The 243,793-nt window shown below is 49.5% G+C and overlaps 2 protein-coding genes across 4 annotated transcripts; both read left to right on the top strand.

Moving 5' to 3' along the window:
• Positions 1 to 10,526: 10,526 nt before the first annotated feature.
• LOC142312523 (ABC-type organic anion transporter ABCA8-like) lies at positions 10,527 to 160,940 on the top strand. 3 transcript variants are annotated; one of them, XM_075351491.1, is made up of 40 exons: positions 10,527 to 10,550; positions 47,079 to 47,165; positions 47,884 to 48,091; positions 51,726 to 51,878; positions 59,279 to 59,379; positions 60,068 to 60,291; positions 98,266 to 98,404; positions 98,886 to 99,071; positions 100,129 to 100,276; positions 100,481 to 100,646; positions 103,193 to 103,251; positions 103,483 to 103,593; positions 103,763 to 103,920; positions 104,017 to 104,136; positions 105,480 to 105,618; positions 109,367 to 109,457; positions 109,593 to 109,732; positions 110,226 to 110,345; positions 110,980 to 111,178; positions 119,899 to 120,059; positions 123,155 to 123,282; positions 123,463 to 123,600; positions 125,089 to 125,199; positions 125,441 to 125,611; positions 125,702 to 125,821; positions 127,786 to 127,899; positions 147,994 to 148,056; positions 148,945 to 149,036; positions 149,197 to 149,314; positions 149,622 to 149,742; positions 151,798 to 151,889; positions 151,976 to 152,133; positions 152,449 to 152,524; positions 155,375 to 155,469; positions 155,587 to 155,706; positions 156,901 to 157,041; positions 157,116 to 157,195; positions 157,282 to 157,337; positions 159,786 to 159,883; positions 160,479 to 160,940. In XM_075351491.1, the coding sequence occupies exons 1-39, from the start codon at positions 10,542 to 10,544 to the stop codon at positions 159,873 to 159,875; spliced, it is 4,803 nt and encodes a 1,600-aa protein (XP_075207606.1). In that variant the 5' UTR covers positions 10,527 to 10,541; the 3' UTR covers positions 159,876 to 159,883; positions 160,479 to 160,940. The 3 variants fall into 3 exon arrangements, with proteins under 3 accessions (XP_075207606.1, XP_075207607.1, XP_075207608.1); XM_075351492.1 differs by lacking the exon at positions 10,527 to 10,550 and adding an exon at positions 14,469 to 14,651; XM_075351493.1 differs by lacking the exon at positions 10,527 to 10,550 and adding an exon at positions 31,422 to 31,553.
• A 41,184-nt stretch (positions 160,941 to 202,124) lies between these two features.
• Positions 202,125 to 223,250, top strand: SCO1 (synthesis of cytochrome C oxidase 1). Its single transcript, XM_075348015.1, has 7 exons — positions 202,125 to 202,369; positions 220,454 to 220,561; positions 222,032 to 222,122; positions 222,216 to 222,413; positions 222,578 to 222,670; positions 222,752 to 222,867; positions 222,955 to 223,250. The coding sequence occupies exons 1-7, from the start codon at positions 202,292 to 202,294 to the stop codon at positions 223,087 to 223,089; spliced, it is 819 nt and encodes a 272-aa protein (XP_075204130.1). The 5' UTR covers positions 202,125 to 202,291; the 3' UTR covers positions 223,090 to 223,250.
• The last annotated feature ends 20,543 nt before the right edge of the window (positions 223,251 to 243,793 follow it).

Below are 243,793 nucleotides of genomic sequence, written 5' to 3'. Positions count from 1 at the left end.
AAATAGTCGCATGCACCTAAAGCAACACAAAGTAAAATAATCCTGCAGAAAAAAATATAAAAACAATAAAAAGTGTTTGTTTTTTTTATTGTGTAAAAGTTCTAAAACATAAAGAAATCCCAAAAATCATCAAGTGATGACCCAGTTGCATTTTTTCCCCATTTCACTGCCCAATTATTTTTTCAGTACTAAATGTGTTAATTGAAGAAATTCCGATAAATACTAGAGATTGAGTAAAACTCCTTACGAGTTATTAGTGGAACAATAGCCTTTATTCAGGGTCGGGCGCTGACCACCCCCCCCACCCCCCGGTCGCTCTACGCAGCACAGACGTCGCCTTGTCCTCTGCAGGAATTTGGTTGGATTTGGACATTGTTTCCTCAAGGACGACAAGATTAAGACATAAGTTTTTGAGGTTTTTTTTCCACCGATACAAACATATGAGGACTGTAACGTTACATAATTCATCATATAATGTCCTGCAAAATGCGAACAAATTACAAGTGCGGTGGAAATAGTAAAAAAAAAAAAGAGAACTGAAAAAAACGAATAAAGATCTGGTCTACAAAGAATGAAAACCAAAAAATCTCTGTCGTCAGCAGATTGGAACAATCATTTCTTATTGTTTTTTATTTTATTACAATTGAAATTGCCGTTACATCGCTAATCTCCGCCAACCCGCAGACAAGTGCAGATTTGCCTTTCTTTCATATGGATGCCTGAGATGCCCCAAATTCAGAGCCATTCTCTATTACTACATTACACCCATCACTGCTCTGACTGGCTCACTGCTCTGACTAGCTTGATATTAGGTTTGCCATATAGAATTTATTACATAACCGGAGATAAAATGTTCCAGAACATTATAATTTGCAGAGAAAGAGGTGTGCAGGGGAAGGTGGAGGACAATGGCGTTGAGGGGTGCAGGACAGAGGTGGGGAGGGATGCAGAAGAAAGGCGGGGAGGGGTGCAGGACAAAGGTGGGGAGGGGGCAGGACAGAAGTGGGGAGGGATGCAGGACAGAGGTGGGGGAGGTGCAGTATAGAGACAGGGAGGGTGCAGCACAGAAACAGGGAGGGGTGCAGGACAGAGTCGAGGAGGGGTGCAGGACAGAGGTTGGGAGGGTGCAGAACAGAGATGGGGAGGGTGCAGAACAGAGTTAGGGAGGGTGCAGAACAGAGGTAGGGAGGGTGCAGAACAGAGGTGGGGAAGGTGTAGAACAGAGGTAGGGAGGGTGCAGAACAGAGATGGGGAAGGTGTAGAACAGAGGTGGGGAAGGTGCAGAACAGAGGTAGGGAGGGTGCAGAACAGAGGTGGGGAAGATGTAGAACAGAGGTGGGGAAGACAGAGGTGGGGAGGGTGCAGAACAGAGGTGGGGAGGGTGCAGAACAGAGGTGGGGAGGGTGCAGGACAGAGGTGGGGAGGGTGCAGGACAGAGGTGGGGAGGGTGCAGAATAGAGGTGGGGAAGATGTAGAACAGAGGTGGGGAAGGTGCAGAACAGAGGTAGGGAGGGTGCAGAACAGAGGTGGGGAAGGTGTAGAACAGAGGTGGGGAAGGTGCAGAACAGAGGTAGGGAGGGTGCAGAACAGAGGTAAGGAAGGTGTAGAACAGAGGTAGGGAGGGTGCAGAACAGAGTTAGGGAGGGTGCAGAACAGAGGTGGGGAAGATATAGAACAGAGGTGGGGAAGACAGAGGTGGGGAGGGTGCAGAACAGAGGTGGGGAGGGTGCAGAACAGAGGTGGGGAAGATGTAGAACAGAGGTGGGGAAGACAGAGGTGGGGAGGGTGCAGAACAGAGGTGGGGAGGGTGCAGAACAGAGGTGGGGAAGATGTAGAACAGAGGTGGGGAAGACAGAGGTGGGGAGGGTGCAGAACAGAGGTGGGGAGGGTGCAGGACAGAGGTGGGGAGGGTGCAGGACAGAGGTAGGGAGGGTGCAGAATAGAGGTGGGGAAGATGTAGAACAGAGGTGGGGAAGACAGAGGTGGGGAAGACAGAGGTGGGGAGGATGCAGAACAGAGGTGGGGAGGGTGCAGGAAAGACACATGGAGGGAGTAGGACAGAGGTAGGGAGAGTGAAGAACAGAGGTGGGGAAGGTGCAGAACAGAGGTGGGGAGGGTGCAGAACAGAAGTGGAGAGGGTGCAGAACAGAGTTAGGGAGGGTGCAGGACAGAGGAAGGAAGGGTGCAGGAAAGACACATGGAATGAGCAGGACAGAGGTAGGGAGAGTGAACAGCAGGGCAGGTAACCTGGTGCCTCACAGCGCTCATGCTGCAAGGCAAAGCCCCCATGGCTCCAGGCCGCACTGCCCCACTGACACGAAGCCACCACAACAGCGGCCACCACACAGTACCAGCACGCTGTGAGAGGAGCTGCGCACTCACCTGCCACAGGCTCCTATATGTGAACTAGGAGCAACAAAGGCTGACCCCTCTTGCAGTCTCCTGCTGATTAAAATAACCTGTGCCGAATGGGGGGAGTGCAGACCCAAGCAAAAAGCAGAGGGGTATAGAATGTTAAATAACAGTAAAAAGAAAAAAGGGGGGGGAGCAGGAAAGAGGCAGGGAGGGTGCAGGACAGAGGCAGGGAGGAGTGCAGAACAGAAGCGGGGAGGGTGCAGAACAGAGGTGGGAGGGTGCAGAACAGAGGTGGGGAGGGTGCAGAAAAGAGGTGGGAGGGTGCAGAACAGAGGTGGGGAGGGTGCAGAAAAGAGGTGGGAGGGTGCAGAACAGAGGTGGGGAGGGTGCAGAAAAGAGGTGGGAGGGTGCAGAACAGAGGTGGGGAGGGTGCAGAACAGAGGTGGGGAAGGGTGCAGGACAGAGGTGGGGAGGGTGCAGAACAGAGGTAGGGAGGGTGCAGTACAGAGGTAGGGAGGGTGCAGTACAGAGGTGGGGAGACGTGCAGAACAGAGGTAGGGAGGGTGCAGAACAGAGGTACGGAGGGTGCAGGACAGAGGTGGGAGGGTGCAGAAAAGAGGTGGGAGGGTGCAGAACAGAGGTAGGGAGGGTGCAGAAAAGAGGTACGGAGGGTGCAGGACAGAGAAAGGAAGAGTCCAGAACAGAGGTGGGGAGGGTGCAGAACAGAGGTGGGGAGGGTGCAGAAAAGAGGTGTGAGGGTGCAGAACAGAGGTGGGGAGGGTGCAGAACAGAGGTGGGGAAGGGTGCAGGACAGAGGTAGGGAGGGTGCAGAAAAGAGGTACGGAGGGTGCAGGACAGAGAAAGGAAGAGTCCAGAACAGAGGTAGGGAGGGTACAGGACAGACAGAGGCTGGGAGCAGGAGAAAGGTAGGGAGGGAGCAGGACAAAGGTAAGGAGGGAGCAGGACAGAGGTAGGGAGAGTGAAGGACAGAGGTGGGGAGGGAGGAGCAGGGCAGAGGAACAGGACAGATGTGGAGAGGGAAAGGACAGATGCAGGGAGGTGAGTCCAGTGGGTCTACACCCACATGTCGGACGTGCCACTCCGGTCATTAGAAAACCCCCGATTTGGACTTGCAGCCGAGTGAGTAGCATCTCCGACCCCTCGGGCCTGTTTACTGTTTAGTATTGTTTAGAAAAGTAGACTACAGTAACGAATAAAGTGACCTGACGTTTTCCTGCTAGAGGGATCCAGAGTAAGGATTACGCTGCAGGGATTGTTACTGATAAGAATAAGTGTCGGTAATATCAACTGTGTTTGTGAGTCGCTGACTTCTCACTGTCAACTAATTGTTATTACGACTAAACCCTAACACTCTCACGGGGATGGACAAACCAGGGGAGGTGTAACACCAGAAATCTACAGGTCCCAAAAGAGATGGTCTGGGGTGAGCTGGACCGCAGAGTGAAGGCAAAAGGGCCAACAAGTGCTAAGCATCTCTGGGAACTCCTTCACGACTGTTGGAAGACCATTTCCGGTGACTACCTCCTGAAGCTCATCAAGAGAATTCCAAGCGTAAGGTGGCTACTGTGAAGAACCTAGAATATAAGACAGATTTTCAGTTGTGTATTTCATTCCACATGTGATAATTCATAGTTTTGATGCCTTCAATGTGAATCTACAATTTTCAGAGTCATGAAAATAAAGAAAACTCTTTGAATGAGAAGGTGTGTCCAAACTTTTGGTCTGAGCTGTACTTATGAACCAAAATGACCTCCAAGTGGCAGACAAACCCGGATGCCCTGCCAAAATGGAATCATGCCTCTCCTGAAGAAGATCAGTCCATAAAGGTGGTGGAACATACAGTTCATTTACAGGCAAACCCTCAGGCACACTGTCCTGCTCATCCAGAACGCGGTGTCTAGTATCAAGCACCAGCGCACCCACCACCACCCCCTTTTATGATTGGGAATGAAAGAGGTAGCTAATACTTCTCGATATTTTAGGCTATTGATATTGCCTTCCACCTTGCAAATGTTTCGCACCCCCCAAACCATGATCTTTCCACCACCAAACTTAACTGTTTTCTGGATCCATACGTGCTCCAGTAGGTCTCCTGTAGCATTTGCTGCGGCTGTGGTGTAGTTCAACTGAAGATTCATCAGAGAAATCCACCTTCTGCCACTTTTCCAGCGTCCATCTGTTTAGTAGGCTGTGGGACTTGGCAAATGCCACATGGTTTTTTTAATTACCTTTTGTTTAGTGCTGGCTTCTGGGCACTGAGTCAACCATGGAGGCCATTTCGAGACAGAATCCTACAAACTGTTCTAGATGACACAGGGACTTGAGGTGACCAGGCCTGTTGGAGCTCTGCTGCAATGGAAGAGGGGCTGGCTTTGGATTTTCTAACCAACAAATGTTCCTCCTGAGCAGTTGTCTTGCGGGGTCTGCCGGACCTGGGCTTGTCAAAAACATCTCCAGTCTCTTCAAACCTTTTTTTAATTCTTTGGACTTGACGCTGAGACACATTAAAGGGGCAGCCACCTCTGCAGTGGATCTGGTCTTCAGCCTCTTAATAATCAAGGCTTTGGTCGCAGGGTGGATTTTTGGCACTTTTTGGCATTTTTGGTGGATGTTGTCAGAGGTCAAGTTGCAGTTCAAGTGAAGGTCTGTGGTGCTGGGCTTCTTTTTATACACACCCACTAATTAACCGATCATTCAGTGAGCACAGCTGAGGATGTAAACGAGGTTTGGGTGCATTATATGACAAGGCGATAAAACAGACAAAATCTGACCTTTCTGTGTTCATTAAATGGTCAATGTTAACTTTATTTTCATAACCTAAACCAAATTTGGGAGGGTTTCAGCTTTCAAAAGAGTAATTTATAAAACCAATGGATGAATTTAAAGTCAGGTTATAAGCTTTTATTTACATAACATGGAGAAGCGACAGAACTTCTGTCAGGGACTGTAGTAACGGCCAAAAGTGCATGCTGTTGTTGGTCCCTAATTTCAGTGACCTCTAGTGACAAGGCCTGTAGTTGTGTGGCCAAGGAGCAAACTGGATCCATAAGGAAGCCCCCAGAATGCACCAAATGGGCTCGCTATAATGTTACGACTAAACCCTAACAATCTTATGGGGATGGACAAACCAAAAGAGATATAAAACCAGAAATACACAAGTTCGGATCCAGGCAAGTACTTGCCCTAAACCTGACCCTGATTTGTCCCTGCCTGACAACGGAGGTTGGCACCCTGAGATCATGTAATGGCGCTCCCACTTGTCAATGGCTGACCCTGAGTGTCCTTAACTGCACCAAGTGTAACACAAAAACAACAAACATAAATGAAGTGCACAGGCAAGAGGGCGAGACACAGGGCTAGGAACGTGCAAACACAGTCATACAGGAATAATGGAATACAAGAAACCAAAAAGACTAACATAATACGTCGAAATCTGCCCAAACCTAAATTATACAAAACAGGAGATAACTGAGAGAATAGCAATGCATGGAGCTGGGACTCCAGACAACCACCCATCCAGAAATATAGCCAGCACTGAGGCATGTGAGTATATAGACCCTCCCAAAATATGATTGGGCAAACCAAATGAGAAAGTGCACACAGCTGAATAGAAGTGAAATAGGAACGCAAAGCATGAGAAAGACAAGAAATCCTTCAGCAGTTGGACCAAGACAAACAAGCTGTGGTCCAACCAAGATGGAACCTGACCAACAATCGGAGATCACCGTTTCGAACCCTGGAGTGGAGCCATGACAAATACGTTCAATGTGAAAGCGCCCAGTAATTGGCATAGATGTGAAAGCCACCATCGCCTTATCCATTCAATTGCATATTGTCCAGACGATTGGAGGAGTGCTGTTCGTGATAAATTGGTGGGATAGCTGTGTCATCTCTCCATGACAGAGAGAACAAGAGTCTTTATCCACAGGGTCGGGTCACTGACCTCCCGTTTGCTGTACACAGCACAGACGCCATCTTGTCTTCTTCAGGAATGTGGCTGGAATGGGAAAAAGTTAAAAAATAGCAGATTTACTAAAAATACACTTTTTTCTGGTTTTGAGATGCGCCCATTCTTCCTTTTAGGGTCCCATTCCCCTTCATTTTGTAAGCTTGCACCCTTTAGTGCCTCTCACGTGGCACTAAAAAGGGTGTTTAGCCTTGTTTTTAGCCCCAAATTCATTAATTTCCTTCAAAAAACGACATGGGGTCCCCCCTATTATTTGTAGCCAGCTAGGGTGAAGCAGACGGCTGTAGCCTCCAGACCTTGGCTGGTAATCCAAAGCAGAGTACACCCTACGCTGTTATTTTAAATAATTAAAAACAAAAAAAGTGGGGTCTTAAAAAATTGGATCACTAGCCAAGGTAAAGCGGACAGCTGTAGTCTGGTATTTTCAGGCTGGGGAGGCCCATGTTATTGGACCCTCCCCAGCCTAAAAGTAGCATTCTACAGTTGCCCCAGAAGTGGTGCATCCATTAGATGTACCAATCCTGGCGCTTCGGCCAGCTCTTCTGATTGCCCTGGCGCGGTGTCAAAATGGGGTTGATGCCAGCTGTGAACTGCTAGCTGGCATCAAGCCCTGGTATTAGTCATGGGTGGACATCTATCAGATACCCCCATTACTAATCCAGCTGCTGAACCAAGAAAAATAAATTTTATTTGGACACCCCCCCCCCAACTACAGCCCTCGGCCACCAATTTATTCCAATTTAAAAAAAAAAAAAAGTCTGACATGATCCATAAAGATGCTCACGAAGATTCCCAAACTTGAAACTGAAAGACATGAAAAGAGAAAATTATTAAATAAGTAAAGACAGGAGACACCCTTATTCACCAATTTATTCCCCTGGAAAATCCCTAATCCGTGTCCGGCGTAATCCAATAAGGGGGTCCCACGACGATCCTCACTGTCCCAGTCTATGAAGAACAGAATATTCCCCATTGGCTGGGAGAGCAGCGCCTGCACTCACAACCTGCTCTGAGAAACACTGCAGTGACCTGAGATAACCTCATGAGGTTAGCTCAGGTCACCGCAAGGGCTCATGCAGTAGTATGTGAGAAGCTGTGGGCCTGACGAGCGCTGACGTCATGAGGTTATCTCAGTTGATTACCTGTGGCAATGAACTTCACTGAACTCGTGACGTCACCGCTCGTCACTGAGTTCCATGACCGCAGTGTTCTCACGCCAAGTATCGTGGGAGCCTGCAATGTCATCACTCATCACAGTCACGGGCCGCCCATGATACTTGATGTGAGAATGCAGCAGTCATTGAACTCACTGACGAGGGAGGAGGAGAGAGGTAGGGAGGGAGCAGGATAGAGGGGAGGGTACAGGACAGAGGTGGGGAGGGTGCAGGACAGAGGTGGGGACGGTGCAGGACAGAGGTGGGGAGGGTGCAGGATGGAGGAAGGAATAGTGCAGGACATAGGCAGGGAGGGAGGAGGACAGAGGTGAGTAGGGTTCAGGACAGAGGTTGGAAGGGAACAGGGAACAGGACAGACATGGAGAGGGAGCAGGACAGATGTACAAAGGAAGAAGGACAGAGGCGGGGAGGGAGAAGACAGATGAGGGGAGGGAGGGAACAGGACACACGCTGGGATGGAGTAGGACAGAGGTGGGGTGGGATCAGGAGAGAGGCCTTGATGATGCAGGACAGATGTGGGGTGGGTGCAGGACAGATGTGGGGAAAAAGCAAGACAGATGTGGGAAGGGAGCAGGATGGAGGTAGGGAGGAAACAGGAAAGAGGCAGGAAGGGAACAGGAAAGAGGCAGGAAGGGAACAGGAAACACATGGGGACTGAGAAGGACAGACACGGGAAGGGAACAAGGAGGAGCCAAGGAGGGAGCAGGACAGAAGTGGTGAGGGAGCTGGACAGAGGCAAGGATGGAGCAAGACAGAGGTGGGGAGGGAGCTGGACAGAGGCAAAGATGGAGCAAGACAGAGGTGGTGAGGGAGCTGGACAGAGGCAAGGATGGAGCAAGACAGAGGTGGGGAGGGAGCTGGACAGAGGCAAGGATGGAGCAAGACAGAGGTGGGGAGGGAGCTGGACAGAGGCAAGGATGGAGCAAGACAGAGGTGGGGAGGGAGCTGGACAGAGGCAAGGATGGAGCAAGACAGAGGTGGTGAGGGAGCTGGACAGAGGCAAGGATGGAGCAAGACAGAGGTGGGGAGGGAGCTGGACAGAGGCAAGGATGGAGCAAGACAGAGGTGGGGAGGGAGCTGGACAGAGGCAAGGATGGAGCAAGACAGAGGTGGTGAGGGAGCTGGACAGAGGCAAGGATGGAGCAAGACAGAGGTGGTGAGGGAGCTGGACAGAGGCAAGGATGGAGCAAGACAGAGGTGGGGAGGGAGCTGGACAGAGGCAAGGATGGAGCAAGACAGAGGTGGTGAGGGAGCTGGACAGAGGCAAGGATGGAGCAAGACAGAGGTGGTGAGGGAGCTGGACAGAGGCAAGGATGGAGCAAGACAGAGGTGGGGAGGGAGCTGGACAGAGGCAAGGATGGAGCAAGACAGAGGTGGGGAGGGAGCTGGACAGAGGCAAGGATGGAGCAAGACAGAGGTGGGGAGGGAGCTGGACAGAGGCAAGGATGGAGCAAGACAGAGGTGGGGAGGGAGCTGGACAGAGGCGGGTATGGAACTGGACAAAGGCAGGGAGGGTTCAGGACAGAGGTTGAAAGGGAACAGGACAGATGCGCTGAGGGAGCAGGACAGATGTACGGAGGAAGCAGGACAGAGAAGGGGAGGGAAAAGACAGATGAGAGAAGGGAGCAGACACGGGTATGGAGTAGAACAGAGGTAGGGAGGGAGCAGGATGGACAAGGGGAGGGAACAGGACAGAGGTGGGGAGGGAATAGGACAGACGCAGAGAGGGAGCAGGACAGACACGGGGAGGGAGCAAGATGGAAGTGGGGAGGGAGCAGGACAGCAATGGGTAGGAAACCGGATAAAGGCAAAGAGGGTGCAGGACAGAGGCTGGGAGGGTGAAGGACAGAGGTGTGGAGGGAGCAAGACAGGTGTGGAGGGAGCAAGACAGAGGAGGGGAGGGTGCAGGACAGAGGAGGGGAGGGTGCAGGACAGAGGAGTGTAAGACACAGGACAGATGCGGGAGGGAGGAAGACAGAAGTAGGGAGGGTGCAGCACAGAGGTAGGGAGAGTGCAGTACAGGAGTTGGGAGGGATCAGGATAGAGGTAGGGAGGGAACACGACAGACGCAGAGAGGGAGCAGGACAGAGACAGGGAGGGAACAGGACAGACACAGATAGGCAGGAGAACAGAGGCAGGGAGGGTGCAAGACAGAGGTGGGGAGGGCGCAGGAGAGAGGTGGAGAGGGTGCAGGAGAGGAAAGGAGGGTGCAGTACAGAGGTGGGGAGGGTGCAAGACAGAAGAGGGGAGGGTGCAGGACAGAGGGGGAGGTATGCAGGACAGAGAAGGGGAGGGATGCAGGACAGAGGTGGCAGAGGTTGCAGAATAGAGGCAGGGAGGGGTGCAAGACAGAGGTGGGGAGGGCGCAGCACAGAGGGGGGGAAGAATGTAGGGCCAAGGTGCGGAGAGACAAGGACAGAGGCAGGGAGGCAGCAGGAGAGGCTCAGAGGGAGCAGGACAGAAGCGGGGAGGGAGCAGGACAGAAGCGGGGAGAGAGCAGGACAGAAGCGGGGAGAGAGCAGGACAGAAGCGGGGAGAGAGCAGGACAGAGATGGGGAGAGTGCAGGACAGAGTTGGAAGCAAGACCAGGGGTGGAAAGGGCATATGGGGAAGGTGAAGAGGGTGCAGGACAGAAGCAGGGAGGGAGCAGGACAGAGGTGGGGAACATGTAGCACAGAGGTGTGGAAGGAGCAGGACTGAGGCGGGAAGAGAGCAGGACAGAGGAGGGGAGGGGACATTACAGAGGCAAAGAGGGTGCAGGACAGTGGTGGAGAGGAAGCATGACAGAGGTAGGAAGGGGTGCAGGATAGAGGTGGAGAGGAGTGCAGAGCAGAGGTGAGGAGGGAGCAGAAAAGAGATGTGTGTGTATCATGACAGAGGTGGGGAGGATGCAGGACAGGTGGAGAGTGAGCATGACAGAGGAAGAAATGGTGCAGGGCAGAGGCGGAGAGAAGAGTAGGATAGAGGTGGGGAGGGAGCATAACACAGGAGAAGAGGATGCAGGATAGTGGTGGAGAAGAAGCATGACAGAGGTAGGAAGGGTGCAAGAGAGAGGCAGGGAGGGGTGCACGACAGAGGAGGAGAGTAGTGCATAACAGAGGTGGGGAGGGGTGCAGGAAAGAGGAGGGGAGGGGTGCAGGAAGAGATGTTAATTATATCTGTTGTAGTTTGGTGTCATCATAAATAAATGTTACCTGATGCCTCGAGGGCCTGAACTGGTAGAGGATGAGCTACCTGGTACCCCGGGTCCTGAGCAAGCACGGGATGAGCTACCTGGTACCCCGGGTCCTGAGCAAGCACAGGATGAGCTACCTGGTGACTCGGGGACTGATCTGGCACAGGGTGAGCTGCCTGGTGACTCGGGGACTGATCTGGCACAGGATGGGCTGCCTGGTACCCCGGGTCCCGAGCAAGCACAGGATGAGCTACCTGGTGACCCGGGGACTGATCTGGCACAGGGTGAGCTACCTGGTACCCCGGGTCCTGAGCAAGCACAGGATGAGCTGCCTGGTGACTCGGGGACTGATCTGGCACAGGATGGGCTGCCTGGTGACCCGGTGACTGATCTGGCACAGGATGGGCTGCCTGGTGACTCGGGGACTGATCTGGCACAGGATGAGCTGCCTGGTGACCCGGGGACTGATCTGGCACAGGATGGGCTGCCTGGTGACCTGGGGACTGATCTGGCACAGGATGGGCTGCCTGGTACCCCGGGTCCTGAGCAAGCACGGGATGAGCTGCCTGGTGACTCGGGGACTGATCTGGCACAGGGTGAGCTGCCTGGTGACCCGGGGACTGATCTGGCACAGGATGAGCTGCCTGGTGACCCGGGGACTGATCTGGCACAGGATGAGCTGCCTGGTGACCCGGGGACTGATCTGGCACAGGATGGGCTGCCTGGTGACCCGGGGACTGATCTGGCACAGGATGGGCTGCCTGGTGACCCGGGGACTGATCTGGCACAGGATGGGCTGCCTGGTGACCCGGGGACTGATCTGGCACAGGATGGGCTGCCTGGTGACCCGGGGACTGATCTAGCACAGGATAAGCTGCCTGGTGACCCGGGCACTGATCTGGCACAGGATGAGCTACCTGGTGACCCGGGGACTGATCTGGCACAGGATGGGCTGCCTGGTGACCCGGGGACTGATCTGGCACAGGATGGGCTGCCTGGTGACCCGGGGACTGATCTGGCACAGGGTGAGCTGCCTGGTGACCCGGGGACTGATCTGGCACAGGATGGGCTGCCTGGTGACCCGGGGACTGATCTGGCACAGGATAAGCTGCCTGGTGACCCGGGGACTGATCTGGCACAGGATGGGCTGCCTGGTGACCCGGGGACTGATCTGGCACAGGATAAGCTGCCTGGTTACCCGGGGACTGATATGGCACAGGATGGGCTGCCTGGTGACCCGGGGACTGATCTGGCACAGGATGGGCTGCCTGGTGACCCGGGGACTGATCTGGCACAGGATGGGCTGCCTGGTGACCCGGGGACTGATCTGGCACAGGATGGGCTGCCTGGTGACCCGGGGACTGATCTGGCACAGGATGAGCTGCCTGGTGACCCGGAGACTGATCTGGCACAGGGTGAGCTGCCTGGTGACCCGGGGACTGATCTGGCACAGGATGGGCTGCCTGGTGACCCGGGGACTGATCTGGCACAGGATGGGCTGCCTGGTGACCCGGGGACTGATCTGGCACAGGATGAGCTACCTGGTGACCCGGGGACTGATCTGGCACAGGATGAGCTACCTGGTACCCCAGGGACTGATCTGGCACAGGATGGGCTGCCTGGTGACCCGGGGACTGATCTGGCACAGGATGAGCTACCTGGTGACCCGGGGACTGATCTGGCACAGGGTGAGCTGCCTGGTGACCCGGGGACTGATCTGGCACAGAGTGAGCTGCCTGGTGACCCGGGGACTGATCTGGCACAGGATAAGCTGCCTGGTGACCCGGGCACTGATCTGGCACAGGATGGGCTGCCTGGTGACTCGGGGACTGATCTGGCACAGGATGGGCTGCCTGGTGACTCGGGGACTGATCTGGCACAGGATGGGCTGCCTGGTGACTTGGGGAGTGATCTGGCACAGGATGGGCTGCCTGGTGACCCGGGGACTGATCTGGCACAGGATGGGCTGCCTGGTGCAGCCGGGGACTGATCTGGCACAGGATGGGCTGCCTGGTGACTTGGGGACTGATCTGGCACAGGATGGGCTGCCTGGTGCCCCGGGGACTGATCTGGCACAGGATTGGCTGCCTGGTGACCCGGGGACTGATCTGGCACAGGATGGGCTGCCTGGTGACCCGGGGAGGGATCTGGCACAGGATGGGCTGCCTGGTGACCCGGGGACTGATCTGGCACAGGATGGGCTGCCTGGTGACCCGGGGACTGATCTGGCACAGGATGGGCTGCCTGGTGACCCGGGGACTGATCTGGCACAGGATGGGCTGCCTGGTGACCCGGGGACTGATCTGGCACAGGATGGGCTGCCTGGTGACCCGGGGAGTGATCTGGCACAGGATGGGCTGCCTAGTGACCCGGGGACTGATCTGGCACAGGATGGGCTGCCTGGTGACCCGGGGACTGATCTGGCACAGGATGGGCTGCCTGGTGACCCGGGGACTGATCTGGCACAGGATGGGCTGCCTGGTGACCCGGGGACTGATCTGGCACAGGATGGGCTGCCTGGTGACCCGGGGACTGATCTGGCATAGGATGAGCTGCCTGGTGACCCGGGGACTGATCTGGCACAGGATGGGCTGCCTGGTGACCCGGGGACTGATCTGGCACAGGATGGGCTGCCTGGTGACCTGGGGAGTGATCTGGCACAGGATGGGCTGCCTGGTGACCCGGGGACTGATCTGGCACAGGATGGGCTGCCTGGTGACCCGGGGACTGATCTGGCACAGGATGGGCTGCCTGGTGACCCGGGGACTGATCTGGCACAGGATGGGCTGCCTGGTGACCCGGGGACTGATCTGGCACAGGATGGGCTGCCTGGTGACTCGGGGATTGATCTGGCACAGGATGGGCTGCCTGGTGACCCGGGGACTGATCTGGCACAGGATGGGCTGCCTGGTGACTGATCTGGCACAGGATGGGCTGCCTGGTGACCCGGGGACTGATCTGGCACAGGATGGGCTGCCTGGTGACTGATCTGGCACAGGATGGGCTGCCTGGTGACCCGGGGACTGATCTGGCACAGGATGGGCTGCCTGGTGACCCGGGGAGTGATCTGGCACAGGATGGGCTGCCTGGTGACCCGGGGACTGATCTGGCACAGGATGGGCTGCCTGGTGACTGATCTGGCACAGGATGGGCTGCCTGGTGACTGATCTGGCACAGGATGGGCTGCCTGGTGACCCGGGGACTGATCTGGCACAGGATGGGCTGCCTGGTGACCCGGGGACTGATCTGGCACAGGATGGGCTGCCTGGTGACCCGGGGACTGATCTGGCACAGGATGGGCTGCCTGGTGACTGATCTGGCACAGGATGGGCTGCCTGGTGACTGATCTGGCACAGGATGGGCTGCCTGGTGACTGATCTGGCACAGGATGGGCTGCCTGGTGACTGATCTGGCACAGGATGGGCTGCCTGGTGACTGATCTGGCACAGGATGGGCTGCCTGGTGACTGATCTGGCACAGGATGGGCTGCCTGGTGACTGATCTGGCACAGGATGGGCTGCCTGGTGACTGATCTGGCACAGGATGGGCTGCCTGGGGACTGATCTGGCACAGGATGGGCTGCCTGGTGACTGATCTGGCACAGGATGGGCTGCCTGGTGACTGATCTGGCACAGGATGGGCTGCCTGGTGACTGATCTGGCACAGGATGGGCTGCCTGGTGACTGATCTGGCACAGGATGGGCTGCCTGGTGCAGCCGGCTGTGGGTGATCAGTGATTGGCCTGAGCAGTGGGCAGGGTCTTGTCTATAGATTAATGATGGAGAGGAGGATGTGATGTGCCGGGCTGATCGCAGACATTACATCAGGGAGCAGCATCAGCATCCACACCCAAATAACGCCGAGCAAAGACGCCCTCAGTGATCAGCAGCCGACACCTGCTCCCTCAGCCTCCGTCACTGTCTGTGCACAGGTGTCTGACTCCAGGGACCACCTCCAGGTCTGTATCCACCATTCTCCTGGGGCCAACCCCATCACATTTACACAATTGTGTCTGCTCCTCTTTACGTCCAATCCTGCTTGCTGTCAGTAAATGGAAGCATAGGCTGGACTCCACTCCTAAATGCTTTCCACAGCTGAGGGTTCGCTATAGTGGTATCCAGTCTCGACAATCCTCTGTGAGTTCAGGGACCGACACATTGAAATAAACGTGTTGTGGCGCTGATGTGTTTAGCTCGCAGAGGATTATACAGTCAGAGAACTGAATCTATACTCTAGATGGAAAGAAAAAGGTTTTCATTCAATGAAAGCAAGCAGAGATCTGAAAACAGCGGGGAATTGAAGTGGACAATATGAGAAAGCTGCAGAACGTTTCATTATAAGATGATGGACTGATATCGGCTGACGGTCACCTCCGCACTGTCCACATACCTCCTGTGATAACCCGATGTCTGGGGCTGTCCGGGGACGGTCACCTCCGCACTGTCCACATACCTCCTGTGATAACCCGATGTCTGGGACTGTCCGGGGACGGTCACCTCCGCACTGTCCACATACCTCCTGTGATAGCCGATGTCTGGGGCTGTCCGGGGACGGTCACCTCCGCACTGTCCACATACCTCCTGTGATAGCCCGATGTCTGGGACTGTCCGGGGACGGTCACCTCCGCACTGTCCACATACCTCCTGTGATAACCCAATGTTTGGGGTTGTCTGGGTCAGTCACCTCCGCACTGTCCACATACCTCCTGTGATAAGCCAATGTTTGTGGCTGTCCGGGGACGGTCACCTCCGTACTGTCCACATACCTCCTGTGATAAGCCAATGTTTGGGGCTGTCCGGGGACGGTCACCTCCGTACTGTCCACATACCTCCTGTGATAACCCGATGTCTGGGGCTGTCCGGGGACGGTCACCTCCGCACTGTCCACATACCTCCTGTGATAGCCCGATGTCTGGGGCTGTCCGGGGACGGTCACCTCCGTACTGTCCACATACCTCCTGTGATAAGCCAATGTTTGGGACTGTCCGGGGACAGTCACCTCCGCACTGTCCACATACCTCCTGTGATAACCCGATGTCTGGGACTGTCCGGGGATGGTCACCTCCGCACTGTCCACATACCTCCTGTGATAACCCGATGTCTGGGACTGTCCGGGGACGGTCACCTCCGCACTGTCCACATACCTCCTGTGATAGCCGATGTCTGGGGCTGTCCGGGGACGGTCACCTCCGCACTGTCCACATACCTCCTGTGATAGCCCGATGTCTGGGACTGTCCGGGGATGGTCACCTCCGCACTGTCCACATACCTCCTGTGATAACCCGATGTCTGGGACTGTCCGGGGACGGTCACCTCCGCACTGTCCACATACCTCCTGTGATAGCCCGATGTCTGGGACTGTCCGGGGACGGTCACCTCCGCACTGTCCACATACCTCCTGTGATAACCCAATGTTTGGGGTTGTCTGGGTCAGTCACCTCCGCACTGTCCACATACCTCCTGTGATAAGCCAATGTTTGTGGCTGTCCGGGGACGGTCACCTCCGTACTGTCCACATACCTCCTGTGATAAGCCAATGTTTGGGGCTGTCCGGGGACGGTCACCTCCGTACTGTCCACATACCTCCTGTGATAACCCGATGTCTGGGGCTGTCCGGGGACGGTCACCTCCGCACTGTCCACATACCTCCTGTGATAGCCCGATGTCTGGGGCTGTCCGGGGACGGTCACCTCCGTACTGTCCACATACCTCCTGTGATAAGCCAATGTTTGGGACTGTCCGGGGACAGTCACCTCCGCACTGTCCACATACCTCCTGTGATAACCCGATGTCTGGGACTGTCCGGGGATGGTCACCTCCGCACTGTCCACATACCTCCTGTGATAACCCGATGTCTGGGACTGTCCGGGGATGGTCACCTCCGCACTGTCCACATACCTCCTGTGACAGCCCGATGTCTGGGGCTGTCCGGGGACGGTCACCTCCGAACTGTCCACATACCTCCTGTGACAGCCCGATGTCTGGGGCTGTCCGGGGACGGTCACCTCCGCACTGTCCACATACCTCCTGTGACAGCCCGATGTCTGGGGCTGTCCGGGGACGGTCACCTCCGCACTGTCCACATACCTCCTGTGACAGCCCGATGTCTGGGGCTGTCCGGGGACGGTCACCTCCGCACTGTCCACATACCTCCTGTGATAACCCGATGTCTGGGACTGTCCGGGGACAGTCACCTCCGCACTGTCCACATACCTCCTGTGACAGCCCGATGTCTGGGGCTGTCCGGGGACGGTCACCTCCGCACTGTCCACATACCTCCTGTGATAGCCCGATGTATGGGGCTGTCCGGGGACGGTCACCTCCGCACTGTCCACATACCTCCTGTGATAACCCGATGTCTGGGACTGTCCGGGGACGGTCACCTCCGCACTGTCCACATACCTCCTGTGATAGCCCGATGTCTGGGGCTGTCCGGGGACGGTCACCTCCGCACTGTCCACATACCTCCTGTGATAGCCCGATGTCTGGGACTGTCCGGGGACGGTCACCTCCGCACTGTCCACATACCTCCTGTGACAGCCCGATGTCTGGGACTGTCCGGGGATGGTCACCTCCGCACTGTCCACATACCTCCTGTGATAACCCGATGTCTGGGACTGTCCGGGGACAGTCACCTCCGCACTGTCCACATACCTCCTGTGATAACCCGATGTCTGGGACTGTCCGGGGATGGTCACCTCCGCACTGTCCACATACCTCCTGTGATAACCCGATGTCTGGGACTGTCCGGGGACGGTCACCTCCGCACTGTCCACATACCTCCTGTGATAACCCGATGTCTGGGACTGTCCGGGGATGGTCACCTCCGCACTGTCCACATACCTCCTGTGATAGCCCGATGTCTGGGGCTGTCCGGGGACGGTCACCTCCGCACTGTCCACATACCTCCTGTGACAGCCCGATGTCTGGGGCTGTCCGGGGACGGTCACCTCCGAACTGTCCACATACCTCCTGTGACAGCCCGATGTCTGGGGCTGTCCGGGGACGGTCACCTCCGCACTGTCCACATACCTCCTGTGACAGCCCGATGTCTGGGGCTGTCCGGGGACGGTCACCTCCGCACTGTCCACATACCTCCTGTGATAACCCGATGTCTGGTACTGTCCGGGGACAGTCACCTCCGCACTGTCCACATACCTCCTGTGACAGCCCGATGTCTGGGGCTGTCCGGGGACGGTCACCTCCGCACTGTCCACATACCTCCTGTGATAGCCCGATGTATGGGGCTGTCCGGGGACGGTCACCTCCGCACTGTCCACATACCTCCTGTGATAGCCCGATGTCTGGGGCTGTCCGGGGACGGTCACCTCCGCACTGTCCACATACCTCCTGTGATAGCCGATGTCTGGGGCTGTCCGGGGACGGTCACCTCCGCACTGTCCACATACATCCTGTGATAGCCCGATGTCTGGGACTGTCCGGGGACGGTCACCTCCGCACTGTCCACATACCTCCTGTGATAACCCAATGTTTGGGGTTGTCTGGGTCAGTCACCTCCGCACTGTCCACATACCTCCTGTGATAACCCGATGTCTGGGACTGTCCGGGGACAGTCACCTCCGCACTGTCCACATACCTCCTGTGACAGCCCGATGTCTGGGACTGTCCGGGGACGGTCACCTCCGCACTGTCCACATACCTCCTGTGACAGCCCGATGTCTGGGGCTGTCCGGGGACGGTCACCTCCGAACTGTCCACATACCTCCTGTGACAGCCCGATGTCTGGGGCTGTCCGGGGACGGTCACCTCCGCACTGTCCACATACCTCCTGTGACAGCCCGATGTCTGGGGCTGTCCGGGGACGGTCACCTCCGCACTGTCCACATACCTCCTGTGATAACCCGATGTCTGGTACTGTCCGGGGACAGTCACCTCCGCACTGTCCACATACCTCCTGTGACAGCCCGATGTCTGGGGCTGTCCGGGGACGGTCACCTCCGCACTGTCCACATACCTCCTGTGATAGCCCGATGTATGGGGCTGTCCGGGGACGGTCACCTCCGCACTGTCCACATACCTCCTGTGATAGCCCGATGTCTGGGGCTGTCCGGGGACGGTCACCTCCGCACTGTCCACATACCTCCTGTGATAGCCGATGTCTGGGGCTGTCCGGGGACGGTCACCTCCGCACTGTCCACATACATCCTGTGATAGCCCGATGTCTGGGACTGTCCGGGGACGGTCACCTCCGCACTGTCCACATACCTCCTGTGATAACCCAATGTTTGGGGTTGTCTGGGTCAGTCACCTCCGCACTGTCCACATACCTCCTGTGATAACCCGATGTCTGGGACTGTCCGGGGACAGTCACCTCCGCACTGTCCACATACCTCCTGTGACAGCCCGATGTCTGGGGCTGTCCGGGGACGGTCACCTCCGCACTGTCCACATACCTCCTGTGATAGCCCGATGTATGGGGCTGTCCGGGGACGGTCACCTCCGCACTGTCCACATACCTCCTGTGATAACCCGATGTCTGGGACTGTCCGGGGACTGTCACCTCCGCACTGTCCACATACCTCCTGTGATAGCCCGATGTCTGGGGCTGTCCGGGGACGGTCACCTCCGCACTGTCCACATACCTCCTGTGGTAGCCCGATGTCTGGGACTGTCCGGGGACGGTCACCTCCGCACTGTCCACATACCTCCTGTGACAGCCCGATGTCTGGGACTGTCCGGGGACGGTCACCTCCGCACTGTCCACATACCTCCTGTGATAACCCGATGTCTGGGACTGTCCGGGGACAGTCACCTCCGCACTGTCCACATACCTCCTGTGATAACCCGATGTCTGGGACTGTCCGGGGATGGTCACCTCCGCACTGTCCACATACCTCCTGTGATAACCCGATGTCTGGGACTGTCCGGGGACGGTCACCTCCGCACTGTCCACATACCTCCTGTGATAACCCGATGTCTGGGACTGTCCGGGGATGGTCACCTCCGCACTGTCCACATACCTCCTGTGATAGCCCGATGTCTGGGGCTGTCCGGGGACGGTCACCTCCGCACTGTCCACATACCTCCTGTGACAGCCCGATGTCTGGGGCTGTCCGGGGACGGTCACCTCCGAACTGTCCACATACCTCCTGTGACAGCCCGATGTCTGGGGCTGTCCGGGGACGGTCACCTCCGCACTGTCCACATACCTCCTGTGACAGCCCGATGTCTGGGGCTGTCCGGGGACGGTCACCTCCGCACTGTCCACATACCTCCTGTGATAACCCGATGTCTGGGACTGTCCGGGGACAGTCACCTCCGCACTGTCCACATACCTCCTGTGACAGCCCGATGTCTGGGGCTGTCCGGGGACGGTCACCTCCGCACTGTCCACATACCTCCTGTGATAGCCCGATGTATGGGGCTGTCCGGGGACGGTCACCTTCGCACTGTCCACATACCTCCTGTGATAGCCCGATGTCTGGGGCTGTCCGGGGACGGTCACCTCCGCACTGTCCACATACCTCCTGTGATAGCCGATGTCTGGGGCTGTCCGGGGACGGTCACCTCCGCACTGTCCACATACATCCTGTGATAGCCCGATGTCTGGGACTGTCCGGGGACGGTCACCTCCGCACTGTCCACATACCTCCTGTGATAACCCAATGTTTGGGGTTATCTGGGTCAGTCACCTCCGCACTGTCCACATACCTCCTGTGATAAGCCAATGTTTGTGGCTGTCCGGGGACGGTCACCTCCGTACTGTCCACATACCTCCTGTGATAAGCCAATGTTTGGGGCTGTCCGGGGACGGTCACCTCCGTACTGTCCACATACCTCCTGTGATAAGCCAATGTTTGGGACTGTCCGGGGACAGTCACCTCCGCACTGTCCACATACCTCCTGTGATAACCCGATGTCTGGGACTGTCCGGGGATGGTCACCTCCGCACTGTCCACATACCTCCTGTGATAACCCGATGTCTGGGACTGTCCGGGGATGGTCACCTCCGCACTGTCCACATACCTCCTGTGACAGCCCGATGTCTGGGGCTGTCCAGGGACGGTCACCTCCGAACTGTCCACATACCTCCTGTGACAGCCCGATGTCTGGGGCTGTCCGGGGACGGTCACCTCCGCACTGTTCACATACCTCCTGTGACAGCCCGATGTCTGGGGCTGTCCGGGGACGGTCACCTCCGCACTGTCCACATACCTCCTGTGATAACCCGATGTCTGGGACTGTCCGGGGACAGTCACCTCCGCACTGTCCACATACCTCCTGTGACAGCCCGATGTCTGGGGCTGTCCGGGGACGGTCACCTCCGCACTGTCCACATACCTCCTGTGATAGCCCGATGTATGGGGCTGTCCGGGGACGGTCACCTCCGCACTGTCCACTTACCTCCTGTGATATCCCGATGTCTGGGGCTGTCCGGGGACGGTCACCTCCCCACTGTCCACATACCTCCTGTGATATCCCGATGTCTGGGGCTGTCCGGGGACGGTCAACTCCGCACTGTCCACATACCTCCTGTGATAACCCGATGTCTGGGACTGTCCGGGGACGGTCACCTCCGCACTGTCCACATACCTCCTGTGATAGCCCGATGTCTGGGGCTGTCCGGGGACGGTCACCTCCGCACTGTCCACATACCTCCTGTGATATCCCGATGTCTGGGGCTGTCCGGGGACGGTCAACTCCGCACTGTCCACATACCTCCTGTGATAGCCCGATGTCTGGGACTGTCCGGGGACGGTCACCTCCGCACTGTCCACATACCTCCTGTGATAACCCGATGTCTGGGACTGTCCGGGGACGGTCACCTCCGCACTGTCCACATACCTCCTGTGATAGCCCGATGTCTGGGGCTGTCCAGGGACGGTCACCTCCGCACTGTCCACATACCTCCTGTGATAACCCGATGTCTGGGACTGTCCGGGGACGGTCACCTCCGCACTGTCCACATGCCTCCTGTGATAGCCCGATGTCTGGGACTGTCCGGGGACAGTCACCTCCGCACTGTCCACATACCTCCTGTGATATCCCGATGTCTGGGACTGTCCGGGGACGGTCACCTCCGCACTGTCCACATACCTCCTGTGATAGCCCGATGTCTGGGGCTGTCCGGGGACGGTCACCTCCGCACTGTCCACATACCTCCTGTGATAACCCGATGTCTGGGACTGTCCGGGGACGGTCACCTCCGCACTGTCCACATGCCTCCTGTGATAGCCCGATGTCTGGGACTGTCTGGGGACAGTCACCTCCGCACTGTCCAGATACCTCCTGTGATATCCCGATGTCTGGGACTGTCCGGGGACGGTCACCTCCGCACTGTCCACATACCTCCTGTGATAACCCGATGTCTGGGACTGTCCGGGGACGGTCACCTCCGCACTGTCCACATACCTCCTGTGATATCCCGATGTCTGGGACTGTCCGGGGACGGTCACCTCCGCACTGTCCACATACCTCCTGTGATATCCCGATGTCTGGGACTGTCCGGGGACGGTCACCTCCGCACTGTCCACATACCTCCTGTGATATCCCGATGTCTGGGACTGTCCGGGGACGGTCACCTCCGCACTGTCCACATACCTCCTGTGATAGCCCGATGTCTGGGACTGTCCGGGGACGGTCACCTCCGCACTGTCCACATACCCCCTGTGATAGCCCGATGTCTGGGACTGTCCGGGGACGGTCACCTCCGCACTGTCCACATACCTCCTGTGATAACCCGATGTCTGGGACTGTCCGGGGACGGTCACCTCCGCACTGTCCACATACCCCCTGTGATAGCCCGATGTCTGGGGCTGTCCGGGGACGGTCACCTCCGCACTGTCCACATACCTCCTGTGATAACCCGATGTCTGGGGCTGTCCGGGGACGGTCACCTCCCCACTGTCCACATACCTCCTGTGATAACCCGATGTCTGGGGCTGACCGGGGACGGTCACCTCCGCACTGTCCACATACCTCCTGTGATAGCCCGATGTCTGGGACTGTCCGGGGACGGTCACCTCCGCACTGTCCACATACCTCCTGTGATAACCCGATGTCTGGGACTGTCCGGGGACGGTCACCTCCGCACTGTCCACATACCTCCTGTGATAGCCCGATGTCTGGGACTGTCCGGGGACGGTCAACTCCGCACTGTCCACATACCTCCTGTGATAGCCCGATGTCTGGGACTGTCCGGGGACGGTCACCTTCGCACTGTCCACATACCTCCTGTGATAGCCCGATGTCTGGGACTGTCCGGGGACGGTCACCTCCGCACTGCCCACATACCTCCTGTGATAGCCCGATGTCTGGGGCTGTCCGGGGACGGTCACCTCCGCACTGTCCACATACCTCCTGTGATAGCTCGATGTCTGGGACTGTCCGGGGACGGTCACCTCCGCACTGCCCACATACTTCCTGTGATAGCCCGATGTCTGGGACTGTCCGGGGACGGTCAACTCCGCACTGACCACATACCTCCTGTGATAACCCGATGTCTGGGACTCTCCGGGGACGGTCACCTCCGCACTGCCCACATACCTCCTGTGATAGCCCGATGTCTGGGGCTGTCCGGGGACGGTCACCTCCGCACTGTCCACATACCTCCTGTGATAGCCCGATGTCTGGGACTGTCCGGGGACGGTCACCTCCGCACTGTCCACATACCTCCTGTGATAGCCCGATGTCTGGGGCTGTCCGGGGACGGTCACCTCCGCACTGTCCACATACCTCCTGTGATAGCCCGATGTCTGGGGCTGTCCGGAGACGGTCACCTCCGCACTGTCCACATACCTCCTGTGATAACCCGATGTTTGGGCTGTCCGGGGACGGTCACCTCCGCACTGTCCACATACCTCCTGTGACAGCCCGATGTCTGGGGCTGTCCGGGGACGGTCACCTCCGCACTGTCCACATACCTCCTGTGATAACCCGATGTTTGGGCTGTCCGGGGACGGTCACCTCCGCACTGTCCACATACCTCCTGTGATAACCCGATGTCTGGGGCTGTCCGGGGACGGTCACCTCCGCACTGTCCACATACCTCCTGTGATAACCCAATGTTTGGGGTTGTCTGGGTCAGTCACCTCCGCACTGTCCACATACCTCCTGTGATAAGCCAATGTTTGTGGCTGTCCGGGGACGGTCACCTCCGTACTGTCCACATACCTCCTGTGATAAGCCAATGTTTGGGGCTGTCCGGGGACGGTCACCTCCGTACTGTCCACATACCTCCTGTGATAAGCCAATGTTTGGGACTGTCCGGGGACGGTCACCTCCGCACTGTCCACATACCTCCTGTGACAGCCCGATGTCTGGGGCTGCCCGAGGACGGTCACCTCCGCACTGTCCACATACCTCCTGTGATAGCCCGATGTCTGGGACTGTCCGGGGACGGTCACCTTCGCACTGTCCACATACCTCCTGTGATAGCCCGATGTCTGGGGCTGTCCGGGGACGGTCACCTCCGCACTGTCCACATACCTCCTGTGATAACCCGATGTTTGGGCTGTCCGGGGACGGTCACCTCCGCACTGTCCACATACCTCCTGTGACAGCCCGATGTCTGGGGCTGTCCGGGGACGGTCACCTCCGCACTGTCCACATACCTCCTGTGATAACCCGATGTTTGGGCTGTCCGGGGACGGTCACCTCCGCACTGTCCACATACCTCCTGTGATAACCCGATGTCTGGGGCTGTCCGGGGACGGTCACCTCCGCACTGTCCACATACCTCCTGTGATAACCCAATGTTTGGGGTTGTCTGGGTCAGTCACCTCCGCACTGTCCACATACCTCCTGTGATAAGCCAATGTTTGTGGCTGTCCGGGGACGGTCACCTCCGTACTGTCCACATACCTCCTGTGATAAGCCAATGTTTGGGGCTGTCCGGGGACGGTCACCTCCGTACTGTCCACATACCTCCTGTGATAAGCCAATGTTTGGGACTGTCCGGGGACGGTCACCTCCGCACTGTCCACATACCTCCTGTGATAGCCCGATGTCTGGGGCTGCCCGAGGACGGTCACCTCCGCACTGTCCACATACCTCCTGTGATAGCCCGATGTCTGGGACTGTCCGGGGACGGTCACCTTCGCACTGTCCACATACCTCCTGTGATAGCCCGATGTCTGGGGCTGTCCGGGGACGGTCACCTCCGCACTGTCCACATACCTCCTGTGATAAGCCAATGTCTGGGGCTGTCTGGAGACGGTCACCTCCGCACTGTCCACATACCTCCTGTGATAGCCCGATGTCTGGGGCTGTCCGGGGACGGTCACCTCCGCACTGTCCACATACCTCCTGTGATAACCCAATGTTTGGGGTTGTCTGGGTCAGTCACCTCCGCACTGTCCACATACCTCCTGTGATAAGCCAATGTTTGTGGCTGTCCGGGGACGGTCACCTCCGTACTGTCCACATACCTCCTGTGATAAGCCAATGTTTGGGACTGTCCGGGGACGGTCACCTCCGCACTGTCCACATACCTCCTGTGACAGCCCGATGTCTGGGGCTGCCCGAGGACGGTCACCTCCGCACTGTCCACATACCTCCTGTGATAGCCCGATGTCTGGGACTGTCCGGGGACGGTCACCTTCGCACTGTCCACATACCTCCTGTGATAGCCCGATGTCTGGGGCTGTCCGGGGACGGTCACCTCCGCACTGTCCACATACCTCCTGTGATAAGCCAATGTCTGGGGCTGTCTGGGGACGGTCACCTCCGCACTGTCCACATACCTCCTGTGATAGCCCGATGTCTGGGGCTGTCCGGGGACGGTCACCTCCGCACTGTCCACATACCTCCTGTGATAACCCAAAGTTTGGGGTTGTCCGGGTCAGTCACCTCCGCACTGTCCACATACCTCCTGTGATAAGCCAATGTTTGTGGCTGTCCGGGGACGGTCACCTCCGTACTGTCCACATACCTCCTGTGATAGCCCGATGTCTGGTGCTGTCCGGGGACGGTCACCTCCGCACTGTCCACATACCTCCTGTGATAACCCAATGTTTGGGGTTGGGGCTGTCCGGGGACGGTCACCTCCGTACTGTCCACATACCTCCTGTGATAGCCCGATGTTTGGGGCTGTCCGGGGACGGTCACCTCCGCACTGTCCACATACCTCCTGTGATAGCCCGATGTCTGGTGCTGTCCGGGGACGGTCACCTCCGCACTGTCCACATACCTCCTGTGATAACCCAATGTTTGGGGTTGGGGCTGTCCGGGGACGGTCACCTCCACACTGTCCACATACCTCCTGTGATAACTCGATGTTTGGGGCTGTCCGGGGAAGGTCACCTCTGCACTGTCCACATGCCTCCTGTGACAACCCGATGTCTGGGGCTGTCCGGGGACGGTCACCTCCGCACTGTCCACATACCTCCTCCGATAACCTGATATTTGGACTGTCCAGGGACGGTCACCTCCGCACTGCCCCGGCACGTTACATGAAAGAGAGGGTCCTGGCTGGGTGTGTTGACTTGTGTTAAGGAGATGGGACACTTTTGCAGGCCGCATGATGTCGATGGCTCGGGCTGGCCAGGACCTGATGTTCACCAGTTCATTGATGGAGACCACCAGTCTTTATAACCCATGCTTTACTAAACAGTCATTAGATGAGAGCTATGTACAGCAGATAGCGGCCGCACAACTTCTCGTACGTTTCTTCATGAACGTACCATCTATTCATGGTTCCTGCCTCCATCAGTCCCGATTTCATCACCACCGACCCAGCTCAGCACCATACCACCCTCCATTTCTTCCACCTGTGGTTAAAGGAGCTGGTGTGCCAATATGGCTGGACTTAGCTTCCAGCTTTCTGCATCTCAGAAATACAGATGAGCGAATCCCACGTGGTTCAGAAACTGAATATAGGGTACGTTCGCCGACACTTTATTGACCCAAACTTCGAATCTTTATCGAACCTTTCCGAACCCCATTGGATTGAATGGGAGGCCAAACGTAAGGCACAGAAAACATCTTTTGGGGCAGTTAAAAGCTTGAAAAACAGCAAAAATACATTTTACAGTATAGCACCACTGTTTTGGCCTAGCCATTAGCTTCCTAGGCTATAGACAGAAAAAATATAGAGGTGGATGAGGGACAGGTGTAGGGCTGGTGCTCCCATACCCCTACCAGTACAGACAAGACACAACGTGGAGAGCTATGTAGTAGTCTGGAAATTACAAATCCTTTCAGGAACACAGCACTACAGTAGCGTCAATTGCCCCCTCCCCATAGGGCTTTAAAGCACCAAGGAGTTACGGTCCATGTAATACAGGCTGTGGGCCAGCATTTCTGTCTAAAACAATAGATACCAGCATTACACTATTGTCCACTAATGAAGAATGTTGTGTTTTTGGTGGCCCTAAATTCTTGGTGAAGCCTCATTAATGACGGTTTAGAGTGGGACACCCGACTACTCGGCTCATGAGGTGTTGATCACAGGAGAAGGAAGCAGCCTTCGGTCTCCATCTTGAGAATTGGTGCAGAACACCCGCAAATAAAGTAAAGAAAAAACAACCATGGCGCCTCGCGCTAAAAGCTTTGTCCCGGTGCAGAGTCCCGGCCTCCTCCACTGATCTCACACATCCCCACATCACGCAGCATCGCTCTCCTACCCAAAAGCAGACAAGGCCATTAGAAAATTATTTTTTGAAACGTGCCCAGAGTTCAGGTCGCAGAAAACGAACCAAAAGGAACTTTACTGACTTTTGGGGGAGGGGTTCAGGTTTTCTGAGCCCGATCGAACAAGCTCATACCAAAGTTGGAATTGGTGAACCTTTATCCAACAGGTTTGATCATCTCTACTCAAGAACGTCCCCCCGGGCACTCACTCATCTCACGCTCAGCTCCGTCCTGACACATTACCTTTATACGTTGTAAACTCGGGCATTCTGCGGGGCATTATGTCCCAGAACCCATCTCCACTATGTCCCTTAGTCCCCCGGTCAGTCCTCTGATCTGTCTCCACTCGGTCCTTTAGATCCCCTGATCAGTCCTCTTACCCGTCTCCACTCCATCCCTTAGTCCCCCGGTCAGTCCTCTGACCCATCTCAACTCGGTCCTTTAGATCCCCTGATCAGTCCTCTAACCCGTCTCCACTCTGTCCCTTAGCCCCCCAGACAGTCCTCTAACCTATCACCACTCTGACCCTTAGTCCTCCGGTCAGTCCTCTGACCCATCTCAACTCGTTCCTTTAGATCCCCTGATCAGTCTTCTTACCCGTCTCCACTCTGTCCCTTAGTCCCCCAGACAGTCCTCTATCCTATTGTTGGGGGCGGGGGCTGCTCGGGGAGATCGTGCTCGGATCCGGTGCCTTCTCCTCGGTGGCTTCAGTGGGCCGGACCCGGGGCTCGAGCAGCGCTCCTCGCCCACAAGTGAAAAGGGGAATTGGATTTGTTTTTGGGATATATAGAGTTCGTGACGCCACTCACTGGTTGTGGCGATGGTGGGCACCACCGCTGCTGGTGACGGGGTTCCCGGGAGCGATGGTGGGGAGCAGCTAGGTGTTGACCCCTCCGTGGGTAGGGGCTGTTGGTCCCGGGGCCCTGTAGGAGGTTGGGTTCCCGTAGGATGGGGTTCGCAGGGTGCAGGGTCGCGGTGCAGCGCGGCGTGGTGCCGGATGGCACAGGTGTACTCAGACACAGATGGACAGAGTCCTCAGACCTGTCTCCACTCCATTCCTTAGTCCCCGGTCAGTCCTCAGACCTGTCTCTGCTCCATCCCTTAGTCCCCGGTCAGTCCTCTGATCCGTCTCCACTTGGTCCCTTAGTCCCCTGGTCAGTCCTCAGACCTGTCTCCACTCCATTCCTTAGTCCCCCAGACAGTCCTCTAACTTGTCTCCACTCTGTCCCTTAGTACCCCGGCCAGTCCTCTGATCCGTCTCCACTCGGTCCCTTAGCCCCCCCGGTCAGTCCTCTGATCCGTCTCCACTCGGTCCCTTAGTCCCCCGGTCAGTCCTCAGACTGGTTTCTACTCTGTCCTTTAGTCCCCCGGTCAGTCCTCAGACTGGTTTCTCCTCTGTCCCTTAGTCCCCTGTCAGTCCTCTGATCCGTCTCCTCTGTCCCTTAGTCCCCGGTCAGTCCTCTGATCCGTCTGCACTTGGTCCCTTAGTCCCCCGGTCAGTCCTCAGACCTGTCTCTGCTCCATCCCTTAGTTCCCGGTCAGTCCTCTGATCCGTCTGCACTTGGTCCCTTAGTCCCCTGGTCAGTCCTCAGACCTGTCTCTGCTCCATCCCTTAGTTCCCGGTCAGTCCTCTGATCCGTCTCCACTTGGTCCCTTAGTTCCCCCGTCAGTCCTCAGACTGGTTTCTCATCTGTCCCTAAAGGGGGCTTTACACACTACGACATCGCTAATGCGAACTCGTTGGGGTCACGGATTTGGTGACGCACATCCGGCCGCATTAGCGATGCCGTTGCGTGTGACACCGATGAGCGATTTTGCATCGTTGCAAAAACGTGCAAAATCGCTCATCGGTGACATGGGGGTCCATTCTCAAAAATCGTTACTGCAGCAGTAACGAGGTTGTTCCTCATTCTTGCGGAGCACACATCGCTCCGTGTGACACCGCAGGAACGAGGAACCTCTCCTTACCTGCGTCCCGGCCGCTAGGCGGAAGGAAGGAGGTGGGCGGGATGTTACGTCCTGCTCATCTCCGCCACTCCTCTTCTATTGGGCGGCCGCTCAGTGACGTCGCTGTGACGCCGCAGAAAGGAGGCGGTTCGCCGGTCACAGCGACGTCGCCGGGCAGGTAAGTACGTGTGACAGGTCTGGGCGATGTTGTGCGCCACGGGCAGCGATTTGCCCGTGTCACGCAACAGATGGGGGCGGGTACCCACACTAGCGATATCGGGACCGATATCGCAGTGTGTAAGCCCGCTTTAGTCCCCTGTCAGTCCTCTGATCCGTCAACACTCTGACCTGTCTCTACTCCATCCCTTAGTCCCCGGTCAATCCTCTGATCCGTCTCCACTTGGTCCCTTAGTCCCCCGGTCAGTCCTCAGACTGGTTTCTACTCTGTCCTTTAGTTCCCCGGTCAGTCCTCAGACTGGTTTCTCCTCTGTCCCTTAGTCCCCTGTCAGTCCTCTGATCCGTCTCCTCTGTCCCTTAGTCCCCGGTCAGTCCTCTGATCCGTCTGCACTTGGTCCCTTAGTCCCCCGGTCAGTCCTCAGACTGGTTTCTACTCTGTCCCTTAGTCCCCTGGTCAGTCCTCAGACCTGTCTCTGCTCCATCCCTTAGTCCCCGGTCAGTCCTCTGATCTGTCTCCACTTGGTCCCTTAGTCCCCCGGTCAGTCCTTAGACTGGTTTCTACTCTGTCCCTTAGTCCCCCGGTCAGTCCTCAGACTGGTTTCTCCTCTGTCCCTTAGTCCCCTGTCAGTCCTCTGATCCGTCTCCTCTGTCCCTTAGTCCCCGGTCAGTCCTCTGATCCGTCTGCACTTGGTCCCTTAGTCCCCGGTTAGTCCTCAGACTGGTTTCTACTCTGTCCCTTAGTCCCCTGGTCAGTCCTCTGACCTGTCTCTGCTCCATCCCTTAGTCCCCGGTCAATCCTCTGATCCGTCTCCACTTGGTCCCTTAGTCCCCCGGTCAGTCCTCAGACTGGTTTCTACTCTGTCCCTTAGTCCCATGGTCAGTCCTCAGACCTGTCTCTGCTCCATCCCTTAGTCCCCGGTCAGTCCTCTGATCTGTCTCCACTTGGTCCCTTAGTCCCCCGGTCAGTCCTTAGACTGGTTTCTCCTCTGTCCCTTAGTCCCCTGGTCAGTCCTCAGACCTGTCTCTGCTCCATCCCTTAGTCCCCTGGTCAATCCTCTGATCCATCTCCACTTGGTCCCTTAGTCCCCGGTCAATCCTCTGATCCGTCTCCTCTGTCCCTTAGTCCCCCGGTCAGTCCTCAGACTGGTTTCTCCTCTGTCCCTTAGTCCCCTGGTCAATCCTCTGATCCGTCTCCACTTGGTCCCTTAGTCCCCTGGTCAGTCCTCAGACCTGTCTCTACTCCATCCCTTAGTCCCCGGACAGTCCTCTGATCCGTCTCCACTTGGTCCCTTAGTCCCCGGTCAGTCCTCAGACTGGTTTCTATTCTGTCCCTTAGTCCCCCGGTCAGTCCTCAGACTGGTTTCTATTCTGTCCCTTAGTCCCCCGGTCAGTCCTCAGACTGGTTTCTCCTCTGTCCCTTAGTCCCTTGGTCAGTCCTCAGACTGGTTTCTACCCCATCCCTTAGTCCCCGGACAGTCCTCTGATCCGTCTCCACTTGGTCCCTTAGTCCCTTGGTCAGTCCTCAGACTGGTTTCTATTCTGTCCCTTAGTCCCCCGGTCAGTCCTCAGACTGGTTTCTCCTCTGTCCCTTAGTCCCTTGGTCAGTCCTCAGACTGGTTTCTACCCCATCCCTTAGTCCCCGGACAGTCCTCTGATCCGTCTCCACTTGGTCCCTTAGTCCCCGGTCAGTCCTCAGACTGGTTTCTATTCTGTCCCTTAGTCCCCAGTCAGTCCTCTGACCAGACTCCACTCAGTCCCCAAGTCCCCACGGTGTCATGTGGTGTTCGGCTTTGCACTCGCTGGTGTCAGCCTGAGGTTTCTTAGTGCGGCCTGACTCGGGCGTCAGCTGTCTTGTTTCACTGCTCTCCAGCCCTGCAGGAGTTAATTCTTGTTGGCTTGTGAACTGTTGCTAGGAGCTCAGGCTAATGACCGCTCACAGCCACCGTCACTCTTTATAAGGTTCCGGATCCAGTTGCTTATCCCCTAAATAGCTCCGCGTTGCTTCAGCGATACCGGTCTGTAGTGATCCAGAGCCCGGGATCTGCCGTGCGCTTTCCTGTGTGGGGGGAAATCTCCTCCTTGTTTTTCCTCGCGGTGTTTATTTCCTCCGGGGATCGTGTTGTCTCCCTCGTGTCTGGTGCAGTGTGCGTGTGGTTTGGTTCTTTCCCCTGTCTGTGTTATTTGTGGGGTTTGCGTCTCCGGTCCCAGCCCTCTCCTGGGGTGGGGGAGAGGGGGTGTAAGATCGGGGCTTAAACAGGAGTTAGGGTCACACTGGCGGTCCAGACCTAGCTACCATCAAGCAGCTCTGGGATAAGGGACAGCTTAGAGGTCCTCCTTATGTTACCCTGACCCTTGTGGCACCCGGTCAGTGCTCTTACTCATCTCCACTCAGTCCCTTAGTCTCCTGGTCAGTCCTCTGACCCTGCTCCACTCAGTCCCTTAGTCCCCTGGTCAGTCCTCTGACCCTGCTCCACTCAGTCCCTTAGTCCCCTGGTCAGTCCTCTGACCCTGCTCCACTCAGTCCCTTAGTCCCCTGGTCAGTCCTCTGACCCTGCTTTACTCAGTCCCTTAGTCCCCTGGTCAGTCCTCTGACCCTGCTTTACTCAGTCCCTTAGTCCCCTGGTCAGTCCTCTGACCCTGCTCCACTCAGTCCCTTAGTCCCCTGGTCAGTCCTCTGACCCTGCTTTACTCAGTCCCTTAGTCCCCTGGTCAGTCCTCTGACCCTGCTCCACTCAGTCCCTTAGTCCCCTGGTCAGTCCTCTGACCCTGCTCCACTCAGTCCCTTAGTCCCCTGGTCAGTCCTCTGACCCTGCTCCACTTGGTTCCCAAGTCCTGCGGTCAGTCCTCTTACCCGGATCCACTCAGTTCCTTAGTCCCCTGGTCAGTCCTCTGACCCTGCTCCACTCAGTCCCTTAGTCCCCGGTCAGTCTTCTGACCCTGCTCCACTCAGTCCCTTAGTCCCCCGGTCATTCCTCTGACCCATCTCCACTTGCTCCCTTAGTCCCTCGCTCAGTCCTCTGACCCGTCTCCACTCAGCCTCTTAGTCCCCTGGTCGGTCCTCTGACCCGTCTCCACTCAGTACCTTAAGTCCCCGATCGGTCTTCTGACCCATCTCCCCTTGGTCCCTTGGTCCCTTAATCGATCCTTTGACCTATTTCTACTCAAACCTTTAGTCCCTCGGTCGGTCCTCTGACTCATCTCCGCTCGGTCCCTTAGCCTCTTGGACGGTTCTCTGGCCCGTCTACACTTTGGTTCTTAGTCCCTCGGTCGGTCCTCTGACTCATCTCCGCTCGGTCCCTTAGCCTCTTGGACGGTTCTCTGGCCCATCTACACTTTGGTTCTTAGTCCCTCGGTCGGTCCTCTGACTCATCTCCGCTCGGTCCCTTAGCCTCTTGGACGGTTCTCTGGCCCGTCTACAATTTGGTTCTTAGTCCCTCGGTCGGTCCTCTGACTCATCTCCGCTCAGTCCCTTAGCCTCTTGGACGGTTCTCTGGCCCGTCTACACTTTGGTTCTTAGTCCCTCGGTCGGTCCTCTGACTCATCTCCGCTCGGTCCCTTAGCCTCTTGGACGGTTCTCTGGCCCGTCTACACTTTGCTTCTTAGTCCCTCGGTCGGTCCTCTGACTCATCTCCGCTCGGTCCCTTAGCCTCTTGGACGGTTCTCTGGCCCGTCTACACTTTGTTTCTTAGTCCCTCGGTCGGTCCTCTGACTCATCTCCGCTCAGTCCCTTAGCCTCTTGGACGGTTCTCTGGCCCGTCTACACTTTGTTTCTTAGTCCCTCGGTCAGTCCTCTGACTCATCTCCGCTCGGTCCCTTAGCCTCTTGGACGGTTCTCTGGCCCGTCTACACTTTGTTTCTTAGTCCCTCGGTCGGTCCTCTGACTCATCTCCGCTCAGTCCCTTAGCCTCTTGGACGGTTCTCTGGCCCGTCTACACTTTGTTTCTTAGTCCCTCGGTCGGTCCTCTGACTCATCTCCGCTCGGTCCCTTAGCCTCTTGGACGGTTCTCTGGCCCGTCTACACTTTGCTTTTTAGTCCCTCGGTCGGTCCTCTGACTCATCTCCGCTCGGTCCCTTAGCCTCTTGGACGGTTCTCTGGCCCGTCTACACTTTAGTTCTTAGTCCCTCGGTCGGTCCTCTGACTCATCTCCGCTCGGTCCCTTAGCCTCTTGGACGGTTCTCTGGCCCGTCTACACTTTGGTTCTTAGTCCCTCGGTCGGTCCTCTGACTCATCTCCGCTCGGTCCCTTAGCCTCTTGGACGGTTCTCTGGCCCGTCTACACTTTGGTTCTTAGTCCCTCGGTCGGTCCTCTGACTCATCTCCGCTCGGTCCCTTAGCCTCTTGGACGGTTCTCTGGCCCGTCTACACTTTGTTTCTTAGTCCCTCGGTCGGTCCTCTGACTCATCTCCGCTCGGTCCCTTAGCCTCTTGGACGGTTCTCTGGCCCGTCTACACTTTGCTTCTTAGTCCCCCGGTCGGTCCTCTGACTCATCTCCGCTCGGTCCCTTAGCCTCTTGTACGGTTCTCTGGCCCGTCTACACTTTGCTTTTTAGTCCCTCGGTCAGTCCTCTGACTCATCTCCGCTCGGTCCCTTAGCCTCTTGGACGGTTCTCTGGCCCGTCTACACTTTGCTTCTTAGTCCCTCGGTCGGTCCTCTGACTCATCTCCGCTCGGTCCCTTAGCCTCTTGGACGGTTCTCTGGCCCGTCTACACTTTGCTTCTTAGTCCCTCGGTCGGTCCTCTGACTCATCTCCGCTCGGTCCCTTAGCCTCTTGGACGGTTCTCTGGCCCGTCTACACTTTGTTTCTTAGTCCCTCGGTCGGTCCTCTGACTCATCTCCGCTCGGTCCCTTAGCCTCTTGGACGGTTCTCTGGCCCGTCTACACTTTGCTTCTTAGTCCCTCGGGCGGTCCTCTGACTCATCTCCGCTCGGTCCCTTAGCCTCTTGGACGGTTCTCTGGCCCGTCTACACTTTGTTTCTTAGTCCCTCGGTCGGTCCTCTGACTCATCTCCGCTCGGTCCCTTAGCCTCTTGGACGGTTCTCTGGCCCGTCTACACTTTGGTTCTTAGTCCCTCGGTCGGTCCTCTGACTCATCTCCGCTCGGTCCCTTAGCCTCTTGTACGGTTCTCTGGCCCGTCTACACTTTGCTTCTTAGTCCCTCGGTCGGTCCTCTGACTCATCTCCGCTCGGTCCCTTAGCCTCTTGGACGGTCCTCTGACCCGTCTACACTTTGTTTCTTAGTCACTTGGTCAGTCCTCTGACTCATCTCCGCTCGGTCCCTTAGCCTCTTGGACGGTTCTCTGGCCCGTCTACACTTTGCTTCTTAGTCCCTCGGTCGGTCCTCTGACTCATCTCCGCTCGGTCCCTTAGCCTCTTGGACGGTCCTCTGACCCGTCTACACTTTGGTTCTTAGTCACTTGGTCAGTCCTCTGACCTGTCTCCACTCGGTGTCTTAGTCCCCCGATTAGCCCTCACACCCATCTTCACTCAGGTCCCTTAGTCCCTCGATCAGTCATTTGACCCGTCTCCACTCGGTCCTTTACTCCCTCAGTCAGTCCTCTGGCTCCAATAGATCACTCTGTAACTCGGCCCCTCTCCCGGATCTCGATATGCACATCCTTGGTCTCCTCGCACTACGGACACCCATGTCATGTGGCTTTAGTGTTTCCAGACTTTAGGTCTGTCTCTGTCACACACTGGGCCCTGTCTGACCCCAAACAGGAGACTCTGCCCTGTGTCCTCACCTGGCCTAGACCGGGACAATGCAAAGCATGATAATGCCTGACATCAGAAGTCACATCACATCATAACCGTATCCTCAAAGGGGAACAGGGACAATATATCCAGCTCCTTACACAAGCTCTGCTACAGCACCACTACTGTGCATGCTCAGCTACAGCACCACTACTGTGCATGCTCAGCTACAGCACCACTACTGTGCAGGCTCAGCTACAGCACCGCTACTGTGCATGCTCAGCTACAGCAGCACTACTGTGCATGCTCAGCTACAGCACCACTACTGTGCAGGCTCAGCTACAGCAGCACTACTGTGCATGCTCAGCTACAGCACCACTACTGTGCATGCTCAGCTACAGCACCACTACTGTGCACGCTCAGCTACAGCACCACTACTGTGCATGCTCAGCTACAGCAGCACTACTGTGCAGGCTCAGCTACAGCACCACTACTGTGCATGCTCAGCTACAGCACCACTACTGTGCATGCTCAGCTACAGCACCACTACTGTGCAGGCTCAGCTACAGCACCACTACTGTGCATGCTCAGCTACAGCAGCACTACTGTGCAGGCTCAGCTACAGCACCACTACTGTGCATGCTCAGCTACAGCACCACTACTGTGCATGCTCAGCTACAGCACCACTACTGTGCATGCTCAGCTACAGCACCAACACTGTGCGTGCTCAGCTACAGCACCACTACTGTACATGCTCAGCTACATCACCACTACTGTGCATGCTCAGCTACAGCACCACTACTGTGCATGCTCAGCTACAGCACCAACACTGTGCATGCTCAGCTATAGCACCACTACTGTGCATGCTCAGCTACAGCACCACTACTGTGCATGCTCAGCTACAGCACCACTACTGTGCATGCTCAGCTACAGCACCACTACTGTGCAGGCTCAGCTACAGCACCACTACTGTGCAGGCTCAGCTACAGCACCGCTACTGTGCATGCTCAGCTACATCACCAACACTGTGCATGCTCAGATACAGCACCACTACTGTACATGCTCAGCTACATCACCACTACTGTGCATGCTCAGCTACAGCACCACTACTGTGCAGGCTCAGCTACAGCACCGCTACTGTGCATGCTCAGCTACAGCACCACTACTGTGCAGGCTCAGCTACATCACCAACACTGTGCGTGCTCAGCTACAGCACCACTACTGTGCATTCTCAGCTACAGCACCACTACTGTGCATGCTCAGCTACAGCACCACTACTGTGCATGCTCAGCTACAGCACCACTACTGTGCAGGCTCAGCTACATCACCAACACTGTGCATGCTCAGCTACAGCACCACTACTGTGCATGCTCAGCTACAGCACCACTACTGTGCATGCTCAGCTACAGCACCACTACTGTGCATGCTCAGCTACAGCACCACTACTGTGCATGCTCAGCTACAGCACCACTACTGTGCATGCTCAGCTACAGCACCACTTCTATACATGCTCAGCTACAGCACCAACACTGTGCATGCTCAGCTACAGCACCACTACTGTGCATGCTCTGCTACAGCACCACTACTGTGCATTCTCAGCTACAGCACCACTACTGTGCATGCTCAGCTACAGCACCCCCACTGTGCATGCTCAGCTACAGCACCACTACTGTGCAGGCTCAGCTACAGCACCAACACTGTGCATGCTCAGCTACAGCACCACTACTGTGCACGCTCAGCTACAGCACCACTACTGTGCATGCTCAGCTACAGCACCAACACTGTGCATACTCAGCTACAGCACCACTACTGTGCATGCTCAGCTACAGCACCACTACTGTGCATGCTCAGCTACAGCACCAACACTGTGCATACTCAGCTACAGCACCACTACTGTGCATGCTCAGCTACAGCACCAACACTGTGCATGCTCAGCTACAGCACCACTACTGTGCATGCTCAGCTACAGCACCAACACTGTGCATGCTCAGCTACAGCACCAACACTGTGCATGCTCAGCTACAGCACCACTACTGTGCATACTCAGCTACAGCACCAACACTGTGCATGCTCAGCTACAGCACCACTACTGTGCATGCTCAGCTACAGCACCAACACTGTGCATGCTCAGCTACAGCACCACTACTGTGCATACTCAGCTACAGCACCACTACTGTGCATGCTCAGCTACAGCACCAACACTGTGCATGCTCAGCTACAGCACCACTACTGTGCATGCTCAGCTACAGCACCACTACTGTGCATGCTCAGCTACAGCACCACTACTGTGCAGGCTCAGCTACAGCACCACTACTGTGCATGCTCAGCTACAGCACCCCCACTGTGCAGGCTCAGCTACATCACCAACACTGTGCATGCTCAGCTACATCACCAATACTGTGCATGCTCAGCTACAGCACCCCCACTGTGCATGCTCAGCTACAGCACTGCTACTGTGCATGCTCAGCTACAGCACCCCCACTGTGCAGGCTCAGCTACATCACCAACACTGTGCATGCTCAGCTACATCACCAACACTGTGCATGCTCAGCTACAGCACCCCCACTGTGCAGGCTTAGCTACAGCACCAACACTTTGAGCCTGGCTTTTGCATGCAAGCAACATGATTGATAATCATCACAAATAGTAATTATTTTTAGTATAAGCAGTGAGATTATGGATTCTTTACAGTACAAGCAGCAAAATTATGGATTCTTTACAGTACAAGTAATGTGATTATGGATTATTTACAGTACAAGCAGTGAGATTATGGATTCTTTATAGTACAAGCAGCAAAATTATGGATTCTTTACAGTACAAGTAATGTGATTATGGATTATTTACAGTACAATCATTGAGATTATGGATTCTTTACAGTACAAGTAGTGAGATTATGGATTCTTTACAGTACAAGTAGTGAGATTATGGATTCTTTACAGTACAGTGAGATTATGGATTCTTTACAGTAAAAGTAGTGAGATTATGGATTCTTTACAGTACAAGCAGTGAGATAATGGATTCTTTACAGTACAAGTAGTGAGATTATGGATTCTTTAGAGTACAAGCAGTGAGATTATGGATTCTTTACAGTACAAGCAGTGAGATTTTGGATTCTTTACAGTACAAGCAGTGAGATTCTGGATTCTTTACAGTACAAGCAGTGAGATTATGGATTCTTTACATTACAAGCAGTGAGATTATGGATTCTTTACAGTACAAGCAGTGAGATTATGGATTCTTTACAGTACAAGCAATGAGATTCTGGATTCTTTACAGTACAAACAGTGAGATTCTGGCTTCTTTACAGTACAAGCAGTGAGGTTATGGATTCTTTACAGTACAAGCAGTGAGATTGTGGATTCTTTACAGTACAAGTAGTGAGTTTCAGGATTCTTTACAGTACAAGCAGTGAGATTCAGGATTCTTTACAGTACAAGCAGTGAGATTATGGATTCTTTATAGTACAAGTAGTGAGATTATGGATTCTCTACAGTACAAGTAGTGAGATTCAGGATTCTTTACAGTACAAGTAGTGAAATTCAGGATTCTTTACAGTACAAGCAGTGAGATTATGGATTCTTTATAGTACAAGTAGTGAGATTATGGATTCTCTACAGTACAAGTAGTGAGATTCTGGATTCTTTACAGTAAAAGTAGTGAGATAATGGATTCTTTACAGTACAAGTAGTGTGATTATGGATTCTTTACAGTACAAGCAGTGAGATTATGGATTCTTTACAGTACAAGTAGTGAGAGTATGGATTCTTTACAGTACAAGCAGTGAGATAATGGATTCTTTACAGTACAAGCAGTGAGATTCTGGATTCTTTACAGTACAAGGAGTGATATTATGGATTCTTTACAGTACAAGCAGTGAGATTCTGGATTCTTTACAGTACAAGCAGTGAGATTGTGGATTCTTTACAGTACAAGCAGTGAGATTCTGGATTCTTTACAGTACAAGCAGTGAGATTCTGGATTCTTTACAGTACAAGCCGTGAGATTCTGGATTCTTTACAGAACAAGCAGTGAGATTATGGATTATTTACAGTACAAGTAGTGAGATTATGGATTTTTTACAGTACAAGTAGTGAGATTATAGATTCTTTACAGTACAAGCAGTGAGATTATGGATTTTTTACAGTACAAGCAGTGAGATTATGGATTCTTTACAGTACAAGTAGTGAGATTATGGATTCTTTACAGTACAAGCAGTGAGATTATGGAATCTTTACAGTACAAGCAGTGAGATAATGGATTCTTTACAGTAGAAGCAGTTAGATTATGGATTCTTTACAGTACAAGCAGTGAGATTCTGGATTCTTTACAGTACAAGCAGTGAGATTCTGGATTCTTCACAGTACAAGCAGTGATATTCTGGATTCTTTACAGTACAAGCAGTGGGATTATGGATTCTTTACAGTACAAGCAGTGAGATTATGGATTCTTTACAGTACAAGCAGTGAGATTCTGGATTCTTCACAGTACAAGCAGTGATATTCTGGATTCTTTACAGTACAAGCAGTGGGATTATGGATTCTTTACAGTACAAGCAGTGAGATTATGGATTCTTTACAATACAAGCAGTGAGATTATGGATCCTTCCTCTGGATTAATGTTAGGTTCCAGGCTGGTGGCGCTGACCCTGCCCTCGGCTCTTTACAAAATCTACTTTTTAGGGACGTATTCACATGGATTTCTGAAAGCGCCCCCATTGTAAATAGCGGTGTCTGGCAGTGTGGGACGGTGGTGCTCCCTGCGGATGGTGCACAGGGGGTGCAGGGGGCCGCGCGGTTCTGGGGCGTGGTCGTCTCATGTTCTCTGTGATGCACGTACGGTTTTGGGGTTTTTATTCCATGTTTTCCATTGGTTGGTTTTCGGGATTGGTTTGTGGCGCCCCCATGTGGTGTAGGTCATGGGACTTTTCTAGGTCGAGTTGTTCCAGACTCGGAAATAACAATTTATTTTCTTTCTTTTTGTTTTTATATAAAAAGTATGTGATATCGTCACCTGGGGGCGGGGCCATATATTGGGGGTGTGGTCTCATGTCTGATCATGTCATATCAGTGATGTCATCACCAGGGGGCGGGGCTGACACCTCTCACACCTGTATACAGGCGGGTTGTCAGTATCAGGGGGCGGGGCTGACACCTCTCACACCTGTATACAGGCGGGTTGTCAGTATCAGGGGGCGGGGCTGACACCTCTCACACCTGTATACAGGCGGGTTGTCAGTATCAGGGGGCGGGGCTGACACCTCTCACACCTGTATACAGGCGGGTTGTCAGTATCAGGGGGCGGGGCTGACACCTCACACATGTATACAGGCGGGTTGTCAGTATCAGGGGGCGGGGCTGACACCTCACACATGTATACAGGCGGGTTGTCAGTATCAGGGGGCGGTGCTGACACCTCACACATGTATACAGGCGGGTTGTCAGTATCAAGGGGCGGGGCTGACACCTCACACATGTATACAGGCGGGTTGTCAGGGTCAGGGGGCGGGGCTGACACCTCTCACACCTGTATACAGGCGGGTTGTCAGTATCAGGGGGCGGGGCTGACACCTCACACATGTATACAGGCGGGTTGTCAGTATCAGGGGGCGGTGCTGACACCTCACACATGTATACAGGCAGGTTGTCAGTATCAGGGGGCAGGGCTGACACCTCTCACACCTGTATACAGGCGGGTTGTCAGTATCAGGGGGCGGGGCTGACACCTCACACATGTATACAGGCGGGTTGTCAGTATCAGGGGGCGGTGCTGACACCTCACACATGTATACAGGCAGGTTGTCAGTATCAGGGGGCGGGGCTGACAACTCTCACACCTGTATACAGGCGGGTTGTCAGTATCAGGGGGCGGGGCTGACACCTCTCACACCTGTATACAGGCGGGTTGTCAGTATCAGGGGGCAGGGCTGACACCTCTCACACCTGTATACAGGCAGGTTGTCAGGGTCCGTGGGCGGGGCTGACACCTCTCACACCTGTATACAGGCGGGTTGTCAGGGTCAGGGGGCGGGGCTGACAACTCTCACACCTGTATACAGGTGGGTTGTCAGTATCAGGGGGCGGGGCTGACAACTCTCACACCTGTATACAGGTGGGTTGTCAGTATCAGGGGGAGGGGCTGACACCTCTCACACCTGTATACAGGTGGGTTGTCAGTATCAGGGGGCGGGGCTGACAACTCTCACACCTGTATACAGGCGGGTTGTCAGTATCAGGGGGCGGGGCTGACAACTCTCACACCTGTATACAGGCGGGTTGTCAGTATCAGGGGGCGGGGCTGACACCTCACACATGTATACAGGCGGGTTGTCAGTATCAGGGGGTGGGGCTGACACCTCTCACACCTGTATACAGGCGGGTTGTCAGTATCAGGGGGCGGGGCTGACACCTCACACATGTATACAGGTGGGTTGTCAGTATCAGGGGGCGGGGCTGACACCTCTCACACCTGTATACAGGCGGGTTGTCAGGGTCCGTGGGCGGGGCTGACACCTCTCACACCTGTATACAGGCGGGTTGTCAGGGTCAGGGGGCGGGGCTGGCACCTCTCACACCTGTATACAGGCGGGTTGTCAGTATCAGGGGGCGGGGCTGACACCTCTCACACCTGTATACAGGTGGGTTGTCAGTATCAGGGGGCGGGGCTGACAACTCTCACACCTGTATACAGGCGGGTTGTCAGTATCAGGGGGTGGGGCTGACAACTCTCACACCTGTATACAGGCGGGTTGTCAGTATCAGGGGGCGGGGCTGACACCTCACACATGTATACAGGCGGGTTGTCAGTATCAGGGGGCGGGGCTGACACCTCTCACACCTGTATACAGGCGGGTTGTCAGTATCAGGGGGCGGGGCTGACACCTCTCACACCTGTATACAGGCGGGTTGTCAGTATCAGGGGGCAGGGCTGACACCTCACACATGTATACAGGCGGGTTGTCAGTATCAGGGGGCGGGGCTGACACCTCTCACACCTGTATACAGGCGGGTTGTCAGTATCAGGGGGCGGGGCTGACACCTCTCACACCTGTATACAGGCGGGTTGTCAGTATCAGGGGGCGGGGCTGACACCTCTCACACCTGTATACAGGCGGGTTGTCAGTATCAGGGGGCGGGGCTGACACCTCTCACACCTGTATACAGGCGGGTTGTCAGTATCAGGGGGCGGGGCTGACACCTCTCACACCTGTATACAGGCGGGTTGTCAGTATCAGGGGGCGGGGCTGACACCTCTCACACCTGTATACAGGCGGGTTGTCAGTATCAGGGGGCGAGGATGACACCTCTCACACCTGTATACAGGCGGGTTGTCAGTATCAGGGGGCGGGGCTGACACCTCTCACACCTGTATATAGGCAGGTTGTCAGTATCAGGGGGCGGGGCTGACAACTCTCACACCTGTATACAGGCAGGTTGTCAGTATCAGGGGGCGGGGCTGACACCTCTCACACCTGTATATAGGCAGGTTGTCAGTATCAGGGGGCGGGGCTGACACCTCTCACACCTGTATACAGGCGGGTTGTCAGTATCAGGGGGCGGGGCTGACACCTCTCACACCTGTATACAGGCGGGTTGTCAGTATCAGGGGGCGGGGCTGACAACTCTCACACCTGTATACAGGCGGGTTGTCAGTATCAGGGGGCGGGGCTGACAACTCTCACACCTGTATACAGGCGGGTTGTCAGTATCAGGGGGCGGGGCTGACACCTCACACATGTATACAGGCGGGTTGTCAGTATCAGGGGGTGGGGCTGACACCTCTCACACCTGTATACAGGCGGGTTGTCAGTATCAGGGGGCGGGGCTGACACCTCACACATGTATACAGGTGGGTTGTCAGTATCAGGGGGCGGGGCTGACACCTCTCACACCTGTATACAGGCGGGTTGTCAGGGTCCGTGGGCGGGGCTGACACCTCTCACACCTGTATACAGGCGGGTTGTCAGGGTCAGGGGGCGGGGCTGGCACCTCTCACACCTGTATACAGGCGGGTTGTCAGTATCAGGGGGCGGGGCTGACACCTCTCACACCTGTATACAGGTGGGTTGTCAGTATCAGGGGGCGGGGCTGACAACTCTCACACCTGTATACAGGCGGGTTGTCAGTATCAGGGGGTGGGGCTGACAACTCTCACACCTGTATACAGGCGGGTTGTCAGTATCAGGGGGCGGGGCTGACACCTCACACATGTATACAGGCGGGTTGTCAGTATCAGGGGGCGGGGCTGACACCTCTCACACCTGTATACAGGCGGGTTGTCAGTATCAGGGGGCGGGGCTGACACCTCTCACACCTGTATACAGGCGGGTTGTCAGTATCAGGGGGCAGGGCTGACACCTCACACATGTATACAGGCGGGTTGTCAGTATCAGGGGGCGGGGGCTGACACCTCTCACACCTGTATACAGGCGGGTTGTCAGTATCAGGGGGCGGGGCTGACACCTCTCACACCTGTATACAGGCGGGTTGTCAGTATCAGGGGGCGGGGCTGACACCTCTCACACCTGTATACAGGCGGGTTGTCAGTATCAGGGGGCGGGGCTGACACCTCTCACACCTGTATACAGGCGGGTTGTCAGTATCAGGGGGCGGGGCTGACACCTCTCACACCTGTATACAGGCGGGTTGTCAGTATCAGGGGGCGGGGCTGACACCTCTCACACCTGTATACAGGCGGGTTGTCAGTATCAGGGGGCGGGGCTGACACCTCTCACACCTGTATACAGGCGGGTTGTCAGTATCAGGGGGCGGGGCTGACACCTCTCACACCTGTATATAGGCAGGTTGTCAGTATCAGGGGGCGGGGCTGACAACTCTCACACCTGTATACAGGCAGGTTGTCAGTATCAGGGGGCGGGGCTGACACCTCTCACACCTGTATATAGGCAGGTTGTCAGTATCAGGGGGCGGGGCTGACACCTCTCACACCTGTATACAGGCGGGTTGTCAGTATCAGGGGGCGGGGCTGACACCTCTCACACATGTATACAGGCGGGTTGTCAGGGTCATGGGGCGGGGCTGACACCTCTCACACTTGTATACAGGCGGGTTGTCAGTATCAGGGGGCGGGGCTGACACCTCTCACACCTGTATATAGGCGGGTTGTCAGTATCAGGGGGCGGGGCTGACACCTCTCACACCTGTATACAGGTGGGTTGTCAGGGTCATGGGCCGGGGCTGACACCTCTCACACCTGTATACAGGTGGGTTGTCAGGGTCAGGGGGCGGGGCTGACACCTCTCACCTCTCACACATGTATACAGGCAGGTTGTCAGTATCAGGGGGCGGGGCTGACACCTCTCACACATGTATACAGGCGGGTTGTCAGTATCAGGGGGCGGGGCTGACACCTCTCACACCTGTATACAGGCAGGTTGTCAGTATCAGTGGGCGAGGATGACACCTCTCACACCTGTATACAGGCAGGTTATCAGTATCAGGGGGCGGGGCTGACACCTCTCACACATGTATACAGGCGGGTTGTCAGTATCAGGGGGCGGGGCTGACACCTCTCACACCTGTATACAGGCGGGTTGTCAGGGTCATGGGGCGGGGCTGACACCTCTCACACCTGTATATAGGCGGGTTATCAGTATCAGGGGGCGGGGCTGACACCTCTCACCTGTATACAGGCGGGTTGTCAGGGTCAGGGGGCGGGGCTGACACCTCTCACCTCTCACACATGTATACAGACGGGTTGTCAGTATCAGGGGGCGGGGCTGACACCTCTCACACCTGTATATAGGCAGGTTGTCAGTATCAGGGGGCGGGGCTGACACCTCTCACCTGTATACAGGCGGGTTGTCAGTATCAGGGGGCGGGGCTGACACCTCTCACACCTGTATACAGGCGGGTTGTCAGTATCAGTGGGCGAGGATGACACCTCTCACACCTGTATATAGGCGGGTTGTCAGTATCAGTGGGCGGGGCTGACACCTCTCACACCTGTATACAGGCGGGTTGTCAGTATCAGTGGGCGGGGCTGACACCTCTCACACCTGTATACAGGCGGGTTGTCAGTATCAGGGGGCGGGGCTGACACCTCTCACACATGTATACAGGCGGGTTGTCAGGGTCATGGGGCGGGGCTGACACCTCTCACACATGTATACAGGCGGGTTGTCAGTATCAGGGGGCGGGGCTGACACCTCTCACACATGTATACAGGCAGGTTGTCAGGGTCATGGGGCGGGGCTGACACCTCTCACACCTGTATACAGGCGGGTTGTCAGTATCAGGGGGCGAGGATGACACCTCTCACACCTGTATACAGGTGGGTTGTCAGTATCAGGGGGCGGGGCTGACACCTCTCACACATGTATACAGGCGGGTTGTCAGTATCAGGGGGCGGGGCTGACACCTCTCACACATGTATACAGGCGGGTTGTCAGTATCAGGGGGCGGGGCTGACACCTCTCACACATGTATACAGGCGGGTTGTCAGGGTCATGGGGCGGGGCTGACACCTCTCACACATGTATACAGGCGGGTTGTCAGGGTCATGGGGCGGGGCTGACACCTCTCACACATGTATACATGCGGGTTGTCAGTATCAGGGGGCGGGGCTGACACCTCTCACACCTGTATACAGGCGGGTTGTCAGTATCAGGGGGCGGGGCTGACACCTCTCACACCTGTATACAGGCATGTTGTCAGTATCAGGGGGCGGGGCTGACACCTCTCACACATGTATACAGGCGGGTTGTCAGTATCAGGGGGCGGGGCTGACACCTCTCACACATGTATACAGGCGGGTTGTCAGTATCAGGGGGCGGGGCTGACACCTCTCACACCTGTATACAGGCAGGTTGTCAGTATCAGGGGGCGGGGCTGACACCTCTCACACCTGTATACAGGCATGTTGTCAGTATCAGGGGGCGGGGCTGACACCTCTCACACATGTATACAGGCGGGTTGTCAGTATCAGGGGGCGGGGCTGACACCTCTCACACATGTATACAGGCGGGTTGTCAGGGTCATGGGGCGGGGCTGACACCTCTCACACATGTATACAGGCGGGTTGTCAGTATCAGGGGGCGGGGCTGACACCTCTCACACATGTATACAGGCGGGTTGTCAGTATCAGGGGGCGGGGCTGACACCTCTCACACATGTATACAGGCGGGTTATCAGTATCAGGGGGCGGGGCTGACACCTCTCACACATGTATACAGGCGGGTTGTCAGGGTCACGGGGCGGGGCTGACACCTCTCACACATGTATACAGGTGGGTTGTCAGTATCAAGGGGCGGGGCTGGCACCTCTCACACATGTATACAGGCGGGTTGTCAGTATCAGGGGGCGGGGCTGACACCTCTCACACCTGTATACAGGCATGTTGTCAGTATCAGGGGGCGGGGCTGACACCTCTCACACATGTATACAGGCGGGTTGTCAGTATCAGGGGGCGGGGCTGACACCTCTCACACATGTATACAGGCGGGTTGTCAGTATCAGGGGGCGGGGCTGACACCTCTCACACCTGTATACAGGCAGGTTGTCAGTATCAGGGGGCGGGGCTGACACCTCTCACACCTGTATACAGGCATGTTGTCAGTATCAGGGGGCGGGGCTGACACCTCTCACACATGTATACAGGCGGGTTGTCAGTATCAGGGGGCGGGGCTGACACCTCTCACACATGTATACAGGCGGGTTGTCAGGGTCATGGGGCGGGGCTGACACCTCTCACACATGTATACAGGCGGGTTGTCAGTATCAGGGGGCGGGGCTGACACCTCTCACACATGTATACAGGCGGGTTGTCAGTATCAGGGGGCGGGGCTGACACCTCTCACACATGTATACAGGCGGGTTGTCAGGGTCAGGGGGCGGGGCTGGCACCTCTCACACATGTATACAGGCGGGTTGTCAGTATCAGGGGGCGGGGCTGACACCTCTCACACCTGTATACAGGCGGGTTGTCAGGGGGGGACTTATGCTTTGATGTGTTGTGTTACAGATGGACCGCGGTCGGGGGCTTCAGATCTTTGCCCTCCTGAAGAAGAACGTGTTGCTGCTCTGGAGGAGGAAGTTGCAGACCGTGCTGGTAAGTCTTTGGCCGGTCACTGCCCGATCAGATGAGATTTGGGTCATTTTAGGGGAAATACTAAATGAAAAGATGAATAAATCAGTAACCCCAGGCTGCAGTGATGTGTGGTGGCCTCGGGTGGTCCGGAGTCGGGGTGGTCCGGTGTCGGGGTGGTCCGGTGTCGGGGTGGTCCGGTGTCGGAGTGGTCCGGAGTCGGGGTGGTCCGGAGTCGGGGTGGTCCGGTGTCGGGGTGGTCCGGTGTCGGGGTGGTCCGGTGTCGGGGTGGTCCAGAGTCGGGGTGGTCCGGTGTCGGGGTGGTCCGGAGTCGGGGTGGTCCGGTGTCGGGGTGGTCCGGTGTCGGGGTGGTCCGGTGTCGGAGTGGTCCGGAGTCGGGGTGGTCCGGAGTCGGGGTGGTCCGGTGTCGGGGTGGTCCGGAGTCGGGGTGGTCCGGAGTCGGGGTGGTCCGGAGTCGGGGTGGTCCGGTGTCGGGGTGGTCCAGAGTCGGGGTGGTCCGGTGTCGGGGTGGTCCGGTGTCGGAGTGGTCCGGTGTCGGAGTGGTCCAGAGTCGGGGTGGTCCGGTGTCGGGGTGGTCCGGAGTCGGGGTGGTCCGGTGTCGGAGTGGTTTGGAGTCGGGGTGGTCCGGTGTCGGGGTGGTCCGGAGTCGGGGTGGGCGACAGTCTTCGGGGGTGGGGTCTTCTCGGGCCGTGACTGACGACCGCTTTTTTAACCCTTTCAGGACTGGATGAATTTCCTGACGATGGCGCTGATGTTGTTCGCGTTGACCTTCATATACCGTAGTTCAGGCCATAACTCGGTGGTCCCGGCCGAGGGTCTGGGACGATTGGACCAATCACGCAAAACAGATTTTGTGGTGGGTTTTGTCCCCTCCGTGCCGGCCACCCGGGAAATTATGCAGAAGGTCAACGAAAGCATCAAAAATCAAGGTAAATAGAGTATATATGGCAGACAGGTCAGCTTCAGGGCTGGGCCCCACATGGAGGTATACGGGGGTCCTCCAGAACAACCCAATCCAGAATAATATACACACCGACCATGACACCTCCAGAACAACATGACCCGCTCCAGAATAGGACGCAGGCCAGCCATGACACCTCCAGAACAACAAGACTTGCTCCAGAATAGGATGGAGCCCGGCCATGACACCTCCAGAACAACATGACCCACTCCAGAATAGGATACAACCCGGCCATTACACCTCCAGAACAACATGACCCACTCCAGAATAGGATACAGCTCGGCCATGACACCTCCAGAACAACATGGCCCACTCCAGAATAGGATACAGCCCGGCCATGACACCTCCAGAACAACATGACCCAACCCCAGAATAGGATACAGCTCGGCCATGACACCTCCAGAACAACATGACCCAACTCCAGAATAGGATACAGCCCGGCTATGACACCTCCAGAACAACATGACCCACTCCAGAATAGGATACAGCTTGGCCATGACACCTCCAGAACAACATGACCCACTCCAGAATAGGATACAACCCGGCCATTACACCTCCAGAACAACATGACCCACTCCAGAATAGGATACAACCCGGCCATTACACCTCCAGAACAACATGACCCACTCCAGAATAGGATACAGCTCGGCCATGACACCTCCAGAACAACATGGCCCACTCCAGAATAGGATACAGCCCGGCCATGACACCTCCAGAACAACATGACCCAACCCCAGAATAGGATACAGCTCGGCCATGACACCTCCAGAACAACATGACCCACTCCAGAATAGGATACAGCCCGGCCATGACACCTCCAGAACAACATGACCCACTCCAGAATAGGATACAGCTCGGCCATGACACCTCCAGAACAACATGACCCAACTCCAGAATAGGATACAGCCCGGCCATGACACCTCCAGAACAACATGACCCAACCCCAGAATAGGATACAGCTCGGCCATGACACCTCCAGAACAACATGACCCAACTCCAGAATAGGATACAGCCCGGCTATGACACCTCCAGAACAACAAGACTTGCTCCAGAATAGGATGGAGCCCGGCCATGACACCTCCAGAACAACATGACCCACTCCAGAATAGGATACAACCCGGCCATTACACCTCCAGAACAACATGACCCACTCCAGAATAGGATACAACCCGGCCATTACACCTCCAGAACAACATGACCCACTCCAGAATAGGATACAGCTCGGCCATGACACCTCCAGAACAACATGGCCCCCTCCAGAATAGGATACAGCCCGGCCATGACACCTCCAGAACAACATGACCCAACCCCAGAATAGGATACAGCTCGGCCATGATACCTCCAGAACAACATGACCCAACTCCAGAATAGGATACAGCCCGGCCATGACACCTCCAGAACAACAAGACTTGCTCCAGAATAGGATGGAGCCCGGCCATGACACCTCCAGAACAACATGACCCAACTCCAGAATAGGATACAGCTCGGCCATGACACCACCAGAACAACATGACCCACTCCAGAATAGGATACAACCCAGCCATGACACCTCCAGAACAACATGACCCAACCCCAGAATAGGATACAGCCCGGCCATGACACCTCCAGAACAACATGACCCAACTCCAGAATAGGATACAGGTCGGCCATGACACCACCAGAACAACATGACCCAACTCCAGAATAGGATACAGCTCGGCCATTACACCACCAGAACAACATGACCCAACTCCAGAATAGGATACAGCCCGGCCATAACACCTCCAGAACAACATGACCCAACTCCAGAATAGGATACAGCTCGGCCATGACACCACCAGAACAACATGACCCACTCCAGAATAGGATACAACCCAGCCATGATACCTCCAGAACAACATGACCCAACCCCAGAATAGGATACAGCCCGGCCATGACACCTCCAGAACAACATGACCCAACTCCAGAATAGGATACAGCTCAGCCATGACACCTCCAGAACAACAAGGCCCACTCCAGAATAGGATACAGCCCGGCCATGACACCTCCAGAACAACATGACCCAACTCCAGAATAGGATACAGCTCGGCCATGACACCACCAGAACAACATGACCCAACTCCAGAATAGGATACAGCCCGGCCATAACACCTCCAGAACCACATGACCCAAATCCAGAATAGGATACAGCTCGGCCATGACACCACCAGAACAACATGACCCAACTCCAGAATAGGATACAGCCCGGCCATGACACCTCCAGAACAACATGACCCAACTCCAGAATAGGATACAGCCCGGCCATGACACCTCCAGAACAACATGACCCAAGTCCAGAATAGGATACAGCCCGGCCATGACACCATGAGAACAACATGGGCCACTCCAGAATAGGATACAGCCCGGCCATGACACCTCCAGAACAACATGACCCACTCCAGAATAGGATACAGCTTGGCCATGACACCTCCAGAACAACATGACCCACTCCAGAATAGGATACAACTCGGCCATGACACCTGTAGAACAACATGACCCACTCCAGAATAGGATACAGCTTGGCCATGACACCACCAGAACAACGTGACCCACTCCAGAATAGGATACAGCTCGGCCATGACATCTGTAGAACAACATGGCCCACTCCAGAATAGGATACAGCTCAGCCATGACACCTGTAGAACAACATGACCCACTCCAGAATAGGATACAGCACGGCCATGACACCACCAGAACAACATGACCCACTCCAGAATAGGATACAGCTCGGATGACACCTGTAGAACAACATGACCCACTCCAGAATAGGATACAGCTTGGCCATGACACCTCCAGAACAACATGACCCACTCCAGAATAGGATACAGCTCGGCCATGACACCTGTAGAACAACATGACCCACTCCAGAATAGGATACAGCTTGGCCATGACACCTGTAGAACAACATGGCCCACTCCAGAATAGGATACAGCTCGGCCATGACACCTGTAGAACAACATGACCCACTCCAGAATAGGATACAGCACGGCCATGACACCACCAGAACAACATGACCCACTCCAGAATAGGATACAGCTCGGCCATGACACCTCCAGAACAACATGACCCACTCCAGAATAGGATACAGCTTGGCCATGACACCTCCAGAACAACATGACCCACTCCAGAATAGGATACACCTCGGCCATGACACCTCCAGAACAACATGACCCACTCCAGAATAGGATACAGCTCGGCCATGACACCTGTAGAACAACATGGCCCACTCCAGAATAGGATACAGCTCGGCCATGACACCTGTAGAACAACATGACCCAACTCCAGAATAGGATACAGCCCGGCCATGACACCTCCAGAACAACATGGCCCACTCCAGAATAGGATACAGCTCCGCCATGACACCTGTGGAACAAGACCAAGTCAGCAACGTCTGCGGACAGGATGAGTCCACACATTAACACCTTCAGAACAGGACGGAGAAACATTAATCTAAATAGAAAGCCTCCTAAAAATACAAAGCTCCAGGTCTTGGCTCTAGAGCAGAGACAAGTCCTCCAGAAGAGGAAAGTGAGGGACAGACTCACCGGAAACACTTCTGCGATCTCCTGACGTTTCCTCCTCAGGACTATCAGTGCAGGAATATCTGGACAAGGAGCAGATGCTGCAGAACACGTCGGGGTCGGCAGAGGTCGGAGTCGTCTTCCGCAGTAAATTTCAATATTCCATCATGTACAAGAAGAGCGATGTCCCCAATCCCAGCGACTTCAAAGACGTGGGTAAGTGAGAGCGTGTACTGGAGCATAGGGGGCGTCCGGGTGACCCCCGAGATGTCACCGCATGTCTGTGCCCACCCAGGGACATCAGACCATCACTGACCCCTAGTGGAGACGATGTGACCGTATATCTGCCCCTAGTGGAGATGACGTGACCCAATATCTGCCCCTAGTGGAGATGATGTGACCCAATATCTGCCCCTAGTGGAGACGATGTGACCCAATATCTGCCCCTAGTGGAGACGATGTGCCCAATATCTGCCCCTAGTGGAGATGACGTGACCCAATATCTGCCCCTAGTGGAGACGATGTGACCCAATATCTGCCCCTAGTGGAGACGATGTGACCCAATATCTGCCCCTAGTGGAGACGATGTGACCCAATATCTGCCCCTAGTGGAGACGATGTGCCCAATATCTGCCCCTAGTGGAGATGACGTGACCCAATATCTGCCCCTAGTGGAGACGATGTGACCCAATATCTGCCCCTAGTGGAGATGACGTGACCGTATATCTGCCCCTAGTGGAGATGATGTGACCCAATATCTGCCCCTAGTGGAGATGATGTGACCCAATATCTGCCCCTAGTGGAGACGATGTGACCCAATATCTGCCCCTAGTGGAGATGATGTGTCCCAATATCTGCCCCTAGTGGAGATGATGTGACCCAATATCTGCCCCTAGTGGAGATGATGTGTCCCAATATCTGCCCCTAGTGGAGATGATGTGACCGTATACCTGCCCCTAGTGGAGATGATGTATCCCAATATCTGCCCCTAGTGGAGACGATGTGTCCCAATATCTGCCCCTAGTGGAGATGATGTGACCCAATATCTACCCCTAGTGGAGATGATGTGACCCAATATCTGCCCCTAGTGGAGATGATGTGTCCCAATATCTGCCCCTAGTGGAGATGATGTGACCGTATATCTGCCCCTAGTGGAGATGATGTGACCCAATATCTGCCCCTAGTGGAGACGATGTGACCCAATATCTGCCCCTAGTGGAGATGATGTGTCCCAATATCTGCCCCTAGTGGAGATGATGTGTCCCAATATCTGCCCCTAGTGGAGATGATGTGTCCCAATATCTGCCCCTAGTGGAGATGATGTGTCCCAATATCTGCCCCTAGTGGAGATGATGTGACCCAATATCTGCCCCTAGTGGAGACGATGTGTCCCAATATCTGCCCCTAGTGGAGATGATGTGTCCCAATATCTGCCCCTAGTGGAGACGATGTGTCCCAATATCTGACCCTAGTGGAGATGATGTGTCCCAGTATCTGCCCCTAGTGGAGATGATGTGACCCAATATCTGCCCCTAGTGGAGACGATGTGACCCAATATCTGCCCCTAGTGGAGATGATGTGTCCCAATATCTGCCCCTAGTGGAGATGATGTGTCCCAATATCTGCCCCTAGTGGAGATGATGTGTCCCAATATCTGCCCCTAGTGGAGACGATGTGACCCAATATCTGCCCCTAGTGGAGATGACGTGATCCAATATCTGCCCCCTAGTAGAGATGATGTGACCCAATATCTGCCCCCTACTGGAGGTGATGTGACCCAAAATCTGCCCCTAGTGGAGATGATGTGACCCAAAATCTGCCCCTAGTGGAGATGATGTATCCCAATATCTGCCCCTAGTGGAGATGATGTGACCCAATATCTGCCCCTAGTGGAGATGATGTGACCCAATATCTGCCCCTAGTGGAGATGATGTGACCCAATATCTGCCCCTAGTGGAGATGATGTGTCCCAATATCTGCCCCTAGTGGAGATGATGTGACCCAATATCTGCCCCCTAGTGGAGATGATGTGACCCAATATCTGCCCCTACTGGAGATGATGTGACCCAAAATCTGCCCCTAGTGGAGATGATGTGACCGTATATCTGCCCCTAGTGGAGATGATGTGACCCAATATCTGCCCCTAGTGGAGACGATGTGACCCAATATCTGCCCCTAGTGGAGATGATGTGACCCAATATCTGCCCCTAGTGGAGATGATGTGACCCAATATCTGCCCCTAGTGGAGATGATGTGTCCCAATATCTGCCCCTAGTGGAGATGATGTGACCCAATATCTGCCCCCTAGTGGAGATGATGTGACCCAATATCTGCCCCTAGTGGAGATGATGTGACCCAATATCTGCCCCTAGTGGAGATGATGTGTCCCAATATCTGCCCCTAGTGGAGATGATGTGACCCAATATCTGCCCCCTAGTGGAGATGATGTGACCCAATATCTGCCCCTAGTGGAGATGATGTGACCCAATATCTGCCCCTACTGGAGATGATGTGACCCAAAATCTGCCCCTAGTGGAGATGATGTATCCCAATATCTGCCCCTAGTGGAGATGATGTGACCCAATATCTGCCCCTAGTGGAGATGATGTGACCCAATATCTGCCCCTAGTGGAGACGATGTGACCCAATATCTGCCCCTAGTGGAGATGATGTGACCCAATATCTGCCCCTAGTGGAGATGATGTGACCCAATATCTGCCCCTAGTGGAGATGATGTGACCCAATATCTGCCCCTAGTGGAGATGATGTGACCCAATATCTGCCCCTAGTGGAGATGATGTGTCCCAATATCTGCCCCTAGTGGAGATGATGTGACCCAATATCTGCCCCCTAGTGGAGATGATGTGACCGTATATCTGCCCCTAGTGGAGATGATGTGTCCCAATATCTGACCCTAGTGGAGACGATGTGTCCCAATATCTGCCCCTAGTGGAGATGATGTGTCCCAATATCTGCCCCTAGTGGAGATGATGTCACCCAATATCTGCCCCTAGTGGAGATGATGTGTCCCAATATCTGCCCCTAATGGAAACGATGTGACCCAATATCTGCCCCTAGTGGAGACGATATGACCCAATATATGCCCCTAGTGGAGACGATGTGACCCAATATCTGCCCCTAGTGGAGATGTGACCCAATATCTGCCCCTACTGGAGATGATGTTACCCAATATCTGACCCTAGTGGAGATGATGTGACCCAATATCTGCCCCTAGTGGAGACGATGTGACCCAATATCTGCCCCCTAGTGGAGATGATGTGACCCAATATCTGACCCTAGTGGAGATGATGTGACCCAATATCTGCCCCTAGTGGAGATGATGTGACCCAATATCTACCCCTAGTTGAGACGATGTGACCCAATATCTACCCCTAGTGGAGATGATGTGACCCAATATCTGCCCCTAGTGGAGATGATGTGTCCCAATATCTGCCCCTAGTGGAGATGATGTGTCCCAATATCTGCCCCTAGTGGAGATGATGTCACCCAATATCTGCCCCCTACTGGAGATGATGTCACCGAATATCTGCCCCTAGTGGAGATGATGTGTCCCAATATCTGCCCCTAATGGAGACGATGTGACCCAATATCTGCCCCTAGTGGAGACGATATGACCCAATATCTGCCCCTAGTGGAGACGATGTGACCCAATATCTGCCCCTAGTGGAGACGATGTGACCCAATATCTGCCCCTAGTGGAGATGTGACCCAATATCTGCCCCTAGTGGAGATGATGTGACCCAATATCTGCCCCTAGTGGAGATGATGTGTCCCAATATCTGCCCCTAGTGGAGATGATGTGTCCCAATATCTGCCCCTAGTGGAGATGATGTCACCTAATATCTGCCCCTAGTGGAGATGATGTGTCCCAATATCTGCCCCTAATGGAGACGATGTGACCCAATATCTGCCCCTAGTGGAGACGATATGACCCAATATCTGCCCCTAGTGGAGATGATGTGTCCCAATATCTGCCCCTACTGGAGATGATGTCACCCAATATCTGCCCCTAGTGGAGATGATGTGTCCCAATATCTGCCCCTACTGGAGATGATGTCACCCAATATCTGCCCCTAGTGGAGATGATGTGACCCAATATCTGCCCCTAGTGGAGACGATATGACCCAATATCTGCCCCTAGTGGAGACGATGTGACCCAATATTTGCCCCTAGTGGAGACGATGTGACCCAATATCTGCCCCTAGTGGAGATGTGACCCAATATCTGCCCCTAGTGGAGATGATGTGACCCAATATCTGCCCCTAGTGGAGATGATGTGACCCAATATCTGACCCTAGTGGAGATGATGTGACCCAATATCTGCCCCTAGTGGAGACGATGTGACCGTATATCTGCCCCTAGTGGAGATGATGTGACCCAATATCTGCCCCTAGTGGAGAGGATGTGACCCAATATCTGCCCCTAGTGGAGATGATGTGACCCAATATCTGCCCCTAGTGGAGACGATGTGACCCAATATCTGCCCCTAGTGGAGAGGATGTGACCCAATATCTGCCCCTAGTGGAGAGGATGTGACCCAATATCTGCCCCTAGTGGAGATGATGTGACCCAATATCTGCCCCTAGTGGAGATGATGTGACCCAATATCTGCCCCTAGTGGAGATGATGTGACCCAATATCTGCCCCTAGTGGAGATGATGTGACCCAATATCTGCCCCTAGTGGAGATGATGTGACCCAATATCTGCCCCTAGTGGAGACGATGTGTCCCAATATCTGCCCCTAGTGGAGAGGATGTGACCGTATATCTGCCCCTAGTGGGGATGATGTGACCCAATATCTGACCCTAGTGGAGAGGATGTGACCCAATATCTGCCCCTAGTGGAGAGGATGTGACCGTATATCTGCCCCTAGTGGAGACGATGTGACCGTATATCTGCCCCTAGTGGAGATGGCCTGACCCAATATCTGCCCCTAGTGGAGAGGATGTGACCGTATATCTGCCCCTAGTGGAAATGATGTGACCGTATATCTGCCCTAGTGGAGATGATGTGACCGTATATCTGCCCCTAGTGGAGAGGATGTGACCGTATATCTGCCCCTAGTGGAGATGATGTGACCCAATATCTGCCCCTAGTGGAGATGATGTGACCCAATATCTGCCCCTAGTGGAGATGATGTGACCCAATATCTGCCCCTAGTGGAGATGATGTGACCCAATATCTGCCCCTAGTGGAGACGATGTGACCGTATATCTGCCCCTAGTGGAGATGATGTGACCCAATATCTGCCCCTAGTGGAGAGGATGTGACCCAATATCTGCCCCTAGTGGAGACGATGTGACCGTATATCTGCCCCTAGTGGAGACGATGTGTCCCAATATCTGCCCCTAGTGGAGAGGATGTGACCGTATATCTGCCCCTAGTGGAGATGATGTGTCCCAATATCTGCCCCTAGTGGAGATGATGTGACCCAATATCTGCCCCTAGTGGAGATGATGTGACCCAATATCTGACCCTAGTGGAGAGGATGTGTCCCAATATCTGCCCCTAGTGGAGACGATGTGACCCAATATCTGCCCCTAGTGGAGATGATGTGACCCAATATCTGACCCTAGTGGAGAGGATGTGTCCCAATATCTGCCCCTAGTGGAGATGATGTGACCCAATATCTGCCCCTAGTGGAGATGATGTGACCCAATATCTGACCCTAGTGGAGAGGATGTGTCCCAATATCTGCCCCTAGTGGAGATGATGTGACCCAATATCTGCCCCTAGTGGAGATGATGTGACCCAATATCTGACCCTAGTGGAGATGATGTGACCCAATATCTGCCCCTAGTGGAGAGGATGTGACCGTATATCTGCCCCTAGAGGGGATGATGTGACCCAATATCTGACCCTAGTGGAGAGGATGTGACCCAATATCTGCCCCTAGTGGAGAGGATGTGACCGTATATCTGCCCCTAGTGGAGAGGATGTGACCGTATATCTGCCCCTAGTGGAGATGATGTGACCGTATATCTGCCCCTAGTGGAGATGGCCTGACCCAATATCTGCCCCTAGTGGAGAGGATGTGACCGTATATCTGCCCCTAGTGGAAATGATGTGACCGTATATCTGCCCTAGTGGAGATGATGTGACCGTATATCTGCCCCTAGTGGAGAGGATGTGACCGTATATCTGACCCTAGTGGAGAGGATGTGTCCCAATATCTGCCCCTAGTGGAGATGATGTGACCCAATATCTGCCCCTAGTGGAGATGATGTGACCCAATATCTGACCCTAGTGGAGATGATGTGACCCAATATCTGCCCCTAGTGGAGAGGATGTGACCGTATATCTGCCCCTAGAGGGGATGATGTGACCCAATATCTGACCCTAGTGGAGAGGATGTGACCCAATATCTGCCCCTAGTGGAGAGGATGTGACCGTATATCTGCCCCTAGTGGAGAGGATGTGACCGTATATCTGCCCCTAGTGGAGATGATGTGACCGTATATCTGCCCCTAGTGGAGATGGCCTGACCCAATATCTGCCCCTAGTGGAGAGGATGTGACCGTATATCTGCCCCTAGTGGAAATGATGTGACCGTATATCTGCCCTAGTGGAGATGATGTGACCGTATATCTGCCCCTAGTGGAGAGGATGTGACCGTATATCTGCCCTAGTGGAGATGATGTGACCGTATATCTGCCCCTAGTGGAGAGGATGTGACCGTATATCTGCCCTAGTGGAGATGATGTGACCGTATATCTGCCCCTAGTGGAGATGATGTGACCGTATATCTGCCCCTAGTGGAGAGGATGTGACCGTATATCTGCCCTAGTGGAGATGATGTGACCGTATATCTGCCCCTAGTGGAGATGATGTGACCGTATATCTGCCCCTAGTGGAGAGGATGTGACCGTATATCTGCCCTAGTGGAGATGATGTGACCGTATATCTGCCCCTAGTGGAGAGGATGTGACCGTATATCTGCCCTAGTGGAGATGATGTGACCGTATATCTGCCCCTAGTGGAGAGGATGTGACCGTATATCTGCCCTAGTGGAGATGATGTGACCGTATATCTGCCCCTAGTGGAGAGGATGTGACCGTATATCTGCCCCTAGTGGAGAGGATGTGACCGTATATCTGCCCCTAGTGGAGATGATGTGACCGTATATCTGCCCCTAGTGGAGATGATGTGACCGTATATCTGCCCCTAGTGGAGATGATGTGACCGTATATCTGCCCCTAGTGGAGAGGATGTGACCGTATATCTGCCCCTAGTGGAGAGGATGTGACCGTATATCTGCCCCTAGTGGAGATGATGTGACCGTATATCTGCCCCTAGTGGAGAGGATGTGACCGTATATCTGCCCTAGTGGAGAGGATGTGACCGTATATCTGCCCCTAGTGGAGAGGATGTGACCGTATATCTGCCCTAGTGGAGATGATGTGACCGTATATCTGCCCCTAGTGGAGAGGATGTGACCGTATATCTGCCCCTAGTGGAGAGGATGTGACCGTATATCTGCCCTAGTGGAGATGATGTGACCGTATATCTGCCCCTAGTGGAGAGGATGTGACCGTATATCTGCCCCTAGTGGAGAGGATGTGACCGTATATCTGCCCCGCCGGTGTCTCTCCAGGATCGTGTGTAGATGACGTCAGGCCGCCATGCTTCCCATCATTGTACTGGAAGAACGGCTTTTTACTTCTTCAGGCTGCAATAGACATGGCCATTGTGGAGGTGAGTGCAGAGGTGTGCTGTGTCCAGGAGGAGGAGGAGGTGTGCTGTGTACAGGAGAAGGAGGTGTGCTGTGTACAGGAGGAGGAGGTGTGCTGTGTACAGGAGAAGGAGGTGTGCTGTGTCCAGGAGGAGGAGGTGTGCTGTGTACAGGAGGAGGAGGTGTGCTGTGTACAGGAGAAGGAGGTGTGCTGTGTACAGGAGGAGGAGGTGTGATATGTACACAAGGAGGAGGTGTGCTGTGTACATGAGGTGTGCTGTGTACAGGATGAGGAGGTGTGCTGTGTACAGGAGGAGGAGGTGTGATATGTACACAAGGAGGAGGTGTGCTGTGTACAGGAGGAGGAGGTGTGATATGTACACAAGGAGGATGTGTGCTGTGTACATGAGGTGTGCTGTGTACAGGAGGAGGAGGTGTGATATGTACACAAGGAGGAGGTGTGCTGTGTAGAGGAGGAGGAGGTGTGATATGTACACAAGGAGGAGGTGTGCTGTGTAGAGGAGCAGGAGGTGAGCTATATAGAGGAGGAGAAGGTGAGCTGTGCACAGGAGGAAGAGGTGTGCTGTGTCTCTTCTCTGATCCTGGAAGCTTAGGAGAGGTGTGAATGGTGGCCACCACACGTGGCATGGTATGATTGCCTAGGAGTGTGTCCCAGCCGTGCCTCTCAGTGCCAGAGCCTTGTTCTCACAGGTGACCACCAACCGCTCGGTCCCGGCCCATCTCCCCTCCACTGCCGCCGTACAGATGAAATCCGCCACTCACACACGGAAGATCCTGGCCATGGGATCCCTGATAGTCGCCATGTGCGTCACCTACACCACAATCCTGCACACCATGATGGAGACCGTCAGCAAGGAGAGGGCGGAGCTGAGGGAGGTCCTGAGGATGACGGGGCTCCGAGACTGGGCCTACTGGTGAGAGCAGCACACACCCGCCTGACATGGGGGAACCGGGAGAGCCGAGGTATGCAGAGGAACAGCAGCACAGAGGATGTCAGGAGAGGAGAGCACTGATCTTATAGGAGGACACAGAGATACATAGAGGAAGGAGCAGGACCCAGCAGCACAGAGTATTTCAGGAGAGGAGAGCACTGATCTTATAGGAGGACAGAGAGATACAGAGGAAGGAGCAGGTCCCAGCAGCACAGAGTATTTCAGGAGAGGAGAGCACTGATCTTATAGGAGGACACACAGATACATAGAGGATGGAGCAGGTCCCAGCAGCACAGAGTATTTCAGGAGAGGAGAGCACTGATCTTATAGGAGGACACAGAGATACAGAGGAAGGAGCAGGTCCCAGCAGCACAGAGTATTTCAGGAGAGGAGAGCACTGATCTTATAGGAGGACACAGAGATACAGAGGAAGGAGCAGGTCCCAGCAGCACAGAGTATTTCAGGAGAGGAGAACACTGATCTTATAGGAGGACCCAGAGATACATAGAGGAAGGAGCGGGTCCCAGCAGCACAGAGTATTTCAGGAGAGGAGAGCGCTGATCTTATAGGAGGACACAGAGATACATAGAGGAAGGAGCAGGACCCAGCAGCACAGAGTATTTCAGGAGAGGAGAGGACTGATCTTATAGGAGGACACAGAGATACATAGAGGAAAGAGCAGGTCCCAGCAGCACAGAGTATTTCAGGAGAGGAGAGCACTGATCTTATAGGAGGACACACAGATACACAGAGGAAGGAGCAGGACCCAGCAGCACAGAGTATTTCAGGAGAGGAGAGCACTGATCTTATAGGAGGACACACAGATACATAGAGGAAGAAGCAGGTCCCAGCAGCACAGAGTATTTCAGGAGAGGAGAGCACTGATCTTATAGGAGGACACAGAGATACAGGAGAAGGAGCAGGTCCCAGCAGCACAGAGTATTTCAGGAGAGGAGAGCACTGATCTTATAGGAGGACACAGGGATACATAGAGGAAGGAGCGGGTCCCAGCAGCACAGAGTATTTCAGGAGAGGAGAGCACTGATCTTATAGGAGGACACAGAGATACATAGAGGAAGGAGCAGGTCCCAGCAGCACAGAGTATTTCAGGAGAGGAGAGCGCTGATCTTATAGGAGGACACAGAGATACATAGAGGAAGGAGCAGGTCCCGGCAGCACAGAGTATTTCAGGAGAGGAGAGCACTGATCTTATAGGAGGACACAGGGATACATAGAGGAAGGAGCGGGTCCCAGCAGCACAGAGTATTTCAGGAGAGGAGAGCACTGATCTTATAGGAGGACACAGAGATACATAGAGGAAGGAGCAGGTCCCAGCAGCACAGAGTATTTCAGGAGAGGAGAGCACTGATCTTATAGGAGGACACAGAGATACAGAGGAAGGAGCAGGACCCAGCAGCACAGAGTATTTCAGGAGAGGAGAGCACTGATCTTATAGGAGGACACAGGGATACATAGAGGAAGGAGCAGGTCCCAACAGCACAGAGTATTTCAGGAGAGGAGAGCACTGATCTTATAGAAGGACACAGATATACATAGAGGAAGGAGCAGGTCCCAGCAGCACAGAGTATTTCAGGAGAGGAGAGCGCTGATCTTATAGGAGGACACAGGGATACATAGAGGAAGGAGCAGGTCCCAGCAGCACAGAGTATTTCAGGAGAGGAGAGCGCTGATCTATTAGGAGGACACAGAGATACATAGAGGAAGGAGCAGGTCCCAGCAGCACTGAGTATTTCAGGAGAGGAGAGCACTGATCTTATAGGAGGACACAGAGATACAGAGGAAGGAGCAGGACCCAGCAGCACTGAGTATTTCAGGAGAGGAGAGCACTGATCTTATAGGAGGTCACAGAGATACATAGAGGAAGGAGCAGGTCCCAGCAGCACAGAGTATTTCAGGAGAGGAGAGCACTGATCTTACAGGAGGTCACAGAGATACATAGAGGAAGGAGCAGGTCCGAGCAGCACAGAGTATTTCAGGAGAGGAGAGCACTGATCTTATAGGAGGACACACAGATACATAGAGGAAGAAGCAGGACCCAGCAGCACAGAGTATTTCAGGAGAGGAGTGCACTGATCTTATAGGAGGACACAGAGATACATAGAGGAAGGAGCAGGTCCCAGCAGCACAGAGTATTTCAGGAGAGGAGAGCGCTGATCTTATAGGAGGACATAGAGATACATAGAGGAAGGAGCAGGTCCCAGCAGCACAGAGTATTTCAGGAGAGGAGAGCACTGATCTTATAGGAGGTCACAGAGATACATAGAGGAAGGAGCAGGTCCCAGCAGCACAGAGTATTTCAGGAGAGGAGAGCGCTGATCTTATAGGAGGACACAGAGATACATAGAGGAAGGAGCAGGACCCAGCAGCACAGAGTATTTCAGGAGAGGAGAGGACTGATCTTATAGGAGGACACAGAGATACATAGAGGAAAGAGCAGGTCCCAGCAGCACAGAGTATTTCAGGAGAGGAGAGCACTGATCTTATAGGAGGACATAGAGATACATAGAGGAAGGAGCAGGTCCCAGCAGCACAGAGTATTTCAGGAGAGGAGAGCACTGATCTTATAGAAGGACATAGAGATACATAGAGGAAGGAGCAGGTCCCAGCAGCACAGAGTATTTCAGGAGAGGAGAGCACTGATCTTATAGGAGGACACAGAGATACAGAGGAATGAGCAGGTCCCAGCAGTACAGAGTATTTCAGGAGAGGAGAGCGCTGATCTTATAGGAGGACACAGAGATACATAGAGGAAGGAGCAGGTCCCAGCAGCACAGAGTATTTCAGGAGAGGAGAGCACTGATCTTATAGGAGGACACAGAGATACATAGAGGAAGGAGCAGGTCCCAGCAGCACAGAGTATTTCAGGAGAGAAGAGCACTGATCTTATAGGAGGACACAGAGATACATAGAGGAAGGAGCAGGTCCCAGCAGCACAGAGTATTTCAGGAGAGGAGAGCGCTGATCTTATAGGAGGTCACAGAGATACATAGAGGAAGGAGCAGGACCCAGCAGCACAGAGTATGTCAGGAGAGGAGAGCACTGATCTTATAGGAGGTCACAGAGATACAGAGGAAGGAGCACATCCCAGCAGCACAGAGTATTTCAGGAGAGGAGAGCACTGATCTTATAGAAGGACACAGAGATACAGAGGAAGGAGCAGGACCCAGCAGCACAGAGTATTTCAGTAGAGGAGAGCACTGATCTTATAGAAGGACACAGAGATACAGAGGAAGGAGCAGGACCCAGCAGCACAGAGTATTTCAGGAGAGGAGAGCACTGATCTTATAGGAGGACACAGAGATACATAGAGGAAGGAGCAGGTCCCAGCAGCACAGAGTATTTCAGGAGAGGAGAGCGCTGATCTTATAGGAGGACACAGAGATACATAGAGGAAGGAGCAGGACCCAGCAGCACAGAGTATTTCAGGAGAGGAGAGCACTGATCTTATAGGAGGACACAGAGATACATAGAGGAAGGAGCAGGTCCCAGCAGCACAGAGTATCTCAGGAGAGGAGAGCACTGATCTTATAGGAGGTCACAGAGATACATAGAGGAAGGAGCAGGACCCAGCAGCACAGAGTATTTCAGGAGAGGAGAGCACTGATCTTATAGGAGGACACAGAGATACATAGAGGAAGGAGCAGGACCCAGCAGCACAGAGTATTTCAGGAGAGGAGAGCACTGATCTTATAGGAGGTCACAGAGATACATAGAGGAAGAAGCAGGTCCCAGCAGCACAGAGTATTTCAGGAGAGGAAAGCGCTGATCTTATAGGAGGACACAGATACATAGAGGAAGGAGCAGGTCCCAGCAGCACAGAGTATTTCAGGAGAGGAGAGTGCTGATCTTATAGGAGGTCACAGAGATACAGAGGAAGGAGCAGGTCCCAGCAGCACAGAGTATTTCAGGAGAGGAGAACACTGATCTTATAGGAGGACACAGAGATACATAGAGGAAGGAGCAGGTCCCAGCAGCACAGAGTATTTCAGGAGAGGAGAGCGCTGATCTTATAGGAGGTCACAGAGATACAGAGGAAGGAGCAGGTCCCAGCAGCACAGAGTATTTCAGGAGAGAAGAGCGCTGATCTTATAGGAGGACACAGAGATACAGAGGAAGGAGCAGGTACCAGCAGCACAGAGTATTTCAGGAGAGGAGAGCGCTGATCTTATAGGAGGTCATAGAGATACATAGAGGAAGGAGCAGGTCCCAGCAGCACAGAGTATTTCAGGAGAAGAGAGCACTGATCTTATAGGAGGTCACAGAGATACATAGAGGAAGGAGCAGGTCCCAGCAGCACAGAGTATTTCAGGAGAGGAGAGCGCTGATCTTATAGGAGGACACAGAGATACAGAGGAAGGCGCAGGTCCCAGCAGCACAGAGTATTTCAGGAGAGGAGAGCGCTGATCTTATAGGAGGTCACAGAGATACAGAGGAAGGAGCAGGTCCCAGCAGCACAGAGTATTTCAGGAGAGAGCACTGATCTGATAGGAGGACACAGAGATACATAGAGGAAGGAGCAGGTCCCAGCAGCACAGAGTATTTCAGGAGAGGAGAGCGCTGATCTTATAGGAGGTCACAGAGATACATAGAGGATGGAGCAGGTCCCAACAGCACAGAGTATTTCAGGAGAGGAGAGCAGTGATCTTATAGGAGGACACAGAGATACATAGAGGAAGGAGCAGGTCCCAGCAGCACAGAGTATTTCAGGAGAGGAGAGCACTGATATTATAGGAGGACACAGAGATACATAGAGGAAAGAGCAGGTCCCAGCAGCACAGAGTATTTCAGGAGAGGAGAGCGCTGATCTTATAGGAGGACACAGAGATACATAGATGAAGGAGCAGGACCCAGCAGCACAGAGTATTTCAGGAGAGGAGAGCACTGATCTTATAGGAGGACACAGAGATACATAGAGGAAGGAGCAGGACCCAGCAGCACAGAGTATGTCAGGAGAGGAGAGCACTGATCTTATAGGAGGACACAGAGATACATAGAGGAAGGAGCAGGTCCCAGCAGCACAGAGTATTTCAGGAGAGGAGAGCACTGATATTATAGGAGGACACAGAGATACATAGAGGAAAGAGCAGGTCCCAGCAGCACAGAGTATTTCAGGAGAGGAGAGCGCTGATCTTATAGGAGGACACAGAGATACATAGAGGAAGGAGCAGGTCCCAGCAGCACAGAGTATTTCAGGAGAGGAGAGCGCTGATCTTATAGGAGGACACAGAGATGCAGAGGAAGGAGCAGGTCCCAGCAGCACAGAGTATTTCAGGAGAGGAGAGCACTGATCTTATAGGAGGACACAGAGATACAGAGGAAGGAGCAGGTCCCAGCAGCACAGAGTATTTCAGGAGAGGAGAGCACTGATCTTATAGGAGGACACACAGATACATAGAGGAAGAAGCAGGACCCAGCAGCACAGAGTATTTCAGGAGAGGAGAGCACTGATCTTATAGGAGGACACAGAGATACATAGAGGAAGGAGCAGGACCCAGCAGCACAGAGTATTTCAGGAGAGGAGAGCACTGATCTTATAGGAGGACACAGAGATACATAGAGGAAGGAGCAGGTCCCAACAGCACAGAGTATTTCAGGAGAGGAGAACACTGATCTTATAGGAGGACACAGAGATACATAGAGGAAGGAGCAGGTCCCAGCAGCACAGAGTATTTCAGGAGAGGAGAGCGCTGATCTTATAGGAGGACACAGAGATACATAGAGGAAGGAGCAGGTCCCAGCAGCACAGAGTATGTCAGGAGAGGAGAGCACTGATCTTATAGGAGGACACAGAGATACAGAGGACGGAGCAGGACCCAGCAGCACAGAGTATTTCAGGAGAGGAGAGCGCTGATCTTATAGGAGGACACAGAGATACATAAAGGAAGGAGCAGGTCCCAGCAGCACAGAGTATTTCAGGAGAGGAGAGCACTGATCTTATAGGAGGACACAGAGATACATAGAGGAAGGAGCAGATCCCAGCAGCACAGAGTATTTCAGGAGAGGAGAGCACTGATCTTATAGGAGGACACAGAGATACATAGAGGAAGGAGCAGGTCCCAGCAGCACAGAGTATTTCAGGAGAGGAGAGCGCTGATCTTATAGAAGGACACAGAGATACAGAGAAAGGAGCAGGTCCCAGCAGCACAGAGTATTTCAGGAGAGGAAAGCAATGATCTTATAGGAGGACACAGAAATACAGAGGAAGGAGCAGGACCCAGCAGCACAGAGTATTTCAGGAGAGGAGAGGGCTGATCTTATAGGAGGACACAGAGATACATAGAGGAAGGAGCAGGTCCCAGCAGCACAGAGTATTTCAGGAGAGGAGAGCGCTGATCTTATAGAAGGACACAGAGATACAGAGAAAGGAGCAGGTCCCAGCAGCACAGAGTATTTCAGGAGAGGAAAGCACTGATCTTATAGGAGGACACAGAAATACAGAGGAAGGAGCAGGACCCAGCAGCACAGAGTATTTCAGGAGAGGAGAGCACTGATCTTATAGGAGGACACAGAGATACATAGAGGAAGGAGCAGGATCCAGCAGCACAGAGTATTTCAGGAGAGGAGAGCACTAATCTTATAGGAGGACACAGAGATACAGAGGAAGGAGCAGGTCCCAGCAGCACAGAGTATTTCAGGAGAGGAGAGCACTGATCTTATAGGAGGACACAGAGATACATAGAGAAAGGAGCAGGACCCAGCAGCACAGAGTATTTCAGGAGAGGAGAGCACTGATCTTATAGGAGGACACAGAGATACAGAGAAAGGAGCAGGTCCCAGCAGCACAGAGTATTTCAGGAGAGGAGAGCACTGATCTTATAGGAGGACACAGAGATACATAGAGAAAGGAGCAGGTCCCAGCAGCACAGAGTATTTCAGGAGAGGAGAGCACTGATCTTATAGGAGGACACAGAGATACAGAGAAAGGAGCAGGTCCCAGCAGCACAGAGTATTTCAGGAGAGGAGAGCACTGATCTTATAGGAGGACACAGAGATACATAGAGGAAGGAGCAGGTCCCAGCAGCACAGAGTATTTCAGGAGAGGAGAGCACTGATCTTATAGGAGCACACAGAGATACATAGAGGAAAGAGCAGGTCCCAGCAGCACAGAGTATTTCAGGAGAGGAGAGCACTGATCTTATAGGAGCACACAGAGATACAGAGGAAGGAGCAGGTCCCAGCAGCACAGAGTATTTCAGGAGAGGAGAGCGCTGATCTTATAGGAGGACACAGAGATACAGAGAAAGGAGCAGGTCCCAGCAGCACAGAGTATTTCAGGAGAGGAAAGCACTGATCTTATAGGAGGACACAGAAATACAGAGGAAGGAGCAGGACCCAGCAGCACAGAGTATTTCAGGAGAGGAGAGCGCTGATCTTATAGGAGGACATAGAGATACAGAGGAAGGAGCAGGTCCCAGCAGCACAGAGTATTTCAGGAGAGGAGAGCGCTGATCTTATAGGAGGACACAGAGATACAGAAGAAGGAGCAGGACCCAGCAGCACAGAGTATTTCAGGAGAGGAGAGCACTGATCTTATAGGAGGACACAGGGATACATAGAGGAAGGAGCAGGACCCAGCAGCACAGAGTATTTCAGGAGAGGAGAGCACTGATCTTATAGGAGGACACAGGGATACATAGAGGAAGGAGCAGGACCCAGCAGCACAGAGTATTTCAGGAGAGGAGAGCGCTGATCTTATAGGAGGACACAGAGATACATAGAGGAAGGATCAGGTCCCAGCAGCACAGAGTATTTCAGGAGAAGAGAACACTGATCTTATAGGAGGACACAGAGATACAGAGGAAGGAGCAGGACCCAGCAGCACAGAGTATTTCAGGAGAGGAGAGCGCTGATCTTATAGGAGGACACAGAGATACAGAGGAAGGAGCAGGTCCCAGCAGCACAGAGTATTTCAGGAGAGGAGAGCGCTGATCTTATAGGAGGACACAGAGATACAGAGGAAGGAGCAGGTCCCAGCAGCACAGAGTATTTCAGGAGAGGAGAGCGCTGATCTTATAGGAGGTCACAGAGATACATAGAGGAAGGAGCAGGTCCCAGCAGCACAGAGTATTTCAGGAGAGGAGAGCGCTGATCTTATAGGAGGACACAGAGATACATAGAGGAAGGAGCAGGTCCCAGCAGCACAGAGTATTTCAGGAGAGGAGAGCGCTGATCTTATAGGAGGACATAGAGATACATAGAGGAAGGAGCAGGTCCCAGCAGCACAGAGTATTTCAGGAGAGGAGAGCACTGATCTTATAGGAGGTCACAGAGATACATAGAGGAAGGAGCAGGTCCCAGCAGCACAGAGTATTTCAGGAGAGGAGAGCGCTGATCTTATAGGAGGACACAGAGATACATAGAGGAAGGAGCAGGACCCAGCAGCACAGAGTATTTCAGGAGAGGAGAGCGCTGATCTTATAGGAGGACACAGAGATACATAGAGGAAGGAGCAGGTCCCAGCAGCACAGAGTATTTCAGGAGAGGAGAGCACTGATCTTATAGGACACAGAGATACATAGAGGAAAGAGCAGGTCCCAGCAGCACAGAGTATTTCAGGAGAGGAGAGCACTGATCTTATAGGAGGACACAGAGATACATAGAGGAAGGAGCAGGACCCAGCAGCACAGAGTATTTCAGGAGAGGGGAGCGCTGATCTTATAGGAGGACATAGAGATACATAGAGGAAGGAGCAGGTCCCAGCAGCACAGAGTATTTCAGGAGAGGAGAGCACTGATCTTATAGGAGGACACAGAGATACATAGAGGAAGGAGCAGGTCCCAGCAGCACAGAGTATTTCAGGAGAGAAGAGCACTGATCTTATAGGAGGACACAGAGATACATAGAGGAAAGAGCAGGTCCCAGCAGCACAGAGTATTTCAGGAGAGGAGAGCGCTGATCTTATAGGAGGTCACAGAGATACATAGAGGAAGGAGCAGGACCCAGCAGCACAGAGTATTTCAGGAGAGGAGAGCACTGATCTTATAGGAGGACACAGAGATACATAGAGGAAGGAGCAGATCCCAGCAGCACAGAGTATTTCAGGAGAGGAGAGCACTGATCTTATAGGAGGTCACAGAGATACAGAGGAAGGAGCAGGACCCAGCAGCACAGAGTATGTCAGGAGAGGAGAGCACTGATCTTATAGAAGGACACAGAGATACAGAGGAAGGAGCAGGACCCAGCAGCACAGAGTATTTCAGGAGAGGAGAGCACTGATCTTATAGGAGGACACAGAGATACATAGAGGAAGGAGCAGGTCCCAGCAGCACAGAGTATTTCAGGAGAGGAGAGCACTGATCTTATAGGAGGACACAGAGATACATAGAGGAAGGAGCAGGTCCCAGCAGCACAGAATATCTCAGGAGAGGAGAGCACTGATCTTATAGGAGGTCACAGAGATACATAGAGGAAGGAGCAGGACCCAGCAGCACAGAGTATTTCAGGAGAGGAGAGCACTGATCTTATAGGAGGACACAGAGATACATAGAGGAAGGAGCAGGACCCAGCAGCACAGAGTATTTCAGGAGAGGAGAGCACTGATCTTATAGGAGGTCACAGAGATACATAGAGGAAGGAGCAGGTCCCAGCAGCACAGAGTATTTCAGGAGAGGAGAGCACTGATCTTACAGGAGGTCACAGAGATACATAGAGGAAGGAGCAGGTCCCAGCAGCACAGAGTATTTCAGGAGAGGAGAGTGCTGATCTTATAGGAGGTCACAGAGATACAGAGGAAGGAGCAGGTCCCAGCAGCACAGAGTATTTCAGGAGAGGAGAACACTGATCTTATAGGAGGACACAGAGATACATAGAGGAAGGAGCAGGTCCCAGCAGCACAGAGTATTTCAGGAGAGGAGAGCGCTGATCTTATAGGAGGTCACAGAGATACAGAGGAAGGAGCAGGTCCCAGCAGCACAGAGTATTTCAGGAGAGGAGAGCGCTGATCTTATAGGAGGACACAGAGATAGAGAGGAAGGAGCAGGTCCCAGCAGCACAGAGTATTTCAGGAGAGGAGAGCGCTGATCTTATAGGAGGTCATAGAGATACATAGAGGAAGGAGCAGGACCCAGCAGCACAGAGTATTTCAGGAGAAGAGAGCACTGATCTTATAGGAGGTCACAGAGATACATAGAGGAAGGAGCAGGTCCCAGCAGCACAGAGTATTTCAGGAGAAGAGAGCATTGATCTTATAGGAGGACACAGAGATACATAGAGGAAGGAACAGGTCCCAGCAGCACAGAGTATTTCAGGAGAGGAGAGCGCTGATCTTATAGGAGGACACAGAGATACATAGAGGAAGGAGCAGGTCCCAGCAGCACAGAGTATTTCAGGAGAGGAGAGCGCTGATCTTATAGGAGGTCACAGAGATACAGAGGAAGGAGCAGGTCCCAGCAGCACAGAGTATTTCAGGAGAGAGCACTGATCTGATAGGAGGACACAGAGATACATAGAGGAAGGAGCAGGTCCCAGCAGCACAGAGTATTTCAGGAGAGGAGAGCGCTGATCTTATAGGAGGACATAGAGATACATAGAGGAAGGAGCAGGTCCCAGCAGCACAGAGTATTTCAGGAGAGGAGAGCACTGATCTTATAGGAGGTCACAGAGATACATAGAGGAAGGAGCAGGTCCCAGCAGCACAGAGTATTTCAGGAGAGGAGAGCGCTGATCTTATAGGAGGACACAGAGATACATAGAGGAAGGAGCAGGACCCAGCAGCACAGAGTATTTCAGGAGAGGAGAGCGCTGATCTTATAGGAGGACACAGAGATACATAGAGGAAGGAGCAGGTCCCAGCAGCACAGAGTATTTCAGGAGAGGAGAGCACTGATCTTATAGGACACAGAGATACATAGAGGAAAGAGCAGGTCCCAGCAGCACAGAGTATTTCAGGAGAGGAGAGCACTGATCTTATAGGAGGACACAGAGATACATAGAGGAAGGAGCAGGACCCAGCAGCACAGAGTATTTCAGGAGAGGGGAGCGCTGATCTTATAGGAGGACATAGAGATACATAGAGGAAGGAGCAGGTCCCAGCAGCACAGAGTATTTCAGGAGAGGAGAGCACTGATCTTATAGGAGGACACAGAGATACATAGAGGAAGGAGCAGGTCCCAGCAGCACAGAGTATTTCAGGAGAGAAGAGCACTGATCTTATAGGAGGACACAGAGATACATAGAGGAAAGAGCAGGTCCCAGCAGCACAGAGTATTTCAGGAGAGGAGAGCGCTGATCTTATAGGAGGTCACAGAGATACATAGAGGAAGGAGCAGGACCCAGCAGCACAGAGTATTTCAGGAGAGGAGAGCACTGATCTTATAGGAGGACACAGAGATACATAGAGGAAGGAGCAGATCCCAGCAGCACAGAGTATTTCAGGAGAGGAGAGCACTGATCTTATAGGAGGTCACAGAGATACAGAGGAAGGAGCAGGACCCAGCAGCACAGAGTATGTCAGGAGAGGAGAGCACTGATCTTATAGAAGGACACAGAGATACAGAGGAAGGAGCAGGACCCAGCAGCACAGAGTATTTCAGGAGAGGAGAGCACTGATCTTATAGGAGGACACAGAGATACATAGAGGAAGGAGCAGGTCCCAGCAGCACAGAGTATTTCAGGAGAGGAGAGCACTGATCTTATAGGAGGACACAGAGATACATAGAGGAAGGAGCAGGTCCCAGCAGCACAGAATATCTCAGGAGAGGAGAGCACTGATCTTATAGGAGGTCACAGAGATACATAGAGGAAGGAGCAGGACCCAGCAGCACAGAGTATTTCAGGAGAGGAGAGCACTGATCTTATAGGAGGACACAGAGATACATAGAGGAAGGAGCAGGACCCAGCAGCACAGAGTATTTCAGGAGAGGAGAGCACTGATCTTATAGGAGGTCACAGAGATACATAGAGGAAGGAGCAGGTCCCAGCAGCACAGAGTATTTCAGGAGAGGAGAGCACTGATCTTACAGGAGGTCACAGAGATACATAGAGGAAGGAGCAGGTCCCAGCAGCACAGAGTATTTCAGGAGAGGAGAGTGCTGATCTTATAGGAGGTCACAGAGATACAGAGGAAGGAGCAGGTCCCAGCAGCACAGAGTATTTCAGGAGAGGAGAACACTGATCTTATAGGAGGACACAGAGATACATAGAGGAAGGAGCAGGTCCCAGCAGCACAGAGTATTTCAGGAGAGGAGAGCGCTGATCTTATAGGAGGTCACAGAGATACAGAGGAAGGAGCAGGTCCCAGCAGCACAGAGTATTTCAGGAGAGGAGAGCGCTGATCTTATAGGAGGACACAGAGATAGAGAGGAAGGAGCAGGTCCCAGCAGCACAGAGTATTTCAGGAGAGGAGAGCGCTGATCTTATAGGAGGTCATAGAGATACATAGAGGAAGGAGCAGGACCCAGCAGCACAGAGTATTTCAGGAGAAGAGAGCACTGATCTTATAGGAGGTCACAGAGATACATAGAGGAAGGAGCAGGTCCCAGCAGCACAGAGTATTTCAGGAGAAGAGAGCATTGATCTTATAGGAGGACACAGAGATACATAGAGGAAGGAACAGGTCCCAGCAGCACAGAGTATTTCAGGAGAGGAGAGCGCTGATCTTATAGGAGGACACAGAGATACATAGAGGAAGGAGCAGGTCCCAGCAGCACAGAGTATTTCAGGAGAGGAGAGCGCTGATCTTATAGGAGGTCACAGAGATACAGAGGAAGGAGCAGGTCCCAGCAGCACAGAGTATTTCAGGAGAGAGCACTGATCTGATAGGAGGACACAGAGATACATAGAGGAAGGAGCAGGTCCCAGCAGCACAGAGTATTTCAGGAGAGGAGAGCACTGATATTATAGGAGGACACAGAGATACATAGAGGAAAGAGCAGGTCCCAGCAGCACAGAGTATTTCAGGAGAGGAGAGCGCTGATCTTATAGGAGGACACAGAGATACATAGATGAAGGAGCAGGACCCAGCAGCACAGAGTATTTCAGGAGAGGAGAGCACTGATCTTATAGGAGGACACAGAGATACATAGAGGAAGGAGCAGGACCCAGCAGCACAGAGTATTTCAGGAGAGGAGAGCACTGATCTTATAGGAGGTCACAGAGATACATAGAGGAAGGAGCAGGTCCCAGCAGCACAGAGTATTTCAGGAGAGGAGAGCACTGATATTATAGGAGGACACAGAGATACATAGAGGAAAGAGCAGGTCCCAGCAGCACAGAGTATTTCAGGAGAGGAGAGCGCTGATCTTATAGGAGGACACAGAGATACATAGAGGAAGGAGCAGGTCCCAGCAGCACAGAGTATTTCAGGAGAGGAGAGCGCTGATCTTATAGGAGGACACAGAGATACATAGAGGAAGGAGCAGGTCCCAGCAGCACAGAGTATTTCAGGAGAGGAGAGCACTGATATTATAGGAGGACACAGAGATACATAGAGGAAAGAGCAGGTCCCAGCAGCACAGAGTATTTCAGGAGAGGAGAGCGCTGATCTTATAGGAGGACACAGAGATACATAGAGGAAGGAGCAGGTCCCAGCAGCACAGAGTATTTCAGGAGAGGAGAGCGCTGATCTTATAGGAGGACACAGAGATGCAGAGGAAGGAGCAGGTCCCAGCAGCACAGAGTATTTCAGGAGAGGAGAGCACTGATCTTATAGGAGGACACAGAGATACAGAGGAAGGAGCAGGTCCCAGCAGCACAGAGTATTTCAGGAGAGGAGAGCACTGATCTTATAGGAGGACACACAGATACATAGAGGAAGAAGCAGGACCCAGCAGCACAGAGTATTTCAGGAGAGGAGAGCACTGATCTTATAGGAGGACACAGAGATACATAGAGGAAGGAGCAGGTCCCAACAGCACAGAGTATTTCAGGAGAGTAGAACACTGATCTTATAGGAGGACACAGAGATACATAGAGGAAGGAGCAGGTCCCAGCAGCACAGAGTATTTTAGGAGAGGAGAGCGCTGATCTTATAGGAGGACACAGAGATACATAGAGGAAGGAGCAGGTCCCAGCAGCACAGAGTATGTCAGGAGAGGAGAGCACTGATCTTATAGGAGGACACAGAGATACAGAGGACGGAGCAGGACCCAGCAGCACAGAGTATTTCAGGAGAGGAGAGCACTGATCTTATAGGAGGACACAGAGATACATAGAGGAAGGAGCAGGACCCAGCAGCACAGAGTATTTCAGGAGAGTAGAGCACTGATCTTATAGGAGGACACAGAGATACATAGAGGAAGGAGCAGGTCCCAGCAGCACAGAGTATTTCAGGAGAGGAGAGCACTGATATTACAGGAGGACACAGAGATACATAGAGGAAAGAGCAGGTCCCAGCAGCACAGAGTATTTCAGGAGAGGAGAGCGCTGATCTTATAGGAGGACACAGAGATACATAGATGAAGGAGCAGGACCCAGCAGCACAGAGTATTTCAGGAGAGGAGAGCACTGATCTTATAGGAGGACACAGAGATACATAGAGGAAGGAGCAGGACCCAGCAGCACAGAGTATTTCAGGAGAGGAGAGCACTGATCTTATAGGAGGTCACAGAGATACATAGAGGAAGGAGCAGGTCCCAGCAGCACAGAGTATTTCAGGAGAGGAGAGCACTGATATTATAGGAGGACACAGAGATACATAGAGGAAAGAGCAGGTCCCAGCAGCACAGAGTATTTCAGGAGAGGAGAGCGCTGATCTTATAGGAGGACACAGAGATACATAGAGGAAGGAGCAGGTCCCAGCAGCACAGAGTATTTCAGGAGAGGAGAGCGCTGATCTTATAGGAGGACACAGAGATACATAGAGGAAGGAGCAGGTCCCAGCAGCACAGAGTATTTCAGGAGAGGAGAGCACTGATATTATAGGAGGACACAGAGATACATAGAGGAAGGAGCAGGTCCCAGCAGCACAGAGTATTTCAGGAGAGGAGAGCGCTGATCTTATAGGAGGACACAGAGATGCAGAGGAAGGAGCAGGTCCCAGCAGCACAGAGTATTTCAGGAGAGGAGAGCACTGATCTTATAGGAGGACACAGAGATACATAGAGGAAGGAGCAGGTCCCAACAGCACAGAGTATTTCAGGAGAGTAGAACACTGATCTTATAGGAGGACACAGAGATACATAGAGGAAGGAGCAGGTCCCAGCAGCACAGAGTATTTTAGGAGAGGAGAGCGCTGATCTTATAGGAGGACACAGAGATACATAGAGGAAGGAGCAGGTCCCAGCAGCACAGAGTATGTCAGGAGAGGAGAGCACTGATCTTATAGGAGGACACAGAGATACAGAGGACGGAGCAGGACCCAGCAGCACAGAGTATTTCAGGAGAGGAGAGCACTGATCTTATAGGAGGACACAGAGATACATAGAGGAAGGAGCAGGACCCAGCAGCACAGAGTATTTCAGGAGAGTAGAGCACTGATCTTATAGGAGGACACAGAGATACATAGGAAGGAGCAGGTCCCAGCAGCACAGAGTATTTCAGGAGAGGAGAGCGCTGATCTTATAGGAGGACACAGAGATACATAGAGGAAGGAGCAGGTCCCAGCAGCACAGAGTATTTCAGGAGAGGAGAGCACTGATCTTATAGGAGGACACAGAGATACATAGAGGAAGGAGCAGGTCCCAGCAGCACAGAGTATTTCAGGAGAGGAGAGCGCTGATCTTATAGAAGGACACAGAGATACAGAGAAAGGAGCAGGTCCCAGCAGCACAGAGTATTTCAGGAGAGGAAAGCACTGATCTTATAGGAGGACACAGAAATACAGAGGAAGGAGCAGGACCCAGCAGCACAGAGTATTTCAGGAGAGGAGAGGGCTGATCTTATAGGAGGACACAGAGATACATAGAGGAAGGAGCAGGTCCCAGCAGCACAGAGTATTTCAGGAGAGGAGAGCGCTGATCTTATAGAAGGACACAGAGATACAGAGAAAGGAGCAGGTCCCAGCAGCACAGAGTATTTCAGGAGAGGAAAGCACTGATCTTATAGGAGGACACAGAAATACAGAGGAAGGAGCAGGACCCAGCAGCACAGAGTATTTCAGGAGAGGAGAGCACTGATCTTATAGGAGGACACAGAGATACATAGAGGAAGGAGCAGGATCCAGCAGCACAGAGTATTTCAGGAGAGGAGAGCACTAATCTTATAGGAGGACACAGAGATACAGAGGAAGGAGCAGGTCCCAGCAGCACAGAGTATTTCAGGAGAGGAGAGCACTGATCTTATAGGAGGACACAGAGATACATAGAGAAAGGAGCAGGACCCAGCAGCACAGAGTATTTCAGGAGAGGAGAGCACTGATCTTATAGGAGGACACAGAGATACAGAGAAAGGAGCAGGTCCCAGCAGCACAGAGTATTTCAGGAGAGGAGAGCACTGATCTTATAGGAGGACACAGAGATACATAGAGAAAGGAGCAGGTCCCAGCAGCACAGAGTATTTCAGGAGAGGAGAGCACTGATCTTATAGGAGGACACAGAGATACAGAGGAAGGAGCAGGACCCAGCAGCACAGAGTATTTCAGGAGAGGAGAGCGCTGATCTTATAGGAGGACACAGAGATACATAGAGGAAGGAGAAGGTCCCAGCAGCACAGAGTATGTCAGGAGAGGAGAGCACTGATCTTATAGGAGGACACAGAGATACAGAGGACGGAGCAGGACCCAGCAGCACAGAGTATTTCAGGAGAGGAGAGCACTGATCTTATAGGAGGACACAGAGATACAGAGGAAGGAGCAGGACCCAGCAGCACAGAGTATCTCAGGAGAGGAGAGCGCTGATCTTATAGGAGGACACAGAGATACAGAGGAAGGAGCAGGTCCCAGCAGCACAGTGTATTTCAGGAGAGGAGAACACTGATCTTATAGGAGGACACAGAGATACAGAGGAAGGAGCAGGACCCAGCAGCACAGAGTATTTCAGGAGAGGAGAGCACTGATCTTATAGGAGGACACAGAGATACAGAGGAAGGAGCAGGTCCAAGCAGCACAGAGTATTTCAGGAGAGGAGAGCGCTGATCTTATAGGAGTACATAGAGATACATAGAGGAAGGAGCAGGTCCCAGCAGCACAGTGTATTTCAGGAGAGGAGAACACTGATCTTATAGGAGGACACAGAGATACAGAGGAAGGAGCAGGTCCCAGCAGCACAGAGTATTTCAGGAGAGGAGAGCACTGATCTTATAGGAGGACACAGAGATACATAGAGGAAGGAGCAGGTCCCAGCAGCACAGAGTATTTCAGGAGAGGAGAACACTGATCTTATAGGAGGACACAGAGATACATAGAGGAAGGAGCAGGTCCCAGCAGCACAGAGTATTTCAGGAGAGGAGAGCGCTGATCTTATAGGAGGTCACAGAGATACATAGAGGAAGGAGCAGGTCCCAGCAGCACAGAGTATGTCAGGAGAGGAGAGCACTGATCTTATAGGAGGACACAGAGATACAGAGGACGGAGCAGGACCCAGCAGCACAGAGTATTTCAGGAGAGGAGAGCACTGATCTTATAGGAGGACACAGAGATACAGAGGAAGGAGCAGGACCCAGCAGCACAGAGTATCTCAGGAGAGGAGAGCGCTGATCTTATAGGAGGACACAGAGATACAGAGGAAGGAGCAGGTCCCAGCAGCACAGAGTATTTCAGGAGAGGAGAGCACTGATCTTATAGGAGGACACAGAGATACAGAGGAAGGAGCAGGTCCCAGCAGCACAGAGTATTTCAGGAGAGGAGAACACTGATCTTATAGGAGGTCACAGAGATACATAGAGGAAGGAGCAGGTCCCAGCAGCACAGAGTATTTCAGGAGAGGAGAGCGCTGATCTTATAGGAGGTCACAGAGATACATAGAGGAAGGAGCAGGTCCCAGCAGCACAGAGTATTTCAGGAGAGGAGAGCACTGATCTTATAGAAGGACACAGAGATACATAGAGGAAGGAGCAGGTCCCAGCAGCACAGAGGATTTCAGGAGAGGAGGGCACTGATCTTATAGGAGGACAGAGAGATACAGAGGAAGGAACAGGTCCCAGCAGCACAGAGTATTTCAGGAGAGGAGAGCACTGATCTTATAGGAGGTCACAGAGATACATAGAGGAAGGAGCAGGTCCCAGCAGCACAGAGTATTTCAGGAGAGAAGAGCACTGATCTTATAGGAGGTCACATAGATACATAGAGGAAGGAGCAGGTCCCAGCAGCACAGAGGATTTTAGGAGAGGAGGGCACTGATCTTATAGGAGGACAGAGAGATACAGAGGAAGGAGCAGGTCCCAGCAGCACAGAGTATTTCAGGAGAGGAGAGCACTGATCTTATAGGAGGACACAGATATACATAGAGGAAGGAGCAGGTCCCAGCAGCACAGAGTATTTCAGGAGAGGAGAGCACTGATCTTATAGGAGGTCACAGAGATACATAGAGGAAGGAGCAGGTCCCAGCAGCACAGAGTATTTCAGGAGAGGAGAGCGCTGATCTTATAGGAGGTCACAGAGATACATAGAGGAAGGAGCAGGTCCCAGCAGCACAGAGTATTTCAGGAGAGGAGAGCGCTGATCTTATAGGAGGACACAGAGATACATAGAGGAAGGAGCAGGTCCCAGCAGCACAGAGTATGTCAGGAGAGGAGAGCACTGATCTTATAGGAGGACACAGAGATACAGAGGACGGAGCAGGACCCAGCAGCACAGAGTATTTCAGGAGAGGAAAGCGCTGATCTTATAGGAGGACACAGAGATACATAGAGGAAGGAGCAGGTCCCAGCAGCACAGAGTATTTCAGGAGAGGAGAGCACTGATCTTATAGGAGGACACAGAGATACATAGAGGAAGGAGCAGGTCCCAGCAGCACAGAGTATTTCAGGAGAGGAGAGCACTGATCTTATAGGAGGACACAGAGATACATAGAGGAAGGAGCAGGTCCCAGCAGCACAGAGTATTTCAGGAGAGGAGAGCGCTGATCTTATAGGAGGTCACAGAGATACATAGAGGAAGGAGCAGGTCCCAGCAGCACAGAGTATTTCAGGAGAGGAGAGCACTGATCTTATAGAAGGACACAGAGATACATAGAGGAAGGAGCAGGTCCCAGCAGCACAGAGGATTTCAGGAGAGGAGGGCACTGATCTTATAGGAGGACAGAGAGATACAGAGGAAGGAACAGGTCCCAGCAGCACAGAGTATTTCAGGAGAGGAGAGCACTGATCTTATAGGAGGTCACAGAGATACATAGAGGAAGGAGCAGGTCCCAGCAGCACAGAGTATTTCAGGAGAGAAGAGCACTGATCTTATAGGAGGTCACATAGATACATAGAGGAAGGAGCAGGTCCCAGCAGCACAGAGGATTTTAGGAGAGGAGGGCACTGATCTTATAGGAGGACAGAGAGATACAGAGGAAGGAGCAGGTCCCAGCAGCACAGAGTATTTCAGGAGAGGAGAGCACTGATCTTATAGGAGGACACAGATATACATAGAGGAAGGAGCAGGTCCCAGCAGCACAGAGTATTTCAGGAGAGGAGAGCACTGATCTTATAGGAGGTCACAGAGATACATAGAGGAAGGAGCAGGTCCCAGCAGCACAGAGTATTTCAGGAGAGGAGAGCGCTGATCTTATAGGAGGACACAGAGATACATAGAGGAAGGAGCAGGTCCCAGCAGCACAGAGTATTTCAGGAGAGGAGAGCGCTGATCTTATAGGAGGACACAGAGATACATAGAGGAAGGAGCAGGTCCCAGCAGCACAGAGTATTTCAGGAGAGGAGAGCGCTGATCTTATAGGAGGACACAGAGATACATAGAGGAAGGAGCAGGTCCCAGCAGCACAGAGTATGTCAGGAGAGGAGAGCACTGATCTTATAGGAGGACACAGAGATACAGAGGACGGAGCAGGACCCAGCAGCACAGAGTATTTCAGGAGAGGAAAGCGCTGATCTTATAGGAGGACACAGAGATACATAGAGGAAGGAGCAGGTCCCAGCAGCACAGAGTATTTCAGGAGAGGAGAGCACTGATCTTATAGGAGGACACAGAGATACATAGAGGAAGGAGCAGGTCCCAGCAGCACAGAGTATTTCAGGAGAGGAGAGCACTGATCTTATAGGAGGACACAGAGATACATAGAGGAAGGAGCAGGTCCCAGCAGCACAGAGTATTTCAGGAGAGGAGAGCGCTGATCTTATAGGAGGACACAGAGATACATAGAGGAAGGAGCAGGTCCCAGCAGCACAGAGTATGTCAGGAGAGGAGAGCACTGATCTTATAGGAGGACACAGAGATACATAGAGGAAGGAGCAGGTCCCAGCAGCACAGAGTATTTCAGGAGAGGAGAGCGCTGATCTTATAGGAGGACACAGAGATACATAGAGGAAGGAGCAGGTCCCAGCAGCACAGAGTATGTCAGGAGAGGAGAGCACTGATCTTATAGGAGGACACAGAGATACATAGAGGAAGGAGCAGGACCCAGCAGCACAGAGTATTTCAGGAGAGGAGAGCACTGATCTTAAAGGAGGACACAGAGATACATAGAGGAAGGAGCAGGTCCCAGCAGCACAGAGTATTTCAGGAGAGGAGAGCACTGATCTTAAAGGAGGACACAGAGATACAGAGGAAGGAGCAGGTCCCAGCAGCACAGAGTATTTCAGGAGAGGAGAGCACTGATCTTATAGGAGGACACAGAGATACATAGAGGAAGGAGCAGGACTCAGGAGCACAGAGTATTTCAGGAGAGGAGAGCACTGATCTTATAGGAGGTCACAGAGATACATAGAGGAAGGAGCAGGTCCCAGCAGCACAGAGTATTTCAGGAGAGGAGAGCACTGATCTTATAGGAGGACACAGAGATACAGAAGAAGGAGCAGGTCCCAGCAGCACAGAGTATTTCAGGAGAGGAGAGCGCTGATCTTATAGGAGGTCACAGAGATACATAGAGGAAGGAGCAGGTCCCAGCAGCACAGAGTATTTCAGGAGAGGAGAGCACTGATCTTATAGGAGGTCACAGAGATACATAGAGGAAGGAGCACATCCCAGCAGCACAGAGTATGTCAGGAGAGGAGAGCACTGATCTTATAGGAGGACACAGAGATACATAGAGGAAGGAGCAGGTCCCAGCAGCACAGAGTATTTCAGGAGAGGAGAGCACTGATCTTATAGGAGGTCACAGAGATACATAGAGGAAGGAGCAGGACCCAGCAGCACAGAGTATTTCAGGAGAAGAGAGCACTGATCTTATAGGAGGACACAGAGATACATAGAGGAAGGAGCAGGTCCCAGCAGCACAGAGTATTTCAGGAGAGGAGAGCACTGATCTTATAGGAGGACACAGAGATACATAGAGGAAGGAGCAGGTCCCAGCAGCACAGAGTATTTCAGGAGAGGAGAGCACTGATCTTATAGGAGGACACAGAGATACATAGAGGAAGGAGCAGGACCCAGCAGCACAGAGTATTTCAGGAGAGGAGAGCACTGATCTTATAGGAGGTCACGGAGATACAGAGGATGGAGCAGGACCCAGCAGCACAGAGTATTTCAGGAGAGGAGAGCACTGATCTTATAGGAGGACACAGAGATACAGAGGAATGAGCAGGTCCCAGCAGCACAGAGTATTTCAGGAGAGGAGAGCACTGATCTTATAGGAGGACACAGAGATACATAGAGGAAGGAGCAGGTCCCAGCAGCACAGAGTATTTCAGGAGAGGAGAGCGCTGATCTTATAGGAGGTCACAGAGATACATAGAGGAAGGAGCAGGACCCAGCAGCACAGAGTATTTCAGGAGAGGAGAGCACTGATCTTATAGGAGGACACAGAGATACATAGAGGAAGGAGCAGGACCCAGCAGCACAGAGTATTTCAGGAGAGGAGAGCACTGATCTTATAGGAGGTCACGGAGATACAGAGGAAGGAGCAGGACCCAGCAGCACAGAGTATTTCAGGAGAGGTGAGCACTGATCTTATAGGAGGACACAGAGATACAGAGGAAGAAGCAGGACCCAGCAGCACAGAGTATTTCAGGAGAGGAGAGCACTGATCTTATAGGAGGACACAGAGATACAGAGGAAGGAGCAGGTCCCAGCAGCACAGAGTATTTCAGGAGAGGAGAGCGCTGATCTTATAGGAGGACATAGAGATACATAGAGGAAGGAGCAGGTCCCAGCAGCACAGTGTATTTCAGGAGAGGAGAACACTGATCTTATAGGAGGACACAGAGATACAGAGGAAGGAGCAGGTCCCAGCAGCACAGAGTATTTCAGGAGAGGAGAACACTGATCTTATAGGAGGTCACAGAGATACATAGAGGAAGGAGCAGGTCCCAGCAGCACAGAGTATTTCAGGAGAGGAGAGCACTGATCTTATAGGAGGACACAGAGATACATAGAGGAAGGAGCAGGTCCCAGCAGCACAGAGTATTTCAGGAGAGGAGAACACTGATCTTATAGGAGGACACAGAGATACATAGAGGAAGGAGCAGGTCCCAGCAGCACAGAGTATTTCAGGAGAGGAGAGCACTGATCTTATAGGAGGACACAGAGATACATAGAGGAAGGAACAGGTCCCAGCAGCACAGAGTATGTCAGGAGAGGAGAGCACTGATCTTATAGGAGGACACAGAGATACAGAGGACGGAGCAGGACCCAGCAGCACAGAGTATTTCAGGAGAGGAGAGCACTGATCTTATAGGAGGACACAGAGATACATAGAGGAAGGAGCAGGACCCAGCAGCACAGAGTATTTCAGGAGAGGAGAGCGCTGATCTTATAGGAGGTTACAGAGATACAGAGGAAGGAGCAGGTCCCAGCAGCACAGAGTATTTCAGGAGGAGAGCACTGATCTTATAGGAGGTCACAGAGATACATAGAGGAAGGAGCAGGACCCAGCAGCACAGAGTATTTCAGGAGAGGAGAGCGCTGATCTTATAGGAGGTCACAGAGATACAGAGGAAGGAGCAGGTCCCAGCAGCACAGAGTATTTCAGGAGAGGAGAGCACTGATCTTATAGGAGGACACAGAGATACATAGAGGAAGGAGCAGGACCCAGCAGCACAGAGTATTTCAGGAGAGGAGAGCGCTGATCTTATAGGAGGTCACAGAGATACAGAGGAAGGAGCAGGTCCCAGCAGCACAGAGTATTTCAGGAGGAGAGCGCTGATCTTATAGGAGGACACAGAGATACATAGAGGAAGGAGCAGGTCCCAGCAGCACAGTGTATTTCAGGAGAGGAGAGCACTGATCTTATAGGAGGACACAGAGATACATAGAGGAAGGAGCAGGTCCCAGCAGCACAGAGTATTTCAGGAGAGGAGAGTGCTGATCTTATAGGAGGTCACAGAGATACAGAGGAAGGAGCAGGTCCCAGCAGCACAGAGTATTTCAGGAGAGGAGAGCGCTGATCTTATAGGAGGACACAGAGATACATAGAGGAAGGAGCAGGTCCCAGCAGCACAGAGTATTTCAGGAGAGGAGAGCGCTGATCTTATAGGAGGACACAGAGATACATAGAGGAAGGAGCAGGTCCCAGCAGCACAGAGTATTTCAGGAGAGGAGAGCACTGATCTTATAGAAGGACACAGAGATACATAGAGGAAGGAGCAGGTCCCAGCAGCACAGAGTATTTCAGGAGAGGAGAGCACTGATCTTATAGGAGGACACAGAGATACATAGAGGAAGGAGCAGGTCCCAGCAGCACAGAGTATTTCAGGAGAGGAGAGCACTGATCTTATAGGAGGACACACAGATACATAGAGGAAGGAGCAGGTCCCAGCAGCACAGAGTATTTCAGGATAGGAGAGCGCTGATCTTATAGGAGGACACAGAGATACATAGAGGAAAGAGCAGGTCCCAGCAGCACAGAGTATTTCAGGAGAGGAGAGCACTGATCTTATAGGAGGACACAGAGATACAGAAGAAGGAGCAGGTCCCAGCAGCACAGAGTATTTCAGAGAGGAGAGCGCTGATCTTATAGGAGGTCACAGAGATACATAGAGGAAGGAGCAGGTCCCAGCAGCACAGAGTATTTCAGGAGAGGAGAGCACTGATCTTATAGGAGGTCACAGAGATACATAGAGGAAGGAGCAGGACCCAGCAGCACAGAGTATTTCAGGAGAGGTGAGCACTGATCTTATAGGAGGACACAGAGATACAGAGGAAGGAGCAGGTCCCAGCAGCACAGAGTATCTCAGGAGAGGAGAGCGCTGATCTTATAGGAGGACACAGAGATACAGAGGAAGGAGCAGGTCCCAGCAGCACAGTGTATTTCAGGAGAGGAGAACACTGATCTTATAGGAGGACACAGAGATACAGAGGAAGGAGCAGGTCCCAGCAGCACAGAGTATTTCAGGAGAGGAGAGCACTGATCTTATAGGAGGACACAGAGATACATAGAGGAAAGAGCAGGTCCCAGCAGCACAGAGTATTTCAGGAGAGGAGAGCACTGATCTTATAGGAGGACACAGAGATACATAGAGGAAGGAGCAGGTCCCAGCAGCACAGAGTATTTCAGGAGAGGAGAGCGCTGATCTTATAGGAGGACACAGAGATACAGAGGAAGGAGCAGGTCCCAGCAGCACAGAGTATTTCAGGAGAGGAGAGCACTGATCTTATAGGAGGACACAGAGATACATAGAGGAAGGAGCAGGTCCCAGCAGCACAGAGTATTTCAGGAGAGGAGAGCACTGATCTTATAGGAGGACACAGAGATACATAGAGGAAGGAGCAGGTCCCAGCAGCACAGAGTATTTCAGGAGAGGAGAGCAATGATCTTATAGGAGGACACAGAGATACATAGAGGAAGGAGCAGGTCCCAGCAGCACAGAGTATTTCAGGAGAGGAGAGCACTGATCTTATAGGAGGTCACAGAGATACATAGAGGAAGGAGCAGGTCCCAGCAGCACAGAGTATTTCAGGAGAGGAGAGCGCTGATCTTATAGGAGGTCACAGAGATACAGAGGAAGGAGCAGGTCCCAGCAGCACTGAGTATTTCAGGAGAGGAGAGCGCTGATCTTATAGGAGGTCACAGAGATACATAGAGGAATGAGCAGGTCCCAGCACCACAGAGTATTTCAGGAGAGGAGAGCGCTGATCTTATAGGAGCACACAGAGATACAGAGGAAGGAGCAGGTCCCAGCAGCACAGAGTATTTCAGGAGAGGAGAGCACTGATCTTATAGGAGGACACAGAGATACAGAGAAAGGAGCAGGTCCCAGCAGCACAGAGTATTTCAGGAGAGGAGAGCACTGATCTTATAGGAGGACACAGAAATACATAGAGGAAGGAGCAGGACCCAGCAGCACAGAGTATTTCAGGAGAGGAGAGCACTGATCTTATAGGAGGACACAGAGATACATAGAGGAAGGAGCAGGACCCAGCAGCACAGAGTATTTCAGGAGAGGAGAGCACTGATCTTATAGGAGGTCACAGAGATACATAGAGGAAGGAGCAGGACCCAGCAGCACAGAGTATTTCAGGAGAGGAGAGCACTGATCTTATAGGAGGACACAGAGATACATAGAGGAAGGAGCAGGACCAAGCAGCACAGAGTATTTCAGGAGAGGAGAGCACTGATCTTATAGGAGGACACACAGATACATAGAGGAAGGAGCAGGTCCCAGCAGCACAGAGTATTTCAGGAGAGGAGAGCCCTGATCTTATAGGAGGACACAGAGATACATAGAGGAAGGAGCAGGTCCCATCAGCACAGAGTATTTCAGGAGAGGAGAGCGCTGATCTTATAGGAGGACACAGAGATACATAGAGGAAGGAGCAGGTCCCAGCAGCACAGAGTATTTCAGGAGAGGAGAGCGCTGATCTTATAGGAGCACACAGAGATACAGAGGAAGGAGCAGGTCCCAGCAGCACAGAGTATTTCAGGAGAGGAGAGCACTGATCTTATAGGAGGACACAGAGATACAGAGAAAGGAGCAGGTCCCAGCAGCACAGAGTATTTCAGGAGAGGAGAGCACTGATCTTATAGGAGGACACAGAAATACATAGAGGAAGGAGCAGGACCCAGCAGCACAGAGTATTTCAGGAGAGGAGAGCACTGATCTTATAGGAGGACACAGAGATACATAGAGGAAGGAGCAGGACCCAGCAGCACAGAGTATTTCAGGAGAGGAGAGCACTGATCTTATAGGAGGTCACAGAGATACATAGAGGAAGGAGCAGGACCCAGCAGCACAGAGTATTTCAGGAGAGGAGAGCGCTGATCTTATAGGAGGACACAGAGATACATAGAGGAAGGAGCAGGTCCCAGCAGCACAGAATATTTCAGGAGAGGAGAGCACTGATCTTATAGGAGGTCACGGAGATACAGAGGAAGGAGCAGGACCCAGCAGCACAGAGTATTTCAGGAGAGGAGAGCGCTGATCTTATAGGAGGACACAGAGATACAGAGGAAGGAGCAGGTCCCAGCAGCACAGAGTATTTCAGGAGAGGAGAGCGCTGATCTTATAGGAGGTCACAGAGATACATACAGGAAGGAGCAGGTCCCAGCAGCACAGAGTATTTCAGGAGAGGTGAGCACTGATCTTATAGGAGGACACAGAGATACATAGAGGAAGGAGCAGGTCCCAGCAGCACAGAGTATTTCAGGAGAGGAGAACACTGATCTTATAGGAGGACACAGATACATAGAGGAAGGAGCAGGACCCAGCAGCACAGAGTATTTCAGGAGAGGAGAACACTGATCTTATAGGAGGACACAGAGATACATAGAGGAAGGAGCAGGACCCAGCAGCACAGAGTATTTCAGGAGAGGAGAACACTGATCTTATAGGAGGACACAGAGATACATAGAGGAAGGAGCAGGTCCCAGCAGCACAGAGTATTTCAGGAGAGGAGAGCGCTGATCTTATAGGAGGACACAGAGATACATAGAGGAAGGAGCACATCCCAGCAGCACAGAGTATGTCAGGAGAGGAGAGCACTGATCTTATAGGAGGTCACAGAGATACATAGAGGAAGGAGCACATCCCAGCAGCACAGAGTATGTCAGGAGAGCAGAGCACTGATCTTATAGGAGGTCACAGAGATACATAGAGGAAGGAGCAGGACCCAGCAGCACAGAGTATTTCAGGAGAGGTGAGCACTGATCTTATAGGAGGACACAGAGATACAGAGGAAGGAGCAGGTCCCAGCAGCACAGAGTATTTCAGGAGAGGAGAGCACTGATCTTATAGGAGGTCACAGAGATACATAGAGGAAGGAGCACATCCCAGCAGCACAGAAAATGTCAGGAGAGCAGAGCACTGATCTTATAGGAGGTCACAGAGATACATAGAGGAAGGAGCAGGTCCCAGCAGCACAGAGTATTTCAGGAGAGGAGAGCGCTGATCTTATAGGAGGTCACAGAGATACATAGAGGAAGGAGCAGGTCCCAGCAGCACAGAGTATCTCAGGAGAGGAGAGCGCTGATCTTATAGGAGGTCACAGAGATACATAGAGGAAGGAGCAGGACCCAGCAGCACAGAGTATTTCAGGAGAGGAGAGCACTGATCTTATAGGAGGACACAGAGATACAGAGGAAGGAGCAGGTCCCAGCAGCACAGAGTATTTCAGGAGAGGAGAGCACTGATCTTATAGGAGGACACAGAGATACAGAGGAAGGAGCAGGTCCCAGCAGCACAGTGTATTTCAGGAGAGGAGAACACTGATCTTATAGGAGGACACAGAGATACATAGAGGAAGGAGCAGGACCCAGCAGCACAGAGTATTTCAGGAGAGGAGAGCACTGATCTTATAGGAGGACACAGAGATACATAGAGGAAGGAGCAGGACCCAGCAGCACAGAGTATTTCAGGAGAGGAGAGCGCTGATCTTATAGGAGGACACAGAGATACAGAGGAAGGAGCAGATCCCAGCAGCACAGAGTATTTCAGGAGAGGAGAGCACTGATCTTATAGGAGGACACAGAGATACATAGAGGAAGGAGCAGGTCCCAGCAGCACAGAGTATTTCAGGAGAGGAGAACACTGATCTTATAGGAGGACACAGAGATACATAGAGGAAGGAGCAGGTCCCAGCAGCACAGAGTATTTCAGGAGAGGAGAGCGCTGATCTTATAGGAGGACACAGAGATACATAGAGGAAGGAGCAGGACCCAGCAGCACAGAGTATTTCAGGAGAGGAGAGCACTGATCTTATAGGAGGACACAGAGATACATAGAGGAAGGAGCAGGACCCAGCAGCACAGAGTATTTCAGGAGAGGAGAGCGCTGATCTTATAGGAGGACACAGAGATACAGAGGAAGGAGCAGATCCCAGCAGCACAGAGTATTTCAGGAGAGGAGAGCACTGATCTTATAGGAGGACACAGAGATACATAGAGGAAGGAGCAGGTCCCAGCAGCACAGAGTATTTCAGGAGAGGAGAACACTGATCTTATAGGAGGACACAGAGATACATAGAGGAAGGAGCAGGACCCAGCAGCACAGAGTATTTCAGGAGAGGAGAGCAGTGATCTTATAGGAGGTCACAGAGATACATAGAGGAAGGAGCAGGACCCAGCAGCACAGAGTATTTCAGGAGAGGAGAGCGCTGATCTTATAGGAGGACACAGAGATACAGAGGAAGGAGCAGATCCCAGCAGCACAGAGTATTTCAGGAGAGGAGAGCGCTGATCTTATAGGAGGACACAGAGATACAGAGGAAGGAGCAGATCCCAGCAGCACAGAGTATTTCAGGAGAGGAGAACACTGATCTTATAGGAGGACACAGAGATACATAGAGGAAGGAGCAGGACCCAGCAGCACAGAGTATTTCAGGAGAGGAGAGCACTGATCTTATAGGAGGACACAGAGATACATAGAGGAAGGAGCAGGTCCCAGCAGCACAGAGTATTTCAGGAGAGGAGAGCACTGATCTTATAGGAGGACACAGAGATACATAGAGGAAGGAGCAGGACCCAGCAGCACAGAGTATTTCAGGAGAGGAGAACACTGATCTTATAGGAGGACACAGAGATACATAGAGGAAGGAGCAGGTCCCAGCAGCACAGAGTATTTCAGGAGAGGAGAGCGCTGATCTTATAGGAGGACACAGAGATACATAGAGGAAGGAGCACATCCCAGCAGCACAGAGTATGTCAGGAGAGGAGAGCACTGATCTTATAGGAGGACACAGAGATACATAGAGGAAGGAGCAGGACCCAGCAGCACAGAGTATTTCAGGAGAGGTGAGCACTGATCTTATAGGAGGTCACAGAGATACATAGAGGAAGGAGCAGGACCCAGCAGCACAGAGTATTTCAGGAGAGAAGAGCACTGATCTTATAGGAGGACACAGAGATACATAGAGGAAGGAGCAGGACCCAGCAGCACAGAGTATTTCAGGAGAGGAGAGCGCTGATCTTATAGGAGGACACAGAGATACAGAGGAAGGAGCAGGTCCCAGCAGCACAGAGTATCTCAGGAGAGGAGAGCGCTGATCTTATAGGAGGACACAGAGATACAGAGGAAGGAGCAGGTCCCAGCAGCACAGTGTATTTCAGGAGAGGAGAACACTGATCTTATAGGAGGTCACAGAGATACATAGAGGAAGGAGCAGGACCCAGCAGCACAGAGTATTTCAGGAGAGGAGAGCGCTGATCTTATAGGAGGACACAGAGATACATAGAGGAAGGAGCAGGTCCCAGCAGCACAGAGTATTTCAGGAGGAGAGCACTGATCTTATAGGAGGACACAGAGATACATAGAGGAAGGAGCAGGTCCCAGCAGCACAGAGTATTTCAGGAGAGGAGAGCACTGATCATATAGGAGGACACAGAGATACAGAGGAAGGAGCAGGTCCCAGCAGCACAGAGTATTTCAGGAGAGGAGAGCACTGATCTTATATGAGGACACAGAGATACATAGAGGAAGGAGCAGGTCCCAGCAGCACAGAGTATTTCAGGAGAGGAGAGCACTGATCTTATAGGAGGACACAGAGATACATAGAGGAAGGAGCAGGTCCCAGCAGCACAGAGTATTTCAGGAGAGGAGAGCGCTGATCTTATAGGAGGACACAGAGATACATAGAGGAAGGAGCAGGTCCCAGCAGCACAGAGTATTTCAGGAGAGGAGAGCGCTGATCTTATAGGAGGACACAGAGATACAGAGGAAGGAGCAGGTCCCAGCAGCACAGAGTATTTCAGGAGAGGAGAGCACTGATCTTATAGGAGGACACAGAGATACATAGAGGAAGGAGCAGGTCCCAGCAGCACAGAGTATGTCAGGAGAGGAGAGCTCTGATCTTATAGGAGGACACAGAGATACATAGAGGAAGGAGCAGGTCCCAGCAGCACAGAGTATTTCAGGAGAGGAGAGCACTGATCTTATAGGAGGACACAGAGATACATAGAGGAAGGAGCAGGTCCCAGCAGCACAGAGTATGTCAGGAGAGGAGAGCTCTGATCTTATAGGAGGACACAGAGATACATAGAGGAAGGAGCAGGTCCCAGCAGCACAGAGTATTTCAGGAGAGGAGAGCGCTGATCTTATAGGAGGACACAGAGATACAGAGGAAGGAGCAGGTCCCAGCAGCACAGAGTATTTCAGGAGAGGAGAGCACTGATCTTATAGGAGGACACAGAGATACATAGAGGAAGGAGCAGGTCCCAGCAGCACAGAGTATTTCAGGAGAGGAGAGCGCTGATCTTATAGGAGGACACAGAGATACATAGAGGAAGGAGCAGGTCCCAGCAGCACAGTGTATTTCAGGAGAGGAGAGCACTGATCTTATAGGAGCACACAGAGATACAGAGGACGGAGCAGGACCCAGCAGCACAGAGTATTTCAGGAGAGGAGAGCGCTGATCTTATAGGAGGACACAGAGATACATAGAGGAAGGAGCAGGTCTCAGCAGCACAGAGTATGTCAGGAGAGGAGAGCACTGATCTTATAGGAGCACACAGAGATACAGAGGACGGAGCAGGACCCAGCAGCACAGAGTATTTCAGGAGAGAAGAGCACTGATCTTATAGGAGGACACAGAGATACATAGAGGAAGGAGCAGGTCCCAGCAGCACAGAGAATTTCAGGAGAGGAGAGCGCTGATCTTATAGGAGGACACAGAGATACATAGAGGATGGAGCAGGTCCCAGCAGCACAGAGTACTTCAGGAGGGGAGAGCACTGATCTTATAGGAGGACACAGAGATACATAGAGGAAGGAGCAAGACCCAGCAGCACAGAGTATTTCAGGAGAGGAGAGCACTGATCTTATAGGAGGTCACAGAGATACATAGAGGAAGGAGCAGGTCCCAGCAGCACAGAGTATTTCAGGAGAGGAGAGCGCTGATCTTATAGGAGGACACAGAGATACATAGAGGAAGGAGCAGGTCCCAGCAGCACAGAGTATTTCAGGAGAAGAGAGCACTGATCTTATAGGAGGACACAGAGATACATAGAGGAAGGAGCAGGTCCCAGCAGCACAGAGTATTTCAGGAGAGGAGAGCAGTGATCTTATAGGAGGACACAGAGATACATAGAGGAAGGAGCAGGTCCCAGCAGCACAGAGTATTTCAGGAGAGGAGAGCACTGATCTTATAGGAGGACACAGAGATACAGAAGAAGGAGCAGGTCCCAGCAGCACAGAGTATTTCAGGAGAGGAGAGCACTGATCTTATAGGAGGACACAGAGATACAGAAGAAGGAGCAGGTCCCAGCAGCACAGAGTATTTCAGGAGAGGAGAGCACTGATCTTATAGGAGGACACACAGATACATAGAGGAAGGAGCAGGTCCCAGCAGCACAGAGTATTTCAGGAGAGGAGAGCACTGATCTTATAGGAGGACACACAGATACATAGAGGAAGGAGCAGGTCCCAGCAGCACAGAGTATTTCAGGAGAGGAGAGCACTGATCTTATAGGAGGACACACAGATACATAGAGGAAGGAGCAGGTCCCGGCAGCACAGAGTATTTCAGGATAGGAGAGCGCTGATCTTATAGGAGGTCACAGAGATACATAGAGGAAGGAGCAGGTCCCAGCAGCACAGAGTATTTCAGGAGAGGAGAACACTGATCTTATAGGAGGTCACAGAGATACATAGAGGAAGGAGCAGGACCCAGCAGCACAGAGTATGTCAGGAGAGGAGAGCACTGATCTTATAGGAGGTCACAGAGATACAGAGGAAGGAGCAGGTCCCAGCAGCACAGAGTATGTCAGGAGAGGAGAGCACTGATCTTATAGGAGGACACAGAGATACAGAGGAAGGAGCAGGTCCCAGCAGCACAGAGTATTTCAGGAGAGGAGAACACTGATCTTATAGGAGGACACAGAGATACATAGAGGAAGGAGCAGGACCCAGCAGCACAGAGTATCTCAGGAGAGGAGAGCGCTGATCTTATAGGAGGACACAGAGATACAGAGGAAGGAGCAGGTCCCAGCAGCACAGAGTATTTCAGGAGAGGAGAACACTGATCTTATAGGAGGACACAGAGATACATAGAGGAAGGAGCAGGACCCAGCAGCACAGAGTATTTCAGGAGAGGAGAGCACTGATCTTATAGGAGGACACAGAGATACATAGAGGAAGGAGCAGGTCCCAGCAGCACAGAGTATTTCAGGAGAGGAGAGCACTGATCTTATAGGAGGACACAGAGATACATAGAGGAAGGAGCAGGTCCCAGCAGCACAGAGTATTTCAGGAGAGGAGAGCACTGATCTTATAGGAGGACACAGAGATACATAGAGGAAGGAGCAGGTCCCAGCAGCACAGAGTATTTCAGGAGAGGAGAGCACTGATCTTATAGGAGGACACAGAGATACATAGAGGAAGGAGCAGGTCCCAGCAGCACAGAGTATTTCAGGAGAGGAGAGCGCTGATCTTATAGGAGGACACAGAGATACAGAGGAAGGAGCAGGACCCAGCAGCACAGAGTATTTCAGGAGAGGAGAGCGCTGATCTTATAGGAGGACACAGAGATACATAGAGGAAGGAGCAGGTCCCAGCAGCACAGAGTATGTCAGGAGAGGAGAGCACTGATCTTATAGGAGGACACAGAGATACAGAGGACGGAGCAGGACTCAGCAGCACAGAGTATTTCAGGAGAGGAGAGCACTGATCTTATAGGAGGACACAGAGATATATAGAGGAAGGAGCAGGTCCCAGCAGCACAGAGTATTTCAGGAGAGGAGAGCACTGATCTTATAGGATGACACAGAGATACATAGAGGAAGGAGCAGGTCCCAGCAGCACAGAGTATTTCAGGAGAGGAGAGCACTGATCTTATAGGAGGTCACAGAGATACATAGAGGAAAGAACAGGTCCCAGCAGCACAGAGTATTTCAGGAGAGGAGAACACTGATCTTATAGGAGGACACAGAGATACAGAGGAAGGAGCAGGTCCCAGCAGCACAGAGTATTTCAGGAGAGGAGAGCACTGATCTTATAGGAGGTCACAGAGATACATAGAGGAAGGAGCAGGACCCAGCAGCACAGAGTATTTCAGGAGAGGAGAGCACTGATCTTATAGGAGGTCACAGAGATACATAGAGGAAGGAGCAGGTCCCAGCAGTACAGAGTATTTCAGGAGAGGAGAGCGCTGATCTTATAGGAGGTCACAGAGATACAGAGGAAGGAGCAGGTCCCAGCAGCACAGAGTATTTCAGGAGAGGAGAGCGCTGATCTTATAGGAGGACACAGAGATACATAGAGGAAGGAGCAGGTCCCAGCAGCACAGAGTATTTCAGGAGAGGAGAGCACTGATCTTATAGGAGGACACAGAGATACATAGAGGAAGGAGCAGGACCCAGCAGCACAGAGTATTTCAGGAGAGGAGAGCACTGATCTTATAGGAGGTCACAGAGATACAGAGGAAGGAGCAGGTCCCAGCAGCACAGAGTATTTCAGGAGAGGAGAGCACTGATCTTATAGGAGGACACAGAGATACATAGAGGAAGGAGCAGGTCCCAGCAGCACAGAGTATTTCAGGAGAGGAGAGCACTGATCTTATAGGAGGTCACAGAGATACAGAGGAAGGAGCAGGTCCCAACAGCACAGAGTATTTCAGGAGAGGAGAGCGCTGATCTTATAGGAGGACACAGAGATACATAGAGGAAGGAGCAGGTCCCAGCAGCACAGAGTATTTCAGGAGAGGAGAGCACTGATCTTATAGGAGGACACAGAGATACATAGAGGAAGGAGCAGGTCCCAGCAGCACAGAGTATTTCAGGAGAGGAGAGCACTGATCTTATAGGAGGACACACAGATACATAGAGAAAGGAGCAGGTCCCAGCAGCACAGAGTATTTCAGGAGAGGAGAGCGCTGATCTTATAGGAGGACACAGAGATACATAGAGGAAGGAGCAGGTCCCAGCAGCACAGAGTATTTCAGGAGAGGAGAGCGCTGATCTTATAGGAGGTCACAGAGATACAGAGGAAGGAGCAGGTCCCAGCAGCACAGAGTATTTCAGGAGAGGAGAGCGCTGATCTTATAGGAGGACACAGAGATACATAGAGGAAGGAGCAGGTCCCAGCAGCACAGAGTATTTCAGGAGAGGAGAGCACTGATCTTATAGGAGGACACAGAGATACATAGAGGAAGGAGCAGGTCCCAGCAGCACAGAGTATTTCAGGAGAGGAGAGCACTGATCTTATAGGAGGACACACAGATACATAGAGGAAGGAGCAGGTCCCAGCAGCACAGAGTATTTCAGGAGAGGAGAGCGCTGATCTTATAGGAGGACACAGAGATACATAGAGGAAGGAGCAGGTCCCAGCAGCACAGAGTATTTCAGGAGAGGAGAGCACTGATCTTATAGGAGGACACAGAGATACATAGAGGAAGGAGCAGGTCCCAGCAGCACAGAGTATTTCAGGAGAGGAGAGCACTGATCTTATAGGAGGACACACAGATACATAGAGGAAGGAGCAGGTCCCAGCAGCACAGAGTATTTCAGGAGAGGAGAGCGCTGATCTTATAGGAGGACACAGAGATACATAGAGGAAGGAGCAGGTCCCAGCAGCACAGAGTATTTCAGGATAGGAGAGCGCTGATCTTATAGGAGGTCACAGAGATACAGAGGAAGGAGCATGTCCCAGCAGCACAGAGTATGTCAGGAGAGGAGAGCACTGATCTTATAGGAGGTCACAGAGATACATAGAGGAAGGAGCACATCCCAGCAGCACAGAGTATGTCAGGAGAGGAGAGCACTGATCTTATAGGAGGTCACAGAGATACATAGAGGAAGGAGCACATCCCAGCAGCACAGAGTATGTCAGGAGAGGAGAGCACTGATCTTATAGGAGGACACAGAGATACATAGAGGAAGGAGCAGGTCCCAGCAGCACAGAGTATTTCAGGAGAAGAGAGCGCTGATCTTATAGGAGGTCACAGAGATACATAGAGGAAGGAGCAGGTCCCAGCAGCACAGAGTATTTCAGGAGAGGAGAGCGCTGATCTTATAGGAGGACACAGAGACACATAGAGGAAGGAGCAGGTCCCAGCAGCACAGAGTATTTCAGGAGAGGGGAGCGCTGATCTTATAGGAGGTCACAGAGATACATAGAGGAAGGAGCAGGTCCCAGCAGCACAGAGTATTTCAGGAGAGGAGAACACTGATCTTATAGGAGGTCACAGAGATACATAGAGGAAGGAGCAGGTCCCAGCAGCACAGAGTATTTCAGGAGAGGAGAGCACTGATCTTATAGGAGGACACACAGATACATAGAGGAAGGAGCAGGTCCCAGCAGCACAGAGTATTTCAGGAGAGGAGAGCGCTGATCTTATAGGAGGACACAGAGATACATAGAGGAAGGAGCAGGTCCCAGCAGCACAGAGTATTTCAGGATAGGAGAGCGCTGATCTTATAGGAGGTCACAGAGATACAGAGGAAGGAGCAGGTCCCAGCAGCACAGAGTATGTCAGGAGAGGAGAGCACTGATCTTATAGGAGGTCACAGAGATACATAGAGGAAGGAGCACATCCCAGCAGCACAGAGTATGTCAGGAGAGGAGAGCACTGATCTTATAGGAGGTCACAGAGATACATAGAGGAAGGAGCACATCCCAGCAGCACAGAGTATGTCAGGAGAGGAGAGCACTGATCTTATAGGAGGACACAGAGATACATAGAGGAAGGAGCAGGTCCCAGCAGCACAGAGTATTTCAGGAGAAGAGAGCGCTGATCTTATAGGAGGTCACAGAGATACATAGAGGAAGGAGCAGGTCCCAGCAGCACAGAGTATTTCAGGAGAGGAGAGCACTGATCTTATAGGAGGACACAGAGATACATAGAGGAAGGAGCAGGTCCCAGCAGCACAGAGTATTTCAGGAGAGGAGAGCGCTGATCTTATAGGAGGACACAGAGATACGTAGAGGAAGGAGCAGGTCCCAGCAGCACAGAGTATTTCAGGAGAGGAGAGCACTGATCTTATAGGAGCACACAGAGATACAGAGGACGGAGCAGGTCCCAGCAGCACAGAGTATTTCAGGAGAGGAGAGCACTGATCTTATAGGAGGACACAGAGATACAGAGAAAGGAGCAGGTCCCAGCAGCACAGAGTATTTCAGGAGAGGAGAGCACTGATCTTATAGGAGGACACAGAGATACATAGAGGAAGGAGCAGGTCCCAGCAGCACAGAGTATTTCAGGAGAGGAGAGCACTGATCTTATAGGAGCACACAGAGATACAGAGGACGGAGCAGGTCCCAGCAGCACAGAGTATTTCAGGAGAGGAGAGCACTGATCTTATAGGAGGACACAGAGATACAGAGAAAGGAGCAGGTCCCAGCAGCACAGAGTATTTCAGGAGAGGAGAGCACTGATCTTATAGGAGGACACAGAAATACATAGAGGAAGGAGCAGGACCCAGCAGCACAGAGTATTTCAGGAGAGGAGAGCACTGATCTTATAGGAGGACACAGAGATACATAGAGGAAGGAGCAGGACCCAGCAGCACAGAGTATTTCAGGAGAGGAGAGCGCTGATCTTATAGGAGGTCACAGAGATACATAGAGGAAGGAGCAGGTCCCAGCAGCACAGAGTATTTCAGGAGAGGAGAGCACTGATCTTATAGGAGGTCACAGAGATACATAGAGGAAGGAGCAGGTCCCAGCAGCACAGAGTATTTCAGGAGAGGAGAGCACTGATCTTATAGGAGGACACAGAGATACAGAGACAGGAGTAGGTCCCAGCAGCACAGAGAATTTCAGGAGAGGAGAGCACTGATCTTATAGGCGGTCACAGATATACATAGAGGAAGGAGCAGGGCCCAGCAGCACAGAGTATTTCAGGAGAGGAGAGCACTGATCTTATAGGCGGTCACAGAGATACAGAGGAAGGAGCATGTCCCAGCAGCACAGAGTATTTCAGGAGAGGAGAGCACTGATCTTATAGGCGGTCACAGAGATACAGAGGAAGGAGCATGTCCCAGCAGCACAGAGTATTTCAGGAGAGGAGAGCACTGATCTTATAGGAGGACACAGAGATACAGAGGAAGGAGCAGGACCCAGCAGCACAGAGGATTTCAGGAGAGGAGAGCACTGATCTTATAGGAGGACACAGAGATACATAGAGGAAGGAGCAGGTCCCAGCAGCACAGAGTATTTCAGGAGAGGAGAACGCTGATCTTATAGGAGGACACAGAGATACATAGAGGAAGGAGCAGGTCCCAGCAGCACAGAGTATTTCAGGAGAGGAGAGCACTGATGTTATAGGAGGACACAGAGATACAGAGGAAGGAGCAGGTCCCAGCAGCACAGAGTATTTCAGGAGAGGAGAGCGCTGATCTTATAGGAGGACACAGAGATACATAGAGGAAGGAGCAGGACCCAGCAGCACAGAGTATTTCAGGAGAGGAGAGCGCTGATCTTATAGGGAAGATGCAAGTCATCATCGTACCCATATGTTGCTTGTATCTGCTTAAGGATCCGTGCATGGAGGATGCAGGTCGCCCCAACAGCACAGAGTATTTCAGTGATCAGTGCGCTGACCTTGTGGGGAAGGCGCCGGTTCTTATCACAGATCAGAATAATCCTCCTCTTCTTCCGCAGGTTATCGTGGGGATTGCTGTACGTGGTCTACTTCTTGGTTCTTGCGCCTGTGATCACTCTCTCCGTTTGGATATTTGTCTTTGTGGAGAGCTCCTTCGCTGTTATTCTTCTCCTCTTCTTTCTCTACGGGATATCAATGGTGGGTTACATGGGTGCTGCCATTCATGACGGATCTATACCATAGGGTCCAATAACCGCAATGATAGGGTGGAAGAATAGGACATAATTCAGTTCTGGAGGACTCGAGTCTTCCTTAATGGCTGGTATGTAATACTACATGGCTGAAACTGTTCCCCGGCAAAATTTTCTGTTTGTGACTCGTGTAGATCAAGGTCTCAGACGAGACAACCCAATGGGCATTCAGCCACAGCAAAGGCCTAAAATGGAGGATCTCCTTCTCCTGTAGGTCAAGATTCTGAAAATTAAGAGGCCACACACAGTAAGGTGCAATGAGTCAGGGGGGTCCTACGAATGGTGGGTCAAGAGAAGAGAGTAAAGCAGATGAGGCAATGCCCTTTCCAAGGTTAGGGGGTCTCAATTATCCTAGAATAGGTGGAGGCTCATTGCGCAGTCCCTTTTCCGTAACCAAACATTTTCTAACCCTTCTTCCGTTCTTGCAGGTTAGCTTCACGTTCATGTTGTGCGCCCTTTACCGGACACCTAACCATACGGTTACCGCTGGGTTCTTCGCCACGATCCTCATGAGCATCCTGAGTCTCCTACCACTGGTGAAGGTCCTGCCCAAACCTCTGGAGATCCTTCTGTGCATCTTCCCTCCGTTCGCCTTTTCTTTGGGGATCACGGAGGTAAATGTGCTCAGACGCTAATCGCTCTGTTGGACGGTCTCTGCTGGTAGACCTCCGATATGGCCACCACCTGGTTTCTGTAGACTCCTCTGCCTCATCATTGTCCTTCGTCAGAACTCTCCCATTCTGACCAACCCTTTAGGAGCGGTAATGGAGACTCAGGGCTCCAGACTGCTCCACCGAAGCCAACAGTCTGTCCTGCAAGAGCGATCGCTCACTGGTGGCTCCCAACGCCATTCTGAGGGGCCATAACTATGGGGGTGCAGGGGGTACTGCTACATCTACTCTTTGGGAGTTGACCGTTCACGACAATCCTCTTGTGGCATGAATATTACCTCTCTAAACAGCATGTGCTGTGGGAGGGGGCCCTGTTAAATGCTCAAACTTCGCCGACTGTCATGGCGGCGTTGGAATTTGTTCTGACTACAGATTCTGACACTCCGCCTGATAATATCTCTAACAAATTGGTAGTTTTTAGGAAGGCTAGCAAAACCTAATCTCTGCTAGTCTGCTTGTTAGTCACCTTTGTTCACATGTTGTGGAGGAGCCAATCATATCTGCTCCCCTCCTATATATGCTGGCTGGATCATTCCTTCTATGCCAGCTATAGTTTGGTGAGTTGTGGTGATCCAGATGCTTGTAGTACTTGTTGCTGTGAGCGGTTGTGGTGTCTTTTTGTTGCTACCTTCCTGCTCTTGCTTTTCTCCTGAGTTTCTCATTATTTGTTCATGTGAGTTTGCAGTGTTTCAGTCTGTCTTTATCTGTTTTTATATCTCACTCCTTCCCTGGATGGGAGGGGAAATCAGATTTAGTTCTGGTCAGGAGCATAGCCAGGCACAAGACTCAAGCAACTCAACCATTAGGGGTAACCTTGAAGTTCAGGATAGCCTAGTGACCCCTAGTATGAGGGACAGCAAAGGAGCCCCTGTGAATCGCTATGTGCAGTGGGACATTTAAGTCCAACTGAGCTCCTCTTGGAAACGTCTTCAGCACACCCCAAAATATCCACTTTGAGGAACGGGAGATTTACACAAATATGGTTTGTATCTGGTTTCAGAGCATCCACATGGAGAATGACTTACAGGGCGTCTTCTTCTCGGACATTGTGGGGGACTCCTGCCATATACTCGCCAGCTACATCGGCCTCCTGCTGGACTCCGTCCTCTACATCCTCCTCACCTTGTATCTCGATAAGATCCTGGCAGGTATGGTCATCTTCTATCCCAATATTCCCAAACCGAAAAACCCCTGCAAATCCTGTATCTGACCTCCTCCGCTCGAACTGGCATGGAAAGCTCTGTGAGATGAGGGTCAGGACCCTGATACTTTTCTCCGAGTTGGCGTTCATCTTGGAAGGTCTTGTTGCAGGCGTCCTCGTGATATGAAGCAGATGTTTCTTGTCCCACCAGATAAACATGGCCTGAAGCTGGAGCAGCTCTTCTTTCTGAGCCCCTCATACTGGTCAAAAGGGAAAATGACCTCGATTCCCCTGGAGACCATGGACAGAGACGGACCCGGAGCCGAAGATCATATCGAGAAGGTGCCCATTGAATTGTCAGGAAAAGAGGCCATCAGGTATCTGGGCGCAGGTGGCGGAGTCTAAAGACAAATAATCACCGAATCCAACCTAATAAAATATATAGAAATATGATGCGTAGATAATATGCCCAAGAAATATACAGTTCAAGAAGTAACAAAGTACAATAACCCAAGAACCTAGAAAGGACCTGACATAGAGGAACACATCCCATGTGTTTCGCCTAGTGGCTTTTTCAAGGTCAAAGTGTGTATTCTAAATAGCCAGTACTTCCTTATTACCAGGTGCGATCCCGTCAATAAAAGACATGAGTATCTGTGTCCTGACATTGGCCAAGATCAACAGAGATAGAGGTAGATAGAGGAACAACTCCGTGCGTTTCGCCTAGTGGCTTCTTTAGGGTCAAAGTGTGTGTCCTAAATCCCGTCAATAACGTTGGCCAAGATCAACAGAGATAGAGATAGATAGAGGAACAACTCCGTGCGTTTCGCCTAGTGGCTTCTTCAGGGTCAAGTGTGTCCTAAATCCCGCCAATAAAGTATGTGTCCTAAATCCCGTCAATAAAGACACAAGTATCTGTGTTCTGATGTTGGCCAAGATCAACAGAGATAGAGGAACAACTCCATGTGTTTCGCCTAGTGGCTTCTTCAGGGTCAAAGTGTGTGTCCTAAATAGCTAGTACTTTTTTTATTACCAGACGCGATCCTGACAATAAAAGACACGAGTATCTGTGTCCTGACGTTGGCCAAGATCAACAGAGATAGAGGTAGATAGGGGAACAACCCCATGTGTTCGCCTAGTGGCTTCTTTAGGGTCAAAGTGTGAGTCCTAAATCCCGTCAATAAAGACACAAGTATCTGTGTTCTGATGTTGGCCAAGATCAACAGAGATAGAGGAACAACTCCATGTGTTTCGCCTAGTGGCTTCTTCAGGGTCAAAGTGTGTGTCCTAAATAGCTAGTACTTTTTTATTACCAGACGCGATCCTGACAATAAAAGACACGAGTATCTGTGTCCTGACGTTGGCCAAGATCAACAGAGATAGAGGTAGATAGGGGAACAACCCCATGTGTTTCGCCTAGTGGCTTCTTCAGGGTCAAAGTGTGAGTCCTAAATCCCGTCAATAAAGACACGAGTATCTGGTGCCTGACATTGGCCAAGATCAACAGAGATAGAGGTAGATAGGGGAACAACCCCATGTGTTTCGCCTAGTGGCTTCTTCAGGGTCAAAGTGTGTGTCCTAAATCCCGTCAATAAAGACACGAGTATCTGTGTCCTGACATTGGCCAAGATCAACAGAGATAGAGGTAGATAGAGGAACAACTCCATGCGTTTCGCCTAGTGGCTTCTTCAGGGTCAAGTGTGTGTCCTAAATCCCGTCAATAAAGCCAAAAGTATCTTTGTTCTGATTTTGGCCAAGATCAACAGAGATAGAGGTAGATAGGGGAACAACCCCATGTGTTTCACTTAGTGGCTTCTTTAGGGTCAAAGTGTGTGTCCTAAATCCCATCCATAAAGTGTGTGTCCTAAATCCCGTCAATAAAGACACAAGCATCTGTGTTCTGACGTTTGCCAAGATCAACAGAGATAGAGGAACAACTCCATGTGTTTCGCCTACTGGCTTCTTCAGGGTCAAAGTGTGTGTCCTAAATAGCTAGTACTTTTTTATTACCAGACGCGATGCTGACAATAAAAGACACGAGTATCTGTGTCCTGACGTTGGCCAAGATCAACAGAGATAGAGGTAGATAGGGGAACAACCCTATTTGTTTCACCTAGTGGCTTCTTCAGGGTCAAAGTGTGAGTCCTAAATCCCGTCAATAAAGACACGAGTATCTGTGTCCTGACGTTGGCCAAGATCAACAGAGATAGAGGTAGATAGGGGAACAACCCCATGTGTTCGCCTAGTGGCTTCTTTAGGGTCAAAGTGTGAGTCCTAAATCCCGTCAATAAAGATACGAGTATCTGGTGCCTGACATTGGCCAAGATCAACATAGATAGAGGTAGATAGGGGAACAACACCATGTGTTTCGCCTAGAAGGTCAAAGTGTGTGTCCTAAATCCCATCAATAAAGTGTGTGTCCTAAATCCCGTCAATAAAGACACAAGTATCTGTGTTCTGACGTTGGCCAAGATCAACAGAGATAGAGGAACAACTCCATGTGTTTCGCCCAGTGGCTTCTTCAGGGTCAAAGTGTGTGTCCTAAATCCCGTCAATAAAGACAAAAGTATCTTTGTTCTGATTTTGGCCAAGATCAACAGAGATAGAGGTAGATAGGGGAACAACCCCATGTGTTTCGCCTAGTGGCTTCTTCAGGGTCAAAGTGTGTGTCCTAAATAGCTAGAACATTTTTATTACCAGACGCGATCCTGACAATAAAAGACACAAGTATCTGTGTCCTGACGTTGGCCAAGATCAACAGAGATAGAGGTAGATAGGGGAACAATCCCCATGTGTTTCGCCTAGTGGCTTCTTCAGGGTTCCGTCAATAAAGACACAAGTATCTGTGTCCTGATGTTGGCCAAGATCAACAGAGATAGAGTGATTTGTCTCCTGGATAATGTCTCTTTGTCACTTTCTGCAGGCTTAATAAAGTTAAGAAAATCTTCAGCAGCAGAGACAACACGACCAAAGCCTTAAGAGGTGAGTAGTTTGTTAAGCAATGACGACTTATACTAACTCACTATTTATCCTTTCTTTCAGGAGATCTTGATTGTGCTTGCTGTGGGGTTGCCATAGCAACCCCAAAGCAAGCACAATGGGATCTTCATATCTAGTGCCTGTGATCAGCCTTCAGCTCATGGATCTCGGTTGTTATATATACAGATTATCACATCCTATACATAATCAGATTTGTGATCTCTCCCCCCCCAGATCTGGATTTGGAGGTATATGAAGGACAAATAACAGCGCTGCTCGGTCACAGCGGAGCCGGAAAGACAACACTGCTGAATATACTGAGCGGGATGAGCAAAGCGACTGCTGGTGAGATAGACTACTCCTCACACATGACTGACATCACTCTGTGCCACCACCACCAGGAGAACACGAAAAGACTTCCCAAGAAGGATTCTTTACAGTCAAAGCAGGGAACCAGGGGTCTTCATTCCACCTTAAAGTGATCTGATTCTTGTTTTTGTCCTCTGTTGTAAAGGATCGGCCTCCATCTACAGCCATGACCTCCAGGACAGGCAGAACACACTCGGATTTTGCCCGCAGTTTGATGTGAAGTTTGATTTTTTAACCGTGAGGGAAAATCTGGAAATTTTCTCCATGATTAAGGGCATCGCTCCTCGAGAAGTGAATTCGGAGGTAGGCGCTGTCTGTAAAACACGTGTCTGTCTACAGCGGGGGCCACGTTACACTCCGGCTCCTATTACACGTTCCGCTCGTTCTTCCATGTTCTAGGTGATGAAGGTCATAACTGACCTGGATATGAACAATATGGAGGACACCGAAGCCTGCGAGCTCAGCGGGGGGCAGAGGCGGAGGTTGACCCTTGCGATCGCACTGTTGGGAAATCCTGAGGTAATGAGGCCTCATTGGGGGTTTTCTCATGATGCGTCCATTTCTTGTCATTTTTGTTATCATGGCCACTATTATAGGGAGTGGCATGTCTTCCTTCCACCCTTGAGTTCCACATATGCTATTATAGGGCGTGGCATGTCTTCCTTCCACCCTTGAGTTCCACATATGCTATTATAGGGTGTGGCATGTCTTCCTTCCACCCTTGGGTTCCACATATACTATTATAGGGTGTGGCATGTCTTCCTTCCACCCTTGAGTTCCACATATGCTATTATAGGGCGTGGCATGTCTTCCTTCCACCCTTGAGTTCCACATATACTATTATAGGGAGTGGCATGTCTTCCTTCCACCCTTGAGTTCCACATATGCTATTATAGGGCGTGGCATGTCTTCCTTCCACCCTTGAGTTCCACATATGCTATTATAGGGCGTGGCATGTCTTCCTTCCACCCTTGAGTTCCACATATGCTATTATAGGGCGTGGCATGTCTTCCTTCCACCCTTGAGTTCCACATATACTATTATAGGGAGTGGCATGTCTTCCTTCCACCCTTGGGTTCCACATATACTATTATAGGGCGCGGCATGTCTTCCTTCCACCCTTGAGTTCCACATATGCTATTATAGGGTGTGGCATGTCTTCCTTCCACCCTTGGGTTCCACATATACTATTATAGGGCGTGGCATGTCTTCCTTCCACCCTTGAGTTCCACATATGCTATTATAGGGTGTGGCATGTCTTCCTTCCACCCTTGGGTTCCACATATGCTATTATAGGGTGTGGCATGTCTTCCTTCCACCCTTGAGTTCCACATATGCTATTATAGGGCGTGGCATGTCTTCCTTCCACCCTTGAGTTCCACATATACTATTATAGGGAGTGGCATGTCTTCCTTCCACCCTTGGGTTCCACATATACTATTATAGGGAGTGGCATGTCTTCCTTCCACCCTTGAGTTCCACATATGCTATTATAGGGTGTGGCATGTCTTCCTTCCACCCTTGGGTTCCACATATACTATTATAGGGAGTGGCATGTCTTCCTTCCACCCTTGGGTTCCACATATGCTATTATAGGGTGTGGCATGTCTTCCTTCCACCCTTGAGTTCCACATATACTATTATAGGGAGTGGCATGTCTTCCTTCCACCCTTGAGTTCCACATATGCTATTATAGGGCGTGGCATGTCTTCCTTCCACCCTTGAGTTCCACATATGCTATTATAGGGTGTGGCATGTCTTCCTTCCACCCTTGAGTTCCACATATGCTATTATAGGGCGTGGCATGTCTTCCTTCCACCCTTGAGTTCCACATATGCTATTTTTACTTGTGTCTTTCTCAGGTTCTTCTACTCGATGAACCCACCTCTGGTCTAGACCCGTTCTCTAGGCATCAGGTGTGGTCCACCTTAAAGGAACGTAAAGCCAATCGGGTCACTCTCTTCAGCACACAATTCATGGATGAGGCGGACATCCTCGCTGGTAGGAGATTACACAACTATTCCAAAAATATTGAAACAGTGTTAGGTTGGCTAACCAGATGGCTGTGTTGGGGCGGCTCACCTGATGGTAGTGTTGGGGTGGCTTGCCTGATGGCTGTGTTGGGGCGGCTTGCCTGATGGCTGTGTTGGGGCGGCTTGCCTGATGGCTGTGTTGGGGTGGCCCGCCTGATGGCTGTGTTGGGGCGGCTTGCCTGATGGCTGTGTTGGGGCGGCTTGCCTGATGGCTGTGTTGGGGTGACTCGCCTGATGGCTGTGTTGGGGTGGCCCGCCTGATGGCAGTGTTGGGGCGGCTTGCCTGATGGCAGTGTTGGGGTGACTCGCCTGATGGCTGTGTTGGGGTGGCCCGCCTGATGGCAGTGTTGGGGCGGCTTGCCTGATGGCAGTGTTGGGGCGGCTTGCCTGATGGCAGTGTTGGGGCGGCTCACCTGATGGCAGTGTTGGGGCGGCTTGCCTGATGGCAGTGTTGGGGCGGCTTGCCTGATGGTAGTGTTGGGGCGGCTCACCTGATGGTAGTGTTGGGGCGGCTCGCCTGATGGTAGTGTTGGGGCGGCTCGCCTGATGGTAGTGTTGGGGCGATTTGCCTGATGGTAGTGTTTAGGTGACTCGCCTGATGGCAGTGTTGGGGCGGCTTGCCTGATGGCAGTGTTGGGGCGGCTTGCCTGATGGTAGTGTTGGGGCGGCTCACCTGATGGTAGTGTTGGGGCGGCTCGCCTGATGGTAGTGTTGGGGCGGCTCGCCTGATGGTAGTGTTGGGGCGATTTGCCTGATGGTAGTGTTTAGGTGACTCGCCTGATGGCTGTGTTGGGGCGGCTTGCCTGATGGCAGTGTTGGGGCGGCTTGCCTGATGGCAGTGTTGGGGCGGCTTGCCTGATGGCAGTGTTGGGGTGACTCGCCTGATGGCTGTGTTGGGGTGGCCCGCCTGATGGCAGTGTTGGGGCGGCTTGCCTGATGGCAGTGTTGGGGCGGCTTGCCTGATGGCAGTGTTGGGGCGGCTCACCTGATGGCAGTGTTGGGGCGGCTTGCCTGATGGCAGTGTTGGGGCGGCTTGCCTGATGGTAGTGTTGGGGCGGCTCACCTGATGGTAGTGTTGGGGCAGCTCGCCTGATGGTAGTGTTGGGGCGGCTCGCCTGATGGTAGTGTTGGGGCGATTTGCCTGATGGTAGTGTTTAGGTGACTCGCCTGATGGCAGTGTTGGGGCGGCTTGCCTGATGGCAGTGTTGGGGCGGCTTGCCTGATGGCAGTGTTGGGGCGGCTTGCCTGATGGTAGTGTTTAGGTGACTCGCCTGATGGCTGTGTTGGGGTGACTCGCCTGATGGCTGTGTTGGGGTGGCCCGCCTGATGGTAGTGTTGGGGCGGCTCACCTGATGGTTGTGTTGGGGTGGCTTGCCTGATGGTAGTGTTTAGGTGACTCGCCTGATGGCTGTGTTGGGGTGACTCGCCTGATGGCTGTGTTGGGGCGGCTTGCCTGATGGCTGTGTTGGGGTGGCCCGCCTGATGGCAGTGTTGGGGCGGCTCACCTGATGGCAGTGTTGGGGCGGCTTGCCTGATGGCAGTGTTGGGGCGGCTTGCCTGATGGTAGTGTTGAGGCGACTCACCTGATGGCTGTGTTGAGGCGACTCGCCTGATGGCTGTGTTGGGGTGGCTCGCCTGATGGCTGTGTTGGGGTGACTCGCCTGATGGCTGTGTTGGGGTGGCTTGCCTGATGGCTATGTTGGGGTGGCTTGCCTGATGGTAGTGTTGAGGCGACTCGCCTGATGGCTGTGTTGGGGAGGCTTGCCTGATGGCTGTCTTGGGGTGGCTTGCCTGATGACAATGTTGGTGTGGCTTGCCTGATGGTAGTGTTGGGGTGGCTTGCCCGATAGCTGTGTTGGGGTGGCCCGCCTGATGGCAGTGTTGGGGCGGCTTGCCTGATGGCTGTCTTGGGGTGGCTTGCCTGATGACAATGTTGGTGTGGCTTGCCTGATGGTAGTGTTGGGGTGGCTTGCCTGATAGCTGTGTTGGGGTGGCCCGCCTGATGGCTGTGTTGGGGAGGCTTGCCTGATGGCTGTCTTGGGGTGGCTTGCCTGATGACAATGTTGGTGTGGCTTGCCTGATAGCTGTGTTGGGGTGGCCCGCCTGATGGCTGTGTTGGGGTGGCTTGCCTGATGGCTGTGTTGGGGTGGCCCGCCTGATGGCTGTGTTGGGGTGACTCGCCTGATGGCAGTGTTGGGGTGACTCGCCTGATGGCTGTGTTGGGGCGGCTTGCCTGATGGCTATGTTGGGGTGGCTTGCCTGATGGCTGTGTTGGGGTGACTCGCCTGATGGCTGTGTTGGGGAGGCTTGCCTGATGGCTGTCTTGGGGTGGCTTGCCTGATGACAATGTTGGTGTGGCTTGCCTGATGGTAGTGTTGGGGTGGCTTGCCCGATAGCTGTGTTGGGGTGGCCCGCCTGATGGCTTTGTTGGGGAGGCTTGCCTGATGGCTGTCTTGGGGTGGCTTGCCTGATGACAATGTTGGTGTGGCTTGCCTGATGGTAGTGTTGGGGTGGCTTGCCTGATAGCTGTGTTGGGGTGGCCCGCCTGATGGCTGTGTTGGGGAGGCTTGCCTGATGGCTGTCTTGGGGTGGCTTGCCTGATGACAATGTTGGTGTGGCTTGCCTGATAGCTGTGTTGGGGTGGCCCGCCTGATGGCAGTGTTGGGGCGGCTTGCCTGATAGCTGTGTTGGGGTGGCCCGCCTGATGGTAGTGTTGGGGCGGCTTGCCTTATGGTAGTGTTGGGGTGGCTTGCCTGATGGATGTTTTGGGGTGGCTCGCCTGAAGGCTTTGTTGAGGTGGCTTGCTTGATGGCTGTGTTGGGGTGGCTTGCCTGATGGCTGTGTTTAGGTGACTCACCTGATGGCTGTGTTGAGGTGGCTTGCTTGATGGCTGTGTTGGGGTGGCTTGCCTGATGGCTGTGTTTAGGCGACTCACCCGATGGCTGTATTGGGGTGGCTTGCCTGATGGCTGTGTTGAGGCGACTCGCCTGATGGCTGTGTTGGGGTGGCTTGCCTGATGGTAGTGTTGAGGCGACTCGCTTGATGGCTGTGTTGGGGTGGCTTGCCTGATGGCTGTGTTTAGGTGACTCACCTGATGGCTGTGTTGGGGTGGCTTGCCTGATGGTAGTGTTGAGGCGACTCGCCTGATGCCTGTGTTGGGGTGTCTTGCCTGATGGTAGTGTTGAGGCGACTCGCCTGATGGCTGTGTTGGGGTGGCTCGCCTGATGGTAGTGTTGAGGCGACTCGCTTGATGGCTGTGTTGGGGTGGCTTGCCTGATGGCTGTGTTTAGGTGACTCACCTGATGGCTGTGTTGGGGTGGCTTGCCTGATGGTAGTGTTGAGGCGACTCGCCTGATGGCTGTGTTGGGGTGGCTTGCCTGTTGGTAGTGTTTAGGTGACTCACCTGATGGCTGTGTTGGGGTGGCTTGCCTGATGGCTGTGTTTAGGCGACTCACCTGATGGCTGTATTGGGGTGGCTTGCCTGATGGTAGTGTTGAGGCGACTCGCCTGATGGCTGTGTTGGGGTGGCCTGCCATATGCCGGTATTACCGCAATTTCCCACAGTTTAAAAAAAATACAAACCCGTTGAAAATCCCAGTGAGGCGCATGCATTATTTTCTGGCGTTTCAGCTACACCTGGACGTGTGATTACGCCATTTTGGGGAGATTTCTAGGTTCTCACAATCTGCAGCTTTCCTGTATGTTTCTGTCTCCAGATCGCAAAGTGGTCCTCTCCAGAGGAATGGTGAAATGTGTCGGATCCTCCTTGTTTCTGAAAAGAAGATGGGGGGTGGGCTACCACCTGCGGTAAGCACTATGCCATTGTAGTTTCTGGAGTCTGTGGTCATCTTGTCTTACCCCATGACGTCAGTACAGAGGTGGGAAATTTGGGGCCTTCAGGTCATTGAATCTTGTGCCGTTCTTGACTTTCGTTCTTTGCAGGATGCAGGTGTCTCCATCCTGTAATCCAGACGCCATCACTTCGCTCGTGCAAGAACACGTGTCTAGAGCCAAACTCAGCACCCGGAACGTGGAGGACGTCACCTTCACCCTGCCCTTCGACCAGATGGACGCATTTCCAGGTTTAGTAGAGAACTCTTGTTACAGAGTTTTGCACAAACTTCGCTGACTGTCATGGCGGCGTCAGTCTCTGTTCAGATTGCAGATTCTGACTCTCCGCCCAATGTTTTCTCTGGTGTCTGGGATCAACACAGGCAGACTCAGGCATCGACCTGCTGTGCGCTGATTCATAGGAAGGCTAGTAAGAGTTAATCTCTGCTGTTCTGCTTGCTCCTTTAATCACATGTTGTGGGGAGACCTATTACATCTGCTCCCCTCCTATTTATGCTGGTGGAATCCTCCTACCCATGCCAGCTACAGTTTATTCTTTGTTGGTCTGTGAAGTGTGGTGTCCCAGACTTACTGGAGATGGTTATGCTCATTGTTTGGAGCGGTTGTGGAGTTTACCCGAGTTGTTTTGTAGCTTCCCTCCTGCTCTTGTTTTTCCTCCTGAATCTCTTATTATCTTTACCTTTGTGTGTGATATGTGAATATTTATACTTCTAATTCCCCCAGCTCTGTTCTCTCACCTGGATGAGCTCGTGGGTTCAGACATTGTAAGTTATGGGGTGTCGATCACCACGCTGGACGACGTCTTCCTGAAGCTGGAGGGAGAGGAGGAGATCGAAAAAGGAGGTAACTGTGTCCATGATACATTAAGTCTAAGATAGTAGATATGTTAAGAACATCCCTTGTGGTCTCAGGTAGTATATAGGCTAATGTTAACACCCTTGGTGGTCTAGGCTAGTAGATTGGTTAATGATAACAACCCTGGTGGTCTAGGGTGGAAGATAGGTTAATAAAAACAACCATAGTGGTCTCAGGTGTTAGATGGGTTATAGATATCATTCCTAGTTGAGTAGGATAATAGATGGGTTACGATAACATCTGTGATGGTGTAGGGTAGCAGATGGGTTAGAGATAACACCCTTGATGGTTTAGGGTACTAAAAGAGTAATGGTAACATAATTGGCGGTCTAGAGTAGTGGAAAAGTCATGAAGAGGTAAATGATAAAAGCCTGGTTGATCTAGGAAGATGAAACAGATATAAAGAGATTAAGGGTAATACCCCTGGTGGTCTAGGGTAGTAGACGAGTCAATGATAACATAAATGTAGGGAAGTAGATGAGTTAGAGATAATATTCCGGCTGGTCTAGGGTAGCACAAGATTAGTGAAGGGGTTGATGGTAACATCATTGTTGGTCCAGGGTATTGGGGAGGGGTGTAGATAGGAGATGGTTTTTATGGAAATCTTTTTTTTTATGATCAGATTATGGTGTTTTTGACCGTGAACAAAATGAAGATGAGAGCATAGAGCCATCCTCGGAGGTGCAGGATTCGGATCTACTAATGTCAGAATCCGGTGTCGTCACTCTTCATGGAATGGCCCTGTGGAGGCAGCAGGTGCTGACGGTGGCACGGATCCGCTTCCTGAAGCTAAAGAAAGGGATGATAAGCATTCGATCCATGTGAGTCCCTCCGATCATCCCTTGTGTTCCATCCATGTGAGTCCCTCTGATCATCCCTTGTATTCGATCCATGTGAGTCCCTCCGATCATCCCTTGTATTCTATCCATGTGAGTCCCTCCGATCATCCCTTGTATTCGATCCATGTGAGTCCCTCCGATCATCCCTTGTATTCGATCCATGTGAGTCCCTCCGATCATCCCTTGTATTCGATCCATGTGAGTCCCTCCGATCATCCCTTGTATTCTATCCATGTGAGTCCCTCCGATCATCCCTTGTATTCGATCCATGTGAGTCCCTCTGATCATCCCTTGTATTCGATCCATGTGAGTCCCTCCGATCATCCCTTGTATTCTATCCATGTGAGTCCCTCCGATCATCCCTTGTATTCGATCCATGTGAGTCCCTCCGATCATCCCTTGTATTCTATCCATGCGAGTCCCTCCGATCATCCCTTGTATTCGATCCATGTGAGTCCCTCCGATCATCCCTTGTATTAGATCCATGTGAGTCCCTCCCATCATCCCTTGTATTCGATCCATGTGAGTCCCTCCGATCATCCCTTGTATTAGATTCATGTGAGTCCCTACGATCATCCCTTGTATTCGATCCATGTGAGTCCCTCCGATCATCCCTTGTATTCGATCCATGTGAGTCCCTCCGATCATCCCTTGTATTCGATCCATGTGAGTCCCTCCGATCATCCCTTGTATTAGATTCATGTGAGTCCCTACGATCATCCCTTGTATTCGATCCATGTGAGTCCCTCCGATCATCCCTTGTATTCGATCCATGTGAGTCCCTCCGATCATCCCTTGTATTCGATCCATGTGAGTCCCTCCGATCATCACTTGTATTCGATCCATGTGAGTCCCTCCGATCATCCCTTGTATTCGATCCATGTGAGTCCCTCCGATCATCCCTTGTATTCGATCCATGTGAGTCCCTCCGATCATCCCTTGTATTCAATCCATGTGAGTCCCTCCGATCATCCCTTGTATTCGATCCATGTGAGTCCCTCCGATCATCCCTTGCATTCGATCCATGTGACTCCCTCCGATCATCCCTTGCATTCGATCCATGTGAGTCCCTCCGATCATCCCTTGCATTCGATCCATGTGAGTCCCTCCGATCATCCCTTGTATTCGATCCATGTGAGTCCCTCCGATCATCCCTTGTAGTCGATCCATGTGAATCCCTCCGATCATCCCTTGTATTCTATCCATGTGAGTCCCTCCGATCATCCCTTGTATTCTATCCATGTAAATCCCTACAATCATCCCTTGTGCTCTATCCATGTGAGTTCCTCCGATCATCCCTTGTGTTCTATCCATGTGAGTCCCTCCAATCATCCCTTGTGTTCTATCCATATGAGTCCCTCCGATCATCCCTTGTATTTGATGCATGTGAGTCCCTCCGATCATCCCTTGTGTTCTATCCATGTGAGTTCCTCCGATCATCCCTTGTGTTCTATCCATGTGAGTCCCTCCGATCATCCCTTGTGTTCTATCCATGTGAGTCCCTCCGATCATCCCTTGTATTAGATCCATGTGAGTCCCTCCGATCATCCCTTGTATTCGATCCATGTGAGTCCCTCCGATCATCGCTTGTATTCGATCCATGTGAGTCCCTCCGATCATCCCTTGTATTCTATCCATGTGAGTCCCTCCGATCATCCCTTGTATTCGAGCCATGTGACTCCCTCCGATCATCCCTTGTATTAGATTCATGTAAGTCCCTCCGATCATCCCTTGTATTCGATCCATGTGAGTCCCTCCGATCATCCCTTGTATTAGATCCATGTGAGTCCCTCCGATCATCCCTTGTATTAGATCCATGTGAGTCCCTCCGATCATCCCTTGTATTCGATCCATGTGAGTCCCTCCGATCATCGCTTGTGTTCTATCCATGTGAGTCCCTCCGATCATCCCTTGTATTCGATCCATGTGAGTCCCTCCGATCGTCCCTTGTATTCAATCCATGTGAGTCCCTCCAATCATCCATTGTGTTCTATCCATGTGAGTCCCTCCGATCATCCCTTGTATTCGATCCATGTGAGTCCCCCTGATCATCCCTTGTGTTCGATCTATGTGAGTCCCTCCGATCATCCCTTGTATTCGATCCATGTGAGTCCCTCCGATCATCCCTTGTATTCGATCCATGTGAGTCCCTCCGATCATCACTTGTATTCGATCCATGTGAGTCCCTCCGATCATCCCTTGTATTAGATCCATGTGAGTCCCTCCGATCATCGCTTGTGTTCTATCCATGTGAGTCCCTCCGATCATCCCTTGTATTCGAGCCATGTGACTCCCTCCGATCATCCCTTGTATTAGATTCATGTGAGTCCCTCCGATCATCCCTTGTATTCGATCCATGTGAGTCCCTCCGATCATCCCTTGTGTTCGATCCATGTGAGTCCCTCCGATCATCCCTTGTATTAGATCCATGTGAGTCCCTCCGATCATCCCTTGTATTAGATCCATGTGAGTCCCTCCGATCATCCCTTGTATTAGATCCATGTGAGTCCCTCTGATCATCCCTTGTATTAGATCCATGTGAGTCCCTCCGATCATCCGTTGTATTAGATCCATGTGAGTCCCTCCGATCATCCCTTGTATTCGATCCATGTGAGTCCCTCCGATCATCCCTTGTATTCGATCCATGAGAGTCCCTCTGATCATCCCTTGTGTTCTATCCATGTGAGTCCCTCCGATCATCCCTTGTATTCGAGCCATGTGACTCCCTCCGATCATCCCTTGTATTAGATTCATGTAAGTCCCTCCGATCATCCCTTGTATTCGATCCATGTGAGTCCCTCCGATCATCCCTTGTATTCGATCCATGTGAGTCCCTCCGATCATCCCTTGTATTAGATCCATGTGAGTCCCTCCGATCATCCCTTGTATTCCATCCATGTGAGTCCCTCCGATCATCCCTTGTATTAGATCCATGTGAGTCCCTCCGATCATCCCTTGTATTCGATCTATGTGAGTCCCTTGGATCATCCCTTGTATTTGATCCATGTGAGTCCCTCTGATCATCCCTTGTATTCGATCCATGTGAGTCCCTCCGATCATCACTTGTATTCGATCTATGTGAGTCCCTCGGATCATCCCTTGTATTTGATCCATGTGAGTCCCTCCGATCATCCCTTGTATTCGATCTATGTGAGTCCCTTGGATCATCCCTTGTATTCGATCCATGTGAGTCCCTCTGATCATCCCTTGTATTCGATCCATGTGAGTCCCTTGGATCATCCCTTGTATTCGATCCATGTGAGTCCCTCCGATCATCCCTTGTATTCGATCCATGTGAGTCCCTCCGATCATCACTTGTATTCGATCCATGTGAGTCCCTCCGATCATCCCTTGTATTAGATCCATGTGAGTCCCTCCGATCATCGCTTGTGTTCTATCCATGTGAGTCCCTCCGATCATCCCTTGTATTCGAGCCATGTGACTCCCTCCGATCATCCCTTGTATTAGATTCATGTGAGTCCCTCCGATCATCCCTTGTATTCGATCCATGTGAGTCCCTCCGATCATCCCTTGTGTTCGATCCATGTGAGTCCCTCCGATCATCCCTTGTATTAGATCCATGTGAGTCCCTCCGATCATCCCTTGTATTAGATCCATGTGAGTCCCTCCGATCATCCCTTGTATTAGATCCATGTGAGTCCCTCTGATCATCCCTTGTATTAGATCCATGTGAGTCCCTCCGATCATCCGTTGTATTAGATCCATGTGAGTCCCTCCGATCATCCCTTGTATTCGATCCATGTGAGTCCCTCCGATCATCCCTTGTATTCGATCCATGAGAGTCCCTCTGATCATCCCTTGTGTTCTATCCATGTGAGTCCCTCCGATCATCCCTTGTATTCGAGCCATGTGACTCCCTCCGATCATCCCTTGTATTAGATTCATGTAAGTCCCTCCGATCATCCCTTGTATTCGATCCATGTGAGTCCCTCCGATCATCCCTTGTATTCGATCCATGTGAGTCCCTCCGATCATCCCTTGTATTAGATCCATGTGAGTCCCTCCGATCATCCCTTGTATTCCATCCATGTGAGTCCCTCCGATCATCCCTTGTATTAGATCCATGTGAGTCCCTCCGATCATCCCTTGTATTCGATCTATGTGAGTCCCTTGGATCATCCCTTGTATTTGATCCATGTGAGTCCCTCTGATCATCCCTTGTATTCGATCCATGTGAGTCCCTCCGATCATCACTTGTATTCGATCTATGTGAGTCCCTCGGATCATCCCTTGTATTTGATCCATGTGAGTCCCTCCGATCATCCCTTGTATTCGATCTATGTGAGTCCCTTGGATCATCCCTTGTATTCGATCCATGTGAGTCCCTCTGATCATCCCTTGTATTCGATCCATGTGAGTCCCTTGGATCATCCCTTGTATTCGATCCATGGAGTCCCTCCGATCATCACTTGTATTCGATCTATGTGAGTCCCTCGGATCATCCCTTGTATTTGATCCATGTGAGTCCCTCCAATCATCACTTGTATTCGATCTATGTGAGTCCCTCGGATCATCACTTGTATTCGACCCATGTGAGTCCCTCCGATCATCGCTTGTATTCGATCCATGTGAGTCCCTCCGATCATCACTTGTATTCAATCCATGTGAGTCCCTCCGATCATCCCTTGTGTTCGATCCATGTGAGTCCCTCCGATCATCCCTTGTATTAGATTTATGTGAGTCCCTCCGATCATCCCTTGTATTCGATCCATGTGAGTCCCTCCGATCCTCCCTTGTATTCGATCCATGCGAGTCCCTCCGATCATCGCTTGTGTTCTATCCATGTGAGTCCCTCCGATTATCCCTTGTATTAGATCCATGTGAGTCCCTCCGATCATCCCTTGTGTTCTATCCATGTGAGTCCCTCCGATCATCCCTTGTATTAGATTTATGTGTGTCCCTCTGATCATCCCTTGTATTCGATCCATGTGAGTCCCTCCGATCATCCCTTGTATTAGATCCATGTGAGTCCCTCCGATCATCCCTTGTATTCGATCCATGTGAGTCCCTACGATCATCCCTTGTATTCGATCCATGTGAGTCCCTCCGATCATCCCTTGTATTCGATCCATGTGAGTCCCTCCGATCATCCCTTGTATTCGATCCATGTGAGTCCCTCCGATCATCCCTTGTATTAGATTCATGTGAGTCCCTACGATCATCCCTTGTATTCGATCCATGTGAGTCCCTCCGATCATCCCTTGTATTCGATCCATGTGAGTCCCTCCGATCATCCCTTGTATTCGATCCATGTGAGTCCCTCCGATCATCACTTGTATTCGATCCATGTGAGTCCCTCCGATCATCCCTTGTATTCGATCCATGTGAGTCCCTCCGATCATCCCTTGTATTCGATCCATGTGAGTCCCTCCGATCAGCCCTTGTATTCGATCCATGTGAGTCCCTCCGATCATCCCTTGTATTCGATCCATGTGAGTCCCTCCGATCATCCCTTGCATTCGATCCATGTGACTCCCTCCGATCATCCCTTGCATTCGATCCATGTGAGTCCCTCCGATCATCCCTTGCATTCGATCCATGTGAGTCCCTCCGATCATCCCTTGTATTCGATCCATGTGAGTCCCTCCGATCATCCCTTGTATTCGATCCATGTGAATCCCTCCGATCATCCCTTGTATTCTATCCATGTGAGTCCCTACGATCATCCCTTGTATTCTATCCATGTAAATCCCTACAATCATCCCTTGTGCTCTATCCATGTGAGTTCCTCCGATCATCCCTTGTGTTCTATCCATGTGAGTCCCTCCAATCATCCCTTGTGTTCTATCCATATGAGTCCCTCCGATCATCCCTTGTATTTGATGCATGTGAGTCCCTCCGATCATCCCTTGTGTTCTATCCATGTGAGTTCCTCCGATCATCCCTTGTGTTCTATCCATGTGAGTCCCTCCGATCATCCCTTGTGTTCTATCCATGTGAGTCCCTCCGATCATCCCTTGTATTAGATCCATGTGAGTCCCTCCGATCATCCCTTGTATTCGATCCATGTGAGTCCCTCCGATCATCGCTTGTATTCGATCCATGTGAGTCCCTCCGATCATCCCTTGTATTCTATCCATGTGAGTCCCTCCGATCATCCCTTGTATTCGAGCCATGTGACTCCCTCCGATCATCCCTTGTATTAGATTCATGTAAGTCCCTCCGATCATCCCTTGTATTCGATCCATGTGAGTCCCTCCGATCATCCCTTGTATTAGATCCATGTGAGTCCCTCCGATCATCCCTTGTATTAGATCCATGTGAGTCCCTCCGATCATCCCTTGTATTCGATCCATGTGAGTCCCTCCGATCATCGCTTGTGTTCTATCCATGTGAGTCCCTCCGATCATCCCTTGTATTCGATCCATGTGAGTCCCTCCGATCGTCCCTTGTATTCAATCCATGTGAGTCCCTCCAATCATCCATTGTGTTCTATCCATGTGAGTCCCTCCGATCATCCCTTGTATTCGATCCATGTGAGTCCCTCTGATCATCCTTTGTGTTCGATCTATGTGAGTCCCTCCGATCATCCCTTGTATTCGATCCATGTGAGTCCCTCCGATCATCACTTGTATTCGATCCATGTGAGTCCCTCCGATCATCCCTTGTATTAGATCCATGTGAGTCCCTCCGATCATCGCTTGTGTTCTATCCATGTGAGTCCCTCCGATCATCCCTTGTATTCGAGCCATGTGACTCCCTCCGATCATCCCTTGTATTAGATTCATGTGAGTCCCTCCGATCATCCCTTGTATTCGATCCATGTGAGTCCCTCCGATCATCCCTTGTATTAGATCCATGTGAGTCCCTCCGATCATCGCTTGTGTTCTATCCATGTGAGTCCCTCCGATCATCCCTTGTATTCGAGCCATGTGACTCCCTCCGATCATCCCTTGTATTAGATTCATGTGAGTCCCTCCGATCATCCCTTGTATTCGATCCATGTGAGTCCCTCCGATCATCCCTTGTGTTCGATCCATGTGAGTCCCTCCGATCATCCCTTGTATTAGATCCATGTGAGTCCCTCCGATCATCCCTTGTATTAGATCCATGTGAGTCCCTCCGATCATCCCTTGTATTAGATCCATGTGAGTCCCTCTGATCATCCCTTGTATTAGATCCATGTGAGTCCCTCCGATCATCCGTTGTATTAGATCCATGTGAGTCCCTCCGATCATCCCTTGTATTCGATCCATGTGAGTCCCTCCGATCATCCCTTGTATTCGATCCATGAGAGTCCCTCTGATCATCCCTTGTGTTCTATCCATGTGAGTCCCTCCGATCATCCCTTGTATTCGAGCCATGTGACTCCCTCCGATCATCCCTTGTATTAGATTCATGTAAGTCCCTCCGATCATCCCTTGTATTCGATCCATGTGAGTCCCTCCGATCATCCCTTGTATTCGATCCATGTGAGTCCCTCCGATCATCCCTTGTATTAGATCCATGTGAGTCCCTCCGATCATCCCTTGTATTCCATCCATGTGAGTCCCTCCGATCATCCCTTGTATTAGATCCATGTGAGTCCCTCCGATCATCCCTTGTATTCGATCTATGTGAGTCCCTTGGATCATCCCTTGTATTTGATCCATGTGAGTCCCTCTGATCATCCCTTGTATTCGATCCATGTGAGTCCCTCCGATCATCACTTGTATTCGATCTATGTGAGTCCCTCGGATCATCCCTTGTATTTGATCCATGTGAGTCCCTCTGATCATCCCTTGTATTCGATCCATGTGAGTCCCTCCGATCATCACTTGTATTCGATCCATGCGAGTCCCTCCGATCATCCCTTGTGTTCTATCCATGTGAGTCCCTCCGATCATCCCTTGTATTCGATCCATGTGAGTCCCTCTGATCATCCCTTGTATTCGATCCATGTGAGTCCCTCTGATCATCCCTTGTATTCGAGCCATGTGAGTCCCTTGGATCATCCCTTGTATTCGATCCATGTGAGTCCCTCCGATCATCACTTGTATTCGATCTATGTGAGTCCCTCGGATCATCCCTTGTATTTGATCCATGTGAGTCCCTCCGATCATCTCTTGTATTCATCCATGTGAGTCCCTCCGATCATCCCTTGTATTCGATCCATGTGAGTCCCTACGATCATCCCTTGTATTCGATCCATGTGAGTCCCTACGATCATCACTTGTATTCAATCCATGTGAGTCCCTCTGATCATCCCTTGTATTCGATCCATGCGAATCCCTCAGATCACCTCTTGTGTTCGATCCATGCGAATACCTCAGATCATCCCTTGTGTTCGATCCATGTGAGTCCCTCCGATCATCCCTTGTATTCGATCCATGTGAGTCCCTCCGATCATCCCTTGTATTCGATCCATGTGAGTCCCTCCGATCATCCCTTGTATTAGATCCATGTGAGTCCCTCCGATCATCCCTTGTATTAGATCCATGTGAGTCCCTCCGATCATCCCTTGTGTTCTATCCATGTGAGTCCCTCCGATCATCCCTTGTATTAGATTTATGTGTGTCCCTCTGATCATCCCTTGTATTCGATCCATGTGAGTCCCTCCGATCATCCCTTGTATTCGATCCATGCGAGTCCCTCCGATCATCCCTTGTATTTGATCAATGTAAATTCCTCCGATCATCCCTTGGCATAGCCGATTACTAGGATTGGGATTATAATCCATGCTCTTCCTATTTCTTTTCCAGATTGCTTCTTCTGGTCATTTTCATTGCTTCCATTTTCTTTTTTACCGCAACCACTTCACAAAGGTGGTACAGCTGGAAACTCACTCCGGACCTTTATTTTCGAGGTCCGGGACACCGGGAGCACAAGTATTACACGAGCCTCCTGGTCCATAACAACACAGGTAAGAAATTCTAAGTGGCTTGGATATTGGAGAGATGCATATACATACGAGCTCTTACTACATGTTACCACCTTTGTCCTGTGCAGCTTGGCTATCCCCAAAGCATAGCTGACTGTGACGGGGTCCTTCTCCCATGTCAAACAATCAACAGAGCGAGAGATGGTTGTACAATCCAAAGAGCATTTATTCCAAGCAAATCAAACTGTCCATAACATAATCCACAAAACAGAGGGTAAAATTAGTCCAGCGATAAATGTTCAGGTCTCTCTGAGAAGCCTCAGCTTCTCCCAGAGGGTCAATCCTTCTCTCTTTAAGTTCTCAAACAGACTGACAAATCCCCCAGGTAAGCAGAGAGTTTACAGTAGTTGGATCCCGTGGCCCCCAGACTTAAGGACAAAACATTATAGAGGGTAATTACCTACAGACAATACAATGTACACACAAGCAGTACAAATAATGGACAGTGAACCAAGTCTAAAATACGAACCTACACAGCATGATACACAGTACACCATATCCCACCATCACAACCTCTTCCTCGTTCTGAATAAGTGAGTATGCCATGAGGTCTACACAGACCTCTGGCCAGCTCACTTAAATCCATGTTGCTCAGCTGTTGATAGACTATGGTTCTTCTTGCCGGGACAGTCCATCAGCATTCTGGTGTTGGCTTCCACGCTTGTATTGGATGGAGAAGCTGTAGATAGTCCCTTGTACAGCGGTAGGGTTAGAAGGACAAGCTTCCCTTTGTGTCCTCCTTCACTCAAACTGTGTTTCCTGCACCCACAAATCGGCATTGTAGATCTCCCACATAATTTCTTAGGAGAATATCTGCAGGCAGCCGCTCATCACCCCAACCACACATTGCTTGACCCCAAAGACAAGGTCCAGATCTACAGTCGCCTTTGGGATATTCTGCCTTTGTCCTTCAGCCAATTCAATAACAATCCCTGGTCCATGATGTATCTCCTCTGGCCGAACCACCCGGGGATTAGCTATTGTGAGAAATGCCCCGGAGTCACAAAATCCAATGACTCGCTGTCCATCCAGCACAACCTCCTGTAAGTGCTTATTTTGATGGTAAGAGGAACTCGGGGCTGTGTCTCACACCCCATAAACCCCTAGTGGCCGACCACAAGTGTCTGAGTCATTAGGCAAGTCAACTTGAAGGGGTGAGAACTCTTCCTCCATTGTATTTGGCTGTAGAAACCAAACAGGTCGATTTGGTGCAAAGTCATTCCTCAAGCGACCAGCAGGGCAAGTGTTTTGTAGATTCCCAGGCTGCCAATATCGATAACATCTTCTCTACGTCGTACTCCTTCCAGCGTGCATTCTGGAGAAGGCAGGAGAACCTGGTGACAAAGGCCGAAGCCCATACACTCCAACAGGGGCATCTATGGTGCAGGGGTCAGCAGTACACTCCGGTAGAGGTAGTGGTAGCTCTTCCTCAGGCGGGATGGAATGCACAAAATGCACCAGACGAGATGGAGGTTCATGGGGGTCCCTCCGATTCCTTGTGGGTCAACTGGATTGTAGGTGCCCAGGTTGCCCACATCCATCCATAACATCTCCTCTCTGTGATTCCACCAGGGCGTGGCCGGAACTTTTAGGGCCCAGGATTGTGAGACGTGGTTGTCATCGGCCTGTGGCTGGTTGGAGAGGCAGGTATAACTGGAGAGGGCCGGGGAGCAGGAGCAGGCTGTGTCTTATTGTCCAGAAGCCCCCTCCATTGCGGTCGGATAGTAAGGGCCTCATCAGCCAGGGCTGCAGCTCCATCCAAGGTGCACGGGGTGCGCTCTCTGACCCATTCCCGTATTTCTGAGGGACACTTGTAAAGAAATTGTTCTATAAGAAATACCTGTATAACATCTTCCACAGTGAAGGCGTCTCCGCTTCCAGCCATCTCCGACATGCCTGGGACATCTTATGGGCATACATCCTAAACAATCTGCCCGTGATGCATGGGAGGTCTTGGAACTGTGCCCTATGTGAGTCTGGGGTGATGGCATGGTAATCCAGGATAGTCCGCTTTACAATGTTGTAATCCCAGTTGTGCTGTGAGGCAATGGTGCGATAAGCCTCTGCCAGGCTCCGTTCAGGAGTGCCACTAACAAACGCACCCAGCCAGAGTGGGAAACCTCCATCACCGCACACTGCTGCTCAAAGTCCTTGAAGAACCCCTCCACATCTCCGGAAGCCTCATCAAATGGCTTGAAGTACGCCCGGGTGATCCGTACAGGCTCCCGGATCGCTGGGTTTACTCCAACTCACATTACTCCCTCTGCCGGACTCCATTGCTTCTTGTCTCCTCTGTGTTCGGCGAGGAGCCTCCTCCTTATATTCCTGAGATACACCGCGGCCAAGAGCTGCCATCTCTTCTTCATACCACACCAACCACTGGCTTTTTGGGGCAAGGATCCCCGTCCCCAGTGCTTGTCCATCAGACATCTGGGAGGAGGTGGACTGGCTCACACCCACCAGTAGATCAATTAAGGCTTCTTTACTCAGTCCCTGGTAGCTCAGCCCCAGATCTCTGGCTCTCTCCTGTAGACTGGATGCGATCCATTTTCTGTACTCACTCTGTGGATGGATCTCCATTAAGCTGTGCTCTGTTGATCCCACTGCTGCCACCAGTTGTGACGGGGTCCTTCTCCGATATCACACAATCAACAGAGCGAGAGATGGGTGAACAATCAAAAGAGCATTTATTCCAAGCAAATCAAATGGTCCATAAAATAATCCACAAAACAGAGGGTAAAATTAGTCCAGCGATAAATGTCCAGGTCTCTCTGAGAAGCCTCAGCTACTCCCAGAGGGTCAATCCTTCTCTCTGTAAGTTCTCAAACAGACTGACAAATACCCCAGGTAAGCAGAGAGTTTACAGTAGTTGGATCCCAGGCCCCCTCCCCCAGACTTAAGGACAAGAACATTATAGGGGGTAATTAACTACAGACAACACAATGTACACACAAGCAGTACAAATAATGGACCGTGAACCAAGCGTAAAAATATGAACCTACACAGCATGATACACAGTACAACATATCCCACCATCACACTGACACATCATTAACTGGCTGTGTCCTCTACGACAGGCGTGTCTATTGAAGACTTCATCAACGGCATAAAGGCACAAGACATTGGGGTAAAAGTTAGGAACGGTCCATACGATCGAAACACTACAGGCTACAACGGTGCCATCGAGCTGTCACTGCAGAACCAGGTGAGGTAGGAGGTGACACGAAAGTATGGAAAAGTAAGAGTCATTTGTAAGATTACATTTTGGATTAACTTTTAATCTTGCTGAAGCAAGGCAATGTAAACTGACATAGTGACGAAGATGATGGATGTGAATACAGAAATAAGTGACCAAAATTTCTTAAAACAGTAATTTTTTCCCCAGAGTTACAGCTTCACAATCATTGGGAACCCGCGAGTGCAAAACGGCCTGCCGGTGCTGATGAATATTATCAGTAATGCCTTCCTGAAGAGCTTTCACTCTACAGAACACATAGAAATCTGGAATGAACCCATCTACCCCGTGAGTATAGTGGTATGATATTGCGGTGACCATCCATTTGTCTTCATGCCATGGAATAGCCAATCTCTAGCTTTATGTGGGTGTTTGCGGTGGTGGTCTCCACCTTGACAATAAGCAGTGATTATTGAGACCTCAGTTTAGAGGGACAAATACCTTTGACCTTGCAAGGACATGGTCGGCCAAATCTCCTGGCCAGTGATGGGGGGCATGTCACTTGTGATAATTGAGTAGACAGACACTGCTGCTGCTTTCTGAGGTAACATTTCACCATCTGTTTGTTTTATCACAGGAGTGGGAGTTTCTGCTGCATCACCAGTCCTTTGAGCTCATCATAAATTAAGTCAGTGATTATGCAAGCTATGCGGTAGTTTGAGCTCCTACGTCACTTACTAGATTTACATGGCTTACGATACGGTAAAATAAGTTACTCCTGTGCTGAAACAGGCAGGGAAATGTATTACCTTGTTGAGGATAAGAATTAAATAACTAAAAATACTTAATTCCAGCCATTTCATAGACTCAAATATATAGTTTAGGTGATGTAACCTAACACATCTATTTATGAATGTTTTTCCTTTTTTACTAACACATATATTGTATATTAAGTGATTTTCCTTAATACAATATACCAGCACATGTAAATTTAAAGATGGCTGCTGCATCCTGGACAACTCCCAAAGAAGTTAATTAACAAAGGAATTCCTAAAGTTTGGACTGACCAATCCCGCAGAGACTATGCAAATTCCTATACGTCCTGAGTCCAGCTGGCGATGCTTGATTGGACTATACTCTTGTATACACTCATACTATAAAAAGCTTTGTTTTTGGAAATAAAGAACAGAATCACTGGCGTCGGTCATGAGAGAAAGACATAACTGACTCATAGTCCGTTATTTTATTCTTTCTTGAAGTGCACACATGACAATATAATTTGGAACAGCAGTCAGATCCCGAGTGACCGCTTCAGTCTCCTCATCATCTCAACAACCTCAATAAGCAGCAGTTGTAAGACACCGTAGTTTCATCTGTGTACTCACTTATCATAAGTGACTGGCCAGGTACGTGGGGGGTATAAGTTATTTGTGATAATTGAGTATACAGACACAATACAGTAGGTTCTCATAGCCAATGCTTTCTGAGGTAACATTCCACTGTCTGCTTGTTTTATCACTGCAGTGAGAGTAGTTGTTTGCATCACCAGCTCTCGGAGCTCATCATAAATCAAGTCAGGGACACGTAAGCTCAGCGGCTGCTGGAGCTCCTACGTCACTCACTAGATTTAAAGGACTGAAGATGAGGCAAAAACATTCACTCCTGTGATAAACTCCAGGCAGTGAAATGTGTTACCTCAATACGCAGCAGTTGTGAGCCACTACTGTATACTCACTTATCATGGCCCAAAAAAACCCGGTAGATAAAAGTGAATCGCTTTAATCTTATACCAGTATCAGAGCACTCCTCTGATTGTTTTCTTTCTCTCTATTTCAGGAGGTTTCGGACCGGTTTACTTACTCGCTCTTTTTTGTGAGCTTACTTTATATGGCAGTTGCGTCTGGATTTGTACCCTACTTTGCAATGAGCAGTGTTGAGGACTATGAGGTGAGTATTATATGAGGCATTTATGGCTGCACATACTGAATGTATAGAAGTCTCCAACCCCTGTGAGGGAACTGTGTTCCTTAGACAATGTAGCAGGCGTCTGCTTTCCTTTCATTGATGTCATTACGAATGTACCCAATAGGGAAAGAGACAGCCATAAGCAATTGCATCTTTTTTTTTCTCTCGAGATTCAGTAAAAATTAATGGGGGAAAATCTCCATGTTTCTACCTTGGTATCTAGATCAAGGCTCGTTCTCAGTTGCGGCTCTCCGGCCTCTTCCCGTCTGCATACTGGTGTGGACAAGCCTTGCTCGACGTCGTCCTCTACTGGCTGTTGCTTTTCGTGATGGTAGCCATATTGTTTGCCCTGAACTCCTCCGTGGCTCTGTCTGTCTGGCATATTGTACTATTGGTACGTAATGTGGTGATTATGCGTAATTACGTGGTAGACATGGCGGTCATGTTTTTCTCCTCATGATGACAGTACATTGTTGTCTTGCAGATAGTGGACGTCCTTGGTTTCGGTGCCGCCATGGTACTTTATGTCTATGTGATCACTTTTCTTCTACTAAGAAAAAAAAGGAAATGTAACAATGATCAATGGTCCGTCAACTTAATTCTGGTAGGTACAGGCGGCAGTCACACCTGCGGGTATGTCCGGTGTAAGGCGAGGGGCACGTCGGGTGTAAGGAGAGGGGCACGTCGGGTATAAGGAGAGGGGCACATCGGGTGTAAGGAGAGGGGCACATCGGGTATAAGGAGAGGGGCACGTCGGGTGTAAGGAGAGGGGCACGTCGGGTATAAGGAGAGGGGCACATCGGGTGTAAGGAGAGGGGCACATCGGGTGTAAGGAGAGGGGCACGTCGGGTGTAAGGAGAGGGGCACGTCGGGTATAAGGAGAGGGGCACATCGGGTGTAAGGAGAGGGGCACGTCTGGTGTAAGGAGAGGGGCACGTCGGGTGTAAGGAGAGGGGCACGTCGGGTGTAAGGAGAGGGGCACGTCGGGTGTAAGGAGAGGGGCACGTCGGGTATAAGGAGAGGGGCACGTCGGGTGTAAGGAGAGGGGCACGTCGGGTGTAAGGAGAGGGGCACATCGGGTGTAAGGAGAGGGGCACATCGGGTGTAAGGAGAGGGGCACATCGGGTGTAAGGAGAGGGGCACATCGGGTGTAAGGAGAGGGGCACGTCTGGTGTAAGGAGAGGGGCACGTCGGGTATAAGGAGAGGGGCACGTCGGGTATAAGGAGAGGGGCACATCGGGTGTAAGGAGAGGGGCAAGTCGGGTATAAGGAGAGGGGCACATCGGGTGTAAGGAGAGGGGCAAGTCGGGTATAAGGAGAGGGGCACATCGGGTGTAAGGAGAGGGGCAAGTCGGGTATAAGGAGAGGGGCACATCGGGTGTAAGGAGAGGGGCAAGTCGGGTATAAGGAGAGGGGCACATCGGGTGTAAGGAGAGGGGCACGTCGGGTATAAGGAGAGGGGCACGTCGGGTGTAAGGAGAGGGGCACATCGGGTGTAAGGAGAGGGGCACGTCGGGTGTAAGGAGAGGGGCACGTCGGGTGTAAGGAGAGGGGCACATCGGGTATAAGGAGAGGGGCACGTCGGGTGTCGTCGGGTGTAAGGAGAGGGGCACGTCGGGTATAAGGAGAGGGGCACGTCGGGTATAAGGAGAGGGGCACATCGGGTGTAAGGAGAGGGGCACGTCTGGTGTAAGGAGAGGGGCACGTCGGGTATAAGGAGAGGGGCACGTCGGGTGTAAGGAGAGGGGCACGTCGGGTGTAAGGAGAGGGGCACGTCGGGTATAAGGAGAGGGGCACGTCGGGTGTAAGGAGAGGGGCACGTCGGGTGTAAGGAGAGGGGCACGTCGGGTGTAAGGAGAGGGGCACATCGGGTATAAGGAGAGGGGCACGTCGGGTATAAGGAGAGGGGCACGTCTGGTGTAAGGAGAGGGGCACGTCGGGTATAAGGAGAGGGGCACATCGGGTGTAATGAGAGGGGCACGTCTGGTGTAAGGAGAGGGGCACGTCTGGTGTAAGGAGAGGGGCACATCGGGTGTAAGGAGAGGGGCACATCGGGTGTAAGGAGAGGGGCACGTCGGGTGTAAGGAGAGGGGCACGTCGGGTGTAAGAAGAGGGGCACAGCGGGTGTAAGGAGAGGGGCACATCGAGTGTAAAGAGAGGGGAACGTCGGGTATAAGGAGAGAGGCACGTCGGGTGTCGTCGGGTGTAAGGAGAGGGGCACGTCGGGTGTAAGGAGAGGGGCACGTCGGGTGTAAGGAGAGGGGCACGTCGGGTGTAAGGAGAGGGGCACAGCGGGTGTAAGGAGAGGGGCACATCGAGTGTAAGGAGAGGGGCACATCTGGTGTGTTGCGGGCCAGTGATATGTGGCTCTCAAGGTCAAAAAGGTTGAGGACGACTGATTCAAGGTATATTAGAAAAATGTTCAACATCAACGCTGCTAGTTTCTCAGAAAATGAATTGTAACAGAAGGGCGTCACTAAAAGCATTATTGTCCGCAAGCGATTTCAGATTAACTGTTACTGCGGTAATGAGATTATACGATTAATGACTGCAGCTATGTTCTTGCAGATGTCCATCCTTCCACTCCTGGTTGAAGTTTACCTGAGGAGATCGGTCATAATATACATCATGCTCTTGACATTACTTCCACCCGGTAACTTGTTGGCTTTCCTAATGCACTTGGTAAGTATAGAAGAGTTTCGATCCTCTGCCCCCGATCAGGCCGCCATAAACTGCTACATGCTATAGGGGAAAGGCCTCTGGATCAATCAGATAAGTTAAGTAGGCTCAATGAAAGCCATATATCAGCAGCTTGTAGATACAGGTGGACAGCATATGAGGCTCAGTAAAAGTGCCATGGTATGTTGTAGGTCGTCTCTCCTTAGCAAACATGTCCACGCTTTGTTGGCATGTAGTAGGCCATCTCTCCTTATTATTTGTCCTCAGTATAGATGTCCACGCTTTGTTGGCATGTAGTAGGCCATCTCTCCTTATTATTTGTCCTCAGTATAGATGTCCACGCTTTGTTGGCATGTAGTAGGCCATCTCTACTTAGTATTTGTCCTCAGTATAGATCTCCATGCTTTGTTGGCATGTAGTAGACCACCTCTCCTTAGTATTTGTCCTCAGTATAGATGTCCACGCTTTGTTGGCATGTAGTAGGCCATCTCTCCTTAGTATTTGTCCTCAGTATAGATCTCCATGCTTTGTTGGCATGTAGTAGACCACCTCTCCTTAGTATTTGTCCTCAGTATAGATGTCCATTGTGAGGTAAATCCGGAGATATGACGATAAATCATGATATTCAAGTATGTCAGGAAGCCCTCTCCTGGTGTCACCCCCCCTTTCCTTCACACAACTGGTTTAGCAACAAATCCCATGGCCATGTCCTGTGATATGGAAATTAGGTGGCTTAGGGACAATGGACACAGGATGACTCCCTGCCGTGACCCTGTAGTGGGGGCTGCTAGCTAGTTAGCAAGGCTATGGAAATAGCCAGACAGAACGACTCCAGTAAAAAATGGTTCATATCTCGCAAGCCATATTTCCGATAAATATGGCAACCATAAAAATGGTGTCTCCGCATGTGGACGATGCCGGCACACCCTTTTTATGGGAGCAGGACATTGGGAAATGCCCCAGGCGTGATATCAGCCAATGGGGAACTGGCAGACAGGTCATGAGTCCCCTCGTTCTGTAGCTAAATTCATAACTGTCACAATGAGAGCATTGGCGTCCGCCTACGAGGCTCCCAGGCAAAGTTATGGCCAATATCCCCTTTGCTGGATAATTCTGATCCATGCAGGGGGAGTGGCAGTGCTTCCCTGTGAGGTCACTAAGGTAGGAGGGGACCTGGATCTGCCCAGGTTGATAACCCTACTTCGGCCATTTTCCAGCGTTCTTTCGCTGGGGGCACGTGTAGGAAACATCTGTGGGAGTTCCTGGAAACCTGGTCTACAGCGCCCCCCTGTGGCCAGACGCAACAAGGTAACTGCTGGAACTGTGTATGCCTGTTTGTAACCCATGCTTTGATTGTAACTGTACTCTGACATATGTATATTCTGTAGATTCCCTATTGTATATATTGTAGTTCTAGTGTGCTTTAGGCTGATTAAATTATATAATTAATCTTGGGCTGTTCTGTTATCTCGATCTTGAATCCCACGTCTGTGTGTTCGGCTAATAGTTACCGTAAATCGGTTGGTGGCAGCGAATTGTGCCAAGGATTATTGTGGGGAGGCCAGTGAGATTCGGGGAGATTTTATATATTCCGCCCGCGGAGGTCGGGGGAATATATACCTTACTCTCACCGGGGACCCTTCAATAATCGGCATAAGTAGTATAGCGGCCTCCTTGCTTATTGTCGGGCAATTCCATAATTGGCCTGACTATAAGAGGGGCGCTAGAGGGCGCGTCACGTGCTCTGTCTGTCGGTCGGGAGGTATAAAGGAGGGGTGACCCCCACTTGTTACCCCCCGATAGTGACGTACTGGTAGCCAGCGCGGGGGATTTCTGAGTGACCCCCCGGTGGTTTGTGACATATTGGTGGCATAGCGGTGGGATCGAGATAATAGTGTGTGTGAGTGTGAGACCCATACTCCCAGACACTAAAGACTGCCTGCAGCAGCTGTGGCTGCTGGGGTCTTCAGACTAGCTCAACACTAGAGTGTCAGAGTGCAGATACTGTAAGGTGTGTGGAGGCATCAGGTGTCAGTTCTGTGTCAGTGACCAAAAGTCTGCAAGAATGGCTGATGGCACCAGGAGCAGAGCTATGCAACTGGCCAATGCTAAGGCAGGAGCCGAAGAGAGGGAGGACGGTGCTGTGGACAGCAATGAGGAGGTTGCCCACGAGTCCTCCAGGAGCTCGACGCCAGAAAACCGTTCTGCCGAGGACATTGCGCAACCTGGCACTGCTGGACAAGATGAGGAGGAGCTCACCCAAGGTTCCACAACGAGCCAGATGCCAGCCCTCCGCTCTGAAAGGGACAGTGAATCGCCTAGCTCTGCAGCGTGCCGCAGATCACCACGTGCCATTCCACCGAGCCTGGGAGGCTCGGATAGCCTTCTTCAAATGGCTATGGCCCTTCGCCAGGCTGGAGACCAGAAGGGCTACAAGGAACTCCTGGCAGAGCGCAGGGCAGAGCGGCAGGCAGCGCGTGACGCTGAGGCTGCGGAGCGGCACGCAGAGCGTGAGGCTGCGGAGCGAGAGCGGCAGGCAGCGCGTGAAGAGCGAGAGCGAGAGCGACAGGCAGACCGTGACTACCAGCTGCAGCTAGCTCAGCTCCGGCCCTCATCAGCCACATGTGACCTTCAAAACACCAAACTTCCAAAGGTCCGTGTTGAGGACTTCCCAGTGCTGGAGAAGGATGGAGACTTGGACTCTTTCTTGACTGCTTTTGAACGGACTTGCTTGCAGCACCATCTGGACAAGGACCAGTGGGCCAAATACCTGACCCCCCGTTTAAGGGGTAAGGCCCTGGATGTCCTTGGGGACTTGCCTGCTGAGGCAGATCAGGGCTACGACACCATCAAGCGGGCCCTGATCCAACAGTACAACCTCACTCCAGAGTCCTACCGCAAGAAGTTCCGGAGCCTACAGAAGGGACCAAAGGACTCCTGGGCTGACCACCGGCGGGCACTTGCCCGAGCTGCCGACCACTGGACCCAAGGCCTGCAGCTTTCCACCGGACCGGAGATCCTGGACTTGTTCATCACGGAGCAACTCTTGTGGAACTGCCCTGAGGATCTCCGCCAGTTCATCCGAGACCAGAAGCCAAAGGGGTCCATGGCTACAGCTGCCCTTGCCGATGACTACACCAACAACCGGGCCCCTGAGGCCAGGAGAGCGGCCACCAGCAGCACCTGGAGAGGGGGTAAGATGAATTCTGCGACTGCCCCACCTGCCCCTAGACTGCAGGGGGTGTCCCCCTCAACTCCCCTCTCCAGGCCCATGGCGGAACCAAGACGGTGCCACCAGTGCAACCTACCTGGACACTTCAAGGCCATGTGCCCTCAGCGTCCCAAGGCCCCGGCTCCGTCCCCGTCCCAAGGGCCGCCCAAGGTGTATTGTGTGGGTGGGGGTGGTGGTAGGTCCCTGGACAGCTTCCAACCTGTCACCGTCGGCCGGTCTGTGACCATAGGACTGCGAGACAGTGCCTCGGAGGTGACTCTGGTGCGGCCTGAGATGGTGTCCCCCCAAGACTTGATCCCTGGAAAAACCCTCGCTGTCTCCGGGATTGGAGTCACTGACCCGGCGCTGCCTGTTGCTGACATTTATGTGGACTGGGGCGCAGGGCGAGGGGTGAGGGAGGTGGGGGTAACTGATCGGATCCCTGCAAACGTGCTACTTGGGACAGATTTGGGGCAGATAACCTCCCAGTTTGGGCCCCAACCAAGGGCTGAACCTTCAGCCCGTACTGACATGCCTCCGGACAATGTTAATGTGTTATCTATGAATGATGTACGGGAGGAGGGAGTGAACTCTGATATTTCTGCTTGCATAGACACCATAGACACACACACAGCTGCAGCTGTGACAGGGGAGGGGGTCAGAGAAAGGTGTGACAATGCCTCTACAAGTAACCAGCCTGTGAGCTGGGATCTGTTGCCCTCTGCAGGGATAAGCAGAGAGCAGGGTGCTGCAGGGGGAGGACCAGTGTGTGGGGTGGGGGCTACCACAGCAAATGTGGGGTCCCCAGAGATTTCACAGCGGGGTTCTGTTGCTGCAGGAGGGGAACAGGCAGGTGAGATTGGGGCCGGTCCAGGAGCGGAAGTGCTCCCAGGTAAGATCTCGGTGCATGGTTCCCCCACAACCGGGGTGTCAGGAAGCCAGGTAGGTCTGCCTGAACCGGCGACTTGGTCAGGAACGGAGGAGGAGCAGGCACGACCCACGGTCGCAGCGGCTGTGGCCGCTGTCACCCGCAGTGGGAGTGCTGGAAGCCAAGGGGCCTCCCGGAGGTCCGATAGCTCTTCCCCTTCTGACCAAGTGGCAGCCGAGTCAGGTGGGGGCCAGGACACAGGTCCCGGGGTACTGACTGAAGATGTGACAGTCTCGTCGATTCTGGCCACATCTAGTCAGGGGTTTCAGGCAGCGTTAGAAGCTGACGACAGCCTGAAAGCTCTTAAGGAGCAGGCGGCACAGCCTCCCTCGGACTCGGACCCGGAGCGAGTGGTCTGGGACCAAGGACGGCTGTACCGGGCCACGGTCCAGCAGGGTTCACCGGAGGCGTGGCCCAGGGACCGACAGTTGGTGGTACCCTATCCGTTCCGGACGGAGTTGTTGCGGATCGCACATGAGATTCCGATGGCCGGACACCTAGGGATCGCTAAGACCAAGGCCAGGTTAAACCAGCATTTCTACTGGCCAAAAATGGGGGCCGATGTGGCTGCCTACTGCCGTTCGTGTGAAACCTGTCAGAGAGTGGGGAAGGCGGGGCCACACCCCAAAGCCCCACTAGTATCTCTGCCAATCATCGATGAGCCTTTCAGGAGGGTGGCTGTGGATCTGGTCGGCCCGCTGGCCATCCCCAGCAGCTCCGGGAAACGCTTCATACTGACGGTAGTGGACTATGCCACCCGGTACCCAGAAGCAGTGGCCTTGTCGTCCATTCGGGCTGACAAGGTGGCCACCGCATTGCTGGAGATTTTCTCCCGAGTGGGTTTTCCCCAGGAAATGCTCACTGACCGGGGGACCCAATTCATGTCCCAGCTGATGGAGGCCCTCTGTAAGCAAGTCCAGGTGCGACATCTGGTGGCCAGCCCGTACCATCCACAGACTAATGGCCTGTGCGAGCGGTTCAATGGCACCTTAAAGCAGATGCTTAAGATGTTGGTCGACTCCCATGGGCGTGACTGGGAGCGGTATCTCCCACACCTGTTATTTGCTTACCGGGAGGTTCCACAGGCCTCAACAGGATTCTCACCGTTTGAGCTCCTGTACGGGCGACGTGTGCGGGGCCCCCTGGCTCTGGTGAAAGAGGCTTGGGAAGGGGATTTGGCCACCCCTGGAGTGTCGGTTATCGAGTATGTCATGCGCTTCCGGGACAAAATGCAGGCCTTGACGCAACTGGTACACGACAATATGGCTCAAGCCCAGGCCGATCAGAAGCGTTGGTACGACCAGAACGCTTGTGAGAGGACCTACCAAGTGGGTCAAGAGGTGTGGGTACTGGTCCCCGTACCACAGGACAAGCTTCAGGCAGCCTGGGAAGGCCCATACCTCGTGTACCAGCAGCTCAACCCTGTGACGTACCTGGTCACCCTGGACCCTGCCCGTGGAAGGCGGAAGCCCTTCCATGTGAACATGATGAAGGCACATCAGGAGCGGGAGGCATGTGCGCTCCCCGTGTGCAACCTGCCCGAGGAGGGAGAAGCGGAAACCCTCTTGGATATGCTAGCCCAGGTTAGGGCAGGCGGATCCATTGAGGATGTGGAGGTTGGCCACCAGCTCTTGGAGGACCAACGGTCCCAGCTGTGGGCCACCCTACACCCCTTCCGGGGGTTGTTTACCAACCAGCCCGGAAGGACTGGCTTGGCTGTCCATCACGTGGACACTGGGGATCACCCCCCGATCCGGCGTTCAGCATATCGGGTCTCCCTGGAGGTGCAGCAACACATGCGCCAGGAGATTGACGAGATGCTGAAGCTGGGGGTGATCCAGGCATCCAACAGCGCTTGGGCCTCGCCTGTAGTCCTCGTCCCTAAGAAGGACCGAACCACTCGGTTCTGCGTGGACTACAGGGGGCTCAATGCGGTCACGGTCGCCGATGCGTACCCAATGCCACGCATCGATGACCTGCTCGATCAGTTGGCCGGGGCTCAGTACCTGACCATCATGGATCTGAGCCGGGGATATTGGCAGATCCCCCTGACTCGCAAGGCCAGGGAACGCTCTGCCTTTATTACCCCATTTGGACTATACGAGTCCACGGTGATGCCATTCGGGATGAGGAATGCCCCTGCCACTTTCCAGCGGATGGTCAACACCCTGCTCAAGGGACTTGAAGGGTACGCGGCCGCGTACCTAGATGACATTGCCGTCTTCAGTCCCACCTGGGAGGACCACCTAGAGCATCTAGCACAGGTGCTCAGGCGGATCCACCGGGCAGGTTTGACCATCAAGCCGGGAAAGTGTCAGCTGGCCATGAGCGAGGTCCAGTACCTCGGTCACCGGGTAGGCGGGAGAACACTGAAGCCCGAGCCTGAGAAAGTGGAGGCCATCGCATCCTGGCCCACCCCCAGGACCAAGAAGCAGGTGATGTCCTTCTTGGGGACCGCTGGGTACTATAGGAGGTTTGTTCCATGCTATAGTAGCCTGGCAAAAGCCTTGACGGACCTCACCAAGAAGAAGCTGCCCTCTGCAGTCGATTGGACAATGGACTGCGAGACAGCCTTCCGGGCCCTAAAGGACGCCCTGTCCAGCCCGCCCGTGCTACAGGCAGCCGACTTCACGCGGCCGTTTGTAGTACAGACCGACGCCAGTGACTTCGGCCTCGGTGCGGTGCTCAGCCAGGTGGACTCTGCGAGCCAAGAGCACCCAGTCTTGTACCTGAGCCGGAAGCTGTTACCGAGGGAAGTGGCCTATTCCACAATGGAGAAGGAGTGCCTGGCCATAGTGTGGGCCCTGCAGCGTCTGCAACCCTATCTATACGGGCGCCACTTCATCGTGGAGACGGACCACAATCCCCTCAGCTGGTTGCACACCGTCTCTGGGACGAATGGGCGATTGTTGCGATGGAGCCTTGCGCTCCAGCAATACAACTTCACCCTTCGCCACAAAAGGGGCCGTGACCACGGTAACGCAGACGGGCTGTCCCGACAAGGAGAGGTCGCGGACGGGCGCACGGGGGAACACCGGAGTGTGCTGCCCCCTAGCGCCCTCAAAAGGGGGGAGGTGTGAGGTAAATCCGGAGATATGACGATAAATCATGATATTCAAGTATGTCAGGAAGCCCTCTCCTGGTGTCACCCCCCCTTTCCTTCACACAACTGGTTTAGCAACAAATCCCATGGCCATGTCCTGTGATATGGAAATTAGGTGGCTTAGGGACAATGGACACAGGATGACTCCCTGCCGTGACCCTGTAGTGGGGGCTGCTAGCTAGTTAGCAAGGCTATGGAAATAGCCAGACAGAACGACTCCAGTAAAAAATGGTTCATATCTCGCAAGCCATATTTCCGATAAATATGGCAACCATAAAAATGGTGTCTCCGCATGTGGACGATGCCGGCACACCCTTTTTATGGGAGCAGGACATTGGGAAATGCCCCAGGCGTGATATCAGCCAATGGGGAACTGGCAGACAGGTCATGAGTCCCCTCGTTCTGTAGCTAAATTCATAACTGTCACAATGAGAGCATTGGCGTCCGCCTACGAGGCTCCCAGGCAAAGTTATGGCCAATATCCCCTTTGCTGGATAATTCTGATCCATGCAGGGGGAGTGGCAGTGCTTCCCTGTGAGGTCACTAAGGTAGGAGGGGACCTGGATCTGCCCAGGTTGATAACCCTACTTCGGCCATTTTCCAGCGTTCTTTCGCTGGGGGCACGTGTAGGAAACATCTGTGGGAGTTCCTGGAAACCTGGTCTACAGCGCCCCCCTGTGGCCAGACGCAACAAGGTAACTGCTGGAACTGTGTATGCCTGTTTGTAACCCATGCTTTGATTGTAACTGTACTCTGACATATGTATATTCTGTAGATTCCCTATTGTATATATTGTAGTTCTAGTGTGCTTTAGGCTGATTAAATTATATAATTAATCTTGGGCTGTTCTGTTATCTCGATCTTGAATCCCACGTCTGTGTGTTCGGCTAATAGTTACCGTAAATCGGTTGGTGGCAGCGAATTGTGCCAAGGATTATTGTGGGGAGGCCAGTGAGATTCGGGGAGATTTTATATATTCCGCCCGCGGAGGTCGGGGGAATATATACCTTACTCTCACCGGGGACCCTTCAATAATCGGCATAAGTAGTATAGCGGCCTCCTTGCTTATTGTCGGGCAATTCCATAATTGGCCTGACTATAAGAGGGGCGCTAGAGGGCGCGTCACGTGCTCTGTCTGTCGGTCGGGAGGTATAAAGGAGGGGTGACCCCCACTTGTTACCCCCCGATAGTGACGTACTGGTAGCCAGCGCGGGGGATTTCTGAGTGACCCCCCGGTGGTTTGTGACATCCATGCTTTGTTGGCATGTAGTAGTTCATCTCTCCTTAGTATTTGTCCTCAGTGTAGATGTCCACGCTTTGTTGGCATGTAGTAGGTCATCTCTCTTTAGTATTTGTCCTCAGTATAGATATCCACGCTTTGTTGGCATGTAGTAGTTCATCTCTCCTTAGTATTTGTCCTCGGTATAGATGTCCACGCTTTGTTGGCATGTAGTAGTTCATCTCTCCTTAGTATTTGTCCTCAGTATAGATGTCCACGCTTTGTTGGCATGTAGTAGGTCATCTCTCTTTAGTATTTGTCCTCAGTATAGATCTCCATGCTTTGTTGGCATGTAGTAGACCACTTCTCCTTAGTATTTGTCCTCAGTATAGATGTCCACGCTTTGTTGGCATGTAGTAGGTCATCTCTCCTTAGCATTTGTCCTCAGTATAGATCTCCATGCTTTGTTAGCATGTAGTAGGTCATCTCTCCTTAGTATTTGTCCTCTGTATAGATGTCCACGCTTTGTTAGCATGTAGTAGGCCATCTCTCCTTAGCATTTGTCCTCAGTATAGATCACCACGCTTTGTTGGCATGTAGTAGGCCATCTCTCCTTAGCATTTGTCCTCAGTATAGATCTCCATGCTTTGTTGGCATGTAGTAGACCACCTCTCCTTAGTATTTGTCCTCAGTATAGATGTCCACGCTTTGTTGGCATGTAGTAGTTCATCTCTCCTTATTATTTGTCCTCAGTGTAGATTTCCACGCTTTGTTGGCATGTAGTAGGTCATCTCTCCTTAGTATTTGTCCTCGGTGTAAATGTCCACGCTTTGTTGGCATGTAGTAGGTCATCTCTCCTTAGTATTTGTCCTCGGTGTAGATGTCCACGCTTTGTTGGCATGTAATAGGTCATCTCTCCTTAGTATTTGTCCTCGGTATAGATGTCCACGCTTTGTTGGCATGTAGTAGGCCATCTGTCCTTAGTATTTGATCTCAGTATAGATCTCCATGCTTTGTTGGCATGTAGTACGTCATCTCTCCTTAGTATTTGTCCTCGGTGTAGATGTCCACGCTTTGTTGGTATGTAGTAGGTCATCTGTCCTTAGTATTTGACCTCAGTTTAGATGTCCACACTTTGTTGGTATGTAGTAGGCCATATGTCCTTAGTATTTGTCCTCGGTATAGATATCCATGCTTTGTTGGCATGTAGTAGGTCATCTGTCCTTAGTATTTGATCTCAGTATAGATCTCCATGCTTTGTTGGTATGTAGTACGTCATCTCTCCTTAGTATTTGACCTCAGTTTAGATGTCCACACTTTGTTGGCATGTAGTAGTTCATCTCTCCTTAGTATTTGTCCTCGGTATAGATATCCACGCTTTGTTGGTATGTAGTAGGTCATCTCTCCTTAGTATTTGATCTCAGTATAGATCTCCATGCTTTGTTGGCATGTAGTACGTCATCTCTCCTTAGTATTTGACCTCAGTTTAGATGTCCACGCTTTGTTGGTATGTAGTAGGTCATCTCTCCTTAGTATTTGTCCTCGGTATAGATGTCCACGCTTTGTTGGCATGTAGTAGGTCATCTCTCCTTAGTATTTGTCTTCAGTATAGATGTCCATGCTTTGTTGGCATGTAGTAGTTCATCTCTCCTTAGTATTTGTCCTCGGTATAGATGTCCACGCTTTGTTGGTATGTAGTAGGTCATCTCTCCTTAGTATTTGATCTCAGTATAGATCTCCATGCTTTGTTGGCATGTAGTAGGTCATCTCTCCTTAGTATTTGACCTCAGTTTAGATGTCGACACTTTGTTGGCATGTAAGAAAAAACAAGATAGCCAGCACTAAATGTGCACTACTGCACTAAAATTCCAAACTGTACTTATTATTAAAAATTGAGATTTTGGGCAAAAAACTGCAATTTCTTGAGCTACCCCAACACGTCACGGCAAATCTCTTTGGTGCAGTCCTACTCTAAATGTGCCATAGGGCCTCACATATGAAAAAGTAAAACTGTTCACAGCAGCACTTACCTGGTGCTTTTCAATCCCGTACCCATGACTGAGGCATGGCTGTGGGCGGGACAGGCCCAAGCAAATGCTGCTTGAAGTAAATAGATACAGGTGGACAGCATATGAGGCTCAGTAAAAGTGGCATGGTATGTAGTAGGCAATCTGTCCTCAGTATAGATGTCCACGCTTTGTTGGCATGTAGTAGGTCCTCTCTCCTTAGTATTTGTCCTCAGTATAGATGTCCATGCTTTGTTGGCATGTAGTAGACCACCTCTCCTTAGTATTTGTCCTCAGTTTAGATGTCCACGCTTTGTTGGCATGTAGTAGGTCATCTCTCCTTAGTATTTGTCCTCGGTGTAGATGTCCACGCTTTGTTGGCATGTAATAGGTCATCTCTCCTTAGTATTTGTCCTCAGTATAGATGTCCATGCTTTGTTGGCATGTAATAGGTCATCTCTCCTTAGTATTTGTCCTCAGTATAGATGTCCACGCTTTGTTGGCATGTAATAGGTCATCTCTCCTTAGTATTTGTCCTCGGTATAGATGTCCACGCTTTGTTGGCATGTAGTAGGTCATCTCTCCTTAGTATTTGTCCTCAGTATAGATGTCCACGCTTTGTTGGCATGTAATAGGTCATCTCTCCTTAGTATTTGTCCTCAGTATAGATGTCCACGCTTTGTTGGCATGTAGTAGGTCATCGGTCCTTAGTATTTGATCTCAGTATAGCTCTCCATGCTTTGTTGGCATGTAGTATGTCATCTCTCCTTAGTATTTGACCTCAGTTTAGATGTCCACGCTTTGTTGGCATGTAGTAGTTCATCTCTCCTTAGTATTTGTCCTAGGTATAGATGTCCACGCTTTGTTGGCATGTAGTAGGTCATCTCTGCTGAGTATTTGTCCTCGGTATAGATGTCCACGCTTTGTTGACATGTAGTAGGTCATCTCTCCTTAGTATTTGTCTTCAGTATAGATGTCCACGCTTTGTTGGCATGTAGTAGGTCATCTCTCCTTAGTATTTGTCCTCGGTATAGATGTCCACGCTTTGTTGGCATGTAGTAGGTCATCTCTGCTGAGTATTTGTCCTAGGTATAGATGTCCACGCTTTGTTGACATGTAGTAGGTCATCTCTCCTTAGTATTTGTCTTCAGTATAGATGTCCACGCTTTGTTGGCATGTAGTAGGTCATCGGTCCTTAGTATTTGATCTCAGTATAGCTCTCCATGCTTTGTTGGCATGTAGTATGTCATCTCTCCTTAGTATTTGACCTCAGTTTAGATGTCCACGCTTTGTTGGCATGTAGTAGGTCATCTCTCCTTAGTATTTGTCCTCGGTGTAGATGTCCACGCTTTGTTGGCATGTAATAGGTCATCTCTCCTTAGTATTTGTCCTCGGTATAGATGTCCACGCTTTGTTGGCATGTAGTATGTCATCTCTCCTTAGTATTTGACCTCAGTTTAGATGTCCACGCTTTGTTGGCATGTAGTAGTTCATCTCTCCTTAGTATTTGTCCTCGGTATAGATGTCCACGCTTTGTTGGCATGTAGTAGTTCATCTCTCCTTAGTATTTGTCCTAGGTATAGATGTCCATGCTTTGTTGGCATGTAGTATGTCATCTCTCCTTAGTATTTGTCTTCAGTATAGATGTCCACGCTTTGTTGGCATGTAGTAGGTCATCGGTCCTTAGTATTTGATCTCAGTATAGCTCTCCATGCTTTGTTGACATGTAGTATGTCATCTCTCCTTAGTATTTGTCCTCGGTATAGATGTCCACGCTTTGTTGGCATGTAGTAGGTCATCTCTCCTTAGTATTTGTCTTCAGTATAGATGTCCATGCTTTGTTGGCATGTAGTAGTTCATCTCTCCTTAGTATTTGTCCTCGGTATAGATGTCCACGCTTTGTTGGTATGTAGTAGGTCATCTCTCCTTAGTATTTGATCTCAGTATAGATCTCCATGCTTTGTTGGCATGTAGTAGGTCATCTCTCCTTAGTATTTGACCTCAGTTTAGATGTCGACACTTTGTTGGCATGTAAGAAAAAACAAGATAGCCAGCACTAAATGTGCACTACTGCACTAAAATTCCAAACTGTACTTATTATTAAAAATTGAGATTTTTGGCAAAAAACTGCAATTTCTTGAGCTACCCCAACACGTCACGGCAAATCTATTTGGTGCAGTCCTACTCTAAATGTGCCATAGGGCCTCACATATGAAAAAGTAAAACTGTTCACAGCAGCACTTACCTGGTGCTTTTCAATCCCGTACCCATGACTGAGGCATGGCTGTGGGCGGGACAGGCCCAAGCAAATGCTGCTTGAAGTAAATAGATACAGGTGGACAGCATATGAGGCTCAGTAAAAGTGGCATGGTATGTAGTAGGCAATCTGTCCTCAGTATAGATGTCCACGCTTTGTTGGCATGTAGTAGGTCCTCTCTCCTTAGTATTTGTCCTCAGTATAGATGTCCATGCTTTGTTGGCATGTAGTAGACCACCTCTCCTTAGTATTTGTCCTCAGTTTAGATGTCCACGCTTTGTTGGCATGTAGTAGGTCATCTCTCCTTAGTATTTGTCCTCGGTGTAGATGTCCACGCTTTGTTGGCATGTAATAGGTCATCTCTCCTTAGTATTTGTCCTCAGTATAGATGTCCATGCTTTGTTGGCATGTAGTAGGTCCTCTCTCCTTAGTATTTGTCCTCGGTATAGATGTCCACGCTTTGTTGGCATGTAGTATGTCATCTCTCCTTAGTATTTGTCCTCGGTATAGATGTCCACGCTTTGTTGGCATGTAGTAGTTCATCTCTCCTTAGTATTTGTCCTCGGTATAGATGTCCACGCTTTGTTGGCATGTAGTATGTCATCTCTCCTTAGTATTTGTCCTCGGTATAGATGTCCACGCTTTGTTGGCATGTAGTAGGTCCTCTCTCCTTAGTATTTGTCCTCAGTATAGATGTCCACGCTTTGTTGGCATGTAATAGGTCATCTCTCCTTAGTATTTGTCCTCGGTATAGATGTCCACGCTTTGTTGGCATGTAGTAGGTCATCTCTCCTTAGTATTTGTCCTCAGTATAGATGTCCACGCTTTGTTGGCATGTAATAGGTCATCTCTCCTTAGTATTTGTCCTCAGTATAGATGTCCACGCTTTGTTGGCATGTAGTAGGTCATCGGTCCTTAGTATTTGATCTCAGTATAGCTCTCCATGCTTTGTTGGCATGTAGTATGTCATCTCTCCTTAGTATTTGACCTCAGTTTAGATGTCCACGCTTTGTTGGCATGTAGTAGTTCATCTCTCCTTAGTATTTGTCCTAGGTATAGATGTCCACGCTTTGTTGGCATGTAGTAGGTCATCTCTGCTGAGTATTTGTCCTCGGTATAGATGTCCACGCTTTGTTGACATGTAGTAGGTCATCTCTCCTTAGTATTTGTCTTCAGTATAGATGTCCACGCTTTGTTGGCATGTAGTAGGTCATCTCTCCTTAGTATTTGTCCTCGGTATAGATGTCCACGCTTTGTTGGCATGTAGTAGGTCATCTCTGCTGAGTATTTGTCCTAGGTATAGATGTCCACGCTTTGTTGACATGTAGTAGGTCATCTCTCCTTAGTATTTGTCTTCAGTATAGATGTCCACGCTTTGTTGGCATGTAGTAGGTCATCGGTCCTTAGTATTTGATCTCAGTATAGCTCTCCATGCTTTGTTGGCATGTAGTATGTCATCTCTCCTTAGTATTTGACCTCAGTTTAGATGTCCACGCTTTGTTGGCATGTAGTAGGTCATCTCTCCTTAGTATTTGTCCTCGGTGTAGATGTCCACGCTTTGTTGGCATGTAATAGGTCATCTCTCCTTAGTATTTGTCCTCGGTATAGATGTCCACGCTTTGTTGGCATGTAGTATGTCATCTCTCCTTAGTATTTGTCCTAGGTATAGATGTCCACGCTTTGTTGGCATGTAGTATGTCATCTCTCCTTAGTATTTGACCTCAGTTTAGATGTCCACGCTTTGTTGGCATGTAGTATGTCATCTCTCCTTAGTATTTGACCTCAGTTTAGATGTCCACGCTTTGTTGGCATGTAGTAGGTCATCTCTCCTTAGTATTTGTCCTCGGTGTAGATGTCCACGCTTTGTTGGCATGTAATAGGTCATCTCTCCTTAGTATTTGTCCTCGGTATAGATGTCCACGCTTTGTTGGCATGTAGTATGTCATCTCTCCTTAGTATTTGTCCTCAGTATAGATGTCCACGCTTTGTTGGCATGTAGTATGTCATCTCTCCTTAGTATTTGACCTCAGTTTAGATGTCCACGCTTTGTTGGCATGTAGTAGTTCATCTCTCCTTAGTATTTGTCCTCGGTATAGATGTCCACGCTTTGTTGGCATGTAGTAGTTCATCTCTCCTTAGTATTTGTCCTAGGTATAGATGTCCATGCTTTGTTGGCATGTAGTATGTCATCTCTCCTTAGTATTTGTCTTCAGTATAGATGTCCACGCTTTGTTGGCATGTAGTAGGTCATCGGTCCTTAGTATTTGATCTCAGTATAGCTCTCCATGCTTTGTTGACATGTAGTATGTCATCTCTCCTTAGTATTTGTCCTCGGTATAGATGTCCACGCTTTGTTGGCATGTAGTAGGTCATCTCTCCTTAGTATTTGTCTTCAGTATAGATGTCCATGCTTTGTTGGCATGTAGTAGTTCATCTCTCCTTAGTATTTGTCCTAGGTATAGATGTCCACGCTTTGTTGGCATGTAGTAGTTCATCTCTCCTTAGTATTTGTCCTAGGTATAGATGTCCACGCTTTGTTGGCATGTAGTAGGCCATCTCTCCTTAGTATTTGTCCTCGGTATAGATGTCCACGCTTTGTTGGCATGTAGTAGGTCATCTCTGCTGAGTATTTGTCCTCGGTATAGATGTCCACGCTTTGTTGACATGTAGTAGGTCATCTCTCCTTAGTATTTGTCTTCAGTATAGATGTCCACGCTTTGTTGGCATGTAGTAGGTCATCTCTCCTTAGTATTTGTCCTCGGTATAGATGTCCACGCTTTGTTGGCATGTAGTAGGTCATCTCTCCTTAGTATTTGTCTTCAGTATAGATGTCCACGCTTTGTTGGCATGTAGTAGGCCATCTCTCCTTAGTATTTGTCCTCGGTATAGATGTCCACGCTTTGTTGGCATGTAGTAGGTCATCTCTGCTGAGTATTTGTCCTAGGTATAGATGTCCACGCTTTGTTGACATGTAGTAGGTCATCTCTCCTTAGTATTTGTCTTCAGTATAGATGTCCACGCTTTGTTGGCATGTAGTAGGTCATCGGTCCTTAGTATTTGATCTCAGTATAGCTCTCCATGCTTTGTTGGCATGTAGTATGTCATCTCTCCTTAGTATTTGACCTCAGTTTAGATGTCCACGCTTTGTTGGCATGTAGTAGGTCATCTCTCCTTAGTATTTGTCCTCGGTGTAGATGTCCACGCTTTGTTGGCATGTAGTAGTTCATCTCTCCTTAGTATTTGTCCTCGGTATAGATGTCCACGCTTTGTTGGCATGTAGTATGTCATCTCTCCTTAGTATTTGACCTCAGTTTAGATGTCCACGCTTTGTTGGCATGTAGTAGTTCATCTCTCCTTAGTATTTGTCCTAGGTATAGATGTCCATGCTTTGTTGGCATGTAGTATGTCATCTCTCCTTAGTATTTGTCTTCAGTATAGATGTCCACGCTTTGTTGGCATGTAGTAGGTCATCGGTCCTTAGTATTTGATCTCAGTATAGCTCTCCATGCTTTGTTGGCATGTAGTATGTCATCTCTCCTTAGTATTTGTCCTCGGTATAGATGTCCATGCTTTGTTGGCATGTAGTAGGTCATCTCTCCTTAGTATTTGTCTTCAGTATAGATGTCCATGCTTTGTTGGCATGTAGTAGTTCATCTCTCCTTAGTATTTGTCCTAGGTATAGATGTCCACGCTTTGTTGGCATGTAGTAGTTCATCTCTCCTTAGTATTTGTCCTAGGTATAGATGTCCACGCTTTGTTGGCATGTAGTAGGCCATCTCTCCTTAGTATTTGTCCTCGGTATAGATGTCCACGCTTTGTTGGCATGTAGTAGGTCATCTCTGCTGAGTATTTGTCCTCGGTATAGATGTCCACGCTTTGTTGACATGTAGTAGGTCATCTCTCCTTAGTATTTGTCTTCAGTATAGATGTCCACGCTTTTTTGGCATGTAGTAGGTCATCTCTCCTTAGTATTTGTCCTCGGTATAGATGTCCACGCTTTGTTGGCATGTAGTAGGTCATCTCTGCTGAGTATTTGTCCTAGGTATAGATGTCCACGCTTTGTTGACATGTAGTAGGTCATCTCTCCTTAGTATTTGTCTTCAGTATAGATGTCCACGCTTTGTTGGCATGTAGTAGGTCATCTCTCCTTAGTATTTGTCCTCGGTATAGATGTCCACGCTTTGTTGGCATGTAGTAGGTCATCTCTGCTGAGTATTTGTCCTAGGTATAGATGTCCACGCTTTGTTGACATGTAGTAGGTCATCTCTCCTTAGTATTTGTCTTCAGTATAGATGTCCATGCTTTGTTGGCATGTAGTAGGTCATCTCTCTTTGGTATTTGTCCTCGGTATAGATGTCCACGCTTTGTTGGCATGTAATAGGTCATCTCTCCTTAGTATTTGTCCTAGGTATAGATGTCCACGCTTTGTTGGCATGTAGTAGGTCATCTCTGCTGAGTATTTGTCCTCGGTATAGATGTCCACGCTTTGTTGACATGTAGTAGGTCATCTCTCCTTAGTATTTGTCTTCAGTATAGATGTCCACGCTTTGTTGGCATGTAGTAGGTCATCTCTCCTTAGTATTTGTCCTCGGTATAGATGTCCACGCTTTGTTGGCATGTAGTAGGTCATCTCTGCTGAGTATTTGTCCTAGGTATAGATGTCCACGCTTTGTTGACATGTAGTAGGTCATCTCTCCTTAGTATTTGTCTTCAGTATAGATGTCCACGCTTTGTTGGCATGTACTAGGTCATCGGTCCTTAGTATTTGATCTCAGTATAGCTCTCCATGCTTTGTTGGCATGTAGTATGTCATCTCTCCTTAGTATTTGACCTCAGTTTAGATGTCCACGCTTTGTTGGCATGTAGTAGGTCATCTCTCCTTAGTATTTGTCCTCGGTGTAGATGTCCACGCTTTGTTGGCATGTAATAGGTCATCTCTCCTTAGTATTTGTCCTCGGTATAGATGTCCACGCTTTGTTGGCATGTAGTATGTCATCTCTCCTTAGTATTTGACCTCAGTTTAGATGTCCACGCTTTGTTGGCATGTAGTAGTTCATCTCTCCTTAGTATTTGTCCTCGGTATAGATGTCCACGCTTTGTTGGCATGTAGTAGTTCATCTCTCCTTAGTATTTGTCCTAGGTATAGATGTCCATGCTTTGTTGGCATGTAGTATGTCATCTCTCCTTAGTATTTGTCTTCAGTATAGATGTCCACGCTTTGTTGGCATGTAGTAGGTCATCGGTCCTTAGTATTTGATCTCAGTATAGCTCTCCATGCTTTGTTGGCATGTAGTATGTCATCTCTCCTTAGTATTTGTCCTCGGTATAGATGTCCACGCTTTGTTGGCATGTAGTAGGTCATCTCTCCTTAGTATTTGTCTTCAGTATAGATGTCCATGCTTTGTTGGCATGTAGTAGTTCATCTCTCCTTAGTATTTGTCCTAGGTATAGATGTCCACGCTTTGTTGGCATGTAGTAGTTCATCTCTCCTTAGTATTTGTCCTAGGTATAGATGTCCACGCTTTGTTGGCATGTAGTAGGCCATCTCTCCTTAGTATTTGTCCTCGGTATAGATGTCCACGCTTTGTTGGCATTTAGTAGGTCATCTCTGCTGAGTATTTGTCCTCGGTATAGATGTCCACGCTTTGTTGACATGTAGTAGGTCATCTCTCCTTAGTATTTGTCTTCAGTATAGATGTCCACGCTTTGTTGGCATGTAGTAGGTCATCTCTCCTTAGTATTTGACCTCAGTTTAGATGTCCACGCTTTGTTGGCATGTAGTAGGTCATCTCTCCTTAGTATTTGTCCTCGGTGTAGATGTCCACGCTTTGTTGGCATGTAATAGGTCATCTCTCCTTAGTATTTGTCCTCGGTATAGATGTCCACGCTTTGTTGGCATGTAGTATGTCATCTCTCTTTAGTATTTGACCTCAGTTTAGATGTCCACGCTTTGTTGGCATGTAGTAGTTCATCTCTCCTTAGTATTTGTCCTCGGTATAGATGTCCACGCTTTGTTGGCATGTAGTATGTCATCTCTCCTTAGTATTTGACCTCAGTTTAGATGTCCACGCTTTGTTGGCATGTAGTAGTTCATCTCTCCTTAGTATTTGTCCTAGGTATAGATGTCCATGCTTTGTTGGCATGTAGTATGTCATCTCTCCTTAGTATTTGTCTTCAGTATAGATGTCCACGCTTTGTTGGCATGTAGTAGGTCATCGGTCCTTAGTATTTGATCTCAGTATAGCTCTCCATGCTTTGTTGGCATGTAGTATGTCATCTCTCCTTAGTATTTGTCCTCGGTATAGATGTCCATGCTTTGTTGGCATGTAGTAGGTCATCTCTCCTTAGTATTTGTCTTCAGTATAGATGTCCATGCTTTGTTGGCATGTAGTAGTTCATCTCTCCTTAGTATTTGTCCTAGGTATAGATGTCCACGCTTTGTTGGCATGTAGTAGTTCATCTCTCCTTAGTATTTGTCCTAGGTATAGATGTCCACGCTTTGTTGGCATGTAGTAGGCCATCTCTCCTTAGTATTTGTCCTCGGTATAGATGTCCACGCTTTGTTGGCATGTAGTAGGTCATCTCTGCTGAGTATTTGTCCTCGGTATAGATGTACACGCTTTGTTGACATGTAGTAGGTCATCTCTCCTTAGTATTTGTCTTCAGTATAGATGTCCACGCTTTTTTGGCATGTAGTAGGTCATCTCTCCTTAGTATTTGTCCTCGGTATAGATGTCCACGCTTTGTTGGCATGTAGTAGGTCATCTCTGCTGAGTATTTGTCCTAGGTATAGATGTCCACGCTTTGTTGACATGTAGTAGGTCATCTCTCCTTAGTATTTGTCTTCAGTATAGATGTCCACGCTTTGTTGGCATGTAGTAGGTCATCTCTCCTTAGTATTTGTCCTCGGTATAGATGTCCACGCTTTGTTGGCATGTAGTAGGTCATCTCTGCTGAGTATTTGTCCTAGGTATAGATGTCCACGCTTTGTTGACATGTAGTAGGTCATCTCTCCTTAGTATTTGTCTTCAGTATAGATGTCCATGCTTTGTTGGCATGTAGTAGGTCATCTCTCTTTGGTATTTGTCCTCGGTATAGATGTCCACGCTTTGTTGGCATGTAGTAGGTCATCTCTCCTTAGTATTTGTCTTCAGTATAGATGTCCATGCTTTGTTGGCATGTAGTAGGTCATCTCTCCTTAGTATTTGTCCTCGGTGTAGATGTCCACTCTTTGTTGGCATGTAGGAGGTCATCTCTCCTTAGTATTTGTCCTCAGTGTAGATGTCCACGCTTTGTTGGCATGTAGTAGGCCATCTCTTCTTTGTTTTTGCCTTTACATATCGTCCTATAAATACGTCTTTCTTTCTGTGCAGAGTAAAGCTAATCACATCACTGAGTATGAGCCAAGAACAAGCATCTTTGTGAACCTGACAATTGTAAGTATTGTGTACAAGAGAGAACATGCTCAGATTTATGGAAATTAAAATAGATATCCCGAGATAAGAGGTGAATGAAAGTAGATATTGTCAAGGTAGAGATTTTTGGTGAAGACTGCTAACGGAGTCTTCGTTTGGGATATCCAGAGACGGTGCCGTATTATCTGTATATCAGTGCCAATATATCAATGTATATAAGACAATGAACACACAGACATGCTCTCTCTTTCAGCCAGCGTCACCAACTGACTCGTGTAATTCGATAGATCCAATTATACAGTAAGCATGAATAACCTTGAAGCTGAATAGGGAGTACTTTTACTCCTTAATTTCTCACAGGACATTGCCTGCCTCCCGTACATTCCTTCTGTGTGAACATTACTGATAACACTTTTGCAGCTTCACATTCTGGCTTCATTATTTTTGGTTAATTCCTTCATGATTATACAACTTAGAATTATATTATGGGTCTATGCGATGGCTACATAGACAGACAGAAAATTATCCAACTACATCTACATTTTGATTATTTATATACACAGATATTCTTACGTTTGAACAAACAAGCTATAGCTCAGGCGACCTCCACAATATGACATCCTGGGACCAGGGACTATAGGACCTTTATTTAGAGCAGTGACTATAGAATACTTTATACAGTGACCTCCTTGTACACCAGTCAGGGACTGCATAGCATGCAACATGGGGAACAGGGCCGACTTGTATGAGAGCCTGAAATTAGTGATCTACATTTTGCAAAGGCACTGGGCACCAAAGATTGCCCCGCATAAGAACAAGTACTACAGTATATACATTGTAGGAGGCTATGGCTCCTCCGGAAGGATGCAGATCATCCCTGTATTTACTGCTTGTGTTTTTTTGTTTCAGCCGTACCTTCAAATTGTCCTTCTATGGATTGTCCTTGGGTATTTAGAAAAAAAATACGGAGCGGGATGCCTGAAAATGGATCCAATATTCAAGTAAGTTTTCCATTAGGTAGATATGATTTAGTAATTCTCAGACGAGGAGTGTAAAAAAAGTCCAAAAACTGGAACCGAGGAGACAGCACTTATATAACATCCCAAACAAATACCCATGTTCAACTGGGACTATGATCAATAACTATTTTTATTTCTCTAGATTTGATGAAAGAAAATTTAATGTGAAAAACAATCCAGAGGAGTTAAGAGACGTGGACGTAGACGTTCAGGTCGAGAATGAGAAGGTCCAACGTCTTAAGAAAACAAGCACGGAAGAGGTAAAAATTAAAAAATTAGCATGTGGCCAGCTCTAACAGGCGGCGTTGCAAGGAAAGATTGATGGATATGGGATTCTACAGTGTAATTCTATAAATTCAACACCCAATGGTTCTACACCACATGAGTGTGAAAAAGGCGCCATAAACCGGCATTAAAATTCGTTCCAGCTCGCTACGGCCTACATCACTGGATGGTGTGTCAACCGGCGTGGATCGAAGAATTAGGGTAAGGTGTCCACGTCCTGAACAGTCCTGGATAAATGTTCAGGTGTCAGAATTACAAATATGTCTACATTTATTTGTCTAGAAGCCGGCCATCCTTGTCGACAGCCTACGTCAAGAATATGAGGTCAAAACCGGAATCTTATGTAATGAGAGCTGTGTGAAACAAGTTGGAGCGAGAAGTGTCTCATTCTATGTGAAAAAGGGTTAGTAGTGTTATTAAGGACCCAACTGAGGGTTTTAGGACGATACTAATAAAATCAAAAAATATCTAGGAAAGCCGCTCATCAGAATCGGCAACCCACCTTCCCAGAAATTAGAGGATCGAAGCGCTAAATATGGGAATTCAGCACATTAATGTCACCACATGTCACTTAAAAGCTAAATTTCACAATTATCCACCTACAAACCATTAATATGATTGTGTAGCCCTATAGGATCATACAGGGATCAAGTGGCTATAATTCCAAGCGCTGCTCTAGCAGTGAGAAAAGAAGTGCAAAGGGGCGACATGGTGCACTTACAGCTTCATAGTGTCCTGCGTATTACTGATCCAGCACCACCATCAATTACTATATACCGTCTACTATATACAAGAATACACTAGAATACTGCCCCTACATAGAATATAACTACTATAATATTGCCCCTATGTACAAGAATATAACTACTATAATACTGCCCCCTATGTGCAAGAATATAACTACTATAATACTGCCCCCTATGTACAAGAATATAACTACTATAATACTGCTCCTATGTACAAGAATATATCTACTATAATACTGCCCCTATGTACAAGAATATAACTACTATAATACTGCCCCTATGTACAAGAATATAACTACTATAATACTGCCCCTATATACAAGAATATAACTACTATAATACTGCCCCCTATGTACAAGAATATAACTACTATAATACTGCCCCTATATACAAGAATATAACTACTATAATCCTGCCCCCTATATACAAGAATATATCTACTATAATACTGCCCCCTATGTACAAGAATATAACTACTATAATACTGCCCCCTATGTACAAGAATATAACTACTATAATACTGCCCCTATATACAAGAATATAACTACTATAATACTGCCCCTATGTACAAGAATATAACTACTATAATACTGCTCCCTATGTACAAGAATATAACTACTATAATACTGCTCCCTATATACAAGAATATAACTACTATAATACTGCTTCCTATATACAAGAATATAACTACTATAATACTGCCCCCTATGTACAAGAATATAACTACTATAATACTGCCCCCTATGTACAAGAATATAACTACTATAATACTGCCCTTATGTACGAGAATATAACTACTATAATACTGCCCTCTATGTACAAGAATATAACTACTATAATACTGCCCCTATGTACAAGAATATAACTACTATAATACTACCCCTATGTACAAGAATATAACTACTATAATACTGACCCTATATACAAGAATATAACTACTATAATACTGCCCCCTATATACAAGAATATAACTACTATAATACTGCCCCCTATGTACAAGAATATAACTACTATAATACTGCCCCTATATACAAGAATATAACTACTATAATACTGCCCCCTATGTTCAAGAATATAACTACTATAATACTGCCCTTATGTACGAGAATATAACTACTATAATACTGCCCTCTATGTACAAGAATATAACTACTATAATACTGCCCCTATGTACAAGAATATAACTACTATAATACTACCCCTATGTACAAGAATATAACTACTATAATACTGACCCTATATACAAGAATATAACTACTATAATACTGCCCCCTATATACAAGAATATAACTACTATAATACTGCCCCCTATGTACAAGAATATAACTACTATAATACTGCCCCTATATACAAGAATATAACTACTATAATACTGCCCCCTATGTACAAGAATATAACTATTATAATACTGCCCCTATGTACAAGACTATAACTACTATAATACTGCTCCTATATACAAGAATATAACTACTATAATACTGCCCTCTATATACAAGAATATAACTACTATAATACTGCCCCCTATATACAAGAATATAACTACTATAATACTGCCCCTATATACAAGAATATAACTACTATAATACTGCCCCCTATGTGCAGGAATATAACTACTATAATACGGCCCCCTATATACAAGAATATATGTATTGTGATGAAGTTTTCACACATTTTCAGACACTTGAACAACATTGTGACTGTTCTTCGTACAGGTGAAGTTCTGGGATTATTGGGGCCTAATGGAGCCGGAAAAACAACCTGTATTTTGATGCTGGCTGGTGAACTGGAGCCGACAGCCGGGGAGGTAGGAGTTTGGGACAGAAAAGTGCACTACTGCAGACAGCAAACCGCTGACGGCTGACCTGTCCTTTCCATCTGTGCCCTCTACAGGTCGTTCTGTGTAGTGCGGCCGATATCTCCTCTGCACCCCTGGGGTACTGTCCGCAGTCCAGTCCTCTGTGGCCCGACCTCACAGTGACCGAACATCTGGAGAGTTATGCTGCGGTGAGCGGCATGAAAAAAGAGGACGTGGAGAAAGCCATAAAGCGGTAAACGGACTGCTGCAAAGTACGAGAAGCCCCCAGAGTCTCATTTAATTGTCACAATGTCTGTCCCCTGGGGATCAACTTTTCCAAAATGGTTTATATGCAGTACTATCGAAAAATATAGTCAGCTCCTATGGGTGCAGTTACACGTCCTCTGGGTGCACGGCGTTTGGGGATCACCTATCGGCATAGAATGGCGTAAACCAGCAAAGGGTGAAAAAATCCATAGAGCCTCAATACAAAAAAATAACTGCCATTAATAGTTTTCACCCCTCGGGCATAAGTAGATGGGGTAACTGATATTGTGACCTCTCTTAGGGTGTCCGAAGCCCTGGAATTGAAGGAACATGTTAATAAAGCTGCCAAGAAGTTGTCTGTCGGGGTGTCCAGAAAAGTAAGTGCCCCCCAAAATCTCACTGCATGTTTCCTCATGGGATTAGTGGGGACCTAGCCAGACGTCTGGCACTTACTGGGTTAATTGATAGTTAACACTTAACCACTGCACTGATAACTTTTTTGATCAATGGGCATCCAACTGCTTGGAAACCCCCAGTGATCCTGGGAATGGGCCGGTGAATAAAGCTTGTTGAAATGCTGCAGAACAGCCAATCAGCAAGCCTTTCCGGTGTGGGCACTGTAAAAGGAAAAAAAAAAAGAAAAGAAAAAATGACATAGGCTCTCGCCCTATGTTTGATATCCAGTGTGGGTAAAGCAGCAGCTGCAGGCTGTAACCCCCAGCAGTCTGCTTTACCATAGCTGGTATAAAAAATAGAGGGGATCCCATAATTAAAAAAAACAACTTAGGGTTGCCCTAATTATTGGTAACTAGCCACGATAAAGTTGACAAGTGGGGGCTGGTATTATCAGGGTGAGAAGAGATATGGACATTGGCCCTTCCCACCCTAAAAATAGCAGCAGTAGTCACCCCAGAAGTGGTGCATTCATAAGATGCCCGAAATCTAGTGCTTTACCTAGCTCATCACAACTGCCCTGGTGCAGTGGCAATTGGGGTAATATATGGGGTTGATGACAGCTTTGAATTGTCAAAAATCACAGCTGCCATCAAGCTCCAGGTTAGTAATGGGGAGTAGTCTATGAGACACCCCCAGTACTAACCTGTGAGTCAAAAGAAATAAACACAAACACAGAAAAATCCTTTATTTGAAATAAAAAAACACTTACACCCTTTTCCCCCCCTTTATTAACCCCAATAACACCCCTGCAGGTCCAATGTAATTCACACGACATCCCACGATGATCCCGGCTCTTCTACATAAACTGCCATATTGCAGGACACAGCACCACAGCAGTCCGATAATCTGGCCTTCTGGTCACCGGAGGTCACAATGAGGGCTCCCCCGGACTGCTGTGCAGGGGTGTCCTACAATCAGACAGTCCATCCAGCAATCTGACAGTGGGTTCACCTGAGTTCACTGAGGGCAGCGGGGAGCCCCCAGAGTGACTTCCGGTGACTTGACTGCCAAATTGTTGGACACGGCGTTAAAGCAGTCCATCAATCCAGTCTTCAGGTCACCGGAGGTCACACTGGGGGCTCCCTACTGCCACCAGTGAAAGTTGAACCTGCTGTTGGATTGCTGTGCAGCTGTGTCCCGCAATCCTAAAGTCCAGCAATCTGGCAGTGGGCTCAGCTGAGTTCACTGAGGGCAACAGGGAGCCCCCAAGTGTGACCTCCGGTGACCTGACTACTGGACTGTTGTGCCGCCGTGTCCCGCAATCCGACAGTCAGGTCCCCGGAGTTCACACTCAGGAGCTCCCCCACTGCCCTCAGATGAACCTGCTGTCAGATTGTAGAAAATTGCAACACAGCAATCCGCCAGCGGGTTCAAGTGAACTCAGTTGAACCCGCTGCCATATTGATGGACTGCTGTGGAGAAGCCCTCGGCTATGAGCTCCGGTGAACTCACTGATGTCCCCTACTGCTTTCAGTGTTTCCCAGAGGCTGCAGTGATTGGTCGTGTTTTCTATCACTGCAGACTCTAGATGCAGCAGAGTCGAGATCGTCGTGGGATGTCGTGTAGATTATGTTGAACCTGCAGGGTGTTTTGGGGGTTAATAAAGGAGTGAAAGCGGGTGTGTGTTTTATTTCAAATAAAGGATTTTTCTGTTTGTGTTTATTTCTTTTGTCTAAGATGTTAGTAATAGGTGTCTCATAGATACCTCCTCATTACTAACCTCGGGTTTCATGACAGCTGTGATTTTTTGACAATTCACAGCTGTCAACAACCCCATATATTATCCTGATTGCCACTGCACCAGGGCAATCGGGATGAGCTGGGTAAAGTGCCAAAATTGGTGCATCTTTTGAAAGCGCCACTTCTGAGACAGATGCAGGCTAGTATTTTTAGGCTGGGAGGGTCCAATATCCATGGCTTTCCCACCCTGATAATACCAGCCCCCACCTGTCAGCTTTACCGTGGCTAGTTATGAAAAATGAGGGGGACCCTACGCCATTTTTTTTAAATTATGGGATCCCCTCTATTTTTGATAACCAGCCACCGTAAAAAAAGACCACTGGGAGTTGCAGCCTGTAGCTGCTGCTTTACCCGTGCTTATCATCAACAATATGGATGGAGCCCAATTCATTTTTTTTATTATTTATTTCTTTTAACATTACTATGCAGCAAATTTGTCTGCAGTCAATCACAAAGGCTGACACAGAGGGTGAGGGCTGTGTATAGCAGTCTGCAACCAATTACAGACATTGGCACAGAAGGTGGGTGGGGGAAGCAGTGAATATTCATGAAGTTTAATGAGCAGGACCGGAAAAGAGTCTGATGCAGTGTGCTCCTCCGGGAAACACGGTATGTATAACTGTCATGCTATTACCCCGATTTAGCTTAATTTTGTAGCCCCCTAGCCCTTACTAGGACCATTTTACAGCACAAAACTTCTCATCCTCATTGACTTGTATGGGGTTCGTTATCAAGTTCAGTTCCCCAAACCCAACTTTTTTTTTTAGTCTGTGAAGATTTTGCCAACTTGAATCTTTAATACGGTGAGGAACCGTAAACAAGGTGCACAGCTTAAATTATATAAATAGGGAACCCTTTAAAATGATTAAAGGGGTTGTCTGGGAAATGCAATAAAGTAAGCAATGCTTCCTTTTTCAGCCCTTGCATCTCCATCTATACAGAGGACATTTTGTGCGTCATTCATGTGACTCATGTGCCGTCAGAGATCAGGAGTAAAACAATAATAAAATCCCTATACATTTTCTCGGTAGGTTTGCTTTGCCATCAGCATGTTGGGTAACCCGACCATCGCCCTCCTGGATGAACCTTCCACCGGTCTGGATCCTAAGGGGCAGCAGAGACTGTGGTGAGTGATGCGGTGCCGGTGCCCGCAGACCGGATCCTTCTGGGTCCTGATCACATGATACAACCAGATCTGGTGTAGTCTGGTCTCTGTGTGGTAGTCGCTTCTCATTTATTACAGGAGAGCCCTCCGAGCCGCTTTCCGGAACAAGGAGAGAGGCGCCATCCTGACCACACACTACATGGAGGAGGCGGAGGCCGTGTGTGACCGCGTCGCCATTATGGTGTCCGGGAAGCTCAGGTGACAACAGCTTATTGACATCATATTTAAGACCGCGTCCAAATTAACTAGTGAGTAAAGAAATCTTCTGCTGGACCAGTCATGGTCACTACAGTATGTATGGAGCTGTGCCATTTCTGGTGTGTTGCGGCCCCTTCTATCAGCTGATCAATAGGGGGCACACAAATTTTATATTATAGATAATATCAGATATTAAAAATTCTGGAACCCCTTTGATCTAGTTCTTCTCAAGTGTAGGTAAGCGCAGGCAGCCTTAAAGGGGTTGTCCACAACTGATTATGATATTAAACCTCTTCCTTTAAAATGGGAAAAAAATAAAAAACAACAGCAACTGATGGATGAACGTTCTGTAGGAAGATAGATCTTGTGCAGCCTAGATAGGTCCACCAGGGTCTTCTCCACCTAGATAAATCAACCAGGGTCTTCTCCAACTGCATAGGTCCACCAGGGTCTTCTCCACCTAGATAAATCAACCAGGGTCTTCTCCAACTGCATAGGTTCACTAGGGTCTTTTCCGCCTAGATAGGTCTACCAGGGTCTCCTCCACCTAGATAGGTCCACCAGGGTCTTCTCCACCTAGATAAATCAACCAGGGTCTTCTCCAACTGCATAGGTTCACTAGGTTCTTTTACGCCTAGATAGGTCTACCAGGGTCTCCTCCACCTAGATAGGTCCACCAGGGTCTTCTCCACCTAGATAAATCAACCAGGGTCTTCTCCAACTGCATAGGTTCACTAGGGTCTTTTACGCCTAGATAGGTCTACCAGGGTCTCCTCCACCTAGATAGGTCCACCAGGGTCTCCTCCGCCTAGATAGGTCCACCAGGGTCTCCTCCGCCTAGGTAGGTGCACCAGGGTCTCCTCCACCTAGGTAGGTGCACCAGGGTCTCCTCCACCTAGGTAGGTGCACCAGGGTCTCCTCCACCTAGATCGGTCCACCAGGGTCTCCTCCGCCTAGGTAGGTGCACCAGGGTGTTCTCCGTCTAGATAGGGCCACAAGGGTCTTATGCGCAAAGATAGGTCAACCAGGGTTTTCTCCACTTACATAGGTCTACCAGGGTCTTCTCTGCCTTTATCTTGGTTGTATCAAGCCATCGTGGTGCTGGTCTTCCTCTTCGCCTTGTCTATTATACCTAATTCCAAGATGTCTGGACCGTCCTTTTAACCCTCACCCCACTTGGTGCTTTATCTCCAGATGCATCGGGTCCATCCAGCAGCTGAAGAGCAAGTTTGGTAAAGGCTACCTCCTGGAGATGAAGGTGAAGGATTCCCATCGGACGGATGAGATTCACCAGGAGATCAGCCGCATCTTCCCGCAGGCGGACAGACAGGACAGGTAATGAGAGGACATGCACACACCGTCCTCGTGGATTACATCAGGGCTGAGGACAACGTGTCTCATCTCCGCAGGTTCTCCTCACTGCTGTGCTACAAGATCCCTATGGACAATGTGCAATCCTTATCTCAGGCTTTCTCTCAGCTGGAAGAAGGTAAAAGCAGGAAGTGTTGTCATAGGGACATAGAACTTCTTAAGTCTATCGGATATAACATGATTATGGTCTCTTTCCTTGTGTAGCAAAGCGTGTCCATGACATTGAGGAGTACAGCTTCTCCCAGCCCACCCTGGACCAGGTACTGCCTGTACACCAGTCGCATTAATTAGCAGTCCAGTATTGTTAAAAAAAATTGTGGAAGATGCTTTTAAAGGGAACCTGAGATGTCCAGAAATGCTTTTACTTGCAGATATTGGGGTAATCTGAGGTAAATAGTGTTTATATCCTTGTAGCAGATACGGAGCAGCTACAGGGAGAAAACAAGCTTTTATTCCCCCTATAATTCCTCGCGCCAAGTCACCGGGGCGGTGCAGGGGAGTGATGGTGTGACCACTCACTGCACAGTGAGCACCGCTGTAATCTCCCCCTGCATTCCTAATGACAGCCTGCTCTCCAGCTTGTGTGTGTGCAAAGTGAGCTGTCAATCAAAGTGTCAATGATTGATTCAGAGCAAGCGGTTACAGGGAGAAAACAAGGTTTTATTCCCCCTATATTCCTCGCTCCAAGGCACCGGGGCGGTGCAGGGGAGTGATGGTGTGACCACTCACTGCACAGTGAGCACCGCTGTAATCTCCCCCTGCATTCCTAATGACAGCCTGCTCTCCAGCTTGTGTGTGTGCAAAGTGAGCTGTCAATCAAAGTGTCAATGATTGATTCAGAGCAAGCGGTTACAGGGAGAAAACAAGGTTTTATTCCCCCTATATTCCTCGCTCCAAGTCACCGGGGCGGCGCAGGGGAGTGATGGTGTGACCACTCACTGCACAGTGAGCACCGCTGTAATCTCCCCCTGCATTCCTAATGACAGCCTGCTCTCCAGCTTGTGTGTGTGCAAAGTGAGCTGTCAATCAAAGTGTCAATGATTGACTCAGAGCAAGCGTTAAAGGGAGAATAAAACTTTTGTTCAGATAACGTTTTTTTGAGCAGCGGAATCCTTTGGATTTCACTGCGCATGCTCTCTCTGGCTCCCTCCACCCGTAACCAGGGTACACATCGGGTAACCAAGGAACCCTGGTTACGTGTGCCGGGAGCCCGACACTTCCCCGCTCGGCTCCGCTCCCTCCCTCCCTCACACACAACACACACAAAACACACACACACAAAACACACACTCTCACCTGTCCCCCAGCGATGCAGTCCCTGCGGCACTGACGTCCTCAGCCATGGCCCCGCTCGGCTCCACCCACTTCGCACTCCGCCCCCCGCACACATTGTCGGCGACCGAACGATCAGCTGATCAACCGGCGGCCGGCTACCGTGAGTAATCGGCTGATCACCCGGCGGCCGGCTACTGTGAATGATCGGCTGATCACCCGGCGGCCGACTACTGTTGGCGATCAGCTGATCGTTCACATTAGTCTGCCGACGGTAAAACTGTAAAAAAACAAAACAAAACGAATTGCGTTGTTTTGTAGCATCCGTTGTGCCACTATATGCAACACATCCGTTGCATCCGTCACACAACGCAATGCAACGGATACCGTTCAACGCAAGTGTGAAACTAGCCTAATCCGCTTCTAAATATCCTGCCCTCCGGCCAGAGTCCTCTCTCGTCTCTACAGACCCCTTTCCTGCCTCCTCCAGACCTTTCTATCCTGCGCTCTCCCCAGACCTTAATGTCTTCCTCCCTCCCTAGAGCTCACTGTCCTTCCTCCCGAGACTCCTCTGTCCTCTTCCCTCCCCAGACTCTTCTGTCCTCTTCCCTTCCCAGACCTCACTGCCCTTCCTCCCCAGACTCCTCTGTCCACCTCCCTCCCCAGACTTTGTTATTGTCCTTCCTCCCCAGACTCCTCTGTCCTCCTCCCTCCGCAGACTCCTCTATTCTCTTCTCTCCCTGACCTCCTCTGCTTTCTTCCACCCCAGACTCCTCTGTCCTTCTCCCTTCCCAGACTCTTCTTTCCCCAGACTCCTCTATCCTCTTTCGTCCCCAAACTCCTCTGTCCTCTTTCGTTCCAAGACTCCTGTCCTCTTGCGTTCCAAGACTCCTCTGTCCTCCTCCCTCCGCAGACTCCTCTATTCTCTTCCCTCCCCGACCTCCTCTGCCCTCTTCCCCCCGACTCCTCTGTCCTTCTCCCTCCCCAGACTCTTCTTTCCCGACTCCTCTGTCATCTTTCGTCCCCAGACAACTCTGTCCTCTTTCGTCCCCAGATGACTTTGTCCTCTTTCGTCCCCAGATGACTTTGTCCTCTTTTGTCCCCAGATGACTCTGTCCTCTTTCGTCCCCAAACTCCTCTGTCCTCTTTCGTCCCCACACTCCTCTGTCCTCTTTCGTCCCCACACTCCTCTGTCCTCTTTCGTCCCCACACTCCTCTGTCCTCTTTCGTCCCCACACTCCTCTGTCCTCTTTCATCCTAACCCAAATTTTCAGACACTGAACCAGAAAAAGCAGCAGAGAAGTCACACAACTGCAGCCTAAGCGTAGATTGGAAAGCATTAGCATGACTATGTGGAGGTTAATAGAGTCCTGGGGGCAAACAATAGAGAATAGCTGTTGAAAATCCATCATATAAACAATTGTCTGGATCCACAGGTTTTCCTTGAGTTGGCCAAAGAGCAGAAGGAGCATCCGTGTCCGGACACTGTGCGTACATTGAGGACCATGACAGCAAACAACGTCTGACCACCCTGGTAATTGTCAGGACCGTTCGGTAGATCTGTCTCCGGTTATAAAGTGCCGGACTACTAAGTCAATGTCTGCAAATCTGATGTTTTGTTCTCATAAGGTGCTGGATTAGCAGCCTGATAATGAGACGTTGATATTCTAGCGCCTAGGTTGCCCTATTAACCCTCTTCCCTGCAAAGGACGAATAGGAACTGAGCCCGCTACTTCAACAGAAAAAATGGCAGAATTAGTTGGCGCTAAAACTCCCTTGAATTGAACCAAAATGAGAGCTGTGCTTAGTGTGAACAGAGCAGTGTACACGCTCGTCTAGGAGCCCGTACTCCGCTGCTTTTTCATCGTTGGCTACCTGGTAGATCTTGCCAATAGCATACGCTGGTCTCAAAGATTAAGCCACACACGTGTAAGCATACGTATACACGATACAGTGAAACTGCGGATGGTTCATTAAACAGTTAAACGTTTTTAAAACTTAACTTTTCATTTAAAAACAAGGCTGATGTCCGCAGCCATGGTGAACTATCAGGATTTCCGGACCATCAGATCGTATATACATAAATGCACGATACATACTTATCTCTGGTGATCATGTCTGTTTTTCAGGAGGTACAGTCCTCGTACAAGGAGCGGTCCGGAGCTGCGTCATCAGAGGATGAAACCGTGGTCCTCACTACCCTCCTGCCATGTGTCAATGGGAAACTTGTCAGACACGGTGTATAGCATGAAAGAGCCGGACACTGCCTGTGAATAAGCCCGATAGGTGTTAGAGGATGGCCCCCTGCTAGTAATGCAATGGCAGGGCCTGACGTCTACACATAAAGCATGATCAGAGTGAAATGTTTTGCTTTCTCCCTGCTTGTGAATGATGGGGAAACTAGTCCTGTTCTCGGAGCTGCTGGGTTAGTTGCACACAGTATGGTGAGCTTTGGATAACGTTCTAGCAATGGTCTCCATTCCGGAGAAATCTATGCTGGGATAGTTCCACCATAGCGGCAATATCTGGAGGGATTACTGCGCTGTAATTCTCTTTGTATGTAATAAAACGGATTGTTTGGGGTTTTTTCAGGCTGGTTTTGGAGTTTTTCATGTTAATGCACATGGGGATCAGATAGTTGGCAGATGACCCTAAGAAACTGGAGTAAATTTATAAGGGGTATTTACCTTACACATCTTCAGGTACCTGATCTTGAAGGGTATTTATGTCACAAACCCCCAGATACCTGATCTATGAGGGGTATTTACCTCAAATACCCCCAGATACCTGATCTATGAGGGGTATTTACCTCACATACCCCCAGATACCTGATCTATGAGGGGTATTTACCTCACATACCCCCAGATACCTGATCTATGAGGGGTATTTACCTCACATACCCCCAGATACCTGATCTATGAGGGGTATTTACCTCACATACCCCCAGATACCTGATCTATGAGGGGTATTTACCTCACATATCCCCAGATACCTGATCTATGAGGGGTATTTACCTCACATACCCCCAGATACCTGATCTATGAGGGGTATTTACCTCACATACCCCCAGATACCTGATCTATGAGGGGTATTTACCTCACATACCCCCAGATACCTGATCTATGATGGGAAGTTACCTCACATACCCCCAGATACCTGATCTATGATGGGAAGTTACCTTACATATCCCCAGATACCTGATCTATGATGGGATGTTACCTTACATATCCTCAGATACCTGATCTATGATGGGAAGTTACCTTACATATCCACAGATACCTGATCTATGATGGGAAGTTACCTTACATATCCCCAGATACCTGATCTATGATGGGAAGTTACCTTACATATCCCCAGATACCTGATCTATGATGGGAAGTTACCTTACATATGCACAGATACCTGATCTATGATGGGAAGTTACCTTACATATCCCCAGATACCTGATCTATGATGGGAAGTTGCCTTACATATCCCCAGATACCTGATCTATGATGGGAAGTTACCTTACATATCCCCAGATACCTGATCTATGATGGGAAGTTACCTTACATATCCCCAGATACCTGATCTATGATGGGAAGTTACCTTACATATCCCCAGATACCTGATCTATGATGGGAAGTTACCTTACATATCCCCAGATACCTGATCTATGATGGGAAGTTACCTTACATATCCACAGATACCTGATCTATGATGGGAAGTTACCTTACATATCCCCAGATACCTGATCTATGATGGGAAGTTACCTCACATATCCCCAGATACCTGATCTATGATGGGAAGTTACCTTACATATCCCCAGATACCTGATCTATGATGGGAAGTTACCTTACATATCCCCAGATACCTGATCTATGATGGGATGTTACCTCACATATCCCCAGATTCCTGATCTATGATGGGAAGTTACCTTACATATGCACAGATACCTGATCTATGATGGGAAGTTACCTCACATATCCCCAGATACCTGATCTATGATGGGAAGTTACCTTACATATCCCCAGATACCTGATCTATGATGGGAAGTTACCTTACATATCCCCAGATACCTGATCTATGATGGGATGTTACCTTACATATCCCCAGATACCTGATCTATGATGGGAAGTTACCTTACATATCCCCAGATACCTGATCTATGATGGGAAGTTACCTTACATATCCCCAGATACCTGATCTATGATGGGAAGTTACCTTACATATCCCCAGATACCTGATCTATGATGGGATGTTACCTTACATATCCCCAGATACCTGATCTATGATGGGAAGTTACCTTACATATCCACAGATACCTGATCTATGATGGGATGTTACCTTACATATCCCCAGATACCTGATCTATGATGGGAAGTTACCTTACATATCCCCAGATACCTGATCTATGATGGGAAGTTACCTTACATATCCCCAGATACCTGATCTATGATGGGAAGTTACCTTACATATCCCCAGATACCTGATCTATGATGGGAAGTTACCTTACATATCCCCAGATACCTGATCTATGATGGGAAGTTACCTTACATATCCCCAGATACCTGATCTATGATGGGAAGTTACCTTACATATCCCCAGATACCTGATCTATGATGGGAAGTTACCTTACATATCCCCAGATACCTGATCTATGATGGGAAGTTACCTTACATATCCCCAGATACCTGATCTATGATGGGAAGTTACCTTACATATTCCCAGATACCTGATCTATGATGGGATGTTACCTCACATATCCCCAGATACCTGATCTATGATGGGAAGTTGCCTTACATATCCCCAGATACCTGATCTATGATGGGATGTTACCTTACATATCCCCAGATACCTGATCTATGATGGGAAGTTACCTTACATATCCCCAGATACCTGATCTATGATGGGAAGTTACCTTACATATCCCCAGATACCTGATCTATGATGGGAAGTTACCTTACATATCCCCAGATACCTGATCTATGATGGGAAGTTACCTTACATATCCCCAGATACCTGATCTATGATGGGAAGTTACCTTACATATCCCCAGATACCTGATCTATGATGGGAAGTTACCTTACATATCCCCAGATATCTGATCTATGATGGGATGTTACCTTACATATCCTCAGATACCTGATCTATGATGGGAAGTTACCTTACATATCCCCAGATACCTGATCTATGATGGGATGTTACCTTACATATCCCCAGATACCTGATCTATGATGGGATGTTACCTTACATATCCCCAGATACCTGATCTATGATGGGAAGTTACCTTACATATCCCCAGATACCTGATCTATGATGGGAAGTTACCTTACATATCCCCAGATACCTGATCTATGATGGGAAGTTACCTTACATATCCCCAGATACCTGATCTATGATGGGAAGTTACCTTACATATCCCCAGATACCTGATCTATGACGGGATGTTACCTTACATATCCCCAGATACCTGATCTATGATGGGAAGTTGCCTTACATATCCCCAGATACCTGATCTATGATGGGAAGTTACCTTACATATCCACAGATACCTGATCTATGATGGGAAGTTACCTTACATATCCCCAGATATCTGATCTATGATGGGATGTTACCTCACATATCCCCAGATACCTGATCTATGATGGGAAGTTACCTTACATATCCCCAGATACCTGATCTATGATGGGAAGTTACCTTACATATCCCCAGATACCTGATCTATGATGGGATGTTACCTTACATATCCCCAGATACCTGATCTATGATGGGAAGTTACCTTACATATCCCCAGATACCTGATCTATGATGGGATGTTACCTTACATATCCTCAGATACCTGATCTATGATGGGAAGTTACCTTACATATCCCCAGATACCTGATCTATGATGGGATGTTACCTTACATATCCCCAGATACCTGATCTATGATGGGATGTTACCTTACATATCCCCAGATACCTGATCTATGATGGGAAGTTACCTTACATATCCCCAGATACCTGATCTATGATGGGAAGTTACCTTACATATCCCCAGATACCTGATCTATGATGGGAAGTTACCTCACATATCCCCAGATACCTGATCTATGATGGGAAGTTACCTTACATATCCCCAGATACCTGATCTATGATGGGAAGTTACCTTACATATCCCCAGATACCTGATCTATGATGGGAAGTTACCTTACATATCCCCAGATACCTGATCTATGATGGGAAGTTACCTTACATATCCCCAGATACCTGATCTATGATGGGATGTTACCTTACATATCCCCAGATACCTGATCTATGATGGGAAGTTGCCTTACATATCCCCAGATACCTGATCTATGATGGGAAGTTACCTTACATATCCACAGATACCTGATCTATGATGGGAAGTTACCTTACATATCCCCAGATATCTGATCTATGATGGGATGTTACCTCACATATCCCCAGATACCTGATCTATGATGGGAAGTTACCTTACATATCCCCAGATACCTGATCTATGATGGGAAGTTACCTTACATATCCCCAGATACCTGATCTATGATGGGATGTTACCTTACATATCCTCAGATACCTGATCTATGATGGGAAGTTACCTTACATATCCACAGATACCTGATCTATGATGGGAAGTTACCTTACATATCCACAGATACCTGATCTATGATGGGAAGTTACCTTACATATCCCCAGATACCTGATCTATGATGGGATGTTACCTTACATATCCCCAGATACCTGATCTATGATGGGAAGTTACCTTACATATCCCCAGATACCTGATCTATGATGGGATGTTACCTTACATATCCCCAGATACCTGATCTATGATGGGAAGTTACCTTACATATCCCCAGATACCTGATCTATGATGGGAAGTTACCTTACATATCCCCAGATACCTGATCTATGATGGGAAGTTACCTCACATATCCCCAGATACCTGATCTATGATGGGAAGTTACCTTACATATCCCCAGATACCTGATCTATGATGGGAAGTTACCTTACATATCCCCAGATACCTGATCTATGATGGGAAGTTACCTTACATATCCCCAGATACCTGATCTATGATGGGAAGTTACCTTACATATCCCCAGATACCTGATCTATGATGGGAAGTTACCTTACATATCCCCAGATACCTGATCTATGATGGGAAGTTACCTTACATATCCCCAGATACCTGATCTATGATGGGAAGTTACCTTACATATCCCCAGATACCTGATCTATGATGGGAAGTTACCTTACATATCCACAGATACCTGATCTATGATGGGAAGTTACCTCACATATCCACAGATACCTGATCTATGATGGGAAGTTACCTTACATATCCCCAGATACCTGATCTATGATGGGATGTTACCTTACATATCCCCAGATACCTGATCTATGATGGGAAGTTACCTTACATATCCCCAAATACCTGATCTGTGATGGGAAGTTACCTTACATATCCCCAGATACCTGATCTATGATGGGAAGTTACCTTACATATCCCCAGATACCTGATCTATGATGGGAAGTTACCTTACATATCCCCAGATACCTGATCTATGATGGGAAGTTACCTTACATATCCCCAGATACCTGATCTATGATGGGATGTTACCTTACATATCCCCAGATACCTGATCTATGATGGGAAGTTGCCTTACATATCCCCAGATACCTGATCTATGATGGGAAGTTACCTTACATATCCACAGATACCTGATCTATGATGGGATGTTACCTTACATATCCCCAGATATCTGATCTATGATGGGATGTTACCTCACATATCCCCAGATACCTGATCTATGATGGGAAGTTACCTTACATATCCCCAGATATCTGATCTATGATGGGATGTTACCTCACATATCCCCAGATACCTGATCTATGATGGGAAGTTACCTTACATATCCACAGATACCTGATCTATGATGGGAAGTTACCTTACATATCCCCAGATACCTGATCTATGATGGGATGTTACCTTACATATCCCCAGATACCTGATCTATGATGGGAAGTTGCCTTACATATCCCCAGATACCTGATCTATGATGGGAAGTTACCTTACATATCCACAGATACCTGATCTATGATGGGAAGTTACCTTACATATCCCCAGATATCTGATCTATGATGGGATGTTACCTCACATATCCCCAGATACCTGATCTATGATGGGAAGTTACCTTACATATCCCCAGATACCTGATCTATGATGGGAAGTTACCTTACATATCCCCAGATACCTGATCTATGATGGGATGTTACCTTACATATCCCCAGATACCTGATCTATGATGGGAAGTTGCCTTACATATCCCCAGATACCTGATCTATGATGGGAAGTTACCTTACATATCCCCAGATACCTGATCTATGATGGGATGTTACCTTACATATCCTCAGATACCTGATCTATGATGGGAAGTTACCTTACATATCCCCAGATACCTGATCTATGATGGGATGTTACCTTACATATCCCCAGATTCCTGATCTATGATGGGAAGTTACCTTACATATCCCCAGATACCTGATCTATGATGGGATGTTACCTTACATATCCTCAGATACCTGATCTATGATGGGAAGTTACCTTACATATCCCCAGATACCTGATCTATGATGGGAAGTTACCTTACATATCCCCAGATACCTGATCTATGATGGGATGTTACCTTACATATCCCCAGATACCTGATCTATGATGGGAAGTTGCCTTACATATCCCCAGATACCTGATCTATGATGGGAAGTTACCTTACATATCCCCAGATACCTGATCTATGATGGGATGTTACCTTACATATCCTCAGATACCTGATCTATGATGGGAAGTTACCTTACATATCCCCAGATACCTGATCTATGATGGGATGTTACCTTACATATCCCCAGATTCCTGATCTATGATGGGAAGTTACCTTACATATCCCCAGATACCTGATCTATGATGGGATGTTACCTTACATATCCTCAGATACCTGATCTATGATGGGAAGTTACCTTACATATCCCCAGATACCTGATCTATGATGGGATGTTACCTTACATATCCCCAGATACCTGATCTATGATGGGATGTTACCTTACATATCCCCAGATACCTGATCTATGATGGGAAGTTACCTCACATATCCCCAGATACCTGATCTATGATGGGAAGTTACCTTACATATCCCCAGATACCTGATCTATGATGGGAAGTTACCTCACATATCCCCAGATACCTGATCTATGATGGGAAGTTACCTTACATATCCCCAGATACCTGATCTATGATGGGAAGTTACCTTACATATCCCCAGATACCTGATCTATGATGGGAAGTTACCTTACATATCCCCAGATACCTGATCTATGATGGGAAGTTACCTTACATATCCCCAGATACCTGATCTATGATGGGATGTTACCTTACATATCCCCAGATACCTGATCTATGATGGGAAGTTGCCTTACATATCCCCAGATACCTGATCTATGATGGGAAGTTACCTTACATATCCACAGATACCTGATCTATGATGGGAAGTTACCTTACATATCCCCAGATATCTGATCTATGATGGGATGTTACCTCACATATCCCCAGATACCTGATCTATGATGGGAAGTTACCTTACATATCCCCAGATACCTGATCTATGATGGGAAGTTACCTTACATATCCCCAGATACCTGATCTATGATGGGATGTTACCTTACATATCCTCAGATACCTGATCTATGATGGGAAGTTACCTTACATATCCACAGATACCTGATCTATGATGGGAAGTTACCTTACATATCCACAGATACCTGATCTATGATGGGAAGTTACCTTACATATCCCCAGATACCTGATCTATGATGGGATGTTACCTTACATATCCCCAGATACCTGATCTATGATGGGAAGTTACCTTACATATCCCCAGATACCTGATCTATGATGGGAAGTTACCTTACATATCCCCAGATACCTGATCTATGATGGGATGTTACCTTACATATCCCCAGATACCTGATCTATGATGGGAAGTTACCTTACATATCCCCAGATACCTGAGCTATGATGGGAAGTTACCTTACATATCCCCAGATACCTGATCTATGATGGGATGTTACCTTACATATCCCCAGATACCTGATCTATGATGGGAAGTTACCTTACATATCCCCAGATACCTGATCTATGATGGGAAGTTACCTTACATATCCCCAGATACCTGATCTATGATGGGAAGTTACCTTACATATCCCCAGATACCTGATCTATGATGGGAAGTTACCTTACATATCCCCAGATACCTGATCTATGATGGGATGTTGCCTTACATATCCCCAGATTCCTGATCTATGATGGGAAGTTACCTTACATATCCCCAGATACCTGATCTATGATGGGATGTTACCTTACATATCCTCAGATACCTGATCTATGATGGGAAGTTACCTTACATATCCCCAGATACCTGATCTATGATGGGAAGTTACCTTACATATCCCCAGATACCTGATCTATGATGGGATGTTACCTTACATATCCCCAGATACCTGATCTATGATGGGAAGTTGCCTTACATATCCCCAGATACCTGATCTATGATGGGAAGTTACCTTACATATCCCCAGATACCTGATCTATGATGGGATGTTACCTTACATATCCTCAGATACCTGATCTATGATGGGAAGTTACCTTACATATCCCCAGATACCTGATCTATGATGGGATGTTACCTTACATATCCCCAGATTCCTGATCTATGATGGGAAGTTACCTTACATATCCCCAGATACCTGATCTATGATGGGATGTTACCTTACATATCCTCAGATACCTGATCTATGATGGGAAGTTACCTTACATATCCCCAGATACCTGATCTATGATGGGATGTTACCTTACATATCCCCAGATACCTGATCTATGATGGGATGTTACCTTACATATCCCCAGATACCTGATCTATGATGGGAAGTTACCTCACATATCCCCAGATACCTGATCTATGATGGGAAGTTACCTTACATATCCCCAGATACCTGATCTATGATGGGAAGTTACCTCACATATCCCCAGATACCTGATCTATGATGGGAAGTTACCTTACATATCCCCAGATACCTGATCTATGATGGGAAGTTACCTTACATATCCCCAGATACCTGATCTATGATGGGAAGTTACCTTACATATCCCCAGATACCTGATCTATGATGGGAAGTTACCTTACATATCCCCAGATACCTGATCTATGATGGGATGTTACCTTACATATCCCCAGATACCTGATCTATGATGGGAAGTTGCCTTACATATCCCCAGATACCTGATCTATGATGGGAAGTTACCTTACATATCCACAGATACCTGATCTATGATGGGAAGTTACCTTACATATCCCCAGATATCTGATCTATGATGGGATGTTACCTCACATATCCCCAGATACCTGATCTATGATGGGAAGTTACCTTACATATCCCCAGATACCTGATCTATGATGGGAAGTTACCTTACATATCCCCAGATACCTGATCTATGATGGGATGTTACCTTACATATCCTCAGATACCTGATCTATGATGGGAAGTTACCTTACATATCCACAGATACCTGATCTATGATGGGAAGTTACCTTACATATCCACAGATACCTGATCTATGATGGGAAGTTACCTTACATATCCCCAGATACCTGATCTATGATGGGATGTTACCTTACATATCCCCAGATACCTGATCTATGATGGGAAGTTACCTTACATATCCCCAGATACCTGATCTATGATGGGATGTTACCTTACATATCCCCAGATACCTGATCTATGATGGGAAGTTACCTTACATATCCCCAGATACCTGATCTATGATGGGAAGTTACCTTACATATCCCCAGATACCTGATCTATGATGGGAAGTTACCTTACATATCCCCAGATACCTGATCTATGATGGGAAGTTACCTTACATATCCCCAGATACCTGATCTATGATGGGATGTTGCCTTACATATCCCCAGATACCTGATCTATGATGGGAAGTTACCTTACATATCCCCAGATACCTGATCTATGATGGGATGTTACCTTACATATCCACAGATACCTGATCTATGATGGGAAGTTACCTTACATATCCCCAGATACCTGATCTATGATGGGATGTTACCTTACATATCCACAGATACCTGATCTATGATGGGATGTTACCTTACATATCCTCAGATACCTGATCTATGATGGGAAGTTACCTTACATATCCCCAGATACCTGATCTATGATGGGAAGTTACCTTACATATCCCCAGATACCTGATCTATGATGGGAAGTTACCTTACATATCCACAGATACCTGATCTATGATGGGATGTTACCTTACATATCCACAGATACCTGATCTATGATGGGAAGTTACCTTACATATCAAATCAAATCAAATCAAATCAAATAAGCTTTATTGGCAGGACCAAATACAAATTAGTTTTGCCAAAGCAAGTGTACATTAGGGCCTGGGGCTGTGGGGATGGTGGGTGGGGATTGTAGGAAGGATGGATGGGGCACATCCAGGGTGGGGACTGTGGGGGCACTTCTAGGATGGGGGCTATGGAAGTCCATGGCTTATGATGGGGCATATCCACGGTGGGGACTGTGGTAACGGTGGATGGGGCATATCCAGGGTGGGGATTGGGGGGCCACATCTGGGATGGGGGGCTATGGAAGTCCATGGCTTATCATAGTTCTCTTTCTCGAAGTCTATGACATTCGCTCACATACCGCGCTGCTATCTCCACTGCGCTCTCTTCTTCCCCCAGCAGGATATATATTTTCTCTTCCTCCTTCATGGAGCTGAAATCCGGGAAGAGATGGGAGAGTCTCCTGAAGTGAGTGTCCCTCACTGCTGAGTACTTGGTGCAGTGTAGCAGGAAGTGGGTTTCATCCTCCAGGGCCTCCAGGTCACAGTGTTGGCACAGTCTGTCCTCCCTTGGCTTGTAGCTCTGCTTGTGTCGACCGGATTCGATGGCTAGACTGTGGGCACTGAGTCTATATCGGCTCAGGGTCCTGCGGTCTCTGGGGTCCGGGATTTTCTCCAGATACGGGGCCAGTCTGTAGTCTCTCTGTAGACTCTGGTACGTGGTCAGTTTCTGTGAGGTGTTGATGTCGGTCCTCCAGTCACTGACATACCTCTCCTGGCCCTCGTCTACCATCTTCCTGATTCTGGTTCTTGTCAGGCTGCTGTGATTGGTTATTTTGTCCAGTTGGGTTTGGGAGAGCTGTGCCCGGGGTCCTGGTTCATCTGGCCCACGTATATGTATCAGAGCTTTGTGGTGATGGGAGCTTGGATTGCTACTCTGTAGGTGAGCCTGAAATGATAGTGACCTCTTCAGAGCTGCTAGGTGTAGAGGGAATCTGCCCAGCTCAGCTCGACAGGCGCTGTTGGAGGTGCTTCGATGGACCTGGAGAAGGTGCTTACAGAATTCCAGGTGGAATATTTCTGTTGGGCTGGAATCCCACCTTGACCAATCTGGGTAAGTGTGAGGGCCCCAGACTTCGCTGCCATACAGGAGGATTGGGGCAATGATGGAATCGAAGATTTTTAGCCAGACCCTCACTGGTGGCTTCAGATGATACAATTTCCTTCGGATGGCATAAAAGGTTTTGCAGGCCTTGTTTTTCAGGGTCTCTATGGCTTGTTTAAAGCTCCCTGACTGGTGAATTTCCAGGCCCAAGTAGGTGTATTTGTCTGTTCCTGTTAGAGTGCAGCCGTTTACGACAAATGAAGGATGCTGGTCAAATCTTCTTTTTCTCTTCTGGAACACCATGATGTTGGTTTTCTTTAGATTGATCGGTAGTGCCCATGTGGAGCTGAATTTCTCCAAAATTTGTAGGTTGTCTTGGAGACCTTTCTCGGTTGGTGACACCAGCAGTAGGTCATCTGCATAGAGCAAGAATTTCACCTGGGCGTCATGGAGTGTGAGACCTGGAGCAGGTGAAGATTCCAGAGCAGCAGCCAGCTCATTGATGTAAATATTGAAGAGCGTTGGACTTAGGCTGCAGCCCTGTCTGACTCCTCGGCTCTGCTGGAAATAAGCCGTTCTTCTACCGTTCACACTCACGCTGCAGAGGTTCTCGGTGTAGGAGCTTTTGATGACATCGTAGGTCTTTCCTCCTATTCCGCTTTCCAGCATTTTTAAGAACAAGCCCGGGTGCCACACTGAGTCAAAGGCCTTTTTAAAGTCTACAAAGCAGGCGTATATCTTCCCATGCTTTGTATTGTGGACGTGGCTCTGAATGAGACTGTGCAGGGTGTAGATGTGGTCCGTGGTGCGGTGGTTTGGCACGAACCCTGCTTGGCTTTTGCTCAGGACATTGTGCTCGGTAAGGAAACTGATGATCCTTTTGTTTAGGATGCTGTTGAACAGTTTTCCCAAGTTACTGCTGACACATATGCCTCTGTAGTTGGCAGGGTCATACCTGTCCCCACTCTTGTGGATCGGTGTAATGAGTCCTTGGTTCCAGGTACGAGGGAAGTAGCCAGCACTCAGCACAATGTTGAACAGTTTAACCATTGCAGCTTGAATTTCTGGTGGGCTGTACTTCAACATCTCTGGGGGGATTCCATCCAGACCACTAGATTTTTTACACTTTATGGAAGTGATTTTCTCTGCAACTTCCTGTAATGTAATTGGTGTGTCCAGTGGGTTTTGGAAGTTTTTGATTTTCTCTTCCATTGCCTTTAGTTTTGATGTTATGTTTTCCTGCTCTTGGCTTAGTCCTTCTTTTGGGATGTCTTTGTAGAGGTCTCTGAAGTACTGGAGCCAGATGTTGCCATTTTGGATATGGGTATCAGTCTTTTTCTTGCTCTTTGTGTCCATGTGGCTCCATATTTCCCAGAAGGAGTTGTCTTGGAGGGCGTCTTGGAGTTGGCTAAGTTTGGTAGAGATGTAGCTCTGCTTCTTCCTCCTGAGGATGGTTTTGTACTGCTTTTGTATGGTGTCATAGGCTTCCCCCAGATACCTGATCTATGATGGGATGTTACCTTACATATCCTCAGATACCTGATCTATGATGGGAAGTTACCTTACATATCCCCAGATTCCTGATCTATGATGGGAAGTTACCTTACATATCCCCAGATACCTGATCTATGATGGGAAGTTACCTTACATATCCACAGATACCTGATCTATGATGGGAAGTTGCCTTACATATCCCCAGATACCTGATCTATGATGGGATGTTACCTTACATATCCCCAGATACCTGATCTATGATGGGAAGTTACCTTACATATCCCCAGATACCTGATCTATGATGGGAAGTTACCTTACATATCCCCAGATACCTGATCTATGATGGGAAGTTACCTTACATATCCCCAGATACCTGATCTATGATGGGAAGTTACCTCACATATCCCCAGATACCTGATCTATGATGGGAAGTTACCTTACATATCCCCAGATACCTGATCTATGATGGGAAGTTACCTTACATATCCCCAGATACCTGATCTATGATGGGAAGTTACCTTACATATCCCCAGATACCTGATCTATGATGGGAAGTTACCTTACATATCCCCAGATACCTGATCTATGATGGGATGTTACCTTACATATCCCCAGATACCTGATCTATGATGAGAAGTTGCCTTACATATCCCCAGATACCTGATCTATGATGGGAAGTTACCTTACATATCCACAGATACCTGATCTATGATGGGAAGTTACCTTACATATCCCCAGATATCTGATCTATGATGGGATGTTACCTCACATATCCCCAGATACCTGATCTATGATGGGAAGTTACCTTACATATCCCCAGATACCTGATCTATGATGGGAAGTTACCTTACATATCCCCAGATACCTGATCTATGATGGGATGTTACCTTACATATCCTCAGATACCTGATCTATGATGGGAAGTTACCTTACATATCCACAGATACCTGATCTATGATGGGAAGTTACCTTACATATCCACAGATACCTGATCTATGATGGGAAGTTACCTTACATATCCCCAGATACCTGATCTATGATGGGATGTTACCTTACATATCCCCAGATACCTGATCTATGATGGGAAGTTACCTTACATATCCCCAGATACCTGATCTATGATGGGATGTTACCTTACATATCCCCAGATACCTGATCTATGATGGGAAGTTACCTTACATATCCCCAGATACCTGATCTATGATGGGAAGTTACCTTACATATCCCCAGATACCTGATCTATGATGGGAAGTTACCTTACATATCCCCAGATACCTGATCTATGATGGGAAGTTACCTTACATATCCCCAGATACCTGATCTATGATGGGAAGTTACCTTACATATCCACAGATACCTGATCTATGATGGGAAGTTACCTTACATATCCCCAGATACCTGATCTATGATGGGAAGTTGCCTTACATATCCCCAGATACCTGATCTATGATGGGAAGTTACCTTACATATCCACAGATACCTGATCTATGATGGGAAGTTACCTTACATATCCCCAGATATCTGATCTATGATGGGATGTTACCTCACATATCCCCAGATACCTGATCTATGATGGGAAGTTACCTTACATATCCCCAGATACCTGATCTATGATGGGAAGTTACCTTACATATCCCCAGATACCTGATCTATGATGGGATGTTACCTTACATATCCTCAGATACCTGATCTATGATGGGAAGTTACCTTACATATCCACAGATACCTGATCTATGATGGGAAGTTACCTTACATATCCACAGATACCTGATCTATGATGGGAAGTTACCTTACATATCCCCAGATACCTGATCTATGATGGGATGTTACCTTACATATCCCCAGATACCTGATCTATGATGGGAAGTTACCTTACATATCCCCAGATACCTGATCTATGATGGGATGTTACCTTACATATCCACAGATACCTGATCTATGATGGGATGTTACCTCACATATCCCCAGATACCTGATCTATGATGGGAAGTTACCTTACATATCCCCAGATACCTGATCTATGATGGGAAGTTACCTTACATATCCCCAGATACCTGATCTATGATGGGAAGTTACCTTACATATCCCCAGATACCTGATCTATGATGGGAAGTTACCTTACATATCCCCAGATACCTGATCTATGATGGGAAGTTACCTTACATATCCACAGATACCTGATCTATGATGGGAAGTTACCTTACATATCCCCAGATACCTGATCTATGATGGGAAGTTGCCTTACATATCCCCAGATACCTGATCTATGATGGGAAGTTACCTCACATATCCCCAGATACCTGATCTATGATGGGAAGTTACCTCACATATCCCCAGATACCTGATCTATGATGGGATGTTACCTTACATATCCCCAGATACCTGATCTATGATGGGAAGTTACCTTACATATCCCCAGATACCTGATCTATGATGGGAAGTTACCTTACATATCCCCAGATACCTGATCTATGATGGGAAGTTACCTTACATATCCCCAAATACCTGATCTGTGATGGGAAGTTACCTTACATATCCCCAGATACCTGATCTATGATGGGAAGTTACCTTACATATCCCCAGATACCTGATCTATGATGGGAAGTTACCTTACATATCCCCAGATACCTGATCTATGATGGGAAGTTACCTTACATATCCCCAGATACCTGATCTATGATGGGATGTTACCTTACATATCCCCAGATACCTGATCTATGATGGGATGTTACCTTACATCTCCCCAGATACCTGATCTATGATGGGAAGTTGCCTTACATATCCCCAGATACCTGATCTATGATGGGAAGTTACCTTACATATCCCCAGATACCTGATCTATGATGGGAAGTTGCCTTACATATCCCCAGATACCTGATCTATGATGGGAAGTTACCTTACATATCCACAGATACCTGATCTATGATGGGATGTTACCTTACATATCCCCAGATATCTGATCTATGATGGGATGTTACCTCACATATCCCCAGATACCTGATCTATGATGGGAAGTTACCTTACATATCCCCAGATACCTGATCTATGATGGGAAGTTACCTCACATATCCCCAGATACCTGATCTATGATGGGATGTTACCTTACATATCCTCAGATACCTGATCTATGATGGGAAGTTACCTTACATATCCACAGATACCTGATCTATGATGGGAAGTTACCTTACATATCCCCAGATACCTGATCTATGATGGGATGTTACCTTACATATCCTCAGATACCTGATCTATGATGGGAAGTTACCTTACATATCCCCAGATTCCTGATCTATGATGGGAAGTTACCTTACATATCCCCAGATACCTGATCTATGATGGGAAGTTACCTTACATATCCACAGATACCTGATCTATGATGGGAAGTTGCCTTACATATCCACAGATACCTGATCTATGATGGGAAGTTACCTTACATATCCCCAGATACCTGATCTATGATGGGAAGTTGCCTTACATATCCCCAGATACCTGATCTATGATGGGAAGTTACCTTACATATCCACAGATACCTGATCTATGATGGGAAGTTACCTTACATATCCCCAGATATCTGATCTATGATGGGATGTTACCTCACATATCCCCAGATACCTGATCTATGATGGGAAGTTACCTTACATATCCACAGATACCTGATCTATGATGGGAAGTTACCTTACATATCCCCAGATACCTGATCTATGATGGGAAGTTGCCTTACATATCCCCAGATACCTGATCTATGATGGGATGTTACCTTACATATCCCCAGATACCTGATCTATGATGGGAAGTTACCTTACATATCCCCAGATACCTGATCTATGATGGGAAGTTACCTTACATATCCCCAGATACCTGATCTATGATGGGAAGTGTCACAAACCACCGGGGGGGTCACTCAGAAATCCCCCGCGCTGGCTACCAGTACGTCACAATCGGGGGGTAACAAGTGGGGGTCACCCCTCCTTTATACCTCCCGACCGACAGACAGAGCACGTGACGCGCTCTCTAGCGCCCCTCTTATAGTCAGGCCAATTATGGAATTGCCCGACCATAAGCAAGGAGGCCGCTATACTACTTATGCCGATTATTGAAGGGTCCCCGGTGAGAGTAAGGTGTATATTCCCCCGACCTCCGCGGGCGGAATATATAAAATCTCCCCGAATCTCACTGGCCTCCCCACAATAATCCTTGGCACAATTCGCTGCCACCAACCGATTTACGGTAACTATTAGCCGAACACACAGACGTGGGATTCAAGATCGAGATAACAGAACAGCCCAAGATTAATTATATAATTTAATCAGCCTAAAGCACACTAGAAACTACAATATATACAATAGGGAATCTACAGAATATACAGTTATGTCAGAGTACAGTTACAGTCAAAGCATGGGTTACAAACAGGCATACACAGTTCCAGCAGTTACCTTGTTGCGTCTGGCCACAGGGGGGCGCTGTACCCAGGTTTCTAGGATCCTTCCCACAGATGTTTCCTACACGTGCCCCCAGCGAAAAGAACACTGGAAAATGGCCGAAGTAGGGTTATCAACCTGGGCAAATCCAGGTCCCCTCCTACCTTAGTGACCTCAGAGGGAGCACTGCTCCACCCCTGGCTTGAGTTATGGACAATCCACAACATGGAATATGGGCCATAACTTTGCCTGGGAGCGTCGTAGGCGGACGCCAATGCTCTCATTGTGACAGTTATGAATTTAGCTACAGAACGAGGGGACTCATGACCTGTCTGCCAGTTCCCCATTGGCTGATATCACGCCTGGGGCATTTCCCAATGTCCTGCTCCCATAAAAAGGGTGTGCCGGCATCGTCCGCATGCGGAGACACCATTTTTATGGTTGCCATATTTATCGGAAATATGGCTTGCGAGATATGAACCATTTTTTACTGGAGTCGTTCTGTCTAGCTAGTTCCATAGCCTTGCTAATGAGATACAACTCTTGTTACAGGGTGACGGCAGGGAGTCATCCTGTGTCCATTGTTCCCACACCACCTCATCTCCATATCACAGGAGATGGCCATGGGATTTGTTGCTAAACCAGTTGTGTGAAGGAAAGGGGGGGTGACACCAGGAGAGGGCTTCCTGACATACTTGAATATCATGATTTATCGTCATATCTCCGGATTTACCTCACACCTCCCCCCTTTTGAGGGCGCTAGGGGGCAGCACACTCCGGTGTTCCCCCGTGCGCCCGTCCGCGACCTCTCCTTGTCGGGACAGCCCGTCTGCGTTACCGTGGTCACGGCCCCTTTTGTGGCGAATGGTGAAGTTGTATTGCTGGAGCGCAAGGCTCCATCGCAACAATCGCCCATTCGTCCCAGAGACGGTGTGCAACCAGCTGAGGGGATTGTGGTCCGTCTCCACGATGAAGTGGCGCCCGTATAGATAGGGTTGCAGACGCTGCAGGGCCCACACTATGGCCAGGCACTCCTTCTCCATTGTGGAATAGGCCACTTCCCTCGGTAACAGCTTCCGGCTCAGGTACAAGACTGGGTGCTCTTGGCTCGCAGAGTCCACCTGGCTGAGCACCGCACCGAGGCCGAAGTCACTGGCGTCGGTCTGTACTACAAACGGCCGCGTGAAGTCGGCTGCCTGTAGCACGGGCGGGCTGGACAGGGCGTCCTTTAGGGCCCGGAAGGCTGTCTCGCAGTCCATTGTCCAATCGACTGCAGAGGGCAGCTTCTTCTTGGTGAGGTCCGTCAAGGGCTTTGCCAGGCTACTATAGCATGGAACAAACCTCCTATAGTACCCAGCGGTCCCCAAGAAGGACACCACCTGCTTCTTGGTCCTGGGGGTGGGCCAGGATGCGATGGCTTCCACTTTCTCAGGCTCGGGCTTCAGTGTTCTCCCACCTACCCGGTGACCGAGGTACTGGACCTCGCTCATGGCCAGCTGACACTTGCCCGGCTTGATGGTCAAACCTGCCCGGTGGACCCGCCTGAGCACCTGTGCTAGATGCTCTAGGTGATCTTCCCAGGTGGGACTGAAGACGGCAATGTCATCCAGGTACGCGGCCGCGTACCCTTCAAGTCCCTTGAGCAGGGTGTTGACCATCCGCTGGAAAGTGGCAGGGGCATTCCTCATCCCGAATGGCATCACCGTGGACTCGTACAGTCCAAATGGGGTAATAAAGGCAGAGCGTTCCCTGGCCTTGCGAGTCAGGGGGATCTGCCAATATCCCCGGCTCAGGTCCATGATGGTCAGGTACTGAGCCCCGGCCAACTGATCGAGCAGGTCATCGATGCGTGGCATTGGGTACGCATCGGCGACCGTGACAGCATTGAGCCCCCTGTAGTCCACGCAGAACCGAGTGGTTCGGTCCTTCTTAGGGACGAGGACTACAGGCGAGGCCCAAGCGCTGTTGGATGCCTGGATCACCCCCAGCTTCAGCATCTCGTCAATCTCCTGGCGCATGTGTTGCTGCACCTCCAGGGAGACCCGATATGCTGAACGCCGGATCGGGGGATGATCCCCAGTGTCCACGTGATGGACAGCCAAGTCAGTCCTTCCGGGCTGGTTGGTAAACAACCCCCGGAAGGGGAGGAGGGTGGCCCACAGCTGGGACCGTTGGTCTTCCAAGAGCTGGTGGCCAACCTCCACATCCTCAATGGATCCGCCTGCCCTAACCTGGGCTAGCATATCCAAGAGGGTTTCCGCTTCTCCCTCCTCGGGCAGGTTGCACACGGGGAGCGCACATGCCTCCCGCTCATGATGTGCCTTCATCATGTTCACATGGAAGGGCTTCCGCCTTCCACGGGCAGGGTCCAGGGTGACCAGGTACGTTACAGGGTTGAGCTGCTGGTACACGAGGTATGGGCCTTCCCAGGCTGCCTGAAGCTTGTCCTGTGGTACGGGGACCAGTACCCACACCTTTTGACCCACTTGGTGGGTCCTCTCACAAGCGTTCTGGTCGTACCAACGCTTCTGATCGGCCTGGGCTTGAGCCATATTGTCGTGTACCAGTTGCGTCAAGGCCTGCATTTTGTCCCGGAAGCGCATGACATACTCGATAACCGACACTCCAGGGGTGGCCAAATCCCCTTCCCAAGCCTCTTTCACCAGAGCCAGGGGGCCCCGCACACGTCGCCCGTACAGGAGCTCAAACGGTGAGAATCCTGTTGAGGCCTGTGGAACCTCCCGGTAAGCAAATAACAGGTGTGGGAGATACCGCTCCCAGTCACGCCCATGGGAGTCGACCAACATCTTAAGCATCTGCTTTAAGGTGCCATTGAACCGCTCGCACAGGCCATTAGTCTGTGGATGGTACGGGCTGGCCACCAGATGTCGCACCTGGACTTGCTTACAGAGGGCCTCCATCAGCTGGGACATGAATTGGGTCCCCCGGTCAGTGAGCATTTCCTGGGGAAAACCCACTCGGGAGAAAATCTCCAGCAATGCGGTGGCCACCTTGTCAGCCCGAATGGACGACAAGGCCACTGCTTCTGGGTACCGGGTGGCATAGTCCACTACCGTCAGTATGAAGCGTTTCCCGGAGCTGCTGGGGATGGCCAGCGGGCCGACCAGATCCACAGCCACCCTCCTGAAAGGCTCATCGATGATTGGCAGAGATACCAGTGGGGCTTTGGGGCGTGGCCCCGCCTTCCCCACTCTCTGACAGGTTTCACACGAACGGCAGTAGGCAGCCACATCGGCCCCCATTTTTGGCCAGTAGAAATGCTGGTTTAACCTGGCCTTGGTCTTAGCGATCCCTAGGTGTCCGGCCATCGGAATCTCATGTGCGATCCGCAACAACTCCGTCCGGAACGGATAGGGTACCACCAACTGTCGGTCCCTGGGCCACGCCTCCGGTGAACCCTGCTGGACCGTGGCCCGGTACAGCCGTCCTTGGTCCCAGACCACTCGCTCCGGGTCCGAGTCCGAGGGAGGCTGTGCCGCCTGCTCCTTAAGAGCTTTCAGGCTGTCGTCAGCTTCTAACGCTGCCTGAAACCCCTGACTAGATGTGGCCAGAATCGACGAGACTGTCACATCTTCAGTCAGTACCCCGGGACCTGTGTCCTGGCCTCCACCTGACTCGGCTGCCACTTGGTCAGAAGGGGAAGAGCTATCGGACCTCCGGGAGGCCCCTTGGCTTCCAGCACTCCCACTGCGGGTGACAGCGGCCACAGCCGCTGCGACCGTGGGTCGTGCCTGCTCCTCCTCCGTTCCTGACCAAGTCGCCGGTTCAGGCAGACCTACCTGGCTTCCTGACACCCCGGTTGTGGGGGAACCATGCACCGAGATCTTACCTGGGAGCACTTCCGCTCCTGGACCGGCCCCAATCTCACCTGCCTGTTCCCCTCCTGCAGCAACAGAACCCCGCTGTGAAATCTCTGGGGACCCCACATTTGCTGTGGTAGCCCCCACCCCACACACTGGTCCTCCCCCTGCAGCACCCTGCTCTCTGCTTATCCCTGCAGAGGGCAACAGATCCCAGCTCACAGGCTGGTTACTTGTAGAGGCATTGTCACACCTTTCTCTGACCCCCTCCCCTCCTGTCACAGCTGCAGCTGCGTGTGTGTCTATGGTGTCTGTGCAAGCAGAAATATCAGAGTTCACTCCCTCCTCCCTTACATCATTCATAGATAACACATTAACATTGTCAGGAGTCATGTCAGTACTGGCTGAAGGTTCAGCCCTTGGGGGGGGCCCAAACTGGGAGGTTATCTGCCCCAAATCTGTCCCAAGTAGCACGTTTGCAGGGATCCGATCAGTTACCCCCATCTCCCTCACCCCCCGCCCTGCGCCCCAGTCCACATAAATGTCAGCAACAGGCAGCGCCGGGTCAGTGCCTCCAATCCCGGAGACAGCGAGGGTTTTTCCAGGGATCAAGTCTTGGGGGGACACCATCTCAGGCCGCACCAGAGTCACCTCCGAGGCGCTGTCTCGCAGTCCTATGGTCACAGACCGGCCGACGGTGACAGGTTGGAAGCTGTCCAGGGACCTACCACCACCCCCACCCACACAATACACCTTGGGCGGCCCTTGGGACGGGGACGGAGCCGGGGCCTTGGGACGCTGAGGGCACATGGCCTTGAAGTGTCCAGGTAGGTTGCACTGGTGGCACCGTCTTGGTTCCGCCACGGGCCTGGAGAGGGGAGTTGAGGGGGACACCCCCTGCAGTCTAGGAGCAGGTGGGGCAGTCGCAGAATTCATCTTACCCCCTCTCCAGGTGCTGCTGGTGGCCGCTCTCCTGGCCTCAGGGGCCCGGTTGTTGGTGTAGTCATCGGCAAGGGCAGCTGTAGCCGTGGACCCCTTTGGCTTCTGGTCTCGGATGAACTGGCGGAGATCCTCAGGGCAGTTCCACAAGAGTTGCTCCGTGATGAACAAGTCCAGGATCTCCGGTCCGGTGGAAAGCTGCAGGCCTTGGGTCCAGTGGTCGGCAGCTCGGGCAAGTGCCCGCCTGTGGTCAGCCCAGGAGTCCTTTGGTCCCTTCTGTAGGCTCCGGAACTTCTTGCGGTAGGACTCTGGGGTGAGGTTGTACTGTTGGATCAGGGCCCGCTTGATGGTGTCGTAGCCCTGATCTGCCTCAGCAGGCAAGTCCCCAAGGATATCCAGGGCCTTACCCCTTAAACGGGGGGTCAGGTATTTGGCCCACTGGTCCTTGTCCAGATGGTGCTGCAAGCAAGTCCGTTCAAAAGCAGTCAAGAAAGAGTCCAAGTCTCCATCCTTCTCCAGCACTGGGAAGTCCTCAACACGGACCTTTGGAAGTTTGGTGTCTTGAAGGTCACGTGTGGCTGATGAGGGCCGGAGCTGAGCTAGCTGCAGCTGGCGGTCACGGTCTGCCTGTTGCCGTCGCTCCGCAGCCTCACGCTCTGCCTGGCGCTCTTCACGCGCTGCCTGCCGCTCTGCCCTGCGCTCTGCCAGGAGTTCCTTGTAGCCCTCCTGGTCTCCAGCCTGGAGAAGGGCCATAGCCATTTGAAAAAGGCTATCCGAGCCTCCCAGGCTCGGTGGAATGGCACGTGGTGATCTGCGGCCCGCTGCGGAGCCTGGTGATTCACTGTCCATTGCAGAGCGGAGGGCTGGCATCTGGCTCGTTGAGGACCCTTGGGCGAGCTCCTCCTCATTTTGTCCAGCAGTGCCAGGTTGTGCGATGTCCTCTGCAGAGCTGTTCTCTGGCGTCGGGCTCTTGGAGGGCTCGTGGACAACCTCCTCATCGTCTCTGGCCTGAGCATCGGCCATTCCTTTGGCTTTGCTACTGGTGCTCTCAGCCATTCTTGCAGACTTTGGTCACTGACACAGAACTGACACCTGATGCCTCCACACACCTTACAGTATCTGCACTCTGACACTCTAGTGTTGAGCTAGTCTGAAGACCCCAGCAGCCACAGCTGCTGCAGGCAGTCTTTAGTGTCTGGGAGTATGGGTCTCACACTCACACACACTATTATCTCGATCCCACCGCTATGCCACCAATATGTCACAAACCACCGGGGGGGTCACTCAGAAATCCCCCGCGCTGGCTACCAGTACGTCACAATCGGGGGGTAACAAGTGGGGGTCACCCCTCCTTTATACCTCCCGACCGACAGACAGAGCACGTGACGCGCTCTCTAGCGCCCCTCTTATAGTCAGGCCAATTATGGAATTGCCCGACCATAAGCAAGGAGGCCGCTATACTACTTATGCCGATTATTGAAGGGTCCCCGGTGAGAGTAAGGTGTATATTCCCCCGACCTCCGCGGGCGGAATATATAAAATCTCCCCGAATCTCACTGGCCTCCCCACAATAATCCTTGGCACAATTCGCTGCCACCAACCGATTTACGGTAACTATTAGCCGAACACACAGACGTGGGATTCAAGATCGAGATAACAGAACAGCCCAAGATTAATTATATAATTTAATCGGCCTAAAGCACACTAGAAACTACAATATATACAATAGGGAATCTACAGAATATACAGTTATGTCAGAGTACAGTTACAGTCAAAGCATGGGTTACAAACAGGCATACACAGTTCCAGCAGTTACCTTGTTGCGTCTGGCCACAGGGGGGCGCTGTACCCAGGTTTCTAGGATCCTTCCCACAGATGTTTCCTACACGTGCCCCCAGCGAAAAGAACACTGGAAAATGGCCGAAGTAGGGTTATCAACCTGGGCAAATCCAGGTCCCCTCCTACCTTAGTGACCTCAGAGGGAGCACTGCTCCACCCCTGGCTTGAGTTATGGACAATCCACAACATGGAATATGGCCATAACTTGGCCTGGGAGCGTCGTAGGCGGACGCCAATGCTCTCATTGTGACAGTTATGAATTTAGCTACAGAACGAGGGGACTCATGACCTGTCTGCCAGTTCCCCATTGGCTGATATCACGCCTGGGGCATTTCCCAATGTCCTGCTCCCATAAAAAGGGTGTGCCGGCATCGTCCGCATGCGGAGACACCATTTTTATGGTTGCCATATTTATCGGAAATATGGCTTGCGAGATATGAACCATTTTTTACTGGAGTCGTTCTGTCTAGCTAGTTCCATAGCCTTGCTAATGAGATACAACTCTTGTTACAGGGTGACGGCAGGGAGTCATCCTGTGTCCATTGTTCCCACACCACCTCATCTCCATATCACAGGAGATGGCCATGGGATTTGTTGCTAAACCAGTTGTGTGAAGGAAAGGGGGGGTGACACCAGGAGAGGGCTTCCTGACATACTTGAATATCATGATTTATCGTCATATCTCCGGATTTACCTCACAGGAAGTTACCTTACATATCCACAGATACCTGATCTATGATGGGAAGTTACCTTACATATCCCCAGATATCTGATCTATGATGGGATGTTACCTCACATATCCCCAGATACCTGATCTATGATGGGAAGTTACCTTACATATCCACAGATACCTGATCTATGATGGGAAGTTACCTTACATATCCCCAGATATCTGATCTATGATGGGATGTTACCTCACATATCCCCAGATACCTGATCTATGATGGGAAGTTACCTTACATATCCCCAGATACCTGATCTATGATGGGAAGTTACCTTACATATCCCCAGATACCTGATCTATGATGGGATGTTACCTTACATATCCTCAGATACCTGATCTATGATGGGAAGTTACCTTACATATCCACAGATACCTGATCTATGATGGGAAGTTACCTTACATATCCCCAGATACCTGATCTATGATGGGATGTTACCTTACATATCCCCAGATACCTGATCTATGATGGGAAGTTACCTTACATATCCACAGATACCTGATCTATGATGGGATGTTACCTTACATATACCCAGATACCTGATCTATGATGGGAAGTTACCTTACATATCCCCAGATACCTGATCTATGATGGGAAGTTACCTTACATATCCCCAGATACGTGATCTATGATGGGAAGTTACCTTACATATCCCCAGATACCTGATCTATGATGGGAAGTTACCTTACATATCCCCAGATACCTGATCTATGATGGGAAGTTACCTTACATATCCCCAGATACCTGATCTATGATGGGATGTTACCTTACATATCCCCAGATACCTGATCTATGATGGGAAGTTACCTTACATATCCCCAGATACCTGATCTATGATGGGAAGTTACCTTACATATCCCCAGATACCTGATCTATGATGGGAAGTTACCTTACATATCCCCAGATATCTGATCTATGATGGGATGTTACCTCACATATCCCCAGATACCTGATCTATGATGGGAAGTTACCTTACATATCCACAGATACCTGATCTATGATGGGAAGTTACCTTACATATCCCCAGATACCTGATCTATGATGGGAAGTTGCCTTACATATCCCCAGATACCTGATCTATGATGGGAAGTTACCTTACATATCCACAGATACCTGATCTATGATGGGAAGTTACCTTACATATCCCCAGATATCTGATCTATGATGGGATGTTACCTCACATATCCCCAGATACCTGATCTATGATGGGAAGTTACCTTACATATCCACAGATACCTGATCTATGATGGGAAGTTACCTTACATATCCCCAGATATCTGATCTATGATGGGATGTTACCTCACATATCCCCAGATACCTGATCTATGATGGGAAGTTACCTTACATATCCCCAGATACCTGATCTATGATGGGAAGTTACCTTACATATCCCCAGATACCTGATCTATGATGGGATGTTACCTTACATATCCTCAGATACCTGATCTATGATGGGAAGTTACCTTACATATCCACAGATACCTGATCTATGATGGGAAGTTACCTTACATATCCCCAGATACCTGATCTATGATGGGAAGTTACCTTACATATCCCCAGATACCTGATCTATGATGGGATGTTACCTTACATATCCCCAGATACCTGATCTATGATGGGAAGTTACCTTACATATCCCCAGATACCTGATCTATGATGGGAAGTTACCTTACATATCCCCAGATACGTGATCTATGATGGGAAGTTACCTTACATATTTCCAGATACCTGATCTATGATGGGAAGTTACCTTACATATCCCCAGATACCTGATCTATGATGGGATGTTACCTTACATATCCCCAGATACCTGATCTATGATGGGAAGTTACCTTACATATCCCCAGATACCTGATCTATGATGGGAAGTTACCTTACATATCCCCAGATACCTGATCTATGATGGGAAGTTACCTTACATATCCCCAGATACCTGATCTATGATGGGAAGTTACCTTACATATCCCCAGATACCTGATCTATGATGGGAAGTTACCTTACATATCCCCAGATACCTGATCTATGATGGGAAGTTACCTTACATATCCCCAGATACCTGATCTATGATGGGAAGTTACCTTACATATCCACAGATACCTGATCTATGATGGGAAGTTACCTTACATATCCCCAGATACCTGATCTATGATGGGATGTTACCTTACATATCCCCAGATACCTGATCTATGATGGGAAGTTACCTTACATATCCCCAGATACCTGATCTATGATGGGAAGTTACCTTACATATCCCCAGATACCTGATCTATGATGGGAAGTTACCTTACATATCCCCAGATACCTGATCTATGATGGGAAGTTACCTTACATATCCCCAGATACCTGATCTATGATGGGAAGTTACCTTACATATCCCCAGATACCTGATCTATGATGGGAAGTTACCTTACATATCCCCAGATACGTGATCTATGATGGGAAGTTACCTTACATATCCCCAGATACCTGATCTATGATGGGAAGTTACCTTACATATCCCCAGATACCTGATCTATGATGGGATGTTACCTTACATATCCCCAGATACCTGATCTATGATGGGAAGTTACCTTACATATCCCCAGATACCTGATCTATGATGGGAAGTTACCTTACATATCCCCAGATACCTGATCTATGATGGGAAGTTACCTTACATATCCCCAGATACGTGATCTATGATGGGAAGTTACCTTACATATCCCCAGATACCTGATCTATGATGGGAAGTTACCTTACATATCCCCAGATACCTGATCTATGATGGGATGTTACCTTACATATCCCCAGATACCTGATCTATGATGGGAAGTTACCTTACATATCCCCAGATACGTGATCTATGATGGGAAGTTACCTTACATATCCCCAGATACCTGATCTATGATGGGAAGTTACCTTACATATCCCCAGATACCTGATCTATGATGGGATGTTACCTTACATATCCCCAGATACCTGATCTATGATGGGAAGTTACCTTACATATCCCCAGATACCTGATCTATGATGGGAAGTTACCTTACATATCCCCAGATACCTGATCTATGATGGGAAGTTACCTTACATATCCCCAGATACCTGATCTATGATGGGAAGTTACCTTACATATCCCCAGATACCTGATCTATGATGGGAAGTTACCTTACATATCCCCAGATACCTGATCTATGATGGGAAGTTACCTTACATATCCCCAGATACCTGATCTATGATGGGAAGTTACCTTACATATCCCCAGATACCTGATCTATGATGGGAAGTTACCTTACATATCCCCAGATACCTGATCTATGATGGGAAGTTACCTTACATATCCACAGATACCTGATCTATGATGGGAAGTTACCTCACATATCCACAGATACCTGATCTATGATGGGAAGTTACCTTACATATCCCCAGATACCTGATCTATGATGGGAAGTTACCTCACATATCCCCAGATACCTGATCTATGATGGGAAGTTACCTCACATATCCCCAGATACCTGATCTATGATGGGAAGTTACCTTACATATCCCCAGATACCTGATCTATGATGGGAAGTTACCTTACATATCCCCAGATTCCTGATCTATGATGGGAAGTTACCTTACATACCCCCAGATACCTGATCTATGATGGGAAGTTACCTTACATATCCACAGATACTTGATCTATGATGGGAAGTTACCTTACATACCCCCAGATACCTGATCTATGATGGGAAGTTACCTTACATATCCCCAGATACCTGATCTATGATGGGAAGTTACCTCACATATCCACAGATACTTGATCTATGATGGGAAGTTACCTTACATACCCCCAGATACCTGATCTATGATGGGAAGTTACCTTACATATCCCCAGATACCTGATCTATGATGGGAAGTTACCTCACATATCCACAGATACCTGATCTATGATGGGAAGTTACCTTACATATCCACAGATATCTGATCTATTATGGGAAGTTACCTTACATATCCCCAGATACCTGATCTATGATGGGAAGTTACCTTACATATCCCCAGATACCTGATCTATGATGGGAAGTTACCTTACATATCCACAGATACCTGATCTATGATGGGAAGTTACCTTACATACCCCCAGATACCTGATCTATGATGGGAAGTTACCTTACATATCCCCAGATACCTGATCTATGATGGGAAGTTACCTCACATATCCCCAGATTCCTGATCTATGATGGGATGTTACCTTACATATCCCCAGATACTTGATCTATGATGGGATGTTACCTTACATATCCACAGATACCTGATCTATGATGGGAAGTTGCCTTACATATCCCCAGATACCTGATCTATGATGGGAAGTTACCTTACATATCCCCAGATACCTGATCTATGATGGGAAGTTACCTTACATATCCCCAGATACCTGATCTATGATGGGAAGTTACCTTACATATCCCCAGATACCTGATCTATGATGGGAAGTTACCTTACATATCCCCAGATACCTGATCTATGATGGGAAGTTACCTTACATATCCCCAGATACCTGATCTATGATGGGAAGTTACCTTACATATCCCCAGATATCTGATCTATGATGGGAAGTTACCTTACATATCCCCAGATACCTGATCTATGATGGGAAGTTACCTTACATATCCCCAGATACCTGATCTATGATGGGATGTTACCTTACATATCCCCAGATACCTGATCTATGATGGGAAGTTACCTTACATATCCCCAGATACCTGATCTATGATGGGATGTTACCTTACATATCCCCAGATACCTGATCTATGATGGGAAGTTACCTTACATATCCCCAGATACCTGATCTATGATGGGAAGTTACCTTACATATCCCCAGATACCTGATCTATGATGGGAATTTACCTTACATATCCCCAGATACCTGATCTATGATGGGAAGTTACCTTACATATCCCCAGATACCTGATCTATGATGGGAAGTTACCTTACATATCCCCAGATACCTGATCTATGATGGGAAGTTACCTCACATATCCCCAGATACCTGATCTATGATGGGAATTTACCTTACATATCCCCAGATACCTGATCTATGATGGGAAGTTACCTTACATATCCCCAGATACCTGATCTATGATGGGAAGTTACCTTACATATCCCCAGATACCTGATCTATGGTGGGAAGTTACCTTACATATCCCCAGATACGTGATCTATGATGGGAAGTTACCTTACATATCCCCAGATACCTGATCTATGATGGGAAGTTACCTTACATATCCCCAGATACCTGATCTATGATGGGAAGTTACCTTACATATCCCCAGATACCTGATCTATGATGGGAAGTTACCTTACATATCCCCAGATACCTGATCTATGATGGGAAGTTACCTTACATATCCCCAGATACCTGATCTATGATGGGAAGTTACCTTACATATCCCCAGATACCTGATCTATGATGGGAAGTTACCTTACATATCCCCAGATACCTGATCTATGATGGGAAGTTACCTTACATATCCCCAGATACCTGATCTATGATGGGAAGTTACCTTACATATGCACAGATACCTGATCTATGATGGGAAGTTACCTTACATATCCCCAGATACCTGATCTATGATGGGAAGTTACCTTACATATCCCCAGATACCTGATCTATGATGGGACGTTAACTTACATATCCCCAGATACCTGATCTATGATGGGAAGTTACCTTACATATCCACAGATTCCTGATCTATGATGGGAAGTTACCTTACATATCCCCAGATTCCTGATCTATGATGGGAAGTTACCTTACATATCCCCAGATTCCTGATCTATGATGGGAAGTTACCTTACATATCCCCAGATACCTGATCTATGATGGGAAGTTACCTTACATATCCCCAGATACCTGATCTATGATGGGAAGTTACCTTACATATCCACAGATACCTGATCTATGATGGGAAGTTACCTTACATATCCCCAGATACCTGATCTATGATGGGAAGTTACCTTACATATCCACAGATATCTGATCTATGATGGGAAGTTACCTTACATATCCCCAGATACCTGATCTATGATGTGAAGTTACCTTACATATCCCCAGATACCTGATCTATGATGGGAAGTTACCTTACATATCCCCAGATACCTGATCTATGATGGGAAGTTACCTTACATATCCACAGATTCCTGATCTATGATGGGAAGTTACTTCACATATCCCCAGATACCTGATCTATGATGGGAAGTTACCTTACATATCCCCAGATACCTGATCTATGATGGGAAGTTACCTTACATATCCCCAGATACCTGATCTATGATGGGAAGTTACCTTACATATCCCCAGATACCTGATCTATGATGGGAAGTTACCTTACATATCCCCAGATACCTGATCTATGATGGGAAGTTACCTTACATATCCCCAGATACCTGATCTATGATGGGAAGTTACCTTACATATCCACAGATTCCTGATCTATGATGGGAAGTTACTTCACATATCCCCAGATACCTGATCTATGATGGGAAGTTACCTTACATATCCCCAGATACCTGATCTATGATGGGAAGTTACCTTACATATCCCCAGATACCTGATCTATGATGGGAAGTTACCTTACATATCCCCAGATACCTGATCTATGATGGGAAGTTACCTTACATATCCCCAGATACCTGATCTATGATGGGAAGTTACCTTACATATCCCCAGATACCTGATCTATGATGGGAAGTTACCTTACATATCCCCAGATACCTGATCTATGATGGGAAGTTACCTTACATATCCCCAGATACCTGATCTATGATGGGAAGTTACCTTACATATCCCCAGATACCTGATCTATGATGGGAAGTTACCTTACATATCCCCAGATACCTGATCTATGATGGGAAGTTACCTTACATATCCCCAGATTCCTGATCTATGATGGGAAGTTACTTCACATATCCCCAGATACCTGATCTATGATGGGAAGTTACCTTACATATCCCCAGATACCTGATCTATGATGGGAAGTTACCTTACATATCCCCAGATACCTGATCTATGATGGGATGTTACCTTACATATCCCCAGATACCTGATCTATGATGGGAAGTTACCTTACATATCCCCAGATACCTGATCTATGATGGGAAGTTACCTTACATATCCCCAGATACCTGATCTATGATGGGAAGTTACCTTACATATCCCCAGATACCTGATCTATGATGGGAAGTTACCTTACATATCCCCAGATACCTGATCTATGATGGGAAGTTACCTTACATATCCCCAGATTCCTGATCTATGATGGGAAGTTACCTTACATATCCCCAGATACCTGATCTATGATGGGAAGTTACCTTACATATCCCCAGATTCCTGATCTATGATGGGAAGTTACCTTACATATCCCCAGATACCTGATCTATGATGGGAAGTTACCTTACATATCCCCAGATACCTGATCTATGATGGGAAGTTACCTTACATATCCCCAGATTCCTGATCTATGATGGGAAGTTACCTTACATATCCCCAGATACCTGATCTATGATGGGAAGTTACCTTACATATCCCCAGATACCTGATCTATGATGGGAAGTTACCTTACATATCCACAGATTCCTGATCTATGATGGGAAGTTACCTTACATATCCCCAGATACCTGATCTATGATGGGAAGTTACCTTACATATCCCCAGATACCTGATCTATGATGGGAAGTTACCTTACATATCCCCAGATACCTGATCTATGATGGGAAGTTACCTTACATATCCCCAGATACCTGATCTATGATGGGAAGTTACCTTACATATCCACAGATACCTGATCTATGATGGGAAGTTACTTCACATATCCCCAGATACCTGATCTATGATGGGAAGTTACCTTACATATCCCCAGATACCTGATCTATGATGGGAAGTTACCTTACATATCCCCAGATACCTGATCTATGATGGGAAGTTACCTTACATATCCCCAGATACCTGATCTATGATGGGAAGTTACCTTACATATCCCCAGATACCTGATCTATGATGGGAAGTTACCTTACATATCCCCAGATACCTGATCTATGATGGGAAGTTACCTTACATATCCCCAGATACCTGATCTATGATGGGAAGTTACCTTACATATCCCCAGATACCTGATCTATGATGGGAAGTTACCTTACATATCCCCAGATACCTGATCTATGATGGGAAGTTACCTTACATATCCCCAGATATCTGATCTATGATGGGAAGTTACCTTACATATCCCCAGATACCTGATCTATGATGGGAAGTTACCTTACATATCCCCAGATACCTGATCTATGATGGGATGTTACCTTACATATCCCCAGATACCTGATCTATGATGGGAAGTTACCTTACATATCCCCAGATACCTGATCTATGATGGGATGTTACCTTACATATCCCCAGATACCTGATCTATGATGGGAAGTTACCTTACATATCCCCAGATACCTGATCTATGATGGGAAGTTACCTTACATATCCCCAGATACCTGATCTATGATGGGAAGTTAACTTACATATCCCCAGATACCTGATCTATGATGGGAAGTTACCTTACATATCCCCAGATACCTGATCTATGATGGGAAGTTACCTTACATATCCCCAGATACCTGATCTATGATGGGAAGTTACCTTACATATCCCCAGATACCTGATCTATGATGGGAAGTTACCTTACATATGCACAGATACCTGATCTATGATGGGAAGTTACCTTACATATCCCCAGATACCTGATCTATGATGGGAAGTTACCTTACATATCCCCAGATACCTGATCTATGATGGGACGTTAACTTACATATCCCCAGATACCTGATCTATGATGGGAAGTTACCTTACATATCCACAGATTCCTGATCTATGATGGGAAGTTACCTTACATATCCCCAGATTCCTGATCTATGATGGGAAGTTACCTTACATATCCCCAGATTCCTGATCTATGATGGGAAGTTACCTTACATATCCCCAGATACCTGATCTATGATGGGAAGTTACCTTACATATCCCCAGATACCTGATCTATGATGGGAAGTTACCTTACATATCCACAGATACCTGATCTATGATGGGAAGTTACCTTACATATCCCCAGATACCTGATCTATGATGGGAAGTTACCTTACATATCCACAGATATCTGATCTATGATGGGAAGTTACCTTACATATCCCCAGATACCTGATCTATGATGTGAAGTTACCTTACATATCCCCAGATACCTGATCTATGATGGGAAGTTACCTTACATATCCCCAGATACCTGATCTATGATGGGAAGTTACCTTACATATCCACAGATTCCTGATCTATGATGGGAAGTTACTTCACATATCCCCAGATACCTGATCTATGATGGGAAGTTACCTTACATATCCCCAGATACCTGATCTATGATGGGAAGTTACCTTACATATCCCCAGATACCTGATCTATGATGGGAAGTTACCTTACATATCCCCAGATACCTGATCTATGATGGGAAGTTACCTTACATATCCCCAGATACCTGATCTATGATGGGAAGTTACCTTACATATCCCCAGATACCTGATCTATGATGGGAAGTTACCTTACATATCCACAGATTCCTGATCTATGATGGGAAGTTACTTCACATATCCCCAGATACCTGATCTATGATGGGAAGTTACCTTACATATCCCCAGATACCTGATCTATGATGGGAAGTTACCTTACATATCCCCAGATACCTGATCTATGATGGGAAGTTACCTTACATATCCCCAGATACCTGATCTATGATGGGAAGTTACCTTACATATCCCCAGATACCTGATCTATGATGGGAAGTTACCTTACATATCCCCAGATACCTGATCTATGATGGGAAGTTACCTTACATATCCCCAGATACCTGATCTATGATGGGAAGTTACCTTACATATCCCCAGATACCTGATCTATGATGGGAAGTTACCTTACATATCCCCAGATACCTGATCTATGATGGGAAGTTACCTTACATATCCCCAGATACCTGATCTATGATGGGAAGTTACCTTACATATCCCCAGATACCTGATCTATGATGGGAAGTTACCTTACATATCCCCAGATTCCTGATCTATGATGGGAAGTTACCTTACATATCCCCAGATACCTGATCTATGATGGGAAGTTACCTTACATATCCACAGATACCTGATCTATGATGGGAAGTTACTTCACATATCCCCAGATACCTGATCTATGATGGGAAGTTACCTTACATATCCCCAGATACCTGATCTATGATGGGAAGTTACCTTACATATCCCCAGATACCTGATCTATGATGGGAAGTTACCTTACATATCCCCAGATACCTGATCTATGATGGGAAGTTACCTTACATATCCCCAGATACCTGATCTATGATGGGAAGTTACCTTACATATCCACAGATTCCTGATCTATGATGGGAAGTTACTTCACATATCCCCAGATACCTGATCTATGATGGGAAGTTACCTTACATATCCCCAGATACCTGATCTATGATGGGAAGTTACCTTACATATCCCCAGATACCTGATCTATGATGGGAAGTTACCTTACATATCCCCAGATACCTGATCTATGATGGGAAGTTACCTTACATATCCCCAGATACCTGATCTATGATGGGAAGTTACCTTACATATCCCCAGATACCTGATCTATGATGGGAAGTTACCTTACATATCCCCAGATTCCTGATCTATGATGGGAAGTTACCTTACATATCCCCAGATACCTGATCTATGATGGGAAGTTACCTTACATATCCCCAGATACCTGATCTATGATGGGAAGTTACCTTACATATCCACAGATTCCTGATCTATGATGGGAAGTTACCTTACATATCCACAGATACCTGATCTATGATGGGAAGTTACCTTACATATCCCCAGATACCTGATCTATGATGGGAAGTTACCTTACATATCCCCAGATACCTGATCTATGATGGGAAGTTACCTTACATATCCCCAGATACCTGATCTATGATGGGAAGTTACCTTACATATCCCCAGATACCTGATCTATGATGGGAAGTTACCTTACATATCCACAGATACCTGATCTATGATGGGAAGTTACCTTACATATCCACAGATACCTGATCTATGATGGGAAGTTACCTTACATATCCCCAGATACCTGATCTATGATGGGAAGTTACCTTACATATCCCCAGATACCTGATCTATGATGGGAAGTTACCTTACATATCCCCAGATACCTGATCTATGATGGGAAGTTACCTTACATATCCACAGATACCTGATCTATGATGGGAAGTTACTTCACATATCCCCAGATACCTGATCTATGATGGGAAGTTACCTTACATATCCCCAGATACCTGATCTATGATGGGAAGTTACCTTACATATCCCCAGATACCTGATCTATGATGGGAAGTTACCTTACATATCCCCAGATACCTGATCTATGATGGGAAGTTACCTTACATATCCCCAGATACCTGATCTATGATGGGAAGTTACCTTACATATCCACAGATACCTGATCTATGATGGGAAGTTACCTTACATATCCACAGATACCTGATCTATGATGGGAAGTTACTTCACATATCCCCAGATACCTGATCTATGATGGGAAGTTACCTTACATATCCCCAGATACCTGATCTATGATGGGAAGTTACCTTACATATCCCCAGATACCTGATCTATGATGGGAAGTTACCTTACATATCCCCAGATACCTGATCTATGATGGGAAGTTACCTTACATATCCCCAGATACCTGATCTATGATGGGAAGTTACCTTACATATCCCCAGATACCTGATCTATGATGGGATGTTACCTTACATATCCACAGATACCTGAACTGTGAGGGTATTAACCTCGTATATCACCAGATACCTCCCAACATTTAGGGGTACGTTGCATGCTGCAACATCGCTAGCCGATGATAGCGATGTCGAGCGCGATAGTACCCGCCCCTGTCGCACATGCGATATCTTGTGATAGCTGCCGTAGCGAACATTATCGCTACGGCAGCTTCACACGCACTTACCTGCCCTGCGACGTTGCTTTGGCCAGCGACCCGCCTCCTTCCTAAGGGGGCGGGTCGTGCGGCATCACAGCGACGTCACACGGCAGGCGGCCAATAGAAGCGGAGGGGCGGAGATGAGCGGGATGTAAACATCCCGCCCACCTTCTAGCTTCCGCATTGCCAGTGGACGCAGGTAAGGAGATGTTTGTCGGTCCTGCTACTTCATACACAGCGACACAACAACATCGTACCTGCGGACGCACCGACATTATGAAAATGAACGACGTGACACAGATCAGCGATTTTTGACTGTTTCACGCTGTTCATCTTCTCTCCTAGACTTTACACGTTGCGACGTCGTTACCGGCGCCGGATGTGCGTCACTTTCGATTTGACCCCGACGATATCGCAGTAGCGATGTTGCAACGTGCAAAGTACCCCTTAGGGTTTGTCCTGAGAAAAAAAGAAGCTGTATGCTGTGATTGGCAGCTTATATAGGATAGCGCGCCCATTAAAGTCAATGGGTGTGCGCAAAACATTGTGCCGGGCTGTTGTGAAGAATGCAGTTTGTGATTTAGTCTTGCTTTTCTCAAATATGTGAGGCCTTCCCTGAAATAGTTGAGTGGATGGAGCAAATATTGTTTTATCACCTCTACATAAAGGCCCAGTCACACTAAACAACTTACCAGCGATCCCAACAACGATACAACCTGATAGGGATCGCTGGTAAGTTGCTAGGAGGTCGCTGGTGAGATATCACACTAAGCGACGCTCCAGCGATCCCACCAGCAACCTGACCTGGCAGGGATCGCCAACCTGACAGCTCACCAGCAACCCGTGTAGTGACACTCCAGCGAGTGTCACTACACGGGTTGCTGGTGAGCTGTCACACAGGCAGATCTCACCAGCAACCAGTGACCAGCCCCCAGCCAGCAGCGCTGCGTGGAAGCGATGCTGCGCTTGGTAACTAAGGTAAATATCGGGTAACCAACCCGATATTTACCTTGGTTACCAGCGCACACCGCTTAGCGCTGGCTCCCTGCACACCTAGCCACAGTACACATCGGGTTAATTACCCTATGTGTACTCTGCTACGTGTGCAGGCAGCAGGAGCCGGCTTCTGCGGACGCTGGTAAACATCGGGTAACCAAGAAGCCTTTACCTTGGTTACCCGATATTTACCTTCGTTACCAGCGTCCGCCGCTCTCACACTGCCAGTGCCGGCTCCCTGTTCCCTGCACTCCTAGCCACAGTACACATCGGGTTAATTACCCGATGTGTACTGTGGCTACGTGTGCAGAGAGCAGGGAGCCGGCACTGACAGCTGAGAGTGGCGGACGCTGGTAACGAAGGTAAATATCGGGTAACCAAGGTAAGGGCTTCTTGGTTACCCGATGTTTACTGTGGTTACCAGCCTCCGCAGAAGCCGGCTCCTGCTGCCTGCACATTTAGTTGTTGCTGTCTCGCTGTCACACACAGCGATGTGTGCTTCACAGCGGGACAGCAACAACTAAAAAATGGCCCAGGACATTCAGCAACAACCAGCGACCTCACAGCAGGGGCCAGGTTGTTACTGGATGTCACACACAGCGACACCGCTAGCAACATCGCTGCTACGTCACAAAAGTTGTTCCTTAGCAGCGATGTTGCTAGCGATGTTGCTTAGTGTGACGTGGCCTTAATGCTCATCATTGATGGTACCTATCATATGTAAGCCGCCCTTGCCCCACAAGATCAGACAAGCAGAACTGTGCACTGATAACAAACTGGATGGTCCCTCTCCTCCTGAGTCCAAAGGACATGGCTTCCGGAATTTACATAATGAATTTCACATTGTGATTAATCCGACCATAGAACAGCTTTTATTTATATTTACTTTATTTAATTAATTATTATTAATTATTAATTAATTTTTTATTATTATTAATTATTTAATTTATTTATATTTACTTTTATTATAAATGTGCTTTGGCCCAGAGTAAAGCGGGCTTTACACGCTGCGAGCGATAGCACCCGCCCACGTCGGTGGCGCGTCACGGAGTGATCGCTGCCGTAGCGAACAATATCGCTACGGCAGCGTCACACGCTATTACCTGTTCACTGACGTCGCTGTGGACGACGAACAATTGCTCCTTTATGGAGAGAGGTTCGTTTGGCGTCACTAAGCGGCCGCCCAATAGAAGCGGAGGGGCGGAGATGAGCGGACGAAACATCCCGCCCACCTTCTTCCTTCCTCATTGCCGGCGGCCGCAGGTACGATGTTGTTCCTCGCTCCTGCGGTGTCACACGTAGCGATGTGTGCTGCCGCAGGAACGACGAACAACCTGCATCCAAAAGCAAGAACGATATTTGGGAAAGGACTGACGTGTCAACGATCAACGATTAGGTGAGTATTTTGCATCGTTAGCGGTCGCTCGTACGTTTCACACGCAACGACATCGCTAACGAGGCCGGATGTGCGTCACGAATTCCATGACCCCAACGACATCTCGTTAGCGATGTTGTTGCGTGTAAAGCGACCTTTAGTGATAACGTTTCTGAATTGTGGTTATATACAGCTACTTCTTTACATGATGGAGCATTCTCTTACATTAGTGGATGTATTCCCGAGATCATGAGCCTCCAATAATGACCATCGGTTGTGACCCTTGTGTACATATTATGTGCTGTAGCTGGTGGATATTTTACATTGAGAAACATTTTTTCAGAATTTGCCCCACAATTTTTAAATATGGGTCGTTCACAGATTGGTGACTTCTGACCATCTTTGCTTCTGGGAGACTCTGCCTCTCTAATGTGCTCTTTTTATACACAGTCATGTGACTTAGTTGAAAATTGAGCTCCAGCTATTTTTCATTAATACCATTTACTTTTCCAGCCTTTTGTTAATCTGGTTCTAATTTTTTGGAGACGTGTCACTGCCATCAAATTCTAAATGAGTTACTATTCAAATACAATGGAAAAATATCAAAGTTTCAACCTCTGATCTTTTCTGTTCTGTTGTGAATAAAATATGGCGATAAGGGATTTTCAGATCATTCATTCTTGTTTACTTTACAATTTACACAAAGAACCAACTTTGGGGGCATTGCTGTTCCATGAGAGGTATTTACCTGATGTATCCCTAGATAAGAGGTCTATGACGGAGACTTACCTCACATATCCCCAGATAATTGATCTCTCAGGGGGCTTTACCTCACATACCCCCAGATAATTGATCTCTCAGGGGGCTTTACCTCACATATCCCAGATAATTGATCTCTCAGGGGGCTTTACCTCACATACCTCAGATAATTGATCGCTCAGGGGGATTTACCTCACATATCCTCAGATAATTGATCTCTCAGGGGGATTTACCTCACATACCTCCAGATAATTGATCTGTCAGGGGGATTTACCTCACATACTCCAGATAATTGATCTCTCAGGGGGATTTACCTCACATACCCCAGATAATTGATCTCTCAAGGGGCTTTACCTCACATACTCTAGATAATTGATCTCTCAAGGGGCTTTACCTCACATACTCCAGATAATTGATCTCTCAAGGGGCTTTACCTCACATACTCCAGATAATTGATCTCTCGGAGGGATTTACCTCACATACCCCCAGATAATTGATCTCTCAGGGGGATTTGCCTCACATACCCCCAGATAATTGATCTCTCTGAGGGATTTACCTCACATACCCCCAGATAATTGATCTCTCAGGGGAATTTGCCTCACATCCCCCCCAGATAATTGATCTCTCAGGGGGCTTTACCTAACATACCCCCAGATAATTGATCTCTCGGAGGGATTTACCTCACATACCCCCAGATAATTGATCTCTCAGGGGGATTTACCTCACATACCCCCAGATAATTGATCTCTCAGAGGGATTTACCTCACATACCCCAGATAATTGATCTCTCGGAGGGATTTACCTCACATACCCCCAGATAATCGATCTCTCAGGGGGCTTTACCTCACATACCCTGAGATAATTGATCTCTCAGGGGGATTTACCTCACATATCCCCAGATAATTGATCTCTCAGGGGGCTTTACCTCACATACCCCCAGATAATTAATCTCTCAAGGGGCTTTACCTCACATACCCCAGATAATTGATCTCTCAAGGGGCTTTACCTCACATACCCCAGATAATTGATCTCTCAAGGGGCTTTACCTCACATACTCCAGATAATTGATCTCTCAAGGGGCTTTACCTCACATACCCCAGATAATTGATCTCTCAAGCGGCTTTACCTCACATACCCCAGATAATTGATCTCTCAAGGGGCTTTACCTCACATACCCCAGATAATTGATCTCTCAAGGGGCTTTACCTCACATACTCCAGATAATTGATCTCTCAAGGGGCTTTACCTCACATACTCCAGATAATTGATCTCTCAAGGGGCTTTACCTCACATACTCCAGATAATTGATCTCTCAGGGGGATTTACCTCACATACTCCAGATAATTGATCTTCTAGGGGGATTTACCTCACATACCCCCAGATAATTGATCTCTCAGGGGGATTTACCTCACATACCCCAGATAATTGATCTCTCGGAGGGATTTACCTCACATACCCCCAGATAATTGATCTCTCAGGGGGATTTACCTCACATACTCCAGATAATTGATCTTCTAGGGGGATTTACCTCACATACCCCCAGATAATTGATCTCTCAGGGGGATTTACCTCACATACCCCCAGATATGAGGGGTTTTACCCTGCATATCCCCAGATAAGAGTATTTACCTGAGTCCTGCCCAGAACTGGAGGATACGGAATATCGCCCTCAGGTAAGCCCAGTCCTCTGATGTTGTGGAAGGCTTTCCCTCATCTCTTCCTGATTTAGGGTATTGATCACTGTATGTGTGGGGATGTACTTATTTCCACGGTCGCCATTATGTGTGAGGGGGTTGTTCTTTCTCAGCCCCCGGCACTTTATCTTTTCAGCGGCCCTTCCCTCACGTTATCCCGGATCTCTGGAGTAATGACCGCACGTTCCCGGGCTCCTCTCTGTGGAGATGATCCGGGATGTGCAGGGTGACATTGCTCATTACGACACTCTCACGTTTCACTATGTGCCCGGAACCATAATGACAGAAGCGGTTTCCCGGCGGAGCAAAGAGGGACGCACACCGGAACCGCAGATGTGTGAGGCTGGAGGTCAGTGTCATGGCGGCGCGGTGTGCGGTGCTGTGTATACGGCTGAGCCCGAGAGGAATAGCGCGGGGTCTCCCGAGCTCCTGCAGGGTGAGTCCTGACCCTTCACCAGATGTATACCACAACCTCCCCCAACATATACTGCACCTTCCCCTAATAAATACGACACCCCCAAAATATATCACCAATATATACCGCACCCTCCCCCAATATATACCGCACCCTCCCCCAATATATACCGCACCCTCCCCCAACATATACTGCACCTTCCCCTAATAAATACGACACCCCCAAAATATATCACCAATATATACCGCACCCTCCCCCAATATATACCGCACCCTCCCCCAATATATACCGCACCCTCCCCCAATATATACCGCACCCTCCCCCAATATATACCACAACCTCCCCCAACATATACTGCACCTTCCCCTAATAAATACGACACCCCCAAAATATATCACCAATATATACCGCACCCTCCCCCAATATATACCGCACCCTCCCCCAATATATACCGCACCCTCCCCCAATATATACCGCACCCTCCCCCAATATATACCGTACCCCCCCCAATATATACCGCACCCCCCCCCAATATATACCGCACCCTCCCCCAATATACACCGCACCCTCCCCCAATATACACCGCACCCTCCCCCAATATACACCGCACCCTCCCCCAACATATACTGCACCTTCCCCTAATAAATACGACACCCCCAAAATATATCACCAATATATACCACAACCTCCCCCAACATATACTGCACCTTCCCCTAATAAATACGACACCCCCAAAATATATCACCAATATATACCGCACCCTCCCCCAATATATACCGCACCCTCCCCCAATATATACCGCACCCTCCCCCAATATATACCGCACCCTCCCCCAATATATACCGCAACCTCCCCCAATATATACCGCAACCTCCCCCAATATATACCGCACCCTCCCCAATATATACCGCACCCTCCCCCAATATATACCGCACCCTCCCCCAATATATACCGCACCCTCCCCCAATATATACCGCACCCTCCCCCAATATATACCGCACCCTCCCCCAATATATACCGCACCCTCCCCCAATATATACCGCACCCTCCCCCAATATATACCGCACCCTCCCCCAATATATACCGCACCCTCCCCCAATATATACCGCACCCTCCCCCAATATATACCGCACCCTCCCCCAATATATACCGCACCCTCCCCCAATATATACCGCACCCTCCCCCAATATATACCGCACCCTCCCCCAATATATACCACAACCTCCCCCAACATATACTGCACCTTCCCCTAATAAATACGACACCCCCAAAATATATCACCAATATATACCGCACCCTCCCCCAATATATACCGCACCCTCCCCCAATATATACCGCACCTTCCCCTAATAAATACGACACCCCCAAAATATATCACCAATATATACCGCACCCTCCCCCAATATATACCGCAACCTCCCCCAACATATACTGCACCTTCCCCTAATAAATACGACACCCCCAAAATATATCACCAATATATACTGCACCTTCCCCTAATATATACCGCACCCTCCCCCAATATATACCGCACCCTCCCCCAATATATACCGCACCCTCCCCCAATATATACCGCACCCTCCCCCAACATATACTGCACCTTCCCCTAATAAATACGACACCCCCAAAATATATCACCAATATATACCACAACCTCCCCCAATATATACCGCACCCTCCCCCAATATATACCGCAACCTCCCCCAATATATACCGCAACCTCCCCCAATATATACCGCACCCTCCCCCAATATATACCGCACCCTCCCCCAATATATACCGCACCCTCCCCCAATATATACCGCACCCTCCCCCAACATATACCACAACCTCCCCCAACATATACTGCACCCTCCCCCAATATATACCGCACCCTCCCCCAATATATACCGCACCCTCCCCCAATATATACCGCACCCTCCCCCAATATATACCGCACCCTCCCCCAATATATACCGCACCCTCCCCCAATATATACCGCACCCTCCCCCAATATATACCGCACCCTCCCCCAATATATACCGCACCCTCCCCCAATATATACCGCACCCTCCCCCAATATATACCGCACCCTCCCCCAATATATACCGCAACCTCCCCCAATATATACCACAACCTCCCCCAACATATACTGCACCTTCCCCTAATAAATACGACACCCCCAAAATATATCACCAATATATACCGCACCCTCCCCCAATATATACCACAACCTCCCCCAACATATACTGCACCTTCCCCTAATAAATACGACACCCCCAAAATGTATCACCAATATATACCGCACCCTCCCCCAATATATACCGCAACCTCCCCCAATATATACTGCAACCTCCCCCAATATATACCGCACCCTCCCCCAATATATACCGCACCCTCCCCCAATATATACCGCAACCTCCCCCAATATATACCACAACCTCCCCCAATATATACCGCACCCTCCCCCAATATATACCGCACCCTCCCCCAATATATACCGCAACCTCCCCCAATATATACCGCAACCTCCCCCAATATATACCGCAACCTCCCCCAATATATACCACAACCTCCCCCAATATATACCACAACCTCCCCCAACATATACTGCACCTTCCCCTAATAAATACGACACCCCCAAAATATATCACCAATATATACCGCACCCTCCCCCAATATATACCGCACCCTCCCCCAATATATACCACAACCTCCCCCAACATATACTGCACCCTCCCCCAATATATACCGCAACCTCCCCCAATATATACCGCACCCTCCCCCAATATATACCACAACCTCCCCCAATATATACCGCAACCTCCCCCAATATATACCGCAACCTCCCCCAATATATACCACAACCTCCCCCAACATATACTGCACCTTCCCCTAATAAATACGACACCCCCAAAATATATCACCAATATATACCGCACCCTCCCCCAATATATACCGCACCCTCCCCCAATATATACCGCAACCTCCCCCAATATATACTGCAACCTCCCCCAATATATACCGCAACCTCCCCCAATATATACCGCACCCTCCCCCAATATATACCGCACCCTCCCCCAATATATACCGCACCCTCCCCCAATATATACCGCACCCTCCCCCAATATATACCGCACCCTCCCCCAATATATACCGCACCCTCCCCCAATATATACCGCACCCTCCCCCAATATATACCGCACCCTCCCCCAATATATACCGCACCCTCCCCCAATATATACCGCACCCTCCCCCAATATATACCGCAACCTCCCCCAATATATACCACAACCTCCCCCAACATATACTGCACCTTCCCCTAATAAATACGACACCCCCAAAATATATCACCAATATATACCGCACCCTCCCCCAATATATACCACAACCTCCCCCAACATATACTGCACCTTCCCCCAATATATACCACAACCTCCCCCAACATATACTGCACCTTCCCCTAATAAATACGACACCCCCAAAATATATCACCAATATATACCGCACCCTCCCCCAATATATACCGCACCCTCCCCCAATATATACCGCACCCTCCCCCAATATATACCGCACCCTCCCCCAATATATACCGCACCCTCCCCCAATATATACCGCACCCTCCCCCAATATATACCGCACCCTCCCCCAATATATACCGCACCCTCCCCCAATATATACCGCACCCTCCCCCAATATATACCGCAACCTCCCCCAATATATACTGCAACCTCCCCCAATATATACCGCAACCTCCCCCAATATATACCGCAACCTCCCCCAATATATACTGCACCTTCCCCCAATATATACCACAACCTCCCCCAACATATACTGCACCTTCCCCAATATATACCGCACCCTCCCCCAATATATACCGCAACCTCCCCCAATATATACCGCAACCTCCCCCAACATATACTGCACCTTCCCCAACATATACTGCACCTTCCCCAACATATACTGCAACCTCCCCCAATATATACCGCAACCTCCCCCAATATATACCACAACCTCCCCCAACATATACTGCACCTTCCCCCAATATATACCACAACCTCCCCCAACATATACTGCACCTTCCCCAATATATACCGCACCCTCCCCCAATATATACCGCAACCTCCCCCAATATATACCGCACCCTCCCCCAACATATACTGCACCTTCCCCAATATATACCGCACCCTCCCCCAACATATACTGCACCTTCCCCAACATATACTGCACCTTCCCCAATATATACCGCACCCTCCCCCAATATATACCGCAACCTCCCCCAATATATACCGCAACCTCCCCCAACATATACTGCACCTTCCCCAACATATACCGCACCCTCCCCCAATATATACTGCAACCTCCCCCAATATATACCGCAACCTCCCCCAATATATACCGCAACCTCCCCCAATATATACCGCACCCTCCCCCAATATATACCGCAACCTCCCCCAATATATACCGCAACCTCCCCCAATATATACCGCAACCTCCCCCAATATATACCGCACCCTCCCCCAATATATACCGCACCCTCCCCCAATATATACCGCACCCTCCCCCAATATATACCGCACCCTCCCCCAATATATACCGCACCCTCCCCCAATATATACCGCACCCTCCCCCAATATATACCGCACCCTCCCCCAATATATACCGCACCCTCCCCCAATATATACCGCACCCTCCCCCAATATATACCGCAACCTCCCCCAATATATACCGCAACCTCCCCCAATATATACCGCAACCTCCCCCAATATATACCGCACCCTCCCCCAATATATACCACAACCTCCCCCCAACATATACTGCACCTTCCCCTAATAAATACGACACCCCCAAAATATATCACCAATATATACCGCACCCTCCCCCAATATATACCGCACCCTCCCCCAATATATACCACAACCTCCCCCAACATATACTGCACCTTCCCCTAATAAATACGACACCCCCAAAATATATCACCAATATATACCGCACCCTCCCCCAATATATACCACAACCTCCCCCAACATATACTGCACCCTCCCCCAATATATACCGCACCCTCCCCCAATATATACCGCACCCTCCCCCAATATATACCACAACCTCCCCCAACATATACTGCACCTTCCCCTAATAAATACCGCACCCTCCCCCAATATATACCACAACCTCCCCCCAACATATACTGCACCTTCCCCTAATAAATACGACACCCCCAAAATATATCACCAATATATACCGCACCCTCCCCCAATATATACCACAACCTCCCCCAACATATACTGCACCCTCCCCCAATATATACCGCACCCTCCCCCAATATATACCGCACCCTCCCCCAATATATATCGCAACCTCCCCCAATATATACCGCAACCTCCCCCAATATATACCGCAACCTCCCCCAATATATACCGCAACCTCCCCCAATATATACCACAACCTCCCCCAATATATACCACAACCTCCCCCAATATATACCGCAACCTCCCCCAATATATACCGCAACCTCCCCCAATATATACCGCACCCTCCCCCAATATATACCGCACCCTCCCCCAATATATATCGCAACCTCCCCCAATATATACCGCAACCTCCCCCAATATATACCGCAACCTCCCCCAATATATACCACAACCTCCCCCAACATATACTGCACCTTCCCCAACATATACTGCACCTTCCCCTAATAAATACGACACCCCCAAAATATATCACCAATATATACCGCACCCTCCCCCAATATATACCGCACCCTCCCCCAACATATACTGCACCTTCCCCTAATAAATACGACACCCCCAAAATATATCACCAATATATACCGCACCCTCCCCCAATATATACCACAACCTCCCCCAACATATACTGCACCTTCCCCCAATATATACCACAACCTCCCCCAACATATACTGCACCTTCCCCCAATATATACCACAACCTCCCCCAACATATACTGCACCTTCCCCTAATAAATACGACACCCCCAAAATATATCACCAATATATACCGCACCCTCCCCCAATATATACCACAACCTCCCCCAACATATACTGCACCTTCCCCTAATAAATACGACACCCCCCAAATATATCACCAATATATACTGCACCCTCCCCCAATATATACTGCACCCTCCCCCAATATATACCGCACCCTCCCCCAATATATACCGCACCCTCCCCCAATATATACCACAACCTCCCCCAACATATACTGCACCTTCCCCTAATAAATACGACACCCCCAAAATATATCACCAATATATACCGCACCCTCCCCCAATATATACCACAACCTCCCCCAACATATACCACAACCTCCCCCAACATATACTGCACCTTCCCCTAATAAATACGACACCCCCAAAATATATCACCAATATATACTGCACTTTCCCCTAATATATACCACACCCCCAAAATACATCCTCCCTAATATATACGACACCCCCAAAATATATCACCAATATATACCGCACCCTCCCCCAATATATACCGCAACCTCCCCCAATATATACCGCAACCTCCCCCAATATATACCGCAACCTCCCCCAATATATACCGCAACCTCCCCCAATATATACCGCAACCTCCCCCAATATATACCGCAACCTCCCCCAATATATACTGCAACCTCCCCCAACATATACTGCACCTTCCCCTAATAAATACGACACCCCCAAAATGTATCACCAATATATACCGCACCCTCCCCCAATATATACCACAACCTCCCCCAACATATACTGCACCTTCCCCTAATAAATACGACACCCCCAAAATATATCACCAATATATACCGCACCCTCCCCCAATATATACCGCAACCTCCCCCAATATATACCGCAACCTCCCCCAATATATACCGCAACCTCCCCCAATATATACCGCAACCTCCCCCAATATATACCGCAACCTCCCCCAATATATACCGCAACCTCCCCCAATATATACTGCACCTTCCCCTAATAAATACGACACCCCCAAAATGTATCACCAATATATACCGCACCCTCCCCCAATATATACCACAACCTCCCCCAACATATACTGCACCTTCCCCTAATAAATACGACACCCCCAAAATATATCACCAATATATACCGCACCCTCCCCCAATATATACCACAACCTCCCCCCAACATATACTGCACCTTCCCCTAATAAATACGACACCCCCAAAATATATCACCAATATATACCGCACCCTCCCCCAATATATACCACAACCTCCCCCAATATATACCGCACCCTCCCCCAATATATACCACAACCTCCCCCAACATATACTGCACCTTCCCCTAATAAATACCGCACCCTCCCCCAATATATACCACAACCTCCCCCCAACATATACTGCACCTTCCCCTAATAAATACGACACCCCCAAAATATATCACCAATATATACCGCACCCTCCCCCAATATATACCACAACCTCCCCCAACATATACTGCACCCTCCCCCAATATATACCGCACCCTCCCCCAATATATACCGCACCCTCCCCCAATATATACCGCAACCTCCCCCAATATATACCGCAACCTCCCCCAATATATACCGCAACCTCCCCCAATATATACCACAACCTCCCCCAATATATACCACAACCTCCCCCAATATATACCACAACCTCCCCCAACATATACTGCACCTTCCCCAACATATACTGCACCTTCCCCTAATAAATACGACACCCCCAAAATATATCACCAATATATACCGCACCCTCCCCCAATATATACCACAACCTCCCCCAACATATACTGCACCTTCCCCTAATAAATACGACACCCCCAAAATATATCACCAATATATACCGCACCCTCCCCCAATATATACCACAACCTCCCCCAACATATACTGCACCTTCCCCAACATATACTGCACCTTCCCCAACATATACTGCACCTTCCCCTAATAAATACGACACCCCCAAAATATATCACCAATATATACCGCACCCTCCCCCAATATATACCACAACCTCCCCCAACATATACTGCACCTTCCCCAACATATACTGCACCTTCCCCTAATAAATACGACACCCCCAAAATATATCACCAATATATACCGCACCCTCCCCCAATATATACCACAACCTCCCCCAACATATACTGCACCTTCCCCAACATATACTGCACCTTCCCCTAATAAATACGACACCCCCAAAATATATCACCAATATATACCGCACCCTCCCCCAATATATACCACAACCTCCCCCAACATATACTGCACCTTCCCCCAATATATACCACAACCTCCCCCAACATATACTGCACCTTCCCCTAATAAATACGACACCCCCCAAATATATCACCAATATATACTGCACCCTCCCCCAATATATACCGCACCCTCCCCCAATATATACCGCACCCTCCCCCAATATATACCACAACCTCCCCCAACATATACTGCACCTTCCCCTAATAAATACGACACCCCCAAAATATATCACCAATATATACCGCACCCTCCCCCAATATATACCACAACCTCCCCCAACATATACCACAACCTCCCCCAACATATACTGCACCTTCCCCTAATAAATACGACACCCCCAAAATATATCACCAATATATACTGCACTTTCCCCTAATATATACCACACCCCCAAAATACATCCTCCCTAATATATACGACACCCCCAAAATACATCCTCCCCAATATATACCACACCCCCAAAATATATCACCAATATATACTGCACCTTCCCCTAATATATACCACACCCCCAAAATACATCCTCCCTAATATATACGACACCCCCAAAATATATCACCAATATATACTGCACCTTCCCCTAATATATACCACACCCCCAAAATACATTCTCCCTAATATATACGACACCCCCAAAATATATCACCAATATATACTGCACCTTCCCCTAATATATACGACACCCCCAAAATACATCCTCCCTAATATATACGACACCCCCAAAATACATCCTCCCCAATATATACCACACCCCCAAAATATATCACCAATATATACTGCACCTTCCCCTAATATATACCACACCCACAAAATACATCCTCCCTAATATATACGACACCCCCAAAATATATCACCAATATATACTGCACCTTCCCCTAATATATACGACACCCCCAAAATACATCCTCCCTAATATATACGACACCCCCAAAATACATCCTCCCCAATATATACCACACCCCCAAAATATATCACCAATATATACTGCACCTTCCCCTAATATATACCACACCCACAAAATACATCCTCCCTAATATATACGACACCCCCAAAATACATCCTCCCCAATATATACCACACCCCCAAAATATATCACCAATATATACTGCACCTTCCCCTAATATATACCACACCCCCAAAATATATCACCAATCTATACTGCACCTTCCCCTAATATATACCACACCCCCAAAATACATCCTCCCCAATATATTTCACCTTCCCCTAATATATACCACACCCACAAAATACATCCTCCCTAATATATACGACACCCCCAAAATACATCCTTCCCAATATATACTACACCCCCAAAATACATCCTCCCCAATATATACCACACCCCCAAAATATATCACCAATATATACTGCACCTTCCCCTAATATATACCACACCCACAAAATACATCCTCCCTAATATATACGATACCCCCAAAATACATCCTCCCCAATATATACCACACCCCCAAAATATATCACCAATATATACTGCACCTTCCCCTAATATATACCACACCCCCAAAATACATCCTCCCTAATATATACGACACCCCCAAAATATATCACCAATATATACTGCACCTTCCCCTAATATATACCACACCCACAAAATACATCCTCCCTAATATATACGACACCCCAAAAATACATCCTCCCCAATATATACCACACCCCCAAAATATATCACCAATATATACTGCACCTTCCCCTAATATATACCACACCCCCAAAATACATCCTCCCTAATATATACGACACCCCCAAAATATATCACCAATATATACTGCACCTTCCCCTAATATATACCACACCCACAAAATACATCCTCCCTAATATATACGACACCCCAAAAATACATCCTCCCCAATATATACCACACCCCCAAAATATATCACCAATATATACTGCACCTTCCCCTAATATATACCACACCCACAAAATACATCCTCCCCAATATATTTCACCTTCCCCTAATATATACGACACCCCCAAAATACATCCTCCCCAATATATACCACCCCCCCAAAATACATCCTCCCCAATATATACCACACCCAAGATACACCCTCCCCCAATATGTACTACACCCTCCCCCAATATACACTACACCCAAGATACACTTTCCCCCCAATATATACCACACCCTCCCCCATTATACACTTCACCCAAGATACACCCTCCCCCAAAAATATACTACACTCAAGATACACCCTCCCCCAATATATCCTATACCCAAAATATAGCCTCCCCCAATATTTTCTTCAACCCTAAATACATCGCCCCCATTAAACACTGCACCCAGAATTCACACTTCCCCAAAATATACCCCCTCCAATTTACACTAGACCCACAATACACCCTCCCCAATATACACTACACCCTCCAATATATACTACACTCAAAATACACCCCCCAATATACCCTACACAATCCCCAATACATGCTACACCCAAATTACACCCCCAATATACACTACACCCTTTTCAATATATACTACACCCAAAATTCACTACTCTGCCCAATATATGCTACACCCAAAATACACCCCAATATATACTACACCCTCCTCCAATATATATCACACCCAAAATACACCCCCTATATACATTACATCCTCCCCAATATATACTACACCCAAAATACATCCCCTATGTACACTACATCCTCCTCCAATATATGCTACACCCAAAATACTCCTCCCCAATATACACTACATCCTCCCCAATATATGCTACACCCAAAATACACCCACCAATATATACTACACCCTCCTCCAATACATACCACCAGGGCTGTGGAGTCGGTAAGCCAAACCTTCGACTCCGACTCCGACTCCTCAAATTCTCTTGCACCGACTCCGGCTCCGACTCCGACTCCTACATATATTGCTTAGTTAGGTGAAAAATGTATTGTAGTACATGAATATGTGTATGTGAACATCAGACATTTAATAATTTTTATGATACGATAATCAAGATATTTGGATAGAACATAAAATATATTTATTGGAATACAACTTTAGAACACAAAAAACTGTAATAAATTGTAAATATGTAATACACTATGTAATATACAGTAGATTACATATATATCTTGTGTGTGTATATACACTGTGTGTATATATATATATATATATATATATATATATATATATATATATATATATTACATATTTACAATTTATTAGTTTTTTGTGTTCTAAAGTTGTATTCCAATAAATATTTTATGTTCTATCCAAATATCTTGATTATTGTATCATAAAAACAATTAAATGTCTGATGTTCACATTGTACTACAATACATTTTTCACTTAAATATAAGCATTATACTAAATGTTATTATTTAGTAAAATATTCAGCACATTCTGCATTGCACTCCTGTCCCCAATTTATTATATATTTTAGGAGTCGGAGTCGGTGCATTTTATACCGACTCCGACTCCACCAAAATGAGCTCCGACTCCGACTCCGACTCCACGACTCCGACTCCGACTCCACAGCCCTGCATACCACAGCCAAAATACACCCTCCCAAATATATCCTACACCCCCTCCCGAATGTTACCTACTCACAGATTAGTTATCTGGGGGTATTTACCGCACATACGGTCCGGTGATCTGTGCGGTGTATTTACCTGCAGATACTTGAACTATGAGGGGCATTTACCGAACACATGTGAAGCTGCATAAGCTACATATGTACCTTCATATACGTGATCTGTGAGGGGTTTTACCTCATGTAACGTCATATACATGATCTATGAGGGTATTTTTGCCTCATGTACCCTCATATATATGATCTGTGAGGGGTTTTCCCTCATGTACCTTTTATATACGTGATCTATGAGGGTTTTTTGCCTCATGTACCCTCATATACATGATCTGTGAGGGGTGTTTACCTCGTGTAATGTCATATACATGATCTATGAGGGGTTCTTTTTACCTCATGTATCCTCATATACATGAGCTATGAGGGGTTTTTATGTCATGTACCCTCATATACATGATCTATGAGGGGTTTTACCTCATGTACTGTCATATAAATGATCTATGAGGGGTTTTACCTCATGTACCGTCATATACATGATCTATGAGGGGTTTTACCTCATGTACTGTCATATAAATGATCTATGAGGTGTTTTTACCTCATGTACCGTCATATACATGATCTATGAGGGGTTTTACCTCATGTACTGTCATATAAATGAACTATGAAGGGTTTTACCTCATGTACCGTCATATACATGATCTATGAGGTGTATTTACCTCATGTACCCTCATATTCATGATCTATGAGGTGTTTTTACATAATGTACTCTCATATATGTTAAAAGGGCGGTCGGGGGCCTTGTTAGTCATGGCAGAGCCTGCTGTTCGGCTGCAGCGCAGTCTACAGGGCTGTGGAGTCGGTAAGCCAAACCTTCGACTCCGACTCCGAGTCCTCAAATTCTCTTGCACCGACTCCGACTCCGGCTCCGACTCCGGCTCCGACTCCGACTCCTACATATATTGCTTAGTTAGGTGAAAAATGTATTGTAGTACATGAATATGTGTATGTGAACATCAGACATTTAATAATTTTTATGATACGATAATCAAGATATTTGGATAGAACATAAAATATATTTATTGGAATACAACTTTAGAACACAAAAAACTGTAATAAATTGTAAATATGTAATACACTATGTAATATACAGTAGATTACATATATATCTTGTGTGTGTATATACACTGTGTGTATATATATATATATATATATATATATATATATATATATATATATATATATATATATTACATATTTACAATTTATTAGTTTTTTGTGTTCTAAAGTTGTATTCCAATAAATATTTTATGTTCTATCCAAATATCTTGATTATTGTATCATAAAAACAATTAAATGTCTGATGTTCACATTGTACTACAATAAATTTTTCACTTAAATATAAGCATTATACTAAATGTTATTATTTAGTAAAATATTCAGCACATTCTGCATTGCACTCCTGTCCCCAATTTATTATATATTTTAGGAGTCGGAGTCGGTGCATTTTATACCGACTCCGACTCCGACTCCGACTCCACCAAAATGAGCTCCGACTCCGACTCCACGACTCCGACTCCACAGCCCTGAGCGCAGAACAGTGTTCTTCTTCCTTTGCACCCCGATCGCCACTTTAGTGCAATCCAGTAATAAACATACTTTTTCTTCACCCTTCACAAGCACTGACACTGTCACAGGTTCTTTCAACCAAACTTCTTTAATTATCGACTTTGAAAACAGTTTTTTTTTTATCTCGCCTGAGGCTGGCTCTATCTTGTTCCCCGAAGGGGTTACCATTAGCAACAGATAATTGATATGTTTTGCTGGCCGACTGCTTCCCTGGTACTTGGGCACCCGTTAGGGTCCTTAAGCTCCTCATCCTCTACTTCAGCTTCATTATTCATGGCAGAATCAACAGTCTTTCCGGTCAGTCAGGACCTACGCCTCTCTTCAGAGCCCACTGACCTTTCGCTGATTGAGGGGGCTCACTAGGTATCCGCCAGGGAAATGACCATCACCCGGGCTTCACCCAGAAGGTCACGCCAAATTAAAGTTATTGGGGTTTTTCCTCCACCATGTCTCTCACAGACGCTGTCTGCTCCTCTCCCTCAGCGACTCTCCTCACTCTAATTGACTTCTTAACCGTTATTTTTCAACTAAGCCCCTCCCCTTTACTAACTCCCTCTGGCTCCGGAGTACCAGGGAAGCAGCTTATACATTGTTGCCACCTAGTGGCTGTTTAAACACATTACAGAATAAGGCTAGGTTCACATTTCCGTTGTTTTGCATCAGTTACATGCGTTGCTTGACGCTTGTGACTGATGCGTTGTACAACGGATGACAAGAATTGGAATTCATTGTCATGAGAAAGCGGATTCCGTTGTAAAACGAGTGAGAGAGAACGATCAGCTGATTGTTCACAATAGCCGGGCGCCGGCTTTTCAGAGGGATCAGATGATCTCTCGGCTGCCGGCTAATGAGAGCGATCAGCTAATTTCCTGGGCGCCAGCCTTTGAGAGCGATCAGATGATCTCCCGGCGGTCGGCTATTGTGAACGATCAGCTGATCGCTCTCATTAGCCGGCCGCCGGGAGATCAGCTAATCGCTCACAGAAGCCGGCCGCCGGGTGATCAGCTGATCGTTCGGCCGCCGAGAGAGAGTATGCCCAGCGAAATCAAAAGGATTCCGCTGCTCAAAAAACGTTACACGCTGCGTTCCTGCCGCCCGACGGTCAGTCGTTCCACGACTGATCAGTCGGGCTGCGGATGCAACGCAAGGGCATCACAATCTGCCACTCATATAAGTCTATGGGAAACAACGGAATCTGCCAAACGGATTGCGTTGTTTATCAGAGCGGTGGATTGTGACTGATCATAAAGAACGGAAATGTGAACCTTGCCTAACGTGAACTTCAAACATTACATTTTCTACACATTGGATGTGCAGGTCTGGGGTGGCTGAGCCTTACACCCCCTTACATATACATGATCTTTGAGGGGTATTTACCTCATGTACCCTCGTATACATGAACTATGAGGGGTATTTACCTCGTGTACCCTCGTATACATGAACTGAGGGGTATTTACCTCGTGTACCCTCGTATACATGAACTGAGGGTTTTTTACCTCATATACCCTCGTATACATGAACTATGAGGGTTTTTTACCTCGTGTACCCTTATAAACATGATCTATTAGAGGTTTTTACCTCATGTACCCTTATAAACATGAACTGAGGGGTATTTACCTCGTGTACCCTGATATACATGAACTATGAGGGGTTTTTACCTCATGTACCCTCGTATACATGAACTATGAGGGGTATTTACCTCGTGTACCCTCGTATACATGAACTATGAGGGGTATTTACCTCGTGTACCCTCGTATACATGAACTGAGGGTTTTTTACCGCATGTACCCTCGTATACATGAACTATGAGGGTTTTTTACCTCGTGTACCCTTATAAACATGAACTATAAGGGGGTTTTACCTCATGTGCTGTCATACACATGATCTAGGAGGGTTTTTTTTTACCTGTTGTACCATCATATACTTGAACTATGAAGGTTTTTTACCTCATGTACCCTCATATACATGATTTATGAGCGGTATTTATCTCATGTACCACCATATATACAATGTACATCCAAATACATGCTTGAGGTTTTTTACCACATGTACCCTCAGATTTCTTATCTCTGAGGGGTTTTACCTCTCATTCAAGATATATGGTCTCTGGGTGGTATTTACTTCTTGTACCCTTAAGGTACCGCCACACATAACGAGATCGCTGCTCCCGTTGGCGATCTCGTTATGTGTGACACCTACCAGCGATCAGGCCCCTGCTGTGAGATCTCTAGTCGTTGCCGAATGGTCCAGGCCATTTTCTTCAATGGCGATGTCCTGCTGGGCAGAACACATCGCTGTGTTTGATGCTGTGTGACAGGGTCACAGTGACTGCTGAGATCGTTATACAGGTGGCTACTGCCACCTGTATCATTCCTGCGAAAGGTGGTAAGGTCTGACTGTGTGACATCTCACCTGCGACCTCACAGCGACTTACCAGCGATCCCTATCAGGTCGAATCGTTTTCGGGATCGCTGGTAAGGCGTTGTGTGTGACTGGGCCTTTAGAAGCATGATCTGTGAAGGGTCTTTATCTCCTGTACACCTAAATATGTAAACTGTGAGGCATTTTATCTAATTATGAGCAAATATACTCGCCACTATTCGTTACCCACAGGAATATTATGGAATTCACAATATTCCGTTACCTGAGTATTTTGGTATTCGCCTCGTGATACTCGAGTCTCCTCCCAGCATGTTTGGCGCATGATTTCCAGCCACTAAACATGCTGGGATTGCTTGCCAATCACAGTAATGCCACAGTCATCTTTGCCATTGGCATTACTGTGATTGGGAGGCGCAGTGAAAATAAAAAACGTTTTGCAGTCATTAGAGCAGGAGAATACACTTACCTGTCCCATTACTTCCTGGTCTGCTCATTAACCCTTATGAATATGCACTGCTTCCCTTGCCCACTCTCTGTGCTGGCATCTCTGGTTGAATATTTGCTTCTCCCGCCCACCCTCTCTTCCTGCATCTGTGATTGGTGGAGTGTAAAAATAAATAAATAGAAAAAATGACGTATTCTGATATCCAGCGAAAATATAGCGAACAGCTACAGGCGGCAGCCACCAACTGTGCGTGTCATCTTGGCTGTGTATGAAAATATGAGGGACCCCATGTGACTATTTTTTTTTTAAATGATTTAAATAATTTTTAAAAACCGGCATTCAATTTCCCCCGCCCTGTATTTTGATACCTAGTCAAGATAAAGCAGACAGCTGGGGGATGGTATTCTCAGGCTGGGGAGGCCCATGGTTATTGGGCCCTCACTAACCTACAAATAGCAGCCCTCAGCCACACCAGAATTGTCACATCCATTAGATGTGAAAATTCTGGTGCTTTTTCCAGCTCATTCCGACTGCCCTGGTGCGCTGGCAATCGAGGTAATATAAGGAGTTAATGACAGTGGTGAATTGTCAAAAAATCACAGCTGTCATCAAGAAAAACACACCAAAACCGCATAAAATAAAGGATTTTTGTGTGTTTTTCTTTTGACTTACAGGGCTAGTAATGGGGGTCTCATAGGCTCCTGCCTGTTACTAATCTCGGGCTTGGTGATAACTGTGATATTTTGACATCATAGCTGTCATTAACTCCTTATATTACCCCGATTGCACCAGGGCAATCGGGGTAAAGCACCAGAATTATCTTATCTAATGGATGTGACAATTCCGGGATGGCTATGGGCTGCTATTTTTATGCTAGGAAGGGCCCAATAACCATGGGCTTCCCAGCCTGAGATTACCAGTCTCCAGCTGTCTGCTTTATCTTGGCTGGGTATCAGAATTGGGAAGGACCACATGGGGTTCCTTGTATTTTGATACTGCCAAGAAAACTTGCACAGCAGGAGGCTGCAATATGTAGCAGTCTGCTTTGTCTGCACTGGGTATCAATATACGGGGGATCCTACTCCATTTTTTTCAAAATATTTACTTAGTTTTACACAACATTAGGGGACCCAGACCGCTATTGTGAGCCCAGCTAATCAGAAACGGCAGTCTGACTGCAACCAATCACAAACGCTATCACAGCAGGTGGGTGGAGGAAGTGGGGAATATGCATGAGATCTAATGAGCGAACCCTGAAGTAGTGTGACAGCCTCGCGGGAGAATTGCTAACTGTCATTTTCCTGGTTTAATCCCGTAATTTTCTGACAGCATTATTGCTAGAAACAAAATGTGAATCATAAATGCATCCAGGCATCTTACTCATACTGTTCCCATTCATTTCAGCATTTCCCAGTCCGACTTCCAAGTTTCTCCGGAACATTTAGTTTCCCATTAACTTGCATTAGGTTCGTTATTCAGTATGACTACACGAATGTTAGATGTTATTTGTCTCGAATTATCCGAACCTTCATGTTCCCTCAAACAGTAACTTTATCCCAATGTATTTTTCAACCCATCATTAGTGATTGTGTTTTTTATTGTGTTCTCTGACTCCCAGGAAATGGGGCACATTCTTCTCCAGCACCACTTTGGACCTCATCGATGCATGAGGCATCCGTATAATCACCGAACCCTCATCCCATGTGTTCTACACCTCTATAACTAGTGGCCCCCTCCCTTTAATTAATATACCCCCCCCCAGAACACTACACCTGTCCTCTATACCTGTACCCCATCATTAAAGACCCCACGACACTTGTTCTACACCCCACCCCATCTTCTATCACCGTTTACAGGGTTTTGCCTTTGATTTCTTCAGATTAATATTCCGATTAATATATGGCGGAGCTGTGCCTGTTCCAGTCGGTTGCTGAGTACCCTTCCCCCAACCCCTCCAGGATACAAGAAGAGGGAAACAAAAGAAGGGGTAAGGATACGTGATTGGAGTGGTGCATAATGGTTGCTGTCGCTGTGTTCTGCCCCATTAGTATTTGGAATCATGGGCGTATGCTCATTTCTGACACTTCTTCTGTGGCGGTGTTGTTTGCCCCCACCATCAACCTTGACTCTGGGTTTTGGTGAGGGACACCCATAGATCTGTGTCGGAGAATCCTTCTACATCGGTGGTGTTTGCACTCGTCATCGACCCTGACTCTAGGTTTTGGTGAGGGACGTTCATAGATCTTTGTCGGAGAATCCTTCTATGGCAGTGTTGTATGCCCTCGTCACCAACCCATGACTCTGGGTTTTGGTGAGGGACATCCATACATCTCTGTGTCGGAGAATCCTTCTATGACTGTCGACCCTGACTCTAGGTTTTTGTGAGGGACGTCCATAGATCTGTGTCGGAGAATCCTTCTGTGACTGTTGTTTGCCCTCGTCATCGACCCCTGACTCTAGGTTTTGGTGAGGGACGTCCATAGATCTGTGTCGGAGAATCCTTCTGTGACTGTTGTTTGCCCTCGTCATCGACCCCTGACTCTAGGTTTTGGTGAGGGACGTCCATAGATCTGTGTTGGAGAATCCTTCTGTGACTGTTGTTTGCCCTCGTCATCGACCCCTGACTCTGGGTTTTGGTGAGGGACATCCATACATCTCTGTGTCGGAGAATCCTTCTATGACTGTCGACCCTGACTCTAGGTTTTTGTGAGGGACGTCCATAGATCTGTGTCGGAGAATCCTTCTGTGACTGTTGTTTGCCCTCGTCATCGACCCCTGACTCTAGGTTTTGGTGAGGGACATCCATAGATCTCTGTGTCGGAGAATCCTTCTATGACTGTTGTTTGCCCTCGTTATTGACCCTGACTCTGGGTTTTTGTGAGGAACGTCCATAGATCTGTGTCGGAGAATCCTTCTGTGACTGTTGTTTGCCCTCGTCATCGACCCCTGACTCTGGGTTTTTCTTGAGGGACATCCATAGATCTTTGTGTCGGAGAATCCTTCTATGACTGTTGTTTGCCCTCGTTAGTGACCCTGGCTCTGGGTTTTGGTGAGGAACGTCCATAGATCTGTGTCGGAGAATCCTTCTGTGACTGTTGTTTGCCCTTGTCATCGACCCCTGACTCTAGGTTTTGGTGAGGGATGTCCATAGATCTGTGTTGGAGAATCCTTCTATGACTGTTGTTTGCCCTTGTTATTGACCCTGACTCTGGGTTTTGGTGAGGGACGTCCATAGATCTATGTCGGAGAATTCTTCTATGACTGTTGTTTGCCCTCGTCATCGACCCCTGACTCTAGGTTTTGGTGAGGGACGTCCATAGATCTGTGTCGGAGAATCCTTCTATGACTGTTGTTTGCCCTCGTTATTGACCCCGACTCTGGGTTTTGGTGAGGGACGTCTATTGAACTCTGTGTCTGAGACCGGTCGTCTGACCCTCTTTGTCTTCTGTCCCAGTAGCCGGTGTCCTGGAAGTCCTTGGCGATCACTGTGGCGGTGGGTGGCGCTCTTATGGCCGGCATGAAATATGTTAAAAAGGAGAAAGAGGAAAGTGAGTTTATAGCTGTAGTCCTGGGGAATGTATAGATATTTTTTTTCTGCTCGGCACATATGATTGGGTTTTTTTTTTGTTTTTCCGCTGCAGAAATTGAGCAGGAAAAGAATCGGTCGCTAGGGAAGCCATTACTCGGCGGACCGTTCTCTTTAATCGATCACAATGGCCTCCCCAAGACGGACCAGCATTTTTTGGGCCAGTGGATCCTCCTGTACTTCGGTTTCACTCACTGTCCGGACATCTGCCCCGAAGAAATCGAGAAGATGGTGCAAGTCGTGGATGAGATTGGTAAAGTGCTGTGCTTTGCGCCTTGTCACCCATCTTTCCTAGACTCCTACACAACCTGACACATCTAGTGGTGGCCATATTGTCTCCAAAGGAGGGAGCAATGGGTCCTCACCAGAGTGGGTGAGAATTTTCATCAGTTAAGACCCCCTGTCTTACACTTCCAGACACCCTCAAAGAAGTCCCCAACCTCACCCCTGTGTTCATCACCATTGACCCTGAACGGGACCATAAAGACGCAGTCGCCAGTTATATCAAAGGTACGGTGCAATCGATGGGAGTTCTTTTTCTTGGAGAACTGGTAGTGAATGTCACCCCTCAATAATTTGTACTCTGTGCAGAATTCTCTCCTAAACTGGTGGGTTTGACTGGGACGGTGGGGCAGATTGAACAGGTGGCCAAGGCATATCGGGTTTACTTCAGCCCAGGACCCAAGGATGACGATAGCGACTACATTGTGAGTAGGGCGGCCATGTCTGGAGTGTCATCAATGAGATCGAATGTTTCCACCCACCATGTAACCGTATCCTCTCCTCCCCCGCAGGTGGACCATACCATTGTCATGTATCTTGTGGGACCAGATGGCGGCTTTGTAGATTATTACGGACAGAACAAGACGAGTTCAGAAATCACAGGCTCCATAGCTCTTCACATGAAGCGATTCCAACACGCGACATAACGCCACCGCATCCTCCATCTTTACTGTGGACTTGATCTTCTCTCTCCAAGGTGGCAGCTGCCAGTTTACATTTTGTATATTTTATATATCCATATAAACGCTGCTCTGTAAATTATAAATGTGATTAAATGGAAATGATCCAAATTATTGATTTTTCTACAGCTGAGTCTTGGGTTTTATTTAGTATATTAGTTATATTCTTGTACATAGGAACAGTATTATAGTAGTTATATTATTGTATATAGGGGCAGTATTATAGTAGTTATATTCTTGTACATAGGGGGCAGTATTATAGTAGTTATATTCTTGTATATAGGGGCAGTATTATAGTAGTTATATTCTTGTATATAGGAGCAGTATTATAGTAGTTATATTATTGTATATAGGGGGCAGTATTATAGTAGTTATATTCTTGTATATAGGGAGCAGTATTCTAGTAGTCATATTCTTGTATATAGGGGCAGTATTATAGTAGTTATATTCTTGTATATAGGAGCAGTATTATAGTAGCTATATTCTTGTATATAGGAACAGTATTATAGTAGTTATATTATTGTATATAGGGGCAGTATTATAGTAGTTATATTCTTGTACATAGGGGGCAGTATTATAGTAGTTATATTCTTGTACATAGGGGCAGTATTATAGTAGTTATATTCTTGTATATAGGGGGCAGTATTATAGTAGTTATATTCTTGTATATGGGGGCAGTATTATAGTAATTATATTCTTGTAAATAGGAGCAGTATTATAGTAGTTATATTCTTGTACATAGGGGGCAGTATTATAGTAGTTATATTCTTGTACATAGGGGGCAGTATTATAGTAGTTATATTCTTGTACTTAGGGGAAGTATTATAGTAGTTATATTCTTGTATATAGGGGCAGTATTATAGTAGTTATGTTCTTGTACATAGGGGGCAGTATTATAGTAGTTATATTCTTGTATATAGGGAGCAGTATTATAGTAGTTATATTCTTGTACATAGGGGGCAGTATTATAGTAGTTATATTCTTGTACTTAGGGGAAGTATTATAGTAGTTATATTCTTGTATATAGGGGCAGTATTATAGTAGTTATATTCTTGTATATAGGGGCAGTATTATAGTAGTTATATTCTTGTACATAGGGGGCAGTATTATAGTAGTTATATTCTTGTACTTAGGGGAAGTATTATAGTAGTTATATTCTTGTATATAGGGGCAGTATTATAGTAGTTATATTCTTGTACATAGGGGGCAGTATTATAGTAGTTATATTCTTGTACATAGGGGGCAGTATTATAGTAGTTATATTCTTGTACTTAGGGGAAGTATTATAGTAGTTATATTCTTGTATATAGGGGCAGTATTATAGTAGTTATATTCTTGTACATAGGGGCAGTATTATAGTAGTTATATTCTTGTACATAGGGGCAGTATTATAGTAGTTATATTCTTGTACATAGGGGCAGTATTATAGTAGTTATATTCTTGTATATAGGAGCAGTATTATAGTAGTTATATTCTTGTACATAGGGGCAGTATTATAGTAGTTATATTCTTGTATATAGGGGGCAGTATTATAGTAGTTATATTCTTGTACATAGGGAGCAGTATTATAGTAGTTATATTCTTGTATATAGGAGCAGTATTATAGTAGTTATATTCTTGTATATAGGAGCAGTATTATAGTAGTTATATTCTTGTATATGGGGGCAGTATTATAGTAATTATATTCTTGTAAATAGGAGCAGTATTATAGTAGTTATATTCTTGTACATAGGGGGCAGTATTATAGTAGTTATATTCTTGTACATAGGGGGCAGTATTATAGTAGTTATATTCTTGTACTTAGGGGAAGTATTATAGTAGTTATATTCTTGTATATAGGGGCAGTATTATAGTAGTTATATTCTTGTACATAGGAGCAGTATTATAGTAGTTATATTCTTGTACATAGGAGCAGTATTATAGTAGTTATATTCTTGTATATAGGGGCAGTATTATAGTAGTTATGTTCTTGTACATAGGGGGCAGTATTATAGTAGTTATATTCTTGTATATAGGGGGCAGTATTATAGTAGTTATATTCTTGTAAATAGGAGCAGTATTATAGTAGTTATATTCTTGTATATAGGGGCAGTATTATAGTAGTTATATTCTTGTACATAGGGGCAGTATTATAGTAGTTATATTCTTGTACATAGGGGCAGTATTATAGTAGTTATATTCTTGTATATAGGAGCAGTATTATAGTAGTTATATTCTTGTACATAGGGGCAGTATTATAGTAGTTATATTCTTGTATATAGGGGACAGTATTATAGTAGTTATATTCTTGTACATAGGGGCAGTATTATAGTAGTTATATTCTTGTACATAGGGGCAGTATTATAGTAGTTATATTCTTGTACATAGGGGGCAGTATTATAGTAGTTATATTCTTGTATATAGGGGACAGTATTATAGTAGTTATATTCTTGTACATAGGAGCAGTATTATAGTAGTTATATTCTTGTATATAGGGGGTAGTATTATAGTAGTTATATTCTTGTATATAGGAGCAGTATTATAGTAGTTATATTCTTGTATATAGGGGCAGTATTATAGTAGTTATATTCTTGTATATAGGGAGAAGTATTATAGTAGTTATATTCTTGTATATAGGAGCAGTATTATAGTAGTTATATTCTTGTATATAGGGGCAGTATTATAGTAGTTATATTCTTGTACATAGGAGGCAGTATTATAGTAGTTATATTCTTGTATATAGGGGCAGTATTATAATAGTTATATTCTTGTACATAGGGGGCAGTATTATAGTAGTTATATTCTTGTATATAGAGGCAGTATTATAGTAGTTGTATTCCTGTATATAGGAGCAGTATTATAGTAGTTATATTCTTGTACATAGGGGGCAGTATTATAGTAGTTATATTCTTGTACATAGGGGGCAGTATTATAGTAGTTGTATTCCTGTACACAGGGGGCAGTATTATTGTGACTGACTGTTGGTAATTATTATATTCTGCTGCCCCGTTGTCTGGTTTCTCTGTACATTATATTCCACACCTTCTCCCGCTGCCTCCTATTGATAGCTGCTGGTGTGGGTGTGGCGCTGCGGTGCCGGTCCGGTCTTGTATGCGCGCTGTCATCTGGCTGTAATCCTTCTGCCCTTTGAAGTCCATTCTCTGCGGGGTGTTTAGGTTGCGGATCTTCTTTCTCGTGGGACATCTGCCGCATTCTCCGGAGTCGACACTGATTCTTCCTTCTATAAAAGGCCCACGGATTTCTTCTGTGAAAGTCAGAGTGAAGGAGACGTCTTGTATTTGCTGCTGATGACTCATCAGACGTTTTGGATGCACCGGGCCCCAGCTTCCTCACACTTTGTCTTGGATGCACCGGGCCCCAGCTTCCTCACACTTTGTCTTGGATGCACCGGGCCCCAGCTTCCTCACACTTTGTCTTGGATGCACCGGGCCCCGGCTTCCTCACACTTTGTCTTGGATGCACCGGGCCCCGGCTTCCTCACACTTTGTCTTGGATGCACCGGGCCCCGGCTTCCTCACACTTTGTCTTGGATGCACCGGGCCCCGGCTTCCTCACACTTTGTTTTGGATGCACCGGGCCCCGGCTTCCTCACACTTTGTTTTGGATGCACCGGGCCCCGGCTTCCTCACACTTTGTTTTGGATGCACCGGGCCCCGGCTTCCTCACACTTTGTTTTGGATGCACCGGGCCCCGGCTTCCTCACACTTTGTCTTGGATGGACCGGGCCCCGGCTTCCTCACACTTTGTCTTGGATGCACCGGGCCCCGGCTTCCTCACACTTTGTTTTGGATGCACCGGGCCCCGGCTTCCTCACACTTTGTCTTGGATGCACCGGGCCCCGGCTTCCTCACACTTTGTCTTAAATGGACCGGGCCCCGGCTTCCTCACACTTTGTCTTAGATGGACCGGGCCCCGGCTTCCTCACACTTTGTCTTGGATGGACCGGGCCCCGGCTTCCTCACACTTTGTCTTGGATGGACCGGGCCCCGGCTTCCTCACACTTTGTCTTGGATGGACCGGGCCCCGGCTTCCTCACACTTTGTCTTGGATGCACCGGGCCCCGGCTTCCTCACACTTTGTCTTAAATGGACCGGGCCCCGGCTTCCTCACACTTTGTCTTGGATGCACCGGGCCCCGGCTTCCTCACACTTTGTCTTGGATGGACCGGGCCCCGGCTTCCTCACACTTTGTCTTGGATGGACCGGGCCCCGGCTTCCTCACACTTTGTCTTGGATGGACCGGGCCCCGGCTTCCTCACACTATAATGTCACCATTGTTGTGCTCCCGTGTTGGCCGGTATGGGATTGCTCTTCATGTAGTTGCCCTCTAGAAATGGACGTGTTCTGCTGCAGTCCCTTCGTTGCTAGATTGTGTAACCTCCGACCTGACGGGATCCGGTTCTCTGTGATTATGACCTGCTGATCCTCAGATATTCGCTGCATCCTTCGGAGCGGCCGTTCACGGGAGGCCATCACCTCCCTGCTCTGTGATACCCAGAAAACTGCTTAAGTAACAATCGCGTGACAATTCCACATTGCTTGTCATGCTTCACGTGTCTTCAGACGCTTCTAAGCTGCCCGTATAGTGTTTCCTGGATTTAGCGAGCCCATTACCAGCCGATGGCATTTGCCCATTGTCTCGGGGGTCACTTCCCACCCTCTTTATCAGCTCCTTGAAGGAATGCGGCACTTTTATAGGGACGACATCTGGCATTTAGAGCAGATGGAAGAGATCTAAGGACGAATGTCAGTGAAGTCTGAGCAGTGGACAGACTGGTCTATATCGGGGCGGCACGCGGTGAGGAAGGGGCACCTCTTATAGCTGGAAAACTTGTAATTTTCAGATATGTCAGAGTGGGGGGGGGGGTCATCTCTGTAGAGTCAGACTCTGCAGCAAGATTATGTACTGATAAGGAATAACTTGTTAACATCACCTACAGTGAGGAAAATAAGGATTTGACCAGGTTTGCAGACACTGCAGCAGGGAATTTGGCCCACTCGTCCATACAGATCTTCTCCAGATCTTTCAGGTTACTCGTCCATACAGATCTTCTCCAGATCTTTCAGGTTACTCTTCCATACACATCTTCTCCAGATCTTTCAGGTTACTCTTCCATACACATCTTCTCCAGGTCTTTCAGGTCAATCCTCCATACAGATCTTCTCCAGATCTTTCAGGTCACTCCTCCATACAGATCTTCTCCAGATCTCTCAGGTCACTCCTCCATACAGGTCTTCTCCAGATCTCTCAGGTCACTCCTCCATACAGATCTTCTCCAGATCTTTCAGGTTACTCTTCCATACACATCTTCTCCAGGTCTTTCAGGTCAATCCTCCATACAGATCTTCTCCAGATCTTTCAGGTCACTCCTCCATACAGATCTTCTCCAGATCTCTCAGGTCACTCCTCCATACAGGTCTTCTCCAGATCTCTCAGGTCACTCCTCCATACAGATCTTCCCCAGATCTTTCAGGTCACTCCTCCATACAGATCTTCCCCAGATCTTTCAGGTTACTCTTCCATACACATCTTCTCCAGGTCTTTCAGGTCAATCTTCCATACAGATCTTCTCCAGATCTCTCAGGTCACTCCTCCATACAGGTCTTCTCCAGATCTCTCAGGTCACTCCTCCATACAGATCTACTCCAGATCTTTCAGGTCATTCCTCCATACAGATCTACTCCAGATCTTTCAGGTCATTCCTCCATACAGATCTACTCCAGATCTTTCAGGTCACTCCTCCATACAGATCTACTCCAGATCTTTCAGGTCATTCCTCCATACAGATCTTCTCCAGATCTTTCAGGTCATTCCTCCATACAGATCTTCTCCAGATCTTAGGTCACTCCTCCATACAGATCTCCTGCAGATCTTTCAGGTCACTCCTCCATACAGATCTTCCCAAGATCTTTCAGGTTACTGTTCCATACACATCTTCTCCAGGTCTTTCAGGTCAATCTTCCATACAGATCTTCTCCAGATCTCTCAGGTCACTCCTCCATACAGGTCTTCTCCAGATCTCTTAGGTCACTCCTCCATACAGATCTACTCCAGATCTTTCAGGTCATTCCTCCATACAGATCTACTCCAGATCTTTCAGGTCACTCCTCCATACAGATCTACTCCAGATCTTTCAGGTCACTCCTCCATACAGATCTACTCCAGATCTTTCAGGTCACTCCTCCATACAGATCTACTCCAGATCTTTCAGGTCATTCCTCCATACAGATCTTCTCCAGATCTTAGGTCACTCCTCCATACAGATCTCCTGCAGATCTTTCAGGTCACTCCTCCATACAGATCTCCTGATCTTTCAAGTTACTTCTCCATACAGATCCTCTCTAGATCTTTCAGATTTCGGGGCTATCACTGGGCAACATTGAGTTTCAGCTCCTCCAAAGATTCGCTATTGGATTCAGGTCTGGAGACTGCCTAGGCCACTCCAGGACCTTGAAATTCTTCCTACAGAGCCGCTCCTTAGTTGCCCTAGCTGTGTGTTTTGGGTCATTTTCATGCTGGAAGACCCAGCCATGACCCTTCTTCAATGTTCTTCCTGAGGAAAGGAGGTTGTTGGCCAAAATGTCACAATACATGACCCCATCGATTGTCCCTTCAATACAGTACAGTCATCCTGTCCTCTTTATAGAAAAGCCCCGAAAGTATGATGTTTCCACCACCATGCTTCACGGTTAGGATGGTGTTCTTAGGGTTGTATGCATCCGTCTTCTTCCTCCAAACACAGTGAGTGGAGTTAACAAAAACTTCCATTTTGGTCTCCTCTGACCCCATGACCTTCCCATGCCTCCTCTGGATCATTTGGTTATTGGTGAACTTCAGTCTGGCCTGGATATGTACTGGAGTGAGCAGTAGTGACGGCGTAGTGTGTTCCTAACTTTGAGATTATGGGCCCAGCTCTCTTTAGGTCATTGACCAGGTTCTCCTGTGTAGATCTGGGCTGATTCCTGACCCTCCTCTTAATCATCCTTACCCCATGAGGTGAGATCTTGCATGGAGTTCCAGACCAAGTAAGATTGACAGTCATCTTGTGTTTCTTCCATTTTCTAATAATTGCGCTAACAGTTGTTGCCTTCTCACCAAGCTGCTTGCCTATTGTCCTGTAGCCCATCTCAGCCTTGTGGAAGTCTGCAATTTTGACCCTGGTGTCCTCAGACAGCTCTTTGGTCTTGGCCATGGTGGAGAGGTTGGAGTGTGATTGTGAGGACAGGTGTCTTTCATGCAGATATATTTATATACAAATATATCCACTTGTAAGATTGGCAGGGGATCAAATACTTTCCCCACTGTATCTGATATTTCTACACACATGGCCTCCGCATGCCCCAGCGCCGTGTCTGGGTTCTCATACCGGAGAATTGTTCTTCTGTGCCATATTAATGGTAGTAAAAATTTAAAAGTCAATGCTTTACAGCGTGCTGCAAACAGCCGAGGGGGAGGGAATTTCTATATCCGCTCCATCCCCAGCTGCGAGTAGGAAGTGACCACCCCACTGTTCTGCTCTGAACAGCCATGTTTTAGATACATTTCTTCAATTTCCCCATCTTGTAACCTAAAATCCTGTGGACCCCCTTTTAGTTTTAGTGGGCAACTCTTTATTAAAGCTACGGGCATCCCAGAAGCACAGAGTATTTCAGGAGATGAGAGCACTAATCTTATAGGAGGACACATAGAGGGGAACGAGCAGGTCCCAGCAGCACAGAGTATTTCAGGGAATAGGTGCTGAGTTGCAGAGCTGTGTCATGATCATTCGGGGGGGGGGGTGCTTTCTGGGACAGTTATCTCCTGTGGGACGAGTGGTCCGCACAATTCGATGTATTAGCAGGTGAGAATCCGGCTGAGGACGGGGTTGGGGTCTGCAGCACGGTCACCTGGGTGGGAGGCCGTAATATCATTCGCTGATAAGGACACGTTCTGAGCCTCTTAAATCCTTTATGTTCGGATGTGAAGCCTCGCGGGTCCTGACCTCTGCGCTCTCTTCTGCTGAACAGCAGGACAACGCCTCACAAAAGCCTAGCCTGAAGATTTCCTTGACACTCGGTGGTTGGGTGAAATGTGTGAAGCATTCTCCCCGTATTCAGTGATAAGAACTTGGCAAAAGGGTCCTGACCCAGTCTCGCCAGAAAGGGAGGTATATAGATAGTGTATGTACACAGCGACAGCACCAAGGTGGGGGGCAGAAGAAGCCAGCTATGGGTCTGCACACCGAAGGACTCGAGGGTTATGCTCCACCAGGAGTCGCAGACCCAGAGAAACCGCAAGTCTTCCAACATGGAGGATAATCCTACTAGAGTGCATACTAGCCGTCCTTCCGGAGGAGAACTGAGTGCTCACAGAGGTGAGTCCGACCTCACTGAGGAAAGATTGGGGGCTGCAGAGACCCTGTGAGTCGGTATCCACCTACGGGTCCTGAGTCACGAGCCACCTCCGTGATTACGAAGAGGCGTGTAAGACCATCGGGAGACTCCGGGAGGAGCTGTGATGCACAATCGCCAAAGATACTACTTAACCTCCTACAGGTCACGGTCAACGAGCTCCCTGATTCATGGGCAGACTAGCACGAGTTAATCTCTGCTGGTCTGCTTACTCTTTTATTCACATGTTGTGGGGAGACCTATCACATCTGCTCCCCTCCTGTTTATACAGGTGGAATCCTTCTACCTATGCCGGCTATAGTTTATTCTATGTAGGTCTGTGAGGTGTGGTGTCCCAGACCCTCTCTGGTGATAGTTGTCTTTAGTGGGGTTAGTTGCGGTTGTGGAGTTTACTCCTGTTGGTTTGTACATCCCTCTTGAATCTCTTATTGTCTTTACCTTTGTGTTCCTGGTCTGTGACAGAGTTTTGGTTTTCCCTTGTCTGTCTTTATCTGTGGTACCAACACACTCCTGTCCTGTCAGTCCCAGGGGGGGAGAGGAAGGGGGAATTAGATCAGGACTGGTCAGGAGCAGGGGCAAGAAGGAGCCTCAGGCCTCTCCACCATTAGGAGTATCCCTAAGATTAGGGATGGCATAAGGTCCCCTAGTTTGAGGGACAGCTTAGGAGCACTAGTTCCCTGCTATCCCAGAGTCGCTGGGTCAGCTCCCTACAGAACCATCCATAGGCAACATATAGCGAGCTCCATCCAGGGCCAAAGCTGTAGGAAGTGGTAAGCTATGTGTATGCCCCTCTCCCTGTACCCCCGGAGCCGGCCGCAGGGTCAGCTCACTGCATAAGCCACATTGCCCAGTCCAGGTTCTGCTGTGAATTCAGTGCGGGTAGAGGAGAATGTGGTGGGGTGAATGAATGAGGCAAAATTGTTATCAAAGGAAGTGAATAGCGGTGTCGGTGTGTGAGATGGTGGTGGGCAATAGTGATGTTGTTGGGGCTGATGCAGTCATTGATCCAGTTGCCCCACTGACAGTGGCAGTGCCTGTCAGGAGTCACTTCTGGGTGATATAGGGCGTCCTCCTCGTCTCTGGCCTCTGAGGACAGCATATTGCAGCGACTTCCCCTGAAGGTTCTAAAGAGGGAAGACAGATCACTAAATGTAGAGGGTCGAGAGGTTGATCTTTCTATCCTTCTGGATAGACAGGAATGGTCCCAGGGCCTTCTGAGAGCAAAAAGAGGTGATACTGTGCGATCCCTCTCGACAGCCGGGCCGGGCAGTGTACGTAGGAATGTGGTCCATCTTCAGTGGAGGGGCAGTGATGTGTGTCCACCAAGGTCTAAAGTTCTGGAGGGCTTCAAGGCCATTGACATCTTCGCCTTCTTACATTTCTATGGCACGACCGAGTTTGATATCAGCTTTGTTCTTCTGGTCGAATTATGAGTTGTTAAAGAACGAGCCTGGTTGGCGAGACTTTGCCGTTTAGGTAGTGTCTCGCCAAAACCAAAGCAAGAAAGTGACCGTGATGACTTGTAATGAGTCACTTTCTTGTCATGACATCATGACGTGGCTTAGTCGGTATGGAGAGGTGGTGGAAATGCCAAAGAAAAACAGAGACGGGTTTGGTTGGTGTTTCTAACCAATCCCTTGAGAACATCTCTTCCTCTCTGAGGAGGAAGCCGAGGTGAGGTTCTGGCCTCGACAGAGGGCGCTGGGTCTCCTTCTTCTGAAGATGCAATGTCCATGGGGAAAGGACTGGCCCAGAGTCTGGAGAGTGGAGACGAGGATGATGAAGCAAAAATGCATGTGGGAATGGATGTAAGTGTGTCATTAAAGAGGCAGAAGATTGTGATTGTAAGGGGAGTGGGAAGAAGAAAGCCGTCTGAGTCACCAATGATGGCGGTACCCACTCCGTTGATGATGGCGTCCATTACTCCCTTCACCCCCAGCCTGTTTTCACCTTCATGTCCTGGCCAATTTTGTCTATTCTCACCAGTGTCACTTTGAGGTTATAAACCTGAAACTTCAATATATTCCAGTGATTATGAGATTGCTTTAATTCCTCTAAGTCACAAGTGGATTTTTAACAATCCTTTGCAAATTTGAGACCATTTGATTAATTCCTCTAAAGCACTTTTGCAACGTGGAAGGAAAAATTAAAATTTTTCTTGTCCCAAATTTAATGTTTCTTTAGCTCCAAATTTAGAATTTTCACAAGTGTAACAGGAGAAATTGCACAATAAAATATGTTCAGCAATTTCTCCTGCATACACTGATACCCCACATATGGTGGAGGAAATCTACTGTTTTGGCGCACAGCAGGGCTCAGAAGAGAAGCAGCGCCATTTGACTTTTGGAACACAGAATTTGTTGGAATCATTAGCGGACACCATGTTGCATTTGGAGAGCCCCTTATGTGTCTAAACAGTGGAATCTTCCTACAAGTGACTCCATTTTGGAAAATAGACCCCCTCAAATAACTCATATAGAGGTATGATTAGCACCTTCAACCCCCCAGTTTTTTTTGAAGAATTTTATAATGTTGAGCTGTGAAAATGAAAAATTACCTTTTTCCTACAAAAATGTTGTTTTAGTCCCACATTTTTCAGTTTTACAGGCTTATTTGAAGAAAACGGACCATAGAATTTGTTGTGAGTCATTCAATACCCCACTGGTGGTGGAAATCTACTGATTGGGTACATGGCAGGGCTCGGAAGGGAAGGAGCGCCAATTGAATTCTGGAGCCAATTTTGGCTGGAATCAAACCCATGTCACATTTGAAGAGCCACTGAGGTGCCAAAACAGCAGAAACAAGTAACACTATTTTGGAAACTGCACCTCTTGTGGAATTTATCTAGGGGTGTAGAGAGCAATTTGTAACCCACAGAATTGTACAACGTTGATCTGAGTAAATGGAAAACATTTTTTTTCGGCTAAAATGTTGCTTTTGCCCAAAGTTTTTAATTTTCAAAAGGATAATAGGAAAAAAGGAGTGGTACAATTTGTTGTACAATTTCTCCTGAGTTTTCCGATACCGCATATGTGGTTGAAATCTACTGTTGGGGCACAGTGAAAATCTCCGAAGGGATGGAGTGCTATATTAGAGTTCAGATTTAGTTGGAATGGTGTGTGGGTAAGATGTCACATTAGCAGAGCCCCTGAGGTGCCAGAACAGCAGAAACCCCCACAAGTGACCCCATTTTACAAACAGCACCACTCATTGAATTCATCTAGGCGTACAGTGGGCATATTGACAGTACAGGTGTGTCACAAACTGTTATACTATTGAGCGGTGAAGAAAAAATAATTACATTTTTACCACAAAAAATGTCACTTTTGAGAAATGGGTAAAAATTTCTCCAAAATTCGACACTTTCTGCTGAACATACCCCACATGTGTCTGTACAGTACTGCTTCGCCACACGGCAGGGCTCGGGAGAGAAAGCATTATTTGACACTTGAAGAACAAATTATCATAGATTAGTTTTCAGACTCCATATCCAGAGCCCCTAAGTGCCGAAACAGCAGAATCCACCCGCAAGTGACCCTATTTTGAAAATTACACCCTTCTGGGAATTTATGTACAGGTGTAGTGACCTTTTTCACTCCATGGGTGTTTTCTAGAAACAAGCAGCAATGGATGTTGCTGACTGAAAATTGCAAATTTGTCATTGTATTTTCCGTACATTGTAGTGCCCATACACTGTAGTGCCCGTACATGGTGTTTAGTTTGTGCTACTGGAAAGGCACACCCTATGAATTAAGAGGGCTTCCAAACTACAGAAATGCCAAACATGTGGCTGGTGAATGTGCTATTTGTCCACTGCGGGGCTCAGAAGGGAAGGGGGCATTTGGATATTGGGGCTCCGAATTCCCTGGATTTCTTCTGGAGGGTGAGGAGCCAAAGTGCTTTTTGAGAACCTTTGTGTGACCAGTAACATGTAAGCCCCCTATATTTCTGTTTACTGATGACAGACCCGAGTGGGAACTTCCTTTTTTTTGTGGTTGGAGTTGAAGCTTTTCTTGGGAACATTTTACATAACATTTTGGATCACATTTATGCTGTGCTCTACACTGAGCACTTACACTGGGATTTCTATCTAAATCTCTGAATGATGGGATTCACATGACACCATCGAGGGATCCATTTACTATAATGAGGTAGATGAGTTACTGTAGACTTCATCTAGCCTCTGCTTAGCAGTATCCAACTTTTCAGAGGTGCACAAATATGCACTTTTATGCACCACTGAAATAACTTATACCGCCAGCTCTCGAGCCTCAGGAGTCTGGACAGGTACCTTCTGTACCAGAGCCTGAGGAGGAAACTCGAGCATCTTGTCTCAGCTGGAGGTAGCCGCGAGGAGATCTCAAGAGTGAAATCTTTGCTGATGAGGTGTCAGTATGATAGGCACGCATCTTTGGTTTTCTAGAGGGATTATGGGAAGTACCGCTCGCCCGACCCTTACAGGAACTGCAAGATGTCTGTGATTAGTAAAGTTGTCACATGACTGATTGACAGTACAAGGTCCCTGAAAAGATCCAGATCAGGGATCCTGGAGGTGGTCATATCCTTCTCGTACCTCTTGGGGAAGAGGGATCTGGACTGTGATGAGATGTCGGCTTTCCTGGGTGAAGCTGTCGCCGAACCAGGAGTAGACCCCTCTCTTGATGTTTTGACAGAGATGATCACGGAAGAGGAAGTTAGGTTGGCGATTGAAGGTGTCACAAACCACCGGGGGGGTCACTCAGAAATCCCCCGCGCTGGCTACCAGTACGTCACAATCGGGGGGTAACAAGTGGGGTCACCCCTCCTTTATACCTCCCGACCGACAGACAGAGCACGTGACGCGCTCTCTAGCGCCCCTCTTATAGTCAGGCCAATTATGGAATTGCCCGACAATAAGCAAGGAGGCCGCTATACTACTTATGCCGATTATTGAAGGGTCCCCGGTGAGAGTAGGGTATATATTCCCCCGACCTCCGCGGGCGGAATATATAAAATCTCCCCGAATCTCACTGGCCTCCCCACAATAATCCTTGGCACAAACTCGCTGCCACCAACCGCTTCACGGTAACTATTAGCCGAACACACAGACGTGGGATTCAAGATCGAGATAACAGAACAGCCCAAGATTAATTATATAATTTAATCAGCCTAAAGCACACTAGAAACTACAATATATACAATAGGGAATCTACAGAATATACATATGTCAGAGTACAGTTACAGATAAAGCATGGTTTTCAAACAGGTATGCAATTCAATCAGTTACCTTGTGCGTCTGGCCACAGGGGGGCGCTGTAGACCAGGTTTCCAGGAACTCCCACAGATGTTTCCTACACGTGACCCCCAGCGAAAGAACACTGGAAAATGGCCGAAGTAGGGTTATCAACCTGGACAAATCCAGGTCCCCTCCTACCTTCGTGACCTCAGAGGGAGCACTGCTCCACCCCTGGCTGGAGTTATGGACAAAATCCACAACATGGAATATGGCCATAACTTTGCCTGGGAGCGTCGTAGGCGGACACCAATGCTCTCATTGTGACAGTTATGAATTTAGCTACAGAACGAGGGGACTCATGACCTGTCTGCCAGTTCCCCATTGGCTGATATCACGCCTGGGGCATTTCCCAATGTCCTGCTCCCATAAAAAGGGTGTGCCGGCATCGTCCGCATGCGGAGACACCATTTTTATGGTTGCCATATTTATCGGAAATATGGCTTGCGAGATATGAACCATTTTTTACTGGAGTCGTTCTGTCTAGCTAGTTCCATAGCCTTGCTAATGAGATACAACTCTTGTTACAGGGTGACGGCAGGGAGTCATCCTGTGTCCATTGTTCCCACACCACCTCATCTCCATATCACAGGAGATGGCCATGGGATTTGTTGCTAAACCAGTTGTGTGAAGGAAAGGGGGGGTGACACCAGGAGAGGGCTTCCTGACATACTTGAATATCATGATTTATCGTCATATCTCCGGATTTACCTCACACCTCCCCCCTTTTGAGGGCGCTAGGGGGCAGCACACTCCGGTGTTCCCCCGTGCGCCCGTCCGCGACCTCTCCTTGTCGGGACAGCCCGTCTGCGTTACCGTGGTCACGGCCCCTTTTGTGGCGAAATGGTGAAGTTGTATTGCTGGAGCGCAAGGCTCCATCGCAACAATCGCCCATTCGTCCCAGAGACGGTGTGCAACCAGCTGAGGGGATTGTGGTCCGTCTCCACGATGAAGTGGCGCCCGTATAGATAGGGTTGCAGACGCTGCAGGGCCCACACTATGGCCAGGCACTCCTTCTCCATCGTGGAATAGGCAACTTCCCTTGGTAACAGCTTCCTGCTCAGGTACAAGACTGGGTGCTCTTGGCTCGCAGAGTCCACCTGGCTGAGCACCGCACCGAGGCCGAAGTCACTGGCGTCGGTCTGTACTACAAACGGCCGCGTGAAGTCGGCTGCCTGTAGCACGGGCGGGCTGGACAGGGCGTCCTTTAGGGCCCGGAAGGCTGTCTCGCAGTCCATTGTCCAATCGACTGCAGAGGGCAGCTTCTTCTTGGTGAGGTCCGTCAAGGGCTTTGCCAGGCTACTATAGCATGGAACAAACCTCCTATAGTACCCAGCGGTCCCCAAGAAGGACATCACCTGCTTCTTGGTCCTGGGGGTGGGCCAGGATGCGATGGCCTCCACTTTCTCAGGCTCGGGCTTCAGTGTCCTCCCGCCTACCCGGTGACCGAGGTACTGGACCTCGCTCATGGCCAGCTGACACTTTCCCGGCTTGATGGTCAAACCTGCCCGGTGGATCCGCCTGAGCACCTGTGCTAGATGCTCTAGGTGGTCCTCCCAGGTGGGACTGAAGACGGCAATGTCATCCAGGTACGCGGCCGCGTACCCTTCAAGTCCCTTGAGCAGGGTGTTGACCATCCGCTGGAAAGTGGCAGGGGCATTCCTCATCCCGAATGGCATCACCGTGGACTCGTACAGTCCAAATGGGGTAATAAAGGCAGAGCGTTCCCTGGCCTTGCGAGTCAGGGGGATCTGCCAATATCCCCGGCTCAGGTCCATGATGGTCAGGTACTGAGCCCCGGCCAACTGATCGAGCAGGTCATCGATGCGTGGCATTGGGTACGCATCGGCGACCGTGACAGCATTGAGCCCCCTGTAGTCCACGCAGAACCGAGTGGTTCGGTCCTTCTTAGGGACGAGGACTACAGGCGAGGCCCAAGCGCTGTTGGATGCCTGGATCACCCCCAGCTTCAGCATCTCGTCAATCTCCTGGCGCATGTGTTGCTGCACCTCCAGGGAGACCCGATATGCTGAACGCCGGATCGGGGGATGATCCCCAGTGTCCACGTGATGGACAGCCAAGTCAGTCCTTCCGGGCTGGTTGGTAAACAACCCCCGGAAGGGGAGGAGGGTGGCCCACAGCTGGGACCGTTGGTCTTCCAAGAGCTGGTGGCCAACCTCCACATCCTCAATGGATCCGCCTGCCCTAACCTGGGCTAGCATATCCAAGAGGGTTTCCGCTTCTCCCTCCTCGGGCAGGTTGCACACGGGGAGCGCACATGCCTCCCGCTCATGATGTGCCTTCATCATGTTCACATGGAAGGGCTTCCGCCTTCCACGGGCAGGGTCCAGGGTGACCAGGTACGTTACAGGGTTGAGCTGCTGGTACACGAGGTATGGGCCTTCCCAGGCTGCCTGAAGCTTGTCCTGTGGTACGGGGACCAGTACCCACACCTTTTGACCCACTTGGTAGGTCCTCTCACAAGCGTTCTGGTCGTACCAACGCTTCTGATCGGCCTGGGCTTGAGCCATATTGTCGTGTACCAGTTGCGTCAAGGCCTGCATTTTGTCCCGGAAGCGCATGACATACTCGATAACCGACACTCCAGGGGTGGCCAAATCCCCTTCCCAAGCCTCTTTCACCAGAGCCAGGGGGCCCCGCACACGTCGCCCGTACAGGAGCTCAAACGGTGAGAATCCTGTTGAGGCCTGTGGAACCTCCCGGTAAGCAAATAACAGGTGTGGGAGATACCGCTCCCAGTCACGCCCATGGGAGTCGACCAACATCTTAAGCATCTGCTTTAAGGTGCCATTGAACCGCTCGCACAGGCCATTAGTCTGTGGATGGTACGGGCTGGCCACCAGATGTCGCACCTGGACTTGCTCACAGAGGGCCTCCATCAGCTGGGACATGAATTGGGTCCCCCGGTCAGTGAGCATTTCCTGGGGAAAACCCACTCGGGAGAAAATCTCCAGCAATGCGGTGGCCACCTTGTCAGCCCGAATGGACGACAAGGCCACTGCTTCTGGGTACCGGGTGGCATAGTCCACTACCGTCAGTATGAAGCGTTTCCCGGAGCTGCTGGGGATGGCCAGCGGGCCGACCAGATCCACAGCCACCCTCCTGAAAGGCTCATCGATGATTGGCAGAGATACCAGTGGGGCTTTGGGGTGTGGCCCCGCCTTCCCCACTCTCTGACAGGTTTCACACGAACGGCAGTAGGCAGCCACATTGGCCCCCATTTTTGGCCAGTAGAAATGCTGGTTTAACCTGGCCTTGGTCTTAGCGATCCCTAGGTGTCCGGCCATCGGAATCTCATGTGCGATCCGCAACAACTCCGTCCGGAACGGATAGGGTACCACCAACTGTCGGTCCCTGGGCCACGCCTCCGGTGAACCCTGCTGGACCGTGGCCCGGTACAGCCGTCCTTGGTCCCAGACCACTCGCTCCGGGTCCGAGTCCGAGGGAGGCTGTGCCGCCTGCTCCTTAAGAGCTTTCAGGCTGTCGTCAGCTTCTAACGCTGCCTGAAACCCCTGACTAGATGTGGCCAGAATCGACGAGACTGTCACATCTTCAGTCAGTACCCCGGGACCTGTGTCCTGGCCTCCACCTGACTCGGCTGCCACTTGGTCAGAAGGGGAAGAGCTATCGGACCTCCGGGAGGCCCCTTGGCTTCCAGCACTCCCACTGCGGGTGACAGCGGCCACAGCCGCTGCGACCGTGGGTCGTGCCTGCTCCTCCTCCGTTCCTGACCAAGTCGCCGGTTCAGGCAGACCTACCTGGCTTCCTGACACCCCGGTTGTGGGGGAACCATGCACCGAGATCTTACCTGGGAGCACTTCCGCTCCTGGACCGGCCCCAATCTCACCTGCCTGTTCCCCTCCTGCAGCAACAGAACCCCGCTGTGAAATCTCTGGGGACCCCACATTTGCTGTGGTAGCCCCCACCCCACACACTGGTCCTCCCCCTGCAGCACCCCGCTCTCTGCTTATCCCTGCAGAGGGCAACAGATCCCAGCTCACAGGCTGGTTACTTGTAGAGGCATTGTCACACCTTTCTCTGACCCCCTCCCCTCCTGTCACAGCTGCAGCTGCGTGTGTGTCTATGGTGTCTGTGCAAGCAGAAATATCAGAGTTCACTCCCTCCTCCCTTACATCATTCATAGATAACACATTAACATTGTCAGGAGTCATGTCAGTACTGGCTGAAGGTTCAGCCCTTGGGGGGGGCCCAAACTGGGAGGTTATCTGCCCCAAATCTGTCCCAAGTAGCACGTTTGCAGGGATCCGATCAGTTACCCCCACCTCCCTCACCCCCCGCCCTGCGCCCCAGTCCACATAAATGTCAGCAACAGGCAGCGCCGGGTCAGTGCCTCCAATCCCGGAGACAGCGAGGGTTTTTCCAGGGATCAAGTCTTGGGGGGACACCATCTCAGGCCGCACCAGAGTCACCTCCGAGGCGCTGTCTCGCAGTCCTATGGTCACAGACCGGCCGACGGTGACAGGTTGGAAGCTGTCCAGGGACCTACCACCACCCCCACCCACACAATACACCTTGGGCGGCCCTTGGGACGGGGACGGAGCCGGGGCCTTGGGACGCTGAGGGCACATGGCCTTGAAGTGTCCAGGTAGGTTGCACTGGTGGCACCGTCTTGGTTCCGCCACGGGCCTGGAGAGGGGAGTTGAGGGGGACACCCCCTGCAGTCTAGGGGCAGGTGGGGCAGTCGCAGAATTCATCTTACCCCCTCTCCAGGTGCTGCTGGTGGCCGCTCTCCTGGCCTCAGGGGCCCGGTTGTTGGTGTAGTCATCGGCCAGGGCAGCTGTAGCCGTGGACCCCTTTGGCTTCTGGTCTCGGATGAACTGGCGGAGATCCTCAGGGCAGTTCCACAAGAGTTGCTCCGTGATGAACAAGTCCAGGATCTCCGGTCCGGTGGAAAGCTGCAGGCCTTGGGTCCAGTGGTCGGCAGCTCGGGCAAGTGCCCGCCTGTGGTCAGCCCAGGAGTCCTTTGGTCCCTTCTGTAGGCTCCGGAACTTCTTGCGGTAGGACTCTGGAGTGAGGTTGTACTGTTGGATCAGGGCCCGCTTGATGGTGTCGTAGCCCTGATCTGCCTCAGCAGGCAAGTCCCCAAGGATATCCAGGGCCTTACCCCTTAAACGGGGGGTCAGGTATTTGGCCCACTGGTCCTTGTCCAGATGGTGCTGCAGGCAAGTCCGTTCAAAAGCAGTCAAGAAAGAGTCCAAGTCTCCATCCTTCTCCAGCACTGGGAAGTCCTCAACACGGACCTTTGGAAGTTTGGTGTCTTGAAGGTCACGTGTGGCTGATGAGGGCTGGAGCTTGGCTAGATGCAGCTGGTAGTCACGGTCTGCCTGTCGCTCCGCAGCCTCACGCTCTGCCTGGCGCTCTTCACGCGCTGCTTGCCGCTCCGCAGCCTCAGCATCACGCGCTGCCTGCCGCTCTGCCCTGCGCTCTGCCAGGAGTTCCTTGTAGCCCTTCTGGTCTCCAGCCTGGAGAAGGGCCATAGCCATTTGAAGAAGGCTATCCGAGCCTCCCAGGCTCGGTGGAATGGCACGTGGTGATCTGCGGCCCGCTGCGGAGCCTGGTGCTTCACTGTCCATTGCAGAGCGGAGGGCTGGCATCTGGCTCGTTGAGGACCCTTGGGTGAGCTGCTCCTCATCTTGTCCATAATTGCTAGGTTGTGCAATGTCCTCTGCAGAGCTGTTTTCTGGCGTCGAGCTCCTGGAGGACTCGTGGGCAACCTCCTCATTACTGTCCACAGCACCGTCCTCCCTCTCTTCGGCTCCTGCCTTAGCATTGGCCAGTTGCATAGCTCTGCTCCTGGTGCCATCAGCCATTCTTGCAGACTTTTGGTCACTGACAGAACTGACACCTGATGCCTCCACACACCTTACAGTATCTGCACTCTGACACTCTAGTGTTGAGCTGGTCTGAAGACCCCAGCAGCCACAGCTGCTGCAGGCAGTCTTTAGTGTCTGGGAGTATGGGTCTCACACTCACACACACTATTATCTCGATCCCACCGCTATGCCACCAATATGTCACAAACCACCGGGGGGGTCACTCAGAAATCCCCCGCGCTGGCTACCAGTACGTCACAATCGGGGGGTAACAAGTGGGGTCACCCCTCCTTTATACCTCCCGACCGACAGACAGAGCACGTGACGCGCTCTCTAGCGCCCCTCTTATAGTCAGGCCAATTATGGAATTGCCCGACAATAAGCAAGGAGGCCGCTATACTACTTATGCCGATTATTGAAGGGTCCCCGGTGAGAGTAGGGTATATATTCCCCCGACCTCCGCGGGCGGAATATATAAAATCTCCCCGAATCTCACTGGCCTCCCCACAATAATCCTTGGCACAAACTCGCTGCCACCAACCGCTTCACGGTAACTATTAGCCGAACACACAGACGTGGGATTCAAGATCGAGATAACAGAACAGCCCAAGATTAATTATATAATTTAATCAGCCTAAAGCACACTAGAAACTACAATATATACAATAGGGAATCTACAGAATATACATATGTCAGAGTACAGTTACAGATAAAGCATGGTTTACAAACAGGTATGCAATTCAATCAGTTACCTTGTGCGTCTGGCCACAGGGGGGCGCTGTAGACCAGGTTTCCAGGAACTCCCACAGATGTTTCCTACACGTGACCCCCAGCGAAAGAACACTGGAAAATGGCCGAAGTAGGGTTATCAACCTGGACAAATCCAGGTCCCCTCCTACCTTCGTGACCTCAGAGGGAGCACTGCTCCACCCCTGGCTTGAGTTATGGACAAAATCCACAACATGGAATATGGCCATAACTTTGCCTGGGAGCGTCGTAGGCGGACGCCAATGCTCTCATTGTGACAGTTATGAATTTAGCTACAGAACGAGGGGACTCATGACCTGTCTGCCAGTTCCCCATTGGCTGATATCACGCCTGGGGCATTTCCCAATGTCCTGCTCCCATAAAAAGGGTGTGCCGGCATCGTCCGC

Source organism: Anomaloglossus baeobatrachus, chromosome 5, assembly GCF_048569485.1.
Source record: "Anomaloglossus baeobatrachus isolate aAnoBae1 chromosome 5, aAnoBae1.hap1, whole genome shotgun sequence".
Lineage (NCBI taxonomy): Eukaryota > Metazoa > Chordata > Amphibia > Anura > Aromobatidae > Anomaloglossus > Anomaloglossus baeobatrachus.
The sequence above is the reverse complement of the archived record's forward strand: the minus strand, read 5'-3'. Positions and strand labels throughout refer to the sequence as shown.

Coding starts and splice junctions, on each gene's coding strand:
- LOC142312523 (XM_075351491.1), top strand. Junction 149,315..149,621: donor AGAAAACAAGCACGGAAGAG/GTAAAAATTAAA, acceptor TTATTTGTCTAG/AAGCCGGCCATCCTTGTCGA. Junction 157,042..157,115: donor CAGGCGGACAGACAGGACAG/GTAATGAGAGGA, acceptor TCATCTCCGCAG/GTTCTCCTCACTGCTGTGCT.
- SCO1 (XM_075348015.1), top strand. CDS start 202,292: ATGGCGGCGCGGTGTGCGGTGCTGTGTATACGGCTGAGCCCGAGAGGA. Junction 222,414..222,577: donor GCAAGTCGTGGATGAGATTG/GTAAAGTGCTGT, acceptor TTACACTTCCAG/ACACCCTCAAAGAAGTCCCC. Junction 222,671..222,751: donor AGTCGCCAGTTATATCAAAG/GTACGGTGCAAT, acceptor TACTCTGTGCAG/AATTCTCTCCTAAACTGGTG.